Below are 258,000 nucleotides of genomic sequence, written 5' to 3'. Positions count from 1 at the left end.
CCTGTGCAGCCGTCTCCATGCAATCAGTAGGAATTGCAAGAATATACTGAAGACCTGTATTCATAACTAAATACAATTGAGCATATATTAGGGCTGCAAATGGGTTGCAAGTTCAAATAGGATAGGATGTGTTGTATGCATAATGTTGAGCTACTTTCGTGTTCATTTCCTTGCTGCTTCAGAAGACAAAGAATACACTGAAGGCCTGTGAAGATTGATAAACATTAAGGAAAACACATGCTTGGTTAGCAATAAAGATTGAGTAAGGGTGGTAATTAATTTCATGTGGCTAATTCCATACTCAAGCTCGGCCTCGGAACAAAGTATCACTTTTAGCACAGTTAATTAATGGCACAAGTTCCTTTGGGTAATTAGAAGCATCTTTGAAATCAGAGTAGGCATACTTTATTATTTATGGAGTCACATTAAACCTTTTTACTGAAGAATTCTACTTGTTCCTCACCATAATCAGAAGATATTTCTGCTGGCTGGTGATCCGGATATATCTGGGCAATAAGAGAATGATACAGTTTGATGTTCACTGTTCCCTGTGGTTTCCTTGTGATGTGCTGTAACAGTGGCAAATAATTGAGCTCTCATGTGGCTTATCAAACCGGATAGAAACGTCTGGTGGTAGAAGCTAGCGTGCTTTCCATTAGAGACTACAGAGAAACCTTTCGGCTGACTTTCTTGGGCTGCAACTTTCACCTCTGGTGTCCTTGGGCCCAAATTTGGCCAGGAGTTGCTCCGTTTTTTTTGGAGCAACTTGTTTTTTTTGGAGTATCTTAAAAATCCCCATTCTGCACATTTACTTTGTGCCAGTGTAAGTGAGTTAGGTAAGATTTATTTTAATTAAGTTTTTTTTCAAAAGGGGGCATTACCAGCCACCTACGCCTGTTTTGGCCATTTAAGCCAGTTTGGACAGCTAATAGTTGCTCCAAACTAACATAGGCCAGCGTATGTGGCCACTTGTGGCCGCACAGAAAACCCTTGCGGAGAGTTAAGAAATCAGCGCAGGTAGCCAGTGATAGGGGGCGGAAGGGAAGCACAAAGGACCTTGCAAAGCACTAAACACCTTCACAACAACATTAAAGAAGCATAAAAACCATCAATAATAAAAAAATAAAATAAAAAATAACACTTAAGTCCTACCTTCCTAACTCGCCCCCCTGAGGAACTTGACTTCTCTCCGAGGGACTTGACTTCTCTGAGGGACTTGACTTCTCTCCGAGGGACTGGACTTCTCTGAGGGACTGGACTTCTCTCCAGGGAAAAGTTAATCAGTGTTGGGTCATAACAATTTGACATGTGGCCATACAAAATGCAACATTCTCTCCACACTGCTGCCTGCTGGCCCATATTTTATTGGGTGTTGCTGTTGAAGATTATCGGGTCATCTCTTCGGCCAGGGATAGGGGCGGCGAGCATCGGGTCCGGCTCACAGCTGCAAGACACACTGGGAGGGCGAGGAGCTACTGCGCATGTGCCACGCCACGCCAGGACCCGAGACACACAGCAGAGCGGCCAGAATCATGAATAAGTTTTTTGGCGCCGTCGTTTTGAGCGCACAAAGTCGGCGCATCTCGGGAGAGTGCGCCGGAAATAGGGATTGGGGAAATTTGGGCCCTTGTGCCTAGTTTTACATTAATTTTCTCTGTGATTCACACTGTTCGTCTCAGTGACCTGTGTGCAGTATCTCAGCTCTGCAATAACTTTGAAGACAGTCAATTTACAAAGTATGGCAGAGTGAAGTCTTGTCAACAGTCCATTGCCTCCCCTTTAAGGACAAATGACTCTCCTTTAAGGACCAGCATCCTCTCTATAAATGCTGCCGTCCAGCCTAAGTGTGCTGACACCATAGATATGCGCATTCTCAAATCTTTCAATCTCACAAAATTGTTCCGAGGCCGAGCTTAAGCATGGCATTAGCCACATGAAATTAATTACTACCCTTACAAAATCTCTGCTGCTAACCAGGCATGTGTTTTCCTTAATGCTTATCATCTCCACAGGCCTTCTGTAGGCATCGACTCCCCAAGGATTGTTGGACATTATCTGGACATTGCATTTTAATATTTCTCACTGCAGAAAAAGCTGGAAGCCTGTTGTGGGAGGTGCCCAGGTACTTTTCCATGTTGTACTCGACATCCACGATAGCGGGGGTTGTCTGGGAAGTTACAATGGCCAGGATAAGGCAACTCATCACAGGTAATGGGCATGGAGGGTCCATTGTTAAGCACTATGAACTCGTCAGAGATAGATCAGCAATATAAGCTGGTCAGTGATTAAGTCATTACCTGTATGAGATAACCCTGAGAGGCGGGAAACCAGAACAATAGAAAGTCAATAAACCCCAGACCGGTTGGAAGCAAAACCCCATCAACAGCCTCCAGTGGAATACACAGAAGCCACACAAACATGAAATCTCGAAACAAGAACAAACATTATTCGGCCAGAAAAGGCAAACAGTGTTGGGATATAAAAGGAGCCATGCGGCCATATCTCTCTCTTGCCCTCGCTGGCTTCATTACAAGAACTGAGCACTCCATCTGGGATGGAGAGAAGAAACCAGTATGGAACCAGAAGAGACACGTTTTCAAAAGGAGAAGCAGCCAACAAATCGGTGAACATCATCCCTGCCCACGCACCTTTAAGATCACATGCACTGTGTGAGGAGGTGTCGTGTGTTCTCCCAACCAAGCCTTAGTAAGGGTTTTAGTGGGGAGGTTTTGCTGCAAGGACCATAGGGGTACGCCCAGCCAGTCAGTACAGATTCGGAGGTAGACCGTGGATCCGAGCAGAGGGATTAGACGTTGGGTACTTCACGATAGGGGCAGTTTAGACATGCCAGGGTATTGGATTGTACTACATCATCACTATGTTTACTTGTAGTTTTGCTGTGTTGAGGTAGCTTTATTAAAGCATTGCCAGTTGAGACTGAAGTATTTGTTCGTGACTCATTTTCTGTTCAGTACAGCAAATACTCCCAGGTCTAGAACTATTGTAACATGGGGGTGCATCAAAAACACCTAAGGGAAACCACTTACACTTCAGTCTGCAAGAGTCCGATTGTGTGATGTTAAAAGATTTGAGAGTGCGCATACCCATGGTGTCAGAGCACTTGTGCCTGTCCTGTGAACGACAGGTCTTACAAGATTTTGTAATATTAGGCCTGCCCTGTTTATTTTTTTAGGCTCCCTGCATGAAAAAGATAAGCTGTAATTCAAGCCTGCAAGGTGATTGGTTGTCATTGCAAATTTGAGCCAGGCAGCAGCATTTATAGGGAGGATGCTTGTCCTTAAAGGGGAGTCAATTGTCCACTATTGTAGAGGAGATACAAAATTATGGCTGGAAGGAACAATAGGGATAACATAGTCCTTTAAATAAAGGAGCACCACAAGACCTGCTGCAGGAGGTGCAGCAAAGGCTGGTATCTTTTCCTGGGGCATAGGACCCTCGTCCTGTAAAGTTGTCAGTGCAAGCTGCATGGAAGGAAGTAGCAGTGCAGGTCAACCACTTCTGCCAGCTCGATGAGCCCAAGGAAGAAGTTTTCAGGCATCCGCAGAAGTGTCAAAACCAGTTGGCTCCCCTTTGCACAGATGCTGCTTTTTATCCATGGATGGTATGCCTTACAGAATGAGGGGCTTCCCTTCGCCTTCAGGGAAGCTTAGAAACATAGAAAATAGATGCAAGAGTAGGCCATTCGGCCCTTCAAGCCTGCACCACCATTCAATAAGATCATGGCTGATCGTTCCCTCAGTACCCCTTTCCTGCTTTCTCTCCATACCCCTTGATGCCCTTAGCCGTAAGGGCCATATCTAACTCCCTCTTGAATATATCCAATGAACTGGCATCAACAACTCTCTGCGGTAGAGAATTCCACAGGTTAACAACTCTCTGAGTGAAGAAGTTTCTCATCATCTCAGTCCTAAATGGCCTACCCCTTATCCTAAGACTGTGTCCCCTGGTTCTGGACTTCCCAACATCGGGAACATTCTACCCGCATCTAACCTGTCCCATCCCATCAGAATCTTATATGTTTCTATGAGATCCCCTCTCATCCTTCTAAACTCCAATGTATAAAGGCCCAGTTGATCCAGTCTCTCCTCATATGTCAGTCCTGCCATCCCAGGAATCAGTCTGGTGAACATTTTCTGCACTCCCTCAATAGCAAGAACGTCCTTCCTCAGATTAGAAGACCAAAACTGAACACAATATTCCAGGTGAGGCCACACCAAGGCGCTGTACAGCTGCAGTAAGACCTCCCTGTTCCGATACTCAAATCCCCTAGCTATGAAGGCCAACATACCATTTGCTTTCTTCACTGCCTGCTGTATGTGTATGCCAACTTTCAATGACTGATGAACCATGACACCCAGGTCTCGTTGCACCTCCCCTTTTCCGAATCTGCCGCATTCAGATAATATTCTATCTTCGCGTTTTTGCCCCAAAGTGCATAACCTCACATTTATCCACGTTATACTGCATCTGCCATGCATTTGTCCACTCACCTAACCTTCCCAAGTCACCCTGCAGCCTCCTAGCATCCCCCTCACAGCTCACACCACCACCCAGTTTAGTGTAATCTGCAAACTTGAAGAAATTACACTCAATTCCTTCATCCAAATCATTGATGTATATGGTAAAGACCTGGGGTCCCAGCACTGAGCCCTGCGGCACTCCACTAGTCACTGCCTGCCATTCTGAAAAGGACCCGTTTATCCCGACTCTCTGCTTCCTGTCTGCCAAACAGTTCTCTATCCATGTCAGTATATTCCCCCCAATACCATGTGCTTTGATTTTGCACACCAATCTCTTGTGTGGGACCTTGTCAAAAGCCTTTTGAAAGTCCAAATACACCACATCCACTAGTTCTCCCTTGTCCACTCTACTAGTTACATCCTCAAAAAATACCAGAAGATTTGTCAATCATGATTTCCCCTTCATAAATCCATGCTGACTTGGACCAATCCTATCACTGCTTTCCAAATGCGCTGCTATTTCATCCTTAATAATTGATTCTAATATTTTCCCCACCACTGATGTCAAGCTAACTGGTCTACAATTATCCACTTTCTCTCTCCCTCCCTTTTTAAAAAGTGGTGTTACATTAGCTACCCTCCAGTCCATAGGAACTGATCCCGAGTCGATAGACTGTTGGAATATGATCACCAATGCATCCACTATTTCTAGGGCCACTTCCTTAATACTCTAGGATGCAGACTATCAGGCACCGGGGATTTATCGGCCTTCAATCCCATCAATTTCCCGAACACAATTTCCCGCCTAATAAGGAAACCTTCAGTTCCTCCTTCTCACCAGACCCTCGATCCCCTAATACCTCCAGAAGTTATTTGTGTCTTCCTTCCTGAAGACAGAACCAAAGTATTTGTTCAATTGGTCTGCCATTTCTTTGTTCCCCATTATAAATTCACCTGAATCCGACTGTAAGGGACCTACATTTGTCTTCACTAATCTTTTTATCTTCACTTATCGATAGAAGTTTTTGCAGTCAGTTTTTATGTTTCCGGCCGGCTTCTTCCCGTACTCTAATTTCCCCCTCTTAATTAAACCCTTTGTCCTCTTCTGCTGAATTCTAAATTTCTCCCAGTCCTCAGGTTTGTTGCTTTGTCTGGCCAATATTTACGCCTCTTCCTTGGATTTAACACTATCCTTAATTTCCCTTGTTAGCCACGGTTGAGCCACCTTCCCAGTTTTATTTTTACTCCAGACAGGGATGTACAATTGCTGAAGTTCATCCATGTGATCTTTAAATGTTTGCCATTGTCTATCCACCGTCAACCCTTTAAATATCATTTGCCAGTCTATTCTAGCCAATTCTTGCCTCAAACCATCGAAGTTACCTTTCCTTAAGTTGCGGACCCTAGTTTCTGAATTAACTGTGTCACTCTCCATCTTAATAAAGAATTCTACCATGTTATGGTCACTCTTCCCCAAGGGGCTTCGCACAACAAGATTGCTAATTAATCCTTTCTCATTACACATCACCCAGTCTAGGATGGCCAGCTCCCTAGTTGGTTCTTCGATATATTGGTCTAGAAAACCATCCCTAATACACTCCAGGAAATCCTGTTCCACCGCATTGCTACCAGTTTGGTTAGCCCAATCAATATGTAGATTAAAGTCACACATGGTATCTGCTGTACCTTTATTGCATGCATCCCTAATTTCTTGTTTGATGCTGTCCCCAACCTTACTACTACTGTTTGGTGGTTTGTACACAACTCCCACTAGCGTTTTCTGCCCTTTGGCATTCCATAGCTCCACCCATACAGATTCCACATCATCCAACCAATGTCCTTTCTTACTATTGCATTAATTTCCTCTTTATCCAGCAATGCCACCCCACCTCCTTTTCCTGTCTGTCTATCCTTCCTAAATGTTGAATATCCCTGGATGTTGAGTTCCCAGCCTTGGTCATCCTGGAGCCATGTCTCCGTGATGCCAATTACATCATACCCGTTAACTGCTATCTGCGCAGTTAATTCATCCACCTTATTCCTAATACTTCTCGCATTGAGGCACAGAGCCTTCAGGCTTGTCTTTCTAACACACTTTGCCCCTTTCGAATTTTGCTGTAATGTGGCCCTTTTTGCTTTATGCCTTAGGATTCTCTGCCCTCCACTTTTACTTTTCTTCTTTCTATCTTTTGCTTCTGCCCCCATTCTACTTCCCCCTGTCTCCCTGCATAGGTTCCCATTCCCCTGTCATAGTAGTTTAACTCCTCCCCAACAGCACTAGCAAACACTCCCCCTAGGACATTGGTTCTGGCTTTGCCCAGGTGCAGACCAACCAGTTTGTACTGGTTCCACCTCCTCCAGAACAGGTTCCAATGTCCCAGGAATTTGAATCCCTCCCTTCTGCACCACTCCTCAAGCCACGTATTCATCTGAGCTATCCTGCAATTCCTACTCTGACCAGCACATGGCACTGGTAGCAATCCTGAGATTACTACTTTTGAGGTCCTACTTTTTAATTTAGCTCCTAGCTCCCTAAATTCGTCTTCTAGGACCTCATCCCGTTTTTTACCTACATCGTTGGTACCTATATGCACCACAACAACTGACTGTTCACCCTCCCTTTTCAGAATGCCCTGCACCTGCTCCAAGACATCCTTGACCCTTGCACCAGAGAGGCAACATACCATCCTGGAGTCTCGGTTGCGGCTGCAGAAACATCTATCTATTCCCCTTACAATTGAATCCCCTATCACTATAGCTCTCCCACTCTTTTTCCTGCCCTCCTGTGCAGCAGAGCCACCCACAGTGCCATGAACTTGGCTGCTGCTGCCCTCCCCTGATGAGTCATCCCTCACAACAGTACCCAAAGCGGTGTACCTGTTTTGCAGAGGGATGACCTCAGGGGACCCCTGCACTACCTTCCTTGCAGTGCTCTTCCTGTTGGTCACCCATTCCCTATCTGGCTTTACCTACTTGTAGAGGAAAATGTATTTACCTTCCTTTACCACTGTTTTGTGCAATATAAGGCACAGGGCCCTTTGCAGTGGGCTACCTCACCACCTTTCCATTGTACAAACAATTCTTCTGCAATTCACTAGTCAAACCCTAAACACTAATTTGTCCTTGGCAAAGTGATATCCCCAAGAGGGAGATGTTGAGGGTTCCTGTTTGGGGTGGTAAATAATCTAGATTAACCATTCAGTGCAGTGTTCGGGAGTAATGCTAATATTCTTCAAAGTTGTTTTGCTCATGCTCTAAGATGGCAGCTATGGCTCACTGGTAGCACTTCAACCTCTATGTCTAAAGGTTATGGGTTCAAGTCCCACTCCTGAGACTTGAGCACAAAATCCAAACTGACACTTCAGTGGAAGACTGTCTTATGGTTGAGATATTAAACTGATGCCCTGTCTGCTTTCTCAGTTGGATGCAAAAGATCCCATTACGAAGAAGAGCAGGGGAGTTTGCCCCCATGTCCTGGCCGATATTTATCCCCCAATCAATGTCACTATTGTCTGGTCATTATTTCATTGTTGTTCGTGGAACGTTGCTGCATGCAAATTGACTGCCACATTTCCTACATTATGCTTCAAATGTACTTCATTGACTGTGAATCCTGAGGTCAAGAAAGGCGCTTTATATATATGTATGTCTTTCATTTTGAAGGGCAAGGCTGTGCATAACCACTGGGTAATCATCCAGAAAAATAGGGGTCCTGCAGCCATCAACACTCTCTCACTGCACGAGATGTCCTTCACTTTGGGGAGAATTTTGACCCTCAGAAATGGGTGGGAGGATAAAGTGATAAAAAAACTGGATCCTGACCAGAACCTGCCTCGAACCCACCCACCTCCGGTTTTAAAGGAGGTGGACCAGGGGTGAGGGGGGCGGGCAGCCAACCCGCTCCCAGGAGGCGGATCATCCATTTAAATATTATAATGAGGCTGGCGTGCCTCAGATTTGACCAGCATTTCAAATTTAACAATGGCTGGTCAGGTTTTGCAGGCCTTGGGGAACCCGCCAGCTAATGGAAGGCGAGGACTGCTGGATCCAGGAGATACGTACCTTTACACTTACCTCCTAGATCCAGGGTCCTAGTCTCACTCAGCCACCACAACGGAGACCCCCCATCAGGCCTCCAATTCCAGCCTGAGGCTTCAGATCTGACCTCCCCACTCCAGGTCTCTGATTCCCCTCCTTCCCGAAGCCTCTGATTGCTCTCCCACGAGGCCTTCGATGCTCAGCCTCAAGGTTCTCTCCCTCCACACCCATGCTCCGATGCTCTGATGTTCTGTCCCTCCAATTGATCCTCCAGCCTCCGACCACCCTACAGCCCCCACCCAATCCCTCCCTCCCTTCCTCTCCCCTGTGGCCTACTGCCACAGGCCTACCCATCTGCAGCATGCCAACCTCTCCATCGGGGTGGGAAAATGAGGTTTGAAATGCTAATCAGGCCCTGCAGTCAAATTTGGTTACGCCTGCGGGAAACCCATTCTCCCAGGTTTCCTGACCACCTTGGAGACCCCCCACTCCCAACCCGCTTCTCGATTAAAATTCTGGCCTCTGTTCCCAAATGAACCTTTGGGAGGTGTTATTGATGATGAGCTTGGAGGCATGGTGTATGCAGTATGCAGACGACGCACCCAGCAAATACTCTCGTTTCTTTAGCATGTGCCTTCCTCTTCTCCTGGGCCAGCCAGCTATCTTTCATAGCAAAAGTTTTGTGTCAGCTTGGTTTAAAAGATAGTTTAGTCACCTCTGAGTTAGAGGGTTGTGGCTTCAAACTCCACTGCAGGATTTGGGCATATAATCTCGAATGTTAATTCAGTGCCGTACTGGGAGAATGTCTAAATCATATCACTTTCACCAATTATTCCACTGTAAAGAAGCTCTCACCTATTTCTGGTGGAAGCCTCCTGCAACTCAAATTAATTTGATCAGAAATGCACGTCATGACGTTAGCTTGGATGATGTGGAATCGGTATGGGTGGAGCAGCGGAATACCAAGGGGCAGAAAATGCTAGTGGGAGTTGTGCACAGACCACCAAACAGTAGTAGTATGGTTGGGGACAGCATCAAACAAGAAATTAGGGATGCATGCAATAAAGGTACAGCAGTCATCATGGGTGACTTTAATCTACATATAGATTGGGCCAACCAAATTGGTAGCAATGCGGTGAAGGAGGATTTCCTGGAGTGTATTAGGGATGGTTTTCTAGACCAATATTTTGAGGAATCAACCAGGGAGTTGGCCATCCTAGACTGGGTGATGTGTAATGAGAAAGGACTAATTAGCAATCTTGTTGTGCGAGACCCCTTGGGGAAGAGTGATCATAACATGGTAGAAATCTTTATTAGGATGAAGAGTGACACAGTTAATTCAGAAACTAGGGTCTGCAACTTATGGATGGTTTGAGACGTGAATTGGCTAGATTAGACTGGCAAATGATATTTAAAGGGTTGACGGTGGATAGACAATGGCAAACATTTAAAGATCACATGGATGAACTTCAGCAATTGTACATCCCTGTCTGGAGTAAATATAAAACGGGGAAGATGGCTCAACCGTGGCTAACAGGGGAAATTAAGGATAGTGTTAAATCCAAGGAAGAGGCACATAAATTGGCCAGAAAAAGCAACAAACCTGAGGACTGGGAGAAATTTAGATTGCAGCAGAGGAGGACAAAGGTTTTAATTAAGAGGGGCAAAATAGAGTACGAGAAGAAACTTGCCGGGAACATAAAAACTGACTGCAAAAGCTTCTATAGATATGTGAAGAGAAAAAGATTAATGAAGACAAACGTAGGTCCCTTGCAGTCAGATTCAGGTGAATTTATAATGAGGAAAAAAAGAAATGGCAGAACAATTGAACTAATACTTTGGTTCTGTCTTCACGAAGGAAGACACAATTAACCTTCCGGAAGTACAAGGGGACCGCGGGTCTAATGAGAAGGAGGAACTGAAGTATATCCTTATTGTGTTACAGAAATTGATGGGATTGAAGGCCGATAAATCCCCAGGGCCTGATAGTCTGCATCTCAGAGTACTTAAGGAAGTGCCCTAGAAATAGTGGATGCATTGGTGATCATTTTCCAACAGTCTATCGACTCGGGATCAGTTCCTATGGACTGGAGGGTAGCTAATGTAACACCACTTTTTAAAAAGGGAGGGAGAGAGAAAGCGGATAATTATAGACCGGTTAGTCTGACATCAGTGGTGGGGAAAATGTTGGAATCAATTATTAAGGATGAAATAGCAGCGCATTTGGAAAGCAGTGACAGGATCGGTCCAAGTCAGCATGGATTTATGAAGGGGAAATCATGCTTGACAAATCTTCTGGTATTTTTTGAGGATGTATCAAGTGGAGTGGACAAGGGAGAACCAGTGGATGTGGTGTATTTGGACTTTCAAAAGGCTTTTGACAAGGTCCCACACAAGAGATTGGTGAGCAAAATCAAAGCACATGGTATTGGGGGTAATATACTGACATGGATAGAGAACTGGTTGGCAGACAGGAAGCAGAGAGTCGGGATAAACGGGTCCTTTTCAGAATGGCAGGCAGTGACTAATGGAGTGCCGCAGGGATCAGTGCTGGGACCCCAGCTCTTTACAATATACATCGATGATTTGTATGAAGGAATTGAATGTAATATCTCCAAGTTTGCAGATGACACTTAACTGGGTTGCGGTGTGAGCTGTGAGGGGGACGCTAAGAGGCTGCAGGGTGACTTAGACAGGCTAGGTTAATGGGCAAATGCATGGCAGATGCAGTATAATGTGGATAAATGTGAGGTTATCCACTTTGGGGGCAAAAACATGAAGACAGAATATTATCTAAATGGTGGCAGATTAGGAAAAGGAGAGATGCAACGAGACTAGGTGTCATGGTTCATCAGTCATTGAAAGTTTGCATACACGTACAGCAGGCGGTAAAGAAGACAAATGATATGTTGGCCTTCATAGCTATGGGATTTGAGTGTAGGAGCAGGAAGGTCTTATTTCAGTTGTACAGGGCCTTGGTGAGGCCTCACCTGGAATATTGTGTTCAGTTTTGGTCTCCTAATCTGAGGAAGGACGTTCTTGCTATTGAGGGCATGCAGCGAAGGGTCACCAGACTGATTCGCGGGATAGCTGGACTGACCTATGAGGAGAGACTGGATCAACTGGGCCTTTATACATTGGAGTCTAGAAGGATGAGAGGGGAACTTGTAGAAACATATAAGATTCTGATGGGACGGGACAGGATAGATGCGGGTAGATTGTTCCCGATGTTGAGGAAGTCCTGAACCAGGGGACACAGTCTTAGGATAAGGGATAGGCCCATTTAGGACTGAGATGAGGAGAAACTTCTTCACTCAGAGAGTTGTTAACCTGTGGAATTCCATGCCACAGTGAGTTGTTGATGCCAGTTCATTGGATATATTCAAGAGGGAGTTAGATATGGCCCTTACGGCTAAAGGGATCAAGGGGTATGGAGAGAAAGCAGGAAAGGGGTACTGAGGGAATGATCAGCCATGATCTTATTGAATGGTGGTGCAGGCTTGCAGGGCCGAATGGCCTACTCCTGCACCTATTTTCTATGTTTCTATGTTATACAGAGAAAGTACTTGCATTTAAACACCACCTTTCATGTCCTCAGGCCATCTAAAAGCACTTTTACAGACAATGAATGACATGGGCAATAATGCATAGAGATCGCTTAAAACTGATCTTCAGATATATTTATATTACGCCTCAATCACATTAATTTATGGAACATAACAGATTTGAAAATCAGAACAAATAAATCAAATTATTTTTTATTATAAGGCATGACTATTTTTCCAGGATTTCAACTCGTGTTTTGGGATTATATTCTGCCAATTTCTCCATTTTCTGTGGAAAAACACAAGTGTCCTTGGTTATAAGTACAGTTATAGTCCAAGGGTGAGAAATTGAATAGATTAGCGCCATCTGTCAGCGCCGGTGAAGAGCACTACTGGACGCCCGGGCACAGCGATATTAGCACCGTTTGTCAACTTGACTAGGGTTTTAGCGGCGGTGCAAAAACTTAGTGCCAGGGAATGCTGCGCCAATGTGACCGTGACATCAATGAGTGTGCAATGACCCGCTACCCCCGATCACAATATTGATTGTTTTCACTGCATTTACTGCTTGCCGGTGATCATGCCAGCAAAACCAAATGTTCACAAATGGTATTGGTGCTACCGCGGCGATATATAAGGCATTGAGTAACCAGGTCATTGGGAGGTCAGAATTATTGCTACCTTCCCAAAGATCGTTTTGAATGCTTTCAGATTGTGAGCATAGTTGCTTTGTTTCTGGTGTTACAGTTTGTTCATTAGCATTTCTCACAACTTTTGGACCTGCAGCTTTCACTCAGTCATGGGGGCTGTCCTGGCAACGCACCTTGATCAAGCAAGGCTGTGTCATCGCACTAACGGTCTTCTCGATCATCCTTGCTGCAATGCTCCATCTCACCCTCAATAACTCCCCGCTGGAGTGGAGCTAATCCACAGAATAAACGGAAAATTGTTCAACATCCGTCACCTCCAGTCCAGATCAAAGGTCATCCCATCCTCTGTCATTGAATTACAGTATGCAGACGATGCTTGCGTTTGTGCACGCTTGGAGGTTAAACTCCAAACCATCGTCAACACCTTCACCGAAGCGTACAAGAGTATGGGCCTTACACTAAACATCCAAAAGGCAAAGGTTCTCTATCAACCTGCCCCTGCCACACAGTGCTGCCCCCCGATTATCAAGATTATGATGAGGCCTTGGACAACGTGGACCATTTTCCATGCCTCGGGAGCCTACTGGCAACAAGGGCAGATATCGATGATGAAGTCCAACACCACCTTCAGTAGTCCAGTGCAGCCTTCAGTCGCCCAAGGAAGAGGGTGTTTGAAGACCAGAACTTCAAACCCGGCAGCAAACTCATGGTCTACAGAGCAGTAGTGATACCCGCCCTTCTTTATGCTGCTGAGAAATGGACTATGTACAATAGGCACCTCAAAGCACTGGAGAAGTACCAGCAACGCTGCCTCTGCAATATCTTGCAAATCAATTGGCGGGATAGGTGCACCAATGTTAGCGTTCTCACTTAGGCCAACATCCGCAGCATCGAAATATTGACCACGCTCGATCAACTCCGATGGATGGGCCACATTGTCCGCATATCCGATACTAGACTCCCAAAATAAGTGCACTACTCAGAGCTCCGAAATGGCAAGCGAGTCCCAGGTTGGTAGAGGAAACGCTTCAAGGATGCCCTCAAACCCTCCTTGGAAAAAGTGCAACATCCCCACTGACACCTGGGAATCCCTGGCCCAAGTCTGTTCAAAGTGGAGGAGAAGCATCTGGGATGGCGCCGAACACCTCAAGTCATTTCACCGGGAGCACAGCCTAAGAATAAAAGTGTTTAATAATGACAAAATTGATTCTATATATATAAATGTTAAATGTGTAGATTATACGGAAAGGCTGCAGTGTTGAAACAAAATGGATGCATTCCCCAAGTTCATGTCTCCATGGCTTTGACACTCACCAAACTAGAAAAAGTGTTAATTGGAAAGCCATTAACCTAGTTAAGGAGTGGCGCCGGCTCTCAAGACAGACACATTTATGAGGAGAAGCCAATCAGGAATGGCCCTGGAACCAAGATCCAATCCTGAGGTTTCCTGAGAAACAATGGACTTAAGGGATTTAAAACTGCAAAGATTGCTCTTCCTTCTTCTTCTCTCCTGAGCACATGGCAAACCATCCTCTCAAGACCAGCCCAAATAGCAGGCCGTATGCTCAGCCAGCCAGCCAGAGGAAAGTGAAGTATACCTTTTTATAATCTGTTGTAACTAAGTCGATCCATAGGATAGCTGACGACTACTGATAGATGTGCATGTGTATGTGTTTAATAAACTATTCCACATTGTTTTAAAAGAATCAGTCTTGCTGTCAATTTAATGCCAGAGATTTAGAAATCTTACAAATTAGGGACTCGTCAGGGATCTGGCGAGACAGCTTTTGATGATTCTTTTGAACAATTGGAAATTTCGGGAGTTGTGATTCTAACCTGTGGTGCGAAGTATAAACTATAAACGGTTAAATGGATCGGGAGAAGTTGCATCTTAAGAAGCCGTCTTCTGATAGTTGGAACTGTTAAGTGGGGACCCACCAGTAGTTAAATTCAAAAGTCACAGGATGAAGGGATCGGTCATGAACAGAAAGCCAACAAAAAGAAATGTTGAGACAGTTTATCAGGGGAAGTTATCCAAAAAGGTACCCATAAAGGACATAGAAGAGTTACCGGCACAGACACCGTACTTCCATAAGGGTCAACATGCGTCCTTTGGGGAGCTCGTGGCATTTATCCAGGAGAAAGTAGATTAAGGAGAGCTAAGGTGAAAATGGGCAAACGGTCTCTTGGCATTCAGTGCATTTTATTGTGCCCGGAGAAATGAGGAATTAATGAGGCAGGATGCCAAAGTGATACAGGATTTAAAAGAATTGCAAGTAAAAGAGATTCAACTAAAAGAAAAAGAGATTCAAGGTATAAAACAACAAAAGGAAGAAGACCTCCAACTTGTGAAGCAGTTAAAAGGGGGAGAAATATAGCATTTAAGACAAGAAATTGGTCAATTAAACCACAGTATTAGACAATTAGAAAGAGGGGCCAAACAGGCAGCTTCATTGCTACAACAACAAAGCCTCGCAAATTTAAATGCCACAACAGCTGTCATTGAAGCAAATGAAAACAAATTAGTTAAAAATATATAAATTGGAAAACTTGGGGCTCCGGCAAGAGATAGAAGATGTTAGGGAAGCATTAAGGGAAGTAATTAAGAAGCCACGTAGAGAGGCAGACCACTCCCAGTGCCAACTAGAAATAGCGAGGCTAAAAAGTAAGTTAAGGGAGCAGAAGGCCCTGCTATCTGCAGTAACACGGGGAGCCATAACAGAGACAGCAGAAGGGGACAAGGTGGAGACAGATTGGGAAGAGGATGGCAGTCAGTATAATCCCCAGGGTGGTGGTGTAGGATGGGATACCTTAGAGACACAAGAGCCAATCGTAGCCATAGTAACCACTTCTTCACGACGTAATGTGCATGGTATAATCCAATAACCATACTGACTCACGGCTCATATCTGGTGCTGACGCCACAGCATGTAGCCATGAGTAGGGGCCCATTAATTATGGGGACAACCCACTGGAAGTTAATAGGAGGTGGGCAAATTTCAGGAGGCGTCACCCCGAGTTGGAAGAGAGAGACTTAACACGAGTCCTCCTTTGGACCTGTTCCATTGCCCTAAAAGATAATCAGCCAGAAGCAGTCCTCCAGCCTGCCGCAGCGGCCGATGCACTCATGACTGGGATCCTAATCCATTTAGGGATCCAAAACTTGAACTTAGTGGCTCTGCTTAATCAGACCAAGCAGCACCCAGAAGAAACCCTTAGAGCCTTCAGTAATCGTCTGTACGATATCGAACAACGTACCCAGAACCAAGCACCTGCAAATGCTATAGTAAGAAAGAATCAGGAATAATTTAAATCAATGTTTCTGACCCAACTCCACTGAACTAAAATTAAAACCACGCTGGTCATCGCCATGAGGCCCACCAATCAGTGGACAGATATAGAGACCAGCGCTCAAATAGCCTGGGAGATAGTAAAAGAACAGTTAAAGGTGAAGTCACTACCCACTGTAAATAAACCAGTGAAACGGTGGAGGGATCTCAAAACTACCCCTTTAAGAGATACTGCTTTAATTGTAAGAAGGTAGACCACCTAGCAAAAGACTGCAGTAGACCCAGACCGGCACCGAACCATGATGCAACGCATCGATACCTCCCGAGGGACGAATCCAAGACCTCTGGGACAGATCAACGATTGGACCAGTTGATAACCCTCATACAAGCCCAGATCATTTACTGGTCAGCATCATAGGCAGTCCCGCAAACGAAGATTACTTTCTTCCACGAGAGTTCACAGATGTTTCACTGAAGGAGTCGATGTTCCAGTTCTGAACTCAAATTGAGGGGGTGGAAGATGCCTGTGCATGGATTTTTAAACATGTGGTGACCGGTGTTACCGGTGCACACAATCGCCGATGCACACTCATTGGAGAGACCCGTTCCAGGATCGACCCTATGACAGGGTTCGGCCCCCGAAGATTGGTCGGAAGTGGGATTCCGACGTGATGGTAGCAGGAGACCAATAGTCTTTGTTGTCTTAAAAGGGGGCAGGCAGAAGTTTATGCTTATTAGATACTGGCTCAGCCATTACCATCATCCACATCCCATAAAGTAAATGTTGGTCCCTTAGAAGATGAGAAGGGGGATTTAAAAATAATGGGAAATGTGGAAATGGCTGAGACATTAAACAATTATTTTGCTTCAGTCTTCACAGTGGAAGACACAAAAACCATGCCAAAAATTTCTGGTCACGGGAATGCGGGAAGGGAGGACCTTGAGACAATCACTATCACTAGGGGGGGTAGTGCTGGACAGGCTAATGGATCTCAAGGTAGACAAGTCCCCTGGTCCTGATGAAATGCATCCAGAGTATTAAAAGAGATGGCGGAAGTTATAGCAGATGCATTCGTTATAATCTACCAAAATTCTCTGGACTCTGGGGAGGTACCAGCGGATTGGAAAGCAGCTAATGTAACGCCTCTGTTTAAAAAAGGGGGCAGACAAAAGGCAGATAACTATAGACCGGTTAGTTTAACATCTGTAGTGGGGAAAATGCTTGAAGCTATCATTAAGGAAGAAATAGCGGGACATCTATATAGGAATAGTGCAGTCAAGTAGACGCAACATGGATTCATGAAGGAGAAATCATGTTTAACTAATTTACTGGAATTCTTTGAGGATATAACGAGCATGGTGGATAGAGGTGTACCGATGGATGTGGTGTATTTGGATTTCCAAAAGGCATTCGATAAGGTGCCACACAAAAGGTTACTGCAGAAGATAAAGGTACGCGGAGTCAGAGGAAATGTATTAGCATGGGTCGAGAATTGGCTGGCTAACAAAGCAGAGAGTCGGGATAAATGGGTCCTTTTCGGGTTGGAAATCGGTGGTTAGTGGTGTGCCACAGGGATCAGTGCTGGGACCACAACTGTTTACAATAAACATAGATGACCTGGAAGAGGGGACGGAGTGTAGTGCAACAAAATTTGCAGATGACACAAAGATTAGTGGGAAAGCGGGTTGTGTAGAGGACATAGAGAGGCTGCAAAGAGATTTAGATAGGTTAAGTGAATGGGCTAAGGTTTGGCAGATGGAATACACTGTCGGAAAATGTGAGGTCATTCACCTTGGAAAAAAAACACAGTAGAAGAGAATATTATTTGAATGGGGAGAAATGACAACATGCTGCGGTGCAGAGGGATCTGGGGGTCCTTGTGCATGAATCCCAAAAAGTTAGTTTGCAGATGCAGCAGGTAATCAGGAAGGCGAATGGAATGTTGGCCTTCATTGCGAGAGGGATGGAGTGTAAAAGCAGGGAGGTCCTTCTGCAACTGTATAGGGTATTGGTGAGGCCGCACCTGGAGTACTGCGTGCAGTTTTGGTCACCTTACTTAAGGAAGGATATACTAGCTTTGGAGGGGATACAGAGACGATTCACTAGGCTGATTCCGGAGATGAGAGGGTTACCTTATGATGATAGATTGAGCAGACTGGGTCTTTACTCATTGGAGTTCAGAAGGATGAGGGGTGATCTTATAGAAACATTTAAAATAATGAAAGGGATAGACAAGATAGAGGCAGAGAGGTTGTTTCCACTGGTCGGGGAGACTAGAACTAGGGGACACAGCCCTGGGGATTTTTCGGCCTTCAATCCCATCAATTTCCCCAACACAATTTCCCGACTAATAAGGATTTCCCTCAGTTCCTCCTTCTTTCTAGACCCTCTGACCCCTTTTATATCCGGAAGGTTGTTTGTGTCCTCCTTAGTGAATACCGAACCAAAGTACTTGTTCAATTGGTCTGCCATTTCTTTGTTCACCGTTATGACTTCCCCTGATTCTGACTGCAGGGGACCTACGTTTGTCTTTACTAACCTTTTTCTCTTTACATATCTATAGAAGCTTTTGCAGTACGTTTTAATGTTCACTGCAAGCTTCCTCTCGTACTCTATTTTCCCTGCCCTAATCAAACCCTTTGTCCTCCTCTGCTGAGTTCTAAATTTCTCCCAGTCCCCAGGTTCGCTGCTATTTCTGGCCAATTTGTATGCCATTTCCTTGGCTTTAATACTATCCCTGATTTCCCTTGATAGCCATGGTTGAGCCATCTTCCCTTTTTTATTTTTACGCCAGACAAGGATGCACAATTGTTGTAGTTAATCCATGCAGTCTCTAAATGTCTGCCATTGCCCATCCACTGTCAACCCCTTAAGTATCATTCGCCAATTTATCCTAGCCAATTCATGCCTCATACCTTCAAAGTTACCCTTCTTTAAGTTCTGGACCATGGTCTCTGAATTAACTGTTTTATTCTCCATCCTAATGTAGAATTCCACCATATTATGGTCACTTTTCCCCAAGGGGCCTCGCACAATGAGATTGCTAATTAATCCTCTCTCATTACACAACATCCAGTCTAAGATGACCTCCCTCCTAGTTGGTTCCTCGACATATTGGTCTAGAAAACCATCCCTTATGCACTTCAGGAAATCCTCCTCCACCGTATTGCTTCCAGTTTGGTTAGCCCAATCTATATGCATATTAAAGTCACCCATGATAACTGCTGCACCTTTATTGCATGCACCCCAAATTCCTGTTTGATGCCCTCCCCAACATCACTACTACTATTTGGAGGTCTGTGCACAACTCCCACTAACGTTTTTTGCACTTTGGTGTTCTGCAGCTCTACCCATATAGATTCCACATCATCCAAGCGAATGTCCTTCCTAACTATTGCATTAATCTCCTCCTTAACCAGCAATGCTACTCCACCTCCTTTTCCTATCCTTCCTGAATGTTGAATACCCTTGGATGTTGAGTTCCCAGCCCTGATCATCCTGGAGCCACGTCTCTGTAATCCCAATCACATCATATCTGTTAACATCTATTTGCACAGTTAATTCATCCACCTTATTACGGATACTTCTTGCATTAAGACACAAAGCCTTCAGGCTTGTTTTTTTAACACCCTTTGTCCTTTTAGAATTATGATGTAGTGTGGCCCTTTTTGTTTCTTGCCTTTGTTTACTCGGCCTTCCACTATTGCTTTTTACCTTTCTACCATCTGTTTCTGACTCCATATTACTTTGCCCTGTCTCGCTACATCGGTTCCCATCCCCCTGCCATATTAGTTTAAACACTCCCGAACTGCATTAGCAAATGTTACCCCCAGAACATCAGTTCCAGTCCTGCCCAAGTGCAGACCATCCCTTTTGTACAGGTCCCACTTCCCCCAGAACTGGTTCCAATCTCCCAGGAATTTGAATCCCTCCCTCTTGCACCACTGCTCAAGCCACGTATTTATTCTAACTATCCTGCTCCCTCTACTCTGATTAGCATGTGGCACTGGTACCAATCCAGAGATTAATAGCTTTGAGATCCGACTTTTTAATTTAACTCCTAGCTCCCTAAATTCAGCTTGTAGGACCTGTTCCCGCTTCTTACCTATATCGTTGGTACCTACATGTACCACGACAACTGGCTGTTCACCCTCCCTTTCCAGAATGCTCTGCAGCCGCTCCAAGATATCCTTGACCCTTGCACCAGGGAGGCAACATACCATCCTGGAGTCTCGGTCGCGGCTGCAGAAACTTCTATCTATTCCCCTTACAATAGGGTCCCCTATCACTATAGCTCTCCCACTCTTTTTCCCACCCTACTGTGCAGCAGAGCCACCCATGGTGTCATGAACCTGGCTGCTGGTGCCTTCCCTGGTAAGTCATCTTCCCCAACAGTATCCAAAACGGTATATCTGTTTTGGAGGGAGATGACCGCAGGGGACTCCTGCACTACCTTCCTGCTCTTACCTTGTCTCTTGATCACCCATTCACTACCTGTCCTAACCCTTACCTGCGGTGTGACCAACTCACTAAATGTGCTATCCACAACATTCTCAGCATTGCGCATGCTCCAGAGCGAGTCCATCCGCAGCTCCAGTGCCGTCATGTGGTCTGTCAGGAACTGCAGCTGGACACACTTCCCACACACATAGTAGTCAGGGACACTCCTAACTTGGACTTTCCGGTATAAAAGGGGAATCTCCACCCAGCGCCTTGCTCTTGAAGTCTTGGTAATAAAGGTAACTGGTGACAGAGTGATCTTCTCTCAAGTATGGGCCTTGTGTGCATTTATACTGTATAGTAAGGACATATTACCCTCCTCAACGGGGAATGCTCAGCGGTTCAGGTAAACATGCTATATACCTCAGCGTGGGGCTGAGCTGCCTCTCTGACTATCGTTTCATAATCCGCGCTGGAGTCATGGCCATCTGCAGACTCTTCATCAACACAGTGAGTCATATTTCTTTTACACATTCGCTGGAGGTGGCCCTTTGTGCTGCAGCTTTTACACACAAAGCCTTTAAAGCGGCACTGGTGAGCCATATGATTCCCTCTGCAACACTAGCATGGTGCTACTCGGTTAGCTCCCCTCGGCGGACTCTGAGTTAAGGGCCTCGGGGGCCAGTTCTCTCTCCCCTGAAAAGTTTCACGTTCTACAATCCAGCCTCTAAAAGGCGCCACTCTGTGCACAGTACTTGCTGGGTTTGAGTCCTGAGGATGAGTCATCTGCCTAGAGCCGCAGGTAGAGGTCATGAATGCCTGGCTCAAGGAAATGGCCTTCTGCAGCATGACTGTGGTATCCGCAAACAGTAGCTTATGGAGAAGGACCTCATGGCTGATTCCAATGACAAAGATATCCCACAGCGCTTCGGTGAGGTGGTTGCCGAAATCACACAGTGCCGCCAGCCTCCTGAGGTCTGCAGCATATTTTGCGATTTCCTGGCCTTAGGGCCATCGGTGGGTGTAAAACCAGTATCTGGCTGTGAGGAAGCTCTCTTTGAGCTTGAGTTGTTCTTGGATTAGTGTTACGAGCTTCCTCGTAAGTCTTGGTCGTTGTCTTCACTGGTGCCAGCAATTCCCCGACGAGGCCATCGACAGTGGGCCCACAACTAGTTAGCAGGATAGCTCTGCGCTTATCAACCAGTGTGGCTGGATGGCACCTGCCAGGTCGCTTGCTGTGAAGAAATGGTCGAGCCTCTCCACAAAGGTGTCCCAATCATCGCCATCGGCGAACTGCTGCAACCTACCAAGGGTAGCCATTTTCGCGTGAAGGTCCGTAATCTCATCGCCAATTGTTATGTCTTTAGATGCTCTGATAATGACTCCACGATGCAATGTGTTGTACTTGAACTGTAGTGACCTTAGTCCTTTAATGATAACTCCAGAGTGAGGATCATACCTGGTGGCCTGCCTTTTATACTAGGCCTGGCACACCTGTACAGGTAATCTACAAGTCTCCCACTGAGGTGCCCCCTGGTGGCACGCCTTGTGATAGTACAAACAGTAACCATGTAGGATACATGACAGATACCAAGATCTTGGGTGGGGCATGATGTAATGTATGTATGCCTGGGTTTATCTGCCACTGGGGGAGCAACCGTCAGAGGTCATTGGGCCACAGACACACACGTGCAGCCCTTGTACATAAAGAAAGCCTCCATGTTTAATCCTCACTTTGAGAGCTAATAAAGTAGAGTCAGGTCGCACCTAACTGAGTTCACGGTACTAAGCCTATTGAGTTATTGGATACGCAACAGCAGGTTTCCCCATCGTGCAGGGTACCATTGACTGCACTCACGTCGCTTTGAGGGCACCACAGCACAATCCAGAGATCTTCCCTAACCGCAAAGGTTATCACTCACTGAATGGGCAGCTGGTCTGTGACCACACATGCAGAATCCTCACCGTCAGTGCCCGCTATCCTGGCAGCAGCCCCGATGCCTTCATCCTGCGTCAGACCAGTGTGCCAGCTTTGTTCCAGCCACTACTCGCAGATGTCTGCTCGGTGACAAAGGTTATCCGCTCTCCACCTGGCTCATGACTCCCCTCCGCAACCCCACCACTCGTGCCCAGCATTCATACAATGAGAGCCATGCCGCCACCAGGAACATCATTGAACAGACCATCGGAGTGCTGAAGCAACAGTTCTGCTGCCTTGACCGCTCCGGAGGAGTCCTCCAGTACTCACCTGAGTGGGTGTCCCTATTTGTCGTTGTCTGTATGCTGCACAACCTCGCCATCATGAGGACACAGCCATTGTCACCAGGCATAGCTGCACCACCTGAGGAGGAGGAGGAGGACGAGGAGGAGGAGGAGTAGGAGGATGAGGAGGAGGAGGAAAAGTAGCAGGAGCAGCATCAACAGCAATGGAGGAGGCAGCGAGCTCATCGCGATTCTGCAAGGGAGATGCACGACCGTCTCATCAGAGTTCGGTTCCAGTGAATTCCAGCCCACTTCCCAGTTCCTCTAGATGTCCCCATGACCATGTCCATTTTCCCTTCCATTCCAAAGCCCCAAAGCTGAAATTAGAGACAACAGCAAAGGATAAACTTTCCAATCCAAATTAATTTCACATCAGCAAACGCTTGCATAATGTATTTACTAATCACCCTTGTGCATTTCCTTATTGCGCCTCTTTGCTTTAATTAATCTAGAGTTCTTCCGCAGAGTGTTTCCTACGGCTGCAGCATGGCTGGTGGAAGGCTGCTAAGTGTCAGGGCCAGAGGCTACAGATGGCCTTACAGGACGCCCTTGATCAGCTCTGGGCCTGGAAGGACCGGCTGTCGGCAGCACCACCTCAGGCTGGGCAACGGCAGTCTGGGCTGGCTGAGTGACGGCCAGCAACAAGTGCAATGGTGAAGTGCCAGTGGTGGGCTCAGGAATGCAGTCATCCTGAGAGAGGACAGTAGGTTCCTGCTCCACTGACCCGGTGTCATCCCACCGGCAGTACCTCAGCATCTCCACCAATCTGCTGGAGCACAGTTTGGTGGGCTGCTGTGACACGGAGGCTCAGGTGCCGGATGGACAGCTTCTGCCTGGTTATCTGAAAGCATAAAGGCACAAGACTCACGGTAAAGTGAGGTGGGGGGTGGGGGTACGGCAAGAATGGAGCAAAGAATGCAGACAGTATCAGGAACTGGAAAGTGATAAAGCCTTCTGGTGTTGGGGTTGGGAGAAGTGGGGAGAAGTAGAGGGGATTGGAAAGTGCGAAAGCATTTTGGTGTGGGAAGGAAGCAGTATGAGACAAGGAGAGGGAATTGGAATGTGATAAAGCATTCTGGTGTGGGGGGGAGGGGGGGGCGGGGGGAGTGGTATGAGAAAAGGAGAGGGGATAAAGATACCATTGTTGCCCCTTGCGGGATCGATGTCTCTGCCGGCCACGGTGTCCAGCATCTGCGTTCCAATGATCCCCAGCATTTGCTCCTCAAGGTCAGAGAGGGGTCGCAGGTCAGGTTCCCTTCCTTCAGTCCTCTGGTGCTCCCATTTGTTGTGGGCCACCTTGGCCTGCAAAAGAAAGAAACTCGTGTGAGTAAGAGTCGAGCTATGTATGTGGAAGATATGCCTGCCTTGGTAGAATAGCTGTGACTGTAGGCAAGGAGTGAGATCAGGATGTGAGTGTGAGTATCTGCAGATGCTTGGTGGTTGAGTGGTGTGGAAGTGGTGGTTTGCATATTCTAACCATCTGCTACATAAATAAATATTTTGTAACCTACCTTTCGCTATGTGAGTACCTTAAATTAGATAGATAGATAGATTTTTAACCAATAAGGGAATTAAGGGTTATGGGGAGCGGGCGGGTAAGTGGAGCTGAGTCTACGGCCAGATCAGCCATGATCCTGTTGAATGGCAGAGCAGGCTCGAGGGGCTAGATGGCCTAGTCCTGTTCCTAATTCTTATGGACTTATGTTCTTATGTTCTTATACCCTGAACGCCATGCAGCGGCTGGCATGGGTTGTATGACCCTTAAAGGGTTTAACGATGAGACAACCACTGCGTATACAGGGAAGGCCACTGAACTTCAGTTGGGAGGCCTCACCTGTAAGGTCCCAGCGCCGGTGCGGATGACCATCCCCGACGGAAGGGGAATTGTAGGGACTGATGTGTTGGATCAGCATGGCGCGGTGATAATTATAATCAGGACTGTGTTTGGATGGGATTGAGAGATAAGGCAGGAGTGATGGGGTGGGGTGGCTTGACCCATCCACCTCCACGGAGGTGTGTGGGGGGCCTGACCCATCCACCTCCATGGCACGAACCTGGTATTGCAGTACTTCCAGGAACGGTGCAGTGGCTCTAGGCCTTTTGGCTAAGAGCATTGGCGCAGAGTGATCCTTGATGTGTGCAAGGTGACCTCTGGCGTTTGTGATTTGACAAAGAATTGGAACGATTGGCTACGAATTTAAAAAAAAAGATAAGGCAGGAGTGATAGAAATTTCAGATGCTCACTCGGTTTTTGCTATTAAAAAGCCATCTGAGTATGATCCTCCGGGGAGTGAAAATGAAGCTGTGGCTAGACTAATTCAGAAACACCTAGCGGTGTTTGCCACATGCAAGCATGACTGTGGAAAATGGCAGGCGAGGAATCTATTGAGGGACCTCCCCACACCTTCACTAAACAGTACCCCATCCCAAGGGAGAGTCACCCTTACATCCGAGACACCATTAAAATCCCTAGTCGAGCAGGGTGTTCGTAGGGCAGGCACTTTCACGACCAATTCACCCACATGGCCGGTTAAAAAGCCTGATAGCATCTGGCGACTGACTATTGATTACAGAAAGTTAAATTCTGAAACACCAACCTGCTCACCGGTAGAAAGAGAAACTCCCACCATATTATCTCAAATTCCTGCTCGTTCCAAGTACTTCTCGACCCTCGACATCGCCAATGGATTCTGGAGTATCCCTGTTAAAGGGGAAGACCAGCACAAATTTGCATTCACATTTGAGGACCAGAACTACACCTGGACATGCCTGCCTCAGGGATTCCACAATGCCCCCACAATATTCCACAAAAGAATGGCTGCAATTTTAAAAGACTTCTCCCACCCTACCTGCTTGCTGCAGTACGTAGACGACCTACTGCTGGCAACCGACAGCATGAAGGAGCATCTGTCTCTTTTGCACGAACTTTTTACATTGTTGGCTCAAGCGGGACTAAAGGTGAATCCCCGTAAGGCTCAATTAGAAAAAGAACAGGTCACCTTTCTAGGAGTGTCCATTTCTCCAGAGGGATCATCCCCCGACTCTCACAAGGTGGAGATAATACAGCGACTGTCATTACTCATTCTCAAAACAGCCCTACGATCATTCTTGGGTTTGGTGGGGTATCAAAGGAACTTTATCCCAGGCTTTTCAGAGTGTGCAAAGCCCCAGTATGATTTAATAAAACTGCAGGGTGATGACATACGCCCAGCATGAACTGATGCTCACACCCAGTCCATGGCTAAATTAAAAACTGCAGTGATACAGGCTGCATGTCTGATTCCTCCTGATCCCATGCAGCCCTTCCATTCGGAGGTCGGGGACACAGAACAAAGCCTCACTGCAGTTCTTTGCCAAATGTGAGCTGATCGATTACAGCTCATTGCATATGCGTCTCGAATCCTGCAGGGGGCAGAAAAGACATATGCCGCATGCGAGTACCACCTACTGGCCGTCTTCTGGTCGGTACATCACTTTACCTTTATTACTGGGTTACAGGCTACAATCCTGCACAGCGGACGCACACCTCTGAAACTACCTGATAAAACCTGGAGATTCGCTAGTTTCCTCGCAATGCCTCAGCAAATGGACATTGGAATTTATGATAAGAGACATTGATACCATTTCCAAACCCACCACATTGCTGCCACAATTTCTGATCTATGAGGGGGACCCACATGAATGTCCGTTACCCCTGATTAATTTTGAGACCCATCCTGTGCAGAAAGAGCCCATACAGGGTGCCCCAGATGTCTATATCGATGGGTCCTCATATCACATTGAAGGATTCCCTCACATCACACCGAGTATGCTGTGGTATTGCCAGAAAGAACCATCCAGCGAAGATGCAACAGACAGTCTTCACAATATGCAGAAATCGCTGCACTTCTAACTGCTGTAAAGGAAACCTCAGACAGACCCTGAATATTTGGTCAGATAGTGTCTATGCTATAAACACCATGCTCTCCTTGCCCCATACCACAAAAATGACGATCGTAAGATAGACGGTAAGGCCCTGGTCCATGGGCCCTAGTTACGCCTGCTCTGGTCATACCTTAAACAGTGATCCCAGCCCTGCTTCATAGGAAAGGTAGCAGCCCATAGAAAAGGGGATCCACACAGTGAGGGAAGTTCCAGAGCAGACAGAGCAGCCAAGGACACTGCGATTAATGGGGAGATAGAGAATATAGTTATTGAGCCCTGCAATGCTGTTAGCAAGGCCTCCCCAACAGATCACCTAGATTTAAAATCCCTGCAGCAGTTCATATGCTCTTGTAAGTGCCTGGCTCGAGGAAGGCAGACCCCTTCCTCAACCAACAGCCTGGGCTCCCAATACCATACTAGCCATTGCCCCTGACTCAGATGAGCAGTTGCTGATGTTCAAAAGAAAGCCAAATGCCTGCCCTGTGGTGTGTGTTCCACCAGAGGTGGGTCAGGAACTGCTTTCCCTCTTTCACTCCCACCCCACAGCAGGACACTAGTCGGCCCTGGTAACCTTCTATAAGGTAACATCCACAGCTTGGTGTCCTTCCATAAGGGAAACAATCAACCAATACATGGCATGATGCCTACTGTGCCTGCAACACAATCCTCCTGCATGCACTAATCGAGCCTTGCTTCAAAGTGCACCCCCACCTCAAGGGCCATGGACTCACCTCCAGATAGACTTCATTGGCCACTTCCACAGGCGCAAGGCAATTTTCAGCATGTCCTAGTGGTGGTGGATCAATTCACTAAATGGAGAAAAGCATTCCCCTGCCGCTCCAACACCGCATTCACAGCAGCCAAAACACTATTGAATCATGTGTTTTGTAGGTGGGGAGTACCAGCACAATTGGACAGCGATCAAGGTTCACACTTTACCAGTAAAATTTTTACCCACCTGCAGGAAATGTTGGGGATAAAACACAAATTACATCTTGCTCACCACCCCCAGTCGTCTGGAGGGGTCGAAAGGGGGAACAGGATCCTCAAGTTAATGTTAAAAAAATTGTGCGCGGACCACCCCACTCAATGGGCTAACATGCTGCCAATGTGCTTAATGGCAATGAGGTCCAAACCTCATAGAACAACAGGGGTCTCCCCATATCAGGCCATGACAGGGAGGCTCATGAGAACACAAGGCCAGCTAACAATAACAGGGATGAGTCCCCTGACAATGAAACCAAGTGGCTGGAACAAGTGGTAGATCACACCGATCAGATCAATCGATTTATGGCCACTAAATTGGGGAAGTCAAGAAGACAAATTAAAAGGTACTTTGACAAGAAAGTCATCATAAGCAGTATCTCGGAATCGAGGAGGACGTGCTTCCACTCCCAAAGTGAGTTCTTTGATGGCTGAACAGTCCGATACGAGAGTCACAGACCCTGTTACGGGTGGGACAGACATTCGTCGAGGGAAGGGGTCAGTGGGGCTGGTTTGTCGCGTGCTCCTTCCGCTGCCTGCGCTTGACCCCTTCATGCTCTTTGTGTTGAGACTCGAAGTGCTCAATGCCTTCCCGGATGTACTTTCTCCACCTAGGGTGGTCTTCAGTCAGGGTCTCCCAGGTGTCAGTGGTGATGTCGCACTTTACCAGGGAGGCTTTGAGGGTGTCCTTATAATGTTTCCGCTGCCCTCCTTTGGCTCGTTTACCATGAAGGAGCTCCGCATTAAGCATTTGCTTCGGGAGTCTCGTATCTGGCATGCGAACTATGTGGCCTGCCCAGCGAAGCTGATCGAGTGTGGTCAGTGCTTCAATACTGGGGATCTACACTTTAATGCAAAATGGGAAAAGCTTGAGGTTTGAGGGGGAAGTGGCATGAGGGAAGAGGGAGAAGTGAGGAACATACTAGTACTGTCCCCATGGGGGTCGGTTTGGCCGCGTGCTGCAGTTCCTATGACGTGGGCCGATGATCTCCTGGACTCTTTGTTCCAGGTCAGTGAGGGGCTTCAGGTCTGCCTCACTGCCTCCTGTCCTTTCTTGCTCATGTCTATTATGCGTCAGTTTGGCCTGCAAGAGATAAAAAAGCCTTTAAGTGACTGTGCAGCTATGTGGTTATCACATATGCATACCGTAGTTGAATAGCTGTTAATGTGTGCAAATGCTGAGATGTGGATGTGACTTTTAGTAGGTGGACAAATGCTGGGTAAGTGCTGGGATGCGGCAGTTTCTGGAGTGTCTACAAATAATTGTCTTGATATTATGGCATGCAGGGGTTGTGGAAAAATGTACTCACCCTGACCACCCGAGAGAGGTCATTGAACTTCTTGCCTCGCTGTCCTGTCCACCACACTCTGGCAGATATATATTGCACTGCCTCTCTCCATAGGCGTCTGTAGGTGGCTGGCCTGGACCTCCTGCCAGTCTCAGAAAACATGGAGGCCTGTCACCACTCCACAGCCTCCACAAGAGCCTGAAGGACGTCGTTGCTAAAGCGCATGGCACGAAATCTTTGGCCCTGAGCAACCAAGCTGCTCCTTCAGCACAAACAGCAGAGATGGAATGGTGAGTTTGAGGCTGTGTCACATCATAATCCCTCCCCTTAAAGATCCAGTTGGAGCCAGCACGTGTGATGAGTCTGGACATAAGCACAGCTGAAATTGATTAGCGCTAAGGCCAGCGCTGCACTTGGCACTACTATCGTCCTTAGAGAAGTGTGCAGTGCGTGATTTAGCACTGTAAAACCCTCTTAGAGCGGTAAAAATCAACTTTGCGATCGCCAGCACTGTTTTGGATCGATAATAATAGACCCAGGTTCGGGAACTGGATGAATGTTAAAGAAGAGACAAGACAAATGAAGTAAAGATAAAATACCGCTTACTGAGAGAAAAGAAACATAATTCAGTTTACGAAGAAAAGAGAAGTATGATAAAGATACAACAAAGCTCACGGCCTTCAGCCCGTCGGGAACTCCGCAACGACGGCTGGTCAGGAGCCTTGGGGGTCCCGGCACCGCTTGCGAATCACGGTCCAAGGTGAAGTTCAAAGAGCTACTGGACAGTTCCATTCCTTTATACTATTGAACAAACATGTGGCTTATGGCCAACTCCTAATCTGTAAGGCCCCAGCTGCTCATCCACATAGCATGAGATCTCGAGGCGCCAACTGTTCCATAAACAAGATGGTGTGTGCCTCAAGGTCGGTCTCTCTCTCTCTCTCTGCATCAACATCATTCCACGAGGCATGAAGTAGAAACACACTGTAAATGACTAAATATCATAATTAATCCTAGGTGATTAACCCTATACAATACAATCCACCCTTGATATTTCGACATTCTAAGTGATATAATCAAGTTGAAGGCGTAATGCATCAGTTACATGTTGCATATGCGCAAGCACCGCCCACAATCTACACTAAAGAATACATACAAGCAGTAATATCAGTAATAACGCGACGAGTAAAACAACGATAGGATGTATTAACAGCTTCAAAGCGGCGGATGTTTTTGGGGACCATCCGTAAAAGATGTCCCACCAATGGTGTCAGTGTCAGCTAACCGCCACCCTATACGGCCATCCCATGCTGTGTTTGAGGATGGAAGTAGCACAGTCACAGATAATGAGACACAGAGACTGGCCAGCATGAGTTGGTAAGTTGCCATTTTGGGCAGAATTTCTGTGGGAGGAAGCATAAGTATATTAATTCACCCCCGTTTAGTCAATTTACCCTTGTCAACACAGAGAGGAATATCTTGACCAGTTAGGAGCACCCAATAAGTGTTTTCTTCTCCTTTCGCTAAGATTTCCCCTGCTTGTAAGGGTTTCTGGGGGTACTGCACCCACACTTTTCCTCCTTCACAAACTATGTCTTGAGTCTGATTTCCTTTTTCAATAGTAGGTACACTAACTTTGCCTAACCGCAAAGGTCGGTGATTCAGATTGCGCACTGCTTGTGGTAAGACCTTTAACCACCCTTGCAATGTGTTAGTGGGAGTTAATATTTTCATCTGTTGCTTAAGTAGTCCATTCATGCGTTCTATTAACCCTGCAGCTTGCGGATAGTAAGTTATGTGAAACATCCAATAGATCCCGTTGTCTACCGCCCACTGTTGCACTGTTTGACCTGTGAAGTGTGACCCATTATCGGACTGTGTTTCTGCTGGCTCACCGTAGTATGTGATTAAATTCTCCTGTCCTTTAATCGTATTTTGTTGATTTGCTTTAGTTACTGGATAAGCTATCAAAAGTCCAGAAAAGGTATCAACAGCAGTGAGCAAATATTGGAACCGTTTTTGCAATGGTAAAGGTCCTACATAATCAACTTGCCATATTTGTGCTGGTTGAGTCCCTCTCTTAATATGGGCACTGGGTTGTCGTTGTAGGGGAAATTGCTTCTCCTTTTGACAAGTTTCACAGGTGTTTATGATCTGTTTAACACTGTCCGTAGTCAACTGTAACCCCCTATTTCGTGCCCATTGTGTCATACCCTGAATGCCCAAATGTCCAGATTTGTGGTGGGCCCACTTGCCTATGCCATATTCTTCCTCTTCCGCCTCTTTGACAGCCCATACCTGGGCTATATTATCAACGGTGTTATTATATTCAGAGGTCTTTGAAGTGTTTTTCATGTCAGCGTGATATACAGTTATTTTCATCTTCTGGGGTTTGGACCATATTTGTTCCCATAGGTGCTTTCCCCACAAGTCTTTCCCAGTTATTTGCCAGTTATGTTCATGCCAGCTTCGCATCCAACTCACCATGCCATTGGCTACTGCCCATGAGTCAGTATATATGTGTACTTGTTGCTGTTCCTCTTCTAATGCAAGGACTACAGCTGCTAGTTCTGCTAGTTGGCTGGAACCTCCCACGCCCTCATCATGCACAATTGTCTGGGTTTTTGGATTGAAGGCAGTGGCTTGCCATCGCCGAAGGCCATTTCGCCAGATGGCTGAGCCATCTGTGAACCAGGCATGGCTACGTCCTTCAGGTGTTAACTGTTCAAAAGACATGCCCCAGGAGATCGGTGATTCTTTGGTTAAACCGACAGATGACTGCGTAAGTTCACGCTCAGCTTTTTGTGGGTATTCAGCCACATGCTCATGGAGTTGGGTGATTCCTTCTTTTCCTTTACGTGCTCTGTCTGCGATATACCATTTCCAGCACACTATGGAGCTTTGCTGCGCTCGCCCGACCTTGTGTGTCTCATTTTCTGAGAAAATCCAGGATAATATGGGTAGGTCTGGTCTTAAACTGACTTCGTCGTCCCCTGTCTGTCCTTCTGTTTCTGTTAGGGCCCAATAACATGCTAATAATTGTTTCTCACATGGGGTGTAATGAGTCGCAGCATCTGTCAATTTTCTAGACCAGAACCCGAACGGTATACGAGTGCCATGTTGAATCTGCCACAAACTCCATACTGCAGTATCATTGGTAACAGATACCTGTAGCTCAAAAGGCTTCCCAGGCACTCGCAGGGCTAGGGGTAAAGCTTGAGCTACGGCTTCTTTGGCTGCAGGAAAAGACACCTGTTGTTCCTTTCTCCATTCGAAGTGGGCCTTTTTTCGTGTTACGGCATACAGTGGTTTTAATAACATCGTGAGGTGAGGTATGTATCTCCTCCAGTAACCCAATAGTCCCACAAACTGTTGTGTCTCAGTTTTATTTTTGGGGGTGGCCATTTCTTGAATTTTATTCTTCACAGGCACGGGTATGATGCACTCACGCCGAGACCATTGGGTCCCCAGAAACTGGACAGTCTGGCTAGGGCCCTGCATCTTCTTCGGATTTATCTCCCAGCCCCTGTCTCGCATGTGTTGGACTAAAGTACATAATAACAAAAGAATTAGGAACAGGAGTAGGCCATCTAGCCCCTCGAGCCTGCTCCGCCATTCAACAAGATCATGGCTGATCTGGCAGTGGACTCAGCTGCACTTACCCGCCCGCTCCCCGTAACCCTTAATTCCCTTATTGGTTAAAAATCTATCTATCTGTGACTTGAATACGTTCAATGAGCTAGCCTCAACTGCTTCCGTGGGCAGAGAATTCCACAGATTCACAACCCTCTGGGAGAAGAAATTCCTTCTCAACTCGGTTTTAAATTGGCTCCCCCGTATTTTGAGGTTGTGCCCCCTAGTTCTAGTCTCCTGGACCAGTGGAAACAACCTCTCTGCCTCTATCTTGTCTATCCCTTTCATTATTTTAAATGTTTCTATAAGATCACCCCTCATCCTTCTGAACTCCAATGAGTAAAGACCCAGTCTACTCAATCTATCATCATAAGGTAACCCCCTCATCTCCGGAATCAGCCTAGTGAATTGTCTCTGTACCCCCTCCAAAGGCAGTATAACCTTCCTTAAGTAAGGCGACCAAAACTGCACGCAGTACTCCAGGTGCGGCCTCACCAATACCCGATACAGTTGCAGAAGGACCTCCCTGCTTTTGTACTCCATCCCTCTCGCAATGAAGGCCAACATTCCATTCGCCTTCCTGATTACCTGCTGCACCTGCAAACTAACTTTTTGGGATTCATGCACAAGGATCCCCAGGTCCCTCTGTACCGCAGCATGTTGTAATTTCTCCCCATTCAAATAGTATTCCCTTTTTTTTTCCAAGGTGGATGACCTCACACTTTCCGACATTGTATTCCATCTGCCAAACCTTAGCCCATTCACTTAACCTATCTAAATCTCTTTGCAGCCTCTCTGTGTCCTCTACACAACCTGCTTTCCCACTAATCTTTGTGTCATCTGCAAATTTTGTTACACTACACTCTGTCCCCTCTTCCAGGTCATCTATGTATATTGTAAACAGTTGTGGTCCCAGCACCGATCCCTGTGGCACACCACTAACAACCGATTTCCAACCTGAAAAGGACCCATTTATCCCGACTCTCTGCTTTCTGTTAGCCAGCCAATTCCCGATCCATGCTAATACATTTCCACTAACCCCGCGTACCTTTATCTTCTGCAGTAACCTTTTGTGTGGCATCTTATCGAATGCCTTTTAAAAATCTAAATACACCACATCCATCGGTACACCTCTATCCACCATGCTCGTTATATCCTCAAAGAATTCCAGTAAATTAGTTAAACATGATTTCCCCTTCATGAATCCATGCTGCGTCTGCTTGATTGCACTATTCCTATCTAGATGTCCCGCTATTTCTTCCTTAATGATAGTTTCAAGCATTTTCCCCACTACAGATGTTAAACTAACCGGCCTATAGTTACCTCTCTTTTGTCTGCCCCCTTTTTTAAACAGAGGCATTACATTAGCTGCTTTCCAATCCGCTGGTACCTCCCCAGAGTCCAGAGAATTTTGGTAGATTATAACGAATGCATCTGCTATAACTTCCGCCATCTCTTTTAATATCCTGTGATGCATTTCATCAGGACCAGGGGACTTGTCTACCTAGAGTCCCATTAGCCTGTCCAGCACTACCCCCCTACTGATAGTGATTGTCTCCAGGTCCTCCCTTCCCACATTCCTGTGACCAGCAATTTCTGGCATGGTTTCTGTGTCTTCCACTGTGAAGACCGAAGCAAAATAATTGTTTAAGCTCTCAGCCATTTCCACATTTCCCATTATTAAATCCCCCTTCTCATCTTCTAAGTGACCAACATTTACTTTAGTCACTCTTTTCCGTTTTATATATCTGTGAAAGCTTTTACTATCCGTTTTTATGTTTTGCGCAAGTTTACCTTCGTAATCTATCATTCCTTACTTTATTGCTTTCTTAGTTATTCTTTGCTGTCGTTTAAAATTTTCCCAATCTTCTAGTTTCCCACTAACCTTGGCCACCTTATACGCATTGGTTTTTAATTTGATACTCTCCTTAATTTCCCTGGTTATCCACGGCTGATTATCCCTTCTCTTACCGCCCTTCTTTTTCATTGGAATATATTTTTGTTGAGCACTATGAAAGAGCTCCTTAAAAGTCCTCCACTGTTCCTCAATTGTGCCACATTTTAGTCTGTGTTTCCAGTCTACTTTAGCCAACTCTGCCCTCATCCCACTGTAGTTCCCTTTGTTTAAGCACAGTATGCTCGTTTGAGACACTACTTCCTCACCCTCAATCTGTATTACAAATTCAACCATACTGTGTTCACTCATTCCGAGAGGATCTTTTACTAGGAGATCGTTTATTATTCCTGTCTCATTACACAGGACCAGATCTAAGATCGCTTGCTCCCTTGTAGGTTCTGTAACATACTGTTCTAAGAAACAATCCCGTATGCATTCTATGAATTCCTCCTCAAGGCTACCCCGTGCGATTTGATTTGACAAATCGATATGTCGGTTAAAATCCCCCATGATTACTGCCGTTCCTTTTTCACATGCCTCCATTATTCCCTTGATTATTGCCTGCCCCAACATGAAGTTATTATTTGGGGGCCTATAAACTATGCCCACCAGTGACTTTTTCCCTTACTATCTCTAATCTCCACCCACAATGATTCAACATTTTGTTCATTAGAGCCAATATCGGCTCTCACAACTGCCCTGATATCATCCTTTATTAACAGAGCTACCCCACCTCCTTTCCCTTCTTGTCTATCTTTCCGAATCGTCAGATACTCCTGTATGTTTAATTCCCAGTCTTGGCCACCCTGCAACCACGTTTCTGTAATGGCCACCAAATCATACCCATTTGTAATGATTTGTGCCGTCAACTCATTTACTTTATTTCGAATGCTGCGTGCATTTAGGTAGAGTATTTTAATACTCGTTTTTAATCCATGATTTTGAGGTAAAGTAGCTAGGACTTCTGACACCACTGCCTCGGTGGGACCCTTTATTAGTACATCACCGATGTCATGTGCCAGTGAGACATTAGGAGCCAACGTGCACATGTCCAGGTCTCGGGCCACCAATCCGTGGCATAGCGGAGGGCTATGTAGGTAACATTGAGGTAGGCGTTTAAACGTGTATTGCTTCCCTTCCCAAGTGAATGAAAACTGGTCCTGGGATTCTTCCGCTATTGGAATGGAGAAAAAGGCATTGGCCAGGTCGATCACCGCATACCACTCCGCACCTTCTTCAGACAACCGCTCTGTTATAATTACTACATCTGGGACAGCGGTTGCCAGGGGAGGGGCAAATTTGTTCAGTTGTCTCTCGTCCACAGTCATCCTCCAACTTTTGTCGGGTTTCTGCACAGGCCAAACAGGGCTATTGTAGTGAGATACCGCATGTCTAATGATATCCGCCTCCATGAGCCCTTGAATGGTTTCCCCTATTTCTTTGTGTCCCCCAGGTATTCGGTACTGTTTCATAGTCACTATACGTGTTGGCTGTGGTATTACCATTGGTTCCCACTTTGCTTCCCCTGCAATCATAGTGATCGTATGTATCCCGAATGAGAATCGCCCAAACGACGTGTTGTGTGTGGTTCCCTTTAAAAGGTCCATCCCAATAATATGTTCCTTTACTGCCGATATTAAGACCATTACCCAGCGCGGAGGCCCATTTCCCAACGCCATTCTGATAGTTGTTCGGACAGCAGGCGTTTCTGCCCCTCTGAACCCATTAATCATCATACGGGTCCTGTGTGTTTCCGAGGATTTCCATGGATAATAGTAACTTCTGCCCCTGTGTCTAGTAAAGCCACATCTCTTTGTATGTTCCCCCCCCGCCAATGTATTGTAATCGGAATGTGTGGCCTCAGATCCCCGGGAGCTTGGGTTGATGTGGTTCTAACGGGGAGTACTCCCGGATCCCGGCCACACCCCATTTGTGGGGATTACTAGTCTCCCACAGCTCTTCAATGTTGGGGTATAGGCTAGCGGGAGGTGGTTTCTCCGTATCCGCAGACTTATCGCTATCCGACTTAGTCTCCCTTACCTCCCTCCTTTCATTCTTCCCTGTTCCCGGGACGCAGTGTTGCTTCCACATAGAATACATCGCTCCTATTGGGATTCCATCAATTTTTTCCTTAGGGACCCCTGCCTTCAATAAAGCCACGAACATGTCCCTCCGCGTAACTCCTTTTTTTGTCTTTCCTGACCCTGTACCTTTCCCAGAGATCGAACCTTGTCGCTGGTCCCGATCCCCTTCTACATTAGCCGTTCTCGACTCTCGCACACTATTTTCTGCATCCTCTAACTGTCCTAACAATAGGCAAGCGTGCCCCACCCACTGCCCTTGGGCTGGTCCCAATAATGCGAGTAGCGCACCCCTCATCATAGGAGGGCCACTCTTCATCAGCCTGCTCCGCATTCCTGCCGTAAAGAGTTCCTGATCTGGCCCCCCATATGGTTGGTGATATATTCCTCCCTGTGTTGCCATGTTGCGCAACTGTATAGCACCCTCTGCCATAGTATTCCAAGGTTTTACCTCCCCTTCCCAATCAACAGCAGAGGGATATTTTTGTCGGACCCCTATAGTAACCATGTCCCATAGTGAACTTGTGCCCTGGACATTCCGTAGCACTGCTGTGATAAGGTGGTCCGTAGTCATAGTCCCCATTTTTGTTAACTTTTGGGGTTAAGTATTACGCCGGATGCTCCCTGGTCCCAAATCCAGGTTAGCCATTCCGACAATGATTCCCCGGGTTTTTGGCGAAATCGAGACCCTATTTCTTGTAACTCACTAGTGGTGAAGTCGCGCACCTCTCTACTGGTTACCGGCTGTTCCCCATCTTGCTGTTTCATCTTATTTGCCATAAGGGGTCTAGCTTCCATGCTCGGAACGTATGGGGGAGGGTCTTTAGTTTCCTCCCGTTCCCCCCCCCTCTCCATCTGTCCACTCATATTCTGAGTCAGAGGAGTACCAGATCTATCCGTCCCAACGAGCCGGATCCCAAGTGGGTCCAGCTGCCAATGCACATACCTTTGACTGATCTATCTGTCATTTCCGTTGTCTGGCTTTTTAAAAATGTTGTACTGTCGCCAGACGGCATATTAAAGTTTCTGATTGTTCATTGACCTTGTCCGCCCGTTCTTGTGCAGTGTGGACCGCTTCAGTCAGGGTCGAGTTTTGACTTTTCAAAACCTTAACAACTGTTTTTAACTGTAGGTTTTCTGCCTCACTTTCCTTAAGTTGTTTACACATCGCCCTTAATGCTGTCAACAAAATCCATCCTATTTGTGGGGGACTATTTTTCTCCTGTGGGAAGCCTGCTTCCTCCAGGAGAGACAGTACCGCATGGGGTACGGTTCTATCTTTGCTCTGTTCCAATAACTGTGTATCCCAATGTTGCGGGGATCCAAACCGGAGGGAGAGAGAAAACGGATAAGAAAGGAGGGAGAGAGAAAACGGATAATTATAGACCGGTTAGTCTGATATCAGTAGTGGGGAAAATGTTGAAATCAATTATTAAAGATGAAATAAACATTTGGAAAGCAGCGACGGGATCGGTCCAAGTTAGCATGGATCTATGAAAGGAAAATCCTGCTTGACAAATCTTCTAGAATTTTTTGAGGATGTAACTGGTAGAGTGGACAAGGGAGAACCAGTGGATGTGGTATATTTGGACTTTCAAAAGGCTTTTGACAAGGTCCCACACAAGAGCGTGGCAAGAGAGCCAAAACCCTCATCCCTCATGCTCCACCCTGGTATTCTATACTTCTCTCCCGCAGGAGGAGACTGCTTCTTGTTTTTTCTCTTAAACATTTTACCAGATCCTGTTCATGACGCCAAAATGTTTTGGATCGATAATAATAGACCCAGGTTCGGGATCTGGATGAATATTAAATAAGAGACAAGACAAATGAAGTAAAGATAAAATACAGTTTACTGAGAGAAAAGAAACATAATAATACAGTTTATGAAGAAAAGAGAAGTATGATAAGTTGCAACAAAGCTAACGGCCTTCAGCCCATCGGGAACTCCACAACGATGGCTGTTCAGGAGCCTTGGGGGTCCCGGCACCGCTCCCGAATCACGTCCAAGGTGAAGTTCAAAGAGCTACTGGACAGTCCGTTCCTTTATACTATTGAACAAACATACTATTGAACAAACATGTGGCTTATGGCCAACTCCTAATTTGTAAGGCTCCAGCTGCTCGTCTACATAGCATGAGATCTCGAGGCACCGACCATTCCATAAACAAACTGGTGCGAGCCTCAAGGTCAGTCTCTCTCTCTCTCTCTGCATCAACAACAATCCACGAGGCATGAAGCAGAAACACACTGTAAATTACTAAATATCATAATTAATCCTAGGTGATTAACCCTATACAATACAAGCACTAATTATCGGCCGGTGCTAAAATTAGCGCCCAGGTGATGTTAACGCCACAAAATGGTCGATAATCAATTGCCCCCCCCGCCCCAAGATGCCAGAAGAGTGGGGTGGGGGAGATGCATATTGTTTGAGGAAGTAGCAGACCAAGGTAAAATAGTGTAGATATTGAGTATGGATGAATAATCTAGAATTTGCTTGATCAGCTTTGTTGGTCATGGAGTACTTACACAGAAATTCCCACAGGAGATTAGATGGGTAATGAGAAATCCAGGATTGGTAACTGGTACACAGCAACCCAGGGTTTCTACCACTCGTGATAGACAGGTAGTCAGACGACAGAGCAAGAGTCATGGAATTTAACATGATGGCAGAGAGATAAAATGGGAAATTATCAGCATGACCCCCATCTTCATGGACAATGTCAGTGAAAAGAGGCATATAAATGATGAACACGAGGGTACCAAAGATGAAAAGTGATGGCTGCAGGAAACTTTAAACTCCAAATTTCGCACAGAGGCACAGATCCATTAATACCAACTCCACCGTCTCGTAAATCATGAGACAATCTCTTAAAAATGATCAGATTTGGTAAGAAATCATGAGTTGTAATTTTTGGATTTAGTAATTTAATTACTGTCTTCATTTAATCTCTAACAGGTCACAGCTCTTTCCAAAAACTATGGACCGTAATTTGTGGCCCTTGCGAGAGTCAAGGGTTATGGGGAATGGGCAGGGAAGTAGAGTTGAGGCCAAGATCAGATCAGCCATGATATTGAATGGTGGAGCAGGCTCGAGGGCCAAATGACCTGCTCCTACTCCTATTTCTTATGTTCTTATGGACGGGCGAATATGAGTTGCGCATGCACTCGTATGGGCCGGGCAAGTTCCGGGTTTAAGTATGCGAAGCACATGCACCTAAACCTGGAACTTGCAATCTGTCAAGAATTCTCTTGAGAGATTCACCACATCTGAAGGAAAAGGGCCTCCGCTGGCAGAGAGTTGGGCTATTTGCCCAGCGAATGTCATTCAAATTATTCCGCCTGGTAAAAGCAGATGTAAGGCCTGCTTTTACCAGCATAAGTGAGTGTTTAAAAAACTAGAAAAATAAACAATTATCATTCATTTATATATGAAAGACCCTGTCCATTAAGGTAAGTTTATTTTTAGCCGTTAAAACATATTTTTTTTAAATTCAAAAACCTAATTTTTTGTAAAAAATATTTCATTAAATTGCATTTTAATTAATTTTAAATATGTAATGTGTTTTTAAAAATTTATTTAATGTGTTTGTGTGTTTTTGGGGTTTTTCCATTCATGTATATGGCAGCTCCGTATAAATGGAACTCTCCATAAGTATGAATGGGAATACCCCCATTTTGATAGGTTGGGCTGGCCCACATGATCCCAGTGATGCGTACGAAGCACATACACTCCTGGGATATGTGGGCCTCTCTGCAGGCCTACACATAGAGGCCCAGGACCAGAAGTCTCCGTACCTCCGGGACGACGAGGTACTTTCGTAGAAATTTTTGCGGTCGGAGGCAGCCAGCCGTGGGGATCCTCTGACCCCAATGTGTTTAATGTTCTTCTTCTGTCTATGATTCAATGATTTTCAATTTCAATTGGTATCTCTTATGGATGGGAAATAACGTGACATAGATGTTTGCAAGAGTTACACAATATGATCCCTCAATGTGATGCCTGAGGTGTAACACAGATGTGCTATCTGATGTATAAAATGTGCAGAAATTTGAGCACATTCATATGTACTATAGATTTCCCATTGCATTTCTTGCATTGAATTGGTGTATCCACTTTTTATTATTGCTGAAGCATTATACCACGTAATACATGATGTATAATATACTCAATCTCCCATAGTTTTGTACATGGATAAATATTTTTATTTCTGCTTCTTTCTTACTTTATAATTTTTTTTGTGCTGAACTCCCTGTTTGTGTCTGCCACAATATTTCTTGATCTCTCAGTATGTCATGGTTTCTCTCTTTGAGATCTCCTGCCCTCTATCTGCTCCTTTTTGTAAGTCTTCATTATCTGTGTCACACATGTTCCTTTACTGAAGATGGAGCGCAAAGCATATGTGGGTGGAGTGGGTTGGAGAAAGGCTGTTAGAGAAATTCTGCAATGTGAGCATTTAAGAGAGAAAATTATGCTAAAGGACAGGCCACGAGTAAGTTGTGAGAGCTGTGGCTGGGAAGAAACAGAGTTTGGAGTTGGAGTAATGGACAGATCAAGTGGATGGGAACGATGCCTGAGGAAGTTGGGGGAGATAGAAGTCTTGGAACACTTAGTTGGGTTGCAGTCTGGGGACAGGAAGTACTTCACAAAGGATTGTGGAAATCTGGAACTCTCTCCCCGACAGCACTATTGAGGTTAGGACAATTGAAAATTTCAAAGCTGAAATTGATAGATTTTTGTTAGGCATGGGTATTAAGGGTTACGGAACCAAGACGGGTAGATGGAATTAAGATACAGATCAGCCATGATCTAATTAAATGGCGGAGCAAACTCGAGGAGCTGAAAGGCCTATTCCTGTTCCTATGTTTCTATGTAAGGAGCTATTCAGTCCACCTACCAGTTCTGTAGAACCTAACAGTCTCCCACCATGAATATCTGCGTCTGCGCACATGCGGAGGCTGAACTCCAGGATATAGTCGACGTATTTACTGAGGCGTACGAAAGCATGGATCTTACGCTACACATCCGTAAGACAAAGGTCCTCCACCAGCCTGTCCTCACCGCACAGCACTGCCCCCCCAGTCATCAAGATCCACGGTGCGGCCCTGGACACTGTGGACCACTTCCCATGTCTCGGGAGCGTCCTATCAACAAGAGCAGGCATCGACGACAAGATCAAACATCGCCTCCAGTGCGCCAGTGCAACGTTCGGCCGCCTGAGGAAAAGAGTGTTTGAAGACCAGACCCTCAAAACTGCCACCAAGCTCATGGTCTACAGGGCTGTAGTAATACCTGCCCCCCTGTATAGCTCAGAGACATGGACCATGTACAATAGACACCTCAAGTTACTGGAGAAATATCACCAACGATGTCGCCACGAGATCCTACAAATCCCCTGGGAGGACAGACATGCCGATGTCAGCATCCTCATTCCAGCATTGAAGCACTGACCACACTCGATCAGCTCCGCTGGGCAGCCACATCGTCCGCATGCCAGACACGAGACTCCCAAAGCAAGTGCTCTACTCGGAGCTCCTTCACGGCAAACGAGCCAAAGCTGGGCAGCGGAAACGCTACAAGGACACCCTCAAAGCCTCCCTGCTAAAGTGCGACATCCCCACTGACATCTGGGAGTCCCTGGCCTAAGACCGTCTTAAGTGGAGGAAGTGCATCCGAGAGGACGCTGAGCACCTCGAGTCTCAACGCCGAGAGCAAGCAGAAATCAAGCGCAGGCAGCGGAAGGAGCGTGCGGCAAACCAGGCCCACCCACCCCTTCCCTCAACGACTATCTGTCCCACCTGTGACAGAGTCTGTGGCTCTCGTATTGGACTGTTCAGCCACCAAATAACTCACTTCAGGAGTGAAAGCAAGTCTTTCTCGATCCCGAGGGACTGCCTAGGATGATGATGATGCTATCTGAAAACAGCAAGTAGGGTATCAACTCTTCTAGTCTGAACCTCCTGTATGAACCTTACCATGTAAAACGATATATTGATTCCAAATGCTTAGTTGTTTTTCATCTTTCTCCTTGAGCTCGATCTCTCTCCAGTTTTAATTCATGGGGCCAAATGTGTCAGTTTTGTACAACCAACTATTTGTTGGTTTCCAAGTTTCCACGTGAACAGTGCAGATGATGACCAGAAAAGCTGATGTTTGCTGCAAAAGTGAGACAATGTGAGGTTATTCACTATTGTAGGAAGAAAAGAAAAACAGAATATTTTTTAAACGGTGAGAAACTATTCAATGTTGGTATTTAGAAAGATTTGGATGTCCTCATACAGGAAACAAAAAGGTTTGCATACAGGTGCAGCAAGCAATTAGGATGGCAAATGGCATTTTGGCCTTTATTGCAAGGGGGCCGGAGTACAAGAATAAGAAAATCCTGTTACAATTATACATGGCTTTGGTGTTACCACATCTGGTGTACTGTGCAGTTTTGGTCTCCTTATCTAAGGAAGGATATATTTGCCTTAGAGGCGGTGCAACAAGGGTTCAATAGATTGATCCCTGGGATGAGAGGGTTGTCCTAGGAGGAGAGATTGAGTAGATCGGGCCTATACTCTCTGGCATTTAGAAGAATAAGAAGTGATCTAATTGAAATATGTAAGATTCTGAGGGGCGTTGACAGGGTAGATGCTGAAAGGATTTTGCCCTGGCTGGAGAGTCTAGAGCTAGGGGGCATAGTCTCAGGATAAGGGGTCGGCCATTTAAGACTGATATGAAGAAGAATTTCTTCACTGACAGAGTTGTGAATCTTTGGATTCTCTACCTCAGTGGGCTGTGGATGCTGAGTTGTTGAGTATATTCAAAGCTGAGATAGATAGATTTTTGGACTCTCGGGGAATCAAGGGATAGGGGCAGGAAAGTTGAGTTGAGATTGAAGGTCAGCCATGATCTTATTGATAGACAGATCAGATTTGAGAGGCCGTATGGCCTACTGCTGCTCCCAATTCTTATGTCTTATAAAGTGTACAGTTGCCATTTATGATTTATTAACAGACTACTTGATATGGGGGAAATAAGAAACTTGTCAAATATGTTTTACTTTGGTACATCCTCCACTGCACTACGTATGGGGATTTTAGAGTCTTCAACAAACATCTGACTTGAAAATATCCAACTACTAATAATTGAGAATAATCTCAATATCTGGGCTCACCTCATTGTTACTTCTATTTGAAAAAAATAATCTGACATAAACATGGGCTCAACCAAAGTTCATGTGTACAGAAGGGCTTCCTTTGAAAAGATGAAAAGTAATACATTTCCTTTTTTTTCTTTAGCTACATAAACACATTAATTATGCGTGGGGAAACATTAAATTCAGAACGAACATTGGGCTATTACTACTGTTACACAGACAGGCTTTAGCCAGTGCCCTGTCCTGAAAGCTCAAAGACACTAGTACCTTGCCAGTGGCAGCTACAAAGGCAAAAAAAAGCAAGGATTAAAAGCAGATACAATACACATGCACAAGCATGCTTAAATGCACACGTACATACACATGCACAAATGCACATTGTCAACCATCCATACACACACAGACCTATACAAATACCAATGTGCAGCTAGAAACAGACGCAAATATGCACATATGCAGAATAGCCAGGAAGTCGTCAGGAAGCAGTGGAAAGTCAGGCAGCCTAGAGTTGATCTGCTGGCCCAAGATAAGTACAAGGTGGGTAGGGGTGGGGGTAGTGGGCAGTGGTTCAGGGGTGGTCAGTAGTTCGGGAGGGAAGTGGGGGGATGGAGTCCAGCCTGTAGAAGACTATACTTCCTTGTGAGGTCCGGAAGAGCACTCTTGCTCCTCCTAGCCCCACAAAGGGCCAGGGTCTCTTCAATGGTCCGGGTAGGTTCTTACTGTGAGTGGCCTGCTAATTTCCTGGTTAAGATGGTTTCATGGTACTCGTTGCATAATAGGACCCCTAATGGCATAAATGCATGATGCTCCTGCCTGACTCAGGCAGGCACAACAAAATCCTGAAAAGTCAGGCATTTTAAAATTGCAATGCATCAGTGATAGAGTGGATAATTCACCTATTCCATTTTAACCTCTTCCTTATCCAGTTTTAGCTGGGCAGAGGGAGTTAAAATTCCCTCTCAATTAAAAGAAAATAGACTTTGGGGGCGAAATTGCGCAATGCCCCATTTGGGGGTGGTAACAGCTGCGAGTCAGGATTTCCTGCGCCAGGCGCAGATGTGCCGGCCCACGACCTATATTCGGGTTACCGCTCCCGACAGCGCTCTACTTGTTGCGTAGGGCGTGAGCAGGACGGACGTGCTCAGTGATTTTCGCAGTGCTACACGGTGGGATGCGTAGCGCTGCCACGTAGATAGGGCCCTCCCCTTCATTAAAGGGGAGGGTCAAGCTGCAGACTCTGCGTGTGAGAAGCGGGGCCATCCCTGAACCACCAGGGTGTGGGGTGTCATAGCAGCAGCCCGGCACACGGCATGGACCCCACAATCCAACAGGAAGATGGCCGTGAGTCGCCCCCTAAAGTTATCACTGGCATCGCCTGGCGCAGCGTCAGGGGGAAGCTACTGAATTTTTGATCTGAGGTGAAAACGGGTCGCTGCGTACAGTAATGACGTAGTCATCGCTGGCGCAGTGGAGCGGGGCGTTACCTTTCAGCTACTTTCAGCTTTATGGAGATTTGATGTATTTGCAGTGAACTCATTATCCAGTGTCACCTCCTTGGAACAACCTCTCTCACCATTGACAGATCGCTTCAGTCATCTCAACTTCAGCTGCCATCTATTTCAGTAGCATCAGTGCTCTTTAGAAAATCTCATCTTGGTCCTCAGAATCCCACCACGATCATCCCCAACAGTAACATCACGAGACACACCAGCCTCACCAGCAGCACCAACCTTCTCCACAATTACCTGATGCTACACAAGACACAAGGCATCAGTACCCGACCACATTGATGTCTGGGAAGCCAGGGATGGCCTCACCGTGGCCACATTCACTTCACTTGACATCGTACATCCTGGCTGCCACATGATGTACCAGGTTTGCACTACCCCACACCAACAGCATAAAACATCCCTGCAATGCCCAAACCATTCCTTTCACACTCATCACCATTGGGGGCAGAGGGGGGAGGGGTACCATTATGTCTCACCATTCACTGCAACTCACTAAGCCACTTCTAAAGGTGAATACGGATCAGTCGGAAAAGGCAAAGTGTTGAAAATATAGGTTTCAATGTTTGACAGTACATTTATAAAAACTTTACATCAGCATTCGTGATAACACCCAAGTGCCGACCCTTTTTTATTAGTTGGTATGATTGGACAAGGAGGAGGGTGTGTGTGAGGGGTGGCTAGTGAGATGGGGATGTGATAATGTAAATAGAGAAAGAAGGATGGGTGGAGGAGCAAGTTAAGTTGTTGTGAGTAAGGATTAGCAGGAGTAGGGTAGGGAAGGCAGAGTGATGGGGATGGAATGAGTGGAACAGCAGGATGAGGCTGAGTGTGACTTTGCAGTAACTTTGCATGATCTACTGAGATCATTGAAAGATTTGTGCAGCCAGCTCCTCCTGACCACATCCCTGCTCGTGCCCTCTAGTACAACTTGCAACCAGGCTGCGTTGGTGTCCCAAGGAGGTCTCTTCCACCCATGGGAAGGGAAGAGAACCTCCCTGCGTGCTGCGACTCCCTCCATAAACATATGGAGGGAGTCATGGTAGAGCCTGGGTGCAGCCGTGCACCTTTGTGCAGTGATTGTCAGTGTTTGCAGCACCTCAATGCTGTAGAGCACTGACAACACAATTGTCAATATCAATGTGGACATGGTCCCTTTAACGAAACCAGCTGATGATGATGTCATCGGACCCGCTTCCTTTTAATTGGCCGGGAACCTCGCAGGGTGGGCTTAACAAGCCCAGTCAGGGCAAAATCATGTCGGAGGCCCGGATCAACACAGCTGTGGGGTCGGAGCTCACCAAGGACGTCATCTGCCCTGGTCTCGCCGAGGTTAGTAAAATCCAGCCTCCTGAATGGGTGGTGGAGGCACGTTCCAGAGTATGGCAAACTAAGGTCATACCAAGACCAAGAAAACTTTGACCCATGGCTGGAACCAGGCATATCTGGGACTCAGTGGCTTTTGCACCTTTGCTGAGGTTACAGCTCATTTTTGGCTTTTTTTTCTTTTCATAGCAGCCATTCAAGAGCATTGACACAATGGTTGGACTATTGCTCTCGAACTTGTATTGAGGATTCAGCAGGAACAGCTTTTAATCAGACTGTTTTCTTCAGTACATAGGTCAGATTACCCAAATACCACAATATTTCTACTTTCGCTTAAGAAATGTCCACCATTCCCACATGCTATATTCCAAACTCAGCTGAGATGACTGAAAAGTGCTCCTCCTCAGTGAGAGAAAAAATGGTCGCTACATGTGCCTCTCATGCAGCTCCTGGTGGTCATTTAAGGGTGGCACTTGCAGAGGTGTGGAAACAAGCTTACCTGGCAGTCTCTTCAACCACTGACCCCAGGTAACAGTATATTGGTATGGATGTTGGACTCAGCTGTGATGCCCACACTCAACCTGAATAATAGTCTCTTCGGCAATGTAATATAAGATGATTGGTGCTCATAAACTCATATCACAGCAAACTTTAATGTCTTTTGTAGTGGTGGTGATGGTGGGGGAGGGTGGGGGGGGGGGGTGGTGGGGAGAATGAAATTGACAAGAGAAAATTGACAAGGGAAGGAAACAAAAGATCAGTGTTATTCCTTGTACCTGAAGTCACAGCCTTCGTACAAAAAATATTCACCCAGTCAACCAACTACAATATTACCTTTGCTAATGCCACTGAGACATCCTTCATATACGTTGCAATATCATAAAGATCTGCTGGGAAGAGCTTGTGTTCTTCCTCATGCAGAAAATAAATCTGATTCTTCTAAAGTATCTAATGTAATTGCTATACAAAACGCCAAATCAGCAAAAGCTAATTGTTGTCCATTGATGAGGTTGTTTATTGTAAGTAATGACCTCATTTGATCCCATCACAGAAAGATGGGTGTTACACAGTTATCTACTCCGTGTGGAAATATCAACAATATATACATATATATAGGGGGATCTTTTTAATAGTAATTATAGTTAGGCCTTATAAATCCTTTTAGTCTCAGAGCCCATCATCTTGTGAATCCCATTGCTGTGCCACAGTGGGGCACCAACATGACACACGATAATCCCAGAATTATTGTTTTTTGTGCCAATGAATTTAGATTAATGTTGTTGCCATTCATCGATACAGTCATGCATCTGAATTGAAATCTTGGTCATCAGCAGCTACATATACAAACTGTCAGTATGTATAAATAATTGGGCAGGAGTAGACTGCATAAAATAAGTGGTTTAGGATTCAGCAAAGACGCTCTGAGTATTTAAGGGCTGTATAGTTAGATGGAGTAAACATTATAGTAGTAATTAAAAGGACAAAAGCTAGACCGTAGTCACCTCACTTCGTACAGTATCTGCCTCCTGTTGTTGGTTCATGGCATTGTATAAGCATCAGCCATAAATTACACAGTTCTGTTTGTCTCACCCTCTTCGCTGTGGATATGAAAAGGAGATGATTACCCCTCACAGAAGCAAATAAAGGGTCTAAAATTTCGGCCTCGGTGAGTGCCGACTGACCAGGCGAGGCCTCGCAAAAGCTGGTTTTCGGGGCGCGATGCGCGTGCGCCTTTTGCAATCTGTCAAGATTTCTTTTGACAGATCCCCCGCATCCCTGGGAGAAGGACATTCGCGTGGCAGAGATTGGGCTATTTGTCCATCTCTTGCCCAGCAAATGTCCTTCAAACTTTTACGCCTGGTAAAAGCAAGCACATAGCCTACTTTTACCAGTGTAAAAGTTTTAAAACATATAAAAATTAAATTTAAGTATACATTTTTATCATAAAAACCCTGTCTAGTAAGGTAAGTTTATTTTTAACACTATTAAAACACATTAAAAAAAATGTGCAATAAATACTGGCCTTCCCAATGATGCCCACATCCCATGAATAAAAATAAAAATGGTTTCCTCTCCTCAAGTACTGTACCCCTCTTTTCCAACACTGTTGTCATCAATCTCTCCTCAAAAAGACACACTCTCGAACCCTATGTTCTTGCAACATAGAAACATAGAAACATAGAAAATAGGTGCAGGAGTAGGCCATTCAGCCCTTTGAGCCTGCACCACCATCAATAAGATCATGGCTGATCATTCACCTCAGTACCCCTTTCCTGCTTTCTCTTCATACCCCTTGATCCCTTTAGCCGTAAGGGCCATATCTAACTCCCTCTTGAATATATCCAATGAACTGGCATCAACAACTCTCTGTGGCAGGGAATTCCACAGGTTAACAACTCGCTGCATGAAGAAGTTTCCCCTCATCTCAGACCTAAATGGCCTACCCCTTATCCTAAGACTGTGTCCCCTGGTTCTGGACTTCCCCAACATCGGGAACATTCTTCCTGTATCTAACCTGTTCCGTCCCGTCAGAATCTTATACGTTTCTATGAGATCACCTCTCATCCTTCTAAACTCCAGTGTATAAAGGCCCAGTTGATCCAGTCTCTCCTCATATGTCAGTCCAGCCATCCCTGGAATCAGTCTGGTGCACTCCCTCTATAGCAAGAATATCCTTCCTCAGATTAGGAGACCAAAACTGAACACAATATTCCAGATGAGGCCTCACCAATTGCAGTAAGACCTCCCTGCCCCTGTACTCAAATCCCCTAGCTATGAACACCAACATGCCATTAGCCTTCTTTACCGCCTGCTGTACCTGCATGCCCACTTTCAGTGACCCATGACCCGTGACACCCAGGTCTCGTTGCACCTCCCCTTTTCCTAATCTGCCGCCATTCAGATAATATTCTGCCTTCGTGTTTTTGCCACCAAAGTGGATAACCTCACAGTTATCCACATTATACTGCATCTGCCATGCATTTTCCCACTCATCTAACCTGTCCAAATCACCCTGCAGCCTCTTAGCATCCTCCTCGCTGCTCACACCGCCACCCAGTTTAGTGTCATCTGCAAACTTGGAGATATTACACTCTATTCCTTCATCCAAATCATTAATATATATTGTAAAGAGCTGGGGTCCCAGCACTAAGCCCTGCGGCACTCCAGTAGTCACAGCCTCCCATTCCGAAAAGGGCACATTTATCCCGACTCTCTGCTTCCTGTCTGCCAACCAATTCTCTATCCACGCCAGTACATTACCCCAATACCATGTGCTTTGATTTTGCACACCAATCTCTTATGTGGGACCTTGTCAAAGGCCTTTTGAAAGTCCAAATACACCACATCCACTGGTTCTCCCTCGCCCACTCTACTCGTTCCATCCTCAAAAAACTCCAGAAGATTTGTCAAGCATGATTTCCCTTTCATAAATCCATGCTGACTTGGACCAATCCTGTCACTGCTCTGCAAATGCGCTGCTATTTCATCCTTAATAATTGATTCCAACATTTTCCTCACTACTGATGTCAGGCTAACCGGTCTATAATTACCTGTTTTCTCTCTCCCACCTTTTTTAAAAAGTGGTGTTACATTAGCTACCCTCCAGTCCATAGGAACTGCTCCTGAGTCGATAGACTGTTGGAAAATGATCACCAATGCATCCACTATTTCTAGGGCCACTTCCCTAAGTACTCTGGGATGCAGACAATCAGGCCCTGGGGGATTTATCAGCCTTCAATCCCATCAATTTCCCCAACACAATTTCCTGCCTAATAAGGATATCCTTCAGTTCCTCCTTCTCACTAGACCCTCGGTCCTCTAGTATCTCTGGAAGCTTATTTGTGTCTTCCTTTGTGAAGACAGAACCAAAGTATTTGTTCAATTGGTCTGCCATTTCTTTGTTCTCCATTATAAGTTCACCTGAACCTGACTTCAAGGGACCAATATTTGTTTCACGAATCTTTGTCTCTTCACATATCTATAGAAGCTTTTGCAGTGGGTTTTTATGTTCCCGGCAAGCTTCCTCTCGTACTCTATTTCCCCCCTCCTAATCAAACCCTTTGTCCTCCTCTGCTGAATTCTAAATTTCTCCCAGTCTTCAGATTTGCTGCTTTTTCTGGCCAATTTATATGCCTCTTCCTTGAATCAAACACTATCCATAATTTTGGCTTGTTAGCCACGGTTGATCCACCTTCCCTGTTTTGTTTTTACTCCAGGCAGGGATGTACACTTGTTGAAGTTCATCCATGTGATCTATAAATGCTTGCCATTGCCTATCCACCATCAACCCTTTAAGTATCCTTTGCCAGTCTATTTTAGCCAATTCACGCCTCATGCCGTCGAAGTTAGCTTTCCTTAAGTTCAGGTCTCTAGTTTCTGAATTAACTGTGTCACTCTCCATCTTAATAAAGAATTATACCATATTATGGTCACTCTTCCCCAAGGGGCCTTGCACAACAAGATTGCTAATTAGTCCCTTCTCATTACAAATCACCCAGTCTAGGATGGCCAGCTCTGGTTGGTTCCTCAACATATTGGTCAAGAAAACCATCCCTAATACACTCCAGGAAATCCTCCTCCACCGCATTGCTACCAGTTTGGTTAGTCCAATCAATATGTAAATTAAAGTCGCCCATGATAACTGCTGCACCTTTAATGCACACATCCCTTATTTCTTGTTTGATGCTGTCCCCAACCTCACTACTACTGTTTGGTGGTCTGTACACAACTCCCACTAGCGTTTTCTGCCCTTTGGTATTCCGTAGCTCCACCCATACTGATTCCACATCATCTAAGCCAATGTCCTTCCTTACTAATGCATTAATTTCCTCTTTAACCAGCAACACCACCCCGCCTCCTTTTTATTTCTGTCTATCTTTCCTAAATGTTGAATACCCCTGGATGTTGAGTTCCCGCCTTGGTCACCCTGGAGACATGTCTCTGTGATGCCAATTACATCATATCCATTAACTGCTATCTGCGCAGTTAATTCGTCCACCTTATTCCGTATACTCCATGCATTGAGGCACAGAGCCTTCAAGCTTGTCTTTTTAACACACTTTGCCCCTTTAGAACTTTGCTGCAATGTGGCCCTTTTTGTTTTTTGCCTTGGGTTTCTCTGCCCTCCACTTTTACTCTTCTCTTTTCTATCTTTTGCCTCTGTCTCCCTTTTATTTCCCTCTCCCTCCCTGCATAGGTTTCCATCCCCCTGCCATATTAGTTTAACTCCTTCCCAACAGCAATAGCAAACACTCCCCCTATGACATTGGTTCCGGTCCCGCCCAGGTGCAGACCGTCCGGTTTGTACTGGTCCCACCTCCCCCAGAATCGGTTCCAATGCCCCAGGAATTTGAATCCCTCCCTTCTGCACCACACCTATTCATCTGAGCTATCCTGCGATTCCTACTCTGACCAGCATGTGGCACTGGTAGCAATCCTGAGATTACTACTTTTGAGGTCCTAATTTTTAATTTAGCGCCTAGCTCCCGAAATTCGTCACGTAGGACCTCATCCTGTTTTTTTACCTATATCGTTGGTACCTATATGCACCATGACAACTAGCTGTTCACCCTCCCTTTTCAGAATAGCCTGCACCTGCTCTGAAACATCCTTGACCCTTGCACCAGGGAGGCAACATACCATCCTGGAGTCTCGGTTGCGGCCGCAGAAACGCCTATCTATTCCTCTTACAATTGAATCCCCTATCACTATCGCTCTCCCACTCTTTTTCCTGCCCTCCTGTGCAGCAGAGCCAGCCATGGTGCCATGAACTTTGCTGCTGCTGCCCTCCCCTGATGAGTCTTCCCCCTCAACAGTACTCAAATTGGTGTATCTGTTTTGCAGGGGGATGACCGCAGGGGACCCCTGCACTACCTTCCTTGCTCTACTCTTCCTGTTGGTCACCCATTCCCTATCTGGCTGTGTCCCCTTTACCTGCGGTGTGACCAACTCACTAAATGTGCTATTCACATCATTCTCAGCATCGTGGATGCTCCAGAGTTCATCCACCCGCAGCTCTAGTGCCACAATGCGGTCCGTCAGGATCTGCAGGCGGATGCACTTCCCGCACACGTAGTCATCAGGGACACCGGAAGCGTCCCTGACTTCCCACAGAGTATAGGAGGAGCATAACACGTGTCCAAACTCTCCTGCCATGACTTAACCCTTAGATACACTTAACTTGGCAACAACAATGTTAAAAGTTTACTTACTGATATAAAAAGAAAAAGAAAAACTACTTACCAATCACCAGCCAATCACTTACCCCCTTGGCTGTGATGTCACCTTTCATTTTCTTTCTACTTCTTTTTTGCCTTCTCCCTGTAGCTGCACAAGCACGCCTTTATAGGCCTCTGCCAATCCCTGGACTCACGCCTCAGCGACCACGAACTCCCGCTGCCTCTTGCGGCCTTTATAGGCCTCTGCCGATCCCCGGACTCGCGCCTCATCGACCACGAATTCCCGCTGCCTCTCGCGGCCTTTATAGGCCTCTGCCGATCCCTGGACTCATGCCTCAGCGAGCATGAACACCCGCTGCCTCTCGCGGCCTTTATAGGCCTCTGCTGATCCCCGGACTCACGCCTCAGCGACCATGAACTCCCGCTGCCTCTCGCGGCCTTTATAGGCCTCTGCCGATCCCCGGACTCACGCCTCAGCGACGACGAACTCCCGCTGCCTCTCGCGGCCTTTATAGGCCTCTGCTGATCCCCAGACTCATGCCTCAGCGTCCACGAACTCCCGCTGCCTCTCGCAGCCTTTATAGGCCTCTGCCGATCCCCCGACTCACGCCTCAGTGTCCACAAACTCCCGCTACCTCTCGCGGCCTTTATAGGCCTCTGCTGATCCCCGGACTCACGCCTCAGCGACCACGAACTCCCGCTGCCTCTTGCGGCCTTTATAGGCCTCTGCCAATCCCCAGAGTCATGCCTCAGTAAACCACTATCCCATCTCCAACTTATTTTCTCTTCAATATATCTGAACATGCTGTTGTCTCCCAAATCTGTACCCATCTTTCACGCAACTCCATGTTTAAATCTTTCGAATCAGGTTTCCACCCCTGCTAGAGAACTGCAATGGCCCTAATCAAAGTCACAAACGATATTCTCTGTGACTATGAACGTGGTGGACTATCCTTCTTTGCCTTTCTCACCTCTCTGCAATCTTTGTTACAGTTGACCATGCCTTTCTCCTCTAACACCACTTCTCTGTTGTCCAGCATTGTAGGACCGCCCTTGCTTGGTTCCACTCTTACCTACTCAATCATAACCAGAGCATCTCCAGCAATGTCTTTTCTTCCTGGCCCTGCAATGTTACCTCTGGAGTCCGCTAAGAATCAATCCTTGGCCTTCTCTACTTCCTCATCTACCAGCATCTCTTTGGCGATATTATATTAATGTGAGGTGATGCATTTTGGTAGGAAGAATTAGGAGTCGACATACTGGTTGGATAATAAGAGTCCAAATGGGGTAGAGAAGCAAAGGAAACTAGTGGTACAGATAAACAAATCACTAAAGGTGGTGATGCAGGTTAGTAAGACCATAAAAAAAGCAAACCAAGCACTGGGGTTCATTTCTAGAAAGAAAGAAAAAAGAAAGACGCATTTATATAGCGGCGTTCACAACCTCAGCACGTCCCAAACCACTTTAAAACTAGTAAGGTTCTTTAGCAGTGTAGTCACTGATGAAATATAGGAAATGTGGCAGTCAATTTGCTCACAGCAAGCTCCCACAAACAGTAATGAGATAAAAAACAGATAATCTATTCTTAATAATGTTGATTGAGGGATAAATATTGGCCAGGAAACCAGTGTAAGAAATCATGAATCGGAAGAAATAACTTGAGACCAAAATGTCTTTTCAGACTGGTGTTGGAATTGAAGGACTCATTCCATGGTACAATAGCTAAAGCAACTTAACAGCATGAACATAAATAACTGATAACAGACAGCTCTAAACATCTGAAGGCCAAGAATGGCATGTCTGACTCCAACCTTGGGAGGATGAACATGGAAAAAGTATAAACAGGAAAGACACATGAAGAGGAGAGTTTCTTCTAAGCGTTGAGACAAAGAACTCAATGAGCCACTGGACACCCTGGTTTGGGAAGAGCCCTTATAGATTAAATGGTTCTGTCCATCATTTTACCCCAGGCCCACCCCTAAAAAAGACAATAAAAGTGATATCTAAAGTGCTTTTCAGGGTAGATGGCGAAGATAAGAACTGTTCGTGCCACCAGCCACCTGTGTGATCAGAACTAATAACAGTTACTTGTCATGGTCGTATGTCTACTATGTCTATCCCGATTGCATGTTGTGTTGAACTGAATTTGAACTACCGCTCCTTAATAAAATGCCTTATGACTCCTAAGACCCTTTGTATAACTGTGTGTGACCAGTGATCCTAAACTTACACCAGGGACAACTCCCTTGCTCTTCTTCGAAGTCATGCCATGAGATCTTTTATGCACACCTGGGACTGGTGTTAGACAGTGCCTCGGTTTAACGTCTCATCCGAAAGATGGCACCTCCAACAGTTCAGCACTCCCGCAGTACTGAATTGGAGTGTCAGCCTATATTTTTGACTTCAGTTCTCTGGAGTGGGACTATGAACCCACATCCTTCATGACTTAGAGATGGAAGTGCTACCAACTGAGCCACAGCTGACATAGAGGGATAGAATTGAAAAGCAGAGAAGTTATGATAAACGTGTATAGAATCTTGGTTAGATCACACTATGAGCACTGTGCACAGTTCTGGTCTCCATAGTATAAAAAGGATATAGACCAATGAATTTGCAGCCAGACATATGGGAAAAACTATTTGAGTATCAAGTTGGGGATGTGGTCATGGTATTAAATTATGATGAGAAGGAGCATATATTTCAACCACTTTTGATAGGCCCCTTTCCGATTATATACAGGGCCAGTCCAGCTGTTTTTCTAATCCGGTTGTCTGATAAAAATGGCAAAAGAGTAGACAGATGGGTTCACATTAATTAGTTGAAATCGACTACAAAGTAAAATCAGTGAAAATTAAACTGGTAATCATATACTATGGTTGATTTCAACAAGTGACTGAACTCTAACAATAAAATGAGCAGGATATTGTGGACTGATATCACTGTGAGGCTGAAGGTGGAAGTCTGGACATCAGCATCCAAGTGCATGTTGACGGGCAGAAGGGACGACAGCCTAGAAGAGACAGATCTGCTGGAAATAAAAGAAGGGTTTGGAGTACAATTGAAATGTGTTTGCACCAATGTAAACGGAAGTAACCCCAATCTTCCAACAGAATTTTCTACCATGCCAAATAAGAAACCAGTTGGGAAAGTGGGAATACCCTATGTGGAGAGTAAAAGGGTAAAAAAGCCTAAAGACGGATTAATTCTGACTCAAATACTCAATTGGCCATGATTCTGGAAACAGAACAGCACCGACTCTGATAAAGGAGTTGAATGTAGCATGACAGACAGAAAACAGCTATTACGGTTACAGTGAAAAAAAGAAAGTCTTGCATTTATATAGCTTTTTTTACGACCACCGAACGTCTCAAAGTGCTTTACAGCCAATTAAGTACATTTTTTGGAGCGTAGTCACTGTTGTTACATGGGAATTGCGGCAGCCAATTTGCGCACAGCAAGCTCCCACAAACAGCAATGTGATAATGACCAGATAATCTGTTTTTGTTATGTTGATTGAGGGATAAATATTGGCCAGGACACCGAGGATAACTCCCCTGCCCTTCTTCAAAATTGTGCCATGGGATCCTTTAGGTCCAACTGAGAGCAGACGGGGCCTAGGTTTAACATCTCATCTGAAAAACTGCACCTCCGGCTGTGTAGCACTCCCTCACGCTGCACTGGAATATCAGCTAGATTTATGAGCTTAAATTCCTGGAGTGGGATTTGAACTCACATCCTTCTGACTCAGAGGCTACCAACTGAGCCACAGCTGACACACAAAGAGTGAGAAGAATTGAATGGGACCAGGGGAAAACAAGAGACTAACTGTATTTGTCCAATCCAACAAAAGAACCCAAATGTTGATGGACTAGAAGTAATGTGCATTATATTATCATGTGCTTTGAAATTGTACCAGTTGTTTTTAACTTAACCCTTTTGTATTTGCCCAATGGATTGTGTCATGATAATTATCTTAAATTGTTTTGTCTCATATTAAAGGTGTTGGCAGAGGACTCAAAGGCAAGAAACCAAAGGAAGGACTGGAAAAACCATGACTTGGATAAAAATGAGGGAGTAAAGGCTCGGAAGCAAAGTGGCTTAGTGGACTAGTAGTTATAGGGACCAGGGCAGGCATGGCAGGAATGAATCGGACAGACATGAAGAGTATGTGGGAATGTGATGAAGTCGTACGAAGGCAGTTGAAGGGACTACTAACTAGATGGCCAAAGCAGTGACCAGATCCTTTAAGATCTTAGGGAGCCATGAGTGGTGGGTGTTAGTGTAAGCCTGGGAATCACTGGCATAAGACCGCCCTAAGTGGAGGAAGAGCATCTGGGAGGGTGCTGAGCACCTTGAGTCTCATCACCGAGAGCATGCAGAAAATAAGCGCAGGCAGCAGAAGTAGCGTGTGGCAAACCAGACTCCCCACCCACCCTTTCCTTCAACAACTGTCTGTGTCACCTGTGACAGAGACTGTAATTCCTGTATTGGACTGTACAGTCACCTGAGAACTCACTTTTAGAGTGGAAGCAAATCTTCCTCGATTTCGAGGGACTGCCTATGATGATGATGACAATGCCAGCTAGCACCCATGGGTAAGAATCATCTCCATCGGTTTTGTGCTTGTTCAGGGAGTTATAGCGATGTTGGTAGTTGTAGTGTATGTAGGCACCTTTAGTAATGACTCCACAAGGCAGGGTGTGATACTTAAACTGTGTAGACTGTAATCCTTTATTTGCATCTCCTGAGTGACGACAACAAGATGTGTGTTACTTTTTATACTGGGTTACCTGCACACTGCAGGTAACCCCTAGGTCTCCAACAGCAGCACCCTCTGGTATACAGGTAAGGTGTGTACAGTATAAGGGTACATTCAGTGTTGCATAACAGTGTTATAGACATCACACAGTAAACAGGCATGCATACACAACAACACTTCCCCCCTTAGCATTTTTCATATCCTTATTGTCATGCCGGGGAGGTGATCAGTGGTGGGCTATGTGAGGTTGTGGTGAGGGTTGTGGTTGCTCGGTGTGACCCCTGTGCTTGAGGCTGGCCTCGTACGTTTCCCCTCCCTCACACGCAGACCATGTGGATGTTACTGTTGTGGGATCCCTCGGTGTGGGGGTGGGGGGGGGTGGTTGATAGCCGCGGCAGCAGTGGGTGGTGTGTATACACTGTGATGTGGGTAGTTGTGGGCAGGGCCACAAGACTGGGTGGGGTCCTTGTCCACCAATTGGGATGAGGGTCAGGTCATCCCTGGGTTTACCTGGGAAGCTGGAGGGTATTGGCCTCATGCTCCTGGTGTTGGCCCTGGTGGCCAGGGGTTGTAGGGCTGGTTTGGTGCAGGTTGCCATTGGTGGTGGCTGGGCTGTCCATTGACCACTGTCCCTGTGGTGGGTCTGCTCCCACTGCCTGTGTGTGTGTCCTGCAAGGGGCATCACATTCGTTCCAAAGGTCTAGGCTACATGGTCAGGTAGCCTGCTGGACCTGAGGGTCCCCCACAGGGGGATTCCATTGGCATCAGAATGGTCCCTGTAGGACCCAATGTCCTTTGGCAGTGTCCTACCAGTATACATGACACCTTGGCTCTGATCACACATAGTCGAGCCTGCATTATACATTCTAGTATTTGCATCACTTTTGGGTGTCCTGGTTTCAACAGACATGGTTACATTAGGCATTTCGCATTCTTTATCATTATTGTTAAGCACAATAAACTTGTTCTTAACCTTACTGACACCTGCATTCATCTCATTAGTCACATTAGTTGAATCAGTATCACAATTCATGGTTACATTGCATACATTATCATACTTGCACCCTTTAATTGCATCTTTAGCTTTAAAGTCCGTGTACTCAAATAGTTGAAATTTCCCCTTTAAATGTTTTTGGTTACCGGTCTCCTTTAAGGGAGCCTTTAAATCTGATTGGCCGCTCGATGTCACATGATGCTCCTCCATGTTCACTCATGGCATGGCGGAGGTCATTTTGATTACAGGTTCTGCTGCTTGTGGTGCTGCAGCCATTTTCTGGTCTTGCTGCAGGTCGGCTGTGGTGGTCTTTTCTTCCACAGGGCCACTTCGCCTGATGTGGACCCGGTTCATCCAATTCCTGCCCAGCAGCGTAGGACCGTCGCCGGCTACAATCCACAGGGGGAGTTTGTTCAGCACGCCGCCATGGGAGACCTGGACGTCTACACTGCCAACGATTTGGATTTTACCTTTGGTATAGGTGATCAGCTTTGCCTGGACAGGAGACAGTTTTGGTCGAGTGGCAGGATTCATCCAAATTTTTTCAAAGGTCATTTGGCTCATCACAGACTGGCTCGCCCCTGTGTCAATCTCCATGGAGACTGGGACCCCATCGATGTACACTTCGCCCCTGTGTCCATCATCCACAGAGAACTTCCGGTGGAGCAGGTAAAGATTCCATACTCTTCTTCCAGGGTTTGAGCAACTTCCTCTTCATCTGTGTCGGAGCCCCGGTGATCAGCCAACTCATTAGAGACATGGTGAGTACAGCCTATTCTGCACATTCTCCGAAGGTGCCCTTTCTCTTTGCAGCCTTTGCATGTATAGTCTTTGTAATGGCACTGGTGGGCCCTGTGGTTTCCTCCACAGCGCCAGCACGGGGCCATCCGGTTTGCCTCATGTGGCAGACTCAGGATTGTGGGACTCGGCGCAGCATTTCTGCCTTTAGAAGTGTCCATGCGGTGCACTGCGTCGCCGGTTTAGAGTCCTGGGTCAGTATTCACCTGGAGTTGTTGGCCGAAACTATGTAGGCCTGGTTCACTTTGAATTGCTTTCTGCAGGGTGACCGTGATGTCAGCCGAGAGCAATTTGTGTAGGAGGCCTTCGTGGCCGATTCCATGACAAATATGTCCCTTAGTACTTCATTAAGGTGGCCGCCAAAATCACACGGTGCAACTAGTCTTCTTAAGTGTGCAGCATACTTGGCAATTTCTTGGCCCTCAGGTCGCCGGTAAGTGTAGAACCGGTGCCTGGCTGTGAGGATGCTTTCTTTCGGTTTTAGTTGTTCCTGTATGATTGTTACAAGTTGCTCATAGCTCTTGGTGGTTGTCTTTTCTGGGGCTAGTAAGTCCCTGACGAGACCATAGATGGTGGGCCCACAACTGCTAAGCTGGATGGCCCTGCATTTTTTCGTTAGTGTAGCCAGTGTGTCCCCGTCCAGGTCGTTGGCTATAAAGAAGTGTTCCAATCTTTCCACAAAAGCATCCTAATCTTCCCCCTCTGTAAATTGCTGAAAGTTGCTGAGGTTAGACATGTTGAGCGTGTAGTTCGTGACCTCATATTCCCATCGTCAGTTGTAGTGTATGTACGCACCTTTAGTAATGACTCCACGAGGCAGGGTGTGATACTTAAACTGTGTAGACTCTAGTCCTTTATTTGCAGCTCCTGAGTGATGACAACAAGCTGTGTGTTCCTTTTTATACTGGGTTACCTGCAGTGTGCAGGTAACCCTTAGGTCTCCAGCAGCAGCACCCTCTGGTGTACAGGCAAGGTGTGTACAGTGTAAAGGTACATTCAGTGTTGCATAACAGTGTTACAGACATCACACAGTAAACAGGCATGCATACACAACAGTAGTTATGATATGCTGGCTGAAAAGGGTAACGAAAAAATTGAATCGGAACACTAACAACTTAGAATTAGCTAGTCTCTTTAAAAAAAGCTAAATAAAGGGTCAGAGAGTCTGCTCTCCATCAAGGTTTGGACATAAGATTATAGTCAATTTACTTATTAACTTTTCTATTAACATTTATATTCTTTATACAGAGATATATGCATGCAGTTACTATTTTGTTTGTTAACACTTACACACACACACATAATTAGAATTAGCTCGCAAAGCAAAGTAACCAATCATAACCAGCTTAGCAAAAAGAATGATGGGAAAAGCACTCATCAACTTAAAATTTTTACTCAAGTAGACTAGTTGAACAAGACACAGTAAAAATATATGTGCGCAGAAATTCCGCTTTCTCCTTCCCGCGGGCGTTCGACTAGATTTTCGAGAAAAAATGCGCACCTTCCTGAAGCTGCTGCGCCCTCTTGCGTTTACGATTCACAAGCCTCCTCTCCCTGCGCATTGCAGCGGGTGCTCGTAGGGATGTCCGTAAGCTGGAGCTGGAGTCACATGGCTCCGGCCAGCCAATCAAGGTACAGTATTTTCTCATTCATAATAATGGGAACTCCGTAAGTTGGAGTTCCCATTATTATGAATAAGAAACCCCCCCAAACATCCAAAACACGAATAAAAAATAGAAAATATACACTACATATTTAAGATTCATTTAAATTAGTTATTAATGTCTTATAAAAAAATATATTTTCCCGATTTTTAAAAAAGGTTTTTTAATGAACCTTAAAATAAACTTACCTTAGTGGGGAGGGTTTTTAACAATAAAATATGTTTTCATAACTTTATTTTAATATGTTTCTGTGTGTTTTAAAACACTTGCGCCTGTAAAAGTAGGCTATGCGCCTGCTTTTTCAGGCGCAAGATTTTTGAGGACATTTGCCGGCAAGATATGGGTAAATCCCGCAATCTTACATGTACAAATGTCCTCGCTCCCGATCTGGCTCCGATCTGTCAAAAAAGACGCTTTTCAGCACATGCGCATTGCGCGCTGAGAACCGGCTTTTCTGATGCCTTCCCGGGTCCGTAGAAATTTCGTACGGATCCCGGACATTGAAATTTCTACCCCATGAAGTCACAGATCTAGAAAAGACAGGAGCTTAATAACTTGGGGGAAAAGAAGGTGCAGCTGCGGATGGAATCTATGCACCCATTGGAATTAGACTGATAAGGGAAGTTCATTAGACAGATAAGAAGGGGTCATTTACCAGAATAAGATCTCTTGAAATAGGTGTTTTTCAGTAGAAAGTAAAGAAGGGGAAACGGTGGGAGATCAGAGGAGAAGAGAGAGGACCCATCAGGGGAGAAAGTGAAGTTGGGTGATAGATCCGAAGGAAGCTCCTTAGATTTGAATTGAAAGAAATGAATAAGAAAGGGACACCATCAGGGGTTAAGTGTAGCAGTGAACACAGGAGGATTCAAGTAATTCTAGCGGACACTCAGAAGCTAAGCGGGCTAGAAGGCATGGCTAGAGAGGGGTACAGATAATCCTGACTGCGATTTTAATCTAAAGCATAAAGATTCACAAGGATGATACCAGAACTGAGAGGATATACTTATCAGGAAAGGCTGAACGGAATGGGGTTCTTTACTCTAGAAAAGTGAAGGCACAAGGGTGACCTGATAAAGATTGTGAAAGGGTTTGATAGGATAGATGTAGACAAAATGTTTTCACTTGTGGGAAGTCCAAAACTAGAGGCCATAAATATAAGCTATGCACTAATAAATCCAATAGTGAATTCAGGAGAAATTTCCTCACCCAAAGAGTGGGAAAAATGTAGAATGCGTTATCACAAGGAGTAGCTGAGGCCAGACCTCATTACAGCCTTGGTCCAAACAAGAACAAAAGAACTGAATTCCAGAGGTCAGGTGAGAGTAACTGCCCTTGACACCAAGGCAGCAGTTGACCTATCAAAGAGTCCTAGTAAGATTGAAGTCAATGGGAATCAGGGGGAATACTCTCCACTGGCTAGAGTCAGACCTAGCACAAAGGGAGATGGTTGTAGTTTTTGGAGCTCAATCATCTCAGCCCCAGGATCTCGCTGCAGGAGTTCCTTGGGCCAGTGTCCTCAGCCCAACCATCTTCAGCTGCTTCATCAATGACCTTCCCTCCAGCATAAGGTCAGAAGTGGGGATGTTCGGTGATGATTGCACAGTATTCAGTTCGATTCGCAACTCCTTAGATAATGAAGCAGTCCATGATTGAATGCAGCAAGACCTGGACAACATTCAGGCTTGAATCGATAAGTGACAAGTAACATTCACGCCAAACAAATGCCAGGCAATGACTATCTCCAACAAGCGAGAGCTTAACCACCGCCTCTTGACATTCAATGGTATTACCATCGTTGAATCTCCCACCATCAACATCCTGGGGGCCACCATTGACCAGAAACTTAATTGGACCAGCCACATAAATACCGTGGCAACAAGAGCAGGTCAGAGACTGGCTATTCTGCAGAGAGTGTCTCACCTCCTGACTCCCCAAAACCTTTCCACCATCTATAAGGCATAAGTCACGAGTGTGATGGAATATTCTCCACTTGCCTGGATGAGTGCAGCTCTAATAACACTCAAGAAGCTCGACACCATCCAGGACAAAGCAATCCATTTTTTGGCACCCCATATCCACCACCTTAAACATTGTCTCCCTCCACCATCGGCACATTGTGGCTGCAGTGTGTACCATCCACAAAATGCACTGCAGCAACTTGCCAAGGCTTCTTCGGCAGCAACTCCAAAACCTGTGATCTCTACCCACTGGAAGGACAAGGGCAGCAGGTGCATGGGAGCACCATCACCTGCAAAGTCCCCTCCATGTTACACACCATCCTGACTTGGAAATATATCACCTTTCCTTCATCGTTGCTGTGTCAAAATCCTGGGAATCCCTCCCTAATAGCACTGTGAAAGTACCTTCACCATAAGGACTACAGCGGTTCAAAAAAGCAGCTCACCACCATCTTCTGAAGGGCAATTAGGGATGGGTAATAAATGCCGGCCTTGCCAGTAACGCCCACATCCCATGATCAAATTTTTAAAAAAGAATAGCATGGACACATTTCAGGGGAAGCTAGGTAAGCACACGAGGGAGAAAGGAATAGAAGGATATGCTGATAGAGTTAGATGAAGAGAGGTCGGAGGATAAATGGCAGCATAAACCAGTTCGGCTGAAGGGCCTGTTATTGTGCTGTAGTCTATATAATTATGTAACTATGGAATCATGCTCCACATGTATGCTGCTGACATGCAGCTCTAGTTTATCACCACGTCTTTCAACTCATCCGTTGCTTCTGTGTTGTCAGACTTGTATTTGATATCTAGTTCTGGATGAATTGCAATTTCCTCCAGTTAAGTATTGGGAAGTCTGAGCCATCACCCCCATCCCTCACCACAAACTCCATACTATAGCCACCGATTTTACCTCCCCAAACACCCCCCAGCCCCCCCACCCTGCCCCGGCCCCTGTCTCAAGTTGCAACAGCCTGTTGGCAATCTCGGTGTCCACATCCTCTGAAAAGCAGTGACTGTCTATCTCCACCTCCATTACCTCACACATCACCGCCTCTGCTTCAATTCATTTGCAGCTCAAACTCTCATCCATGCCTCAGTCATCTCCAGACTTAACTATTCCAATGCTCTCCTGGCTAGCGTCCCATTTTCCACCCTCCATAAATTTCAGCTCATCCAAATCTCTGTTACCCATATCCTTAATTGTACCAAGTCCCACTTAACCATTTCCCCCATGCTTGCTGACCTACATTGGCACTCCCCAACGCCTCAAGTTTAAAATTCTCATCCTTTTGTTTAAATCCTTTCATGGCCTCGCCCCTCCTTATCTCTGGAACTTCCTCAAGCCCTCCAATTCTCCTCCAATTTTGTGCTGTTCCAAATCTGGCTTCTTGTGGATCCTTCACACCTTCACCCCACCTTTGGCATCCATGTCTTCAGCCGTCTAGTCCTAAGCTCTGGAATTTCCTCCCTAAACCCTTCTGCCTCTCCAACTCCCTCTCCTCCTTTAAGACTCTTCTTAAACCCCCTCCATCACCAAACTTTTAACCACCCCTCTTAATGGGGCAGAAATAATTCTGGGCTGATTTTTGGGCCCAGTCTTGATGCTGTGGAGGAAGTGTGCACCCAACCAAGATGACTCAAGCATCGATTGAAAATTGGTCCTTGGGCCTCATCGTAAGTCCTTGGGCCTTAACTTCAGGTAAGTGCTTAGAGGGGGATTGGAGCGGGCTACAGGGGGAACTGATTGTGCCGCCTGTGGAGTCTGGTTGGCGGCTGCAGGGGCACATGATTATAGGATTTGTTTCCCCCCCCCCAACTGTAAAATGGACTGTAGAATGGAATATAAAAACCACGGACATGTTGGGACTGTTTAATAAAAACCAAACCTCAGTACAAACATCCAGAGGGTGGGCTATACAGTAAGAGGTTAATTGAAACATTGCAGCGAAACTACAACTCATTGAGAGACTGGAAGGACATCATCAGAGACAGTCATAGAGGGGTTTTGGGGCTGCAGTGAAGACGGACAGAGGGTGGTCACCTGGTCCAAGCCTACAATCGACACCAGTACAACCAGCTGTGTGTGTGATTGTAAGTTTCAGTCAAATCATAGGCGAATTTGTCTGAGTAGTTTTGTAATCGCAGTTGAATCGTGGAAAGGTTTTAAATTGTGATATTTCGTGTTAGGTTTATTGTGGGTTCTGTGTTATTCCGGTCCAATCTCAGGGAGGTTGTGTACTGGGCAATAATGCAAGTTCAATAAATGTACAAGTTTAAGGTTGAGCCACATACTCTGTGCCGTGTGTATTTTGTTCTTATAAATCCTGAAGTCATGAACTGTTGGTGAGGGGTTACGGAATCTCTCACATGATGAATCTAGGCCCAATGCCTGCCCAGCTCATCAGGAACTAATTTTGAAAACAGGTCCTTCAAAAAGCCTGAAGTTCTTTCATTAACATATTCAAGGGGCCTGCCCAGGGTCGCATAAAAAATTGGCCTCATAAATTTAGCAGTGGAACCAACTCCTGCACAGATATGACGCAGGCCATTCCACTGCTAAATTGGTATGTTTTGTACCCAACCTAATTTCTACCCCAATATCTCCTTCATTGGCTTGTGTCGATTTTTGTCTCTTTACGATTCTGTGAAGTGCCTTGGGACATATCTCGAGGGACCAACTAGAGGGCTGGCCATCCGAGACTGAGTGTTGTGTAATGAGAAGGGACTAATTAGCAATCTTGTTGTGCGAGGCCCCTTGGGGAAGAGTGACCATAATATGGTAGAATTCTTTATTAAGATGGAGAGTGACACAGTTAATTCAGAAACTAGGGTCCTGAACTTAAGGAAAGGTAACTTTGACGGTATGAGGCGTGAATTGGCTAGAATAGACTGGCGAATGATACTTAAAGGGTTGACGGTGGATAAGCAATGACAAACATTTAAAGATCACATGGTTGAACTTCAGCAATTGTACATCCCTGTCTGGAGTAAAAATAAAACGGGGAAGGTGGCTCAACCGTGGCTAACAAAGGAAATTAAGGATAGTGTTAAAACCAAGGAAGAGGCATATAAATTGGCGAGAAAAAGTAACAAACCTGAGGACTGGGAGAAATTTAGAATTCAAAAGAGGAGGACTAAGGGTTTAAGTAAGAGGCGGAAAATAGAATGCGAGTGGAAGCTTGCAGGGAACACAAAAACTGACTGCAAAGGCTTCTATAAATACATGAAGAGAAAAAGATTAGTGAAGACAAACGTAGGTCCCTTGCAGTCGGATTCAGGTGAATTTATAATGGAGAACAAAGAAATGGCAGACCAATTGAACAAATACTTCAGTTCTGTCTTCACGAAGGAAGACACAAATAACCTTCCGAATGTACTAGGGGACAGTGGGTCTAATGAAAAGGAGGAACTGAAGGATATCCTTATTAGGCGGGAAATTGTGTTAGGGAAATTGATGGGATTGAAGGCCGATAAATCCCCGGGGCCTGATTGTCTGCATCCCAGAGTATTAAGGAAGTGGCCCTAGAAATAGTGGATGCATTGGTGATCATTTTCCAACAGTTTATCGACTCTGGATCAGTTCCTATGGATTGGAGGGTAGCTAATGTAACACCACAAAATGGGTAACTATAGACTGGTTAGCCTGACATCAGTAGTGGGGAAAATGTTGCAATCAATCATTAAGGATGAAATAGCAGCGCATTTGGAAAGCAGTGACAGGATTGGTCCAAGTCAGCATGGATTTATGAAGGGGAAATCATGCTTGACGAATTTTTTAAGGATATAACTAGCAGAGTGGACAAAGGAGAACCAGTGGATGTGGTGTATTTGGACTTTCAAAAGGCTTTTGACAAGGTCCCGCACAAGAGATTGGTGTGCAAAATCAAAGCGCCTGGTATTGGGGGTAATGTACTGACATGGATAGAGAACTGGTTGGCAGACAGGAAGCAGAGAGTCAGGATAAACGGGTCCTTTTTAGAATGGCAGGCAGTGACTAGTGGAGTGCCGCAGGGCTCAGTGCTGGGACCCCAGCTATTTACAATATACATTAATGATTTGGATGAAGGAATTGAGTGTAATATCTCCAAGTTTGCAGATGATACTAAACTGGGTGGTGGTGTGAGCTGTAGGGGGGGATGCTAAGAGGCTGCAGGGTGATTTGGACAGGTTAGGTGAGTGGGCAAATGCATGGCAGATGCAGTATAATGTGGATAAATGTGAGGTTATCCATATTGGGGGCAAAAACACGAAGGCAGAATATTATCTGAATGGCGGCAGATTAGGAAAAGGGGAGGTGCAACGAAACCTGGGTGTCATGGTACATCAGTCATTGAAGGTTGGCATGCAGGTACAGCAGGCGGTGAAGAAGGCAAATGGTATGTTGGCCTTCATAGCTAGGGGATTTGAATATAGGAGCAGGGAGGTCTTACTGAAGTTTACAGGGCCTTAGTGAGGCCTCACCTGGAATATTGTGTTCACTTTTGGTCTCCTCGTCTGAGGAAGAACATTCTTGCTATTGAGGGAATGCAGCGAAGGTTCACCAGACTAATTCCAGGGATGGCTGGACTGTCATATGAGGAGAGACTGTATTAACTGCACCTTTATTCACTGGATGTTTAGAAGGATGAGAGGGGATCTCATAGAAACGTATAAGATTCTGACGGGACTGGACAGGTTAGATGCGGGAAGAATGTTCCCAATGTTGGGGAAGTCCAGAACCAGGGGACATAGTCTTAGCATAAGGGGTCGGCCATTTAGGACTGAGATGAGGAGAAACTTCTTCACTCAGAGAGTTATTAACCTGTGGAATTCCCTGCTGCAGAGAGTTGTTGATGCCAGTTCATTGGATATATTCAAGAGGGAGTTAGATATTGCCCTTAAGGCTAAGTGGATCAAGGGATATGGAGAGAAAGCAGGAAAGGGGTACTGAGGGAATGATTAGCCATGATCTTATTGAATGGTGGTGCAGGCTCGAAGGGCCGAATGGCCTACTCCTGCACCTATTTTCTATGTCTATGTTTCTATGTTTCTCTATCTTAAAGCCACTATGTAAATGCAAGTTTTTATTGCTGTTGTTGAAAAATTACCAGAAGAACTCTTACTTTGTTTATAAACACATAGCCAACAAATTTTAACCACTTTTTTGGACAGCATTTCGAACTTTTGTTTTTTATTTGTGACCAAGTGCACACATATATTAGATTACAAATACAACAGTTCATGTACAATACATATTATATAGAATGCAACAGTAGAAAAAAAAACAGCCAGCAAGCTGCTACAATTCTTCAATTTACAATAAGAAAACCAAGCTTTCAGTCTGCCAAAGACCCTGATTACCGCTGTGCATTCACCAAATCTCATAGGCAACTCATCATATCACAAGCCATTTTTTAACCCTCTGTGTTCTGGTTGTTTATTAACCCTTTAAGGACTGCAGTATCATCTTATACCACGTAAAAAGTTACAGTTTTATTCTCAGTTTTATATATCAGATATGGGGATATGTTCTCTTTGTTCTGAAATCTTTATTTACATTTTTCCTTAAATCATCTCCATTTTTCTTTAGTTCAATTGGCCTGTGCCTTCTCGTGGGAGGGAGAGGCAGTCTAGGCTGTGGCTGTCTTCATGACTATCACCAATTCAGCTGCATGGTTAGCTAAAAGAAGGCTAATTTAGTGGCAAGGTGGGATTAGGAACACACTTGTTAGGCAAGGACAAAGGTGTTTCACCTAACGCTGGAGGATCAGAGCACCAGATTACTCTGGCATGTAAATCTACAGTCTTTGGATTCTCTGACTGTCCTACCTGGGGCAACTGTTTAATGCTTTTTGTTGTGAAAGCCTCATGTTTTGATGTATCTTAAACTTAAGAGTAAAGATATGCAAGAATAAATGGTGGCTAGGAGAAAGGTTATATAAATACAATGAAGTGTGCATAATCGGGCATTATCAAGCTCACAAACTTGGATGATGATAGGGCTAATCATTCCAAGTTAGCGAGTTAAATCAGTTTTGCACATCACAATTTTACTAGGTTATTTAGTTTAATGAGCCATTGGAATGTATGAATAAATAATTGGTACAAGACACTGGTGATGCTCACAACTCACTTCCAGGTGACAAGATATTCCAAGGAAAATATTTCATTAGGCAGGAGTCACAAAGTAGTATAAGTGGGCGGAAAACATTTGTTATTTAGAATTGTTTCTTAAAGGTCCTTCAGTCCGCAAAGGTCAAAGTGATCATACCCATTTTTCTAGGTCCAGATAGGAGTAGGCTATTCAGCCCCTCAAATAGGACAAAATGACATAAAGTAAAATAAAATAAATATTGATGAGTAGCCTAAAAGGGTTTAAAAATAGCTGTATATTCCCTCTGTTAAAGTCTAGTGCTGACACAGCATGCAACAGAACAGTGTTTCAGCTCAGCGTAAATAAGATGGAACATTATTATGAGAATTTTAAAGTGGCAGGATCCCTTTCATTGTATATATGCAGTCATGCATTAATAAAGTATGTTTTAATGGTAAGGAGCAGATAATTGGCGATATTATAAGAGCACTGATACTGATGGGGGTTTACTTCTACAGTAGGAACCAAAGACCAGCTCTTCACTCCTCCACCCTCCCTCATATTCCCCCCTCAAGTCCTACTCCAGGAATTTGAGCACATAAAAATATAGTGCAGTGCTGAGTGAGTGTTATACTGTAGGAGGTGAATGTCTTTCGGATATATATTAAACCGAGGCCCCGTCTGCCCTCTCAGGTGGATGTAAAAGATCCCATGGCACAATTTTGAAGAAGAACAGGGGAGTTATCCCCGGTGACCTGGCCAATCTTTATCCCTCAATCAACATAACAGAAACAGAATATCTGGTCATTATCACATTGCTGTGTATCGGAGTTTGCTGTGCGCAAGTTGGCTGCCGCGTTTCCCACATTACAACAGTGACTACACTTCAAAAGTACGTCATTGGTTGTAAAGCGCTTTGAGACGTCCGGTGGTCATGAAAGGCGCTATATAAATGCAAGTCTTTCTTTCTTCTTACTGCCTCTCACCTCCAGAGCTGCTCTTATCAGAAAGGATTACTGACCCTAATAACTGTATGTATGACTTGCATATTCAAAAGTGGTAAGCCTACATTTTTTAGCTGTGACACAGAGTAGAAAAGTCCATGGTTGCAATTTAAATTTCAATAGATTTATTTTTGGGTAAGTCACTATTCTCACCATTCTGATGCCTCGGCCCCAAGTTCTGGAACTCCTTCCCTAAACCTCTCCGCCTCTCCACTTCTCTTTCCTCCTTCAAGACACTCCTTAAAACCTACCTCTTTGACCAAGCTTTTGGTCACCTAAGCTATTTTCTCCTTATGTGGCTCAGTGTCAAATTTTTTATCTCATAATACTCCTGTGAAGCGCCTTGGGATGTTTCACTATGTTAAAGACACTATAGAAATCCAAGTTGCTGTTGTTGTTTAAATAAAAGTGATTGAAAAATAACATATACTTAAAGGATATTGAATCCAAACACTTGCTGTAGAAATGGTGAGATCTGAGTTAGACTGATTGCACCAGATTGACTCAAACAACAACTTATATTTATACAGTACCTCTAATGTCGACAATGTTCCAAGATGCTTTACCGGGGTGGTGGGTGTTCGGGGGAGGAGAGGGCATAAAAGTATGGATGTTAAGCCATGGTGCAAGATTTGGAAAAAGTGACTGAAAGCTTGGCTGAAAAGATAGGTCCCTGGAAGGATTTTAAGGGTGGAGAAAGAATTGGGGAGGGGAACACATTTAGCCAGAAAATTCCAGAGAGTAGGGTTCCAGAAAGAAGGCCAATGAAAGGAGAGGGATCCGCAAAAGCCCAGAGTCAGATGACCGCAGGAAATGTAAGGCTGGAAAAGGCTGCAGTGAAGTGATGAGGTGAGCCCATGGAGGGATTTGAAGATAAGGTGCAAGTGTTTTAAACATGGAAATAATGTTGGTCAGTGGAGATGGGGGTAGATAGGATTTAGTGTGGGACAGGATATGAGTAGCTGAGTTTTGGAGAAGTTAAAGTTTATGGACGGTGGAAGACAGGAGGCCAGGATGGAGGACATTGGAGAAATCAAGTCTAGTTTTGAAAAAAAAGTGTGGATAAATGTTTTAAGGTGCAGAGATTGAAGGAGAGATGGAGCCAGGCAATATTATGGAGATAGATGTAAGTGAGGGATCTGATGCGGGGTTAGAAGCTCAATATTTGGTCAACAAGGCACCAAATACTTGCATGGTATGGTTTGGCTTGAGCAGGTGGCCATGGATGAGGATAGAGACATATCACAAAGAAGAAATGTTTATGTAATGGGATGCAAATGAGGGCATTGACTCTCCCCCCCCCCATTCCCCATCCCCCACAGACATGTTCATATGGAGGAAATTTTGATTTATCCATGACCTTAAGTCAGATAGGCGATATGACAACACAGAGTTCATCGAAGCTCCAAGGGAAGTGATGGAGAGGTAAATGTGGGTGTTGTCAACATATGTATGGAAGCTGAGTTTGTGCCTATGGATGATATAATGAGGGCCAGCATATTGATCAGGATGAGCAGGGGGCAAAGATAGATTATTGGAGGAACTCCAGAGCGATGTTATGGGAGCAGGAAGAAAAGCCATTGCTGGATGCTGTGTTTAGACAGGTAAGGGTGGAACCACACAAAGTGAATCCCATTGGGGAGAGATAATGGGGGAGAATGGTGTGCTCAACTTTACCAAACACTGTAGAGAGGTCAAGGAGGGCAAAACAGTTTCTTTGAGTGAGTGTTAAAAATTTGACTCCAAACTAACTCTGGAATAGGTAAATTGCACCACTTTAAATTATCTTGAGAGTGCATTCAAATTCTGAACAGTTGAAAACTTAGGGGGGAAATTCCAAATTTGAATGAGAATCATAAAATTGTGCACCAAGTTATCTAGGCATTTCTTGCAAGTGAAATAGTCTGCAGGTCATACAGCCTGGCCAGACTTTTGAAATAAGATAGATATAAAAGAACTGCACGTACAGGGAAACTGAAATAAAGCATTCTAAAGTTCTAAATAATGCACAACAGGCTGATCATCGACTGGGAAGTTCTGTAGAAAGGCCAGACCCAAAATATGAACCTCTCCTTTTCACAGATGCTGATCAAACAGCTGGGCATTTTACTCCTTTTCTGTTTTTCTGTAATGTCTGCATCTGTCTTTTAATAGGTAAGATAAAGTGTTCATAATTTTTCTTAATTTTAGTGTGTTATAATTTTTTGAAAATGTATAACTAACATTTCCCTAATAATCAGATTCGTCACTTTAGTGTTAAATGGTAATGGGTTTTTTGTCACTCAAGTTGAAAAAAGAGCTCACTGAGGTCTACATAGGTGAAATATCAATACCAAACCTCAACAGTGTTACCGTCACACATATATATGTAAAACAATACTACAAGATTCACAGAAAACCCAAGTTCATTTTCCCTAAAATTAAAATCATTTAAAAAGGGATTTGAATTAAGCTCAGAGTGAAAATGCATAGAGCACATGTGATATGATGAATAATTTTATAATCCATGTCCTGGTTTGTCTGACAAGTGGGGATATTTATCATACCACATGGCTACCAAGACAGCTTCTACTTATAAAACTTTTGGTCAGGAAACTAATTTGAATGAACACTTTAGCAGCTTTTGTTTCTCTTTTTAGTCACATTACATCATTGTGCTCATATACCAGTGGAAATATGATGTGCCCCGAAAATCTACGACCCTTCTAGCTTAGGCCTGTCATAACCTTGGTGGGAGTCCACCAGAATGGTGGAAACTAGATCAGAACTCAAATACTCTGGGTCCTGGTCGAAGCCACACATGTAAAATCAGAAGATTTCTGGATGTTGTGGGGAGACTGGAGCCACCATATTCCCAAGAATCTTGAGATGGTAGAATCAATTTACATGAGGTGAATATTGAGCTGGTTTCATGGCACATTGTGTCGACTGTTATCTGAAAGGGGATACTGCACTTTTGAATCCAGTGATTAAGTTGTGAAGTGTATCACTATAAACACTTATATAAACAGCACAAATGTGCACTAAATGTTTTAGTATTGTAAAAATAGTGACTCCCATGTCGAGCTTTTGTTGCCCTCTTTCTAGTCTTCCTACAAGAGAAAAAAACACCTTGTTTAAAAAGAGGACTTCAGCAGCCAGAAAGCTCTGGTGACTTCAAAGTTCATTCACTTAGTTCATTCTGTTTTCTCAATTTTGCCATCTTTTTGAGATGACTCCAAGCTCTTCCGCAGCGATGCTTTTTCTGTGTTGCCATTGCCCTGGCCATTCTCTGGTGAGCTTCCGTTTTTAGTAACCGTGTGCTTATCCAGGTAGTTGAGCATTTCGCTGAGGACAGTTTGGAAGCTGCTGAGGGCAGCACAGATAGCAGGGGTACCAAATCCATGTGTGATCAGGCTAAATCAGATTTAAAAACAGGATGTGGTTACTATTTGTGTCCGAGCATGTTTGCACAGTGCAAATTCATTACTATTAAACTATTATTAGAAACAAATCATAATAAGACACTTTTCAGCAGAAGCTCTGTTATAATCAGAACGTTTCTCAAACCAAATAAAGATAAGCTCCTTGATAAGAAAATCTACTCACTCTAGCTAATGTTACAGTTTTAAAAATTAGCTACAAAGCCTATTCATGACACAGGTGCCAAAAAGTCTTGCTTGGGTTCAGAGCCAGAAGAAGATAGATCTGTAGTCCAACCAGTACAACTTTTAACCAACTCTTAATCTATTTATTAAACCTTCAATCAACCCGTGTAACTTTAAAAAAAAAATTTGGAAATACTTTTGAACTCTTAAACTTTTAAAACAACTTGGAAACCTTTGGGGAAATTTTTAACCTTGGAAGAAACTTCAAAAACATCCCTCGGAACCCCAGCGGGCAGCTGACCTTCCTAATGCCTGCCCCCCAACCAAGCCTCGGGCCGTCTACCATCAGTGGCACTACTCGGCGCTGAGCTTGCTGCCAACACTTCACCGTAGGCAATTAGACTTATACAGCAGTGCCTGGTCTCCAGTCGTCTTGGACCCCCTTGCCACTGGACCAAGACCTTGCTCAACTAAGCCCATGTGGTTGCCGGTGTGCAGTGGCCACCTCACGTTAAAAGAACTCACGCACAGGCATCTTCCACTTCGCTAATATGACGTTCTGGACCTGGAACGTCAGGACCCTCCCTCATGGACAATTCCAATAGCAACAGGCCGGAACGCCGCACCGCCATAGTTGCCCGGGAACTTTGACCTTTTGACATTGACATCGCCACCCTAAGCGAGACCGGCGGGCAGGTGAAGGCCAGCTCAAGGAACATGGTGGAGGTTACACCTTTTTCTTGAAAGGAAAACCAGAGGAAGAACGTCACCTTCACGGAGTCGGCTTCGCCGTCAAAAATGAACTGGTCGACCGCCTCAAAGACTCCCCCTGCGGGGTTAACGAACGCCTTATGACTTTTTGCCTTACCCTATCCCGGAACCAATGCGCCACAGTCATCAGTGCGTACGTCCCAACACTCGATGCAACGGATGAGGCTAAAGAAGGTTTTTATTCCAACCTCGAGAAATCCCTGTCCCACGTCCCCACGGGCAACAAATTGATCCTCCTAGGTGACTTTAATGCCAGGGTTGGCCAAGACCCAGCCCTCTGGAGAGGCGTGATTGGCAGAGAGGGGGTAGGGAAAGCCAACTCCATCGGTACCCTATTCCTGAAAAAATGTCACCAACACCCTGTTCCGCCAGAGGGACAAATACAAGGTATTGTGGCAACACCCTCGCTCCAAACACTGGCATCTGCTCGACTATGTCATCATCCAAGCCAGGGATCGCAAGGATGTGTGCATCACCTGCGCCATGACAGGAGTTGAAGACGGCTGGATGGACCACCACCTAATCCGATCCATCATCGACACTAGCCCCAAAGCAGAGGGGGCAGAAGAAACAGTGCCGCAAAAAAGTCAATGCTGGGGCAATTAAAGACCCAGCTAAGAGAGCCCGATACAGCCAGCGACTCACAACTAATCTGGCGTGCCTTGATGACCCTGAGATACTGAATGCCCACAGCACTTGGTCTGCCCTCCAGGTCTCCATAACCAGTGCCTGTGAAGAGACACTTGGTTACTTAACCAGAAAACACCAGGACTGGTTTGACGAAAATGATCAGGAGATCCAAGAACTAATAGATCATAAGCACAGAGCACGTCTGAGCCTCAAGCAACAACCCAACTCGGGCGCTGCAAAGCAACATTAGAGACGGCTCAAGGCTGAAGTCCAACAAAAAACCAGAACAGGTGCTGGATGGAGAAAGCACAGGAGAGACAACAACTGGCAGACAGTCAGAATCAGGTGAATTTATAATGGGGAACAAAGAAATGGCAGACCAATTGAACACATACTTTTGTTCTGTCTTTACTAAGGAAGACACAAATAATCTTCCGGAAATACTAGCGAGAAGGAGGAACTAAAGGAAATCCTTATTAGTCAAATAATTATGTCAGGAAAATTGATGGGATTGAAGGCCAATAAATCCCCAGGGCCTGGTAGTCTGCATTCCAGAGTATTTAAGAAATAGTGGATGCATTGGTGATCATTTTCCAACATTCTATAGACTCTGGATCAGTTCCTATGGACTGGAGAGTACCTAATGTAACATCACTTTTTAAAAAAGGAGGGAGAGAAAACAGGGAATTATAGACCGGTCAGCCTGACATTGGTGGTAGGGAAAATGTTGAAATCAATTATTAGAGATGTAATAGCAGTGCATTTGGAAAGCAGTGACAGGATCGGTCCAAGTCAGCATGGATTTATGAAAGGGATATCATGCTTGACAAATCTTCTAGAATTTTTTGAGCATATAACTAGTAGAGTGGACAAGGGGGAGCCAGTGCATGTGGTGTATTTAGACTTTCAAAAGGCTTTTGACAAGGTCCCACACAAGAGATTAGTGTGCAAAATTAAAGCACATGGTATTGAGGGTAATGTATTGACGTGGATAGAGAACTGTTTGGCAGACAGGAAGCAAACAGTAGGAATAAATAGGTCCTTTTCTGAATGGCAGGAAGTGACTAGTGGGGTACCGCAGTGATCAGTGCTGGGACCCCAGCTATTTACAATATACATTAATGAGTTAGGCAAAGTAAGTGAATGTAATATCTCCAAGTTTGTAGATGACACTAAGCTGGATGGCAGTGTGAGCTGTGAGGATGATGCTAAGATGCTGCAGGGTGATTGGACAGGTTAGGTGCGTGGGCAAATATATGACAGATGCGGTATAATGTCGATAAATATGAGGTTATCCACTTGGGTGGTAAAAACAGGAAGGCAGCTTATTATCTGAATAGTGACAGATTAGTAAAAGGGGAGCTGCAACGAGACCTGGGTGTCATGGTACATCAGTTATTGAAAGTTGGCTTACAGGTACAGCAGGCGGTGAAGAAGGCAAATGGCATGTTTCTTCATAGCGAGAGGATTTGAGCATAGGAGCTGGGAGGTCTTACTACAGTTGTACAGGGCCTTGGTGAGGCCTTACCTTGAATATTGTTTACAGATTTCATCTCCTAATCTGAGGAATGACATTCTTGCTATTGAGGGAGTGCAGCGAAAGTTCACCAGACTGATGCCCGGGATGACAGGACTGACATATGAAGAAAGACTGGATCGACTAGGCTTATATTCAATGGAAGTTAGAAGAATGAGAGGGGATCTCATCGAAACATATAAAATTCAGAAAGGAATGGACAGGTTAGTTGCAGGAAGAATGTTCCCGATGTTGGGGAAGTCCAGAACCAGGGGGTCACAGTCTAAGGATAAGGTGTAAGCCATTTAGGACCAAGATGAGGAGAAACTTCTTCACTCAGAGAATTGTGAACCTGTGGAATTCTCTACCACAGAAAGTTGTTGAGGCCAGTTCATTCGATATATTCAAAAGGGAGTTAGATGTAGCCCTTATGACTAAAGGGATCAAGGGGTATGGAGAGAAAGCAGGAATGGGGTACTGAAGTGCATGATGAGCCATGTGCAGGCTCAAAGGGCCGAATGGCCTGCTCCTGCACCTATTTTCTATGTTTCCATGTTTCTATGATATGTGAAGATTCTTCATTGCAGTCAAGGCCATCTACGGTCCCACCCCACTCCTGGCCAAGAATGGCAAAACACTCATCAAGGACACCGAGGCTCTCAAAGCCCGCTGGAAGGAACACTTTGAAGATCTCCTCAACCAAGACTCTGCCTTTGAGTCGCGTGTTCTCAACTCCCTCCCACAGTATGCAACCAGCCACCACCTCAGTGAAACCCCAAAGCTGCACGAGATAGGCTAAGCCATAAAGCAGCTCAAGATTAACAAGGCTATGGGTGCGGATGGAATTCCTGCTGAGGCACTAAAGTTTGGCAGTGAAGCGCTGTTGGCGTGGATACATGACCTCATCTATTTCATTTGGAGGGAGAAGAACATGCCAGGAGATCTCAGAGAGGCAGTGATCGTGACCATCTTTAAAAAGGGGGACAAGTCTGACTGCGGCAACGACAGGGGAATCTCCCTGCTATCAGCCACTGGGAAGGTTATCACTAGAGTTCTCCTTAACCTTCTTATCCCTGTGGCCGAGGAGTTCCTCCCGGAATCACAGTGCGGATTTCGTCCCCTACAGGGCACAACGAACATGATCTTTGCAGCGCGACAGCTGCAGGAAAAATGCAGGGAGCAGCGCCAGCCCTTATACATGGCCTTTTTCGATCTTACAAAGGCCTTTGACTCTGTCAACCGTGAGGGCTTATGGCGTGTCCTCCTCCGTTTTGGCTGCCTCCAAAAGTTTGTCAACATCCTTCGCCTGCTCCACAACAACATGCAGGCCATGATCCTTATCAGTGGTTCCGTTACAGACCCAATTCACATCTGGACCGGGGTCAAACAGGGCTGCGTCATCGCTCCAACCCTCTTCTAAATCTTCCTCACTGCCATGCTCCACCTTACAGACAACAAGCTCCCCGCTGGAGTGGAACTAAACTACAGAACCAGTGGGAAGCTGTTTTACCTACGCCGTCTCCAGGCGAGGTCCAAGATCACCCCAACCTCTGTCGTTGAGCTGCAGTACACGGACGACGCCTGCGTCTGCGCACATTCTGAGGCTGAAATCCAGGATATGGTCGATGTATTCACCAAGGCATATGAAAGCATGGACCTTACGCTTGACATCCGTAAGACAAAGGTCCTCTACCAGCCTGTCCTCGCCGCACAGCACTGCCCCCCAGCCACCAAGATTCACGGCGCGGCCCTCGACAACGTGGACCACTTCCCATACCTCGGTAGCCATTTATCAACAAAGGCAGACATTGATGCGGAGATTCAACATTGCCTTTGGCCGTCTGAGGAAAAGAGTGTTCGAAGACCAGGCCCTCACATCTACCACCAAGCTCATGGTCTACAGGGCTGTAGTAATACCTTCTCTCCTGTATGGATCAGAGACATGGACAATGTACAGAAGACACCTCAAGTCGCTGGAAATATATAACCAACGATGTCTCCACAAGATAGAAACATAGAAACATAGAAATTAGGTGCAGGAGTAGGCCATTCGGCCCATCGAGCCTGCATCACCATTCAATAAGATCATGGCTGATCATTCAACCTCAGTACCCCTTTCCTGCTTTCTCTCCATACCCCTTGATCCCTTTGGCAGTAAGGGCCATATCTAACTCCATTTTGAATATATCTAACGAACTGGCCTCAACAACTTTCTGCGGTAGAGAATTCCACAAGTTAACCTCTCTCTGAGCGAAGAAGTTTCTCCATATCTCAGTCCTAAATGGCTTACTCCTTATTCTTAGACTGTAATCCCTGGTTCTGGAACTTCCCAGCAACGGGAACATTCTTCCTGCCTCGAATTGTCCAATCCCGTCAGAATTTTTATGTTTCTATGAGATCCCCTCTCATTCTTCTAAACTCTAGTGGATACAAGCCCAGTTGATCCAATCTCTCCTCATATGTCGGTCCTGCCATCCCAGGAATCAATCTGGTGAACCTTCGCTATACTCCCTCAATAGCAAGAACATCGTTCCTCAGACTAGGAGACCAAAACTGAACACAATATTCCAGGTGTGGCCTCACCAAGGCCCTGTACAACTGCAGTAAAACCTCCCTGCTCCTATACTCAAATCCTCGAGCAATGAAGGCCAATGTGTCATTAGCCTTCATCACCGCCTGCTATACCTGCATGCCAAACTTCAATGACTGATGTACCATGACACCCAGGTCTCGTTGCACCTCCCCTTTTCCTAATCTGTCACAATTCAGATAATATTCTGTCTTTCTGTTTTTGCCACCAAAGTGGATAACCTCACATTTATCCATATTATACTGCATCTGCCATGCATTTGCCCACTCACCTAACCTGTCCAAGTCACCCTGCAGCCTCTTAGCATCCTCCTCACAGCTCACACTGACACCCAGCTTAATGTCATCTGCAAACTTGGAGATATTACATTCAATTGCTTCATCTAAATCATTGATGTATATTGTAAATAGCTGGGGTCCCAGCACTGAGCCCTGCGGCACCCCACTGGTCACTGCCTGCCATTCTGAAAAGGACCCATTTATTCTGGCTCTCTGTTTTCTGTCTGCCAACCAGTTCTCTAGCCACGTCAATACATTACCACCAATACCATGTGCTTTAATTTTGCACACTAATCTCTTGTGTTGATCTTGTCAAAAGCTTTTTGAACATCCAAATACACCACATCCACTGGTTCTCCCTTGTCCACTCTGCTAGTTACATCCTCAAAAAATTCTGGAAGAAATTCTAGAAGAAATAAATCTATGCTGACTTGGACCGATCCTGTCACTGCTTTCCAAATGCACTGCTATTTCACCTTTAATAATTGATTCCAACATTTTCCCCACCACTGATGTCAAGCTAACCAGTCTATAATCCCCTGTTTTCTCTCTCCCTCCTTTTTAAAAAAGTGGTGTTACATTAGCTACCCTCCAGTCCATAGGAACTGATCCAGGGTCAATAGAATGTTGGAAAATGATCACTATTTCAAGGCCCACTTCCTTAAGTACTCTGGGATGCAGCCTATCAGGCCCTGGGGATTTATTGGCCTTCAATCCCATCAATTTCCATAACACAATTTCCTGACTAAAAAGGATTTCCTTCAGTTCCTCCTTTTTGCTCGACCCTCGAACCCCTAGTATTTCCAGAAGGTTATTTGTGTCTTCCTTCTTGAAGGCAGAACCAAAGTATTTGTTCAACTGGTCTGCCATTTCTTTGTTCCCCATTATAAATTCACCTGATTCTGACTGCAAAGGATCTACGTTTGTCTTCACTAATCTGTTTCTCTTCACATATCTATAGAAGCTTTTGCAGTCAGTTTTTATGTTCCCTGCAAGCTTCCTCTCATACTCTATTTCCCCCTCCTAATTAGACCCTTTGTCCTCCTCTGCTGAATTCTAAATTTCTCCCAGTCCTCAGGTTTGCTGCTTTTTCTGGCCAATTTATATGCCTCTTCCTTGGATTTAACACTATCCCTAATTTCCCTTGTTAGCCACGGTTGAACCACCTTCTCTGTTTTATTTTTACTCCAGGCAATGATGTACAATTGTTGAAGTTCATCCATGTAATCTATAAATGTCTGCCATTGCCCATCCACTGTCAACCCTTTAAGTATCATTTGCCAGTCTATCCTAGCCAATTCACGTTTCAAACCATCGAAGTTACCTTTCCTTAAGTTCAGGACCTTAGTTTCTGAATTAACACTGTCACTCTCCATCTTAATAAAGAATTCTACCATATTATGGTCACTCTTCCCCAGGGGGCCTCACACAACAAGATTGCTAATTAATCCTCTCTCATTACACAACACCCAGTCTAGGATGGCCAGCTCTCTAGTTGGTTCCTTGACATATTGGCCTAGAAAGCCATCCTTAATACACTCCAGGAAATCCTCCTCCACCGCATTGCTACCAGCTTGGTTAGCCCAATCTATATGTAGATTAAAGTCGCCCAAGATAACTGCTGTACCTTTATTGCACGCATCCCTAATTTCTTGTTTGATGCCATCCCCAACCTCACTACTACTGTTTGGTGGTCTGTACATAACTCCCACTATTGTTTTCTGCTCTTTGGTATTCTGCAGCTCTACCCATAGAGATTCCACATCATCCAAGCTAATGTCCTTCCTTACTATTGTGTTAATGTCCTCTTTAACCAGCAACGCTACCCCACCTCCTTTTCCTTTCTGTCTATCCTTCCTGAATGTTGAATACCCCTGGATGTTGAGTTCCCAGCCTTGGTCACCCTGGAGCCATGTCTCCGTAGATCCGGCAAATCCCCTGGGCGGACAGGCACACCAACATCAGTGTCCTCGCCCAGGCTGACATCACCAGCATTGAAGCACTGACCGCGCTTGATCAGCTTCGCTGGGCAGGCCACATTGTTTGCATGCCAGACAAGAGACTCCCTAAGCAACTGCTGTATGCGGAGCTCCTTCACGGCAAACGAGTCAAAGGTGGGCAGGGGAAACATTACAAGGTCATCCTCAAAGCCTCCCTGGTAAAGTGCGACATCACCACTGATACCTTGGAGTGCCTGTCTGAAGACAGCCCGAGGTGGAGAAAGTACATCCGGGAGGACGTTGAGCTCTTCAAATCTCAACGTCGTGTGCGTGAAGAGGTCAGGCGCAGGCAGCGGAAGGAGCATGTGGTAAATCAGTCACAGCCCCCACTTCCCCCGACGAATGTCTGTCCCACCTGTGACAGGGTCTGTGGCTCTCGCATTGGACTGCTCAACCACCAAAGGACTCACTTTAGGAGTGGAAGCAAGTCTTCCTCGATTCCGAGGGACTGCCTATGATGATGACACATATCATTGGAACATCAAGACATCAGCCATATGGTGCTGCATCTTACCACAAAGGTAGACCAATATTAATCTGCTGTGCCAGACGGGAATAAGGCGGGCGGGTGGGTGGGTGGTTAAATTCCTGCTAGAGTACTTACTGGTGTGTTCCCAATGTGCTCCCGCCCACCGTATTCTTAATTGCACGGTTTTTGAGTTATCCAAAGTGCCCGCCAGGGGCAGGCAGGGGCCTCATGAATACATGAAAATTGGGTTTCCATGACTCAATTAGGGCCCCGATGCCCTTTTAACTTGAAATTGAAGAAGTCTCGCCCATAGCTCAACCTGTCAGTTAAACCTAGCTGGATTGATCTCTCAGATTCGCTGAAGCAGTATTTGAAAGGACACTCATCTTCAGGACAGTTTCCAAATTCTAGGTTGCTTCTTTCTGAGACTTTCTGCCTTACTTACTAGAGGTGCATGTAACAAGGCTAATACAGGTGCAGCATCCAAAATTCGGAGTTCCGGAATCCTGAATGTTCTGGAATCCGGACTCCAGACCGATTGGTGGCAGGGTCCTCCGGAATCCGTAAATTGTTCCGGAATCCAGACCCGGCGACCCTGCCGAGCTCGAGGTCCCGCCGCTGCCCAGGCTCGGGCCTCGCCTCACCGCCGCCGCTGCCTGACCTCGGGCCTCACCTCGCCACCACTGCCCTTACCTCGGGGCCTCCTTGCCAGCCCGCCCGAACACCTTCTCCGCAACAGGGCCCGCCTGAACAGCTCCTCCTCGGCGGGTCTGCCCGAACATTTCCTCTTCGGCGGGCCTGCCCGAACACTTCCTCCTTGGCAGCGGGGCCCACCCAAACAGCTCCTCCTCGGCGGGCTCACCCGAACACTTCCTCCTCGGCGGCAGGCCCACCCGAACACTTCCTCCTCGGCGGCGGGCCCACCCGAACACTTCCTCCTCCTCGGCGGGATCACCCGAACACTTCCTCCTCCTCGGCGGGATCACCCGAACACTTCCTCCTCGGCGGCGGGCCCACCCGAACACTTCCTCCTCCTCGGCGGGATCACCCGAACACTTCCTCCTCCTCGGCGGGATCACCCGAACACTTCCTCCTCGGCGGCGGGCCCACCCGAACACTTCCTCCTCGGCGGCGGGTCCCGCCCGAACACTTCCTCCTCGGCGGCGGGTCCCGCCCGAACAGCTCCTCCTCGGCGGCGGGTCCCGCCCGAACACTTCCTCCTCGGCGGCGGGTCCCGCCCGAACAGCTCCTCCTCGGCGGCGGGTCCCGCCCGAACACTTCCTCCTCGGCGGCGGGTCCCGCCCGAACAGCTCCTCCTCGGCGGCGGGTCCCGCCCGAACACTTCCTCCTCGGCGGCGGGTCCCGCCCGAACAGCTCCTCCTCGGCGGCGGGTCCCGCCCGAACACTTCCTCAGCAGTGGGGGCCACCCGAACAACTCCTTGGTGGTGGGGCCCCGCCCGATGACCTCATCGACGGGGCCGGTGACCCTAACACCTCATCAGCAAGCAACCTCCTTTCTGATGTTCCGAAATCCGGAAATACCTGAACCTGGGCTCGGGTGTTTCTGGATTCGTGACATCAGAAAAACATTCCAAAGTCCGGAAAAACGCGGAATCCGGAACAGCCTCAGTGCGAGGGTTCCGGATTCGGGACGCTGCACCTGTACAGTAATCAAGGGGGACTTTAATCTACATATAGGCTGGGCAAACCAAATATGCAGTAATATGGCGGAGGACGAATTCATGGAAAGTATACAAGATGGTTTTCTAAATCAGTATGTTGAGGAACCAACTCATCATCATCATAGGCAGTTCCTCGGGATTGAGGAAGACCTGCTTCCACTCCTGAAGTGAGTTCTTTGGTGACTGAACAGTCCAATACGAGAGCCACAGTCTCTGTCACAGGTGGGACAGATAGTCATTGAGGGAAGGGGTGGATGGGACTGGTTTGCCGCGCGCTCTTTCCGCTGCCTGCGCTTGATTTTTGCATGCTCTCGGCATTGAGAGTCGAAGTGCTCTGCGCGCTCCCGGATGCACTTTCTCCACTTAGGGTGGTCTTTGGCCAGAGACTCCTAGGTATTAATGGGGATGTCGCACTTTATCATGGAGGCTTTGAAGATGTCCTTGTAACATTTCCGCTGCCCACCTTTGGCTCGTTTGCCATGAAGGAGCTCCACATAAAACACTTGCTTTGGGAGTCTCGTGTCTGGCATGCAAACTATGAGGCTTGCCCAGCGGAGCTGATCAAGAGTGGTCGGTGCTTCAATGCTGGGGATGTTAGCCTGGATGAGGACACTGATGTTGGTGCGTCTGTCCTCCCAGGGGATTTTTAGGATCTTGCGGAGACACCATTTGTGATATATCTCCAGCGACTTGAGATGTCTACTGTACATGGTCCATGCCTCTGAGCCATACAGGAGGGCAGATCTTACTACAGCCCTGTAGACGTTGAGCTTGGTGGTGGATTTGAGGGGCTGGTCTTTGAAAAGTCTTTTCCTCAGGCGGCCGAAGGCTGCACTGGCGCACTGGAGGCGGTGTTGAATCTCCTCATCAATGTCTGCTTTTGTTGATCAGAGGCTCCCGAGGTATGGGAAATGGTCCACGTTGTCAAGGGCCGCGCCGTGGATCTTGATGACTGGGGGGGCAGTGCTGTGTGGCGAGAACAGGCTGGTGGAGGACCTTTGTCTTACGGATGTTTAGCGTAAGGCCCATCCTTTCGTACGCCTCAGTAAATACGTCGACTATGTCCTGGAGTTCAGCCTCTGTCTGTGTGCAGACGCAGGCATCGTCCGTGTACTATAGCACTATAACAGAGGTTGGGGTGATCTTGGACCTGGCCTGGATGCGGCAAAGGTTAAACAGCTTCCCACTGGTTCTGTAGATTAGTTCCACTCCAGCGGGGAGCTTGTTGACTGTGAGGTGGAGCATGGCAGCGAGGAAGATTGAGAAGAGGGTTGGAGCGATGACGCAGACCTGTTTGACCCCGTTCCGGACGTGGATTGGGTCTGTAATGGATCCGTTGGTAAGGATCATGGCCTGCATGTCGTCATGGAGCAGGCGAAGGATGTTGACAAATTTTTGGAGGCATCCAAAACGGAGGAGGACGCTCCATAGACCCTCGCAGTTGACAGTGTCAAAGGCCTTTGTAAGGTCGAAAAAGTCCATGTATAAGGGCTGGGGCTGCTCCCTGCATTTTTCCTGCAGCTGTCATGCTGCAAAGATCATGTCCGTTGTGCCCCGTAGGGGACGAAATCCGCACTGTGACTCCGGGAGGAGCTCCTCGGCCACAGGGAGAAGACAGTTGAGGAGGACTCTAGCGACAACTTTTCCAGTGGCTGATAGCAGGGAGATTCCCCTGTAATTGCCTCAGTCAGACGTCCCCTTTTTTAAAGATGGTCATGATCACTGCATCTCTGAGATCTCCAGGCATGCTGTCCTCCCTCCAGATGAGAGAGATGAGGCCATGTATCTGCGGCAACAGCGCCTCTCTGTCAAAATTCTAAAGGGTCAAAGTGAAATAAAAAGGCAAGCATGAAAGCTCGGTGCCTCAATGCGAGGAGTATTCGGAACCCAGGAGAGGGCTCTGAGCTAGTTAGAGTGGGTGAGAGCTCAGATGAACAGGACCCCAAGAAAGAATGCAAAAGGCAGGAGGCAACAGAGCAGAGTAGCATTGGTGTAAGTGTAAACCACAAGGTGACAGGAAGGGACAATATGTATGAATATAAAGGGGCTGCAGGAGGAGTCAAAACTAAAAATCATGTTTTAAAAATTAGTATTAAAAAACTCTACCTAAACACACGCAGCATTCGAAATAAAGTAAATGAGTTGACGGCACAAATCATTACAAATGGGTATGATTTGGTGGCCATTACAGAAACATGGTTGCAGGGGGGCCAAGACTGGAATTATATATACAGGGGTATCTGACAATTCGGAAAGATAGACAAGAAGGGAAAGGAGGTGGGGTAGTTCTGTTAATAAAGGATGATATCAGGGCAGTTGTGAGAGACGATATTGGCTCTAATGAACAAAATGTTGAATCATTGTAGGTGGAGATTAGAGATAGTAAGGGGAAAAAGTCACTGGTGGGCATAGTTTATAGGCCCCCAGATAATAACTTCATGTTGGGGCAGGCAATAATCAAGGGAATAATGGAGGCATGTGAAAAAGGAACGGCAGTAATCATGGGGGATTTTAACCTACATATCGATTGGTAAATCAAATCGCACGGGGTAGCCTTGAGGAGGAATTCATAGAATGCATACGGGATTGTTTCTTAGAACAGTATGTTACAGAACCTACAAGGGAGCAAGCTATCTTAGATCTGGTCCTGTGTAATGAGACAGGAATAATAAACGATCTCCTAGTGAAAGATCCTCTCGGAATGAGTGATCACAGTATGGTTGAATTTGTAATACAGATTGAGGGTGAGGAAGTAGTGTCTCAAATGAGCATACTATGCTTAAACAAAGGGGACTACAGTGGAATGGGGGCAGAGTTGGCTAAAGTAGACTGGAAACACAGGCTAAACAGTGGCACAATTGAGGAACAGTGGAGGACTTTTAAGGAGCTCTTTCATAGTGCTCAACAAAAATATATTCCAGTGAAAAAGAAGGGCGATAAGAGAAGGGATAACCAGCCGTGGATAACCAAGGAAATAAGGGAGAGTATCAAATTAAAAACCAATGCGTATAAGGTGGCCAAGGTTAGTGGGAAACTAGAAGATTGGGAAAATTTTAAACGACAGCAAAGAATAACGAAGAAAGCAATAAAGAAAGGAAAGATAGATTACGAAAGTAAACTTGTGCAAAACATAAAAACAGATAGTAAAAGCTTTTACTGATATATAAAACGTGACTAAAGTAAATGTTGGTCCCTTAGAAGATGAGAAGGGGAATTTAATAATGGGAAATGTGGAAATGGCTGAGACCTTAAACAATTATTTTGCTTCGGTCTTCACAGTGAAAGATACAAAAACCATGCCAAAAATTGCTGGTCACGGGAATGTGGGAAGGGAGGACCTTGAGATAATCACTATCACTAGGGGAGTAGTGCTGGATAGGCTAATGGGACTCAAGGTAGACAAGTCCCATGGTCCGGATGAAATGCATCCCAGGGTATTAAAAGAGATGGCGGAAGTTATAGCAGATGCATTCGTTATAATCTACCAAAAATCTCTGGACTCTGGGGAGGTACCAGCCGATTGGAAAACAGCTAATGTAACGCCTCTGTTTAAAAAAGGGGGCAGACAAAAGGCAGGTAACTATAGGCCGGTTAGTTTAACATCTGTAGTGGGGAAAATGCTTGAAGCTATCATTAAGGAAGAAATAGCGGGACATCTAAATAGGAATAGTGCAATCAAGCAGACGCAACATGGATTCATGAAGGGGAAATCATGTTTAACTAATTTACTGGAATTCTTTGAGGATATAACGAGCATGGTGGATAGAGGTGTAACGATGGATGTGATGTATTTAGATTTCCAAAAGGCATTCGATAAGGTGCCATTCAAAAGGAAACTGCAGAAGATAAAGGTACGTGGAGTCAGAGGAAATGTATTAGCATGGATCGAGAATTGGCTGGCTAACAGAAAGCAGAGGGTCGGAATAAATGGGTCCTTTTCGGGTTGGAAATCGGTGGTTAGTGGTGTGCCACAGGGATCGGTGCTGGGACCACAACTGTTTACAATATACATAGATGACCTGGAAGAGGGGACAGGGTGTAGTGTAACAAAATTTGCAGATGACACAAAGATTAATGGGAAAGCGGGTTGTGTAGAGGACACAGAGAGGCTGCAAAGAGATTTAGATAGGTTAAGTGAATGGGCTAAGGTTTGGCAGATGGAATACAATGTCGGAAAATGTGAGATCATCCACCTTGGAAAAAAAAACAGTAAAAGGGAATATTATTTGAATGGGGAGAAATTACAACATGCTGCGGTGCAGAGGGACCTGGGGGTCCTTGTGCATGAATCCCAAAAAGTTAGTTTGCAGGTGCAGCAGGTAATCAGGAAGGCGAATGGAATGTTGGCCTTCATTGCGAGAGGGATGGAGTACAAAAGCAGGGAGGTCCTGCTGTAACTGTATAGGGTATTGGTGAGGCCGCACCTGGAGTACTGCGTGCAGTTTTGGTCACCTTACTTAAGGAAGGATATACTAGCTTTGGAGGGGGTACAGAGACGATTCACTCGGCTGATTCCAGAGATGAGAGGGTTACCTTATGATGATAGATTGAGCAGACTGGGTCTTTACTCATTGGAGTTCAGAAGGATGAGGGGTGATCTTATAGAAACATTTAAAATAATGAAAGGGATAGACAAGATCGAGGCAGAGAGGTTGTTTCCACTGGTCGGGGATACTAGAACTAGGGGGCACAGCCTCAGAATACGGGGGAGCCAATTTAAAACCGAGTTGAGAAGGAATTTCTTCTCCCAGAGGGTTGTGAATCTGTGGAATTCTCTGCCCAAGGAAGCAGTTGAGGCTAGCTCATTGAATGTATTCAAATCACAGATAGATAGATTTTTAACCAATAAGGGAATGAAGGGTTACGGAAAGCGGATGGGTAAGTGAAGCTGAGTCCACGGCCAGATCAGCCATGATCTTGTTGAATGGCGGAGCAGGCTCGAGGAGCTAGATGGCCTACTCCTGTTCCTAATTCTTATGTTCTTATGTTCTTGTACTTTAGCGCCTCAGCAGGGATTCCATCTGCTCCCATATCCTTGTTATTCATGAGCTGCCTTGTGGCTTTTCCTACCTCCTGCAGCGTTAGGGTCTCACTGAGGTGGTGGCAGGTCACATACTGCGGGATGGAGTCGAGAACACTCGAGTCAAAGGCAGAGTCTCGGTTGAGCAGATCTTCGAAGTGCTCCTTCCAGCGGGCCCTGACTGCCTTGGTATCATTGATGAGTGTTTCCCGTTCTTGGCTAGCAGTGGGGCGGGGCCTTGGGATTTTGGACCGTAGGTGGCCTTGACTGCGATGAAGAATCCTTGCACATCATGGCTGTCGGCCAGGTGTTGTATCTCCTGTGCTTTCTCCATCCACCACCTGTTCTTTAGGTCCCAGGTTTTTTGTTGGACCTCAGCCTTGAGCCGCCTGTAAATTGCTTTGCTGCTCCCGAGTTGGGTTGTTGCTTGAGGCTTAGAAATGCTCTGCGCTTGCGATCTATTATTTCTTGGATCTCCTGATCATTCTCATCAATCCACTCCTGGTGTTTTCTGGTTGAGTGACCAAGGCACTGGTTATGGAGGCCTGGAGGACATTCAGCATCTCAGGGTCATCAAGGCACGCCAGGTTAGCTGTGAGGCGCTGGCTGTATCGGGCTCTCTTAGCTCGTTCTTTAAGTGACATGGCATTTACTTTTTTGAGGCACTGCTTCTTCTGCCCCCTCCACTTTGGGGCTATGTTAATGTCGATGATGGATCGGATTCGGTGGTGGTCCATCCAGCCGTCGTCAGCTCCTGCCATGGCGCAGGTGATGCACACATCCTTGCAATCCCTGGCTCGGACAATGACATCGTCGAGCAGATGCCAGTGTTTGGAATGAGGGTGTTGCCATGATGCCTTGTATTTGTCCCTCTGGCGGAACAGGGTGTTGGTGATGAGAAGTTCATGTTCTAGACATTTTGTCAGGAGTAGGGTACCGGTGGAGTTGGCTTTCCCTACGCCCTCTCTGCCAATCATGCTTCCCCAGAGGGCTGTCTTTGCAGACCCTGGCATTGAAGTCACCTAGGAGGATTGGTTTGTCACCCGTGGGGACATGGGATAAGGTTGTCTCGAGGTTGGAATAAAAACCCTCTTTGGTCTCATCCGTTGCATCGAGTGTATATGCACTGTGGCGCATTGGTTCCAGGATAGGGTGAGTCGAAGAGTCTTGAGGCATTCGTTAACCCTGCAGGGGGAGTCTTTGAGGCGGTCAACCAGCTCATTTTTGGTGTCGAAGCTGACTCTGTGAAGGTGGCGTTCTTCCTCTGGTTTTCCTTTCCAGACAAAGATGTCACCTCCACCTTGTTACTTGAGCTGACCTTCCCCTGCCCGCCGGGTTTCACTTAGGATGACGATGTCGATGTCAAAGCAGCTAAGGTCCCGGGCAACTATGGCAGTGCGGCGTTCTGGCCTGTCGCTGTTGGAGTTGTCCATGAGGGTCCTGACATTCCAGGTCCTGAACTTCATGTTAACGGAGTGGAAGATGCCTGTGTGTGAATTCCTTTAATGTGCACCGGCCACCACATGGGTTTAGCTGAGCAAAGTCTTGGTCCAGTGGCAAGGGGGTCCAAGATGACTGGAGACCAGGCACTACTGTCTGATCCTAATTGCCTATGGCAAGATGTTGCCTTGATGGTAGGTAGCCCGTGGCTTGGGGGCAGGCATTAGGAAGGTTGTTGAGGAACCAACTAGGGAATAGGCTATTTTAGATCTAGTATTGTGAAATGAAAAAGGGTTAATTAATAACCTTGTAGTAAAGGTGCCTTTTGGGAAGAGTGACCATAACATGATAGAATTTTTTATTGAGTTTGAAAGTGATTTAGTTAATCTGAAACTAGGGTCTTAAACCTAAACAAAGCAAATTGCGTAGATATGAGGGGTGAGTTGGCTAAGGTAGATTGGAAACTACATTAAAAGGTATGATGGTGGACAAGCATTTAAAGAATTAATACATAATTTACAACAAGCATACATTCCTTTAAGGCACAAAAACCTCACAGGAAAAGTGGTCCAACCGTGGCTAACAAGAAAAGTTAAAGATAGTATTAGAACAAAGGAAGAGGCTTATAATGTTGCCAAAAAGAACAGTAAGCTTGAGGATTGGGAGAATTTTAGAATTCAGCAAAGGAGGACCAAGAAATTGATAAAGAAAGTAAAAATAGAATATGAGAGTAAACTAGCGATAGACATAAAAACAGATGGTAAAAGCTTCTCTAGGTATATAAAAAGTAAAAGATTAGTGAAAGTAAATGTGGGTCCCTTGCAGGCTAAGACAGGTGAAATTATAATGGGGAATAAGGAAATGGCAGAGAAATTAAACAAAAATACTTTGTGTCTGTCTTCACGGAAGAAGACACAAAAAACCTCCTGGAAATAATGAAGAATCAAGGATCAAGAGAAAGTGAGGAACTGAAGGAAATTAGTATTAGTAAAAAAATAGTACTGGAGAAGTTAATGGAACTGAAAGCCAATAAATCCCTTGGACCTGATGGCCTACATCCTAGGGTTTTGAAAGAGGTGGCTATCGAGATAGTGGATACATGGGTTGTCATCCTCCAAAATTTCATAGATTCCAGACCGGTTCCCACAGATTAGAAACTAGCTAATCAAACCCTATTTAAGAAAGGAGGAAGAGAGAAAACGGGCAACTACAGATCAGTTAGCCTGACATCAGTCATAGGGAAATTGCTATTATTAAGGACATGCGGCTTGATTTTCCTTTTAAATCGCCCCCGCCCAATCCTTAGTGGTGTTCCGCCGGTTGCATCTTTTTCAATGACCGGAATGCCACTGGTGCGCGCTCCCGCGGTTTTCGGGTGCTCCATAATGGCGGTGGTGAAGCCGTGCGGGAGCGAAGTGGAGCGGGTGGTGTGTTGTAGAGGAGGCCTATCGACTCAGGAATTTTCGGCTCCCAAGTTGTGCGCACGCACGCGCGGTTGTCAAGCCCCTCCCGGGAGGCACCGGCATGAGGCTAGAGACTGCCAGCCTGAGATCGCTGTGGGGGGGGAGGAGAGTGAGATCGCTGTTGGGGCGGTGGGGGGGAGAGATCGCTGTGGTGGGGGGGGGAAGAGAGTGAGATTGCTGTGGGGGGAGGAGAGAGATCGCTGTGGGGGGGGGGAATGCGGGGGGAGACAGACTGGGAGGTGAGATTGATTGGGGGGGAAGAGACTGGGAGGTGAGAGAGACTGGGGGTGAGAGAGACTGGGGGGTGAGAGAGACTGGGGAGGTGAGAGAGACTGTAAGGGTGAGAGAGACTGGGAAGTGAGAGAGACTGGTGGGGTAAGAGAGACTGGGGGGGTGTGTGAGTCTAATGTGAGTGAGACTAGTGAGTGAAAGAGAGTAAAGGAGTAAATAAGGCTTTATTAGACCATTTATATTATTGCCTAACACTAGAAAATACTACAATCCATTTAAAAATACATCAAACTGTGGAGAATTATAAATATCTATGTAATATCAAACAAACCTGTCAGATCTGTGTCCATACCACCCACTTAAGATCCACTTAAGATCCAGTAAGACCTGCTTTTTCAGGACGGTATTAAGGTCCGATGGTAAATGGATCTTAATGATGAAACTTCCATTTTGGGCAGTAATATATGGGCGGACAGTATTGAATACGCCCGGCGGTAATGACTGTGGAATTTACCGCCGGGTGATATCTAGGCGGTAAATGTGTGTAAATTTTTGATGAAACTTGTATTTCTGCACGGTAACTGGGCGGTAAATGGGCGATTTGAGAGGAAACTCTAGCCCACAGTAATAGAGTACTTAGAACAGAATAATAGGATTGGGCAGAGTCAACACGGATTTATGAAAGGGAAATCATGTTTGACAAATCTGTTAGAGATTTTTGAAGTTGTAACTAGTAGAATAGATAAGGGGGAACCAGTGGATGTGGAGTATTTGGATTTTCAAAAGGCATTCGATAAGGTGCCACACAAGAAGTTATTAAACAAAATTAGGGCTCATGGGAATTATCATCATAGGCAGTCCCTCGAAGTGAGGATGACTTGCTTCCACGCCAAAAAGGGATGAGTTCATGGGTGTTTCAATGAAGGACCTAATATTCCAGATCCCGAACTACATCGTGAAGGGTGGAAGATGTCTGTGCTTGGATTTTTTTAAAGGTGTGGTGGCTGTTGCACACCAGCCACCACACGGGCTTGACAGAACTAGGTCTAGGTCCAGTGACAAGGATTACCCAAGACTAATTGGAGACAAGCTCTGCTGTACAGACCGAGTGCACCCACATATCGCATTGGGGGCTAGTCCGTGCTGCCCCTGGGCCCTCGCCTCTTCTGGGCCCCAGATTCATGCCTCTCCTGGGCCCCGGTCACTTCCCTCTACGGACTCTTGCACTCCTTCGCCCCTCCTGCTGTGCATGCATGCACTGCAATCAGCGACCTGGCTTTGTAGCCGTCGCCCTCCTGCAGCAGCACGTGCTGTTCCCTCCAATGGCCCCGGCCTGCTGATGGTCTTGCAGGCCGGGACCGCGCTGATTTCCAGGCCGGGCCGCCGCACGCTGCTCCCTCCAATGGCTCATGGGATTGGGGGGGTAATATACTAGCAGGATTGGTTAATGGACAGAAAACAGAGAGTGGAATAAACGGGTCATTTTCGGGTTGGCAGGCTGTAACTAGTGGGGTGCCGCAAGGCTCAGTGCTTGAGCCGTTGCTATTCACAATCTATATCAATGATTTGGATGAGGGGACCAAATGTAATATATCCAAGTTTGCTGATGATAAAAAGCTAGATGGGAATGTAAGTTGTGAGGAGGATACAAAGAGGCTTCAAGGGGATATAGACAGGCTAAGTGAGTGGGCAAGAACATGGCAAATGGAATATAATGGGGAGAAATGTGAAGTTATCCACTTTGGTAAGAAAAATAGAAAAGCAGAGTATTTTTTAAATGGTGAGAGTTTGGGAAATGTTGGTGTTCAGAGGGACCTGGGTGTCCTTGTACACGAATTACTGAAAGTTAACATGCAGGTACAACAAGCAATTAAGAAAGCAAATGGTATGTTGGCCTTTATTACAAGAGGATTTGAGTACAAGAGTAAAGATATCATTGCAATTATATCGGGCCCTGGTGAGACGGCACCTGGAATATTGTGTACAGTTTTGTGCTCCTTAACTAAGGAAGGATATACTTGCCATCGAGGGAGTGCAACGAAGGTTCACAAGACTGATTCCTGGGATAGGGGGATTGTCCTATGAGAAGAGGTTGAGTAGACTATGCCTATATTCTCTAGAGTTTAGAAGAATGAGAGGTGATCTCATTGAAACATAAAAATTCTTACAGGGCTTGACAGGGTAGATGCAGGGAGGATGTTTCCTCTGGTTGGGGAGTCTAGAAGCAGGGGTCACAATCTCAGAATAAGGGGTCAGCCATTTAGGACTCATGAGGAGAAACTTCTTCATTCAGAGGGTTGTGAATCTTTGGAAATCTCTACCTCAGAGGGCTGTAGAGGCTCAGTCTTTGTGTATATTCAACACAGAAATCGATAGAATTCAGAAACAGGAAGATAGAGCAGATGAATGCATGGCTGGAGAGATGGTGCAGGAGGGAGGGCATTAGATTCCTGAGGCATTGGGAGTTTCTCGGTGTGGGGGGACCTGTACCAGCTGGATGGTTTACTCCTCAGCAGAGCCAGGACCAATATCCTCACGAGGGGGGTTGCTAGTGCTATTGGGGAGGGTTTAAATGCAGGGTGAAGGGAACCTGAGAGTAAATTCAGAAGGGAGAGAACCAAAGCTGGAATTAGAAAACAGAAAATTAGAAAGTGAATTTGGAAGACAGAGGAAGCAAAGGCTAGAAAATAGACAAGTGAGTTTGGCAGTGCTAAATGATGTATACTTTAATGCAAGGAATCTAGGGATTTAGGCAGATGAGCTGAGAGCACAGATAGACACTTGGAAGTATGATATTAGAGCTATTACTGAGACATGTTGAAAGAAAGGCATGTATGGCAGCTCAATATTCCAGATTACAGGGTTTTCAGACACGATAGAGAGGGGAATTAAAAAGGAGGGGGGTTGAAGTATTAATTAAAGAAACAATTACTGCTATGAGGAGGGATGATATGTTAGAAGGATCATCAAATGAGGCCATATGGGTTGAATTGAAGAACAAAACAGGGGCGATCACACTGCTGGGAATGTACGATAGAACCCTAAACTGTCAGAGGGAGAGAGAAGAGCAAATATGCAGACAAATTTCTGAGAAGTGCAAAAACTATAGGGCAGAAATAGTAGAGGATTTCAAATACCCTAATATTAACTGGGATAGAATTAGTGTGAAAGGTATAGAGGGTGAAGAATTCCTAAAATGCATTCAGGATAACATTTTTAGACAGTATGTAGCAAGCCCAACAAGGGAGGGGGCGTTCTGGACTTAGTTTTAGGGAATGAAGCTGGGCAGGTGAAAGTGGGAGAGCACTTTGGTGCTAGTGATCATAATTCAGTTAGATTTAGGGTAGTTATGGAAAAGGATAAAGATAGACCAGGAATAAAAGTTCTCAACTGGGGTAATGCCAATTTTACTAAGCTGAGACCTGAGAACAATGAACAAAGCAGATAAATCAGTGGGAGGCATTCAAGGAGGAAATCCTGAGGGTTCAGAGCAAGTATGTTTTCTTAAAGAAAAAGGGTGGGACTAACACATTTAGAGCCAATTGAATGTCAAGGGGCATACAGGGTATGATAAAGAAAAAAGGAAGGCTTATGACAGATACCCAATGCTCAATACTGCCAAAGCCCTAGAGGAGTATAGAAAGTGTAGAGGTGAAATTAAAAAGGAAATTAGGAAAGCAAAGAGAGAGCATGAAAAAATGTTGGAAGTTTTATAAATACATTAAGAGTAAGAGGCTATTGGAGAACATGAAGGTAATCTGTGTATGGAGGCGGAAGACATGGGTATAGTTCTTAATGAAAACTTTGCGTCTGTTTTCACAACAGAGGAGTGATGAAGACATTGCAATCAGGGATGTGAAGTGTGAAATATTAGGTGAAATAAACATAGTGAGAGAGGAAGTATTAAGGGGTTTAGCAGCTTTGAAAATGGATAAATCCCCAGGCCTGGGTGAAATGTATCCCAGGCTGTTAAGAGAAACAAAAGAGGAAATAGCAGAGGCTCTGACCATCATTTTCCAATCCTCTCTGGCTACAGGTGTTGTTCCGGAGGACTGCAGGACTGCTAACATTGTACCTTTGTTTAAAATGTGAGAAAGTGATAGACTGAGTAATTGCAGGCCAGTCAGCCTAATCCTGGGAAAATTATTGGAAGAAATTCGAAGGGACAAGATAAATCTTCATTTAGACACAGATTAATCAAGGACAGTCAGCATGGATTTGTTGAGGGAAGGTTGTGTCTGACTAACTTGATTGAATTTTTTGAGGAGGTAACAAGGAGGGTCGATGAGGGTAGTGCATTTGATGTATATGGATTTTAGCAAGGCTTTTGATCAGGTCCCACATGGCAGACTGGTCAGGAAAGTAAAAGCATGTGGGATCAAAGGCAAAGTGGCAAATTGGATCCAAAATTGACTCAGAGGTAGGAAGCAAAGGGTAATAGTTGATGGGTGTTTTTATGACTGGAAGGCTGTTTCCAGTGGGGTTCCGCAGGGCTCAGTACTAGGTCCCTTGCTTTTAGTGGTATACATCAATGATTTAGACTTGAATATAGTGGGAAGTTTGCAGATGATGCAAACACTGGCTGTGTGATTGATATTGAAGAAGAAAGCTGTAGACTGCAGGAAGATATCAATGAACTGGTCAGGTGGGCAGAATAGTGGTAAATGGAATTTAATCCGGAGAAGTGTGAGGTAATGCGTTTGGGGAGGGTAAACAAGGCAAGGGAATACACAGTAAACGGTAGGACACTGAGAAGTGTAGAGGAACAGAGCGACCTTGGAGTTCATGTCCACAGATCCCTGAAGGTAGCAGGCCAGGTAGATAAGGTCGTTAAGAAGACATACGGAATACTTGCCTTTAGAGCTGAGGCATAGAATACAAGAGCAAGGAGGTTATGCTTGAACTGTATAAAACACTAGTTAGGCCACAGCGAGAGTACTGTGTGCAGTTCTGGTCACCACATCACTGGAGAGGGCACAGAAGAGATTTACTAGGATGTTGCCTGGACTGGAGAATTTTAGCTATGAGGAAAGATTGGATAGGCTGGGTTTGTTTTCTTAGGAACAGAAGAGGCTGAGTGGAGACTTTATTGTATAAAATTATGAGGGGCCTAGATAGAGTGGATAGGAAGGACCTATTTCCCTTAACAGACGAGTCAACAACCAGGGGGCATAGATTTAAAATAATTGGTAGGAGGTTTAGAGGGGATTTGAGGGGAAATTTTTACCCAGACGGTGGTGGGGGTCTGGAACTCACTGCATGAAAGGTTTGTAGAGGCAGAAACCCTCAGCACATTTAAAGAGTACTTGAATGTTCACTTGAAGTGCCGTAACATACAAGGCTACGGATCAAGAGCTAAAAAGAATGATTAGGCTGGATAGTTCTTTGTAAGCCGGCGCGGACATGATGTGCAAGCCCCTACACACATTACTCATGACACCCCTCTGCAACCCCAACACTCCTGAGCAACAAAAGCCAGGGGACCACCAGGATGATTATTGAGCACACCATGGGGTTGCTGAAGCAGAGGTTCAGATGTCTCAATATGTCAGGGGCTTCCTATAATATGCTCCAGAAAGCGTCTCCCGCAGCATCATGGTGTGCTGCATCCTGAACAACCTCACCATACAGGGAGCCCTTCAATTGAAGGAAGCACAACAGTAGAATTCACCATTGGTGAGGCAGACCAAGGGGAAAGCGAGGAAGCAGCAGAAGGAGAGCCACCACACCATCATGCAGAAAGAGATGTGCAGGATGTTAATTGCTCAGATATTTCACTGACTTGCTCATTCTCCTGCCCTGAAAAGTTACCCAAAGCTCCTCTGCATTAACAGCTCTTTTTACATCCTACACCACCCTCTTGATCCCGTATTATAGAATCATATAATGGTTACAGCACGGAAGAAGGCCATTCGGCTCGTTGAGCCTGTGGCGACTTTCAGTTAGTCTCACTCCCCTGTCCTTTCCCTGTAGCCCTGCAATTTTTCTCCTTCAGATACTTATCCAACTCCCTTTTTAAAGATAACACTGAGTCTGCCTCCATCACCTTTTCAGGCAGTGCATTCCAGTTCTTAACCACTCGCTTTGTAAAAAAGTTTTTTCTTACGTCATCTTTGTTTTTTTTGTCAATCTCCTTAAATCTGTGTCCTCTGGTTCTCGACTCTTCTGCCAATGGGAACAGCTTCTCTCTATCTGCTCTGTCCAGACCCCTCATGATTTTGAACACCTCTATCAAATCTCCTCTCAATCTTTTCTGCCCCAGCTTCTCCAGTCTATCAACATAACTGAAGTCCCTCATTCATGGAATCATTCTCGTAAATCTTTTCTACACCTTTTCTAAGGCCTTCACATCCTTCCTAAAGTATGATGCACAGAATTGGACTCAGTACTCCAGTTTTTTATACAGGTTCATCATAATTTCCACACTTTTGTACTCTGTACCTCTATTTATGAAGCCGGGGATCCTGGAAGCCTTTTTAACTGCTTTCTCAACCTGCCCTGCCACCTTCAATGATTTATGGACACATACTCGCATGTCTCTCTGTTCGTGCACCCCCTTTAGGATTGTACCATTTAGTTTATATGTCCTCTCCTCAGTTTTTCTACCTAAATGCATCACTTCACACTTCTCTGCGTTAAATTTCATCTGCCACATGTCCGCCCATTTCTCCTATGTCTATGAATTCCCGAAGTCTATCACTCTCCTCCTCACTGTTCACTATACGTCCAAATTTTGTGTCATCTGCAAATGTTGAAATTGTGCCCTGTATACCCTGTCCAAGTCATTAATATATATCAAGAAAAGCAGTGGTCCTAGAACCGACCCCTAAGAAACAACACTGTATACCTTCCTCCAGTCCAAAAAAGAACCGTTCACCACTAATGTCTGTTTTTTGTCACTTGACCAATTTTGTATCCAGGCTGCCACTGTCCCTTTTATTCCATGGGCTTCAATTTTTCTGGCAAACCTATTATGTGGCACTTTGTCGAGCGCCTTTTGCAAATCCATGTACACTACGTCAACCACATTACCCTCATCAACCCTCCCTGTTACCTCATCAAAAAACTCGATCAAGTTGGTTAAACAAGATTTGCCTTTAACAAATCTGTGCTGGCTTTCCTTAATTAATCCACCTCTATTCAACTGACTGTTACTTTTGTCCCTGATTACCGTTTTTAAAAGCTTCCTCACTACCGAGGTTAAGCTGACTGGCCTGTAGTTGCTGGATTTATCTTTACACCCATTTTTGAACAATGGTGTAACATTTTCAATTCTCTAGTCCTCTGGCACCATCCCGTATCTATGGAGGATTGTAATATTATGGCCACGATTTCCGTCCTCAATTCCCTCAGCATCCTAGGATGCATCCCATACGCTTTTGGTGATTTATCGACTTTAAGTACAGCCAGCCTTCCTAATATCGCTTCTTTATCAATTTTTATCCTATCAAGTGCCTCCACTACCTCCTCCTTCACTATGTCTATGGCAGCATCCTCCCTCTTCTTTGGTGAAAACAGATACAAAGTACTCATTTATTACCTCTCTGCCTCCTTTCATAGCTCTCCTTTTTGGTCCCTTATCAGCCCCACCCCTCCTCTTGCTACCCTTTTACTATTTATATGCCTATATATATTAAAGAACATTAAAATCATTCAGCCAGCTTCGATATCTATGATATACTGATAATGCAGATTCAGAAGCTGCTCTAAAACAACACTACAGACTAAAGTGCCAAATGTGAATAATGTGATGCATTTAATTTCCAGCACAATAATTGCCTTACACTCAGCATGGAATAAAAGGGACAGTGTCAACGCATAGTGCCTTTTGACCTACTAACTCCAGTACTCCCACAAGGTTCTCCCCCAGTGGCCTCAGCAATGCTGGGAGAAGCTTGTTGTTTCTCACATGGAGACCCTTGAGATCTCTTGGCCAGTGATCTCTGAGGGCCCGGCTTCAGACTGCTGCACCTTGGCAACTGCCGGATCAGTCTGGCCCAGCTGAGTTGCTGGCACCATTTGCTTGAGGGTTGGTGGTGAAGGAGCAGACATGCTGACATTCTGAGAGAGGCCACTACCACTCCCTTGGGGCTGGGGCTCAAGACTTCCACTGATCTGTGGGAGAGGAGATTTCAGAAGATGAGTGACTCCCTCTCTATTTGGTCCACCAATCTCTCCAGGGTGGAACCCAGAGCTTACATGGCAGTGGTTTGAGCTACCCTTGTGAAGGTCTGGCTGTGGTGTCCCTGGAGATGCCATGGAAGATGACATCATACAGGCTGGAAGCAGACTCCTCCGTACGTTCAGCCATAGTGTTGAAACACCTCAGCAGCCCTTCCAATACCGAGTATAACTGCTTATGAGAGGCAAGTAGTTGTCTTCATATTGCTGGGCATCTAAAACCTTCATCTCTGTCCCGCTCAGCAGAGCTGGGAGAGAACCTCGCCCTCTGGCAAGCTGTTGCCTGGGCTGCCACTGCTATCAGTATCTCTTACTGCTCACTTATGCTGGGTGATTCACCATATGTAAACACCTCTGGATCATTATCTAACCCACACAGAGTGCTAATGTTTGTGCTGGTGTTTGGGAGGGATAGAGTGCATGATGGTGCATCCTCAGGAGGATTTTCCTCCTGCGAGGTGTGTTCTTCTGCAGTGTCTAGGTACTGAGAAGTTACTAAAGGAAAGAGAAAAGGGCCAAGAGCTAGGGTGTCACTGAGAGGCTGGACATTAGCAGGTAACAGTCTTGAGAATGTAGCTCGAAGTTGTGAAGCTTTCTGAGTATTAGCTGAGGTGAACGAAGGGCTACAAATAATATGCAGACACCTTGCTCAGGTAAACCGCTAGCTTTGGCTTCCCCGATGCTCACGACTTTTCCCGGGCCACTAATCTCCAGGTCTGCTTGCTCCACTTCAGTGAGATCAATTTTCCCTTTAAGCTGCATGGCCACGCAATGCATTGAAACTCCTGCGCTAGCCGGCTCACCCGCTATTTAATAGAAAAACCGTGCATGCGCAGAATTTTGAATGGGCTGTGCAGCTTAAAGGGAACATTAGAGGGAACAAATTAGAGAGAACATTGGTGAGAGTGTGTTTTTCTTCCCAATGATTTCATAATAAAACGACTGTAATGAATGCAATGTATTTTAAACACCAGATGGTAAAATATGATATAAATCAGTGTTTATATCAAGAGCCGAGTAACTGTCTGTTTTTGATACAATATCAAGTACGAAGAATTTCAATTGTCAGTTCAGTATTAAATATGATAAGAGAAATAAATACCTAAAATGTGTTAAATGTCTCTGGATGTCGAGGTCTAGAATCGGAGTTGGTCTCGAGGATCCCAGGGGTGATCTGTCCTGGCTTAATAGGTCCTGAAATTCCTTACAGATTTGCCTGCAATATAAGAAACGACAACATTCATTAATCTTTTGGGGGTTAATGTGGCTTATGTCCAGTTTTAAGAACATAGGAACATAATAAATATGAGCAGGAGTAGGCCATACAGCCCCTCGAGCTGCTCCGCCATTTAATACGATCATGGCTGATCCAATCATGGACTCAGATCCACTTCCCTGCCCGCTCCCCATAACCCCTTATTCCCTTATCGTTTAAGAAACTGTCTATTTCTGTCTTAAATGTATTCAATGTCCCAGCTTCCACAGCTCTCTGAGGCAGCGAATTCCACAGATCCACAACCCTCTGAGAGAAGAAATTTCTCCTCATCTCAGTTTTAAATGGGCGGCCCCTTATTCTATTATGCCCTCTAGTTCTAGTCTTCCCTATCAGTGGAAACATCCTCTCTGCATCCACCTTATCAAGCCCCCTCATAATCTGATACGTTTCGATAAGATCAGCTCTCATTCTTCTGAATTCCAATAAGTAGAGACCCAACCTACTCAACCATTCCTCAAAAGTCAACCCTCTCATCTCTGGAATCAATCTTGTGAACCTTCTCTGAACTGCCTCCAAAGCAAGTATACCCTTTCGTAAATATGGACACCAAAACTGCATGCAGTATTCCAGGTATGGCCTCACCAATAGCCTGTATAATTGTAGCAAGACTTCCCTGCTTTTATACTCCATCCCCTTTGCAATAAAGGCCAAGATTCCATTGGCCTTCCTGATCACTTGCTGTACCTGATCATTTTCTACTGGGTAGCTTCCAAGCATCTTGGATTTGGTGAGTTATGACCTTGAAATGAAAATCTCAGGAAAGCTCACCAGACTGAATTGGCTAAAAACAAAACAGTACAAAAAGCAATTGATGCCTAGGACTCTTTCACAAGTTATAAGACAATGAGGGTCCCCATGACCATAACCCTCTCTATTCTTACATTTTGTGACATCATCAGAGATCCTCTATTGTGTTACAGTCTTGTAGCATGCTCAAACCCATTTTCTCATTCCTACATATTCTGCTGTTGCACCAATTTTTTAATTGTTTTACCCTTTTTCTTTAGCCCTCCAGCATCATACATTGTTTCTCTTTCATAATGTCATCCTTCTCATTAGGCCAGTATCCTTCTACAGATAGAGAATGCTCGGAGGTGCAAGAGCAGACGGGTAAACAAGCCAACCAATTTTCTTCTTCCCTATGGGAAATACTGTTATGTATGTAAACTTTACTACTATGTAAGACGTGCCACCAGAGGGCGCACCTGTGGGAGACCCAAGGGTCACCTGCATACCCCGGGCAAGCAGGTATAAAATGCAGCCTACCATGCCGCTTCCTCACTCTGGAGCTACATTAAAGAGACCAAGATCACAACAGTTTGAGCTTACAGCATACAGTCTTGTGAAGTTATTCTGAACATAACAATTGGCGACGAATAACAGATCATGAACTTTCATTTGGTTATGGCAGCCATTGGTATTCTTGAGAGATTTGCTGAGGGTGATGATTGGGAAGCCTTTGTTGAGCGTCTTGAAAAGTACTTCGTGACCAACGAGCTGGATATAGAAGAGACTGTGGTCAAGCGCAGGATGATTCTCCTCACCGTTTGTGGGTCCACAATATATGGCCTCATCAAAAATCTGCTAGCACCGACGAAAGCAATGGAGAAGACATATTCAGAGTTGTGCATGCTGGTTCGGGAACACCTCATGCCGAAGGAGAGCATCTTAATGGCCAGGTATCGCACCATTGCTCCGAGGGCCAGAAAAACAGTGAGTTGCTTCACAGGTACAAACTACCCACAGATTTGGGACACACAGAAAGGGGGATTCCCACCTTACATATGGGACGAGGACTCACCTCCACCCGTTAGGAGATCTGCTTGGACTCCGCAGCCAAGGGTGCCACCGTCCCTAGCAGCCTGTTTTACTTTCCCGAGAGATACTAGGGGAAAAGGGCCGTGCAGGGCAGGCAGCCAGTCACTGGACGTGACCCCGCAGCCAAGGTCTCCTGACGGGGAAGGGGTTGTACCAGAGGAAGGGGCCACCAACAGTGAGGAGCCTGTTGGGGCTAGCCTAGCCTTCGGTGCAGACAGCCCAGAGCCTGCAGGAGAGGGGGTGGCAGCAGGTCCCAGCGGGTCCCAGTAGTGAGTGGTCTCTAGAAGAACAGGGGAAACGCTGTGAGAGTATTAGCTGCGAGTGGTTTCGGGTGGAACCTTTGTACAACCCAAAGCCCCCAGAAGATACGGGAGTCCCCAGCAGTGAAGAGCCTGCCGGGGGAATTTTCGTTGCTCCCGAGGGCAGTGAGCCATCCCTGGAGGGGGTAGATAGATTTTTAACCAATAAAGGAATTAAGGGTTACGGGGAGCGGGCGGGTAAGTGGAGCTGAGTCCACGGCCAGATCAGCCATGATCTTTTTGAATTGCGGAGCAGGCTCGAGGGGCTAGATGGCCTACTCCTGTTCCTAATTCTTATGTTCTGATGATCTTATATGTCACCAACCTAAGATGCCTTGCAGGACCGTGCGTATTTGCTGGATTTTTGGGTGAAATGTTGCGGGACATTTTCGTGCTTGAAATCGGCCACGAGGTCATTCTTCGCAAACTGCTGTCTATCGAATCCCTCGATCTGAGCAAGGCCATCACGATAGCCCAGGGTTTCATGTCCACGAACGATAACACTAAACAGATATCTTTGCAGCATCGAAGCTCACCGGCAAGTACTGTGCATAAAATAATGCCTTCAGCAGGCAGAACTGTACATGGCAGGGCCTACACGCCTGCAGAGGCCAGACCTAGGATGACTCAGAGTAAGCTGTGAGGCGTGAATGCGAATCCATTAACACCATGTTGGCGCTGCGGCTGTAATCATCGGGCCCATCAATGTCGATTCAAGCACTACATGTGCAAAGGCTGCGGTACAATGGGGCACCTCCAGCGAATGTGCAAACGTGCTGTGACTCACCACGTGGCAGAGTCGGCAGAAGATGACTGATCCGGCACGGATCACATTGAACGAGTAAGAGAGACAACTCAACCCGAGGCTGAAGAGGAAGTGTATGGGGTTCACACCTTCACCACCAAAAGCCCTCCGATAATGTTGAAAGTCAAATTAAGTGGAATTCCAGTTTCCATGGAATTGGACACGGGGGCGAGTCAGTCAATTATGAGCCAGAAGGCTTTTGAGGAACTGTGGGACAACAAGGAACAAAGGCCAAAACTAAGCCCGATTCATACAAAGCTGCGCACTTATGCCAAAGAGCTCATACCAGTCATTGGCAGTGCAGTAGTGAAGGTATTGTATGCTGGAGTTGTGCATCATTTATCACTGTGAATTGTACCAGGCGATGGCCCAATGCTGTTCGGCAGAAGTTGGCTAGGAAAGATCTGATAGAACTGGGACGACATCAAAGCGCTTCGGTGGATGACGCCTCATGCGCTCAAGTGCTAAGCAAATTTCCATCGCTATTTGAGCCAGGCATCGGCAACTTCACAGGTGCCAAAGTGCAGATCCATCTAGTCCCTGATGCACGGCTCGTTCATCACAAGGCCTGAGCAGTTCCATATATGATGCGAGAGAAAGTCGAGATTGAGCTGGACAGACTTCAACAAGAGGGGATCATATCGCCAGTCGAGTTCAATGAGTGGGCCAGTCCAATTGTTCCGGTGTTGAAAAGCGATGGGACGGTCAGAATCTGCAGGGACTACAAGGTAACGATCAATCAAGTCTCGTTACAGGACCAGTACCCACTATCCAAAGCAGATGACCTGTTTGCAATGCTAGCAGGGGGGAAGTCGTTCACCAAGCTGGATCAAACCTCTGCTTACATGACACAGGAGCTGGCTGAATCTTCGAAAAAATTGATGTGCATCAACACGCACAAAGGACTGTTCATATACCACAGATGCGCTTTTGGAATTCGCTCGGCTGTGGCCATCTTCCAGAGGAACATGGAGAATCCTGACCTATTTTGGTAACTTTCTACCGAGGTTGAGCACTTTGCTGGAAGCCTTACATTTATTGCTACGCAAGGGTGACAACTGGGTTTGGGGTAAATTTCAAGAGACAGCCTTTAACAAGGCCAGAAACATGCTATGCTCTAACAAGTTATTTGTATTGTATGACTCGTGTAAACGTTTAGCACTAGCTTGTGATGCATCTTCGTACAGAGTCGGTTGTGTGCTACAGCAAGCTAATGTGTCAGGCAAGATTGCATATGCGTCCAGAAGTTTATCTAAGGCTGAAAGAGCTTACAGTATGGTTGAGAAAGAAGCGTTAGCATGCGTATTCAGGGTTAAGAAAATGCACCAATACCTATTTGGACTCCGGTTCGAGCTCGAAATCGACCACAAACCGCTCATTTCGCTGTTCTCAGAAAGCAAAGGTATTAATATCAATGCTTCGTCCCGCATCCAAAGATGGGCACTAACGTTATCTGCGTATGACTATATAATCCGCCACAGACCAGGCACTGAGAATTGTGCTGATGCCCTTAGTTGGCTACCATTGCCCACCACTGGGATGGAAATGGCGCAACCTGCAGACTTGCTTCTTGTAATGGATGCTTTTGAGAGCAAGGGGTCACCCGTCACGGCTCGCCGGATCAGGACCTGGACTAGCCAGGATCCTGTGCTATCACTAGTAAAAAGCTACGTCCTTAACGGGAGCTGGTCGGCGGTTCCTGGAGAAATGCAAGATGAAATTCAGCCATTTTACTGACGCAAAGATGAAATGTCCATCCATTCGGATTGTCTCCTATGGGGGAATCACATAGTTTTGCAAAAAAAAGGCAGGGAAACGTTTATACGTGACCTACACAGTACCCACCCAGGCATAGTCATGATGAAGGCTATCGGCAGGTCGCACGTTTGGTGGCTCGGCATTGACTCGGAATTGGAGTCACGCATACACCAATGTAACACTTACTCACAGTTGAGCAATGCACCAAGGTTGACCCCACTGAGTCTGTGGTCATGGCCCTCCAAAGTGTGGTCCAGGGGCCATGTAGATTTCGCTGGCCCTTTTCTAGGAAAGATGTTCCAATAGCAGTGGATGCTTACTCTAAATGGATTGAATGTATAATAATGTCATCATATACGTCCACTGCCAGCACTGAAAGCCTCCGGGCCATGTTCGCCACCCACGGTTTGCCGATGTCCTTGTTAGTGACAATGGACCATGTTTCACCAGCTCGGAATTCAACGAGTTCATGACCTGCAATGGCATCGAGCATGTCAGGTCTGCCCTGTTTAAGCCCGCATCCAATGATCAAACAGAATGGGCAGTCCAAACTATCAAGCAGAACTTGAAACGCGTGATGGACGGTTCCCTGCAGAACCGGTTATCTCGGATTCTGCTCAGCTACCGGACGCGAACCCACTCGCTTACTGGTGTTCCCCCTGCAGAATTGTTAATGAAGAGAGCACTCAAAACCAGGCTCTCCTTAGTCCACCCGGATCTCAATGATCATGTTGAAACCCGGCGTCACCGGCATAAAGTGTACCACGATTGCGTGGCTGTATCGCTTGACATTGAGGTTAATGACCATGTGTTTGTTCTTAATTTTGGTCATGGTCTCAAATGGGCTACTGGCACTGTGTTAGCCAAGGAGGGGAATAGAGTGTTTGTTGTCAAACTTTTGACTGGACAAACGTGCAGAAAGCATTTGGATCAGACCAAACTGCGATTCACTGACAACCAAGAACAGTTTGAAGAGGACATTACCATCATTGATCCACCAACACACACCCAACCAGCAATTGACCTCGCGGTCAACCACGAGGATGAACCCACCATGTCTGACTGTCCGATCAGACCAGGCGCGCTGCCGTGCAGCAATGATTCAACCAACTCACCCGTGCCAGGACTTCAACTCAGGCGATCAACCCGGGAACGTAGAGCCCCGGATCGCCTCAACTTGTAAATAACTTATATCTCAGACTTTGGGGGAGGAGTGATGTTATGTCTATAAACTTTACTAGTGTGTAAGACTTGCCACGAGGGGGCGCACCTGTGGGAGACCCAAGGATCATCTGCACACCCCGGGCAAGCAGATATAAAAGGCAGCCTATCATGCTGCTTCCTCACTCTGGAGTTATATTAAAGAGACCAAGGTCACAACAGTTTGAGCTTACAGCATACAGTCTTGTGGAGTCATTCTGAATGTAACAAATACCATTGTGTCTGCTCAGCGTCTTCCCTTGGCAGTTTGGTCAAAATTGGGAAATCACCATTTGGGAACTCACTCTTGTAAAGCCTATCGTATTGTTCTATGGCACAGGTCTACAAAGTGCTACACCAGCAGGTTACTTTTGTTTTCTGTACTTGTTATCATATGACGTTTGCAACATTAATTCTTTTGAATCTAGATCAGTGGTGACAAACACACAGGCCATGAGCCACATGTGGCTCTTCTTTTGCTCAAATGCACCTTTCCAGCTTTCAACATGATTAATGACACTTCAGCTGTTGGATTGCATAGCTGCAGTCACATGGTGCGCTCAAGAACTGGGTAGTACCACTCCCTGTGGGAAGAAAGTCTTTAAGGAACTAGGACCAATGCTTAGTAGTAGGGTGTGGGAGTGGAGAGCAGCAAGCTATGTGGTGAGTGACTAGCAGAAGATGGAAAGATTTTTTGAGAGACCAGGAGGTGAATTCGTACACCTCCTCACCTGACAAAAATCAATGGCACCACTTTCTTCTGCCCATTTTTGGAGCTGCCTGCGGTGGTCCATTTAAGCACCCCTGGTTAAGCTTGTGAATGTACCGTACAAACATACGAACAATGATGGACAGGTAAAGACCATCTGGTCCATTGAGCCTGTCCCACACAATTGTGATACCTTGTGTATCACAACTTATACACTCCATCCCACCTGAAATCATGTGATCTCCTTGGAGAGGCATAAAACCAGATGAAAAATCCAGGCCAAATTGGGGAAAAAAAATTGGTACCTGAGAATTGGATCAAGGTTCTACACACAGCATCACAGCATAGTACTCCAACATAATACTCCGATATAAATATTTAGTAAGACTCCCATCTGTTTAGGGTGAGAGCACTGGTTGCCTATTTTAAGTTCTGCTCAAAGCTCGAATCAGGTGAGCCTTGGGGTGCCAGTGGGTGGTTAGTTTAAAAAAACTGTCTACCTACTATCCCATTTTACAGCATGAATTGGGCATTTGTCAGATGAAAATCATCCACAATGTCTTCAGGGGAGGTGAACATAAGAACATAAGAAATAGGAGCAGGAGTAGGCCAGACGATCTCTCGAGCCTGCTCCGCTATTTAATACGATCATGGCTGATCTGATCATGGACTCAGGTCCACTTCCCTGTCCACTCCCCATAACCTCTTATTCCCTTATCGGTTAAGAAACTGTCTTTCTCTGTCTTAAATGTATTCAACGGCCCAGCTTCCACAGCTCTCTGAAGCAGCGAATTCCATAGATTTACAACTCTCTAAGAGAAGAAATTCCTCCTTATCTCAGTTTTAAATGGGCGGTCTCTTATTCTAAGATTATGCCCCCTAGTTCTAGTCTCCCCTATAAGTGGAAACATTCTCTCAGCATCCATCTTGTCAAGCCCCCTCATAACCTTATACGTTTCGATAAGATCACCTCTCATTCTTCTGAATTCCAATGAGTAGAGGCCCAACCTACTCAACCTGTCCTCATAAGTAAACCCCCTCATCTCCAAAATCAACCTAGTGAACCGTCTCTGAACTGCCTCCAAAGCAAATATATCCTTTCGTAAATATGGAAACCAAAACGGTACACAGTATTCCAGGTATGGCCTCACCAATAGCCTGTATAATTGTAGCAAGACTTCCCTGCTTTTATACTCCATCCCCTTTGCAATAAAGGCCAAGATTCCATTGGCCTTCCTGATCACTTGCTGCACCTGCATACTAACCTTTTGTGTTTCATGCACCAGGACCCCCAGGTCCTGTTGTACTGCAGCACTTTGCAATTTTCCTCTGTTTTAATAACTTGCTCTTCGATTTTTTTCTGTCAAAGTACACAACCTCGCACTTTCCAACATTATACTCCACCTGCCAAATGTTTTCCCACTCACTTAACCCGTCTATGTCCTTTTGCAGATTGTTTGTGTCCTCCTCACACATTGCTTTTCCTCCCATCTTTGTATCATCAGCAAACTTGGCTACGTTACACTCGGTCCCTTCATCCAAGTCGTTGATATAGATTATAAATAGTTGGGGTCCCAGCACTGATCCCTGCGGCATCCCACTAGTTACTGATTGCAAACCTGAGAATGAACCATTTATCCCACTCTCTGTTTTCTGTTAGTTAGCCAATCCTCCATCCATGCTAATATATTATCCCCAAACCCATGAACTTTTATCTTGTGCAGTAACCTTTTATGTGGCACCTTGTCAAATGCCTTCTGGAAGTCCAAATACACCACATCCACTGGTTCCCCTTTATCCACCCTGTCGTTACACCCTAAAAGAATTCCAGCAAATTTGTCAAACGTGACTTCCCCTTCATAAATCCATGCTGACTCTGCCTGACTGAATTATGTTTTTCCAAATGTCCTGCTACTGCTTCTTTAATAATGGACTCCAACATTTTCCCAAACACAGATGTTAGGCTAACTGGTCCACAGTTTCCTGCTTTTTGCCTGCCTTCTTTTTTAAGGTGAGAAGGAGAGGAAATGAGGGGAAAAATCAGCTCCGCAAAGGAAATAGTGGCTACTTTTCGTGTGAAATAGCATTGACTCTGAAGCTGTTTTTTTACTGTGGAGGTCAAGTGACAAAAAATAAGTTGTGTTTTCAGCACAATGTTGAAGGAGTGTGCTGCGCATTAAAAATACGTTGGTTATGTTACCCAATGACTCAATTGATCAAGGCGGTCCCAGTATATAACTGAACCACACAAACCAGAAAGATTACAGGGGTAATTTTGATATTGGGTTATAGTGTAAAATGTGTGATATCGATTCAGCCGCCCGTTATACATCACTCCGCTGAATCAATATCATTCATTTTACACCATCACCCAAAGTCAGGATTACTCTCCAATTCTGATCTGCGCTGTGTCAGTTGATCTCAACTTGAGTAGTAATGTAGGTTCTATAATTGAACTCAGTGCTCCTGGAGTAGGAATGGGAATAATCAATCTCTATTTTCATTTCTCAGCACTTTCCAGTGATCCCGGTTGGAAAATGCCCATTGGTAGATGTTGAATGAAGATCAGATTGGGCTCCACTCTGATTGCTCCCTTGGTAAGACAACCTGCCAGCACTCATTACCTAGACTTCCACGTGAAGAATTTTAACGTGGCTGAGATGGAGGAACTATACCCCAGTATAAATCAGAACCGTCAGGAGAGAAGGGAAACACTTGAAAAGAAAAGTAAACATAGTTTTATTTGATGCTGGAGCTTTCCCTTAAATGTTACACAAACATTTATAACAAATATTAGATAGAATAAATGAACTGCACGAACTAAACAATAATTTTTTTGTTTGCAACATTCTCTGAATACGCAAAATATTTGTAACTATGTTGGGTTTTCTATTTTACTGCAACGTGCAGGTCTCAAAAGGATGAGATGAAATCAAATGATTTCAAAATATATATATGGAAAGAAACATTCAAAGTTGCTGCTGGAAATCACCTCAGGGAACAATTACTTCTTGATAAAAAAGAAAAGCAGACTTTAAATGCAACTCCGAGATTCACAGGGTTTCAGCTTCTTTATGTTGTTTATAACCCCGTGTCCTAGGCTAGTCTTCCCGAGACCCAACCTTTCAGTGCTCTCAGACAGTTACTGAATACAGGTCATTCTAATTACACTGACTCCTGCACAGTCAGCTAAGCTGTCAATCACACCAGTCTGATAGCAATTAATACAACTCTTAAGAAGAAAATCAATACACGACCACTTAGCCTTAGCACTGTATCACAGACATAGACACGTGCTGTGTCTAGAAATTGTGGATTGATTTTTTAGACTCAAGCCCCCAGAAGTCTATACCCAAGAACCTGTATTTACATTTCTCTTATTGGGAAATGATATACGCTGCAGTCCAAATAATCCTCCAAGGAGCTGAGCTGAAATAAAACTACAAAGATATTGTTAGACTTTATATTTTGATTTCATCTTTAACAAACATTATTTATTATAATTCAAAAACAGTGCTGATGCTCAGAAAGATATTTATCTAAGTCGAAAAAAATGATGATACTAAATGACCACAGAATGGTCTGCATAGAGTGATCTTAAACAGAGTGTCAAACTTGCGAATTTGGGGTGAGTGGGAGTCTCTGGTAAGTTCTGGGCGAGTCTGGGTGAGTATTAGCTGTAAAAAGTGACATTTAGTTGAATGTTTTGAATTTAACTTCAAACTTTAAAAATTGTATTTCACAGAAACTGCCTGTCAGTGGCAGTTAACTGTCAGTCAGCTGTAAGTGTTTGTCTTGAGTAGGTGCTAATGACTGTAAACAGTGAGCAGGGATCTGAGTCAGTTTGTGGCTCCAAAGGTATAAAAGTAAATACCATCTGCTGATTCACAGAGTGATCTTAAATGGAGTGTACTTAAACAGAATGTTAAACTTGGGATTTTGGAGAGAGTGGGAATTCAGAGCAGAGGGGGAGGGAGGTGTTGCATTTGCCTCCAATAGAGGTAATTTATCTAGATTTTCAAAAGGCCTTCAATAAGGTACCCCATAACAGACTGATGAACAAGGTCAGAGACTGTGGAGTCAGGGGACAAGTAGCAGTATGGATAGCTAGTTGGCTTCAAGACAGAAAGCAGAGAGTAGGGGTAAAAGATAGCTATTCACAGTGGCAGAAGCTGGGTAGTGGTGTTCCACAAGGATCAGTCCTGGGACCACTGTTGTTCACATTTATATAAATGATTTAGACTTTGGAATTAAAAACACAATTTCTAAATTTGTGGATGACACCAAAGTTGGGGGCGATAGTCAATACTGAGCAAGACTGCAACAAATTACAGGAGGACATTAATAAACTTGCAAATGGGCATATAAATGGCAAATGAAGTTCAACACAGATAAATGTGAGGTTACATTTTGGTAGAAAGAATAGGGAGGTCACTTATTACTTAGTGGGTGAGAGTCTAGGTGGGGTAGAGGAACAAGGGGATCTCGGAGTACAAGTACAAACATCACTAAAAGTTGTGACACAGGTTAGAACGACTATAAAAAGAAGCAAATCAAGCACTACGGTTTATTGCTCGAGGTATTGAATTGAAAAGTAGAGAAGTTACACTGAACCTGTATCGAACCTTGGTTAGACCATACTTAGAGTACAGGTGCAGCACCTAAAATCGAGAACCCTCGGGACGGATGCCGTTCTGGAATTAGTGTTCTTACGGACTTTCAAACGTGTTTTTGTCATCACTAATCCAGAAACACCCGAACCCAGGTTCGGGTATTTCCGGATTTCAGAACCTCAGAAAGGCGGGGGTGGGGGGGTGGGGGTTGGGGTGCCAAGGAGGGCAGCATCGGCAGATCTGGATCCTGGAACATTTTATGGATTCCGGACGACCCTACCACCGATTGTCCCGGGTCCGGATTCCGGAACTCCCCGGATTCCGGAACTCGGATTATGGAATTTCAGAACTCCGGATTTTCGATGCTGCACCTGTACTGCGTATAGTTCTGGTCGTCATATTATAAAAAGGATATAGGGGCACTGGAGAGGGTGCAGAGAAGATTTACAAGGATGATATCAGAAATGCGAGGGTATACATATCAGGAAAGGATGAACAGTCTGGGTCTCTTTTCTCTTTAAAAAAAGAAGGCTGAGGGGTGACCTAATAGAGGTCTTTAAAATTTAAGAAAGGTTTTGATAGAGTGGATACAGACAGACTATTTCCACTTGTGGGGAAGAACATAACTAGAGGCCTTCAATATAAGATAGTCACCAAGAACTTCAATAGGGAATTCAGAAGAAAATTCTTTACCCAAAGAATGGTGAGAATGTGGAACTCGCTACCACAGGGAATGGTTGAAGCGAATAGTATAGATACATTTAAGGGGAGGCTAGACAAGCATATGAGGGAGAAGGGAATACAGGGTTATGCTGATAGATTTAGATGAGGAATGACTGGAGGAGATTTGACTGGAGCATAAATGGACTGGTTGGGCCAAATGGCCTGTTTCTGTGCCGTATATCCTATGCAATCCTATGTAATACGTGTAGTGCTTTGTGTTACTGGTAGATATTTAATTTAATCTATCTAGCACTTCAACTAGATCTAGTAATTAGCTAACAACTAAGCTATAAGCTAAGTTAATTAAATACATACATTTTAATGAACTAAATAAATAAAACAAGGTTATAAATGTATGGCAGTGCAGGTGGGTGTGCCACAACTGCAGCACGTGGAGAACATCACAATCCCAGATGACCACGTCTGCAGTATGTGTCTGCATCTCGAGGAACTTCAGCTCAGAGTTGTTGAGTTGGAGTCTGAGGTGCAGACATTGTGGGACATTAGAGAGGGAGAGAGTTTTCTGGACACTTTGATCCAGGAAGCAGTCACACCCATTAGGTTAGGTAGTGGTACAGGTCTGGTTAGTGGTCAGAGACAGGAGGGTATGACTGCAACTCAGGCAGGTAAGGGGACCCCAGGTGCAGTGCTGGAGGAGCCTCAGCCTTTGCCCTTATCCAACAGGTATGAAGGGTCTTGCTGCCTCTGTGGGTGAGGGAAATGTCTGCAGGGTGGATGAGCAAACTGATCATGGCACCGTGGTACAGGAGGCCATTCTAGTGGGGGGTGGTGGGTGAAAAGGTATGTTGTAGTGGTAGAGGACAGTATAATCAGGGGATAGATACTGTTCTCTGCAGCCATGACCGGGAGTTCCGAAGGTTGTATTGCCTGCCCGGCGCCATGTTTAAAGACATCTCCTCACGGCCGGAGAAAAACTTGGAATGAGAAGGGGAGGATCCAGTTGTCGTGGTCCACATAGGAACCAACAACATAGGCAGAACTAGGAATGAGGTTCTGCTAAGAGATTTTGAGGAGCTCGTGTCCAAATTAAAAAGCAAAGTTAATAATCTCTGAACTGCTACTGAGCATCGCACAAATTGGCATAGAGACATGCAGATCAGAGAGTTAAATGGCTCAAAGAATGGTATAGGACGAAGTGATTTAATTGCAGAATGGAAAGGAGGGAGGGGGGTTGGGTGGGGTAGCCCTGCTAATAAACAATGACATAAGGACAGCAGTGAGAAAGGATCTTGACTTGGAAGATCATGAAATAGAATCAGTATGGGTGCAGATAAGAAATAAGAAAGGGGCAGAAAACACTGGTAGGAGTAGTTTATAGGCCCCCAAACAGTAGCTATAGTGTTGGACAGAGTATTAATCAACAAATAACAGAAGCTTGTAACAAAGGTAATACAATAAACATGGGGGTCTTTAATCTTCATATGGACCTGGCAAATCAAATTGGCAAAGGTAGTCTGGAGGACAAATTCATGGAATGCATTCGAGACAGTTTCCTCGAACAATAAGCCATGGAACCAACCAGGGAACAGGCTATTTTATTATCCTGGGCTCCAAACATTCCTTCCAGGTGAAACAGCGATTTACTTGTACTTCTTGCAATTTAGTATACTGTATTTGCTGCTCACGATGCGGTCTCCTCTACATTGGGTAGACCAAACGCAGATTTTGTGACTGCTTTGTGGAACACCTCATTCAGAACATGTGTGACCCCGAGCTTCTGGTTGCCTGTCACTTTAATCCTCCGCTCCACTCCCACTCTGACCTCTTTGTCCTCGACCTCTTACACTGTTCCAACGAAGCTCAAGGAACAGCACCTCATTTTTTGATTAGGCACTTTACAGCCTTCTGAACGACATTGAGTTGAACAATTTCAGACCTTAACCTCTGCCCCTATTTTTTCACAAGGCAGCTGTTGATGATTCTGCCATTCCTAGTTACACATCTTCTAGACTCATATTTTGTTTCCTTACTTGTCCCATTATTATCTCCTTGTGCTTTGTACTATCATGACTTTTGTTATTTAATCCCTCCTGCCTTCCATCCTATCACATACCTTCCCTTTTGTTCTTTCCTCCCGTTTCCTGTCCCTGCACTTGCTTAAAATCTGTTATCTCGCTAACTTTTTCTAGTTCTGATGAAAGGTCATTGACCTGAAACATTAACTCTGTTTCTCTCTGCACAGATGCTGCCTGACCTGCTGAGTATTTCCAGTATTTCTGTTTTAATTTCAGATTTCCAGCATTCACAGTGTTTTGCTTTTGTGTTAAAGCTATTTTAGCCCTTGTATTGTGTAATCAGACAGGATTAATTAATAATCTCATCGTAAGAGATCCTCTGGGGAAGAGTGATCATAATATGATAAAACATTTTCATTGAGTTTGAAAATGAAATACTTCAGTCGGAAACAAGAGTCTTAAACTTAAATAAAGTCAATTACATAGGCATGAGTAGCGAGTTAGCTAAGGTAGAGTAAGAAATTAGATTAAAAGGTATGATGGTAGATAAGCAACTGCAAATATTTAAAGAAATATTCCAAAATTTTCAACGAATATACATTCCATTCAGAATTAAAATTCTATGGAAATGTGATCTACCCATGGCTAATTGGAGAAGTTAAAATGTTGCAAAGAATAGTAGTAAGTGTGAGGATTGGGAGAACTTTAGAAATCAGCAAAGGATGGCTAAAAATTGATAAAAGGGGAGAAAATAGAATGAGAGTAAACTTGCAAAAAATATAAAAACAGATTGTAAGAGTTTCTAAAAGTATATAAAAAAAGAAGAGAGTAGTAAAAGTAAGTGCTGGTCCCTTAGAGGCTGAAACATTGTAATTATAATGGGGAATAAGGAAGTGGTAGAGACTTTAAAGAGATATTTTGTATCTGTCTTCACAGTAGAAGAAACAAAAAGCATACCTAAAATAGTGGGGAACCAAGGGGCTAATAAGAGTGAGGAACTTAAAGTACTTAATATCAGCAGAGAAAAAGTACATGAGAAACTAATGGGACTAAAAGCTAACAAATCCCCTGGATCTGATGGCCGACATCCTAGTGTTCCAAAAGTGGAGGCTGCAGAGAGAATGGATGTATTGGTTTCAAAATTCCCTAGATTCTAAAATGGTCCCAGCGGATTGGAAGATAGCAAATGTAACCCCACTATTCAAGAAAGGAGGAAGAGAGAAAACAGGGAAGAGAGAAATCAGTCATTATTCCATTATTAAAGAAAAATTTCTTTTAAATGATTAGAAACTATTAAATGTTGATGTTCAGAGAGTTTTAGTTGTCCTCATACATGAAACACAAAAAGGTAGCATGCAGGTACAGCAAGCAATTAGGAAGGCAGATGGCTTTTATTGTAAGGGGGTTGGTGTACGTGAGTAAGGAAGTATTACTACAATTGTATAGGGTTTTGGTGAGACCACACCTTGAGTACCATGCACAGTTTTGGTCTCCATATCTGAGAAACATCACACATGCCTTAAAGGCAGTGCAATGAAGGTTCACTAATTTGTTCCCTGGGATGAGAGGGTTGTCCTTTGAGGAGTGACTGAGTAGATTAGGCTTATACTCTCTAGAGTTTGGAAGAATAAGAGGTGATCTAATTGAAACATGTAAGACTCTGAGGAGGATTGTTAGGGTAAATGCTGAGAGGTTGTTTTCCTGGCAGGAGAGTATAGAACTAGGGGGCATAGTCTCAGGATAAGGGGCCGGCCATTTAAAACTGAGATGAGGAGGAATTTCTTCACCCAGAGGGTTGCGAATCTTCAGAATTATCTACCCCAAATGGCTGTGGAAGCTGAGTCATTGTGTATATTCAAGGCTGAGATAAATAGATTTTTGGGGGCTGAAATTGTCCTGTTTTGCACCTGCCATTAGCGCCACCGGAGGGGGGTGCACTAACGTGGTGCGAAACTAGCTTCGCCCGGGGTGGTGGTGGGGGGTGGGGAGGCAATGGGGCCACTATCAGATCTCGTGAAATTGCTGAACCGTGTGTGGTGACCCCTTCGCGCCACACGTTGGCCTCATTCCACCCTGCGGCAGAAGTTGGCCATCGCCCTGCGAGGCTGCCACAAGCGGTGTCAGTGCCAGCCTCGCAGGTCGTGAGCTGGGCTGTCATCCGCTCACGGGGCAGAAGTTAAAGGTGAGGTCGGGAGCATCGCGCGGTGCCATTTTTTTTCCGGCTGACTCACCGGTCAGCCCCTTCTGAGGTTCTTTGGCGTGGCCCGGGCCACCATCGTGTAGTCTGGCACTCTGTTTGGGTGCTGGGCTGCCATGGTGCCATGCCGCCATGGTGGCCCAGTGGAGGTCATCAGAGGTCTGGCAGAGTGCGCAGCGATCCTCCCCTTTAATGGAAGAGGAGGGGCATTGAGACATGTTAACACTATGCCGCTGCTCCGCGTAGCACTGACTAACGCGCCCGAATAGCGCCCCTGAATCTGCCCCAACAGGAAATGGAGCGCGCGACATTGCACTCCACTTCCTGTGAGGGGCAATAAGCACAATTTTGCAGCCGGGCGTAGGAAGTCCAGTCCCAATTGGTACCGTCCCCAAACGGTAATTTTTCACCACAGCATTTTCTTCAAGGGAAGCTTTCTGAAGAACCTTTAGTGCTGAATCTCTCTGGTACTCTGCAGAATCTTAAGGGGTAATTTTTACTGGAAGAAGGATTCAGAGGAAGAAGAATGGTGGGAGGGAGCTTATGGTAGGGGAGGCCTATCTCTCTTCGTGGGGCCCGAATGTAGCTGCACTTCACTACATAATGGTATTTTTAGAGTGTACGGGTTGTGATAACTGCAAGGATATGTGGGCAAAGTATTGTTTAAAGGGCCATTTCAAGGACCAGCTTGATAGTCTCAATTTACATTTCTTCCACACTTTTTAAAAACTTAAATTTTATTGCTGGCTTGCGAACTTTTGCGATGGTTGACCCTGCTGCTAGGCTGCTGCGGTAATGTTAATTACAGAAACAAAGGCAGAGTCTTGATTGAGGAGATCTTCGAAGTGCTCCTTCCAGCGGGCCATGACTGCCTCGGTGTCCTTGATGAGTGTTTCCTCATTCTTGGTCAGCAGTGGGGTGGGGCCTTGGGAGTTTGGACTGCAAGCGGCCTTGACTGCGATGAAGAATCCTCGCACATCATGGCTGCCAGCCAGCTGCTGTTTCTCTTGTGCTTTCTCCATCCACCACCTGTTCTTTTGGTCCAGGGTTTTTGTTGGACTTCAACCTTGAGCCATCTGTAATGCCGCTTTGCTGCTCCTGAGTCTCCAGGCCAGGTCCAAGACCACCCCAATCTCTGTTGTCAAGCTGCAGTACGCAGACGATGCCTGCGTCTGCGCACATACAGAGGCTGAACTTCAGGATATAGTCAACGTATTTACTGAGGCGTACGAAAGCACGGGCCTTACGCTAAACATCTGTAAGACAAAGGTCCTCCACCAGCCTGTCCTCGCCGCACAGCACTGCCCCTCAGTCATCAAGATCCATGCGTGGCCCTGGACAACGTGGACCATTTCCCATATCTCGGGAGCCTCTTATCAACAAAAGCAGACATTGATGACGAGATTCAACACCGCCTCCACTGCGCCAGTGCAGCCTTCGGCTGCCTGAGGAAAAGAGTGTTCGAAGACCAGGCCCTCGGATCTGCCACCAAGCTCATGGTCTACAGGGCTGTAGTAATACCCGCCCTCCTATGTGGCTCAGAGACGTGGACCATGTACAGTAGACACCTTAAGTCACTGGAGAAATACCACCCAACGATGTCTCCGCAAGATCCTACAAATCCCCTGGGAGGACAGACGCACCAACATATTAGCATCCTCGACCAGGCCAACATCCCCAGCATTGAAGCACTGACCACACTTGATCAGTTCCACTGGGCAGGCCACATTTTCCACATGCCAGACACGAGACTCCCAAAGCAAGTGCTCTACTCGGAACTCCTTCACGGCAAACGAGCCAAAGATGGGCAGAGGAAATGTTACAAGGACACCCTCAAAGCCTCCCGGATAAAGTGAAACATCCCCACTGACACCTGGGAGTCCCTGGCCAAAGTGGAGGAAGTGCATCCGGGAGGGCGCTGAGCACCTTGTGTCTCATCGCCGAGAGCATGCAGAAATCAAGCGCAGGCAGCGGAAAGAATGTGGGGCAAATCTGTCCCACCCTCCCTTACCCTCAACGACTAACTGTCCCACCTGTGACAGGGACTGTGGCTCTCATATTGGACTATTCAGCTACGTAAGGACTCATTTTAAGAGTGGAAGCAAGTCTGCCTCAATTCCGAGGGACTGCCTATGATGATGATGATGATGAATTACAGAAACATTCCGTGTGTCCTTATGGGCTTTCAATGTAAAACAACTTCAGAGTGGTCTGACAGTCACTCCAGTGCTGGGGACTTGCAAATTTAAATCTCCATCCTCTAGTATTAAACCATGTATCTTGCTGCTAATAATGGAGTCATTCTAGGACACTCCTCAGAACCGATGTCAGTGAATTACAAAGAAAGGAAGAACATTTCCTGTCTCCATGTTGACAATATAATTAAGCTAGACTAATTAGGACAGATTTTCACCCAGCCAGATTAGCGTTAATGGGGCAGTAATAGACTTATTCCCCGTTAACACCAAAGCTCCGGCTGCTGCCATTTTTAAAGGGGCCCCCCCTTGGACGGCTGCAGCGCCCGCCTGTTTGTGACAGTAGGCCTCTTGATTATGCAACATGGGGTCCTATGAAGTTATGAGGATCCCTTTTGCAGTTTTCTGGTGTACAGGGGCAGAGTGGTGCCTCAAACATTCCGCCCATGTATCCTGGCATCGAGCGGTTTAACCACCGGTCCTGAAAGGAACAGCTTCTGACTGCTCCAAAAATGGGCCAGAAAGGTTTCTGGGGTTCACTGCAGGTTGCTTCCCCCAAGATAAATGATCTTTGTTTTATTGAGGCAAAATTTGAATCAGTCTCTAAATCCAATTGACACATGACTATTAATTCTATAAATTTGATTCAGTTAGCACACAGCATAACAACAAAAATTAGATATTTTAAATTGTTGTTGTTTTTTCTTTGTTTACCTATTCCTTCAGCTACATGTTTTAATATAACACATGCTATTTTCAGTTAAACTCATATTTTGTTGCTAACATTCTTGGAAAAACAAAATCTGAATGAGTGACATATTAGAAATGTGAAAATACTTCACAGTTATGTAAAGATGGCACTCTTGTACTTGAATAAACTGGGCAATTTCAGTGGTTCCACCTGCATCAGGGGAGTACCTGTCAGAGTAACAGATCAAGGCAATAGGAGCTCGACTCTGAGAAAGTCAGCACTTCACAGGATTATGGGATCTGATTCTCAAAAGCTGCTGGGGATCAATCGACATACAACTCCTGAATTGGTTATTGTGAAAGGTGTACACAAGATGTACCTTGGCTTAGACTGCAACTGCAGAATTCTACGAGGTTCAGACAGTGTGAGAGTGTCAGGTAGAATTTTATTTTTATAAATTTCTCTGACACTCAAAAGCTTTGCATATCCCTTTGATGCTACCAACAATAGCCACTGTTAATTTTCTCAGCGGATTAGAGATAGCAGAACTGCTATTTGTATTAAACCGCAGTCCTTCTGTGTTCTAGTATTAGTTAAACTGACACTTAATTTTGCCCACACACCCAAAATAATTTTGGGGCGTAACAGGTATAACATGCTGATCTTGCATTAAGAATCTTTCTGCTGGATAAGGGTTTCTTAAGGATGAATTGAAAGGTTTCTCTCTAAATTCCTAAAACTTTGGCTTTTAATGGACAAGATTTGTTATTAATGCTTGGTTAGCGTTGATGTTAGAGCAGGTGCAGGAAAAGAAAGATGTATAAAGTGACCTGAAGCTAACAAAACCAGCATGTCAAACAATGAAGAAGCTAAGACAAAAGTGTAGTGTGGCAAGGAGAGTGAAGCAGGCAAAAGGTTGAAAAATTCTTCATGCACCGCAAACACCCAGGGGCTCACTAACATGCAGGCCTACAAGGGCCTCTGCAAAAAAGAGGGCCCTCTCCAGAGTTGGCAAGCCATAACCAATGGGTAGCCTGCCTGTTAGAATCCAAGGAGCTCGGGCTCCCACCCTCAATCCAAGTGGAACGAGAAATCGCTTGTCAACATCTGTGAGACCCAGTGTCGGAGAGCAACATCCCCGCCTTCTCCGTTGGCATAGGTTGAAATGGATTGTGGGTGGGGGGGGAGCGGGGTGGAGGGGGATGTTGTGGGAGAGTAGTGTGAGGTGGGGAGGGGGTCCCAAATGCTCTTTGGGTCTCTTGAAGATTATAATACATGGTCAAATATGACAGGCACTGCTTTGTTATATTGAACATAAAGTTCAAAAATGCTAGAGGTGCACAGCTGATCTGTCAACATCCATGAAGAGAATAAATAGGCTTAGACTCATAAAGACTCTCTACTCAAGATATTACGCTATGGTTTCCACTTTGAGATACACATGCACCTGCTACTTATCCCTAGAATTCTCAGCTTTTATTCCAAAATCCCAAATTTTGCAATTTTTCTTTTAAAAAATTCAGCATTTAATATGTTTTTTATATGTTGATTTTGTGCTAAATGTGAGTTCAATTTTTCTGGTTTTTAATGTGTCAACTACATTCAATTCATTTTTGGACTTGTATTAAAAGCTTTTGGATTTTAACCCCACAATCGGACCTGAGCTCATAACGTGTAAAGTGCAATACTGAGAGAAAGTCAGAAATCATAAATCCATCAGATAAGATGTTAAACTGAGGTCGTGTCTGTCTGTTCAGCTGGCTGTTCAAAAAGTGAAGACAGTGGGGTCGGTGACCTATCCTGTGATCTTTAGTCGCAAGCGGATGACACTAAGTTAGGTGGCAATGTGAGCTGCGAGGAGGATTCTATGAGGCTGCAGTGTGACTTGGATAGGTTAGGTGAGTGGGCAAATGCATGGCAGATGAAGTATAATGTGGATAAATGTGAGGTTATCCACTTTGGTTGTAAAAACAGAGAGACAGACTATTATCTGAATGGTGACAGATTAGGAATAGGGGAAGTGCAACGAGACCTGGGTGTCATGGTACATCAGTCATTGAAGGTTGGCATGCAGGTACAGCAGGCGGTTAAGAAAGCAAATGGCATGTTGGCCTTCATAGCGAGGGGATTTGAGTACAGGGGCAGGGAGGTGTTACTACAGTTGTACAGGGCCTTGGTGAGGCCACACCTGGAGTATTGTGTACAGTTTTGGTCTCCTAACTTGAGGAAGGACATTCTTGCTATTGAAGGAGTGCAGCGAAGGTTCACCAGACTGATTCCCGGGATAGCGGGACTGACATATCAAGAAAGACTGGATCAACTGGGCTTGTATTCACTGGAGTTCAGAAGAATGAGAGGGATCTCATAGAAATGTTTAAAATTCTGATGGGTTTAGACAGGTTAGATGCAGGAAGAATGTTCCCAATGTTGGGGAAGTCCAGAACCAGGGGTCACAGTCTAAGGATAAGGGATAAGCCATTTAGGACAGAGATGAGGAGAAACTTCTTCACCCAGAGAGTGGTGAACTTGTGGAATTCTCTACCACAGAAAGGTGTTGAGGCCAATTCACTAAATATATTCAAAAAGGAGTTAGATGTAGTCCTTACTACTAGGGGGATCAAGGGGTATGGCGAGAAAGCAGGAATGGGGTACTGAAGTTGCATGTTCAGCCATGAACTCATTGAATGGCGGTGCAGGCTCAAAGGGCCGAATGGCCTACTCCTGCACCTATTTTCTATGTTTCTATGTTTCTATGTAAGCTTGTCATTACACACAAGTTTACTTTTAGCTTTGAGGGGTATGCGGATGAAGGCGTCGATTTGAAAAAAAGTGCCAAAGTTAAGAATATAGGTCACTGTCAATTTTGCAGCACGCCTATGAATAAACTTGGCTGTCAATTACTTTACATTGCTATATATGGGTATGAGTGCCAATTATCTTACAATGCTAGAAATGCCTATCCAAGGAGGTTACAAGTGTCAGCCATGTTTGCCAGAAAAATTTCCCACAAGAGAATTGTTAACCCAAATTTCGACACCCTCGCTGAAGTGAAACAGAAAAGAGAGGTAATGAGGACATTTTTGAATTAGTACAGCAGGTTTGAAGAGGCAGATCTCCTTATTAGGAGCTGAGAAAGATTGCTCTAACAGTCCTTATGTGTAGATATGACTGACTACACACACACACATTTAATTTGCTTTTCTGCTTTTTATATCATCAGGTAACAAGGCATTCTACTGGATCAGGCGGTATATGCAGTGTCAGGCAGTCTTTGCTTCTCTCTGCAAAGATACATCTCATGCAAAAATGTTATTCATGGGAACATAGAAACAGGAGTAGGCCCCTCGAGCTTGTTCCACCATTCAATGAGATCATAGCTAATCTGTGACCTAACTCGATATACTTTACATTAGAAGATAAATTTCAACAAGTGTCAGAGTGCAAAATCATGAAAGGGCTATGTAGAGTAGATAGAGAGAGAAACTGTTCCCATTGGCAGAAGGGTCAAGAATCAGAGGGCACAGATTTAAGGTGATTAGCAGAAGAACCAAAGGCAACATGAAGAAAAGCTTTTTTACACAGCAAGAGTTTAGGATCTGGAATTCATGACCTGAAAGGGTGGAGGAGGTAGATCCAATTGTGGCTTTCAAAAGGGATAAACATCTGAAGGAAAAAAATTGCAGAGCTACGAGGAAAGGGCAGGGGAGTGGGACCCACTGAAGTGCTCTTGCAGAGAGCCAGCATAGGCACGATGGGCTGAAAAGCCTCCTTCTGTACTGTAACCATTCTATGATTCTTGCACACAATGAGTAAAACCTCCATGAGAACATCATCATAGAGATCATAGGGTGAAAGGATGCACAGGGCCTGCGGGACACTGAAAATTGTGGATATTGACAATGTTGTTGTTTTCTACAATGATAATCGCATATATTTACTCTAACAATGATTTTTATTTTCATCAGATTCAATATTGTACTCACCATCAACCACGGGGGGAGTTTTCTGTTATGTATGCAACCTTATGTAACCTGTATCATGCCGCCACCAGAGGGCATACCTGTTGGAGTCCCAAGAGATCCCAGCACCCCTTGGGAGCATTGTATATAAGCAGGCCTCCGATACTGTACCAGCACTCTGGAGTTTGAATAAAAGAGCTAAGGTCACACTTACTCATGTCTACAGTACTTTGTTACGTTACTTTAGTATGAACGTAACATCTGGTGACGAGATAACGAACCATCATGCGAAAATGCAGAGAACTGTTGGTATCCTGGAGAAATTCTCAGAAGGGGACGATTGGGAGGCCTTTGTGGAGCAACTCGACCAATACTTCGTGACCAATGAGCTGGAAGGGAATGAGAATGCTGCCAAACGAAGGCCGATCCTTCTCACCGTCTGTGGGGCAACAACCTATGGCCTCATGAAGAATCTTCTAGTTCCGATGAAACCAACAACCAAATCGTATGAAGATCTATGTATTCTGGTCCGGGAGCACCTAAATCCAAAGGAAAGCGTTCTGATGGCAAGGTATTGATTTTACACATGTCAACGGTCTGAAGGCAGGAAGTGGCGAGCTACGTCGCCGAACTAAGGCGCCTAGCAGGACATTGCAAATTTGATGGAATCTTTGAGTAAATGCTGAGAGACTTCTTTGTGCTTGGCATTGCCCATGAGGTTATCCTTCGCAAACTATTGACTGTTGAAACACCGAACCTGAGCAAAGCCATAATGATAGCCCAGGCATTTATATCCACCAGCGATAACACCAAACAAATTTTGCAGCATAAAAAGGTTTCGGCAAGTATTGTACACAAAGTAATGTTGTTTTCAGTCAGGAATGCATATGGCAGAACGTACATGCCTGCAGCTGCACGACCTCAGATGACCCAGAGTCCGCCATCAAACGTTAATGCGAGGCAGTTAACACCTTGTTGGCGCTGCGAAGGTGATCATCGAGCCCATCAATGCCACTTCAAACACTATGTGTGCAAAGGCTGAGGAACAATGGGACACTACTAGTGAATGTGCAGATGAGCTGCAAACCCTGCAAACCACCACGTTGCAGAGGAGGATTGATCCATGGCTGATCAGGCTGAACTAGAGACTCGAACCGAGGAGGCAGAAGTGTACGAGATACACACCTTCACCACGAAATGTCCACCAATCATGCTAAAAGTCGAACTGGACGGATTTCCAGTATCGATGGAATTGGATAACAGTCAGTCTATCATGAGCAAAAAGGGCTTCGACAGGCTGTGGTGCAACAAGGCACACAGGCCCAAGCTTAGCCCCATTCATATCAAGCTAAGAACTTATACCAAAGAGCTGATCCCTGTTATTGGCAGCGCAGCAGTAAAAGTCTCCTATGATGGAGCAGTGCACGAACTCCCACTATGGATTGTACCAGGAGATGGCCCCACACTGCTCGGCAGATGCTGGCTGGGAAAAATCTGCTGGAACTGTGACGACATCCGAGCGCTTTCGTCCGTCGATGACGCCTCATGTGCCCGGGTTCTGAGCAAGTTCCCATCGTTGTTTGAGCCAGGCATCGGAAGTTTCTCGGGGGCGAAGGTGCAGATCCACTTGGTTCCCGGTACACGGCCCATCCACCCACAAGGCACGGGCAGTGGCATATATGATGCGAGAGAAAGTAGAAATTGAGCTGGACAGGCTGCAGCGAGAAGGCATCATCGCGCCGGTGGAGTTCAACGAGTGGGCCAGTCTGATTGTTCCGGTTCTCAAAGGCGATAGCACGGTCAGAATTTGTGGGGACTATAAAGTAACGATTTACCATTTTTCACTACAGAACCATTACCCGCTACCCAAGGCAGACGACCTATTCGCGACCCTGACTGGAGGAAAGACGTTCACCAAATTGGACCTGACCTCGGCCTACATGACGCAGGAGCTGGCGGAATCTTCGAAAGGCCTCACCTGCATCAACACGCACAAAGGTCTGTTCATCTACAATAGATGCCCGTTTTGGATTCGATCGGCCACAGCAATTTTTCAAAGGAACATGGAGAACCTGCTAAAGTTGGTTCCGTGCACCGTGGTTTTCCAGGACTCCATACTGGTCACAGGTCGGGACACCATCGAACACTTGAAGAACCTGGAAGAGATTCTAAGTCGGCTAGATCGTGTGGGACTCAGGTTGAAACGCTCAAAGTGTATTTTCCTGGCACCAGAGGTTGAGTTCTTAGGAAGAAGAATTGCGGCAGATGGCATCAGACCCAGCGACACCAAGACGGAGGCCATCAAGAACGTGCTGAGACCACAGAACTTGATGGAGCTGCGGTCGTTCCTGGGACTCCTCAACTATTTTGGTAATTTCCTACTCAGGTTAAGCACCTTGCTAGAACCCCTACATGTGCTGCTATGCAAGGGAGACGACTGGGTAATGGGGAAATCACAAGAGGCTGCTCTTGAGAAAGCCAAAAATCTGTTATGTTCCAACAAACTGCTTGTTCTGTATGACCCATTTAAACATTTAGTGCTAGCTTGCGATGCGTCTTCGTACGGGGTCAGGTGTGTGTCACAACAAGCAAACGAATCGGGAATCGGTCGCTTATGCATCCAGGAGTTTGTCCAAGGCCAAAAGGGCCTACAGCGTGATTGAAAAAGAAGCTCTGGCATGCATTTAAGGAGTGAAAAAAATGCACCAGTATCTGTTTGGTCTCAAGTTTGAGTTAGAAACTGACCATAAGCTGCTCATATTGCTACTCTCAGCAACCAAAGGGATTAATACCAATGCCTCTGCCCGCATCCAGAGATGGGCGCTTACACTGTCTGTATATAACTATGTAATCCGCCACAGACCAGGCACAAAGAACTGCGCTGATGCTCTCAGTCGGCTACCATTACCCACCACCGGGGTGGAAATGGCACAGCCTTGCTCTTGGTGATAGATGCATTTGAAAATGGAAAGACACCCGTTACGGCCCACCAGATCAGGACCTGGACCAGCCAGGATCCTTTACTGTCCCTTGTAAAAAACTGTGTCCTCCATGGGAGCTGGTCCAGCGTCCCAGCGGAGATGCATGAAGAGATCAAGCTGTTCCAGCAGCGCAAAGACGAAATGTCCATATAGGCGGACTGTCTTTTGTGGGGTAGTCACGTGGTTTTTGCCTAAGAAAGGCAGGAAAACGTTCATACGCGACCTACACAGTACCCACCCAGCATAGTAATGATGAAAGCTATAGCCAGATCCCATGTGTGGTGGCCCGGCATCGACTCAGATTTGGAATCTTGCGTGCGCCAATGTAACACTTGCTCTCAACTGAGCAATGCACCCAGGGAGACACCGCTAAGTTTGTGGTCATGGCCCTCCAAACCATGGTCTAGGATCCACATTGATTTTGCGGGCCCGTTTCTAGGCAACATGTTTTTGGTTGTTGTGGATGCTTATTCAAAATGGATTGAATATAATATTGTCTGTAAGCACGTCTAATGCCACCATCGAAAGCCACGAGCCATGTTCGCCACCCATGGCCTGCCTGATGTCCTTGTCAGCAACAATGGTCCATGCTTCACCAGTGTTGAATTCAAGGAATTCATGACCCGCAATGGGATCAAGCACGTCACATCTGCCCTGTTCAAGCCCGCATCCAATGGCCAGGCAGAACGGGCAGGCCAAACTATCAAGCAAAGCTTGAAATGTGTGTCGGAAGTCTCCCTGCAGACCTGCCTGTCCCGAGTCCTGCTTAGCTACCGCACCAGACTCCACTCGCCCACCGGGGTTCCCCCAGCTAAGCTGTTCATGAAAAGAGCATTCAAAACAAGGCTCTCTCTTGTCCACCCTGATCTCCATGATCATGTCGAGGGCAGGCGGCATCAACAAAACATGTGCCATGATTGCGCAAATTTGTCACGCGATATTGAAGTCAATGACTATGTATTTGTACTCATCTATGGACACGGTCCCAAATGGCTTGCTGGCACTGTCATAGCCAAAGAAGGGAGTAGGGTGTTTCAGGTCAAACTTGCTAATGGACTAACTTGCAGAAAGCATTTGGACCAAACCAAACTGCGATTCGCAGACTGCCACGAGCAACCTGAAGAGGACACCACCAACTTCGACCCTCCGACACACACACACAAGTGGCAACCGACCATGAAGCTGAACTCACCATCCCCAGCAGCCCAGCAAGGCCAGCCGCACAGCAGCCCAACGAAGAACCAACCAACTCACCCACACCTGCATTTGTACCGAGACGATCGACTAGGGAGCGAAAAGCCCCAGATCGTCTCACCCTGTAAATAAGTGTACTATTGACTTTGGGAGGGAGTGATGTTATGTATGCAAACCTATATCATACCGCCACCAGAGGGCATATCTGTTGGAGTCCCAAGGGATCCCAGTATCCCTTGGGAGCACTGTATATAAGCAGGCCCCCCCCATGCTGTACCAGCACTCTGGAGTTTGAATAAAGGAGCTAAGGTCACACTTACTCATGTCTACAGTACTCAGTTACATTATTTTATTTTGAACGTAACATTTTCAACTTCCCTACTTTTGTGGTAATCTGGTGGAGCGGTTGCAATAGGATGAAAAACGGGCGGGTTCTACAGTGGGGTGCCGATCTGTTTCGCCTGGCTACCACCCAGATGACGAAGTTGAAAATGACCCCTATAGTGCTGTTCACTGTTATAAGAACAATATGTATTTACAATTCCATGTTTTCATGCTGTGCCATTTCCTTTTAACAGAAAGTCTACAGATCCCATTGAGTCATTTGTGTTTCTGATCTCCACATAAGGGAAAACATTTTCTTCGTAGGACCATGAGAAGCAGGGATGTGCTCCTCTGAGCACCACAAGGAAAGTTGCAGCCTCTCCTTTCCTGTAACCCCTCTCCCGATCTCCCTCTTGTGAGACCCTCCTGAGATTCACTCACTACCACCTACTGGCCATCCCTTGGCCAGGTAAGGACCGCCCGATCATCCCCTACAGGCAGCTGCACTACACACTCTTGTGAATTCTGGAGTTTCTCCCTCGATTCTGCTTTCCCTCCTGCTTTGGTATCAGCTGCAAATTATACTATTTTGCATTGAGTTCCTGAATCCAAATCACTGATGTAAATTAGTAACATAAGAACATAAGAAATAGGAACAGGAGTAGGCCATACGGCCCCTCGAGCCTGCTCCACCATTCAATAAGATCATGGCTGATCTGATCATGGACTCAGCTCCACTTCCCCGCCCGCTCCCCATAACCCCTTATCCCCTTATCAGTTAAGGAACTGTCTATTTCAGTCTTTAATTAATTCAATGTCCCAGCTTCCACAGCTCTCTGAGGCAGCGAATTCCACAGATTTACAACCCTCTGAGAGAAGAAATTTCTCCTCAGCTCAGTTTTAAATAGGCGGCCCCTTATTATAAAATAATGCCCTCTAGTTCTAGTCTCCCCCATCAGTGGAAACATTCTCTCTGCATCCACCTTGTCAAGCCCTCTTATACGTTTCGATAAGATCACCTCTCATTCTTCTGAATTCCAATGAGTAGAGACCCAACCTCCTCTACTTTTCCTCATAAGTCAACCCCCTCATCCCCGGAATCAACCTAGTGAACCTTCTCTGAACTGCCTCCAAAGCAAATATATCCTTTCGTAAATATGGAAATCAAAACTGCACGCAGTATTCCAGGTGTGGCCTCATAGTAGTGGCCCCAAGACTGAGCCTTGACGCTCTCCAGCCAATACTTCCCCTTACTCCAACGTAACCTGTCTAACAAGTACCTATTATTTTCGGCCCATCAATCAATTTCTTATTCTTTCCCAAAATTTACCCTGGATGCCCAGAACCTGAAACAATATCCTTCCTTATGGAATTTTTCCAAATGCCTTTTGGAAATCAAGGTACACCATATGGTAGGGTTTTCCACTTGGCATATCTTTTCCTCAAAAGAGTTGAAGAGGTTGGTCAGGTAGTATCCTCAGCTTCTAAAGCCATGCTGTCTGCTATTTATTAAGTTATTGTTGTTCAAATATTCTTGAAGTTGAGTCCTGACACTCAGCTCTATCATTTTACACAGAATTGAAGTAATCATATTTCAGGACTGTGCATTCCCACAATTTTATTACTTGTTATTTTGCTCCATTAATGTTAGCATCGTAACCATGGGGGAAAAACAAAATCAGTTAAAATGGATCAGTCTGATTTCAAAGCACGAGGTTAGTTATATTCGGAGGTGGTTGATGATAGCTGCGTGTGGTAATTCCTTCAGGGGGTAAAACAGGTTTGTTTAATCCTTCAACAAAGTATGTGAGAAACATTCAGTGAATTTATTAAAGGAATTGAAGGAGCTGCACCATCACAAGATAGTTCTCTTTATCTTATTTTATGTTTTTTCCCTTTTATAAGTCTCTGTGGACCACACAACATAAAATTACAGGTAACCCTTTAACTAAGTTTAAATGCCTTTGACTGTCACCATATGGTCTGTCAACCACAGTACTCCTGAAAATAATAGGGATAATTTTAACTTCACCCACCCGACCGGTGTGGGTTAGAGACCCATTTTACACTTTGCGCAACTGTGAAATGGTTGGTGAACCTGCTGGGGCCAGTTACCCGCTGAGCGAGGCAAGTTAAAATGATCACTAAATTATCTGAACCTCATGGAATTTTCACGTAACCCACCCGGCAAGAACGGGTCAGTTTCGGGCCGGGCGCCTGTTTTGCACCCCTTCAATTTTATGCGGAGAATAAAATCGAGCAGGGTGTATAACAAGCATCCGAATCAAAGCTGGCCTGTTCCCGCTGGGCGGCGTAGGCTAAAATTACCTTCACTATTTCTCAGGATCTTGTGTTCTGTTGTCTGAACAGCCAACTTCCCCTGTGGCCCGCTCATTGCATTGAGCTATGCAGCGGGGCAGCACACGTGCACCATGATGCAGAATGGTGTCATGAGGCCCACACAGTACTGGCTCAACATCAATTTCTAGACCCACCATTATATTTCTGGACCTACCAAATCTGTAAACAAATTTACAGCGTGTTGCTTAGATAAGAAGAATTTATTATCCTGTTTATATTGTCAATTGACATCATTTTCCTGTAGGCTTGTCAGATCCTGATTCAGATGTTTGGGATCGTAAAGTGGAGGAATTCTGGGGACATCATACTGCATGACTTACTCTATCAGGAGTTTAAAATGTAAGCTGTTTTGATAAAGTCATATACACTGCAACAAAAACTATTATTAGTTTCTTAAATTAATATAATAAAATGAAACTTGGGGAGCTAATATATCAATATATGTCCTTCAGAAATAACTACTAGGGGGTTAAACTGATGGACAAATGCACCTTTTTGTGTGGTACTGAGCCATAAAGCCCCAGGTTCAATATCTGGCCTGTGTTGAGTTTGTTGAATTCAGCCAGAACAGAGGCTGGGCAACTATAATTGCAATTCAATGCCCTCCTGGAGAGTATAAGGAGGGTTACATTGAACCATTTTTCAGATGCTACATGACCTCCCCTAAAATGGTGGGCAGGTAGTGTGCATATGCTTCCAACCAGAAGTGTACCGCCCACCATATTGGGTAAGGACAAACAAGAGGCATCCTTTACCCAGGCTTGCAGCTGATGTTCGGCCGATTTCATATGCAAATAAGGAGCCTAAAATCTGCTTTAGCTCCCTGCTGCAACTTTGGTTTGACCTGACAGCTGCCTCAGGGAAAATTAACTCTTTAAAAAAAAAGGTAAGTACTTACCACAATCACCCCCACTTCCGGTCCTTTGCGCCCCTCAATCTCCCTCCCCTACCTTTGCCCTGACAACCAGACTCCCCAATATTCATCTCTGATATCAATTCCGAGGCTCCCAATCCACTTACCTGATGCCGCCTCTTCCCGCAGTGCAGTCTTCATTTTGATGTGATCTGAGGCCCAATATTGGGGCTCCACGGGCCTCACCATTATGCGGAATAAGTGGGCATTCTGAATTTAACCCCCTAGGTGTCAGATTAAGACAGCATCAGGCTCGACTGTGATGCCCCCAGTGTTAAATAGCCTGAAACACACACCATTTAGGCTCACACATGAAGAAAATGGAGAGCTGCAGATACTAATGGAACCAAGAGTCACCAGTTTAAATGAGAAAGAAAGGAATGTGGGCGGAAAACCAAAGAAACAGCATCAGAATAAAAGAGTAAAGCAGATTACATACTTTGTTGCTAGAATCATCTTTTTCCTTGGCGTCTGTTCTTTAGGCTCAAGATACTGTCGGGCTAGTTGCTCCCCCACTGCTTTGGCAGGAAACTCTGTCTCACACGTATAGCCAAAATCCCGGGCCAAGTGGAGGGCCTCGCCTTATGGGGAGAAGAGAAATTACTTTTAACTCTAAAAGACAAATGTATTTGGAGAATATTGGAACTGTATTAAATGTAGTTGTCGACTATAACATTCATTTTCATCTGATAATAGTGCTGAATTAGGCCCTGTTACAGGACCTCTAATGGTAAATAACTAGGCTCCCAACCTGAGCATTAGATGATCGTGTAAACACTCGCAATTATATTGTAGTGTGCATGGATATACATTCCACTGTATGCTTACTACGTGGCTGTGTATGAATATAAATTCCATTTGTGCAGTGATGAGGCTGCAAGCTGTTCCTCTGATTAACAAGTGGTTTCTGTACTCAGCTGAAATACCTGGCAAATTCACATCATTGACTTTGCCTACCAGGCATGACTGATGTTCAAAGTCTAGTTTCATCACTGGGTATGTTGCTCTTGTTACAGTCAGGTCACTAGATGGTGCACGGTGGCAGCATGGTGCTTCACCTTTTAATGGAGGGAAGGAGGAGGAGGTAATGTACAAAACCCCACACCTCTGCATTAATGCACCTTCCTGTTGTCTGTTCGTGGAACTGAATTGACAACAGTCATGCAGAATTCTGCAAGGCAGACTAGCCTGCTCTGCAGTTTGAAGAATAAGGTATGGCAGCAGTGGTGGAACCTAAAGCTTTACAAATCTCATTGAAAAAACAGATTATTACAGATGAACCCACACCGAAAAAAATATAACAAGAAAAGGATATCAATGGTAAGGAAGCAGCAAAGAATCTTACAACATTTATAAAAATTTCACTGAATTTTAGCAAAACGAGTGAATAACTTGTGATCCAGTTAGACAGCAGGTTTCTTTGTATGGATGTACTGTGATCATCAAATCACACAGATAGAAAGCAAGAGTGAAATTGCTGAACTGAGGATACTTCAGATTTGATAAGTGCTGCAAGGCCACTTGAGGAGGTATCTCGCATCAGTTCAGCTTCACACCAGCTGCAATGTAAGTGCAATTGGTGTAGAGCAAATATTATAAAGTCCTCAAGTGATCTTTTACAAATCAAATCTTTTCCTCCATTTTAATTTCTCATTTTCTCCCTTCCCCCTCGGAAATCTGTTGATTCCTTGTATGAGTAACGTTCCAAAGTGATGGTTGATGAATCAGCAGCTAGAGGACTTAAAAAGTCTCACCAAAAGAAAGAAAAAAGTCCTGCCTTTATACAACCCCTTTCACATCCTCAGGGCATCCTGAAGTTCTTTGCAGCCAATGAATTACTTTTGAAATGTAGTCACTGTTGTTTTATAGGCAAACACAGCTGCATGTTTGCACACAGTAAGATCCCACAAACAGTGATTAGATAATTGACCAGATAATCTGTTTTTGGTGGTGTTGGTTAAGGGATAAATGTCAGTCAGAACACTGGACGAACTCCCTTTCTCTTTTTCAAATAGTGACATGGAATCCTTTACCTCCACAAGAGGGCCTGATTTAATGGTGCAGAAATTGCAGTCAGAGGCTTCCCGCGGGCGGATGCCTCCGACCTGAAAAATAGCTGCAATCTTACCTGGTGGTCCGGGATGTTTGGAAACTTGTGATCCTGGGCCTTTACGTGAAGGCCTGCGTAGAGGCCCACGTATTCCAGGGAGATAAGCGCTTCACACGTGTCCCTGGGATCACATGGGTCAGCACAACCAATCAAAGTAAGGGTATTCCCATTCATACTTGTGGTGAGTTTCACCATATGTATGAATGGGAATACCTCCAAAAATACACAAACACTTAAAATATATATATTTTTAAATCACATATTTAAAATTAATCAAAATGAAATTTAATTAATTATCATCAAATCAAGCTGGATTTGTTTCTGGCTGTGGCGGAGATTAACTCTTACAGAAGATAGGTACTGCAGGGAATTTAATGGCCAGAGTAATCTCCTGGATTATTTTTGATCACCTAGATGGATCGGACAGGAATTTCACAGATTTTTTTTCCCAAGTTGGCATGTTTTTTTCCTCTGGTTTTTTGCCTCTCCCAGGAGATCACATGGTTTTGGTGGGATGGCGTGTATATGTTGTGATACATAAGGTATCGCAATTGTGTGGGACGGGCTTGATGGACCAAATGGTCTTTACCTGTCCGTCATTGTTCGTATGTTCGTATCTAAAACAAAAATTAAATTTTTTGAAAAATGGATTTATATATATTAAAGGGACTAAAAATAAACTTAGCTTATTTCAAAGGTTTTTAAATGTTTAAATTATTGAAAAAAATGTACTTTTCTGTCCTTTAAACATCTTACGCCTTACGCCTGCTTTTATCAGTCGTACGAATTTCACGGGCATGTGCTGGACAGAAGTTGGGCACAGAGTCCAACTCTCTGCCCGCGGAGGCCCTTTTCTTCTGGATGCGGCGATCTGTCAAAAGGATTCTTGACATATCGCTAGTTCCGGGTTTAGGTGCTGTACGTGTTCATACACGTGTTTATAGAGGCCGCAAATTCAGGGTCAATGTCTCATCTGAATGCAGGAATCTCCCATAATGCAACTGCATTGAACTGTCAGCCTGAATTGTGACCTTCTGACTCAGAGGTGAGAGAGCTACCACTGAACCAAGCTGACTCTAGAGAACAATGAACAAAGAAAGACATTGGGAGCAGTAAACACCTATGTAGTGCCATGTACAATCGCTTCTTGGCCTTTTGTCTAAGATCAAGTGTAGTATCTGTTCTTATCAGTTTAATATCCCCTATCTGGGAACCAAATATTAAATTGTTTTTTGGAACAGGGAGATGGAATAGGGGCTTGCTCCGTCCACTCCACGCATCGACCTGGTATTGCAGTGTTTCCAGGAATGATGCAGCTTCCCCTCTCGGCCTTTTGGCTAAGATCAAGTGTAGTAGCGCAAAGTGATCTTTGGCGCTGGAGTTGACCTGACAAGAATGAAAAAAAAAAAGTGTCATGTACAATGCAAGGTCTGTTGCGAAATGCATGTTGAAAAGAAAAAAAAAATGTAAATGTACCGTCACCTATTCCGTATACTGTATAGTGACACATGAAATGGAATTTGTTTGCATGTACTACAAGGTATCCCGTATTGGACCGAGTTGCACTTGAACTGGAAAACAAGGAAATGTAACGAACGGAGCTGCCGTCGGCACTCAAATAATAGTGTATGGGAATGCTGACCGCAGCTAAAAGTATTGTAATGCCTTTGAATGTACTGTACAGATTTTTTTATGAATAAAGTATATTTTGAAATTAAAAAAAAGAGGCTTTGCCTGATGATGTGTAAACACCTATGTAGTGCCATGTACAATGCAAGGTCTGTTGCGAAATGCATGTTGAAAAGAAAAAAAAAATGTAAATGTACCGTCACCCATTCCGTGTACTGTATAGTAACACATGAAATATAATTTGTTTGCATGTACTACAAGGTATCCCGCTTTGGACCGAATTGCACTTGAACTGGAAAACAAGGAAATGTAACGAACGGAACTGCCGTCAGCACCCAAATAATAGTGTATGGGAATGCTGACCGCAGCTAAAAGTATTGAAATGCCTTTGAATGTACTGTACAGATTTTTTTATGAATAAAGTATATTTTGAAAAAAAAAATTATGCAGCTGGTTTATAGGATGTAAAATAACTTATCAAAAAATAGTGGTGAAAGCAGAATCCATGATAGCTTTTAAAAGGGAACAGGTTAAACACTTAAAAAAGAAAGAAACAACTTGCATTTAGCATTATGATGGTGCCTTCCACGACCTCAGGAAGCCCCAAAGTGCTTTATACCCAACAAAGTACTTTTGAAGTGTAGTCACTGTGATAATGTAGGAAACGCTGCAGCCAATTAGTGCACAATAAGGTTGCACAAACAGCAATGAGATAATGACCAGCAAATCTGTTTTAGTGATGTTGGTTGAGGGATAAATATTGGCTAGGACACTGGGGAGATTTCCCTGCTCTTTTTCGAAATAGTGCCATGAGATAAAAGCATTCCAAAAGGGCAGTGGTCTTGAACTACATAGAAAGGGTGGAGGAATGGAATAGGTCTTTCAGCAGGTACGATGGGCTGATTGATCTACTTGTGTCTTCTATGATTTTATGGTCACTTTTTGGTGTTTCATCCAAGTAACCATTTTTTTGGTGTGAGCTATACTACTATGGGGACATCAAAGCTAAACCCAATTTTGTCCTTATCCAATGACCACATACTTATGCATGCTTTTTCAGAAGGGATCATTGCACAGCAGTCAGGAGCAGGACCTCTTTATGCTGGAGCACTGAGTTTAATTGTAACACCCAACCACCACCCTGGCTGAAAGCAATTAACTCAGCACAGACCAGATATCGAATTTGGAATCTTCCTGTTCTATGTAACTCAGTTACTTAAAGCCACTGAGCCTTTGGGACAACTAAACTTTTAAATGTAAGCAAAGAACTGATTGTCCTGTGAGATCACTAACATTAAAAATGTAACTGTAATTTAGACCCTGAGGGTAGATGTTGATTTTGTGCGATAGTGTAAAACTGTTGATTATGAGATGGCAGCTCGTTTTACATTTTTCCTGATTTTTATTTCCATTGAAGTCAACCCATTCTTAGATTTTTCTCTGTAGATTTTGATATTATTCATTGTTAGTCGAAGGTCTTCCCTGAGAGTGAAGCTTTGGGCATGTATGAAAGTACACATGGGCAGAGTTCTGCTTCGCATGGCCAGAGAATGATACGGAGTAGGCAGTATAATACAATACTCCAGAGTCAACAATTATGCCTCCAATCATAGTGGTCCTGAAATTATAATGCTAAAAATAATCCTAAAATGCAACAAGATTATTCAGCTTGGTAATACTCAGCAGTCTCCACTATTAACATTTTATCTTGCAAGTTATTTAGCCTGATGTAAATGTCTGAATTTCAGACCAATTTTAGCAAAATGCTTTAATTTTGTTGCCCCAAGAATGAGACCAAGTCAAACTACAGTATTTTGTCCCTGGAATGGCTTAAAATCAGTTTTTAGCTAATCCAGGGTGATTTAAATTAATATTGATTAAAACTGGTTCCAAAATAGAAGGATGCATAAAGCAGAGAAACAAGTAATAAATACTGTAAAAGAAAAGTTAAAAAATAAGTATGGGAGAAAAACTGATTCGGGAAGAAGAGAAAATTGAGGAAAAAGTGAAGACAAGCAGAACTGAATTAAAAGCACAGTCGAGACCGGTAGTAAACAGTCCTGACCTTTGCAGCGTAAATACATTTTTACTCCCAGTCCTCATCTGCATGCACCCGGCCAGTTTCCCACCCGAAATTGACAGGAAGTGGCAGCTGACCGGCAAGTGGGAGCACAATGTCGGGCAGCAGGAGGCCGCTGCCGGGGACCAAAGGAATGGCTCCAACTCTTCTTCCTGTTACTTGGACCTGGCAGAAAAGCCATAACCCCTCTCCTACTCAGCCCCACAGTTATAATAATATTTGGGCCTCAATGATATAACCTACATATTTAAAGAAGGACGCCGCCGGTTTCTGGCAGATGTCCTTCTTGCCTGCTTAGAAATGCAGGTTAAAATTGGCACCTGTGGGATCGGTGTGGGATTTCAACCGATGATTACCACTGCTGATTTTAACTGCTTGCCCACTTGGTTTCAGAGAGCGTGCAAGGTTAAAATTGCCCCTTAAGTTTAAAATTTTTTTAATATACCATTGCTAAAAATAGTATATTTTAGTTTGAATAGTTTTATAATATAATATTATAAAAATATAATGCAATAATAAAGCTATTTCTGACAGAGGAATAGTTTTGTTACTGTAGTTTGCACACTTGTCATTTTGTGTCAACTGAAAACTTGAAACACAAGAGGGAGCCCAGAAGTCCCTGAAGCTGCTGGAAGCTTAAGGATTGAAAACAGCAAAATCTATAGGAGAGGTGTTTTTTGTCAAGGACCCATATTTTCCTAGGAAGTGCCCAAACTCATTTTATAGAGTACCTTTACAGCCAGTAGAGAAAGAAGACTTTCATCCTGTCATTGGATTTGAACTCAGAAGTGAAATGACAGTATACTTACCCACTATTCCACTCAGTCCTCAAAAACCTACTGTACCTGCCATTCCCAGGAAACCTCGCTTCTAAGTATTAATCAGACTTGCCCCAGTTTGGCATCTGAGATCAGATAGGTTAAGGCAATTTTAGAGTGGGACAATTTGATGATGCCAAACAGCTGGCCTATTCTTTTTAGTAAGTGGAAACAGGAATAAATGCTTTTTTTTGGTGAAATGCCGTTGTGCCTTTAGGAGAAAATTGCCTTTTGCTTGACTTAATTCAATTATGTTACCATTAATTAATCACAGATTGGCCACTTTCAGCATAAAGCAGGAGATGGCTTGTGATGATGATAAATATTCAGTGGACATAGTACGACAGAAGATCTCAGGTAAGTCTTAACACATATTCCAGATAGCTTTAGAAGATAATGAGAATTTTTTTTAAAGTCAGGATGAGAAAAGACTATTTAGCCGATCAAATCTATCAATTCCAGAGTTCTCTACCTTTTCCCGTATAAGTTTGAATATTTCATTCTCTCTGTCTTATACCCATTCTAATTGGTCTGTTATCCATTATCCAGAATGATCATTTAACTTACACTTGTTTTCCTTGTGTATATATATATATATAGCCATGGAGAGTGGTAGGAAATGGACTGTTCCTAAAACAACTGCAAGGATGGATGAAAACAGAGTTGGAGCACTGGGAGTGGATCTCAAAGAGAGGGAAATAGCACAGCAGAGCTGGTGCATGAGATTGGTCTCATTGGAGCAGTATTGAAGCAGTTGGGACAGGCCTGGGAGGGAGGTTGAGAAGAATGATAAAATGAGCAGGTTGGAGGAGTAATGAAGGGAGGGGATCAGGAAGCCATCATTGACGAAAAGGAGATGAAATTTGGCGTCGCCCCATTTGAAGGCGGTAACATTCAGGGGGCATGAGACTTAGTACCAGGTGGGAAGTAACGCTAATCTCTCAAAATACAGATTACCGCCCCAGAACGAAGTGTAGCGCTAAATCAAGCTTTAATTGAGGGAAGAGCCCACGCTGCCAATTTTGGAAAAGAAAAAGGCACCTACCTGGACCACCAGGGAGTGGGTGTGCCACATGATCAACCTGGCAAGCAGAGTGTCAGGCTGAGTAATCGCGACCAAGGCCCCGTGAAGAAACCACATCAGGAGCAGCAACCACAAGGTAAGTTTTTTTTCATTTGCCATTGGCCACCTCGCCTTTAATTTTTGCCCCGGTAGCGGCCGACCGCCCTGTATTCGACTCCTACAGCTGTCAGCGTTAATGCCCAGTGCAGCTGGGGAAAGCCAATTTTGGGGCCAGGGCGCTAACGCGGTGATGCGCACAGCAATGATGTCACAATCTCCAGGTGCAGGAGAGTGGGGCGCAACTCCGTAACATAGAATCATAGAAACATAGAAAATAGGTGCAGGAGTAGGCCATTTGGCCCTTCGAGCCTCTACCACCATTCAATAAGATCATGCCGAATCATTCACCTCAGTACCCCTTTCCGCTTTCTCTCCATACCCTTTGATCACTTTAGCCGACAGGGCCATATCTAACTCCCTCTTGAATACATCTAATGAATTGGCATCAACAATTCTCTGCGGTAGAGAATTCCACAGGTTAACAACACTCTGAGTGAAGAAGTTCCTCTTCATCTCGATCCTAAATGGCTTACCCCTTATCCTTAGCCCTGGTTCTGGACTTCCTCAACATCGGGAACATTCTTCCTGCATCCGTCAGAATTTTATATGTTTCTATGAGATCCCCTCTCATTCTTCTAAACTGCAGTGAATACAGTCCCAGTCGATCCAGTCTCTCCTCATATGTCGGTCCTGCCATCCCGTGAATCAGTCACGTGAACCTTCGCTGCACTCCCTCAATAGCAAGAACGTCCTTCCTCAGATTTGGAGACCAAAACTGAACACAATATTCCAGGTGAGGTCTCACCAAGACCCTGTACAACTGCAGAAAGACTTCCCTGCTCCTATACTCAAATCCCCAAGCTATGAAGGCCACTACTATTGTCAGGCTAACCAGTCTATAATTACCACTTTTCTCTCTCCCTGTTTTTTAAAAAAAGTGGTCTTACATTAGTTATCCACCAGTCCATAGGAACTGATCCAGAGTTTGATAGACTGTTGGAAAATGATCACCAATGCATCCACTATTTCTAGGGCCACTTATTTAAGTAGTATGGGATGCAGACTATCAGGCTCTGGGGAATATCGGCCTTCAATCCCATCGATTTCCCTAACACAATTTCCTGTCTAATAAGGATTTCCTACAGTTCCTCCTTTTCACTAGACCCTCGGTCCCCTAGTATTTCGGAAGGTTATTTGTGTCTTCCTTCGTGAAGACAGAACCAAAGTATTTGTTCAATTGGTCTGCCATTTCTTTTTTCCCCATTATAAATTCACCTGATTCTGACTGCAAGGGACCTACGTTTGTCTTCACTAATCTTTTTCTCTTCACATAGCTATAGAAGCTTTTGCAGTCACTTTTTATGTTCCAAGCAAGCTTCCACTCATACTCTATTTCCCCCTCCTAATTAAACCCTTTGTCCCCCTCTGCTGAATTCTAAATTTCTCCCAGTCCTCAGGTTTGCTGCTTTTTCTGGTCAATTTATATGCCTCTTCCTTGGATTTAACACTATCCCTAGTTTCCCTTGTTAGCCACGGTTGAGCCACCTTCCCCATTTTATTTTTATGCCTGACAGGGATGTACAATTGTTGAAGTTCATCCATGTGATCTTTAAATGTTTGACATTGCCTATCCACCGTTAACCCTTTAAGTATCATTCACCAGTCTTTTCGAGCCAATTCACGTCTCATACCATCGAAGTTACCTTTCCTTAAGTTCAGGACCTTAGTCTCTGAACTAACTGTGTCACTCTGCATCTTAATAAAGAATTCTACCATGTTATGGTCACTCTTCCCCAAGGGGCCTCGCAAAACAAGATTGCGAATTAGTCCTTTCTCATTACACATCAACCAGTCTAGGATGGCCAGCCCTCTAGTTGGTTCCTCGACATATTGGTCTAGAAAACCATCCCTAATATACTCCAGGAAATCCTCCTCCACTGTGGAGGATAGCTAATGTAACACGATAACGTTGCCGCTAAACACCCACCCAATATGGCAGGAGTCGTTTCCAGCATCGCGCCGAGGCGGTAAGGCATCTGTGTCCTATCAGCGCTATCGGGAGGCAGAAATGCACCAAATTTCTAGCCCAAAATGTGTTGAGCAATGTTTCCCATGATCTGATTAATCTGTGGTGTCATATAGTTGATTTTCTCTCAAAGTACATTTCAAAACATGAATTTATCACTATTTTATGTAAAAGATATATCATATGATATAGAAATAATGATTTCAGTAATGTATATTTATACGAGTGAAGTTGAACATTTAAAACTCACTTGTGACTCTGTAACTTGTGACACATTGGGTTGCTTCCTGAATTCCTCTGAAACCTTTGTTATGAACTTTATCCATTCCAATATGGCCTAAAATATGCCACAATAAACCCTTCAAACTGTAACACACAGCTTATGTTGGACATCAATTATTCATTGGCACTGATCCTTTCTGAATGTTGCCCTTACCTTCAACCAGTGAGGTTAGCAAGGTGACATTGGCTGCTTTCCGTCTGCCAGCCGGTAGGTTCAGTCCCAACCTGTCCAACTTCTCTCGTAAACACCGTCCCCCATTCTTTGATTTTGCTCTGTAGATATTAATATTATTCAGTGTTAGTGTCACTCAGAATGAAAACCAGCTCCACTGAGTGAAGAGCACCCACACAGATATACTAATCCTAGCCAATTTCTTTTCTGTCCAACCTAGCATGGTACAGTAATGACTTTAGAGCTGATTTTATTACTTGGCAAAAACCGAAAATGGACAGTAGTTCGGCTGTCCTTTATACACCCTGCCTGATTTTGATGTCAATGGAAAGGAAAATCAAGTTGGTTGTATAACACACAACCAATCCACTACCACGTGATTCACCGCCGGCCAAAGCTAAAATGACCGCCTTTATCAAATACCATTCTGCCTTGCGATGATCTCGTAAATAGTATGTTCAGGTTCAAGTTTAAGTCATGTGAAAATAGTAAACCCAGCACAAGAAAAAGCTTCCAAGGATTCTCTTTATCACTACCGACATTGTAGCAGTTTTAATAACAAGACCGTGGTGTAAGAATAAAAATGTTTAGTAATGACAAAATTGATTCTATGTTAAAAGTGTAGATTATACGGAAAAGCTGCAGTGTTGAAAGAAACAAAATGGATGACTTCCCCAAGTTTTCATCTCCATGACTTTGAAACTCACCAAACTGAAAAAGGTGTGAATTGGAAAGCCATTAACCTAATCAAGGAATGGCACCGGCCCTCCAGACAGACACATGTATGAGGAGAAGCCAATCAGGAACGGTATAGGAACCAAGACCCAATTCTGAGGCTTTCTGAGAAACAACGGCCTTAAGAGGTATAATAAGTCAAGCCAAAGATTACTGGGTCTCTTCTTTTCTTAAGCACACAGCAAAAACAGGACCTTACTCTACAGACAAAAAACCAGGCTGTGTGATTTGCCAAAGGGAAGTGATGTATACCTTTTTATAAATCATTATTGCAACATCATTGTATCTGTTGTAACTAGGTGGATCCATAGGATAGCTGACGGCTATTGATAGATGTGCATGTGTATGTGTTTAATAAACTATTCCAAATTGTTTTACAAGAATCAGTCTTTATGTCAATTTAATGCCAGAAATTTAGAAATCTTACAAAATTGGGGGCTGGTCCGGGATCTGGCGAGATAGCTTTTGATTATTTTTTTGAACGATTGGAAATCTCGGGAGTTGCAATTCTAACCTGTGTTGCGAAGTTGGAACTATCCGAACGGATCGGAAGAAGTTGCGTCTTAAGGAGCAGTCATCTCGATAGTTGGAACTGTTTAATTGGGGACCCACCAGTAGTTAAATTCAAAAGTCACAGGATGAAGGGATCGGTCATGTACAAAAAAACAGCAAAAGATATACAGGTAGTCTATGAGAAGAAAGTATACAAAAAGGCATCAATAAAGGACATACAAGAGTTACAGGCACAGGCACATACTTCCATAAGGGGCCAACATGCGTCCTTTGGGGAACTCGTGGCATTTATCCAGGAGAAAGTAAATCAAGGAGAGCTAAGGCCAAAACTGGCAAAGAGTCTTTTGGCATTCTACGCACATTACTGCGCTCAGAGAGATGAGGAATTAATGGGGCAGGATGCAAAAAGATTCAAAATTTAAGGGAAATGATATAAGCTTTAAAAGACCAAAGGGCAAAAGAGATACAAGATTTAAAAGAATTGTAAGTAAAAGAAGTTCGACTAAACGAAGAAGAGATTCAAAATATAAAAGAACAAAGGGAAGAGAGCCTTCAACTTATTCTGCAGTTAAAGGAGGGAGAAATACAGCATTTGAGAAAAGAAATTGATCGATTAAACCACAGTATTAGGCAATTAGAAAGAGGGGCCGAACAGGCAGCTTCGTTGCTACAGCAACAAAGCCTTTCAAATTTAAATGCCACAGCAGCCATCATTGAAGCGAATGAAAACAAATTAGAGTAAAAAATATATAAATTGGAAAACTCCAGCAAGAGATAGAAGATGCTAGGGGAGCATTAAGGGAAGTAAGTAAGAAGCCACATAGGGATGCAGACCACTCCCAGTGCCAACTAGAAATAGTGAGGCTAAAAAGTAAGTTAGGGGAGCAGCAGGCCCTGGGATCCGCAGTAACATGGGGAGCCATAACAGAGACAACAGAAGGAGAAAGTGGAAGACAGATTGGGAAGAGAATGGCAGTCAGTATAATCCCCAGGAGGGTGGTGAAGGATGGGATACCTTGGAGAAACGAGGGCCCACCGTAGCAGTAGTAGCCACTTCTCTACGACGTAATGCTCATGGTCACATCACCAGTAACCATACCGACTCATGGCCCATATCTGGGGCTGACGCCACGGCGGTTAGCCACGAGTTTGGGGCCCTTAAATGATGGGGACAACCCACTGGGAGTTAACAGGAGGTGGGCAAATTTCAGGAGCAGTCACCCCGAGTTAAAAGAAAGCAACTTAACACAAGTCCTCCTCTTGACCTGTTCCACTTCCCTAAAAGATAATCTGATAGATGCAGTTCTCCAACCTGGCACAGCGGCCGATGCAGTCATGACCGAGATCCTAAACCATTTAGGGATCCAAAATTTAAACAGTGGCTCTGCTTAAGCAGACCAAGCAATGCCCAGAAGAGACTCCTAGAGCCTTCAGTAATCGCCTATACGATATCTATGAACATACCCAGAACCAGGCACCCGCAAATGCTGCAGTAGGAAAGAATCAGGAACAATTTAAATCGACGTTCCTGACCCAACTCCACCCTTTAGTTAAAGCCACCCTGGGCATAGCCATGAGGCCCACCAATCAGTGGACAGATATAGAGACCAGCGCTCAAATAGCCTGGGAGGTGGTAAAAGACCAGTTAAAGGTGAAGTCACCACCCACTGCAAATAAACCAGTGTTAACGGTGGAGGGATCTAGGTGTTACCCCTTTAAGGGACAGTGCTTTCATTGCAAGAAGGTAGGCCACCTAGCAAAAGACTGCAGTAGACCCAGACGGTGCAACGCAGAGATACCTCCCGAGGGACGAACCCAAACCCTCTGGGATGGAACAACATTTGGCTCAGTTAGTAACCCTTCTAAAGAAGGATGAATCCAAGCCCTCTGGGATAGATCAACGATTGGACCAGTTGTTAACCCTCATACAAATCCAAATTGCCACGGGAGGATGGAAAATCATTTACCGGTGCACGCAATCGGCGATGCACATTCATTATAGAGACCCCTTCAAAGATCCACCACTATGACGGGATTCGGTCCCCAAAGATTGGTCGGAAGTGGGGCTCCGATGTGATGGTAGCGGGAGACCAGTAGTCCTTGTTGTCTTAAAAGGGGGCCGGTTGCAGATTATGCTTATCGATACCGGCTCAGCTGTTACCATCATCCACACCCCATACCCTGAATGCCATGCAGCGACGGGCAAGGGTTGTATGACTTCATGGCAGGAAATGGTATCAACCATATCAGAATGGCACCATGCAAGCCGGCCTCAAATGGCCAAGCGGAACGAGCAGTGCAGATAATCAAACAGGGGATGCTCAGAATCCAAGGGGGTTCCCTACAAAGCCACTTATCACGCCTCCTGTTGGCCAACAGATCCCGACCACACTCGCTCACAGGTGATCCACCCGCAGAACTGTTAATGAAAAGGATGCTCAAAACCAAAAACCCTTATATATCCCACCATGAAAGAAATTGTTGAGAGCAAGCGCTGGTCACAATGTGACTACCATGACGGGAATGTCAGGGCGCGATGTATTGATGTCAATGACCCTGTCTTTGTCCTCAACTACGCTGCAGAGCCCAAATGGCTCACAGGCACTATGATTGCCAAAGAGGGGAATAGGATTCTGGTAGTTAAACTTACCAATGGGCAAATCTGCTGCAAACATGTGGATCAAACAAAAAGGAGGCTCAGCAACCCCATAGAAGAAGCAGAGGAAGAACACGATGTAGAGTTCACTCCTCCACAGGTGACCGAACAGCGGAACCAAGTAGAGGAGAGCCCAGTCACTGTGGGCAGTCTGGACAGGCCTGAGGCACCGCAAACAGCAGACACTCAGGCCAGCGCCCAACGACCGGAGGCCCAACTCAGGCGCTCTACATGGGAGCGTAAACCACTAGAGAGACTGAACCTATGATCCCAATCAGACTTTGCAGGGGAGGTGATGTCATGTATTCAACTGTCATTGTAATCCATGTATAAACTGACCTAAGTTGTACACCGTGAGAACACTGACCACTAGGTGGTGAACTTGTGGGAGACACTCCTAACCTGGACTTTCAGGTATAAAAGGGGATGCTCCACCCTAACTCTCCACTTCAGTGCTGGCTAATAAAGGTAACTGGTCACAGAGTGATCTTCTCTCTAGTATGTGCCTCGTGTGCATTTGTACTGTATAGTAAGGACATATTACACATAGTGAGGGAAATTGCAGAGCAGACAGAGCAGCCAAGGACACTGTGATTGATGGGGCGATGGAGGATATAGCTGTTGAGCCCTGCAATGCTGTTAGCAATGCCTCCCCAACAGATCACCCAGATTTAAAATCCTTGCAGCAGCAATACTGGTCAAATGCTGTTGTAAGTGCCTGGCACGAGGGAGGCAGACCCCTTCCTCAACCAACAGCCTGGGCTCCCAATACTATACTAGCCACTGCCCCTAACTCAGATGAGTCGTTGCTGATGTTCAAAAGAAAGCCAAACGCCTGCCCAGTGGTGTGTGTTCCACCAGAGGTAGGTCAGGAACTGCTCTCCCTCTTTCACTCCCACCCCACAGCAGGGCACTATTCGGCCCTGGTAACCTTCTGTAAGGTAGCATCCACAGCTTGGTGTCCTTCCATGAGGGAAACAATCAACCAATATGTGGCATGATGCCTACCGTGCCTGCAGCACAGTCCTCCCGCATGCACTAACCGAGCCTTGCTTCAAAGCGCACCCCCACCTCAAGAGCCATGGACTCACCTCCAGATAGACTTCATTGGACCACTTCCACAGGCGCAAGGCAATTTTCAGCATGCCCTAGTGGTGGTGGATCAATTCACTAAATAGATCGAAGCATTCCCCTGCTGCTCCGACACCACAATCACAGCAGCCAAAACACTATTAAATCATATGTTTTGTAGATGGGGTGTACCAGCACAAGTGGTCAGCGATCAAGGTTCACACTTTACCGGTAAAATTTTTACCCACCAGCAGGAAATGTTGGGGATAAAACAAAAATTACATCTTGCTCACCACCCCCAGTCGTCCGGAGGGGTCGAAAGGGGGAACAGGACCCTCAAGTTAATGTTAAAAAAACTGTGCATGGACCACCCCTCTCAATGGGCTAACATGCTGCCAATGTGCTTAATGACAATGAGGTCCACAGCTCATAAAACAACAGGGGTCTCCCCACATCAGGCCATGACGGGGAGGCTCATGAGAATGCCAGGCCAGCTAACACTAACAGGAATGAGTCCCCTGACAATGAAACCATGTAGTTCCAAGTGGCTGGAACAAATGGTAGATCACACCGATCAGATGAATCGAGTTGTGGCCACCAAACTGGGGAAGTCAAAAAGACAAATTAAAGTTACTTTGACAAGAAAATACATCGCTTTGAATATGAGGTGGTAACTCAGTAATGATTCCAAATTATGGGAAAAAGAAGAATGCCTTTGAGCCCAGGTGGTGGGGATGGCATATGATTATAAACCGATTGAACTCCGCGGTTTATTTGATTCCGTTTCCAGGGCAAAAGGGCCTTAAGTACAAGAAATGGTTTCACATTAATCAGTTAAAAATTGCCAAAAAAGTAAATACTACACTGATCTTGTTTCCCACAGACCATGATACGGATCCTCATGATTGTCGGGACAACACTGGCCACGACCGAAGCTGAGGGAAGATGGAGAAGAGGGAGCTGCACCATGACTTACGAACATCGTCAATGTGCTTCGAGAAGCGACGATGCACTGAAGATACGGGAAGGGGAGGGTCTCCGCTGGAAATGTTATTGTACTACAGTAAATCCCCTATATGTGGCATATACCTTATGAGGTGAGGACCAAGATAGGCCATCCACTTTTCTCTCTCTCTCTCTCTCTAAGTTTAAAACTCATTGTACAACGGTCACAGAAACAGAAACAGCAGAACTATCAGAACCCTCTCAATGTTTATGATATGTGAACCCTGAGGAGATAACCCATATGAGGAGTCAATAAGGATATTTCTCCCTCAAGGTGGGATGTTTGTAAGAATAAATGTGTTTGGTAATGGTAAAATTGATTCTGTATATATATATGTATATATAGATATATAAATGTTAAAAGTGTAGATTATATGGAATGGCTGCAGTGTTGAAAGAAACAAAATGGATGACTTCCCTAAGTTCATGTCAGCATGGATTTGAAACTCACCAAACTAGAAAAGGTGTTAATTGTAAAGCCATTAACCTAATCAAGGAATGTCACCTGCCCTCCAGACAGACACATGTATGAGGAGAAGCACCTTACCTGGTGGTCTAGTGGTTAGGTTTCGGCGCTCTAACTGCCGTGGCCTGGGTTCGATTCCAGGTCATGGAACATTGTATTTTCGGTGGTTCAAACTCCAATGCTGTTCCTGAACAAACTTACAGCTCACCTCACTGGGGGCACTTGTAAAAATTTATGATTTTATTGCCCCAAAAAATCACAAAAAAAAAACTAAGAAAGGGCAGTTGAAAAATGTTTGGGGTGTCCCCCAGATTGGGGGGCATTTGACTTAATTGGTTAATTTTGTCTCCTATTAAAAGAGTTGTATGAGGAGAAGCCAATCAAGAATGGCCCTGGAACCAAGACCCAATTCTGAGGCTTTCTGAGAAACAAAGGCCTTAAGGGGGATTTGAGTACAGGGAGGTGTTACTACAGTTGTACAGGGCCTTGGTGAGGCCACACCTGGAGTATTGTGTACAGTTTTGGTCTCCTAACTTGAGGAAGGACATTCTTGCTATTGAGGGAGTGCAGTGAAGGTTCACCTGACTGATTCCCGGGATGGCGGGACTGACATATCAAGAAAGACTGGATCAACTGGGCTTGTATTCACTGGAGTTCAGAAGAATGAGATGGGATCTCATAGAAATGTTTAAAATTCTGACAGATTTAGACAGGTTAGGTGCAGGAAGAATGTTCCCAATGTTGGGGAAGTCCAAAACCAGGGGTCATAGTCTAAGGATAAGGGGTAAGCCAATTAGGACCGAGATGAGGAGAAACTTCTTCATCCAGAGAGTGGTGAACCTGTGGAATTCTCTACCACAGAAAGTTGTTGAGGCCAATTCACTAAATATATTCAAAAAGGAGTTAGATATAGTCCTTACTACTAGGGGATCAAGGGGTATGGCGAGAAAACAGGAATGGGGTACTGAAGTTGCATGTTCAGCCATGAACTCATTGAATGGCGGTGCAGGCTCGAAGGGCCAAATGGCCTACTCCTGCACCTATTTTCTATGTTTCTATGTTTCTATAATATGTCAAAAGCTGGACCTTCCTCTACAGACAAAGAAGCAGGCTGTGTGCTTTGCCAGAGGGATTGTATACCTTTTTATAAAACATTATTGTAATATCATTGTATCTGTTGTAACTAAGTAGATCCGGAGGATAGCTGACGACTACTGATAGATGTGCATCTGTGTGTTTAATAAACTATTCCACATTGTTTTAAAAAGAATCGGTCTTTCTGTCAATTTAATGCCAGAGTTTTAGAAATCTCACAGTGGTGGAAAACTGGCCTAACACCTCTGGGAACTGGCTTCACACTCAGCCCAAACTAATGGGATGGAAGTCTCCTCTGTCTGCTGGCTACAGGGGTCTTATGTGAAATGAATTTTGTCAGTTTCAATCCAGTTCCTAGTGAGTATGGTCCTGCAGCACGCATCTGTCCCTAATTAAAAAGAAGGAAGCACCTTTCATATCCTCAGAACTTTCCAAACTGCTTCACATCAAATACACTATTTTTGAAGCATAGTCATTGCTATTAGGTCAGTAAAAATGGCAGGCAATTTCCACACAGCAAAATCCACAAGCAATGAATGACCTGACCAGTGAATCTGTTTTTGTTGATTTTGGTTGAGGGATAAATATTGGCCAGGACACGGGAGAATATATCGCCGTTCCTTCATTGTCATTGGGTCAAAATCCAAGAGCTCCCTCCCTAACAGCACTGAGAGAGCACCTTCACCACAAGGACTGCAGCGGTTCAAGAAGCCAGCTCACCACCATCTTCTCAAGGACAATTAGGGATGGGCAATAAATGCTGGCCTTCACAGCGCTGCCCACATTCCATGAATGAATAATAAAGAAGATCTCCTCTGCTCTCCTTCAAATAGTGGCATGGGATCTTTTGTGTCCAAGTGCAATGTTAGATCAAGTCTTGGTTAAATATCTCACTTGAAAGAAAGCATCTCCCTCAGTACTGTATTGAAGTATCAACCGAGATTATGTACTGAAAAACTTTTGAATTGAAAATGTTACCAGTGATCCAGTTGACAATGAGGTTGACAATAGCTGGTGTAGGAAATGGAAAAATATCACACTGCTGCATGGGGCTCTTCTGAGTTTGGAGCTAAGACACATTGTTGGGCAGAGTAGAGGGATTTTATTTCTGAACACTGCACTCTAACCATGGCCTAGATAATGGTTTGTATAAATTGGGGTAGAATTTTCACAGGTGCTCTCTCAATCTCTTGCCCTAATTTTGGCGCAAGATTGGTGGAAATCCTGGAAGAATGGTGTAAACGGCTGTAAACTGTTTCTGCCAAAGTTACAGTGGGGGATCAGAGAAGCTGCATAGAAATTCTACCCCATTAACACATTACTCTTATACCCTATGCCTCTTGTTATAAAACCCAAAATTCTATTAGCCTTTGTCATGGCTTTTTCAACCTGCACTCGTGCTTTCAGAGAATTATCCACCAACCCCTAGGTCTCTCTGTTCATCCACAGGCTTCATTGTGTTTCTATTCTAGAGTATATTCCCTTGTTTCTTTTCTCAAAAAATATATTACCACACATTTATCCATAATAAATTGCATCTTTCTGATCATTTTGCTAACCTGTCTTCCTGAAGTCTTATACAGTTTTCCTGACTGTTTGCCATACCTCTTACATAACATAAGAAATAGGAGCGGGAGTAGGCCATTTGGCCCCTCGAGCCTGCTATGCCATTTAATAAGATCATGGCTGATCTGATCGTGGCCTTAACTCCACTTCGCCGCCTGCTCCCCATAACCTTTGACTCCCTTATCATTTAAAAATCTGTCTATCTCCACCTTAAATATAGTCAAAGACCCAGCCTCCACAGCTCTCTGGGGTAAAGAATTCCAAAGATTCGCGACCCTCTGAGAGAAGAAATTCCTCCTCATTTCTGTTTTAAATGGGCGACCCCTTACTCTGAAACTATGCCCCCTTGTTTTAGATTCCCCATGAGGGGAAGCATCCTCTCTGTATCTACCCTGTCAAATCCCCTCAGAATCTTATATGTTTCAATAAGATCACCTCTCATTCTTCTAACCTCCACTGAGTATAGGCCCAACCTGCTCAACCTTTCTTCATAAGACAACCCCTTCATCTCAGGAATCAACCTCGTGAACCTTCTCAGAACTGTCTCCAATGCAAGTATATGCTTCCTTAACTAAGAAGACCAAAACTGTATGCAGTACTCCAGGTGTGGTCTTACCAACGTCCAACCAACAGTTGGAGCAGGACTTCCATACTTTTATATTCTATCCCCCTTGCAATAAAGGGCAACATTCCATTTGCCTTCCTGATTACTTGCTGTATCTGCATGCTAACTTTTGGCGTTTCATGTACCAGAACCCCCAGATCCCTCTGTACTGGCAGCATTTTGTAATCGCTCCCCATTTAAATAATAATTTGCTTTTTTATTTTTCCTACCAAAGTGGATAATCTTACATTTTTCCACATTATTGTCCATCTGCCAATCCCTTTGTAGATTCTTTGCGTCCTCTTCACAACTTGCATTCCCACCTCTCTTTGTATCATCAGCAAATTTGGCTACATTGTTACTTTTGGGTTATTGGAAAATTTTGCAATTGTGTTCCATAAATCAATGTCCAAATCATTTATATATACTGAGAACATAAATTAATCCAGCATCAACATCTGGGGTACACCAATTCTAACTCATCTCTAATTTATACAACGCCCAGGTACTTATAACGCTTTGGCCGTGATTTTGCCGGTGCCTAGCGGAATCAATTGGTGACAGGTCAGCTGTGAAATTTAAAATGATTGACAGCGGGTTGGGAACTGGCTGTTAAAATGTGCACACCTGCATTTCCCGATGTCGGGTCTGCCAGCGATGAACAGGCAGCGGCGGGGGACCCAATTCAAATAATTAATGGCTTGTTTACAGCCACTTAACAATGCTTTTCACCATATCTTTAACTTTCACAGATATCGAGGAGGCGGGAGCTCGGAGCAGCGCGAGTCCGGGGTCGGCGAGAGGCCTATAAAGGCCAGCGGGAGCTCGGAGCAGTCAGTCGAGGAGGCGGGAGCTCGGAGCAGCGCGAGTCCGGGGTCGGCGAGAGGCCTATAAAGGCCAGCGGGAGTCGAGCAGTTCGAGCAGTCAGTCGAGGAGGCGGGAGCTCGGAGCAGCGCGAGTCCGGGGTCGGCGAGAGGCCTATAAAGGCCAGCGGGAGTCGAGCAGTTCGAGCAGTCAGTCGAGGAGGCGGGAGCTCGGAGCAGCGCGAGTCCGGGGTCGGCGAGAGGCCTATAAAGGCCAGCGGAAGTCGAGCAGTTCGAGCAGTCAGTCGAGGAGGCGGGAGCTCGGAGCAGCGCGAGTCCGGGGTCGGCGAGAGGCCTATAAAGGCCAGCGGGAGTCGAGCAGTTCGAGCAGTCAGTCGAGGAGGCGGGAGCTCGGAGCAGCGCGAGTCCGGGGTCGGCGAGAGGCCTATAAAGGCCAGCGGGAGTCGAGCAGTTCGAGCAGTCAGTCGAGGAGGCGGGAGCTCGGAGCAGCGCGAGTCCGCGGTCGGCGAGAGGCCTATAAAGGCCAGCGGGAGTCGAGCAGTTCGAGCAGTCAGTCGAGGAGGCGGGAGCTCGGAGCAGCGCGAGTCCGGGGTCGGCGAGAGGCGTACCGGTGCAGCGACAGGGAGAAGGCAAAGATACAAAGGTGACGTCACAGCCTAGGGGGTAAGTGATTGGCTGGTGATTGGTGAGTAGTTTTTCTTTTTCTTCTTATATTGGTCAGTAACTTTTAACATTGTTATTACCAGTTTAAGTGTATCTAAGGGTTAAGTCATGGCAGGAGAGCTCGGTCGGGTGTTATGCTCCTCCTGTACCATGTGGGAACTCAGGGACGCTTCCGGTGTCCCTGACGATTACGTGTGTGGGAAGTGTGTCCACCTCCAGCTCCTGACGGCCCGCGTTGCGGAGTTGGAGCTGAGGGTGGATTCACTCTGGAGCATCCACGATGCTGAGAATGACGTGAGTATCACGTGTAGTGAGTTGGTCTTACCGCAGGGAAAGGGTCCACAGCCAGATAGGGAATGGAAGACCAGCAGGAAGAGTAGAGCAAGGAAGGTAGTGCAGGGGTCCCCTGTGGTCATCCCCCTGCAAAACAGATACACCGCTTTGGGTACTGTTGAGGGGAATGACTCATCAGGGGATGGCAGCAGCAGCCAAGTTCATGGCACCGTGGCTGGCTCTGCTGCACAGGAGGGCAAGAAAAAGAGTGGGAGAGCAATAGTGATAGGGGATTCAATTGTGAGGGGAATAGATAGGCGTTTCTGCGGCCGCAACCGAGACTCCAGGATGGTATGTTGCCTCCCTGGTGCAAGGGTCAAGGATGTCTCGGAGCGGGTGCAGGACATTCTGAAATGGGAGGGAGAACAGCCAGTTGTCGTGGTGCACATTGGTACCAACGACATAGGCAAAAAAAGGGATGAGGTCCTACGAAACGAATTTAAGGAGCTAGGAGCTAAATTAAAAAGTAGGACCTCAAAAGTAGTAATCTCGGGATTGCTACCAGTGCCACGTGATAGTCAGAGTAGGAATCGCAGGATAGCGCAGATGAATACGTGGCTTGAGCAGTGGTGCAGCAGGGAGGGATTCAAATTCCTGGGGCATTGGGACCGGTTCTGGGGGAGGTGGGACCAGTACAAACCGGACGGTCTGCACCTGGGCAGGACTGGAACCAATGTCCTAGGGGGAGTGTTTGCTAGTGCTGTTGGGGAGGATTTAAACTAATATGGCAGGGGGATGGGAACCAATGCAGGGAGACAGAGGGAAACAAAAAGGAGACAAAAGCAAAAGACAGAAAGGAGATGAGGAAAGGTGGAGGGCAGAGAAACCCAAGGCAAAAAACAAAAAGGGCCACTGTACAGCAAAATTCTAAAAGGACAAAGGGTGTTAATAAAACAAGCCTGAAGGCTTTGTGTCTGAATGCAAGGAGTATCCGCAATAAGGTGGATGAATTAATTGTGCAAATAGATGTTAACAAATATGATGTGATTGGGATTACGGAGACGTGGCTCCAGGATGATCAGGGCTGGGAACTCAACATTCAGGGGTATTCAACATTCAGGAAGGATAGAATAAAAGGAAAAGGAGGTGGGGTAGCATTGCTGGTTAAAGAGGAGATTAATGCAATAGTTAGGAAAGACATTAGCTTGGATGATGTGGAATCTATATGGGTAGAGCTGCAGAACACCAAAGGGCAAAAAACGTTAGTAGGAGTTGTGTACAGACCTCCAAACAGTAATAGGGATGTTGGGGAGGGCATCAAACAGGAAATTAGGGGTGCATGCAATAAAGGTGTAGCAGTTATAATGGGTGACTTTAATATGCACATAGATTGGGCTAGCCAAACTGGAAGCAATACGGTGGAGGAGGATTTCCTGGAGTGCATAAGGGATGGTTTTCTAGACCAATATGTTGAGGAACCAACTAGGGGGGAGGCCATCTTAGACTGGGTGTTGTGTAATGAGAGAGGATTAATTAGCAATCTCATTGTGCGAGGCCCCTTGGGGAAGAATGACCATAATATGGTGGAATTCTGCATTAGGATGGAGAATGAAACAGTAATTTCAGAGACCATGGTCCAGAACTTAAAGAAGGGTAACTTTGAAGGTATGAGGCGTGAATTGGCTAGGATAGATTGGCGAATGATACTTAGGGGGTTGACTGTGGATGGGCAATGGCAGACATTTAGAGACCGCATGGATGAAGTACAACAATTGTACATTCCTGTCTGGCGTAAAAATAAAAAGGGGAAGGTGGCTCAACCGTGGCTATCTAGGGAAATCAGGGATAGTATTAAAGCCAAGGAAGTGGCATATAAATTGGCCAGAAATAGCAGCGAACCTGGGGACTGGGAGAAATTTAGAACTCAGCAGAGGAGGACAAAGGGTTTGATTAGGACAGGGAAAATGGAGTACGAGAAGAAGCTTGCAGGGAACATTAAGGCGGATTGCAAAAGTTTCTATAGGTATGTAAAGAGAAAAAGGTTGGTGAAGACAAACGTAGGTCCACTGCAGTCAGAATCAGGGGAAGTCATAACGGGGAACAAAGAAATGGCGGACCAATTGAACAAGTACTTTGGTTCGGTATTCACTAAGGAGGATACAAACAACCTTCCGGATATAAAAGGGGTCAGAGGGTCTAGTAAGGAGGGGGAACTGAGGGAAATCTTTATTAGTCGGGAAATTGTTTTGGGGAAATTGATGGGATTGAAGGCCGATAAATCCCCAGGGCCTGATGGATTGCATCCTAGAGTACTTAAGGAGGTGGCCTTGGAAATAGCGGATGCATTGACAGTCATTTTCCAACATTCCATTGACTCTGGATCAGTTCCTATGGAGTGGAGGGTAGCCAATGTAACCCCACTTTTTAAAAAAGGAGGGAGAGAGAAAACAGGGAATTATAGACCGGTCAGCCTGACCTCAGTAGTGGGTAAAATGATGGAATCAATTATTAAGGATGTCATAGCAGTGCATCTGGAAAATGGTGACATGATAGGTCCAAGTCAGCATGGATTTGTGAAAGGGAAATCATGCTTGACAAATCTTCTGGAATTTTTTGAGGATGTTTCCAGTAAAGTGGACAAAGGAGAACCAGTTGATGTGGTATATTTGGACTTTCAGAAGGCTTTCGACAAGGTCCCACACAAGAGATTAATGTGCAAAGTTAAAGCACATGGGATTGGGGGTAGTGTGCTGATGTGGATTGAGAACTGGTTGTCAGACAGGAAGCAAAGAGTAGGAGTAAACGGGTACTTTTCAGAATGGCAGGCAGTGACTAGTGGAGTGCCGCAAGGTTCTGTGCTGGGGCCCCAGCTGTTTACATTGTACATTAATGATTTAGACGAAGGGATTAAATGCAGTATCTCCAAATTTGCAGATGATACTAAGTTGGGTGGCAGTGTGAGCTGCGAGGAGGATGCTATTAGGCTGCAGAGTGACTTGGATAGGTTAGGTGAGTGGGCAAATGCATGGCAGATGAAGTATAATGTGGATAAATGTGAGGTTATCCACTTTGGTGGTAAAAACAGAGAGACAGACTATTATCTGAATGGTGACAGATTAGGAAAAGGGAAGGTGCAACGAGACCTGGGTGTCATGGTACATCAGTCATTGAAGGTTGGCATGCAGGTACAGCAGGCGGTTAAGAAAGCAAATGGCATGTTGGCCTTCATAGCGAGGGGATTTGAATACAGGGGCAGGGAGGTGTTGCTACAGTTGTACAGGGCCTTGGTGAGGCCACACCTGGAGTATTGTGTACAGTTTTGGTCTCCTAACTTGAGGAAGGACATTCTTGCTATTGAGGGAGTGCAGCGAAGGTTCACCAGACTGATTCCCGGGATGGCGGGACTGACCTATCAAGAAAGATTGGATCAACTGGGCTTGTATTCACTGGAGTTCAGAAGAATGAGAGGGGATCTCATAGAAACGTTTAAAATTCTGACGGGTTTAGACAGGTTAGATACAGAAAGAATGTTCCCAATGTTGGGGAAGTCCAGAACCAGGGGTCACAGTCTGAGGATAAGGGGTAAGCCATTTAGGACCGAGATGAGGAGAAACTTCTTCACCCAGAGAGTGGTGAACCTGTGGAATTCTCTACCACAGAAAGTAGTTGAGGCCAATTCACTAAATATATTCAAAAGGGAGTTAGATGAAGTCCTTACTACTCGGGGGATCAAGGGTTATGGCGAGAAAGCAGGAAGGGGGTACTGAAGTTTCATGTTCAGCCATGAACTCATTGAATGGCGGTGCAGGCTAGAAGGGCTGAATGGCCTACTCCTGCACCTATTTTCTATGTTTCTATGTTTCTATGTTTCTATCCCACAGGTTTCCCGCTGTGCCCTACCTCATCAGTGAAGCTGAGGTGGGAAGTTAGCAGCCATTGAAACAGCTGATGAGTTGACAGCTTCAAATGTCAACTCAAAGTTGCCAGCTGAATCAGATATCTTCCCTTAAACACTAACATCTCTAAACGGCAATTCCACTACAGATTCAGGATACTGCAAGTCTTTACACAAGTCTCCATCCAGTCTGACCTCATTATCTCTCCCACCGTTGACAAATTGCTTCTGTCATCTCTACTTCACCTGTCATCTATTCCATCAGCATGGATGCATTTTATACTCTCTCACCTTGGTCCTCAGAATACCATCATGATCAGCCCCAACACCAGCATCACCAGACACACCAGCAGCACCAACAATCACATAATCCTTCTCCGCAATCATCTGATGCTGCACAGGACAGAGGGCACCTGACCACGTTGGCGCCCAGGATGCCAGGATGACCTCGCCATGGTCACATTTACTTCATTTGATGCTGTACTCCCTGGCTGCCACATGGTGCACCAGGTTAGAACCACCCCACACCAACAACATAAAGCATGCCCATGCCATTCATTTCACACTCATCACCATTGTGGGGGTACCATTATGTCTCACATTCACTGTAACTCACTAAGTCACTTCCAAAGATACACAAATCTGTCCAAGAAAGCAAAGTGTTAAAAATAAATATCTCAATGTTTGACAGCACATTTACAGAAACTTCACATGACTAAAACAACCCTTGTCCCTACCCTTGTGTGTTGTTAGTTGTTATGATTGGATTAGAATGAGGGTGAATGTGAGGGGTGGCTAGTGAAATGGGGAAGTGATAATGTAGATAGAGACGGATGGGTGGAGTTGCAAGGTAAGTTGGTGTGAGTAAGGATGGACACGAGTAGGATAGGGAAGACCGAGTGATGGGGATGTGATGAGTGGCACAGCAGTATGTGGTTGAGTGTTGCTTTGCAGAAAGGTTTCATGATCTTCTGAGATCATTGAAAGGTTTGTGCCACTGCAGCCTGGTCCTTCTGACCACATCCCTGCTTGTGCCCTCTTGTGCAATGTGCAACCAGGCTGCGTTGGTGTTCTGGGGAGGTCTCTTCCACCCACTGGAAGAGAAGAGGATCTCTGTGTGTACTGTGACTCCCTCCATATGCATAAAAGTCAATGTAAATTTGCACATGGTCCCTTTAAGAAAACTTGCTGATGACGCGTCATAAATAATGTCATCAGACCCGCTCCTTCAATTGGCCGAGAAACTCACTGAGTGGGCTTAACAAGCCCAATCAGGAGAAAGTCGGGTCAGAGGCTGGGATGGAGCCAACAGCAGGACTGAGACCCACCACCAACGTCGCCCGCCACGGACCCGCCAAGGTAGGGAAAATTGTGGCCCTTGATTCCTGTTCATCATCCAACTTTCTAATCATGCTGCTACATTGCCTCTTTTACCATACACCTAAATTTTTCTAACAATTCTCGTGAGACACTTCATCGATCACCTTCTGAAAATCCACATACAGAACATTTACAGTGTGGCCGTGATCTATCCAACTGGTCATCTCCTCACAAAACTCTATTGAATTCATCGAACATGACTTGCCTTTAACAAATCCATGCTGACTGTCCTTGATTAGCTTATGTATTCCTAAATGCTTACTCATTTTATCTCAAATTATGGATTGTAAGAGTTTGCCCAAAGCTGACATTCGATTAACCAGTTGCCTTGATTACTGCTGATAGTAGATTCAATACTGATATGTAGAGATAAATCACTCTGAAACATTATTCTGAAGCATGTTGATTCATTCATTACAAGATATGCCATTTGATATGAATTCTGTGCCAGGTCTAGCACAGAACTAATGTCAGATGGCATCATTCCTGCACCTATGCAGAGTGGAAGTGGGGGGCAACGTCAGAATCTGTGTAAAATAGCACATCGAGCTGCTTAGCTGTCCTGTTGCCTGTCATGGAACTGGCAATGGAGGAACAAAAGGCAATGTTTTCAGCAGAACTAACATAATAGGAGGAATTTTAACCCACCGTCGCCAGGCAGAAACCAGGCCGAGGGCAGTTAAAATGGAGCAGGACTGTTACCCACTGGCGCCTGCCTCGAACCTGCTGACTGTAATTTTAAATTGCAGGCACCAAGGAGACCCGCCTGAAGCCAGTGGGGTCTTTGTTGAAATATGTCAGGTCCGAATGATGTGATTGGGATCTGACTGCTATATTAACTCGAAGCCTGCATAGGGAAGCCCTTGTTGCTTCCCGCCATGCTAAACATACTAGGAACAGGGTCTGGGCTAGAAGAGGCCCAGCAAGGTAGTTTCCTAGTGGGCCAGGAGGAGACGAGTGCTCCTCGACTGCAGGCTTTGCTCCCCTTACCCCAACTGTGATTGCCTCTGAACCACTCCCCGATGAGTTACCTTATGCTGGGGACCATTCCCCCGAGGCAGGCTCCCGCCATCCGACGTCCTGTCCCACCCGCTGCCTCCTCGAGATTCCCACCAGGTTTAGGCAGGAGTTTGTCTGCAGAATATTAATGAGGTCCGGCCGTTAAAGTGTGTCAGGCCTTCCCACTGCCGTTCCCAAATGGGCCGGCTGCTCACTTGGCCATGTTCCCAACCAAGAGTTAAAACTGACCTCCATGCATCTATTTGAATTATTTACTACAAAAAATATTTTACAGAAACAAAATATGTGCCGCTTGGTAAAGACTCAATTAAAGTCTCAATATATACAATAGAGTTAGCAATTATTGGTTATTGGTATAATATCTTTTCCAATTTATGTCCTATTGATCTTGCTCAAGCTGTCATTTCATTTGGACAACTAGGAGACAATCAATTCTTCTTAGGGACAAGAAAGATTTCCAACAGTTTTTCTTAAAAATATGCACTTTTTAGTATTTTAGGCTTCCATGCTGCTAATTGATTAACAATTTTAAAGTTAAATTACTCTTCAATAACTTGTTCTTAAGGAAAATATAAATTGTATGCCGCAGTGGTCTCAATTCAGATCCCAGGCCCAAAGTCTAAAGAGGCAGATAGGTTTACAGTGTTTCAAGCTGGAAGCTACTTGATTCCGACAAAATAAAAAAATAAGCTGCTACTGGCAAATACAATTTCATTTTTTATCATTTTTTCTAAAAGACAAGGTTAATTTTAAGGATGAACAAACAGATCAGATTTTACTTGTGCATTAAAGGGATAGATTTTCTGATGTGAAGGCTTCAATCTTTTTGACTGACTCTTTTTCAAACTCCAAGCAGTACTATTTTCCTAGAATCAGTGCTATTCTGCAGCATTTTCAACAGATAGCTGTGAGAATAAAATCTACTGTAAGATGAGTCCATCCAATGCAAAGTCAACTTTAAATAAACAATAAAGGTGAAGTTACCATATTTTAGCATAAATAATATTGATTTTAAAAGATAAAAGATCCCAGAAAGTGCATCTTAGTAACTGCCCATTTAAGAAGGTATGAACTGTTCTTGTATCAATTTAAAACAGGGATCAACTGCTCTGCCGTTGGCAAAACAAGGGGTCGAAATGGGCCCTTTATGTGTTACCCATTTGTACCTTCGGGGGGGGGGGGGGGGCGCTAATGGTGCACAAATCACTTTTCACCTAGGGTGGGGGCTGCTACCAGCTCCCAGGAAATTACTCAGGACTTAGCAGAACGCAGCGTCTGGTGGGTAGCACCCCGAACCGCCTCGCAACCGGCGATTAGATCATCGCCGTGCACGGGATTCCCTTACCACCATGTGACGACCCCCTTCTGCCCCGCGGCGGATATTGCCCACGCCCCGCGAGGCTGGCACGAGCGGGTGTCAGCGCCAGCCTCGCAGATCGCAAACCGGGCCGACATCCGCTCACGGGGTGTCAGATAAAGGGGAGGTCGCGAGCACCTCATGCCGTCATCTTGGCAGTTTTACCGACTCACCAGTCGGCTCCAATTCGTTTCTCCTTGTGTGGTCCATGCCGCGATCGTGCAGCTCGGCACTCCGACCCCCTTCTGCCCCGCTATCACGCTGCCCTGGTGGCCTAGTGGAGGCCATCAGGGGCCATGCAGAGCGTGCAGCGGCTCTCCTCTTTAAGCGAAGGGGAGCGAGCTACACAGAGTATCCAGGGCACTCCCGATCATGCCCCGTTAGTGCTGCTGGATCCGCCCCAAGAGGAAGTCGAACACGCGAGATTGCACTCCACTTCTTCTGAGGGGCGGTAAGGCCAATTCCGATGCTGGGCGGAACTTCTGGGCCGGGTGCAGGAAGTACCTCCCCGAGCCAGTTACCACCCCCAATCGGGGTGCAGGGCAATTTCTCCCCCTACGATTCTGCATCATCACAAACAATAACTTGCATTTATATAGTGCCTTTAACGTTGAAAAATGCCCAAGACACTTCACAGAGGCATAGTAAAAAAAATAATTTTGCCATTAGTGATTTCAAACATTTTACACTATTCTATTCTAAAACACCTGAGAAGAAATAAAACTTGGGTCTAGAAATTGCATAGCATCCCATTTGGGACAATAACTTTTGCGGGAGCGCAAAAGTATCGCCGGGCACTACCCAACTCCAGTGGATATAAACTTCCTGTTTAGTGCTCCAGGAGGGAAGTGGAGCGCTAAATCAAGCGCTACCACTTCCCTTAGAGCGCTAAATGGAGCAAGTGGGGCAGTAGCGGCAGAGCGCTGCACAATGTCCCGTGCAGCGCTGCTGGAATCACAGGCTCCTTCCCTCCCTGAAAAGGAAGGACCATTGCTGACGTGCTTTGAAGATAAGCTGGGAATGGTGGGTGTCGGGACCTGCGATCCATGAAGAGCAGCCCTGAGCATTGTAAGACTGTGCAGGGCTGCTCAAGCACGCCAAGGGAAACATTCAAAAAGCAGCACAGAGGGCTAATAATGATATTTTGATCTACCTGGCCACCAACGCCTTTGAATATCACTCCCCAAGTGGCTAGCCAAGCTCACAGCACCTTCTGCAGCTGCCGTTGTTGATGCCGGGCGGTGCTGCAGGGGCGGAAGGGAATTTAGGATCCGGGGTGGTAACGGGCCATTGTGCACCGGACGATGTCATGATCTTTGAGGCGCAGGAGATCGTGGCATTAAGGTTTGCTTCCAGCGCTAACCTGCAAGAGAAGTTCGCCGGCATCGGTACTTTCGTCATGCCCAGTTGGAAAGACGTTAGTGCCCCATTGGTGCCCCAGAGGCACTAACGGGAGACACAAAGGAGGCCAATATCTCCCCATATAGACCTAAACTCTCAAGGAACATTTGCTCATTGAAGATTGAATGTGGGATCATCGACACTGTAGACATTGCAATTAAAACTCTGAGTCGGTGAAGATACCAGTACTCAAAAATATTGTTCCTACAAAGCCTGATTTGAATTATCTGTCCACACAAGTTCATTCACCTTTCTCCCAACTGAGGATTCTATGAGAATATGAGAGCAGTGAAAGGGAAAACGTAGGAAAAATGGGGGACCAATTTTTTTTTTAAATCGATGGCAACTAGGGATTACTTAACTATTTTATTATTTTGCTGATTAAAAATTTGAGAGCTTCATATATTTCTCATGTATTATTTTATAATTAGGTTTCCCTTTCCTACATTACAAGTGACTACACTCCAAATGTACTTCATTAGCTGTAAAACACTTTGAGACGTCCAGTGGTCATGAAAGGCGGTATATAAATCCAAGTCTTTCTTTTCCTTAAATAATTTGCTTAAATATATGTCCTAAATCAGTCCAATACCAGTCCAGGGTCTACCCAAATCTGAAAGAACGTATGTTTGCTAAATCGTTCCCTGTTAAACAGAACACATTTTCAAATGTTGTATGTTTGTAAATAAATCCGAATGGACCAAGTTACTGATTTGTAGGAACAAGCTGAAGCTGCTGTTTCAGAGGCAGATTCCTTAGCCAGCACTGTGGGAACTGACAGTCACCAAAATGATCGGGCTGAATTTTCGGCTTTAAAGATTTCGGGGCATTAATGACGGCGGGGTGGTTCTGATACTGCCTGGAAAAAGTTTGCGCCTCAGTGAGCAAAATTGGGCAGCTGGTCCCTGAGTGTGGGGCGGAGCGCTGAGGGAGGCGTTGCACAGGGTGCCAGGCCAGCTGAGCATGCGAAAATCCCGACCTAAACAGCCGGCCCAGGAGTGCTCTAAGAGAGGTCTGGGGAGAAATAAAAAAACTGAAAAAACCCACCAAAAACATTCCCAATAAACTCACGCCACCACAACATAAATCGCAAAAAAATAAAATAAAAAACAATCACACTTACCTGAGGCCGACATTACTTACCTCACTGCAGCCGCTACAGGTCGGACCACCCGTTTTCACAGGCGGTCCCAGCACAGCGCTCTACGCAGCGCTATGGGTCAAGCAGGAGCCAAAAATCCAGTCGGTGTCGCAACCGAAGGCGTTGCACATCGACTCGCCTTTTCCGAGCGGTAATGCTCTTTGCCCCGCTGAAACTGGCCCCGAAAACTCTGGTGGGGCACTGGAAGCTGGTCACCCACCCAGAAAAGCTTACCGCTGCCATTGCCGCTCCTTTGGGGTGAAAACTGAGGTGGCAATGAGCCAAAAATCCAGTCCGATGTCAACTCAACCTATTAGACTTGTCTCACAGCAAAGGTAGATTGTGTTGAAGCAGCAGCCCTTGGTACAAGTAGGGTGGGTGGAGGAGATAATAAAATGGGTGACAAGCTAAATGAAAAATAAAATACACTGAAATCCATTTATTTTTATAACCTATCTGTTCAATGGGATGATCAAGGCAATGAGCTTGTAGTACCCGATCGTTTCTACATGTCACACTTTGACAGTTTTTATATTTTATTTGCTTTATCAAGCATTTTATTAATATTGTTCAAGTCGTTCCTCCAAACAAATTCTAGCCATTATATATTGTTCTGCTTTTACATCAAATTAAGGGAGGATGTCAGGTACGTGCTGGATCCCGACAGCTATGCTGTTAATGGATTTTTCTAGATCTGAATCTACAGAATACATTTTCATCTTTTCACCTTGCATAAAGCATTTTGTCTGGATGGAGCACAGAGATAGAAATTGGGTGGGGAAGATTGCATACCTGTAATGGAGCCCACCTGATTCCTCATGCCAAATTTACCTCTCTGCATTCTGTCTTGATAATGCTTTTCACCCAAGCAGTAAAGATGAAAATCTACCCTCATCAAGCTTCCACCTGTCCACAGATTCCAAATTTAACAGTATATATGCCTGGAGTCAGCATACAGACAAGCTCCTGGACCGGATTTAAAGAGGACCAATATACGCTCTTCAACGTATTAAGCAAAAGCTGAAGGAAAATCCAAGATTTCTCACAGTAGCTTCACATACATAGTACAGTAGCTGCTTGCTATAACACTTGCTCACATCTCACAATTACGTATATAACATGTACTCTTTCTTATTCACTCATGAACAGAGAAACTACATGTGTAGAATCTATCTGGCACTTCAATCTGGCTTAAATATCAAGTTCAAGATGCATGGCAATAAAATATCACAACAGTTCTATTCAAATATCACAAAAAGGGACTTGGATTGTGAGACTAGCCTGCCAGTACACATATTATTCCACTTTCATGCTTTTCTTCATGTTTATGCTAATCAAAGTGAGGAATGTTCACGTTGAGAAAATCAGTTCCACCCAATTTTAATGCTAAACATCTTGATTTCAGATTTAGCAAGGTCCCAACATCTTAATAATCTCAACCTCAGAAGAATGCTCTCTACTGTAACAGGGTGAATTTTAATTTCCAATCCCAGCTATTTTATGACCTTTCTGAGAGAAATTGACAGTTTAATGACATGTGTCAGATTTAAGGCAACTTTGCGCTGTGAATTGTCACCCACTAGAAATTGGGTTAAGATTACCTAACCTTATTTCACTTAAGTCCTTCAATTAGACAGGGGAAACATCTATATCATTGATGTGGGCAGGATTCAAGCTGATTTACTGCTCAGTTCCTTAGACAGTAAAATGTTCCTCAGATTTTAGCTGTCACTTTACAGTACCTTCAATGAACATCTTAATATATTGAATACAAGAAAGTTTGGGATGAGAAAAGGCTATATGGCTCAACAAGCCCGTTCAGCGCATGTGTTTTGTAGGTTTTCCCTTGTGATGAGCTTACTGTACATCGTGGTTTGTTATTAAGATTACCTTCGTAAGATTCCTCCTAAAAGAGAAGCATTGAGACATTCTGGTGGTGACAGGCGCCTTTTCACTTCTGCAATGGTCACTTTATATTTGGAAGTGGAGCTGAGTAGTGACAGACGTCCAGGAACAGAACAAAACAGGTCCGTAGGATTTACAACACAGGTGCTACCTGAAAATAAATCAATAGATTATGAAATATGAATCAGATTGTGATTCTTTCTGAAACACGCAGTGGCTAAAAAGTATGTGCACAAAAACACATTTGACCTTAAAATATTTCTGCAAAATAACATTGTATAGGAACTGGAAACTGAAAATTGAGTTATTATCCTAGATTGGGCAGTGTGTTTTTCTTTAAATTGTGCTGATGGTGCAGATATAATTATATACCGGATAACAGTAAGTTATTAAGTCATTAGTGGCCAATCAAGATTAAATAGCAAAACAGGTATCTTAAACTGCAAGATGAGCTGTGAAGCTTCATTTTCAGTCCTTTTAAGGGTGCAGCAAATCTGTTACAGACACTGAACTTCATTTCTGTGTTGGCATATGATTTCCCATTGATTGCTTACTACCTCCCTGCAGTGCTCAAAAGTAAGTAAACCAGAACATATCCACACAAGTCTACCAATTGGTATTTACATCATGTATCATGGTACTCAACCATACAGAACAGGATGCCTTAGCTTCTTACCCCAGTCTGTGATTGGTTTGTTGATTTGGGCCAGTGCCACAGCAAGAGTGCTATAATTGGCTAGCAGACCATCTAATGTATGCTCATTTTGAGGCAACACCATCATTTCTGAACAATCCCCAACATTTTATTAAATACATTTACACTTGAGCCCTCCCAATAGCACAGCAAATTTATCCAGTGAGTAGCTGAGTCAAAGAGACATGGACAGTCCCAGATTTTTTAGCTAGTCTTTGCTGATTTAGCTGATATCAAAAAGAGCAAGGGTATTGGTGCAACAAATGCCTTCAGAACACCTGAATTAGAAAAGGCAAATTATCCAGGATTGCTGATCCTGATTGCTTTCCGGCTACCTCTGACGGAAGTGGAGATAAGTGGACTTCAGGTGAGGTTGGCTGTGATATTCCCCATGGTTCAATAGCCAGTGGGTTCTCATTGTTGAGAGTCAAACATGAATAATGGTTATTTGAATGAAGCGCTACTAGAATTTAACCAGCTATAACTGAGCAACATACCAGCACAGGGCACTGGTAAACATCCTGCTGCTTATTTAGCCAGAACCACCATATCTATTAGGACTTTGGCTTGCAGGGTTTTTTGGAGCCAAATGGGAAAAATCTCCAGTTTCAGAAACAACTCTATCCTTCCAGGTTCTGTTAGTGAGCAGTCTGGCTGATTCATTATAATTAATGTCCTTGATTATTATGGATCTACCTGGCTCTGGCATCAGATTGCTCACAATCATCCGCAAACAATCAACTTGGTTAAACACTTCCATCATCAGGAATGGCAACTTGGCACCACCTTAAACTCAAACTTATCTCCCTCGAAGGAGGATAGTCACCGGTTGGTCATTAGAAAACTGGCAGTCGTGGGTTTGCTAGTAGGACAGCGGGTAACAGGAGCTTTTCATGACTGACGGTCAGCAGTCTGAATCTGTTGCCACTATCCACTTAATCACACTATCGGCATACATTATATCCTATTAAAAGATTGTGCCACCAGATGGAGGTGTGGAGTTTCAGCAGAAGCTCCTTTCTCTATGCGCCCTTTTGCATCATAAGCGTAATGCAATTTTGCAGCTCAATCTCTGGCCCTGAGAATGAGGCTTGTTACTGGAAGCATAAGATCAATCGTGTGTTATAACATGTATGTTGTTTTACATAATTTGTTTAATTAGAACTATCTTGGGCATAGGTCTAATAAATATGTTAAATTATGCTTGAGATAATTGAAACTGTGATTTATATATTTGGAAGAATAAAGTATAAATACTGGGACTATATATACCAGATTTATTGAACAATTACCAATGCTGGTTTCTAAGAGGCTAAAACATTCATTTACAAAAATTATGGTGAATTTCTGGGAATATATTTTGAATGTGTTCATTAGTATCCAATTATTGTAAGAAAAGATTAATGTTCTTAGTGATTTTACCAGGATATAAGGCTAGAAATTACTGTTGGCAATATTTTCATATGAACTCAACACATTTGCATTAAATAAGTGGGTTAATGCCTATGTTCAGACCATGAACAAAGGAATTTTATAGCAATACACTCAGTTTTTGGCAAGTGATCTTGTCAACAATAAATTTTACACTACAGTCTGTGTTGCAGATCTACTATATTAAAGCTTTTCTAATGATAGTAAAAGCATTTATATATGGATAGAAAGTAAAAGTGTTACATTTTGTAAACCATGGTTTATATATAAAAAAAGAGACACCTAAAAGTTAACACATTCTGAAAGGCTGTAGGCAGTGACAAGCAAAGTTACCACTTGTAGTCAAATAAAATATAATATTAGTAAAATGGAGTACTTTCCAAATATTGTAGTACTGCAGAAAATAGCAACACAATGGAAGCTTCTTATGTAGGAAAACAGTTGTACGGATTAAGTACTGTGAATTATAAGTACTTACCTAGTTCCAGGCAAATACAATAAATGATAAATTCTTGCCCAAGAAGAGTCCCATGAACTTAGCTTAATTTTTTGTAGACAAATTGAAACTCATTTTTAGTGAGAGAGGAGAATACTCAAATTTCTCCAAAATTAATAAACTGTTGATAAAATCACATTTTTTTAAATTCTATATTTAAAAATCATAGAGGGTAATTTTAACTTTTATCATTGAGTGAATTTTTTTTAAGTTATCTCGATACATTCCTGTGATTCTGTTAGGAGGCCATTGATTATGGAGAAAAGAGGCATTTTTCTGTTTTCCATCTAAATAGAAATTTCACTGCCTAAATTAGTTGCCCAAATATTCTCATTCATTTGTCACAAGATCTCAAGATAAATACAGATAAGGAAAGCTACTCAAACCATCTAGTTCCTTCATCCAGAAAGATCCTATTGTTCCCTCCCACCTCCCCCCAACCACCCTCCCCCCCAATCCGATTACGGTATTGACCCATTACTTAAATAATTCTAGGGTATTTTTCAACACTACACTATCTAAAAGTCCATTACATGTGTTGATCATTCTTTGTATGAAGAAAAACTTCCCGATAGTCCTTAATTTGCCTTGAATCTATGTCCTCTTATCCTATCCTTGCAATTTGGTTTGAAACAATTTTCTACGTTTATCTTTTTCCATATTGTTTAACACATTATATACCTCAATAAGATCACCTCCCAGTCTCCTCTTTTCAAAGCAGAAGGCCTAAATTGCCCCAACCTTTCCCCATAACTCAGATCTCCAACAGTAGGGATCAGCCTAGTGGTAGGGCTCAGTTCTCGGATCTTTAAATACTGTTTCCTGCATTTGAATGGCCCCGAATTTGCTGGAGCAGGGCCTCTCATGGTGAGCACGCTGAGTTGAACTTTTTCCTCACCCTTCAGATCCAATTGATTTTGTGCTGCAAATTGCTGAAAGTGCGAATTGATAATGGCGCGGTGGGTCAGCGGAGCATCTGGAACTTTAATGAATGATGGGACCAATAGATGGGATCATAATTATTATGAACTACTAACTGGTTTCAAAGTGGAAGGCCATTGGAAACATAAATTACTCCATCTGCAGGTTCCTTATGTTGTGAAATAGCAGCCATAACTTTCTGCGGTGAGGTTAATTTGTTTTTACATCCACAAATACAGCCATGTGTTCGCACTCATGGGGAGGTTGACACTGAACTCTAGTTCTTGTAAGGCTAATGGCAGAGTGGTGCAAATCATCTAGCAATTTCAGGTGATTTGCAACTCACAGTGCATCTCTTCCTCGCCACAAATTACTGGGGTTTTACACATTAATAATAATGAGCACCATGAGCTCGCTGTTATTTTTGCAGCAAGTTCTGGACCCTAGTCTTCCATTTCTCAGTGATCAAAATGGACAGAGTACTACAATTCGAGTATCCTCTGACTAATATACTGTTCCGGTGATATAGTTCAACATTCTAGTTGTTTGCTGATTACTGCGTGGCAGTGGTTGGACATGTTGAGTGCTGAGTCTCTACAAAGAGTCCACAGTTTATTTCAAACTCCATCCTTACCTACCTCAATACCATTCACAGCATATTTTCTTATGTCTATGTGCAGCATTTTACATTAAACTTTGTCTGTTATTGTTCTGGCCACTTACATAATTTGTCCAATTCAATTTGTAATTTCTCCACTGCCCCTTAGTTTGATTTAACCTGTAAATTTTACAAACTTTCATTGAGTTTCTGAATCCAAATCATTGATGTAAATTAGAAAGTGTAGTCCAATATCTATCCCAAAGGCACCCCATTCAGCACTTCCACCACCCCAACATAATTTCATTAATAAGTACCTGTTGTTTTCCAGCCTTCAGCCAATTACTTATCCACTCCCAAAATTTACCATAAATCCTCACAGCTTTCAGATTAATAGTCTTTTGTGTGGAATTTTATGCAAAAACTTTTGGAAGTCTAGGTACTTCACATTGTGAGGATTTCCACAGTGCACTAGGGATGCACATTCTTCAAAAATTAATCAAGGAGACAAAAATGAAGGACACAAAAAGCAAAATACTGCAGATGCTGACAATTTGAAATAAAAACAGAAAATCCTGCAAACAGTCAATAAGTTAGGTAGCAACTGTGGATAGAGCAAAGTAGGGTTAACGTTTCAGGCCTATGACTCGTTGGCAGAACCATAAGGTATTACCAGAAGGAATCCTTCTCATAGTGTGTACATTTTATAATATTCGTGTCAGCATGACTGATCTGCTTTTATATGGATTACAAATTACTGCTTGCAGCTGTTCTGAAAATAGACAAGCGACACTGACATCAATGTTTTCAAGTGAGTGCATTCCAGGGGGATATTTTGGCTGACATAATCCAGTGCCTCTGCTCCACTGTCTATCTGCTGAAATGAATATACAAAATTCCATGTAGGACTCCTGTAAATTGAAATACTGTGAAAACATTTTGTTTACGATTTAAGTATGCAGGATTATGAAATGCAGGCAATGTTTGCCTCTAAAGTTACCTCCTTTAATGGATGCACCTCGGTGACAGCTATTCCCTTAATTGAAACTTTCTCATTAAGCAACAAAGTCCTTATCTAGACTGTCAATAAGATATGTGAAAGTATGCAGGAATTTATATCTTTAACCTATCATCAAGCTTACAATGGCTATTGAAGCCCACCGAATCCATTTGGGACTTACTCTATTGTATACCAATTGTAGAAGTTATAATTTTAAAACATTTTTCACCTGTTAGCCCACATGTGCCCACACACCAATTCTAGCTGTAAGGATAGATATTCTGCTACTAATAATGTTCCATAACCAGCATGTAGGACATGTGTGAAATTGGCCTGGTGTGCTACTGGTACTTTCTTCCTTTTTGTAAGAAGACACTTACACTCCGAAATTTACGGGGAGATGGAAAGCGTGTGGGGGAGGCCAAAAATGGCCAAAAAACCCGGGGACGCAGAGGTCCTTCTGAACTTAACGGCAGGATCTCGTTATCACTTATTTCTTCTGTTTTACGTTCGGCAGCTAGCCAAATTGACAGCCTGGTCAATGGCCACGCGGGATTACCAGCGGTAGGTGGCTGCAGTCGAAGACCCTTGGGGATGGTCCCGGCAATAGTGAGGAGGGAAGGTTGGCATTCGGTGCTTTGTGGGTGGGGGGGTGGTGGGGTCAGCTGCGGTTGCAGCATGGAGAGAGAGGCATTGGGGTTGAAGAGGAGGTCAGCGATCATGGCAGGGTGGAGAGAGATACCACAATTGGCAGAAAGAAGGTCGAACGTTTCCTTGAGGGGACAGGGGTAGCACTCCTGCTCCTTCTGGCATACAAGGAGTACTTATGGAACCGACCCTTGGAAAACCCGCGCAGCAACTGTTAAATTTAAATCGGGCTCACAATTGCACTGTGGGAGCATGATTTAAATACGTTAATGAAGTGTCCTGTCTCTCCATGGCAGGACACACAGATATCACAAAACCCAAGTGAAAATGGCAACAAGCATGTATCAAGTGGGTTTTAGCACCCCAAACCTCTCCTGCACATCTTGAAGGTGGGGTAGGGAGGAATTAATATGGAGGCCTTAATCTTTGCACAACAACTCCCCATGATGACATATTTAAAATTAAACAAATAGAAAAATACAGACAGGAACCTGAATTTGACTAGTCTGATAGGGTATGCTTTTTCCCCCATGTTTTGGTGATGGATAATAACACTAGGAAATCAAACACTTTCCTATTTCAGGCATCTAGTGTCAGAAGTACAGCACTCTCAGGACAGAAATATAATTGCTTAGATGTTGAGGAAAGCTCCTTCTACTTGCTTCAATAATGCGCCTTTATCTCAATCAGAGAAGTGTGTTTCTGACTGCACCAATGTGATATTTCTATTCTGCACACTTGCTATCCTTGTGACCTCTCTGAATAAAAAAGTCAATTTTGTGCTGCCGTTTGACACTAACTAGGAACTGGATTGAGAATGCCGAAATTAATTTTAGACATAACCTATAATGGCGACAGAGGAGACTTTTGTGCCTCCTGAATTTGACCTTGGCTGGAGTTGAACCTCGAGCTTAGCTATAAGAGGACAGTTTTCTAACCAACTGTATCATTCCACCCCAAAGACATTGCATTTTGGAGCAATGTTATGCTGCACCATCTCTCCTGCTTCGAAAAAATCAAACCAGCGTTCAACAGAGAAAATCTTTCCCTATGAATGGAAAATGCAATTTTTTACATCTGCCAAACTACACAGGTTGCAGTGTTGCTTTAATACATAAAAAGCTTCATTCTCTTTCTCATTTTTCTCTAAAGCAGTGTGCTTTTTAATTAAAATGTTTAGGAAATGAATCTGTACCCGTTAAGTGATATGAGATATCCATGTATGTGACAGCAATCACAACAGAAAATGCTAATTAAAATCCAAAGTTAACAACAGCAGACCCTACTTGGGCTTCTTAGTGGACACTGGCACCTTAGCACTACATAGCAATCACAACATTAAGCTGTAATGGTTTGAAAAACTGATTGTATTAAAAGCTGAGGGAACATTTCCTATGATTATTATTTGTTAGTGGCAACATCAACATAAAAGGAAAATTATTATGTCAGTTACATCTAAAAATTTATAATAGCATCTAGAAGCCCATATTTATGATTTCACCTGAAATAGCAATCAGAGGTATCTTCACAGTGTGATTCTGATATTGTTAATTCCCTGGATTCTGGGGCAGTGCCAAAGGATTGGAAAACCGCAAATGTAATGCCCCTATTTAAAAAAAGAAGCAGAAAAAAGCAGGAAACTATAGACCAGTTAGCCTAACATCTGTCGGTGGGAAAATGCTGGAGTTCATTATAAGGAAGCAGTAGAGGGACATTTGGAAAAGCATAATTCAATCAAGCAGAGTCAGCATGGTTTTATGAAAGGGAAATCATGTTGATAAATTTGCTGGAGTTCTTTGAGGATGTAATGAGCAGGGTGAAGCAGTGGATGTGGTGTATTTGGATTTCCAGAAGGCACTTGATAAGGTGCCACATAAAAGGTTACTGCACAAGATAAAAGTTCACAGGATTGGGGGTAATACATTAGCATGGATGGAGGATTGGTTAACTAACGGAAAACAGAGAGTTGGGATAAATGGGTAATTTTCCGGTTGGCAAACAGTGACTGGTGGGGTGCCGCAGAGATCGGTGCTGGGTCCTCAACTATTTACAATCTATATTAATGACTTGGATGAAGGGACCAAGTGTAATGTAGCCAAGTTTGCTGATGATACAAATATGGCTGGAAAGCAAATTGTGAGGAGAACAAAATAAATCTGTAAAGGGATATATACAGGCTAAGTGAGTGGGCAAAAATTTGGCAGATAGAGTATAATGTGGGAAAATGTGAGGTTCTTCACTTTGGCAGAAAAAATAGAAAAGCAAATTATAATTTAAATGGAGAAAAATTGCAAAGTGCTGCAGTACAGAGGGAAGTAATCAGGAAGTCAAATGGAATGTTGGCCTTTATTGCAAGGGGGATAGAGTATAAAAGCAGAGAAGTCCTGCTACAACTGTACAAGGTATTGGTGAGGCCACACCTGGAGTACTGCGTACAGTTTTGCTCTCCATATTTAAGGAAAGATATACTTGCATTGGAAGCTGTTCAGAGAAGGTTCACTAGGTTGATTCTGGAGATGAGGTGGTTGATTTATAAAGATAGGATGAGTAAGTTGGGCCTATACACATTGGAGTTCAGAAGAATGAGAGGTGATCTTATCTAAACATAGAAGATAATGAGGGGGCTGGACAAGGTGGATGCAGAGAGGATATTTCCACTCACAGAGGAAACTAAAACTAGGGGACATAGTCTCAGAATAAAGGGCTGCCCATTTAAAACTGAGATGAGGAGGAATTTCTTCTCTCAGAGGGTTGTAAATCTGCCTCAGAGAGCTGTGGAGGCTGGGTCACTGAATATATTTAAGGTGGACATAGACAGGTTTTTGAGCGATAAGGAAATAAATGGTTATGGGGAGCTGGCAGGGAAGTGGAGCTGAGCCCATGATTAGATCAGCAATGATCTTATTAAATGGTGGAGTAGGTTTGAGGGGCCAGGTGTCCTACTCCTGCTCCTATTTCTTATGTTCCTTTTTGTTTACAGAGAGTTTGTCAACAAAAAATGGACAATGATTTTATTTCAATAGATTAATTTCCAACATTTAGATATACCTAACTATGGTGCATGGAACTTATTCGACACACTACGTTATATTAGTACGGTTAACTTAAGAGATTCATGTTTATGTAATGTTGAAACAGCCCAGTTAATCTGGGAGGGAAATTGTTGTTTGAAAAAGATAGAATTAGACACTTTAGTAAAACCATTCCCATGCAAATAATGAACCTAAAATGCAAAGTTAAGATGGCAGCAAACATTTTATTTTAAATTTTTAATATATTCCTTTTCATCTTCAACTTTAAAGTATAGAAAATTGAATTGATATTTAATTTCTATTAACTAATTCTAGCCTGTAATATAAATTCTGATGTTTATTAAAACTAGATGATCTACCTAGTAGTTCAAATCCCTTTAGGAGAAGAATTTTTCTGGTCACTATGTTTAGCAACATGGTAAATATTATTTTTGAAAGCACTTATGAATACTCTGTAATTACCAGAAAAGTCTTTCTCCCACGTATTTTCTATTGAATGTAATTAACTTATTTAGAGATTAAAGGTCTGCATTGGTAGTGTTCCTCATATTCTACACACACACACATGTATGTGTATGCACACACACAAACACACACACCTGATCTGTCGGATGTGACTTATTAAGAATGACAATCACTTTGTTTAAAAAATGTAATCTATTTTGATGTACCTGTATATAACTTTTTAAATAAATACGGCTTTTTTGCTTCAAATGGGTGTGCAACAGTGCTACTCCCGTTGATCACAACTATCACTCCAAACATGTGCTTCACGTTGACAGTGCTCTTTCGCTCACACACACGTCAAGGTGTGCTGCCTTTGTAAATCTGGAATCCAGTTAATTTATTACAAAGGCTCATATAGGTGCTATTTTGTTTCATTTTGAATGAAAAATTAATTTATTTTGCTTCTCCAAAAAATAATTTTAGGTAAATCTAGATCCTATGCATTTACAAATTTACATTCTACATGAATGACGAAAACACACTTCTGTACAAATACTAATTAACTTTAGTATGAACAAATCTTCCGGGTGTTATCCTTAAGGCATGGGTATTCAAATACATTTCAGACTTGGAGCAGACTGATATGTGCATGGTAGTCATATAGGTCCGGATGTATACATATATTTTGAGGAAATGGTTTGAGTTTCATCTTGCTTTACTAATTGGAATAGAGTGTTTCCTATTCTGTTGTACTCAATAGGAATAAGAAAAAAGCCAAAGATTTATTTTTTTGTCAGCCAAATGTCCAAGCATACGGAACCGCATAACCATACCTAAGCATCTCTCAAATCAAATATTTAAATTGTAGTCACCCTTTCCTTATTTGTTAGATACTCGTACTGTTGAATACAAGGGATAACTTGAGCTGAACGTCCAACTGTTAAATATTAGGAAGACGACCCACATCATGCGACACTTGGAGATGAGGCGAATTTACATTCATTAATCTGGAGTGCTTTGGAGAATGACAGGTAACAATAAAACTGCTTGCTGAATTCCATTTTTTTAATGAAAATATATTTTGCACATTGCAGCTTTGAGCGTACAATATGAAATGACAAGGGAAATATTGGTAAACACTTGATGGTAAAAGTGAAACTACATGTTGTCAATCAAACTAGATGTGGGATCCTCCTTTAAAGAGAACAAGAAAGGAAAATAAAATGCTTCGTGCTTAACAAATGTTGTTGGATTATAAACGGAACGAGTTTGAAATTAGATTTGATCTGGCATTATTCCATGACTAGGCGTAAAACTCATGCTTGGAATGATTTCACAAACTCGACTCTCTTAAAGTGTGGTGCAGCAAGCGGGGTTCAACTCATATTAATTCCAAAAATGTTTTGATTCAAAGTAGTTTGTATTTTATGTTGCCAAGAGCAATCGAAAAGTGCTATTGCCGACAGTCTGGTCCTTTTTGCATGGCCCAGGGGCTATAGTAGTGTTTAAGCTTCTGCATTTGCCTGGGGCAGCAAGCCTGAATGATCACAAGGCGAATCAAGAGCATTTTTTAGGAGTTTGCCATCAAGATTTCAAAAAACGACATGGACCAAGTGTCACTTTGTTCCCCTTATAGCAAAAATATTGGAATACAGACCACCTAACATCCCTTATGGCTTCACAATAGCAATGTACCTTCGATATGCACCTGCCACCGAATTTAATTTCTGAAATTTAAACGAAACGCACCTTTCTTAATTAAAGATCCAAACTTAAGCCTGATCAGTTCGGGTTTTAGAAAGTTGAGATGAATTGTTAATACCAAGGGTGATCAGAAAGGATGCGACTTCAGTAAATAGGAGATGGTTTTCTTTTGAAAACAGGAGATCTGAATATTCATCTAAGCGAAGCACTAGTCCGTATGAACAACATTAATATGATCTCTACTGAATTTGGTACTCAAAAATATTAACATATCAAAGCAAATGCCCCAGGCAAGAGAAGCTATCGATACTGGGGCACTATGCAATGTAAAGATTATTGGTTCTGATGGTTGGGAGAGTGGAGCTTCGGGCTAAACACTGCACACCATTAACTGAAAGTGATAGCAGAGGGATTTCAGCATCACTGCAATACCACAATAATACCAAGTCTTTACTTTTAAAATATAAATTTGGAATATGTGTAAAAGTTTATTTTCAAAATCACACTGCGGAAAAGTAACAACTCAAATAAAACAAACCTGAAGTACTATCAATTCAACATTTCTTCAGTAAAAACTAACCTAAGAAATCTACACCGGGACAAGAAAACGATACTTTTTGAACCAACGTGTACTAAGTCTATATCTACTAACTGGGGAGAGGTATCCGAAAGTAAGTGAACAAAAGCAAGACGGTATCTTGAGGAAACGGTTTATATTCGTCTTAATGTAATTATTCGTGTATTGTATTTCCTATTCTATCGTATTCAATAGAAATATGACACAAGCAATATATTTTTTTATAGTCAGCTGGATGTCTGATATCTAAAGACATCGCTATCTCAAAAGATCTTCAATCCAAATGATTGAGAAGCCCACATTTTTAGGTTCCTCGTTGGTTGGAGCACGGTAATGATTTTCCCACATATGGAAAATGCACTCACCCTATAGGGAAACACCATATTTAATTTAAGCTCAGATAATTTTAGTTCAGGTAAGCAAGTGCCAAGACTTAGAAATCCCCAAAGTTGTGTAGGGGTATTGCTTTAGTTTAGGCTGGATCATTGTGTCTTTGTGACTGTTTCTCCTTTTTTTTGCCATAAATGCACATCATAGTTTAGTCGTGAACATCATGCATGTGCTTTTTGCATGACCAGTAACTATGAAACATGAAGGAAAATTATTTGGACACATGTCTTAGAGCACAAGCTTAACCTGCATTGGAACTTTGCTGTCATTGATAAGAGATGAGAAAGAGAGAATACCCTTCAGCCCTTCTCAGCATAGTCCCAAACAACTGTGTCCAAGCTGACGTTGGCATCAATTACAAGCCCCAGGTATAAATATGAGTCAACAATTGGAACATGTGTATTTTTTCAATCAATACCTTCAATATTCCCTCATGAGCCACGCAACTATAATAATTCACCAGGAAGGCACACAGAACCTTATCTAATTAGTTACTTCAGCTTTAAGTCAGTAACTGGGGTAGCACCCTCTATAATTCTTACAGAAATACCTGACAAGCAGCACAATCATTCTTTCAGAAGTACCTGGGACAAACTTCAATGCCGTGTCTTATATCATCAAATATATCGTCGATTAAAAGAAAAGAGCTTGCATTTATATAGCACCTTTCATGACCTCAGGACGTCCCAAAGCTCTTTACGGCCAATGAAATACTTTTTAAATGTAATCACTGCTGTAATGTAGGAAACATGTCAGCCAATTTGCACACATCATGGTCCCACAAACAACAGTAAGATCATGACTAGATAATCTGTTTTAATGATGTTGGTTGAGGGATAAATATTGGCTAGCGCAACATGGAACAATCCCATGCTCTTTTTTGAGTATTGCCATGGGAATTTAATATCCACCAGAGAGGCCAAATGGGGCCTCGATTTAAGGTCTCATCTGAAAGACGGCACCTCTGACAGACAACAAATTGGATCGGTAACAGTCAACAATAGTCCCTCACTCCACTTCAGAGAGTCTCCCACCTATCTTTATGTGGATCTTGGGGCAGAAGTCAATATCCTAAATGAGACCCAAGATTTGACCATGTATCCCCATAACTTTCGGTGCTCTTCATTGGAGTAGCATGAGGCATGAGGTCAAATTTCTTTCAAACATTGATGAAAGCAATGTAAGTGGATTTTCCCTGAATGTGGATTCTTTCACGATCCTGTATAATGACACAGCCTGCCCCGTGCATTCCTCGTGAGAACAAAATTCAACCTGCTTCTTTTTGACTACTGAGTGGACTGCCAACACATTAGATATGTCTGGCACCATGACCCAAAGGGGAATCTTGGGAGCCACCGATATCAGCAAGACACCTGTGTGATTTTTGGTCTCAGAAGAAAATGTATTTTGTGGGTTGAACACCAACTGTGCTCTGGAGCACCAAGTATATGGGTGCTTCAAACAGAATCACATTCCCCAGTCTCGGAAGGGCAGCGCCAAAGGGACTCAACGGTTCTTGGCATTGATGTGTAAGATCATTAGCATTCTCCCGCCCCCTTAGAGCAGCTTTTAGGAATTCAGGATAAATATCACCCAGGCCTGCCAGCCTTTAAAGAAGGATTACTTATTTATTGTCAGATATGATAGCCCAATAGCCCAAAGAAAGAAAGCAAAACGATTAGTCAGGCTATTTGATAACAAGCAAATCTACTAAGGCGGCACCAAAATAAAATGTTGACTAACAACTTTCTGGATAACATTATAACAGACCTCAAGAAAATATTAAAATGATATAAATCCAAGATACGTGGCGCCTATTCTAATATTATATCGAATGCCTCAACTAAGATAGGCACAAGGCCAACAAGCACACCAGTTAAGATAGGGACGCTAGGAATTGCTCAGCGCTTTGAATTCACATTTTGTGGTTAGGAACTCAAAGCAAAATTAGATTTTGCGACCCGCCGAGTGATATGATGTTGTGGTACACTGGAAATGAGATGATTCCAGAATTTTCAATAAAAAATACGGAAAATTCACAAATATTTTTTATTTTATCATTCTCGCCGGGAAATGTATTGTGGGTTGAAAAGTGGCTAAGGTGAGCGAGGATTAAAGCGAAGGGAGCTGGTTTCAGCACCACCGCTTCTCAACGGACATCAGTTTGATCTGGCCATATTTCTCTGGTACCTGACTAACTGGACACCTCCAGACAACAATCCATGGAGGACTCAACACTTCAAATAACATGCTCGACTTTAGAATAATTGCATTTAATTTACACATATCACGAATAGGCTAGTCATTAGACATTCCAGCCATAAAACACAAGAAAATCAGTCAACAGTCCTGATGAAAAATGTTCATTGAAATTAAAGTCAATGTGCCGAAAGACTACAACACGAACTACTCATTGTTATCAGTACTACTATTAATATTAATCATTTTCCATTATAATTATTTTAAATATTCTCACGATCGTAGTATGTCATATTTCACATTGGAACGTTTGTTAAAGTAAATATTATTAATTTAAACATGTTGTTATACCAACATCAATGGACGATTTTGAACATATGAAGCCATTTTTAGATTCAAATGTGTTGACGAAAGCTGCACCAAGGGCCCGTCTCTGGCCAGCGTGTTATAAACCTCTCATTGCCAACATATCTTTAAACGTTGATATAGAAAAGCTCAATACTAAATTGAAATTGCAATTTACACGGGGAATGCTCGTTTACAGACCTGGAGGCAGATTTCATGACATTTCTAAGTATTGTAACTGTCTTTTTTAAATACTTGGGGATTTCTAACGCTCCTCGAAGAAACATAAGCTAGATACTTTCACCTGTCAAAGAGTAACAGATGCAATCTACAATTTTAGGAAATCCGTTATTGTTATGATCTAGAGTAGAGTTTTTAAAAAGTGGAATCATGATAAATTGCAGTTTTCGGATGGTTAAATATCCCTGTATAATTGAATAAACAAATTGCGTTTTAATTTGCATTATTATCTATTAATTTGCCTTAACTTTTGTTCCAACTAAACAGCCCCCCACAACCACCGAAGGGTCGGAAATGTAGGACGCTAATTTCTGCAGTGCTGCGGTTAAGCTTTGAAAGGTGTCCAGTGTGGACTGACAATGGGGAGATTGGTTCCTTTATAGGAGGTGTGCAGTAACGGGAAAGATCACTTGGTCATAATTCTGACTTGTGTTCCGGTACCTGTCATTTATTCTAAAGAACTTTATTTTTTGATATATCAATTTCATTTGCTGGTGTCTTACAATGGCAGAAAATCAGCGGCTTCGCACATTGTGTGTTCTTAAAAAACAATTATTAATATTTTTGTACAGCAGCAGCCAATTGTATTTAGGCTGTTAGCTCTCCCACCGACCTGTATCTTGCAGTTTCTTCTTTAAGTAGGGGCACGTGCTTTTTCACAATTCCAATTATTTTCTTTATGAAATGTATTAGTACCATATGCCAGGTAACAATGATGTCCCCAACGGGTTACACAGCATTCAATATCAGCCGAGTTAATTTGAAAGCAAAACATATGCGTGTGCAGAAAATAAAAAGGCCGCTTCTCAATTGTTTAATACTTTCCAGTTGTTACTCAAACTATGCCTGATGAAATGTTAGCTTTGTAATATTACTGCTTCCTGTTTCAGAGTCTCAACTATCCGCGCACACACTTCTTTATTAAGATCCCACCCTGTATTCTGGTAAGTGCTTTGCTATTCTCTCTGCTCCTTGTTACAGTACGCGGAGGCTATCAGTGCTCAATACACTCAATAACTGATACAAGACAGGACCGTCTGTGTGAAGGCCGGTTTCACTTCTGAAAACAATATGACCTCGCTACCGTGTCACTCACCAAAGAAACAAGGAGACAAATTACTTACCTCTCCGTATTACTCCGCCTTGACCGTTTAAAACTAATCCACACTGTGCCTCAACTGAGTTCTGTAAATCAAAACACAAATGCGAGATAAGCAAGCTGCAATACAAATTAACATTCTGCCATTTCATAACAGGAACACAGACCATGCTTTTGCATTCACTCATTTCGCCCTCCAGGAACGGCTTCTGATAATCTTTTTTTATCTTTTTTTTCATATTTGCAACAAAAAATCTACCTTTTTCGATTTAGTCTCTTGCATATTGGCGCTAACGTGAATATTGAAGTATCTATGTTGAATTATATATCTCATTAACTACGATTGATTCCTGGTAAAAAAAATATATAGATTTATGAAAAACATACAGGCAAATGTATTTGATTTGCATTTCAACAGTTATTCCTTCTCAGGCCGGCTTTCCAGTAAAGTACAGAACACGGATCGTTAAGCCAAATGAAGCATTTACATTTATTTTTAAAAACTCCTCTCCTCACCAAACATACAATTAGTTTTGCGACATTAACAGTCAGATCACAGCTAAATTTATAAACCCGTGGAACCTTGAACCGATTTTAACAATACTGTTTTCACTGGAATTACTTTTCCCATTACTATTTATATATTAATGATAAATATTTATTTTGTTTACGCACGAATTTCCATTTTCTCGACACAAAAATAAAGCTCTTTGGCCTGTCTAATCCATGGAGAAGTTTGAAAAGAATTTGGAGAGAGGTGTCGCATACTAAAGACCGCTCGAATTTGCCTTTCTCCCTTTTCTCTCCTTTTTTCGCCCTATTGACGCGCTCTTGTAAACCTTTAGAAACTCACAGCCCTTTCTCTTATGTTCTGGGGTTAAAGTGATTATAAAATCAATATAAAAAACTCCGAGATCAAGCATAAATTAAACTGGTGACGGGGAAAAGGTGTGACAGTTTCTTTTGTTTGGCATAACAAATCTTTTTAGGGAGCTCAAAGATGTATCTACTGCCCAAAGCCCGTTTGCATCTGTTCAGCTGTTTAAGCAGTCTCCAATCTATCTGAGTTTAGCAGAAATTGACGAGGAAACAAAAATAAAAACTGGATACAAATGTTTTCTGTTTTTCGAACAGCAATAGAAAGACAAGAGCGGAGTGTATACACGATATTTTATACGGGACCAAAACTTAGTCTGGTAACAGACATATGTAATCTGGTTTGCATTGAGTCTTTCATTCGGTCTTTTTTTAAAAACTCACAGCCGTTTTAAGGGAAAAAAAAGGGAAATAACTAGTCTGGTCAGATGACGTTGCATAAGTAAATAGATGGGTGACATAAAGTCGAAAATTGGATAAACTACGGTGCTCCCGCGCATTGGATGTTCTTATTGTTTCTCGCTTGCAAATTCCCTAATCCGTTCTTTAAAAAAAACACCACGCTTTGTGTGAAGGAAAAGAACCAAAAATGTACAAGTATGAAAATCAGCACCAGACGTGCTCAGCAGAGGAAAGAAAATAACATAAAGGGGTTTTGGTTGAGCAGAATGTGTTGCATTAAATTAAGAGTTTTCCAAGACCCAATTTGAAAACTTCTCTCTAATGAGGCCACAGCTCTGTTCTCGGTCTGATATTCTGCTATTTAATGTGTTGCCCTTGCTTCAGCAAACCAAGGGAGAAAAGCACGTTTTACGTACTCGAATCGTCTTAATTTCCTTCCTGATCCCAGCGATAAGGTTTATTTTTTAATTATAGAGTGTGCAGAAATATAATGTGTCTTAGAGGGAAATGCACACAGCACTGCGGCGGGAGAGGTATCAGGCAGCGTTTGTCAAACTTCTATTTTTGCTTATTTTTTTAAAGCGAGGAACACCAGTCTTGGAAGCAAGAAATAGAAAAAAAAACAGAATTTAACGTGAGTATAATTTTCGAATGTTACCAATTGGAAACACAATTTAAAAAGAGAAAATTATAAGTAAATGCTTGGTTCTGGTGTTCAGTACTTTTTATAATAAAATTAAATTAAAAATAAATTAATGCCAACAATATGGGCTCTGCAATATTTCAAGAATGAAAAAATGATTCATTGTTTCATAAAATAAATATTTCTTCAAAGACCGTTCCCATATTCCATCTTTATTTCGTAATCACACTGGGGTATCTTAATGTATTTCCCTCGATCATTTTAATAATAACATCTGATTTTCTTGCCTTTAAACTGTTCTATTCCTATTTGTACTGGTAGATTAGAAAAGTTGCTCCGTGAAGGTGGAGGAAAAGTTATACATTAACGAATGCGTCTGTTGGTAGTACTGTAGCTCATTTTATTAGTGGGTAACAGGTAAATTATAAAAATAAACTAGCAGAATAGGCATTTTATGGTCATAGAACAGCTCCACTTCACTCGTGTGCTTTTAAGGAACTTCGGAACAGCTGATGTTAAAAATAACAAATGTTACGAGATAATAATAGTTACGTAATAATATTCGTCACATTTCGGTTCTTATTTATTTGTATTCTGCTTTCGCTATCCACAATTGGATGTCAATTGGCGGCAAATAACGGACGGCTCCAGTGTGAGAGCAATCACAGCTGCTTATGTGATATTAGAAAATAACTTTGTTTAAAGTCACGGCATTATCTTTTTTTCAAGGTTCGGACAGTGATACAGAAAATGTATCAACAATAATGATATAACGCCTCGCACTGTACTGTTAGACCCGGTCATTGCTGTTGAATGTGAGTTACTTCAGTCTGATTGCCGTAACCTTGGTTTGCTCTGCTCCTTTCTCAACTACTGAGAACAGACAAAGATCGCCGGCTCATTCATTTCTCTATTTTAATTGTGGGGGGGGGGGGGGGGGGGGGGCGGGGGAGGTATACAACATTGATTTTAAATCGACAAGATTTAAAAATTGAAACCGTTAAATTATGTGAGGCAGAAAAATATCTTCTCACTGGGCAGTTTGGATTTTGGAACCTCTAGCTTATTATTAATAATACTAGTTTTACCTGTATGTCATCAGATCCTGGAGGTGGTAGCCCTAGATTTGGACCTGGCAGAAGTCTCTGGTCTGGGTGCATGCCATATTGGGACCCATGGCTCATAAGAGACAGGTCATGACGGCGGTAGGCTTCCAAGCAGCTCAGCTCTCGCCTCTGCTCATCCAGGCAAGAGGACTTGAGAGTCCGGGCATTGTGAAGGTTGATAAAGTCTGCAGGCTCTCCATGATGGATCTGTTGGTAGTATTGCTGAGTATGGTGGAGGCTATTCAAGGAATAGGCATCTGGGTTGACTGCAGGGTGGCTGTGCTGGAACTCGTAGTGGAAGGACTGGTGGTGCAGAGGGGTGTACTGGTGGTTTGTGGAGAAATAAGGTGAGGCAAAATCGGTCCCATTCGCGGAGTAGGTTAAAGGGGATGTGGATGAATAGGCGACTGTAGAATTTGCCACTGATTCCAGACATCCCAGCTGCATCAGGCGATAGCTGTTTGATCCGTCATGACGTATCTGAGAAAAAGAAAAGAATAGAAAACAAATCTGGTTTGTCATTTCTTATACCTCGCAGGTACAAAAGTACAATCAATCCACTCCATCGCTCAAACACTAAAGCCTTCGAGAAAATACAACCGCAAACGTCTTCAATCTATCCATCACCATTGGAAAATACACACATCCCTTCAAACAATACACGGCGGTTTATCTAAATCTGGCTACTTAACTTTCCATCTTTTTAGGGATAAAATTTTTTTCATTGTGGAAACTGGTGCAATGTAACGAATGCCATTCTCGCGACAGATGTCATAACGAATACATTTCGTTCTTAAAGCCACGAAAAGTAACTTTTAATTGACTGCAGCAGCTTTAGAAATATAATAATAATCATCATCGTAATCAAAATACCTCGGGATCATGGACCAGACCCGGGAACGTTGCTGACATTTTGATCCAAAAAGAGGTTCTAATGCGAGCAAGTAAAAAAAAACACTCGATTTCTCCCCAAAATTATATTCTCTCTCTACACCCCAGAAGAATCCGTCTATTCCGGGCGAAATAACGTTTCCTCTGCAGAAAAGCAGCTCCCTGTATCACATTTTGTACTTGTCGAGGTTTTTTTTTCCTTAACTGATGGCGTAGGTCCCTTGGTAATATATAAGTTTTGAAAATTAAGCATCAGCAATGAACTGGGAAGACAATAGACAGAAGCGCTCCATCCCAGGAGACGCGGAATAAATATTGTATCTTCTCCTCATCACAGCCGAGCTTGCTCTAAGTTGTTAATTGTATTGGGGAGTTTTTCGTGCTTTTTCCTGTTTTCTCTCCGGTAACGGTGGATTTATGATACCTAATCTTGTAAACCTTTATTGCAATTTTCGAAGACATCAGCGAAGGAGTGAAATATTTGTCGGATCTATGGTATACCTGCTTAAAGTAAGTAGAGATTCCACCCAAGATTTAAAAAAAACTGATACTATTAAATTGTATTACGATAAAAAGATGGTCTGTAATATTTAAGCAACTATGATTTTAGAAATAAAAAACTCCCTGTTTTGTTAGGGATGCGGATAAATGGAACAGATTATCGAGGATATCTAGAACTGTTTCAGTACCAAAAGGTTTTGATAGTTTTTTTTATTATTAAGAATAACTTAATAGGTTGTGTTCAATCAAAGAAAAAATAGTCCACCCGCCTTTATTAGTTTTAAAACATGTAATAAACGGTTTTTTTGAAGAAACCTTTTTACAAGAAGTAAACCCGGGATCATTACATATATTTAACTTCCTTGAATCTAATTGATTTTCTAACATGAAAGTAGACAAGACATATATTATCACTAATGCCTATCATACCCTTTGCTCGTTCTTACAAACACGGATATTTTCTGTGCGTATTTATCTGCATTTTTTAAATCTTTAACAAGTCCCACAATTATAGTTCAATTTTCCTGTTTTAGTTATATTTTAATACTACTACTAATAATAATACTAATAATGAATTAATGCTTGTGATGCTTAGAATAACTGTGTGGTTATATTAAGTGCCCTATCATGCACATTTAAGAAGGTTTGGGCCAACTTACAGGGACTTCTTCGATTTGACGATTTGAATATATCAAATGATATTACAGTAAAATGAATACGTGTCCTTTCTCATTACTGTGTGTGAACAGAGTAATTGAACGGATCGAGACACCCACCAATGATGACGCGGTTATTCAACAACCTACTGTTTCAATAACTACCGCATGAGGGAGATACATTTTACAATCTCGATATTAAAATAGAGGGATGATTGAAACTCGCTTCTTCTGCTTGGGACATGTACCTGTTTTAAAGATAGATTATTAATTTGGCCCTTTAATTAAACTTCAAAAAACAGCACATTTTTATAAAATTCTGCCAACAATCATTTATGTGTCAAACATTTCACTCGACATGTGCGTACAAATTATCTTTCGAGTATCTAATTTTCCTTGATAAACTTGCGTTGAAAATAATAAGCACACTGCTACAAGGCTGGGACCGGTTCAGAAGGATAGTATGCATGTCTTGTTTCCTGAGTTATTAAATAGAGCCCGAGCAAGACTCACAAACGTGATAAATGTCTTTTTTAACGAGCAGCAGGCGATCTAACATTGAACTCTATGGAATAATAAAAACCAAGTTTTGGTGTGGAGGTCTGTTAGACCATTCGTCTTTACTCATGCAGACTAACCAGAGCTGTCACCCTGGCCCCTTTCCCTTTGTACAAATCGACAAAGGCACACGACTACTATTTGCCTCCATTGTGTGAAGTCCAAGTGTGATTATCCAGGCGTGGAAAAAGGTCAGTTTCTTCTCCTTCAACATTTCATTAGCTCTGTTGAATGTATTTATAATCTTCTCCACTTAGACAAGAAAAAAAAATAAAGGAAGAATGATTCTGACATAGAAAGGAGCAGTTTCATTATTATCTCATTATTAGTTGATGATGTGTGTGTTATTGTTTCGTAAATATGCATGCTACCATTATTATAATATGTAATGCATATTATATGAATGCATATACTTACTGTTACACATAAAGTTCTACAGTTTATGATTTCAGACTAAATATCTATTTTCTGCTATGTCGCTTTACGTTCTTCATTATTGTTTATCTACATATGCCATGTTGTTAAAATGAAACCATAGTATTCTCCACACTTAAGCTGCTCCTTCACGCCACCGTGTTGCTTATTCATACACCTGACAATATCCGGCCAGTTTGCTTCAGTCATCTTGCAGAGGTAATTGACAAAGATCTTATCAATAGATGTATGCAACCAACTTTAATAACATTTAAAATAAAATTAACCAGAGAAAAACTCAGTAATTTTTGTAACTGAAACAATCCTGCACAGGTATCAGCACGGACCTATAAGGCTTCAGTAAAATAAACTTTGCGATCTGAACGTCTAGTTGGCAAATCTGAAGATTATAGTGAAGGGCGCACAAATCACACTTCGAATCGTAGAATTCCAAAGCACTTTGACTTCCATTATGAAGAAGTTTCAATTCAAGTACATTCACTGGCAATTTACTTATGCAGATTCTGCCTTTCAATTATTTTCAAAACAAATACAGCAGCTTCAAATTCATTGTTTTAAAGTACCCATGTTGCCAGAAAGATCTCCAAAGACAAATCTTAGAAATGCCACTAAAAATGCAATATGATGATGTAACTAGAATTGTCTTGCTTCTGTATGAAATTCTGTAAGTATTATGACTTTAAAAGTGAACATTTTGTTACAATGGTTTATTTGCCAAATGTCCTATTTGTAAATGAACTTTGATACATATGACCATGTAGTTCATATTTAGCTGGAGTATACATTCCATACATTGAAAGTCAGCCAGTCGTAATATGTAATTGATAATTGAAGTTGTTATTGGAATACAGGTAATTGGCCATTTTTTTAATCATTGCTAAGCAATGCATTCTATTGTATTTAGGTTTAATAAATCTTTATGTAAAAATTCATATTCTACGCGTTCAATGCTCAATAATAGTGACTTTGCAAGAACTGTTCAGTTAAGTCTGAAGATAACTACCATGGGAATATTGTCAATGTATATGTTGCACTTTTGTCTATTGCACTTTTTGCACAATGAGCCTGTTTGCGAATTTATTTTTTTCAAATTTTAATTGCTACTTCATCTGGGACTCAGATTCAAGCTTAATTGTGTCTTTTAATAAGCAGCAAATCATCTGAAGCGATGACTACATCCTTCAGCAACGCATCTAATCACGATTACAGTCTGCTGTGTCAGAGACGTTTTAAATTTGGCGGGCATACTGCGTATTTAAACGGAAGGAAACCCAATCCTGCACAACAAGTCAGACATATCAGTTGTGCCATATGCACGGTACTAGTCAAATATTATGTTCCATCTGTTGTTATTTCGGTCCATTTCCACCCCCTCTTGCACTAATAGATGAACTGAAATATACAGTTCTTTGTGTATAATGAATGGCTCCAGACGTGTAGCAGTTATTTTGTGAATAGTTTCAGTTATGCAGCTTTTGTATGGGTACGGCGATTAAAAAAAAGCACGGCACATGGATGTTGCATAAAATTATAAACTCGGATAATTATAGGCATTATATGCCCATTTGTTGATCATCACATTGCAAAATTATTCATAAGGAAACCTTCACAACCTGCCCATAAAATCAAACTTTAGGTAAAAGGCAATGACGATTACCGGGCTTACAGTTACGGCAATTTTGTTTTTACAGTAGACAGTCATTTCGCAGCCAACCACCAATTTATAATTCGGGCATGCTGCTTATATATTATATATGCAAAGCTAATGCTATATAAAAACATGCATATTTCATTGTATTGGTAAAAAAAAATAAGTCCTTAAAACATGTGTATACCTATGCAAATACTTAATACATTTCCCAATATTATAAGAAATTTAATAGCAAACTATCTGGTATACAATAAGAGATAAAGCATGTTCAAAACAAGGATAGGAACAATTAAAATATTAATATAAACATAAAGAATAATCTTTGGTATTCAGTCATACTGAAAGTTATCATGGAATTAGTTTAAAAAGAAAAGTTGGATTCCAATCACCAATTTATTCTTCAATGTGTAAAAAAGTCAATAAAATGTACTTTTTATAACAAAAACAATAGATATTACAATTTTGGTGATAAATGTTGTATCCCTATTTTGAGTTTGTATTTCCCTTACAAACTCCTAAAACAGAAGTCAGCCAAGGAGTTCACATCACGGTTGTGCTCAGGTGCACAGAATCAACATTACAACGTCTCTTATAATAAATGCATTTTGATTATTTTAGTCTCAAAGACAAGTGTCCAGATGGTTTCTGGGGGTAAGAAAACCACGTGTTGGATTAAACTTTTCCCCTCGAATGTGAGTGAATCTGAACTGTAACGTTCATCTTATATACTACATAAAGATAAACTGATGCTGGAATAGGGCATGTGTGCTGTTCCGTACACTTTACGATCAAATCGTCTTTTTCCCGGATCATAAAATTGCTATATGATTCATATACTAACGTTAGAAATTATAGCAATAAAGAAGCAATTCTAGACTTCAGAGGTAGAAAGACTGCGAATGTAAGATTTGTTTTAAGGTTTTATTGTGTGCAATATAAGAAACTCTAAGCGATTTAAATATTTTGTTGCAATGCCTTTTCTTCCAGGGACACAAAGCTGATTTTTTTCTTACAGGGCGCTTGATAACAAGTGTAACCGTCTCTTCGATTCACACCTGTCGCCTGTTGAGTTGCTACTGTTACAACTTAAACGTTCAAGGCACATATGTTCCACCTTAATCTGCTGAATTGTTCCCAAACTACGTATCAGACAGCGTCAATAAACGTATACACAGTGAAAGCGCACTGCCACTTCAGTGCTGTAGTCTCATTTACAGCTTCAATACGCTGACATAAAGTGCAATAACAGGATTTTAGACCCCAGAATTTGATCACTTACATGGATGTCTAACATAACGCAATATAATAACAATAAGCACATACTTGAGCATATAATCTCGGCTGACATTTCATTGTCCTACTGAGGTAGCGTTACTATGTCGGAGGTGCCGCCTTTAGGATGAGACGTTAAACTGAGGCCCTGCTGTCCTCCCAGGTCCCGTGGTACTATTCAAGAAGATCAGGAAGTTATCAGCGTATCCTGGTTAATATTTATCCCTCATCCAACATTATTATCTGGTCATTTACCCCAGCGCCGCTAGCTGCCTACATTACAGCAGTGATTACCATTAAAAGCACTTAAAAAGCTCTGAGGCGCTTTGGACACCCTGAGGTGGTGAAAGGTGCTATATAAATGTAAATTCTTATTTCTAACAGGAAAAACTTACTAAATATTGGCAGAGTTTTTCAGATCAACTCGGATTATCTGCGGCGTATTGTTCGGATGACCAAAGGTAATGCGGATCCGCGTTATCACTGCTGGGGTACAGCAGATCCGGATTACCGATTGTATTTTAAGAATCAAATATAAAAGACGTGATAGCAACGGCCGATGATCATTTAATGTGCCCACTCTGATGGATTTTGTTCCCCTCATAGGTTTAAAAAAATTAACATAGTAAAGTTGATAACTGTAAATAAATTGAACAACCAGTCCATACGGACCTCCGTTAAGTCTGATGCCCCCACTGTGAGTTTCTGTATATACAATTGACATGAGCTGTCCTCATACTCCAGCATGTGGCTCCAAAGGTCAGACCTGGTACATTGTAAAATTTCATTTTCACGTAAACAGTAAACTTTTCTTTCCACGACACCATGCTAAGATTGGCGTTCTAGATTTTATGGCATCAAATGGTTAGGTCAAAATGCCGTACCCACTTTGTCGATACCAGTTGAATAAAAGACAACAACTGGAACTCTGCATTTTTCAGGACCGTGTTCGGAACTTAATGTTGTCAGGATTGTATTTCTGCGAATGCTATTTAATAATGAAAAGGCAGTACATCTTTTGTCTGCATTTCAGCAGCAAGGCACTTCGATCCAAGAGAGAGATATTCGCACTTGGGAGCACTCCAGTTATGGCCTGACAAGAGTCACCCACATTTTTCCTGTTGCTCAATATCATGAGTGGTTGGCTACTTTGTATGAAACCTATCAAGTAAAGAACACAGGAGAAAAATGCAGGTTTTGTAAAATGTGTTAATTTTTAAATATCAGACTTGCGAATGTGAAGGTAGCCGCAGTTAGAAACCCCCGCAGCTTTAATAGGTTTAAAGCAGAATTTAGCAAGCAGTTTTATAACACGGAAACGCAGTTGATTGGAGACAACAGAGCGCTCTAAGAGAGACTTTGCACAGTTAGGATGCTGTTATACAGACAGTAATAGCCCAAATCTTTCCCAGTTTTACTGTAAGCTTTTGATATAGATACTTTGTCACGTAAAATCAGCACCTCAAACTATCATACATTTGGTTATGGTCGAGGCGATGAATATAAGGTGTTTATGTTCCAGGTAATTTGGAGACTTCCGTTTGTTAAAATCCATGTCATTTAATTTTAGCATTCTTTTTAGGTTCGGATTAATTGGTCAAAAGAACGAAGGGTTCGGACTTGTAAATGCACTGCTTATCGTCTGACTATAGCACCGTTGAATCAACATTCGCCTTTATGAGCACAAGTTAAATTAATAGTAAGTAATTTACGCCAGGGACAATAGTACCACCAGCAGGTCTGAAGTGCATTATTTATTCATCATCACTCTAGAACATTAATTGTATATAACCGCATTGCTTTAAGGCAAGTATGCTTGGACATGACTGAGCATCTTTTCAAGCTGCTGTAATGTACTTTCGGGTGAGACTTCTTGCCCCTGTTTTAAAATAAAAATTATTTGAACTTGGAAAGTTGACAGGAATACTGATTCGAGAAGATATACCTGTAGGTTTTAACTCGTAGGCTCCTGGCGCTCTCTCCGCACATCGGATGTAGACTTAGATAGATCAGATATGTGCAAGTTCCTGTGTTTGTGTATGTGTTAAAATGACCAGATAGCTAGGCAGACATAGACAAACAGATAGACTAGATAGATTGATTTACAATAGGCAAAAATATTGAATTCACATAAATAGGCAGAAAAAAACGAAAGAAAAATATATACATGAATATATCAACGAGAAAAAAAAGACTTGCATTTATACAGCGTTTTTAACGTCGACCGGACGACCCAAAGCGCTTCACACCCAATTAGCTACACTTTTGAAGTGTAGTCACTGTTCTATTGTGGGAAACGCAGGAGTCAATTTGAGCTCACCAAGCTCCCACAAACAACAGTGTGATAGTAACCAGATAACCTGTTTTGGTGATGTTGATTGAGGGATAAGTATTGGACAGGGCACCAGGGATAATTCCGCTGCTCTTTTCGAAATAGTGCCATGAGATCTTTTACGTCCACCTAAGACATCCAAAAGATGGCACACCTCTTACAGTGTAGTATTGTGAACCTAAATTTTTACACTCAAGTCTCTGGAGTGGGACTTGAACACACAATGACGCAGAAGCAAGGGTGCTACCCACTGAGCCACGGCTGACATACATAATCAAACAAGCACAACATAGATAGATACACGATGGATAGCAAGGCAGAGCAATAGATAATAGATGTAAACTGCAGCTTAAAAAGTACACATTTTGTAGCCTTAATGATTTCAACTCAGAATCGATTCATACTGTCAGGCTAGATTCCCGAGTTACACTTTTTAAATTCTCTACCAATTAAAAAAAGAACTTAGCAGCGATGCTAAAGCTGCAAGATAAATGGACTACAACTTATGCATTCATAATAGGAACATTCTTTGACATATCACGGAGAGAGTAAGTTAAAATGAATTAGTGTGCAATTAAAAGTGCAAATATACTGTGAATGCTTAATCTAACCCTAATGGTATTTCGAATATAAATATATGCTTGTACATTTCGAGGAGTATTAATATCTAACACATTTGACAAAATTAAAACTAATGCTGGCAGGTTTGGTCCAATTTGACATAGAAACTGTGTTATGATCTCTATTTATTAAAACTCATAATAATTAAATATCAAAGTTATTCTTAAATGGACATCACTGCAATGGTTTTATGCACAGTCATTGTATGGGTGTGCAGTGGTTATGTACTGAACTAGTAATCTTGAGGCCTGAACTAATACAAACAATTAGAAACATAGAAACATAGAAATTAGGTGCAGGAGCAGGCCATTCGGCCCTTTGAGCCTGCACCGCCATTCAATAAGATCATGGCTGATCATTCAACCTCAGTACCTCTTTCCTACTTTCTCTCCATACCCCTTGATCCCTTTGGCCGTAAAGGCCATATCTAACTCCCTTTTGAATATATTTAATGAACTGGCCTCAGCATCTTTCTGCGGTAGAGAATTCCACAGGTTAACAACTCTCTGAGTGAAGAAGTTTCTCGTCATCTCGGTCCTAAATGGCTTACCCCTTATTCTTAGACTGTGAAACCTGGTTCTGGAACTCCCCAGCAATGGTAACATTCTTACTGCCTCTAACCTGTCCAATCCTGTCAGAATTGTATATGTTTCTATGAGATCCCATCTCATTCTTCTCAACTCCAGTGGATATAAGCCCAGTTGATCCAGCCTCTCCTCATATGTCAGTCCTGCCATCCTGGGAATCAATCTGGTGAACCTTTGCTGTACTCCCTCAATAGCAAGAACGCCCTTCCTCAGATTAGGAGACCAAAACTGAACACAATATTCCAGGTGTGGCCTCACCAAGGCTCTGTACAACTGCAGTAAGACCTCCCTGCTCCTATTCTCAAATCTTCTAGCTATGAAGGCCAACATGCCATTTGGCTTCTTCACCGCCTGCTGTACCTGCATGCCAAACCTGAATGACTGATGTACCATGACACCCAGGACTCTTGCACCTCCCCTTTTCCTAATCTGTCACCATTCAGATAATATTCTGTCTTCCTGTTTTTGCCACCAAAGTGGATAACCTCACATTTATCCACATTATACTGCATCTGCCATGCATTTGCCCACTCACCTAACCTGTCCAATTCACCCTGCACCCTCTTAGCATCTTCCTCACAGCTCACACCGCCACCCAGCTTAGTGCCATCTGCAAACTTGGAGATATTACCTTCAATTCCTTCATCTAAATCATTGATGTATATTGTAAATAGCTGGGGTCCTAGCACTGAACCCTGCGGCACTGCACTGGTCACTGCCTGTCATTCTGAAAAGGACCTGTTTATTCCGACTCTCTGCTTCCTGTCTGCCAACCAGTTCTCTATCCACGTCAATACATTACCCCCAATACCATGAGCATGAGTTCAAGTCCTACCATGGCAGTTTGGGAATTGTAATTCAGTTTTTTTTTAAGTGGTAATAAAAGTGACCCTGAAACTGTCAGATTGCCGAAAATGCACCTGCATCACTAATGTCTATTAGGGAAGGAAACCTGTTTTCCTGAATTGGTTGGACCTTGCCTGGCCTATATTTAAATCCAGTGGTTGGAGTCCCATCATAAGGTCAGAAATGGGAATGTTTGCTGATGATTGCGCAGTATTCAGTGCCATTCGCAACTCCTCAGATAATGAAGCAATCCATGCCCACATACAACAAGACCTGGATGACATTCAGGCTTGTGTTGATACATGGCACGTAACCTTCACGCCACACAAGTGCCAGGCAATGACTATCTCCCAACAAGCGAGAGTCTAACCACCACCCCTTGACATTCAACGGCAATACCATCACCAAATTCCCCACCATCAACATCCTGGGGATCACCCTTGACCAGAAACTTAACTGGATCAGCCACATAAATACAGTGGCAACAAAAGCAGGTCAGAGGCTGGGTATTCTGCAGCGAGTGTCTCACCTCCTGACTCCCCAAAGCCTTTCCACCATCTACAAGGGACAAGTCGGGACTGTGATGGAATAATCTCCACTTGCCTGGATGAGTGCAGCTCCAACATCACTCAAGAAACTCGACACCATCCAGGACAATGCAGCCCGCTTGATTGCACCCCATCCACCACCATAAACATTCAATCCTTCCACCACCGGCACACGTGGCTGCATTGTCTAAAATCTACAAGATGCACTGCAGCAATTTGCCAAGGCTTCTTCCTTAGCACCTCCCAAACCCATGACCTCTACCACCTAGAAGGACAATGGTAGCAGACACATGGGAACACTATTACCTGCAAGTTCCCCTCCAAGTTACACACCATCCCTGACTTGGAAGTTTATCACTTTTCCTTTTTTGTCGCTGGGTCAAAATCCTGGAACTCTCTCAGTAACAGCACAACCTTCAATACACGGACTGCAGCGGTTCAAGAAGGAGGCTTACCACCACCTTCTCAAGGGCAATTAGGGATGGGCAATAAATGCTCGCCTTGCCAGTGACGCCACATCCCATGAATTAATACATTTTTTTAAATTCCCACATCATTCTTAGCTGCCTTTGAAGTTGCCTAGCAAGTTACTCAGTCAGGGATGGGCAATAAATGTTGCCTGGTCATCAACACCCGTATCTCAGGAATGAGTTAAAACATTGAAGAAGTGCACTGCTGATAGCGTGGTGACAGGTGGTAAGATTCAGTTTTAGATAATTAATTAAAAAAACTATAATATGGTAACTCTAGACAGCATGTGCGAGACAAGTCAGTAATCCATATTTCTTCTCTTCCACTTTCCTCCCATCCCCCCTTTCCCTGCCAGTAATTGCTTAAAACCTGTTGGTTCTCTAAGGGGGTGAAATTCAGTATCGTCCCACTTGGGGTGGTAACAGTTGGGAGACGCAAGACTTAGCTCCTCCAGGTGCTGAAATCTTGCTCCTCTCCAAAAATTCAGGTTTCCGCCCCCAGAAGGAAATGGAGCACTAAATTAAGCGCTTCACTTCCTTCCAGGGGCACTAACTGCGTGGACGCATCTGCAGCGCTGTACGCTGGGCCGTGCAGCGCTGCATCCCTTGAGGGGCCCTTCCCTCACTTAAAAGGAAGGACTCATGCTGCTGATTCTGCAAACAAAAAAGAGATCAACCTGTAACACCATGGAGTAGGAGTGCCCTATGATCAGCCTGGCACTCAAGCAGAGTGCCAGGCTGACCAAACGGGCCAGGATCCCGCGAAGAAACCAGATCAATTGTTTTTCTAATTTCCATCGGCCACCTTGCCTTTAATTTTTGCCCCGGTAGTGGCCGACTGCCCGATCCGTGCCTCCTGCAGCTATCGGTGCTTTTATACGGCACTGCTGCAGGGGGCCAAAGCGAATTTCGGGGTCAGGGCGCTAATGGGTTGATGTGCATAGTGATGACATCACGTTTCCAGGCACATGAGATTGTGGCATAAAGCCGTAGCTCCTGCGTTAAACTCCCACCCAATATAGCGCAAGCTGTTGCCAGCGCCGCACTGCACCTGGCAGGTAAGGCATTTGTGCCCCGTTAGCGGCCCCTGGGGGCACTAACGGAGAATCAATTGCACCGAATTTCCGTTTCCAGTTCTGATGAAAGGTCATTGACCTGAAACGTTAACTCTATTTCTCTCTCCACAGATGCTGCCTGACCTGCTGTGTATTTCCAGCATTTTCTGTTTTTATTTCAGATTTCCAGGATCCGCAGTACTTTGCTTTTGAGGCAGTAATCCATATGGTCAGAAAGGGGAACTTTACATGAAGACTTCAGAAGTGTTCTGTAGTCAGTAACTGGTTCACTGTCCTTCCCAACGGATGATTATAGACATGAACATCATTTTTAAATTTGGCTGATTCACATCAGGGGGGGAGTTAGGATCAAAATTAGGATATATTTGATGATTTAAGGAGTCTCGTTGAGGTGCATATGTTACAATGGACTCCACTTGGTGTGTTTAAGAACATAACAACATAAGAACATAAGAAATAGGAGCAGAAGTAGGCCATACAGTCCCTCGAGCTTTCTCTGTCATTTAATATGATCATGGCTGATCCGATCATGGACTCAGGCCCACTTCCCTACCCGCTCTCCATAACCCCTTATTCTCTTATTGTTTAAGAAACTGTCTATTTCTGTCTCAACTTTATTCAATGTCCCAGCTTCTACAGCTCTCTGAGGTTTGGAAGTATGGAAATCCGACTTTCCTCATCAAATGTGATCTGGTTGAATCGATAGGCATCGTCATAAAATATATTATTCTTCAGAAATTTGGTAATTTGATAATTTTTCCTTCACCTCTTCATACATCCAGCTGACTAGCTTCACAGTTATACTGTCTATCGTCGCGTTTCCAGTTTGCTAAAATCGAGCCATAAATTTAGCAGTGTCATAGTAGCGTTCTCAAACTGCGTGAATAGAGAGAATTGCGTGAATACCTGAAGGATTTGGAGTATCGTATATTCAGTGTTAATTTTATATGCAGTGCAGTTATAACACCATGAAGTTCAATGGGTGTCATCACCAAATATAATGGAAGCTCTAAAGTGGCCCATCGAAGCATCAAAGTCGGCTGTGAAATATATCCCCAAATTATACCTAATACCTGAGTTGCACATGGATATATGTTCTTTTGAATTGTGCTGCATTAAGAGCATATTTGAAAATACGTGAGTGTGTTATAATATGGTGGTTTAACTGCTATATTGCTTAGATTTTGAACTCTCTGGATTCAGTTTCTCTGCTGCAGGATTTCCAGCAAACTTCTCCGCGGTGCTCCTAAGATGAGCTATGGTTACTTCCTCTCTCAAAAGTTCGTAGCCATTTGTTGAAAAAGTGAAACTCCAGTACTTGAATCACAAAAACCAGATTGTTATTGCTGTTTATGTAGTCGGTTCACTGTATAAGAAACAGACAGACGGACATAGATATACAGATTATAGTAGTATTATCCATAAAAGAGGAGTTTTTCCTTTGGTAATTGGTTTTCCTACAACCGTGGCTTCATTTTACAACCAACCAACTCTTGCCCTGTCACATGATGCAAAGCACAAATTGGCAAGGTGCCCTTTGGAATTTTGTCAATATTCTATTGAGAGGCATCGCAAATCTTCGCTTAAACCTAGAGAATGTGTTGATGCTTTAACCGCACTGGCAAACACAGAATCAAATTTATAGTTAATTATTTTGTATTGGAGCACAGCTGTTGGAACATGTACAAGATCTGCTTGCCTCATGGCACCCCTGTGCAAGGCCAGCATACACCCTGCAGATCATCCTGTGCTCTCAGGTACCATCAGGATCAGGTTACCATGTTATCTTTCTTAACTCGATTGGCAAGGGTTGCAACCTTCTATTATGTCACCTAATGTACAAAAACGAACATAAAACATATTTTAGGTGATCTAATAATTTAGTATTTTTTAACTTTTCTGAACTTTTTCATTATCAAAGGTTTAAAATCTGGTTTCATATCTTTCACTCTTGTTTCTAACTTCTACTGTTATTTATGGCAGTTAAGCTTTTCTGTGGATGTTCACATCATATGCCAGTTAGGGGAAGTGTCATGCTGTATTATAGAATCATAGAATAGTACAGAACAGCAGGAGGCCATTCAGCCATTAAGTCTGTGCCGGCTCTTTCGAAGAGCAATCCAGTTAATCCCACTCTCCCGCTCTTTCCCTGTATCCCTACAATTTTTTCTCCTTCAAGTATTCATCCAATTCGCTTTGAAAAGCTGCTAGTGCATCTGACTCCACCACCATATCAGGCAGTGCCTTCCAAATCCTAACCACTTGTTGCATTAAAAATTTTTCCTCATGTCGCCGCTGGTTCTTTTGCCGATCACCTTAAATCTGTGCCCTCTCATTATCAACCTTTCAACCATTGGAAACAGTTTCTCTTTATTTACTCTATCTAAACCCATCATGATTTTAAACAACTCTATCAAATCTCCTCGTAGCCTTCTCTGCTCCAAGGAGAACAACCCCAGCTTCTCTAGTCTATCCATGTAACTATAATCCCTCATTCCTGGAACCATTCTAGTAAATCTCTTCTGTACCCTCTTCAAAGCCTTCATGTTCTTTCTAAAGTGTGGTGCCCAGAAGTGGACATAATACTCCAGCTGGGGGCAAACTATTGTTTTATATAGGCTTAACATAAGTTCCTGGCTTTTGTACTCTATCTATAAAGCCCAGGATCCGATATGCTTTGTTAATGTCTTTGTTGACCTGTCCTGCCACTTTCAAAGTTTTTTGCACAAGAACCCCCAGGTCTCTCTGCTCTTGCACCACCTTTAAAATTGTACAATTTGGTGTGTATGGTCTCTCCTCATTCTTCCTACCAAAATATATCACCTCACACTTCCCTGTGTTGAATTTCATCAGCCATGTGTCCGCTCATTCCACCAGCCTGACTATGTTTTCTTGCAGTTTATTGCTATCATCCTCACTGCACTATATCTTGTTTTAATACAGATATAGTGTTGTTATATCTATATTAAAACCAGTGTAGTACTACATTATGATCTGGTTTTAATGTGGTCAGCTTACTGGAAGGGAGATTGTACTGAGAAGTCTTAAAGAAGTATAATATTTTGGTACACATTATAACAACAACAACAACTTGTATTTATTTAGCACCCTTAACATAGTGAAACATCCCAAGGCGCTTCATAGGTTATTATGAGACACAAAATTTGACACCGAGCCACATAAGGAGAAATTAGGGCAGGTGATCAAAAGCTTGGTCAAAGAGGTAGGTTTTAAGGAGTGCCTTGAAGCAGGAAAGAGAGGTAGAGAGGCAGAGAGGTTTGGGCAGGGAATTCCAGAGCTTAGGGCCGAGGCAACAGAATGTACGGCCACCAATGGTTGAGCGATTATAATCAGGCATGCTCAAGAGGGCAGAATTTGAGGAGCGTAGATTTCTGGCGGGGGTGGGGGGGGGGAGCGGTTGGGGGCGCAGCCGGAGGAGATTACAGAGATAGGGAGGGGCAAGGCCATGGAGGGATTTGAAAAAATGGATGAGAATTTTGAATCGAAGCATTGCTTAACCGAGAGCAAATGTAGGTCAGCAAGCACAGGGGTAATGGGTGAGCGGGACTTGGTGCGAGTTAGGACATGGGCAACCGAATTTTGGATCACCTCTAATTTACATAGGGTTATGAAATATACCAACTATAGAATTTCCTAAGAGACAATTGCAAATCATTTCTTGATATCTTTGCAGTAATGATGTCACACTCATTAATCACTTTTGTATAAATATCATAATGCAGGAAAAACACCAGCAGTCAGCCTCCATGCTGACAGCTACTGCGAGGATGAAAGTAAATCCCAAGCTGAACAACATCCCATCGAATTAATAGTATATATTATGAAAAATAACAAATACCCTGGAGTGATTTCAATGCAACAATATAATCTTGGGGTTGAGATGACAGTTATAAACCACTTGAGCTTCACTCCAGAGTTGATGACATGAAGCGAATGATCTAATTTATAGTTTCTTTACTGTAGTAATTGGGAGCCAAATTAACCTGTTCATTCAGATCCTATTTTCCATTTTGAGTGAGCTGATTTTATTGCCTTTAAAAAAAAAACAGGAAGCATACATTGGAATCTTGTCTTCAATTCCAGTATCACTGTAAACAGAAGCAGCTCAAAACAAAGCTGTAGATGAGATACTAAGGGGGTTATTTTTGTGAAAGTTAAAAAAATGGCACTAAATGGATGCTGTGCTAATAAGCCTGTTCGAAAGTTTGGTTTTAGCACAAAATTTTGAGCCTAATTTGAACTTGCTCGGAGGTGCCAAAACAGACACCTGCAGGTTTAACACTCAAGCATTGATTAGAAGCAATTTTCACGGAGCAGTATATGTGGGCTCGACACATCCAGTTCCACTGAAGGTGCCATCATCATCATAGGCAGTCCCTCGGAATCGAGGAAGACTTTCTTCCACTCTTAACATGAGTTCTTAGGTGGCTGTACAGTCCAATACGAGAACCACAGTCTTTGTCACAGGTGGGATAAATAGTCGTTGAGGGAAGGGGTGGGTGGGACTAGTTTTCCGCATGCTCTTTTCGCTGCCTGCGCTTGATTTCTGCACGCTCTCGGCGATGAGACTCGAGGAGCTCAGCGGCCTCCTGGATGCACTTCCTCCATTTAGGGCGCTCTTTGGCCAGGGTCTCCCAGATGTCAGTGGGGATGTCGCACTTTATCAGGGCGGTTTTGAGGGTGTCCTTGTAACGTTTCCGTTGCCCACCTTTGGCTCGTTTGCCATGAAGGAGTTAGAAACATAGAAAATAGTTGCAGGAATAGGCCATTCGGCCCTTCGAGCCTGCACCACCATTCAATAAGATCATAGCTGATCATTTCCTCAGTACCCCTTTCCTGCTTTCTCTCCATACCCCTTGACCGTAAGGGCCATATCTAACTCCCTCTTGAATATATCTAACGAACTGGCCTCAACAACTCTCTGCGGCAGGGAATTCCACAGGTTAACAACTCTGAGTGAAGATGTTTCTCCTCATCTCAGTCCTAAATGGCCTACCCCTTATCCTTAGACTGTGTCCTCTGGTTCTGGACTTCCCCAACATCAGGAACATTCTTCCCGCATCTAACCTGTCCAGTCCCATCAGAATCTTGTATGTTTCTATGAGATCCCCTCTCATTCTTTTAAACTCCAATGTATAAAAGCCCAGTCGATCCAGTCTCTCCTCATATGGCAGCCCAGCCATCCCTGGAATCAGTCTGGTGAACCTTTGCTGCACTCCCTCTATAGCAAGAATGTCCTTCCTCAGATTAGGAGACCAAAACTGAACACGATATTCCAGATGAGGCCTCACCAAGGCCCTGTACAACTGCAGTAAAACCTCCCTGCTCCTATACTCAAATCCCCTAGCTATGAAGGCCAACATACCATTTGCCTTCTTTACCACCTGTTGTACCTGTATGCCAACTTTCAATGACTGATGAACCATGACACCCAGGTCTCGTTGCACCCCTCTTTTCCTAATCTGCCATCATTCAGATAATATTCTGTCTTCGCGTTTTTGCCCCCAAAGTGGATAACCTCACATTTATCCGCATTATATTGCATCTGCCATGCATTTGCCCACTCACCTAACCTGTTGAAGTCACCCTGCAGCCTCTTAGCATCCCCCTTACAGCTCACACCACCAACCAGTTAAGTGTCATCTGCAAACTTGGAGATATTACACTCAATTCCTTCATCCAAATCTGATGTATATTGTAAAGAGCTGGAGTCCCAGCACTGAGCCCTGCGGCACTGCACTAGTCACGGCCTGCCATTCTGAAAAGGACCCGTTTATCCCGACTCTCTGCTTCCTGTTTGCCAACCAGTTCTCTATCCACGTCATGTGCTTTGATTTTGCACACCAATCTCTTGTGTGGGACCTTGTCAAAAGCCTTTTGAAAGTCCAAATACACCACATCCACTGGTTCTCCCTTGTCCACTCTATTAGTTATATCCTCAAAAAATTCCAGAAGATTTGTCAAGCATGATTTCCCCTTCATAAATCCATGCTGACTTGGACTGATCCTGTCACTGCTTTCCAAATGCGCTGCTATTTCAGCCTTAATAATTGATTCCAACATTTACCCCACCACTGATGTCAGGCTAACTGGTCTATAATTACCCGCTTTCTTTCTCCCTCCGAGTGGAACGCTTGCTTTGGGAGTCTCGGTGTCTGGCATGCGAACGATGTGGCCTGCCCAGCGGAGCTGATCAAGTGTGGTCAGTGCTTCAATGCTGGGGATGTTGGCCTGGACGAGGACACTAACGTTGGTACGTCTGTCCTCCCAGGGATTTATAGGATCTTGCGGAGACATCATTGGTGGTATTTCTCCAGCGACTTGAGGTGTCTGCTGTACATGGTCCATGGATTGTGCTGGCTGACATACAGCAGGAGGTTGCACGATGGCTCACGGACCGAGGGAGAGGGCTCACAGGTTCTTGGACGCAGTACTGGAGGTTCTGGTGGAGCAGGTCCAGAGGTGGAGGGATGTCCTGTACCCGCGGGACGGGATTCGGGGTGGGGGGGGTGGTGGTGGGGGTGTAAGGGGGAGGGAGGAGTCCACCTCGCCCTCCTGTCCCTCGCTGCTGCAGCAGCTGACTCTACTCTGCCTGACCTGATGTCCTCTCATTCTTCCTGCAGAGAAAGGGGGAACCCGAACAAGGTGCCCATGACCAAGTACTCCCTTTCTCCTGGTGACTCCTATAAGGAATCTAATAGGTAGAATAGCACAGCACTCAATTTTTAGGTGAAGTCGTCAGAGAATTTCTGGAATAAATATTGATGGCATGTTGACAAAGTATCCCAGAAAGTCTCCTGATGTGTTTCAAAAGTCCTCTTTAAACTTTCAACAGCAAGTAAACAGTAAAAGTTGATATACCTTTAAGTAGCACTCAATCCTCATCAATGACTTGTTTACTCTCAATCAGCTGGCCGCTGTTAGGAGAGGGCACTAAGTCAAGCGCTATCCACCAAAACGCCGTGCAGCCTCATTAATGAGCGCTAGCAGGCAATTTATGTGGCAATCAGCCCCTTAAAGATTCTCTGGACTGCTGTTTCTTGCGGCGCTACAACTCCTTTACCAAAGTGGCGTCTTGTGCAAAACGCGGGCTAAACAAGCGTTTCAGCTCAAGACCCCATCTTGGCCACTTCAGAGGCTCTTTAGAGCCTGAAGGAGCCATCAAAAATAGTCTCCTTTAGCAAGAGTGGCTGGGACTCTTCCACTCCTTCCTGTATAGGTAGTGAAGTAGTTTCAATACTCCCGCTGCAACAGCTAAAGGGCTCAGCAGAACTTTAAAGAAAGGAAAATTTTTTGATGGTAACATTTAAAATCTCGGCCAAGAAATTCATGAACAGCTCAATAGCTGCCAGTGCCACCGTGGGCTGGTGTTAACGACTATCGAAAGTGGTGGCGCTGGCAGAACTGAAACATTGGCACTGGGGACTAATTAACAATGACCCAGAGCAAAACACTCTGTGCATTGCCATCCTGGTGGTGTTCGTCCCAGCAGGAAGCCCCAATGTAGCGTGACCGTAGTGTAATTGCAGCGAGAATAGCCTGTTCTGAAAGCAAGGCTGCCATTTTAGAAAGCATGTTCGGTCTCTTAAAGGGCGCTGCCCCTTGAAATGAAAAAAATAAAAATCATGTAAAAATAACCGGTTTTTAGCCCTTAAGACTCAACTGTCCTCTGAAAAAAAAAAATAACATTAAAAAGAATTCCCAAATGGGAATCTTCAGCTCTTAAAGCTGAATTCCATTCCGTACCTAAAAAAATAGGAAAAGTGCTTCAGCATTAAGGCAAATGGTTCAGCAAGCCAGGGAAAGGGCACCCAGGGTCTCTCACGCAGCACTCCAGCTTTGTGCATCAACACTGCAAGAGAGGCCTTCTACCCACAGTTGCCAGGAGCCCCTCCATGAAGAATGATTTGGGACCACATCACCGAGGCCATCACAATGTCATTCCCATGACCTGCCTCCAGTGGCCAAAGAAGCTTCATGACCTCAGGCCAGTGGTCACGGTCAGTGAATGCATCTTCAAAAGCTGTCTCCTATCAACTGCACCACTAGCCCCACACACTTATCAATGAATGACTTCCCCACTCTCCAGTCACTCACCTACCAACAATCTGTACCAAACACAAGGCACACCTCCTATTTCTAGTGTCACCTCACCCCCTCGGAAGAAACAGTGCTGGCCATCCTTGGCAGAGACATGGTTGAGCCTCTGGCCAGCGGTTTGATTGAAAGGATACAAGATGCTGGTATTGTCATACATTATCCTCCTTCTCACATGCACCTCTTGCTTTCCCGCCCTCCCCTCACCACAACAGCACCCTTGTGTCTTCCTCAGTTCACACACCCAAGAAATTCAGCCAGTGGTTGATCAAGAAGAGGGAGATGAGAGAGAAAAGAAGAAGACAGAGGAGGAGGAGGAGAAGGAGAAGGAGGAGGAGGATCACCATCACTCGATTTCACACATCTCGCCACCAGCTCCTCAAGGTCGACCAGCAAGGCCATCTGCATTCTTTCCCACTCAAAGTCAGCAGCCTTCCACCAGCCAGGCTGCAGCCATTGGAGTAGCACTGAGTGACATCAGTAGGATAGGCAAAGGCACACCTTAGACAATCGCTAAGGGAATACATAAGGATGATGAGATGATTTATTGATGTAATATTGGATGGATAGATGTATAAAGTTTGATTGGAATGTTTGCTTTGTGGTGGCTATTATTTAAGCATTATGGTCAAGAGGATGCTGAGATGGCCAGTAACAGAGGGAAGGTAACGTGTGGGACAAATGTTGGAAGGGGAATTGGGGTTGTGGTCACTGGTATCGCAGGCGGATCATTCTATTCCAAATATACTGGCCAGAAAGGGGCTGTCTGGGTTGTATCCTTCCTTCTGATTCCCTCTCTACTGCGTCTTCCTCTTCTATTTCTTCCTCTTCCCTCTGTGAGTAAATGCTGTAAATCTGAAATAAAAACATAAAATGATGGAAATACTTAGCAGTTCAGGCATCACCTGAGACTTGAAGTCTGTTTCTCTCCCTATGGATGCTGCCTGATCTGCTGAGTATTTCCAACATTTTGTGTCTTCTCAGAGGCCTTTCTTTACCATCTGAGGCCTTGCAAATGTCCAGCTGCATTCCCTGCTCACGTAAAAAACTTTTAACATGTATTGCACTAAGCCAAAATTCTAATAAAATTTTTAAAAATCCAGTCCAAAAACTTAAATGCAAACTTACCTGAAATATGTGTGTGTTGCTTTAAGAAGTGCTGACAGCTCTCCCCACCACACCCCCCCCCCCGCCCCACCCCCATCCAGTTACAGTTAGTTTGCTGAACGCTCGCATTTCAGAGCGAGCTTAGGACCCAGCCCTTTAACTCAGCGTTAAGGTCGAAGTTCGTTGAGGTGACGATAAGTTGGCATTGTACGATGACTGACAACACCCTCTCTTCATTTACATCTCCAGAGCCAGCAGCTAAAGCCCTCACCAAAATGGCGGCTGCCAAGTCCCGCGCCAGAGAAGGGTGCTTGAGTGGCGGCTGCTAAGGTAAGGATTTTCTAGGCCTTTGTGCTTGGCTGAGTTAGTAATACTCCCCTCCAAGTTAGAAGGATGCAGGTTCAAGTCCCACATTAGACTTGGAGGATATGATCTGCACTGATATTTCAGTGCAGTTCTGAATGAGTGCTACATTGTCACAAGTACCATTTTTTCAGATGAGATCTCGTTTGCCCGCTTCTTGAATTTGAATTACAAAAAAGTCAGTCAGAAGTTCCAAGTCTTGAGTTTTATGGATGGTTATGTAGAAGTGCCATGGATCAAGTGACGCAGTGGAGGGTGACATTGTTTGAGACCCCAGTGCACGGTCTGCACAGGTGAGCAAAGTGCTTGTGAGGAGGTAGCTATGCACGTATGTGCTGACTCAAATACTTACAGCAGCTGAGAGCAGAGAGAAAGAAATTTACAACTTTCACTAAGACAGCCAAGGTATAGTTACCAATCATCATTCTATATTATGCAGCTGTTCAAAGCATGGTATATAGTGTTTCCCACACACACTATATTATTGTACTCTCAAAAAACCATGCATCCCCATTATGCAACTTTGCACTGGCAATTTGCACTTTGAAATGATCCTTCGTTCTCAACCTTAAATGGATTCACCCAAAGCAAATCCTTTGATTTAAATGCAGCTCCATAATGCATGCACATGTAATCACGCCAAAATTGGATTACATGTTGACACTTAACATAGAAACATAGAAAATAGATGCAGGAGTAGGCCTTTCAGCCCTTTGAGTCTGCACCACCATTCAATAAGATCATGGCTGATCTTTCACCTCAGTACCCCTTTCCTGCTTTCTCTCGATACCCCTTGATCCCTTTAGCCGTAAGGGCCACATCTAACTCCCTCTTGAATATATCCAACAAACTGGCATTAACAACTCTCTGTGGTGGGGAATTCCACAGGTTAACAACTCTCTGAGTGAAGAAGTTTCTCCTCATCTCAGTCCTAAATGGCTTACTCCTTATCCTTAGACTATGTCCCCTGGTTTTGGACTTCCCCAACATCTGGAACATTCTTCCTGCATCTAACCTGTCCAGTCCCGTCAGAATTTTATATGTTTCTATGAGATCCCCTCTCATCCTTCTAAACTCCAGTGAATAAGGGCCCAGTCGATCCAGTCTCTCCTCGTATGTCAGATCAGCGATCCCGGGAATCAGTCTGGTGAACCTTCGCTGCACTCCTTCAATAGCAAGAATGTCCTTCCTCAGATTAGGAGACCAAAACTGAACACAATATTCCAGGTGTGGTCTCACCAAGGCCCTGTACAACTGCAGTAAGACCTCCCTGCTCCTATACTCAAAACCCTTAGCTATGAAGGCCAACATACCATTTGCCTTCTTGGGATGACTTTATGTTCTTCTGATAATTTGAACTTCTTGCTCCTGTTGCTTGTTTGCAGGAGAAGGCTGAACATAATGAGGGAGTAAACTCACACAGGAGGACTGTCCCCTAAATTAAGGGGCCTGAGTGCCTTTGAGGAGGCCACTGTCCAGATCAGTGAGTGTGAGGACACAGAGGGAATTGTAGATGGTGATGCTGAAAACCTGCTCTCCAGGTCAGGTTACTACTTTCCTTCTCATGCTCTTAATTCGTATTCTGCATATTCACGCGGTCACTGACACGAAGGCACACATTGAATTGCAATACCATGCAACTTATTCTGCTGTAAGCTATTTATCAAGTGGTGTCGCGATGACAGCATTGTAACATGTGTCCTCTTGTCTTTCACTAGGAGTGGTCCAGGAAGCTTTGCCAAGACCAAGAGATCTAAACCTGTCCAGCACACAAAATCTCTCAGTCCTACCCTTGCATACATCTACTCCAACAAATTTTGATAAAGAAGTGGAGGAGGGCACAGAAGATAATGCACGGAACACAGCAGGTCAGGAGCAAGTGATGGTGGCAGAGCAGGAAGTGGATCATGTTGTATGAAAGGTCAGCTCTGTCCTAACCTGTTGAACACAGGCATCTGGTCTTCATGCTTTTAAAGGAAAGGAAAGTGGAAGGGAAGGATTTGGAATGCACTGCCTGAGACAAATTAAAGAGTAGCCTTCAAAAGGGAATTGGATAAACATTTGGACAAAATTGCAGAGATATGGGTAAAAAGTGGGAAGTGGGACTAACTGGTTTTCTCTTCGACAGACTCGATGGGCTGAATGGCTTCCTTCTGCGCTGTACTATTCTATGTGCCCAAGTTTGGTGAAACCTTAGGCCCGCCCGTTTTTCGGTGATCCACGGACGCCGCATGAAGTTTTGCCGCCCACTACCACTGGGACCAGTCGGGCGCAAGTTTTGTCAGCGGGAGTGGGAGCAGCAGGCAGTGGGAGTCGGCGGACGGTAACAGGTGGCAGCAAGAGTGGGCGGTAGGTACAGGCCTCTCGACTCGGGAAACATTGGAGACTATGCACCGTTCTTGCGCAAAATTTGGAATTTTTTTTGTAGTTTCTTTTGGCTGATGAGATAACTTTTCCTACGATTGGTGCAGAGGGCTCAGCTGTGCATGCGTATAAAACCTCATTACTCACTTGCACCTGACAGTTGCAGAGGGGAGTGATTTAGAGAGAGAGTCAACAGATTCATCAGCCATCCAACTTACAAAGCTCTCATGAGTGGCAGAAAAGCTGACAGGCAATCTTATGGAGAGAGGCACAGAGCTCACTGTTTTACTGATGATGAGCTGGAGGCACTTTTCTCAGAGGTGGAGCGCCGTTATAAAGACCTCACCCGGGATGGTCGTGGCAAACCAGCCCCGCCCCAATATAAATGCATTTGGCGGGAGATTGCAGTAGCACCATGGTTCGGGATGGAGACCAGTGCAGGAAAAGATGGAACTGTTATATATGCAGACTATAGATATAATCTCTGTGTAGTCACTGTATAGTTGCATAAGATGGAGACTTGTTTACCTGATGTACTATCAATGTACTCACTGTGTATATACTATGCTGGCACCAGTAGAGGGTGCAACTGGGTGGAGATTGGGGTTTCCTGCCCTGGTGGCAGGGGCTTTATAAAAGGGTAGCCACCATGTGGCTGCCTCACTCTGGAGTTACGAATAAAGGACCAAGGTCACTTCAGTTTGACTCATGCAGTCATTCATAGGTACATAGACGACGAGAATACGGACTTTCACGCGATTATAGCTAACTTTGGCACACTAAAAGACTTCGCAGAGGGTGATGATTGGGATGCCTTCACGGAAAGGCTCAAGCAATATTTTGTGGCAAACGACCTGGCAGGGGAGGCGGACGCATCAGTGGAGTAGTGCAAGGCTATACTGCTGACCAGTTGTGGGCCCGAGATCTACCGCCTCATCAAGGACTTACTGGCACCCACAAAGGCCAAGGATAAGGCATACGATGAGCTGACTGAACTAATTCTCGACCAAATAAAACCAAAAGAGAGCTTCATCATGGCCAGGCACAGATTCTACAGTCGCCACAGAGCTGAGGGCCAGGAGATTGCAAAATATGCTGCCGACCTCAGGAGACTTGTGGCACCGTGTGATTTTGGCACACACCTCAACGAAGCATTGCGAGACATCTTCATTACAGGAATTGACCACGAGGGCCTCCTTCACAAACTATCATCTGCCGACACCACAGTCAACATGCAGAAGGCCATCAGCATCAGTCAGGCGTTCATGTCCTTGACCTGCAGCACCAAGCAAATTATTCATCCTGTGGACTCAAACGTGGCAACACAGAATGGTACCTTTCACAGGCAAGACTATAGAACATGGCTCTGCTCAGGGCAGAGAGCACAGACCTCAGGGTTCCAGAACTCAGAGTCTGCCGAGGCGTGCTAATCGAGTAGCACCATGCTGGTGTTGTGGAGGAAACCAAAGGGCTCATCAGTGTCGGTTTGCTGAGTATGTATGCAAAGCCTGTAACACGAAGGGCCACCTCCAGCGTATAGGTAAAAGAAATACGACTCACCGTTTAGCAGAGGAGTCAGGAGATGACTTTGAATCCAGCGAGGAGTATGATGATTTGGCCTGAGAGGCAACTCAGCCCCAAGAAGAAGTGTATGGCGTGTATACCTGCACCACAGATTGTCCTCCAGTGAAGATGGAAGTCGAGATTAATGCGTTCCAGTCTTCATGGAAGTGGACACGGGAGTGAGCCAGTCAGTGATGAGCCAGGATGCCTTTGAGAGGCTATGGAATGAAAAACGACCCGAGCTGGTTCCAGTACAGGAAAAATTGCGCACCTACACTAAGGAGCTGATTCCAGTCCTTGGTAGTGCGGATGTAAGTGTGATCCATAATGGCGTGGTGCACAAGTTACCTGTGTGGATTGTTGCATGTGATGGTCCAAAGCTACTCAGAAGAAGGTGAATGGAGAAGATCCAGTGGAAATGGGAAGACCTCTTCACACCAGCAATCGATGTCACCCTTGCTCAGAGGCAGAGCAAAACCTCACCTTCGTTTGGGCCAGGCACCAGAGAACAGACCAGCGCAGCACCTGAGGCACTGACCGTCCATCATGACTGCGTGACAATGATCCGACCAGAACGACCTTCCCGGCTCCAGTGGCAGGTCTCCTGGGGAGGAAGATCGAATTCAGTGGCACCCTTCCAGATTTTGTGGCAGTATAGCGGAAGAGAAGAATCAAGGCAGTTGACCTCGAGGACAAAGGCAAGATGGCGTCCCTGCTGCAGCGAGGTGCAGCGTGGCTGAAAGAAAAGATGGCCGCGGCAATACTACAAGGTGCAACATTGAGGGACCGACATGTAGTGTCTAACAAAGGATTGGGGTAAAGCCAGCAGGGTTCTCTTAAAGGAGACCTGCAACCAATTGAACTTAAATAGACATTGTATGTATGGCAATCAATGTAACAAACCGATTAAGATTGTGAACAAAATGTTGTTGCGAGATTTCGGTACTATTCCTAATGTAAAAAACAAAATGTTGTTGCGAGATGTCGGGAATAGAATGTCCCCAAAAGTAGCAAGTGAGCGAATTCGGGAGGGTAAAGGCTCTGATCCTGATGCCCTGCCCCAAGTGTTCCCACAAGTTATAGACCAGCGACCTCAAGAGTGTGAAGGCACTGATCCTGATACCAAGCCCCCGGTCTATCCCATGCTGCAGGCACCCGATGGCACTATTCGCCATGAACCTGGAAACTAAAACCGCGCCAATACGCGCAGTCGGCCGCCGTTGCCCACCACCTGGGTGGAGACAGCGCAGCCCCAGACCCAATCGCTACCTCGGCCATGTCTGGGAGCGAAAGGTCAGAACCAACGAGTTCCCCAAACGGGACCTGGAACAGCCAGGTTCCCAACACCATTAGAAAGCAGGCAGAAGATTCTACAGCCCTCAAAGGAGGACAGGTAGGCCACACACATCTGTGGCTCTGCCTGCCACTAGGCAACGGCAAAGGCCCTGAGTCCTGGCAAGGTGAGTGAACCAAGCCCACCCCGCTAGCAGGGGGCACAGCGCTGCCATCAGACGACTAGGACCCCGTCTGGTTGCTCTGGAACCAGCATCCTAACTTATCTGTACTGCTTCCTCAGTACTGACCATGACTGAACCATGAATGCAATCTACCCAATCCTGGCGTACGACCATAAAATGTAACGAATGTAAGTACTGAACAAAGGTGTCATGATACAAACTGTTTTTTTCCCTTCCTTTCTTTGTACTTGCACTGTGTCTGATCCTGTATGTTAATGTAATGGGCCAGCTGCATGATCTCGCTGTTGGGGGGGGGTGGGGTTGTAAATAGATGTATGTAGCCATGGACACACACATGGATCACACACAGAACCCACTGGAACCTCCACCGCATCATCGAACCATCCAAACTGGTAACCACTACCCAACGTTGTGGCAAAAGGACTTGGGGGTTAACAGGGAGAGAGCCAAGCCAAAGCACAGCGAAGGTGCAAGGACTATTGGCACTTAAGTCTGGGGAGAGCTAAGCCAGAGCACATAGTGCAAAGGTAATTGGCACAAAGGACTTTGGGGAGAGTGATGTTATATATGCAGACTATAGATATACTCTCTGTATAGTTGCATAAGATGGAGACTTTTTTACCTGATGTACTATCAATAAGGTTTACACTGTCTATATACTATGCTGGCACCACTAGAGGGTGCAACTGGTGGAGACCGGGGTTTCCTGCCCTGGTGGCAGGGACTGTATAAAAGGGTAGCCACCATGCAGCTGCCTCACTCTGGAGTTATGAATAAAGGAGCAAGGTCACTTCAGTTTGAGTACAACACATTGCCTCGTGGAGTCATTCATAGGTACATTACAGACATAACAGGAACGATGTGGTAGCGTCAGCAAGAGTAAGTAAAGATCATATTGTTGCACTCTCATACTACTCAAAAAGTATATATGGCTGTTGTGTGAGTGTGCATGTGCAAACCGGTTAAAGCTTGCAACTTTTATTTCTGCAGAAGAAAAGAACAGCCAACACATCAAAGCAGTGTGGCACGTGGGGGGGGACACCAGATGTCATCGAGGTGACTGGCATAGAGGCATAGAGGAGCATGCCTTGGCGTTGGTGGGTAACCACCCCCGTGCCACCACACATGGTGGTGCCGATCTCGTGCTAGAGCATAGTAAGTTTAAACGACTCACCGATCTGTGTTACACTCATGTCATGCAAGGTCATGTAATGTGATGTAAAATGCATTTTAATGCACTTTGTGTCGGCCATTTAGGGTGTGGTGAGGTAGCGATGGTAGTTCTTGAAAGAAGAATGTGAAACGTCATGGTATTCATGTCAGCATGACCAACCCCACGCCCCGCTAAACACTTAAATGTTGTCCTGCACTTGCAGGTGATGAATCGGACAGCAGTGACCTATGCATCCCATCCAGCTGTGGCACACAAAGGCAGCGTCGAACACCAACTTCGTCCATCTCGACGTCATCAGGAGCCCGCTACAGCAGTTCCTTCTGCACCCTGCCCCCCCCCACCAAGATCCCCCATAGCCACCGCATTCACCTCCACAACCCACAGACACGAAGACCAGGAGGAAGAGGAGGGAGAAGGGCCAGTGGTTGTCCCACTTGAGGTCAAGGAGGTAGAAGAGGAGGAACCACCCTCCTGAAATCTGTGCCACCTGTGCGCCCAACATCGGTCTCGGGTCCGTGTTTTTAGACTTCGAGAGGGAGGAAGCGGGGTTGAGCGTTGGGAGGGGCAGCAGCTGTGCCGATAAAGCCACCAAGCTGCCTCCACCCAGGATGATGCTTCAAGCAGATGATGATGCAAGACGGGTGGCAGCAATGCAGGAAATGGTGCAGCTGTCAAGGATGAGCGGCGACCTAGGTCGAGATGTGCTCCAGGCCATGGCTGGGATAAATGCCAGCATCGCCACCTTTGCAGAGCAGCATACTGCCAGTATGTCGCGGCTGATCAGTGCGGTGGAGCGAACCGGTGTATCTGTAGATGCCATGCGGCAATCGATGATCTTGGGCCATGTCATGGCACTCCCCGGTGCCATACTAACGACGCCAATAGAACCCGAGGATCTGGAGATGCCAGCGTCTTCCATCTCACCGCCTACATTCTCTCCACGATGAACATGACAGCAGTGCTCTGGGTGCCCTCCTGCACAATGTGATGGAGCCAACACACTGAGGGGCAAGGGCACGGGTCGGCATGAGATGGCCAACCCATGAAGAGGACAAAGGGCCTCACTTTGAGGGGGAGGGTGATGGAAGAGAGGTGGTGGGAGTGGGTAGAGGGTTGGGTGTTGGTCTTGGTGATATTGATATATCTTGTTCATGTTGTTGGTGTTTCAGATGGTTTCTTTCGATGGTTAATTTACTGTTTTTTGAAATAATGTAAAATATTTTGCTTCACGTGTTTGAATGTTCTGTCACTTTTGAATGCTGTATAATTCAATACAGAAACATTTCTGACCAATTCTTTGGTTTGTGTTTCACTCTTAGATAATGAGGGGTAGGTGCTGAGAAACATACAAATGTCCTTCAAATGTACTGGTGTCTGAGCAATATCTTGCCGTACACATATGATGCGACTATTTAATGGGTCCTGACATCACGTCATTTAGCTACGACAAGTAAAGGTCACCAATGCAGGACGGGTGCCATTGAATGACAGATAGTTGCAGAATTTCGAGGCCAGACATTAGGGCTGGCATTTGATTCTACATTTTCTTCGGTGCCACACCGCCGAACTCCACCCCCAACATTGCATGTTATTCAGTCACATTATACCAGTCGATCATATATATATTTCCATCTTCTGTCGTTGAGCTCATATTGTTCTCAGGATCACGTCTTGCCACCTAAGAGAAACTTACAGGATTTTATTATTGCCTATATACGTTGACATGAGCTCATAACATCTATAGACTCACATTGTATCACTAAATCTGTTCTGTCTGCAATGGTGTCAAGACCCTTATAGCACAAGTCCATGGAGCCTTTACTATATTTCGCAACTCATTTCCACTTTCTATCCCATACCTGCCCTTCAAAGGAGCACTTTTGACTTAAATCTGTAAACTCCTTCTGAGCAGTTTTAATTCCATCTGTAAAGTCTTTCTGAGGGTCTAATAATGCTGCGGCATGATCCGGGATGTGCAGCACTGGACTGCTCTGCGCCATTATCCCTACAGCCAGGTAAGACCACCTTTTTCCCAATGGTCTTTCTGGTGGGCGGTAGCAGGATCTTCGAGGATCCTAACCACCAAACTTGCGTTTTTGAAGACTTTAGCATGGGTGGGCAGTATGAAGTACCGTCGGCGGTACTTCCCCAATGAAACTCCCGCCGGGCAGTAGTTGGGTGGTACATCGGCAGTAACTGAGGATTTTCCTCAAAAATGTATTTTTTGGGTGGTACTTCGGCGACTGTGGGCGGTAGTGGGCGGTAGATTGACCAATCGCGGGCCCTATGATTCTATGATTCTATCAATGTGCTGTCTCTCAGGATGACAATGTTTAGAGATCTTACATGACCTGATTCAAATGGCTGTAGTTGTGACAGAAATTGTGCAAGACCACATGGTCTCTTCACCTGCAGATGTGGATGAGCCAGTAGCTGGGGTATCTTGTGACCCAGTTCAAAGAGGTAGATGATCACCTCACTTCTAATTAGCTTCTAGCTGCATCATTGACTCCTGCCATGAGATGAGCATGTAGAACTGAAGGTTAGCTGTCACCAACGAGCAGCATTGGGATGCTAAAAACTAGGCACAGACGCACATCATTGTTAGGAATTAAAATTTGATTGCAGAGAAGTTCAACTGTGTCCCGAGAGGGTTCTTGTTATGGTAATGGATAGGAATGGGCTCTTAGGTAATATATATGCAGCATAGAATCATAGAATAATAGAATGGTTACAGCACAGAAGGAGGCTATGTCAACTCTCTACCCTGACCTTTCCCTGTAACGCTGCAATTTGTTTTTCTTCAGGTACTTAGCCAATTTCCTTTTGAAAGCCATGATTGACTCTGCCTCCACCACCCTTTCAGGCAGTGCATTCCAGATCATGATCCCTTGCTGCATAAAAAAGTTTTTCCTCATGTCACCTTTGGTTCTTCTGCCAATCACCTTAAATCTGTGTCCTCTGGTTCTCGGCTCTTCTGCCAATGGGAGCAGTTCCTCTCTATCTACCCTGTCTAGACCCCCTCATGATTTTGAACAGCTCTATCAAATCTCCTCTTAACCTTCTCTGCTCGAAGGAGAACAACTCCAATTTCTCCAGTCTATCCACGTAACTGAAGTCCCTCATCCCTGGAACCATTCTTGTAAATCTTTTCTGCACCCTCTCTGAGGCCTACACAACCTTCCTAAAGTGCAGTGCCCAGAATTGGACACAATACTCCAGTTTAGGCCGAACCAGTGATTTATAAAGGGTCATCATAACTTCCTTGCTTTTGTACTCTATCGGCTGGATTTTCTGGTTCTTTGCGCTCCGGGTTTTGCCCGGAGCAGCATGAAAGGTGCCGTTCAGGTCTCCTGCGCCCCGTCGTGATTTAACGGTCTGGTATTACGGCAGTGCTGAGTAGCACCGCCGGGAAGAGCTGCGCCAGGTGTACAATGCCTCTCGTTGTGACACCGGCAGTACTTTGGACTTTTGCCCAATCCATCCGCCCAGAAGTGCGCCCACAATGATTGCCTGGGAAAACAGCTCGGTCCAGCATCGCTGGTGATGCAGAGCAAGGTAAAGTACTCTAAAGGTAAGTGCGAATGTTTGTTCTGTTAATTTTTTTTCGCAATTTGTGTTGTGGTGGCATGGGCAAAGTTTTGGGAATGTTGTTGTTGGTTTTATTAAGGTTTTTTTTCCCCACCCCCAGCCCTCTCCCGGAGTACACACGGCCCAGAAGTTTAGTTCACGTTCATGAGTTTCCCAACCTTGCATCACGAAAAGTATACAACGCCTCCCTTTGCGCTGCATTCCCGGACGCAGGGTCCAGATGCCGAAACTTCCTTATCAAAGCGCAAACTATTCCCAGCCGGTAACTTTCCCGCCCAACCTCTGTTTTCAGAAAAGCCTAAAATCCAGCACTGAGCCTCTATTTATGAAGCCCGGGATCCCGTAAGCATTTTTAACTGATTTCTCAACCTGCCCTGCCACCTTCAATGATTTGTGCACATATACCCCCAGGTCTCTCTGTTCATGCATGCCCTTTAGAATTGTACCCTTTAGTTTATATTGCCTCTCCTCATTCTTCTTACCAAAATGTATCACTTCACACTTTTCTGTGTTAAATTTCATCTACATTTACAAGAATGTTGCCTGGACTGGAGAATTTTGGTTATGAGGAAAGATTGGAGATGCTGGGTCTGTTTTCTTTAGAACAGAAGAGGCTGAGGGGAGACCTGATTGAGGTGTATAAAATTATGAGGGGCTTGGATAGAATGGATAGGAAGGACCTGTTTCCCTTGGCAGAGGAGTCAACAACCAGTGAGCAAAGATTTAAAGTTATTGGGGGGAGATTTAGTGGCGATATGAAGGGAAATTTCTTCACCCAGAGGGTGGTGGGGGTCTGGAACTCATTGCCTGAATGGGTGCTAGAGGCAGAAACCCTCATCGCATTTAAAAAATACTTGGATGTGCACTTTAAGTGCCATAACCTACAGGGCTACGGACCAAGATCTGGAAAGTGGAATTAGACTGGATAGCTCTTGGTCAGCTGGGGCAGACACGATGGGCCAAAATGGCCTCCTTCTGTGCTGTAAATTTCTATGATTCTATGATACCGCATGTCCACCCATTTCACCTGCCTGTCTATGTTCTCTTGAAGTCTATCATTAACTTCCTCACTGTTCACTATCCTTCCAAATTTTGTGTCATCTGCAAATTTTGAAATTGTGCCCTCTGCACCCAAGTTCAAGTCATTTATATATATATATATATATCAAAAAAAGCAGTGGTCCTAATATCAACCCCTGGGGGACATCACTGTATACTTAACTCCGGTCGGAAAAACAACCATTCACCATGACACTCTGTTTCCTTGTCACTTAGCCAATTTCATATCCATGCTGCCACTGCCTCTTTTATTCCATGGGCTACAACTTTGCTGGCAAACCTATAATGTGGCATTTAATCAAATGCCTTTTGGAAGTCCACATCAACTGCATTGCCCTCATCAACCCTCGCTGTTACTTCATCAAAAATAAATCAATCAAGTTAGTTAAACACGATTTGCCTTTAACAAATCCTTGCTGGCTTTCCGTAATTAATCCACAGTTGCCCAGGTGACTGTTAATTTGGTCCTGGATTATCGTTTCTAAAAGTTTCCCCACTACTGAAGTTAAACTGATTGGTCTGTAGTTGCTGTGTTTATCCTTACGCCCTTTTTTCAACAAAGGTATAACATTTGCAAATCTCCAGTCCTCTGGCACCACCCCCGTATCTAAGGAGGATTGGAAGTTTATGGCCATTACCTCTGCAATTTCTACCCTTAGTACCTCAGCCTCCTAGCATGTATCCCATCCGGTCTTGGTGACTTAGCTACTTTAAGTACAGAATGCCTTTCTTGTACCCGCTCTTTATCAATTTTTATCCCATCTATTATCTCAACTACCTCCTCTTTCACTATGACTTTGGCAGCATCTTCTTCCTTGATAAATACACATGCAAATACTCATTTAGTACCTCAGCCGTGCCCTCCCTCTATGTGTTGGTCTCCTTTTTGGTCTCTAATCAGCCCCACCCCTCCTCTTACTACCTGTTTATTATTTATATGCCTAGAGAAGACTTTTGGATTCCCTTTTATGTTAGCCTCCAGTCTTTACTTATATTCTCTCTTTGCCCCTCTTTTTTACTTCCCTTTTGAGCTTTCTATATTCAGCCTGGTTCTCACTTGTCTTCTCAACCTGATATCTGTCATACACCCGCCTTTTCTGCTTAATTTCACTCTCTATCTCTTTCATCATCCAGAGAGGTCTGGCTCTGATTGCCCTACCTTTCCCCCTTGTGGGAATGTATCTTGTCTGTACCTGAACCATCTCGTCTTTAAAGGCAGCCCAATGTTTGTTTGCAGGTTTGCCTGCCAATCTTTGATTCCAATTTACCCTGGCCAGATTTGTTCTCGAACAATTGAAATTGGCCTTCCTCCAATTTGATTCTCGACTGCTCCTTGTCCTTTACCATAGATAATCTAAACCTTATGATATTATGATCACTGTTCCTTAAATGTTCTACGACTGATACTTGCTCCACTTGTCCCACCTCATTTCTAAGAACCAGATCCAGCAATGCCTTCTTCCTCATTGGGCCGGAAATGTACTGATCAAGAAAATTCTCCTGAACACACTTCAGAAATTGTTTCCCCCTCTGCCCTTTATACTATTACTATGCCAGTCTCTATAAGGATAGTTAAAGTCCCTCATTATCACTACTCTATAGTTCTTGCACCTCTCTGTAATTTCCCTGCATATTTGCTCTCTATATCCTTCCCACTACTTAGTGGTTTGTAGACTGCATCTAGTAGTGTAATGGCACCTCTATTGTTTCTTAATTCTAACCAAATAGTTTTTGTCCTTGACCCTTCCAGGACATCCTCTCTCTCCTTAATCAATACTGTCACCCCACCTCCTTTCTTTCCTTCCCTCTTTCCTGAACACCTTGTTTCCAGGAATATTTAGTACCCAATCCTGCCCTTTTTTGAGCCAGGTCTCCGTTATCGCCACCACATCATATTCCCATGTGGCTATTTGTGCCTGCAGCTCACCAACCTTATTTACCACACTTTGTTGACACACGTTTTGAAAAATGTTTCTGCCAGTGGTATGGTGAAGATACATAGGTGCCTGAGGGAATTAGGAAAAGCCTGACATGTCCCTCTTGAGGCCTGCAAAGGAGCTTGATCGGTAGGATCTTCTGACCCTTCCTGCTCTCTTTCTTGATGAAATTAGTTGTCCTCCTTTGGGTACTCTGGGTAGTTATACCTTGTTGGATTATAGTGTTGCATAGTATGCAGTAGACCACAGTGCTTTGTGAGTTTTAGTGAATGGTAAGACATAATGGTGATGAGTGTGAAAGGAATGACTTGGGCATTGCAGGGATCCTTTATGGTTCTGGTGTGAGATGGTACCAACCTGGTGCATCATGTGGCAGCCAGCTTATACAGCATCAAGTGAAGTAAATGTGGGCATGGTGAGGCCATCCCTGACGTCCCGGGCAGCAATGTGGTCGGGTGTCCTTTGCAGCATCAGGTGATTGCAGAGAAGGTTGGTGTTGGTGGTGGTGATGCTTGTGTGTTTGGTGATGTTGGTGTTGGGGCTGATGAGGACCAAGGTGAGATTTTTTTCAAAGGCACTGAGCCTGATAGAATGCTGAAGTTGAGATGAGAGAAGTGATCTGTCAATGGCGACAGAGGTTGTGACAAGGAGATGACACTGGATAGAGAGTTCACTGCAAACACTTCCAAACTGCAAACAGCTCAAAAGTATCTTCCAAATCCTGAAGGTTTCAGCTTCTGAGATTGGAAAGTGGACAGTTGTAAAATGGTAGCTTTTATAACACTTCTGCAGCTGTCAACTAGTCAAGGCAATGTGAATCATTGAGAACCCAACAAACTTACCTGACGTGAAGCCTGAGTGATGGGAAGCTCCTGAAAAAGTTAGAAAAATGATAAGTACCTGGTAAAATTATTTTTAAATATCTTCAAATGACCTCTTAATGATGTTAATTGGCTGGTCTGCCACTTAGTGCTGGGTCTGTGAACTGCAGTTAGACCCAGTGCTTTGGAAACTGACAAGGAGGTGGGTTCAGAGCAAACTTACATCCCACTGTCAATTGCGGCCATTTTGACAGCGGGCCCGCCTCCAAACCCACACTCGCAGGGCTGCTAAGATTCCGGCCTAAGTCTTGCTTGCACATCACCTCTGCTTTCATAGGCACTCACAGTCTTCCCATCCCTCTTTGCATTACATTGAAAATCCTTGTCCATATTTACAAGTACTCCCATGACATCATCCATCATAACTATGTAACCAGCACCATCCTTACATTGCAATCCACGCCCTATATTCTGGCCTCCTCTGCATTGCCAAACCCTTACTTCCAACATAATTGTGATTGAACTGATCAAGTCTTCAGCTAGTTTGGTCCTACTCTCTAGAATTGTCTTCTTAAATCTCTTCACCTTGCTACTTCTATCCATTCTTCAAAAGCCTTTGTAAAACTTATTTCTTTGATCATGACTTCGGCCATTTTTCCAACTCTTCTTTTACTGTTGAATGTCTGTTTCTCCTTCTGTGAAGCACCTTGGGGTGTTTAATATATTGAATGCATGATATAAATATATATTAATGTGTCTTGCGAGATGGAATTGTTATGATCAACATCATATCAGTTAAGGTTTCAGGTTGATGACCTTTTACCAGGAGCATTCTTATCAATGATTAAAAACCTTAAATGTTAATTGTATTTTCTCTCTCCACAGCATTTTCTGCTTTTATTTCAGATTTCCAGCATCTGCGGTATTTTTCTTTTTGTTTCCCATGTTACAACAGTGACTACACTCCAAAAGTACTTCATTGGCTGTAAAGCACTTTGGGACATCTGATGGTCATGAAAGATGTTATATAAATGCAAGTCTTTCTTTTTTTTATCATATAAGACAATTTCTGTGAGGTCCTGGATTATGAAAGTCATATCTTAAGAAGCTCCAAACCATAATACACCAAAGAAAAAGTTTACATTAATATAGTGTCCTTCACAACCTCAGGATGACCCAAATGACTTAACAGCCAATGAAGTAATTTTGACGTGTATTCTTGTTTTTTTTTAATGTTTTATTCGTTGCCAATCTTTCCAATTCTTTGTCAGATCAACTTGTCAGATCATAAACGCCAAAGGTCACCTTGGGCCCAAACAAGGATCACTCTGCGCCAATGATTTTGCTCTTAGCCAAAAGGCCTAGAGCCAAAGCTGCACCGTTCCTGGAAGTACTGCAATACCAGGTGCGTGCCATGGAGGTGGACAGGGCAGGCCCCCCACCCACCTCCTATTTCCAAAAAGCATAGGAGAACCACCTTCCTGATCCAGGGAGAACCACTTTCTGGTCATGGTTACTCCCTGTCAGGTCAGTTACGCATGATCTTAGCCAAAAGGCGACGTGTATTCTTGTTGCAATGTGGGGAAACATGGAAGACAATTTGTGCACAGCAAGTTCCTACAAGCAGCAATGAGATAAATGACAAAATAATCTGTTTAAGCGATGGTGGTTGAGGGATAAATATTAGCCATAGTGCCATCAATATTTTATATCGACCAAAAAGAGCAGATAGGCCTTAGTTTAACAGAGAAAACATAGAAAATAGGTGCAGGAGTAGGCCATTCAGTCCTTTGAGCCTGCACCACCATTCAATAAGATCATGGCGGATCATTCACCTCAATATCCCATTTTCTGCTTTCTCTCCATACCCCTTGATCCCCTAAGCCATAAGGGCCATATCTAAAACCCTCTTGAAGAAATCCAATGAACTGGCATCAACAACTCTCTGCTGTAGGGAATTCCACAGGTTAACAACTCTCTGAGTGAAGAAGTTTCTCCTCATCTCAGTCCTAAATGTCTTACCCCTTATCCTTAGACTGTGTCCTCTGGTTCTGGACTTCCCCAACCTTGGAAACATTCTTCCCGCATCTAACGTGTCCAGTCCGGTCTGAATTTTATATGTTTCTATGAGATCCCCTCTCATCCTTCTAAACTCCAGAGAATACAGGCCCAGTCGATCCAGTCTCTCCTTGTATGTCAGTCCTGTCATCCTGGGAATCAGTCTGGTGAACCTTCGCTGCACTCTCTCAATAGCAAGAATGTCCTTCCTCAGATTAGGAGACCAAAACTGAACACAATGTTCCAGGTGAGGCCTCGCCAAGGTCCAGTACAACTTGAGTGAGACCTCACTGCTCCTATACTCAAATCCCCTCACTATGAAGGCCAACATACCATTTGCTTTCTGCACCGCCTGCTGTATCTGCATGCCAGCTTTCAATGACTGATGTACCATGACACCCAGGTCTCGTTGCACCTCTCCTTTTCCTAATCTGCCGCCATTCAGATAATATTCTGCCATCGGGTTTTTGCCCCCAAAGTGGATAACCTCAGTATATCCACATTATACTGCATCTGCCATGCATTTGCCCACTCACCTAAACTGTCCAAGTCACGCTGCAGCATCTTAGCGTCCTCCTCACAGCGCACACCGCCACCCAACTTAGTGTCATCTGCAAACTTGGAGATATTACACTCAATCCCTTCATCTAAATCATTGATATATATTGTAAATAGCTGGGGTTCCAGCACTGAGCCCTGCGGCACTCCACTAGTCACTGCCAGCCATTCTGAAAAGGTCCCATTTCTACGACTCTCTGCTTCCTGTCTGCCAACCAGTTCTCTATCCACATCAGTACATTACCCCCAATACCATGTGCTTTAATTTTGCACACCAACCTCTTGTGTGGGACCTTGTCAAAAACCTTTTGAAAGTCCAAATACACCACATTCACCGCATCATGGAGCCATGGCTCCAGAGTGACCAAGGCTGGGAACTCAACATCCAAGGGTAGTCAACATTTAGGAAGGATAGACAGAAAGGAAAAGGAGGCCGGGTGGCGTTGCTGGTTAAAGAGGAAATTAAGGTAATTGTAAGGAAAGACATTAGCTTGAATGATGTGGAATCGGTATGGGTAGAGCTACGGAATACCAAGGGGCAGAAAACTCTAGTGGGAGTTGTGTACAGACCTCCAAACAGTAGTAGTGATGTTGGGGAGGGCATCAAACAGGAAATTAGGGGTGCATGCAATACAAGTGCAGCAGTTATCATGGGTGACTTTAATATGCATATAGATTGGGCTAACCAAACTGGAAACAAGACGGTGAAGGAGGATTTCCTGGAGCGCATAAGGGATGGTTTTTTTTAGACCAATATGTCGAGGAAGCAACTAGGGGGGAGGCCATCTTAGACTGGGTGTTGTGTAATGAGAGAGGATTAATTAGCAATCTCGTTGTGCGAGGCCCCCTGGGGAAGAGTGACCATAATATGGTGGAATTCTACATTAGGATGGAGAATGAAATAGTTAATTCAGAGACCATGGTCCAGAACTTAAAGAAGGATAACTTTGAAGGTATGAGGCGTGAATTGGCTAGGATAGATTGGCGAATGATGCTTAAGGTGTTGACAGTGGATGGGCAATGGCAGATATTTAGAGACCGCATGGATGAACGACAACAATTGTACATCCCCGTCTGGCGTAAAAATAAAAAAGGGAAGGTGGCTCAACCGTGGCTATCAAGGGAAATCAGGGATAGTATTAAAGCCAAGGAAGTGGCATACAAATTGGTCAAAAATAGCAGCGAACCCGGGGACTGGGAGAAATTTAGAACTCAACAGAGGAGGACGAAGGGTTTGATTAGGGCAGGGAAAATAGAGTACGAGAGGAAGTTTGCAGGGAACATTAAAATGGACTGCAAAAGCTTCCATAGATATGTAAAGAGAAAAAGGTTAGTAAAGACAAACGTAGGTCCCCTGCAGTCAGAATCAGGGGAAGTCATAATTGGGAACAAAGAAATGGCAGACTAATTGAACAAGTACTTTGGTTCGGTTATCACTAAGGAGGACACAACAACCTTCTGGATATAAAGGGGGTCAGAGGGTCGAGTAAGAAGGAGGAACTGAGGGAAATCCTTATTAGTCGGGAAATTGTGTTGGGGAAATTGATCGGACTGAAGGCCGATAAATCCCTAGGGCCTGATGGTCTGCATCCCAGAGTACCAAAGGAAATAAGTCTTGGAAATAACGGATGCATTGACAGTCATTTTCCAACATTCCATAGGCTCTGGATCAGTTCCTATCGAGTGGAAGGTAGCCAATGTAACCCCACTTTTTAAAAAAGGAGGGAAAGAATAAACAAGGAATTATAGACCGGTCAGCCTGATATCGGTAGTGGGTAAAATAATGGAATCAATTATTAAGGATATCATAGCAGCGCATTTGGAAAAAGGTGACATGATAGGTCCAAGTCAGCATGGATTTGTGAAAGGGAAATCATGCTTGACAAATCTTCTGGAATGTTTTGAGGATGTTTCCAGTAGAGTGGACAAGGGAGAACCAGTTGATGTGGTGTATTTGGACTTTCAGAAGGCTTTCGACAAGGTCCCACACAAGAGATTAATGTGCAAAGTTAAAGCACATGGGATTGGGGGTAGTGTGCTGACGTGGACTGAGAACTGGTTGGCAGACAGAAAGCAAAGAATAGTACTCATTTCAGAATGGCAAGCAGTGACTAGTGGGGTACCGCAAGGTTCTGTGCTGGGGCCCCAGATGTTTACATTGTACATTAATGATTTAGACGAGGGGATTAAATGTAGTATCTCCAAATTTGCGGATGACACTAAGTTGGGTGGCAGTGTGAGTTGCGAGGAGAATGCTATGAGGCTGCAGAGTGACTTGGATAGGTTAGGTGAGTGGGCAAATGCATGGCAGATGACGTATAATGTGGATAAATGTGAGGTTATCCATTTTGGTGGTAAATACAGAGAGACAGACTATTATCTGAATGGTGACAGATTAGGAAAAGGGGAGGTGCAACGAGACCTGGGTGTCATGGTACATCAGTCATTGAAGGTTAGCATGCAGGTACAGCAGGCGGTTAAGAAAGCAAATGGCATGTTGGCCTTCATAGCGAGGGGATTTGAGTACAGTTGCAGGGAGGTGTTACTACAGTTGTACAGGGCCTTGGTGAGGCCACACCTGGAGTATTGTGTACAGTTTTGGTCTCCTAACTTGAGGAAGGATGTTCTTGCTGTTGAGGGAGTGCAGCGAAGGTTCACCAGACTGATTCCCGGGATGGCGGGACTGACATATCAAGAAAGACTGGATCAACTGGGCTTGTATTCACTGGAGTTCAGACGAATGAGAGGGGATCTCGTAGAAACGTTTAAAATTCTGACGGGTTTAGACAGGGTAGATGCAGGAAGAATGTTCCCAATGTTGGGGAAGTCCAGAACCAGGGGTCACAGCCTAAGGATAAGGGGTAAGCCATTTAGGACCGAGATGAGGAGAACTTTCTTTTGTGCTTACATTGGGGCTTGAACCAAGAATTAAGCATATAATCTAGACTTGGGATTTATGATATGATCTGACGTGGCAGCCATTGATATGATTTAGTAAAAATGTTAAAATTTCATTGTGTTCTAAATATGATCAACAATACTGAATAGTGTTCACGGACATGGAAATAGTAATTCAAAAAGGGCACTAAACTTAACCTTTGCTTGAACATATTACCACCTTGAAGTTGGCTTGCCTTACATCCAGCAATACTCCTTTCGTGCCTCTTGTATTGTATGGAAAGCTAATGTGTCAATTTTTAAACAAGAAGCATTAAATGTTCAACAAAATACAGATTTATACTATTGTGTTCCGAACACAGATGAGGCTGCTCACAAGGAGTTTAAAGTAACAGTGACCTCAGTCTTTAATAAGACACTCCAGAGTGAGGAACAGGCCTTAGGGGCCGGCTTATATTCAATGCTCCCAAGGGATGCTGGGATCCCTTGGGACTTCAGGGGATGAGCTCCCTGGTGGGGGAACATGGGAGTGCATGCTTTACAGATACACATCACTCCTCCGCCAAAGCCAAAGTGAAGACTATTTACAAGGTGAGGCGGTTGGGAGCATTTCTTTCCCTGGTGGACCGCTTCGGTACAAATGTCTGTTCTGGTGTGTTGGCTGTGCCCTTGCTGGGCTAGCGTGTTATTGGCCCTGCAGGCCTGCTAGGTGAGCCTAGCCTTGCTGGGCTGTTGGGCGTGATGGGTTCGATTTCCTGGTTCGGCATGGTGTTATTGGTCATTTGGCTGTGTGTTGTGGGCTCGATCAAGGTAGTGTGTGCTGTGGGTTGTTCAGGACAGTCTGTGAACCGCAGCCTCGTTTGGTCCAGGTGCTTTCTGCAAATTTGTCCATTGTCTAGTTTGACTACAAACACCCTACTCCCTTCTTTAGCTATCACTGTGCCCGCGATCCACTTGGGACCATGTCCATAGTTTAGCACATACACAGGGTCATTCAGATCAATTTCCCGTGACACAATGGCGCGACCATCATTTGCATTTGGTTCTGCCACCTGCAGGTTGGGGTGAACCAGCGAGAGTCTGGTTTTAAATGTCCTTTTCATAAGTAGCTCAGCTGGGGGCACCCCTGTGAGCGAGTGGGGTCTCGTGCGGTAGCTGAGCAGTACTCGGGACAGGCGGGTTTGGAGTGAGCCTTCTGTGACTCGTTTAAAGTTCTGTTTGATGGTTTGTACTGCCCGCTCTGTCTGCCCATTGGAGACTGGTTTAAATGGGGCTGAGGTGACATGTTTGATCCCATTGCAGGTCATGAATTCTTTAAATTCGGCACTGGTGAAACATAGCCCGTTGTCACTGACCAGTATGTCAGGCAGGCCGTGGGTGGCAAACATGGCCCTCAGGCTTTCAATGGTGGCGGTGGCGGTGCTTCCCGACATTATTTCACATTCAATCCATTTTGAAAAAGCATCCACCACCAAGAGGAACATTTTACCGAGAAACGGGCACGCTTAGTCGACATGGATCCTCGACCATGGTCTGGAGGGTCAGGACCACAACTTAGTGGTGGCTCTCTGGGCGCGTTGCTCAACTGAGCACATACGCTGCATTGCCGTACACAGGACTCTAAGTCAGAGTCGATACTGGGCCACCACACAAGGGGTCTGGCTATCGCTTTCATCATTACTATACCCGGTGTGTGCTGTGGAGATCTAAGATGAACGTCTCCCTGCCCTTTTTGGTAGCACTACGTGGTTACCCCACAACAGGCAGTTTGCCTGAATGGACAGCTCGTCCTTTCGCCGCTGGAATGGCTTGATTGGCTCTTGCATTTCAACGCGGATGCTGGCCCAGCTCCCATGCAGTACACAGTTTTTTACTAGGGACAGCAGAGGATCTTAGCTGGTCCAAGTCCTAATCTGGCGGGCCGTGACTAGGTGATTTATCATTTTCAAACGCTTCCATGGTCTGCGGGCTGCGCCACCATCAACAAGTTTGCAGGCTGCGCCATTTCCAGCCCCGTGGTGGGCAATGGTAGCCAACTGAGAGCATCCGCACAGTTCTTGGTGCCTGGCCTGTGGCGGATGGTATAGTTATACGTAGATAGCGTGAGTGTCCACCTTTGTATGCGGGCTGAGGCATTAGTATTTATCCCCTTGTTTTCAGCGAACAGGGATGTGAGGGTCTTGTGTTCGGTTTCCAGCTCAAATTTGAGGCCAAACAGGTACTGATGCATTTTCTTTACCTCGAGCACACATGCTAATGCCTCTTCCTCAATCATGCTGTAGGCCCTCTCAGTCTTAGACAAGCTCCTGGAAGCATAGGTGACAGGTTGCAACTTCCCCACAACGTTAGCTTGTTGTAATACACACCCAACTCCGTACGACGACGCGTCACATGCTAGCACAAGTCTTTTACACGGGTTATATAATACAAGCAGCTTGTTGGAGTATAAAATGTTTCTGGCTTTCTCAAAAGCAATTACTTGTTTTTTTTCCCCATACCCAGTTCTCACCTTTGCGCAATAACACATGTAGGGGCTCTAAAAGGGTACTTAACCCCGATAGGAAGTTACCAAAATTGTTGAGGAGTCCCAGGAATGACCGCAGCTCCATGCTGTTCTGTGGCCCGGGTGCGTTCCTGATAGCCTCTGTCTTGGCGTCTGTGGGCCGAATGCCGTCCGCCGCGATCTTTCTCCCCAAAAACTCCACTTCTGTTGCCATGAAGACGCATTTCGACCTCTTCAGCCGCAGTCCTACATGATCCAGTCGCTGGAGGACCTCCTTCAGGTTTTGTAGGTGCTCAGCAGTGTCCCGACCCATGACCAATATGTCGTCCTGAAAAACCACCGTGTATGGTACCGACTTGTGTAAGCTCTCCATGTTTCTCTGGAAGATCGCTGCAGCCGACCGAAATCCAAACAGGCATCTGTTGTAGATGAACAGTCCCTTGTACATGTTGGTGCTGGTGAAGCTCTTCGAAGACTCCTCCAGCTCCTGCGTCATGTAGGCCGAATTCAGGTCGAGCTTGGTGAATGTCTTGCCTCCTGCCATTCGTAGGATGGTCTCGTGGCCAATGCCCAGTACAAAAAAGTCTCTGAGCATTTGCTCCAGGTAGCCATCAAACTCACATTGTCCTGCAAGTTGCCTTAGCTCGGCGATGTAGCTTGCCACTTCCTGACCTTCAGATTGCTGGCATGTGTAGAACCGATACCTCGCCATCAGCACGCTCTCCCTCAGGTTAAGATGCTCCCGTGTACACAGCTCCTCATACGACTTATCTGTGGGTTTCATCGGAGCCAGATGGTTCTTCATGAGGCTGTAGGTCGGTGCCCCGCAGACTGTGAGGAGGACCCCTCTCCTTTTTGCAGCGCTTCCTTCTCCGTCCAGCTCATTGGCTACAAAGCACTGGTCTAGCCGTTCGACTTAGGCTTCCCAGTCCTCACCCTCCGAGAACTTCTCCAGGATGCCCACAGTTTGCTGCATCTTTGCGTTGGATTCGTATTCTCGTCGCCAGTTATTGTGTTCCTAACACAGATGAGACTGCACACAGGGAGGTTAAAGTAACAGTGACCTCAGTCTTTAATAAGAAACTCCAGAGTGAGGAACAGGCTTATATACAGTGCTCCCAAGGGATGCTGGGATCCTTTGAGACTTCAGGGGATGAGCTCCCTGGTGGCAGAACATGGAAATGCATGCATTACAGAAACACAACACATACCTCTACTTGTATTACAAGAGAAATATTTGGATTTACTTCTATGCAACACAGTTTGCTGCATTTTAAAAGGTTTATCACATCCGATATTGAAATGTTCTACTCTTGATTTGCCAGAAACTTTGGGGATGTCTTTCTGATTATATTACTTAAAGGGGCATAGTCTTCATAAAATAATGTTTGGAAAACATTTTTAAGGGGAGAAAGTAAGTAAAAGAACTGCCCCATCATTTTGATTACAATGTCATTGAAAGCAAATGCTGCAAAGAAGCTTTTCAATCTGAGTTTCATTTTATTGCTATTTGCTGGAAAACAAAAAAAACCTGTCATCACTTTTCACAAAGTCAATGCCCTTTTTGAAAGACAGTTTGTACAATTTCAACAAAATATAATTTTTCAATATACCATATGTAATTCCTAATCATTTTTCTTACAGGTACAAAGTCTCAAATCCAGCTGTCCGAAAATCAGAATTGTCCGAAAACCGGACATTTTTAGAAAATCCCATTTGATAATCAGTAAAATAAAATCCAGAATTATTGTCCAAAATCCGGCGGCTCGGACTAGTTACCGGCTTATGTTTTAAATGGCGTGTAATCGGTCCGGGCTTTCTGAGACTTGCCGAATGACCCTCAACCCGGCCCAACCCGACCTGACCCACGCCACCATTAGTACTTTGTCTGTCTCAGTAGCATATGTGCACTCTTGATTTTCTTGTCCGAAATCTGGAAAAATCCAAAAATTGGCATGGTCTTGGTCCCAAGTTTGCCGGATTTGAGATATTGTTCCTGTAAAATTAATTTTACAACAATGGCAATCAATTAATACAAGTTTCTTCTTTGGGGAAAATTTAGTTGCTTTTGACAGTGTGACTCTGCATTTACCATAATAGTGGCCTAAAAAAGATCATTTTGTACCCAATGCACTGGTTAAAAGTGTTCAGTAGTTTAAAATGTTCATCTCTTTTACTGTAAATTAACTGGGCGAAGTAACATCTGTGTTTATGAAGTTGCAGTGTATCAGTGTAACTCAGCATTTGCTGGGCTCTACTTATTACAAGTTAATAATATGCTAAATGTCTAAGATTGACACAAAGCCAGCAAAGAAAGAAAGAAAGGCTTGCATCTATATAGCACCTTTCACAACCACCGGACATTCCAAAGCGCTTTACAGCCAATGAAGTATTTTTGAAGTGTATTCACTGATGTAAATACACTACGTTTCTATGTTTCTGTTTCTAATGTAGGATAGTTTAGGATAGACTCTGTGCATACCTGAGAAGTTAACAGCTTTTAAGAGCAGTTCTATTGGATATAGGAAAATGTAGTTTCTTTTGCTTGTACTGAATCAGTACAGCATTGTTGGCTGCCTTGCCTCCCTCTGGAATGCTTGTGCTTGCCTCTCGGACATTGATGTGATGAATCTCCATCTGTCATTGTAGTATTTCTTCCTTCTTCTGATGTCTGTTTTCTCAGTAGAACTCTCCTCGCTTCTGTTCTCGGAAACTTAACTTCTACATAAATGTGATACACTGAATTATTTGTCTATCTCTGGCTGATAGAGTTCGTAAATTTAAAGGCTTTCTGAACTCATGTAACCTTCCTGTCAATCAAGAGCTTTCTGGAGTTCCCTTTCCAATTTTTCTTTTCCTTTCTCTGATCTTAGTGTCAAAACCATCAATTTTACACCTTTGATTTCCAAATGTTCTTCATTACCATTTAGCTAATCTTGTGATACTTTATTAGAAGAAATCACGGTTTTAGTGTCAAAACTTAGACAGTCATGTCAAGAACTTACCATGATCAAGTTGTAATTATTTGTTAAAAGCCAGGCCTGCCAATTGGTTTTAAAATTTCATTTGACTTCCTTTAGATTTAAATAACACTGGAAAGACAGTCCAGATAAGGATTTGGTAATTTCCAGGTAACCTTTTCTTGTGAAACATAACAGGCAATTATAACTTTCAGTGGATTTTGTGTGGGCTGTGAGTGGAGAAATTGTATTGCCCACCCGATATAATCCACAAGAAGCTGAAGCCATTTTAATAGTTGGACCACAATTTCATGGAATTGAGGAGCTGAGAGAACTGAACCAGTGCTCACAGGCAAATTGGCAATTGGTGGAAGGAGCGGGAAATTCAGCAGCTTCTCTGCAGAGCCAAACGGAAGTTAAAGGATAAACGGGAGAGGCAAATCCGGAAGGGGGCAGAGAGGCCAGCATCAGGTGGAAAGATTAATGTGGGACCAATTCCACATTTCGAAAAGCTTATCACTGCCATTTCATGTGGTCTGCAGTAGTGTCGACAAGGGCCACTGGATAGGCCACTCCATAAGAACATAACATAAGAACATAAGAATTAGGAACAGGAGTAGGCCATCTAGCCCCTCGAGCCTGCTCCGCCATTCAACAAGATCATGGCTGATCTGGCCGTGGACTCAGCTCCACTTACCCGCCCGCTCCCCGTAACCCTTAATTCCCTTATTGGTTAAAAATCTATCTATCTGTGATTTGAATACATTCAATGAGCTAGCCTCAACTGCTTCCTTGGGCATAGAATTCCACAGATTCACAACCCTCTGGGAGAAGAAATTCCTTCTCAACTCAGTTTTAAATTGGCTCCCCTGTATTTTGAGGCTATGCCCCCTAGTTCTAGTCTCCCCGACCAGTGGAAACAACCTCTCTGCCTCGATCTTGTCTATCCCTTTCATTCATTGTTTCTATAAGATCACCCCTCATCCTTCTGAACTCCAACGAGTAAAGACCCAGTCTACTCAATCTATCATCATAAGGTAACCCCCTCATCTCTGGAATCAGCCTAGTGAATCATCTCTGTACCCCCTCCAAAGCTAGTATATACTGGAATTCTTTGAGGATATAACGAGCATGGTGGATAGAGGTGTACCGATGGATGTGGTGTATTTAGATTTCCAAAAGGCATTCGATAAGGTGCCACACAAAAGGTTACTGCAGAAGATAAAGGTACGCGGAGTCAAAGGAAATGTATTAGCATGGATAGAGAATTGGCTGGCTAACAGAAAGCAGAGAGTCGGGATAAATGGGTCCTTTTCGGGTTGGAAATCGGTGGTTAGTGTTGTGCCACAGGGATCGGTGCTGGGACCTGGATAGATGACCTGGAAGAGGGGACAGAGTGTAGTGCAACAAAATTTGCAGATAACACAAAGGTTAGTGGGAAAGCAGGTTGTGTAGAGGACACAGAGAGGCTGCAAAGAGATTTAGATAGGTTAAGCGAATGGGCTAAGGTTTGGCAGATGGAATACAATGTCGGAAAGTGTGAGGTCATCCACCTTGGAAAAAAAAAAGTAAAAGGGAATATTATTTGAATGGGGAGAAATTACAACATGCTGCGGTGCAGAGGGACCTGGGGGTCCTTGTGCATGAATCCCAAAAAGTTAGTTTGCAGGTGCAGCAGGTAATCAGGAAGGCGATTGGAATGTTTGCCTTCATTGCGAGAGGGATGGAGTACAAAAACAGGGAGGTCCTTCTGCAACTGTATCGGGTATTGGTGAGGCCGCACCTGGAGTACTGCGTGCAGTTTTGGTCACCTTACTTAAGGAAGGATATACTAGCTTTGGAGGGGATACAGAGACGATTCACTAGGCTGATTCCGGAGATGAGGGGGTTACCTTATGATGACAGATTGAGTAGCCTGGGTCTTTACTCGTTGGAGTTCAGAAGGATGAGGGGTGATCTTATAGAAACAATGAATGAAAGGGATAGACAAGATAGAGGCAGAGAGGTTGTTTCCACTGGTCGGGGAGACTAGAACTAGGGGGCACAGCCTCAAAATACGGGCGAGCCAATTTAAAACCGAATTGAGAAGGAATTTCTTCTCCCAGAGGGTTGTGAATCTGTGGAATTCTCTGCCCAAGGAAGCAGTTGAGACTAGCTCATTGAATGTATTCAAGTCACAGATAGATAGATTTTTAACCAATAAGGGAATTAAGGGTCACGGGGAGCGGGCAGGTAAGTGGAGCTGAGTCCACGGCCAGATCAGCCATGATCTTGTTGAATGGCGGAGCAGGCTCGAGGGGCTAGATGGCCTACTCCTGTTCCTAATTCTTATGTTCTTATGTTCTCATATTCATAGGAAAGCCCATGTATGTGCAGAGCTCTGCTCCATGCTGATAATCTTTGAGTGTTTCCATAGCATAGGTGGGACCATCCGCTTTATCAAAAGTTTTGCATCAGTTTATAACTCACAGCTTCCAACCTGGCCTCACGACTTACTGGAATTATACTTCATGTGGTGTTAAGTTGAAGCAGTGTGAAACAGAGTGCCTGACATGCTAATTAAATCGACATCAACATCTCTCTGAAACCACCTTGCAGCATAATTTGATCTTCTTCAATATCTCTACTTCACTAGCGCTGTGGGATTCCCTTCACCACATGGAATGCAGTGGTACAAAAAGTCTGCTCATCATCACCTTCTCAAGGGCAACTAGGGATGGGTATTAATTTCTAGCCTGGCATATCTCAAGAATGAATCAAAAAAGTTAAATGTCTCTGATGACTGGATACTCACCTGATTGAATAGATTAACTGTTTTCGCTGCATCATCTGTACTTATATTGTGTACTTTCAGTTAAAAAGCAAACAAGCATTGTTTTGCAAAAATACATATTACTTAATTATGCGGGGTTAGATTTTGCATCCTGCACAATCTGAATTTGTTTACATTTCAAAATAACTGAATTGTAATTGTTCATGACACTAAAATCTTTCTGGCAGCTGTGATATATATATTACACCATTGAAGAGTCCCACAGACACATGTATACATACATATATATACATTGGGGGGAAAATTCCATTGCACCCTGTAAGAGAAAATTGGCATTAGGGGTATAAGCAAAATAAGGTTTAAAGTGCCGGCTTCTACATTGGCTCAGCAAAAGGGGCAGAAGATCTGTAGCTGACCTCACACATTCTAACATGTTCCAGTACCAAGGACCCAGAGGCCTCTGATTCAACATTGATGTACTCGGACACTAGATAACATTAAGGTACGTCCAATCCAACAAGATAAGACACCATGGAAGACTCTAAACAGATACTGATAAAGACTCTGTGAAAAGACTTTAAACAGACTTTTAGGCGCCATGTATGATCAGCAAATTCTAACCCAATGAAGTCATCCCAGTTGAGGTCTAAGGTTGCCTTGAGATCCTGGTCTATCAATCCAAAATATTACTGATATTGACCTGGAAGTGTGGCAGTACGGGTGTACGGCGTAAAAGGAAGACATATAGACAACGTCCTCGCAGAGACGATACATATTGACCCAGAAGCGTGGCAGTACGATTGTACGGCGCCAAGGGGAGACATATAGATGAAGTCCTGCATCCCAAACACGAATTAAAGGAAATGCCCAAGACCCCTACACCTTCCCCAAAGTAAGATGGGTAACCCAGTTAGTAAAAAGGCGAATAAAACCAATGAGGGAACAGAAACCCAGGCCAGCAAAAAAATGGAGGAAGAATGTAACTGGGGGCCAAAAGGGTCTCTACTAAATTTGCTGGGCAAAAAATACGCAACATTAATGGAAGAAATGAAATGGAAAGGGTGGCAGCCCACGGACACCCCGATAGACAGAAAAAATGGTGGAATAGTCAGACCAAACACAAGGTTGAAATGGCCCAAGTAATTATCCTCACCTGTTACCGGGAACAGGTAAAATAAAGAGATCCTCACACTGAATTGATTCAGGAATGAAAAACTAAAATAATGGAATTAGAAAAGGCTGTAAAGGAGAACGGACAAACCCCACAGTGTGCATCCGACCCAAAAATAACCCCCCCAGTGCCCCAAATATACCCCTCCCTGAAAGAAGTACAGGCAGGGGAGCCCCAAGATAATAACAGGACCCAGGAAGGGCCCCTGGCATATGACGGGTACATACAGACAGCTCCCGTACGTACTATCACCGTCCCTGCACATGGGTAGCAACCTGGTCACGTCACCATACAAGAAGTTCCCCCCACCCCGCATGAGAGACAGGCACTGCTAAAAGATTTACCCACCCCCAAACCAAATAGCAGAAATACAGAATTCTGGAAAAAGGTTGAGGAAATGTTTGATGCACATAATCTAACTCTAGGAGACCTACACGGTCTGGTAAAGGGCAAAACCTGTAATGTAAACTGGCAAAGGGCTACCCAAGCTGTGCAAAAAGGCAACTGGATGTCAATGGGAAACCCGATGAGATACTAGACCTTAGGCACGGGATGGATGAATGTTGGGGACCAATAAGAACTAATTGGAGCAGGATATTAAAAGTAATCCAAAAACTGAACGAAACTGTAGGGGAATATGGAGAGCGGAAATAGCTCGAGTACAAGGACCACTCCGGTGCTAAAAACCCCGATAAAGAGGACGCGACATTTTAAAAAATATTTAAGGATGGACTGGGGGAGGCGCATCAAAAAATAATTAAGCTGCGATTCAAGATAGGAGATGATTATGATGAAATCTTAGAATGGGCACAAAACGTGGAGCTATTAAAGGCCGAGCAAAAGGAAAAAGTAGCCAAGATAGTGGCGGCAGCATTAGTGACGGGAGAAAAGGAAGATAGGGGGGATCTCCACGCAGTCCCTTGACGTGTTACACATGTCATCAGGACGGGCATTTTAGCAGAGATTGCCCGCAAAGGGAGGCTGAAAAAGGGATGGATAGACCCAGGTGCCATAATTGCAACAAACTGGGACACATAGCAAAAAGATGCTGGGCAGCGGGAGGCAGGGCGGCAGGAAAGGGCTGCCAGCAAACCAGAAAACAGACAGGGACGCCCATCACACATGAGGAACTGATGGAAATTCTCTGACAAACAACATTGCCTGCCCCACCCACCCCCTCGGGAGCCACCCTCTAACAAGGAACTCATTAACTTACTTAAATTGGCCAGTACCCACTTAGGGTTACCGGCCCCCAAGGGAAGGTTAGGACGGCCGACGCTAGATCCCCGTATGATTATTAGTGCAGTATTAGAGGCCAGCAGTGCAACATGCTAGTGGACACGGGAGTGTCGGTATCCATAACTAATCTAGACCTCCCTCTTACAAGAACCACGGTTAATATTCAAGGGATAGGAGGAGGATCCAAAAAAGCGACATTAAGCGAAGTAGTACTATTAGCGATACAGGGAATAATGATACCCACCCAATTTTGGTGCTGCCCTAACCCAGAAGGCACCATACTAGGGATAGACACCCTGAGGGAAGTGGGGGCACTTATAGACCCCCAGCGTAATCGGATAATATGGGGAGAGAAACATCAGGCCCAACAGAAGTTCGATTGTCCGGGAGATTAGCAGCAGAGAGTAGCAAGGATTGTCCCAATACAGCCCGAGTGGGAAATGAAGGGCATGTGGGGCAGTGTATGCTGACTATACCCGGCTCTGTGGGCACAGCACAAACAGGATTATGGGCTGGCCTGAGTTGACCCGGTCAAAATCTCCGGGCCGGAACATAAGGCCCACAGACAATATCCTTTAAAACCCAAGGCTGAAGCAGCCGTCCACTGAATAGTGCAAGAATTAGAAGCACAAGGGGTGGTAAAGCTAGTAACTGCCACCACTAACTCACTGGTGTGGCCGGAATAGAAACCTGACGGAACCTACAGGTTCCTGAACAAGCCCTGAACAAGGTCACCCCAAGGGAACATCCAATTGTGGCGAGCCCATCCACTATTTTCAATGGCCTGAACCCAGAACATAAAATCTTTACTGTACTCGACATAGCGAACGGGTTCTACGCTATATCTTTGGATGAGGAGTCACAGAGGAAGTTTGCCTTCTCTGTAAAAGGGAAACAGTATACCTGGACCAGGGGTGCCGCAAGGGTTTCACAATAGCCCGGGCATATTCCACCGGGCATTGTCAGGAATCCTGGAACCCCTGGATGGAGGGGAAGGAAGCACTATATTAAAATACATGGACGATATTCTTATCATTTCAGATACTAAGCAACAACACATGTTTGCCCTAACTACAGTATTAGGGGCCTTACAGCGTTCAGGATTGAAGGCAAACATAGAAACATAGAAACATAGAAAATAGGTGCAGGAGTAGGCCATTCGGCCATTCGAGCCTGCACCACCATTCAATAAGATCATGGCTGATCGTTCACCTCAGTACACCTTTCCTGCTTTCTCTCCATACCCCTTGATCCCCTTAGCCGTAAGGGCCATATCTAACTCCCTCTTGAATATATCCAATGAACTGGCATCAACAACTCTCTGCGGCAGGGAATTCCACAGGTTAACAACTCTCTGAGTGAAGAAGTTTCTCCTCATCTCAGTCCTAAATGGCCTACCCCTTATCCAAAGACTGTGTCCCCTGGTTCTGGACTTCCCCAACATCGGGAACATTCTTCCCGCATCTAACCTGTCCCGTCCCGTCAGACTCTTATACGTTTCTATGAGAGCCCCTCTCATCCTTCTGAACTCGAGTGAATAAAGGCCCAGTTGATCCAGTCTCTCCTCATATGTCAGTCCAGCCATCCCTGGAATCAGTCTGGTGAACCTACACTGCACTCCCTCAATAGTAAGAACATCCTTCCTCAGATTAGGAGACCAAAACTGAACACAATATTCCAGGTGAGGCCTCACCAAGGCCCTGTACAATTGCAGTAAGACCTCCTTGCTCCTATACTCAAATCCCCTCGCTATGAAGGCCAACATGCCATTTGCCTTCTTCACTGCCTGCTGCACCTGCATGCCAAATTTCAATGACTGATGAATCATGACACCCAGGTCTCATTGCACCTCTCCTTTTCCTAATCTGCCGCCATTCAGATAATATTCTGCCTTTGTGTTTTTGCCACCAAAGTGGATAACCTCACATTTATCCACATTATACTGCATCTGCCATGCATTTGCCCACTCACCTAACCTGTCCAAATCACCTGCAGCATCTTAGCATCCTCCTCACAGCTAACATCAACACCCAGTTTAGTGTCATCTGCAAACTTGGAGATATTACACTCAATTCCTTCATCCAAATCATTGATGTATATTGTAAAGAGCTGGGGTCCCAGCACTGAGCCCTGCGGCACTCCACTAGTCACTGCCTCCCATCCGAAAAGGACCCGTTTATCCCGACTCTCTGCTTCCTGTCTGCCAACCAATTCTCTATCCACGCCAGTACATTACCCCCAATACCATGTGCTTTGATTTTTCACATCAATCTCTTTTTTGGGACCTTGTCAAAGACCTTTTGAAAGTCCAAATACACCACATCCACTGGTTCTCCCTTGTCCACTCTACTAGTTACATCCTCAAAAAATTCCAGAAGATTTGTCAAGCTTGATTGCCCTTTCATAAATCCATGCTAACTTGGACTGATCCTGTCACTGCTTTCCAAATGAGCTGCTATTTCATCCTTAATAATTGATTCCAACATTTTCCCCACTACTGATGTCAGGCTAACCGGTCTATAATTCCCCGTTTTCCCTCCCTCCTTTTTAAAAAAGTGGTGTTACATTAGCTATCCTCCAGTCCATAGGAACTGATCCGGAGTCGATAGACTGTTGGAAAATGATCACCAATGCATCCACTATTTCTAGGACCACTTCCTTAACTACTCTGGGATGCAGACAATCAGGCCCCGGAGATTTATCGGCCTTCAATCCCATCAATTTCCCCAATACAATTTCCCGCCTAATAAGGATATCCTTCAGTTCCTCCTTCTCACTAGACCCACTGTCCCCTAGAACATCCGAAGGTTATTTGTGTCTTCCTTCATGAAGACAGAACCAAACTATTTGTTCAATTGGTCTAACATTTCTTTGTTCCCCATTATAAATTCACCTGAGTCCGATTGCAAGGGACCTACGTTTGTCTTCACTAATCTTTTTCTCTTCACATATCTATAGAAGCTTTTGCAGTCAGTTTTTATGTTCCTGGGAAGCTTCCTCTCGTACTCTATTTTCCCCCTCCTAATTAAACCCTTTGTCCTCCTCTGCTGAATTCTAAATTTCTACCAGTCCTCAGGTTTGCTGCTTTTTCTGGCCAATTTATATGCCTCTTCCTTTGATTTAACACTATCCTTAATTTCCCTTGTTAGCCATGGTTGAGCCACCTTCCCTGTTTTATTTTTACTCCAGGGAGAGATGTACAACTGCTGAAGTTCATCCATGTGATCTATAAATGTTTGCCATTGCCTATCCACCGTCAACCCTTTAAGCATCATTTGCCAGTCTATTCTAGCCAATTCACGCCTTTTGTCGTCAAAGTTAGCTTTCCTTAAGTTCAGGTCTCTAGTTTCTGAATTAACTGTGTCACTCTCCATCTTAATAAAGAATTCTACCATATTATGGTCACTCTTCCCCAAGGGGCCTCACACAACAAGATTGCTCATTAGTCCCTTCTCATTACACATCACCCAGTCTAGGATGGCCAGCTCTCTAGTTGGTTCCTTGACATATTGGTCGAGAAAATCATCCCGAATACACTCCAGGAAATCCTCCTCCACCGCATTGCTACCAGTTTGGTTAGCCCAATCAATATGTAGATTAAAGTCACCCATGATAACTGCTGTACCTTTATTGCACGCATCCCTAATTTCTTGTTTGATGCTGTCCCCAACCTCACTACTACTGTTTGATGGTCTGTACACAACTACCACTAGCGTTTTCTGCCCTTTGGTATTCTGTAGCTCCACGCATACCGATTCCACATCATAGTTTGAAATGTAACAGATTGTTAAGGAAGTGCTGGGGCCCTGAAAGAGGGAAGGGAGGAAAGAACAAAAGGGAAGGTCTATGATAGGGTGGAAGGCAAAAGTAATTTGAGGGACAAAGGGGATAATGGGCCGAATTGAGGTGGTAATAGCACAGGTTAGGAAACAAAAGGTGAGTCTAGATGGGGTGTGAATGGCAGAATGATTACCAGCTGCCATGGAAAACAGAGAGAAACAAACTAAAAATAAAGAAGTGGTGGGAGGGAGTGGTGGGGGGAGGTTTTTGTTAAAAAAAAGAAAGCAAGTAAAGGGAACAAAATGGGCAGAGATTTATGCTCTGAAATTGTTGAACTCGCTGTTGAGTCTAGAAGGCTGTACAGTGCCTAAACAAAAGATGAGGTGCTGTTCCTCGAGCTTGCGTTGAGCTTCATTGGAACATTGTAGGAGGCCAAAGGCAGAGAGGACAGAGTGGGATTGGAGCAGAGAATGAAAGTGACAGGCGACCGGAAGCTCGATGTTACACTTGCGGAATGAATGGAGGTGTTCCGCAAAGCGGTCACCCAATCTGCGTTTTATCTCCCCAATGTAGAGGAGACCACATTGTGAGCAGCAAATACAGTATACTAAATTGAAAGAAGTAGAAGTATATCATTGTTTCACCAGGAAGGAGTGTTTGGGGCCCCGGACAGTGGGAAGGGAGAGATAAAAGGGCAGGTGTTGCATCTCCTGCGCTTGTATGGGAAAGTGCCGTGGGAAGGGGACAGGGTGCTGTGGGGGGGGGGGGACTGCGGAATGGACTAGGGAGTCATGGAGGGAGCGGTCCCTTCAGAATGCTGAGAGGGGAGGGGAGGGGAAGGTGTGATTGATAGTGGGATCACTCTGGAGGTGGCGGAAGTGGCAGCGGATGATCCATTCAACATGGTGGGGTGAAAGGTGAGCACAAGGGCAACTCTGTCGTGGTTCAGGGGTGAGAGCAGAGGTGCGGGAAATTGAAGGGATATGGTCGAGAACCATGTTAACTACGACGGAGGGGAATCCTCAGTTGAGAAAAAGGAAGACATGTCAGAGGCACTAGTGTGGAAGGCGGCATTGTCAGAGCAGATGCGATGGAGACGGAGAAACTGGGAGAATGGAATGAAGTCCTTACAGGAAGCAGGGTGGGAGGAAGTGTAGTCCAGTCAGCTGTGGGAGTCAGTGGGCTTAGAGTGAATGGTGGTCAATAGTTCATCCCCAGAAATGGAGACAGAGAAGTCGAGGAAGGGAAGGGAAAAGTTGGAGCTGGACCATGTGAAGGTGAGGGAAGGGTGGAAATTGGATGCAAAGTGAATGAAATTTTCTAGTTCAGCGCAAGAGCAGGAAACAGCCCTGATACAGTCATCAATACCAAAAAAAGAGGTGAGGGAGGGGACTCGAGTAGGAATGGAACAAAGAATATTCCACATATCCCACAAAAAGGCAGGCATTGCTAGGACCCATGCAACATCTTTAATTTGGAGAAAGTGAGTGGAGTTAAAGGGGAAGTTGTTCAATGTGAGAACAAGTTCAGCCAGGCGGAGGAGGGTGGTAATGGATGGGGACTGATTGGGCCTCTGCTCGAGGAAGAAGCGGAGCATCCTCAGGCCATCCTGGTGGGGGCTAGAAGTATAGAGGGATTAAATGTCGGATGAAGGTGTAGAGGGATTGGATGTCCATGATGGAAAGGAGATGGTTGGGGCTGGAAAACTGGAAACTGTTAAAGTGGCGGAGGACGTCGGAGGAGTCAGGGATGTAGGTGGGAAGAGAGTGGACAAGGGGAGAAAAAATAGAGTCGAGATAGGAAGAAATAAGTTCTGTGGGGCTGAAACAATGGGTCTACCAGGGCAGTCCTGTTTGTGGATCTTGGGAAGGAGCTGGAAGCGGGCTGTGCGGGGTTGGGGAACTATGGGGGTGGTGGCTGTGGAGGGAAGATCTCCAGAGGAGATGAGGTCAGTGATGGCCTGGGAAATGATGGATTGATGTTCAGTAGTGGGGTGATGATCCATGGGGAAATAGGAAGAGATGTCAGAGAGTTGGCGATCAGCTTCTGCAAGTTAGAGATCGGTTTGCCAAACGACAACAGTGCCACCCTTGTCAGCAGGTTTAATGACAAAGTTGGGGTTGGATTTGAGAGAGCTGCAAGTTCAGAGCGAGGTATGTTGGAGTGAGTGAGGGAAGCAGAGAAATTGAGACGGCCAATGTCCCATCGGCAGTTTGTAATGAAGAGGTCTAGAGAGGGTAAGAGGCCAGAGGGAGGGGCCCAGGTAGAGCGAGAATCTGAAAATGGGAGAAAGAGTCAGCTGTACGGGGGGAAGACTCCTGGCCGAAGAAGTGGGCACGGAGGCAAAGGCGGCGGAAAAGGAGTTCTGCATCGTGCCGAGCTCGAAATTCATTGAGATGGGGGTGTAAGGGGATGAAGCTCACGCCTTTGCTTCTATTGGTTTCAGATCAATGCTCAGATGTTTTCTATTATTGATTTATGGTTAAGAATAAACCTGCTTGTCTGTCATTTTGGGGGGGGTTAAAAACTTATGATTTTCGAGCTATTATGATGTAAAATATATTAAAGATTTTGCACACTATGCGTGACAATTTTCTGTCTGTTTGTCTGAAACTTGGGGCTTTTATAATCCGTTAATACACTGCAGTGGGTCTCCTGATGTGGGAACAAAGCCACTGCCACAAAAGAGGCACATACTGCAGAGTAAGTTTAAAAGCCTCTTAAGTCGTCACATTTATCAAAACAGTTTCTGTAAAAGTTAACGCATCGATACTGTTGCAATATCTCAGGAATAAACATAGGCAGCTATACCTTTATGCCTGAAGAGACTGGAAATCACCAGATAAATTATATATATTTATATCCATATATTTATATATATATATATATATATGTGTAATTACATATGTACATATGCACATATGAGGTTACACTTATGCCTAGCAGTGGCTATTTTGCAATGTTGGGATAGAGTGGACACTGTCTCCTCATATTATAAAGAGTTATTATTAAGCGAATAAAGTGTCCAGGAGATGAATGAACTGGTTTGCGTACTTTTTTTAAACCTGACTTTGCATTATACTCTACTGAGTGGCAAACCCAAACCCAAGAGCCCTGAGTATTTTGAAAGGTCAGAAAAATATGGTGTTTAACCTCAGGTACTGTTGTACAGGATTTTGTTTCCCCCTATAATTAATACTTGTGTAAAGTGAGTAGGAGGGGTTTAGTTCTGTTAGAGTTTGGTGCTAGTGAGAGTTCAGACTAACACTATCACAATGAGACGACAGTGTGGGAATGGGAACCATTATGACGTGCAATATGTAGCCCAGCATGGATCCTCAGTGTATCCAGAACTGAAACAGGACTGATGTCCTTGCAGATAAGGTAAATAGAGCAGTGGGAGAAAGTATAGGTTTGAGATAAGAGTGGGAGAGCAGGATTGATAAAGCGATTGGAATAGAAGCAGAAAGGATAGCATACAGAAGGAGTAAAGCAATTAGATGAGGAAAATCAAATCAATCTGTTATAAACAGAGAATAGATCGAGAGATGAATGAGGTGTCGGCTTCAACAACAAAAAAAGAGGAAAAGGAGTAATATAGAAAGAACTTGAATTTATATAGCGCCTTTTAAGATCTCAGAGCATCCCAAAATACTTCACAGCCAATGTAGTACTTTTGAAGTGTAGTCACTGTTGTAATGCAGGGAAATGTAGTGGACAATCTGCACACAGCAAGCTCCCACAAACAGCATGAGAACCATTAAGAACATAAGAACATAAGAAATAGGAGCAGGAGTAGGCTATACGGCCCCTCGAGCCTGCTCCACCATTCAATAAGATCATGGCTGATCTGATCATGGACTCAGCTCCACTTCCCTGCCCGCTCCCCATAACCCCTTATCCCCTTATTGTTTAAGGAACTGTCTATTTCTGTCTTAAATTTATCTAATGTCCCAGCTGAGGCACCGAATTTCACAGATTCACAACCCTCTGAGAGAAGAAATTTCTCCTCATCTCAGTTCTAAATGGGTGGCCCCTTATTCTAAGATCATGCCCTCTAGTTCTAGTCTCCCCCACCAGTGGAAACATTCTCTCCGCATCCACCTTGTCAAACCCCTCATAATCTTATATGTTTCGATAAGATCACCTCTCATTCTTCTGAATTCCAATGAGTAGAGGCCCAACCTACTCAACCTTTCCTCACAAGTCAACCCCCTCATCCCCGGAATCAACCTAGTGAATCTTCTCTGAACTGCCTCCAAAGCAAGCATATCCTTTTGCAAAAATGGAAACCAAAACTGCATGCAGTATTCCAGGTGTAGCCTCACCAATACCCTGTACAGCTGTAACAAGACTTCCATGCTTTTATACTCCATCCCCTTTGCAATAAAGGCCAAGATTCCATTGTCCTTCCTGATCACTTGCTGCACCTGCATACTATCCTTTTGTGTTTCATGCACAAGCACCCCCAGGTCCTGCTGTACTGCAGCACATTGCAATCTTTCTCCATTTAAATAATAACTTACTCTTTGATTTTTTTTCTGCCAAAGTGCATGACCTCACACTTTCCAACATTATACTCCATCTGCCCAATTTTTGCCCCTCACTTAACCTGCCTATGTCCTTTTGCAGCTTTTTTATGTCCTCCTCACACATTGCTTTTCCTCCCATCTTTGTATCGTCAGCAAACTTGGCTACTTTACACTCAGTCCCTTCTTCCAAGTCGTTAATATAGATTGTAAATAGTTGGGGTCCCAGCACTGATCCCTGCGGCACCCCACTCATTACTGATTGCCAACCAGAGAATGAACCATTTATCCCAACTCTCTGTTTTCTGTTTGTTAGCCAATCTTCTATCCATGTTAATATATTACCCCCAACCCCGTGAACTTTTATCTTGTGCAGTAACCTGTTGTGTGGCACCTTCTCAAATGCCTTCTCGAAGTCCAAATATACCACATCCACTGGTTCCCCTTTATCCACCCTGTTCGTTACATCCTCAAAGAACTCAGCAAATTTGTCAAACATGACTTCCCCTTCATAAATCCATGCTGACTCTGCCTGACCGAATTTTGCTTTTCCAAATGTCCTGTTACTGCTTCTTTAATAATGGACTCCCAACATTTTCCCAACCACAGATGTTAGGCTAACTGGTCTATAGTTTCCTGCTTTTTGTCTGCCTCCTTTCGTCATGCCATCTATTTTAGTGACTTTGGATGAGGGATAAAAATTGGACAGGACACTGGAAAGGATCTATTACCATCTCCTTTTGCTTTATACAATCATACCTTTTGTCATTTAATCTCTCCTACCTTAGACCCTATCACAAACTTTCCCTTTTGTTCTTTCCTCCCGTCTCCCCGCCCCCCTCATTTTCCAGCCCCTGCACTTGCTTAAAATCTCTAACTTTTTCCAATTCTGACCAAAAGTAATCGACCTGAAACGTTAATTCTGTTCCTCTCTCCACCGATGCTGCCTGACCTGCTGAGCATTCCCAACATTTTCAGTTTTTATTACTGGGGAGAACGCCCCTGCTGCCCTGTATTTGTTTTTTTTTAACTTAGATGTGTCTCTTATTAAATTATAATGCCTTTGTGTATTCAAGTGCTTGAATCACAACTCTGCAGGCTCACAATAACATGTTTTAAAATCACCATACGTAACAGTCTCCAAGAACATCTGTACTGCCCTCCCCATCCTCCGTATCTGCAGACAGTGACCATTTCAATCGCAATCAGAGGACTTCCTTTGCTCGGTATTGTAACCACGTATTCCAATCGTGGGCTGGGAAGGATCCATCAGTACTTGCCCTGTTTAACTGCCGCATGTCTGTCGGAGTTACTGTCAGATCGATCGCTAGTTGTCGCCGCGCAGAGTTGCTGTGTTTGCTTCCAGTTGCAATGCAGCTGAAGCACGTGGGCCAGAAACAAATGGGTTTAACAGCGCAAGCTGTCCCATCGAGCTGCCACAGACCGGCCATAACGGAAACTGCATATACTTTATTCTTTTAGTTTGTAATAAAGTCACTCATCTGTCCATCAATAACTTTCTTGGAAGAGAAATTTTAGTTCTACAGAAGTTATACAGTTAGGTAACTCTCCCAAAGTGTTTATATATACATCTACACAAAAACATCGAGAGCGCTGCAAAATATAATTGTGCGTTTTCAGAACCAAATATAAATCCTGTCGGAAACACTACCTTGTACTTTAAGGCAGAAACCTCCAACTAACAAACCTAACATAGGATTGCAACAAATGGGATGTGTGGATCTACAGGACCACTGTGTTCGGTTTTTACATACAATTTAATGTATTACATAACCAGATGAATATAGCATGAGTGGATCAGTACGGATTGTCTTTTGTAAATATATTTTCCAAAATGTTATTTTTTTAAAATTGGCATATTTCTGCCTTTCCAATTCTCTAATAATTCTCTAAGCATTTGAATAAATGTCCAGTCCTCCACCTGTGAGTAATTTGATTTAAAATCATTGAAAAATGTTTAAAATAAACATATAGAAACATTTCGTAGTTTCATTAGTGTAAGTAGTCAGTTTCTTAGTAAACTAAACATTTTTTGATAATGTAAAAGCGTTGAAACTGCGCCTACTTGTGCCTGTGCTAAGAAAATGAATGCAATTTGAAGAGCCTTCCTGAACCAGCGCAATCGGCAGAATCTCACAATTTAGATCTGGGACTAGTTTTGTGGGCAAATTGAATCTTGAACAAGAGTAAAAGATCACTGAAAACAAGAGCATAAGTGGTTTTGGGCATAACCCACTTACATTTATAATTCTGCAATGTTTTGCGTTGGTTCGGTGGATTCCGCCCAAATTGCGCTGATATCGCGAATGGAAACAAGCAGAAATTCAACCCCAATATCAGTATCTTTATGTGGTGAAGTATGGCACTTTCAGACTTTGGTTTTCTTCAGATGTTAGTTTTCCTGATGATTGTCCTGTGCACCTTTATACATATTCAAACTAATGTTATCTATAATTTTATTTTAATCACAGTAGTGTCTATAACATTTATGTAATTCAATGCTGCAGTGTTTCAACATGGATGGTAAAAGAAATAAAATTACAGAATTGCAGTCAATTTAAAACTGTGCAATATTTTGGAGATATATAAGGGCAGATTTTCTTGCCCTTCGCACCTTGACACTAGATAGGAGCACCTCCCGGAATGCACTGCTCCTGTCTGGTTCCAGCATTGCTGGAGTTTTCTGCCCTGAGCTATTGGCATTAACAGACCTACCTCCTGGCAGTTCCGAGTGTTGGTGGTGGGGATAGGAAAATCATGGTTAGCTGCAGGTGTCTGGCCTTGGTGATTTGGATCTTAATTCATCATCATCATAGGCAATCCCTCGAAATGAGAATGACTTGCTTCCATGCCAAAAAAGGATGAATTCACAGATGTTTCAATGAAGGACCTAATATTCCAGTTACATCCTGAAGGGTGGAAGATGCCTGTGCATGGATTTTTTTAACGTGTGGTGGCCGTTGCACACCAGCCACCCACCACACGGGCTTGACAGAGCTAAGTCTTGGTCCAGTGGCAAGGATTACCCAAGACGATTGCAGACCTGCTCTGTTGCATGGACCTAGTCTGGCACAGAATAAATGAATCATGGCTGCTGCCTGGGTACCTCGCATTAACTGCCAGGATCCGACGCTGGTGGTCATGCAAAAGTTGGATGTTCAGCGAGTGGAAGCCTTTTGCGGTTGACAACGATCTCGGGGTGATGATGTGGCACCCTCAGCCCAACGTGTGTGCATTCAATGGCACCCTGTGCCCTTGGGAAGCCTGCCATTCGGCCAAATCCGGCCTGCCACTCCACCTGTTTGTCCTTTGAAATCGGAAGGAGATGTACTGGACCCTTCTCCTGTGACCTGCCGGATGCACCCATGTGCTGCGAATTGTGAGATGTTGCCAATGTCTGCAGTGGCAGACTGGAACGACCCCGTGGCATAAAAATTCAAGGCGATGGTGACCTTGGTCTCCACGGTGAGGGCAGTCCTGAGCCTTGTTTAAGGCTGCATATCCTCTCACAGGACAGTGCAGAGCTCCCTCAGTACTTTTCTGAAATCGTAGCCTTCGCAGGCATTACTCATCACTGAACTGAAGGAAGGAGAACTGAGGTCTGTAGACCTTTTGAGGGTAGGGCCTCCTTCCCCCAAGTCTGTGTTGGCCATGTAGCATCAGCTTTCTGGCCATTTTCATGAACAATACTTTGAATTCGCAATCAGTACAGTTCTTTCTTGGAGGTTTTGGATCTTAACTAAGGGATTGAAAGTCAGCAGTTCATAATTTTACCTGACAATTCTGACACGAGTATGATAATTCCAAAAACTGGCCCTATCGAAAAGCCTTTGGCCTGCCTGGAAACCCCACAAACTTTCTAGTCTGCAAGAGTCAGAAGGTGGGCCATAACACTTTAGGCACCTCTGCCCTGGGGACGGCAGCAAGAGGGAAATGCGGCAAGAGCTGGGAACGCCTTTGCCTACCTTATTAGCATACCTTCAAAATTACCTGCAAACCAAGCCCCAACCTCGAGGAAAGCCCTGGAAATCCCAGGAAAACATTAAAAGGGCAAAGACCTGATGATCTGGGTCTCTGAATCTTTTTGCTGATCACTGCATTCAGGGAACTAAGCATTCTCCAAGGGCAAAGATTAAGAAAATTAACCCTATTATGTTTCTAGTTTCAGAGTGATGGTACCTGTACAATGACACTTTACAAAAAACAGGCAAATATAAAAGCCATATTGGGTCAATCAAGGCTTCAGATTTGCTGAAGCTACTTGTCCCAGATTGGTATCTGTGGAGTGCGTTGGACAATTCTGAGACCAGAGTTATACTGCCTACTGTAGGTCAACAACAAAGGTGTTCTGCACATGCATGCTTGACACACTGGATAGCAAATTTTTATTGGTGAAAAATAGGTTTACAAATTGCACAAGCACTTTCAAAATGTGGTTTGGGATTTGTATAGCATTTAGTGCAAACTCAAGCTAGTGTGAGATTGCTTCCTACAGGGCTGTCATGTCATTTGGTTTCGGTGGACCTAGAAATCATATTGGGACCCAATACCTGAGTTATACTTTTATTTCTGTGCATACCTGTAACCACTTCATATCAGTGGAAAATGGCAGTGTAGCTTCACCCCTTGTTTCCAATGTGGTAACAGATCTGGTAATGCACAGTAAGCTGAAGAATAATCATATGTACTTCAGGGAGCATCAACAACTCATGTTGTCGAGCTGCCTAAATCATACTTAAACAGTTCAATAAATCCCATTCATTTAGATATCTGAGTGCACATATGAATATCATCCTTTTTTACTCACAACAGTTAGTCTGTCAAGTAAAACAAAAGTTATTTAATCTTCATATTAAAATTCCTAAAATTGCATTAAATACATTACAACAGCTTAAAACTACATAAGTAACTAAGTAAAGCATTCTAAGTATCCATATCCTGGGCTTCTTAAATAGAGGTATAGAGTACAAAAGTGTGGAAATTATGATGAACATGTATAAAACACTGGTTCGACCCCAACTGGAGTACTGTATTCAATTCTGACCACCAGACTTTAGGAAGGATGTGAAGGCCTTAGAGAGGGTGCAGAAAAGATTTATGAGAATTATTCCAGGATTGATGGAATTGAGTTTCGTTGATAGACTGGAGAAGCTGGGGTTGTTCTCCTTCGAGCAGAGAAGATTGAGAGGAGATTTAATAGAGGTGTTCAAAATCATGAGGGGTCTGGACAGAGTAGATGGAGAGAAATTGTTCCCATTGGCAGAAGGGTCGAGAACCAGAGGACACACAATTAAGGTGATTGGCAAAAGAACCAAAGACGGTGTAAGAAAACACTTGTAACACAGCAAGTGTTTGGGATCTGGAATGTAGTGCCTGAAAGGGTGGTGGAGACAGACTCAATATTATCTTTCAAAAGGGAGTTGGATAAATATCTGAAGGAAAAAAAATTGCAGGACTACGGGGAAAGGGCAGGAGAGTAGGACTAGCCGAGAGTCGGCACGGACTCATAATAACATAAGAACAAAAGAAATAGGAGCAGGAGTAGGCCATTTGATCCCTTGAGCCTACTCCACCATTTAATATCATGGCTGATCGATGGGCCAAATGGCCTTCTTCCATGCTGTAACCATTCTATAATTACATGATTCTATGATATAATTTGTACTCGAGCTCTATTTTAAATGGGAGAATAAGGAGTGAAGATTTCTTCCATGTGTTAAGTGCAGCTAAATCGTAACCGCATTCATAGAAACATAGAAACATAGAAAATAGGTGCAGGAGTAGGCCATTCGGCCCTTCGAGCCTGCACCACCATTCAATAAGATCATGGCTGATCATTCCCTCAGTACGCCTTTCTTGCTTTCTCTCCATATCCCTTGATCCCCTTAGCCGTAAGGACCATATCTAACTCCCTCTTGAATATATCCAATGAACTGGCATCAACAACTCTCTGCGGCAGGGAATTCCACAGGTTAACAACTCTCTGAGTGAAGAAGTTTCTCCTCATCTCAGTCCTAAATGGCCTATCCCTTGTCCTAAGACTGTGTCCCCTGGTTCTGGACTTCCCCAACAACGGGAACATTCTTCCCGCATCTAACGAGACCAGTCCCGACAGAATCTTATAAGTTTCTATGAGATCCCCTCTCATCCTTCTAAACTCCAGTGTATAAAGGCCCAGTTAATCCAGTCTCTCCTCATATGTCAGTCCAGCCATCCCTGGAATCAGTCTGGTGAACCTTCGCTGCGCTCCCTCTATAGCAAGACCGTCCTTCCTCAGATTAAGATACCAAAACTAGACACAATATTCCAAGTGATGCCTCACCAAGGCCCTGTACAACTGCAGTAAGACCTCCCTGCTCCTATACTCAAATCCCCTAGTTATGAAGGCCAGCATACCATTTGCCTTCTTCACCTCCTGCTGTATCTGCATGCCAACTTTCAATGACTGATGACCCATGGCACCCAGGACGCGTTGCACCTCCCTTTTCCTAATCTGCCAACATTCAAATAATATTCTGCCTTCGTGTTTTTGCCCCCAAAGTGGAGAACCTCACATTTGTCCACGTTATACTGCATCTGCCATGCATTTGCCACTCACCTAACCTGTCCAAGTCACCCTGCAGCCTCTTAGCGTCCTCCTCATAGCTCACACCGCCACACAGTTTAGTGTCATCTGCAAACTCAGAGATATTACAGTCAATTTCTTCATCTAAATCATTAATGTATATTGTAAAGAGCTGGGGTCCCAGCACTGAGCCCTGCGGCACTCCACTAGTCACTGTCTGCCATTCTGAAAAGGAGCCGTTTATCCCGACTCGCTGCTTCCTGTCTGCCAACCAGTTCTCTATCCACGTCAGTACATTACCCCGAAAACCATGTGCTTTGAATTTGCACACCAATCTCTTGTGTGGGACCTTGTCAAAAGCCTTTTGAAAGTCCAAATACACCACATCCACTGGTTCTCCCTTGTCCACTCTGCTAGTTACATTCTCAAAAAATTTCAGAAGATTTGTTAAGCATGATTTCCCCTTCATAAATCCATGCTGACTTGGACTGATCTTGTCACTGCTTTCCAAACGTGCTGCTATTTCATGCTTAATAATTGATTCCAACATTTTCCCCACTACTGATGTCAGGCTATAATTACCTGTTTTCTCTCTCCTCCCTTTTTAAAAAGTGGTGTTACATTAGCTACCCTCCAGTCCCTAGGAACTGATCCAGAATCGATAGACTGTTGGAAAATGATCACCAATGCATTCATTATTTCTAGGGCCACTTCCTTAAGTACTCTGGGATGTAGACTATCAGGCCCTGGGCCTTCAATCCCATCAATCTCTCAAACACAATTTCCTAATAAGGATATCTTTCAGTTCCTCCTTCTCACTAGACCCTCAGTCCCCTAGTACTTCCGGAAGGTTATTTGTCTCTTCCTTCGTGAAGACAGAACCAAAGTATTTGTTCAATTGGTCTGCCATTTCTTTGTTCCCCATTATAAATTCACCTGAATCCGACTGCAAGGGACCTACGTTTGTCTTCACTAATCTTTTGCTCTTCACATATCTATAGAAGCGTTTGCAGTCAGTTTTTATGTTCCTGGCAAGCTTCCTCTCATACTCTATTTTCCCCCTCTTAATTAAACCCTTTGTCCTCCTCTGCCAAATTCTAAATTTCTCCCAGTCCTCAGGATTGCTGCTTTTTCTGGCCAATTTATATGCTTCTTCCTTGGATTTAACACTATCCTTAATTTCCCTTGTTAGCCACGAGTGAGCCACGTTCCCTGTTTTATTTTTTATTCCAGAGAGTGATGTACCATTGTTGAAGTTGATCCATGTGATCTTTAAATGTTTGCCATTGCCTATCCACCGTCAACCCTTTAAGTATCATTTGCCAGTCAATTCTAGCCAATTCACGCCTCATACCATCGAAGTTACCTTTCCTTAAGTTCAGGACCCTAGTTTCTTAATTAACTGTGTCACTCTCCATCTTAATAAAGAATTCTACCACATTATGGTCACTCTTCCCCAAGGGGCTTTGCAAACAAGATTGCTAATTAGTCCTTTCTCATTACACATCACCCAGTTGAGGATGGCCAGCTCCCTAGTTGGTTCCTCGACATATTGGCCGAGAAAACCATCCCTAATACACTCCAGGAAATCCTCCTCCACCGCATTGCTACCAGTTTGGTTAGCCCAATCAATATGTAGATTAAAGTCACCCACGATAACTGCTGTATCTTTATTGCACGCATCCCTTATTTCTTGATTGATGCTGTCCCCAATCTCACTACTACTGTTTGGTGGTCTGTACCGAAATCTCACTACTGTTTTCTGCCCTTTGGTATTCCGTAGCTCCACCCATACCGATTCCACATCATCCAAGCTAATGTCCTTCCTTATTATTGCATTAAACTCCTCTTTAACCAGCAATGCCACCCCACCTCCTTTTCCTTTCTGTCTATCCTTCCTAAATGTTGAATACCCCTGGTTGTTGAGTTCCCAGCCTTTGTCACCCTTGAGCCATGTCTCTGTGATGCCAATTACATCATAACAGTTAACTGCTATCTGCGCAGCTAATTCGTCTACCTTATTCCGAATACTCCTTGCATTGAGGCACAGAGTCTTCAGGCTTGTCTTTCTAACACATTTTGCCCTTTTAGAATTTTGCTGTAATGTGGCCCTTTTTGTTTTTTGCCTTGGGTTTCTCTGCCCTCCACTTTTACTTTCCTTCTTTCTATCTTTTGCTTCTGCCCCCATTCCACTTCCCTCTGTTTCCCTGCATAGGTTCCCATCCCCCTGCCATATTAGTTTAACTCCTCCCCAACAGCACGAGCAAACACTCCTCCGAGGACATTGGTTCCGGTCCTGCCCAGGTGCAGACCGTCCGGTTTGTACTGGTCCCACCTCCCAAAGAACCGGTTCCAATGCCCCAGGAATTTGAATCCCTCCCTTCTGCACCACTCCTCAAGCCACGTATTCATCTGAGCTATCGTGCAATTCCTACTCTGACTAGCACGTGGCACTGGTAGCAATCCTGAGATTACTATTTTGAGGTCCTACTTTTTAAATGAGCTCCTAGCTCCCTAAATTCGTCTCGTAGGTCCTCATCCCGTTTTTTCCCTATATCGTTGGTACCTGTATGCACCACGACAACTGACTGTTCATCCTCCCTTTTCAAAATGCCCTGCACCCGCTCCGAGGCACTCTTGACCCTTGCACCAGGGAGGCAACATACCGTCCTGGAATCTCGGCTGCGGCCGCAGAAACGTCTATCTATTCCCCTTACAGTAGAATCCCCTACCACTATCGCTCTCCCACTCTTTTTCCTACCCACCTGTGCAGCAGAGCCACCCACAGTGCCATGAACTTGGCTGCTGCTGTTCTCCGCTGATGAGTCATCCCCCCCAACAGTACACAAAGTGGTGTTTCTGTTTTGCTGGGGGATGACTGCAGGGGACCCCTGGACTACCTTCCTTGCACTGCTCTTCCTGTTGGTCACCCATTTCCTTTCTGGCTGTGTACCCTTTACCTGCAGTAAGACCAACTCACTAAATGTGCTATTCACGTCATCCTCAGCATCGTGGATGCTCCAGAGTGAATCCACCCAATGCTCCAGTGCCACAATGCGGTCTGTCAGGAGCTGCAGGGGGATGCACTTCCCGCACACGTAGTTGTCAGGGACACCGGAAGCATCCCTGACTTCACACATAGTACAGGAGGAGTATAACATGTGTGCGAGCTCACCTGCCATGATTTAACACTTAGATTAACTTAATTTGGCAACAATAATGATAAAAGGAAAAGAAAAGAAAAAGAAAAACTTCTCACCAATCACCAGCCAATCACTTACCCCCTTGGCTGTGACGTCACCTTTCGATTTCTTTCTGCGTCTTTTTTGCCTTCTCTCCCAGCTGCAGCTGCACCGCTGGCCTCACGAACTCCCCGCTGGACTTTATCAGCCTCCCAACGTTGCTCCTTAATCTCCCACCTCTCCGACTGCCTCACGAACTCCCCGCTAGCCTTTATAGGACTCCCAACATTGCTCCTCAATCTCCCGCCTATCCGACTGTAATGTCTGTAAGCTTGTAAAGTTTGTAGCTGCACACTGTGGATGTGGACGTATTGTGTACTGCAACAGCAGAGTTAATAATTAAACAGAACCAGGCAGATTCTGGAGGCTTCCACAGAGCTGCCTGCCATGTAGAAAGCTGTGTGTGCTGTGCTCTGTGAATATATCACATTTGGCGATGAGATATGATTTTTCAGGTGATTTAACGTTTAAATTTTATTGTTGGAAGTTTCTGTCTTTGGAAAAATGCTACAAAATCCGAGGTAAAATACAGCACACAGTGTGAACAGCTAGAAAATAAAATGCAGGTGTAATCGGACATTTGGGGGAATATAGACACGACCGGGAATGTTTTAAAGCATATGTGGATCAGCTAGAAATGTATTTCACTGCAAATAACATAATCGAAGTTCCAGACAATGCAGTCCAGAACCGGGCTGTGTTGGAACGTAAGAAAGCGATCTTCTTATCGGAGGCAGGTCCGGCATTGTACGAAACCCTTGTAAATCTGCTTGTGCCTGACGAACCAAACATGACCCAGTGATGTCCAAGGTGTATGAGTATATTGCAAATGGATGGCGAAACCAGGTAACAGACAAAGATACACATCCATTCTTTATTCATAGGAATGAATTATCAGTCGATAAAGATTGTATCATGTGGAGTGCAAGAGTGGTTATACCAAATAAATTCAGGTCCAAATTATTAGGAGACCTCCATGACCAGCACCTGGGAATGTGCTTGACCAAGAGTTTTGCACGAAGTTATTTATGGTGTCCAGGTCTTGATAAACATATAGAGTGCATCGTGAGTCAGTGTACGACATGTCAATCAGAAAGCAAACAACTACCACCAGTACCATTACAGCCATGGAAATGGTCTCTCAGGATGTGGCAAAGGCTACATATTGATTTTGCTGAGTTAGAAGGACAACAATTGTTCATTGTGGCTGATAGCCATTCGAAGTGGGTTGAGGTGTTTCCAATGTGGAAAATAACAACAAGTAAAACATTGGACATTTTATGAAAATTATTTTCTGCATTTGGCCTCCCTGAAGAGATTGTTTCAGATAATGGACCACAATTTCGTTCAGAAGAATTTGCAGAATTCACGAGCAAAAATGGTGTGAAACATACCAAGGTTCTACGATACCACCCTGCTTCGAATGGTACAGCAGAGCGCACTGTACAAATTGTAAAATGTGCCCTCATAAAACAAATGTTCGATCCAAATCCAAGGAAATGACAGTTGTCATTGGATCACAAATTGGCTAATTTTTTGATTACATATCGAAATACTCCTCCTACAATAACTGGTAGAAAACCAGCAGAATTGTTTCTCAAACGACAGCCATGAACCAGATTCTCGTTGTTAAAACCAAATTTGGCACAGTCTGTAGTAGAGACACAATTAAGACAGAAAGAGAATCATGATAGAGGTAGAGTAAAAGAGAGAAGTGTGAAAGTAAACTGGAAGGTGAGAATGAAGAACCGTCACCATAAATGATTAAATTGGTTACCAGGAAGGGTGGTGAAGATATGCGGTCCTCGCACATATTTGGTAAAAATGTTTGATAATAGACAGGTTAGCTTTGTTCATATTGATCATATTTTACCTACAGACATGGAAGGAGTTGAAGGTGGGAATGATTCAATTATTTCTGACTCATCAGATAGTTTTGATACACCAGTAGCAAATTCTAAATCCAAGGTACTCGAAACAAATCCAGGAGAGAATCAGAATGAAAGTCTGAGTCCGAGTCAGGAAAACAAAGAGCCTGAAGTTAGAGTGAGTTCAAATGAAAATCAAGGAAATTCCATGGAGGAAAACATTCCTCAGGATAAGCCTCGAATGAGTGTGAAATCGACACCATGTTTGGAAGGTTCTGTTCGAGAGCGAATGTATCCTCTTTGAAACAGAAAACAAGTGGGAAAGTTAAATTGTAAATATGGAAAAAAATATAAGTTTATATCCTGTGTTATGTATAAACATGAAAGTTATGTATGATGTTTGTTATAATAACTTTTTATTAAGGAGGGAGAAGTGTAATGTCTGTAAGCTTGTAAAGTTTGCAGCTCCACACTATGGATGTGGACGTATTGTGTACTGCAATTGCAGAGTTAATAATTAAACAGAACCAGGCAGATTCCGGAGGCTTCCGACAGAGCTGCCAGCCATGTAGGAAGCTGTGTGTGCTGTGCTCTCTGAATATATCACACCGATTGCCTCACGAACTCCCCGCTGACTTTTATAGGCCTCCCGACATTGGTCCTCAATCTGACGACTATGTGTGCGGGAAGTGTATCCACCTCCAGCTCCTGACGGTCCGCGTTGCGGAATTGGAGCTGAGGTTGGATTCACTCTAGAGCATCTACGGTGCTGAGAATGGCGTGAGTAGCACATGTAGCGAGTTAGTCTTACCGCAGGTGAAGGGTCCACAGCCAACTAGGGAATGGAAGACCAGCAGGAAGAGCAGTGCAAGGAAGGTAGTGCAGGGGTCCCCTGCAGTCATCCCCCTGCAAAACAGATACACCGCTTTGAGTACTGTTGAGGGGGATGACTCATCAGGGGAGGGCAGCAGCAGCCAAGTTCATGGCACCGTGGCTGGCTCTGCTGCACAGGAGGGCAGGAAAAAGAGTGGGAGAGCGATAGTGATAGGGGATTTGATTGTAAGGGGAATAGATAGGTGTTTCTGCGGCCACAACCGAGACTCCAGGATGCTATGTTGCCTCCCTGGTGCAAGGACAAGAATGTCTCGGAGCGGGTGCAGGACATTCTGAAAACGGAGGGTGAACAGCCAGTTGTCGTGGTGCACATTGGTACCAACGATATAGGTAAAAAAAGGGATGAGGTCCTACAAGACGAATTTAAGGAGTTAGGAGCTAAATTAAAAAGTAGGACCTTAAAAGTAGTAATCTCAGGATTGCTACCAGTGCCACGTGCTAGTCAAAGTAGGAATCACAGGATAGTTCAGATGAATACGTGGCTTGAGCAG

The 258,000-nt window shown here is 44.3% G+C and overlaps 1 protein-coding gene and 2 non-coding genes across 3 annotated transcripts; 1 reads left to right on the top strand and 2 right to left on the bottom strand.

Moving 5' to 3' along the window:
* Window positions 1-71,651: 71,651 nt before the first annotated feature.
* Window positions 71,652-185,343, bottom strand: tfap2d (transcription factor AP-2 delta (activating enhancer binding protein 2 delta)). The gene is made up of 8 exons (XM_070885434.1): window positions 185,305-185,343; window positions 184,414-184,911; window positions 181,430-181,490; window positions 165,569-165,734; window positions 141,996-142,114; window positions 132,213-132,354; window positions 100,884-100,997; window positions 71,652-73,319 (listed from the first exon to the last, which is right to left on the bottom strand). The coding sequence occupies exons 1-8, from the start codon at window positions 185,341-185,343 to the stop codon at window positions 73,100-73,102; spliced, it is 1,359 nt and encodes a 452-aa protein (XP_070741535.1). The 3' UTR covers window positions 71,652-73,099.
* LOC139267673 (U2 spliceosomal RNA) lies at window positions 135,023-135,204 on the top strand. The gene has a single exon (XR_011593950.1). It is a non-coding gene; the product is annotated as a U2 spliceosomal RNA (small nuclear RNA).
* A 36,475-nt stretch (window positions 185,344-221,818) lies between the features above and the next one.
* Window positions 221,819-222,016, bottom strand: LOC139267622 (U2 spliceosomal RNA). The gene has a single exon (XR_011593928.1). It is a non-coding gene; the product is annotated as a U2 spliceosomal RNA (small nuclear RNA).
* Between the last annotated feature and the right edge of the window lie 35,984 nt (window positions 222,017-258,000).

The sequence above is a fragment of the Pristiophorus japonicus genome, chromosome 7, assembly GCF_044704955.1.
Source record: "Pristiophorus japonicus isolate sPriJap1 chromosome 7, sPriJap1.hap1, whole genome shotgun sequence".
NCBI lineage: Eukaryota > Metazoa > Chordata > Chondrichthyes > Pristiophoridae > Pristiophorus > Pristiophorus japonicus.
This window is presented reverse-complemented; position numbering and strand designations above follow the sequence as displayed.

Bases quoted from the DNA above. Each gene is read 5' to 3' on its own strand.
- tfap2d (XM_070885434.1), bottom strand. From the start codon at position 185,343: ATGTCAGCAACGTTCCCGGGTCTGGTCCATGATCCCGAG. The intron at 100,998-132,212 runs GTATGTAATCTG...CTTATATTGCAG, and splicing joins AAGATGATTCTAGCAACAAA to GCAAATCTGTAAGGAATTTC. The intron at 73,320-100,883 runs GTATTTATTTCT...AATCTGATTTAG, and splicing joins AGACATTTAACACATTTTAG to CCTGATCACACATGGATTTG.